The sequence below is a fragment of the Thalassophryne amazonica genome, chromosome 8 (genome assembly GCF_902500255.1).
Source record: "Thalassophryne amazonica chromosome 8, fThaAma1.1, whole genome shotgun sequence".
Taxonomy (NCBI): Eukaryota; Metazoa; Chordata; class Actinopteri; order Batrachoidiformes; family Batrachoididae; genus Thalassophryne; species Thalassophryne amazonica.
Window position 1 is genome coordinate 39,579,842 of NC_047110.1, and position 288,358 is coordinate 39,868,199.

At 41.0% G+C, this 288,358-nt stretch overlaps 1 protein-coding gene and 2 long non-coding RNA genes across 4 annotated transcripts; all 3 read right to left on the reverse strand.

Moving 5' to 3' along the window:
- Positions 1–14,830: 14,830 nt before the first annotated feature.
- wnt7bb (wingless-type MMTV integration site family, member 7Bb) lies at positions 14,831–177,467 on the reverse strand. 2 transcript variants are annotated; one of them, XM_034176031.1, is made up of 4 exons: positions 176,885–177,467; positions 160,620–160,846; positions 41,818–42,089; positions 14,831–16,429 (listed from the first exon to the last, which is right to left on the reverse strand). In XM_034176031.1, exons 1-4 carry the CDS (start codon positions 176,974–176,976, stop codon positions 15,950–15,952), a joined length of 1,071 nt encoding a protein of 356 aa, XP_034031922.1. In that variant the 5' UTR covers positions 176,977–177,467; the 3' UTR covers positions 14,831–15,949. The 2 variants fall into 2 exon arrangements, with proteins under 2 accessions (XP_034031922.1, XP_034031923.1); XM_034176032.1 differs by lacking the exon at positions 176,885–177,467 and adding an exon at positions 174,876–175,395.
- Positions 94,115–94,878, reverse strand: LOC117515462. Its single transcript, XR_004562156.1, has 3 exons — positions 94,869–94,878; positions 94,301–94,307; positions 94,115–94,187 (listed from the first exon to the last, which is right to left on the reverse strand). It is a non-coding gene; the product is annotated as an uncharacterized LOC117515462 (long non-coding RNA).
- Positions 103,039–124,739, reverse strand: LOC117515461. The gene is made up of 3 exons (XR_004562155.1): positions 124,470–124,739; positions 103,244–103,258; positions 103,039–103,050 (listed from the first exon to the last, which is right to left on the reverse strand). It is a non-coding gene; the product is annotated as an uncharacterized LOC117515461 (long non-coding RNA).
- Positions 177,468–288,358: the final 110,891 nt, after the last annotated feature.

Here is a 288,358-nt window from a genome sequence, read left to right on the forward strand (position 1 = left end):
AAACAGCATTAGTGAAGGTTACAAATGATCTTCTTATGGCCTCAGACAGTGGACTCATCTCTGTGCTTGTTCTGTTAGACCTCAGTGCTGCTTTTGATACTGTTGACCATAAAATTTTATTACAGAGATTAGAGCATGCCATAGGTATTAAAGGCACTGCGCTGCGGTGGTTTGAATCATATTTGTCTAATAGATTACAATTTGTTCATGTAAATGGGGAATCTTCTTCACAGACTAAAGTTAATTATGGAGTTCCACAAGGTTCTGTGCTAGGACCAATTTTATTCACTTTATATATGCTTCCCTTAGGCAGTATTATTAGACGGTATTGCTTAAATTTTCATTGTTACGCAGATGATACCCAGCTTTATCTATCCATGAAGCCAGAGGACACACACCAATTAGCTAAACTGCAGGATTGTCTTACAGACATAAAGACATGGATGACCTCTAATTTCCTGCTTTTAAACTCAGATAAAACTGAAGTTATTGTACTTGGCCCCACAAATCTTAGAAACATGGTGTCTAACCAGATCCTTACTCTGGATGGCATTACCCTGACCTCTAGTAATACTGTGAGAAATCTTGGAGTCATTTTTGATCAGGATATGTCATTCAAAGCGCATATTAAACAAATATGTAGGACTGCTTTTTTGCATTTACGCAATATCTCTAAAATCAGAAAGGTCTTGTCTCAGAGTGATGCTGAAAAACTAATTCATGCATTTATTTCCTCTAGGCTGGACTATTGTAATTCATTATTATCAGGTTGTCCTAAAAGTTCCCTAAAAAGCCTTCAGTTAATTCAAAATGCTGCAGCTAGAGTGCTGACGGGGACTAGAAGGAGAGAGCATATCTCACCCATATTGGCCTCTCTTCATTGGCTTCCTGTTAATTCTAGAATAGAATTTAAAATTCTTCTTCTTACTTATAAGGTTTTGAATAATCAGGTCCCATCTTATCTTAGGGACCTCGTAGTACCATATCACCCCAATAGAGCGCTTCGCTCTCAGACTGCAGGCTTACTTGTAGTTCCTAGGGTTTGTAAGAGTAGAATGGGAGGCAGAGCCTTCAGCTTTCAGGCTCCTCTCCTGTGGAACCAGCTCCCAATTCAGATCAGGGAGACAGACACCCTCTCTACTTTTAAGATTAGGCTTAAAACTTTCCTTTTTGCTAAAGCTTATAGTTAGGGCTGGATCAGGTGACCCTGAACCATCCCTTAGTTATGCTGCTATAGACGTAGACTGCTGGGGGGTTCCCATGATGCACTGTTTCTTTCTCTTTTTGCTCTGTATGCACCACTCTGCATTTAATCATTAGTGATCGATCTCTGCTCCCCTCCACAGCATGTCTTTTTCCTGGTTCTCTCCCTCAGCCCCAACCAGTCCCAGCAGAAGACTGCCCCTCCCTGAGCCTGGTTCTGCTGGAGGTTTCTTCCTGTTAAAAGGGAGTTTTTCCTTCCCACTGTAGCCAAGTGCTTGCTCACAGGGGGTCGTTTTGACCGTTGGGGTTTTACATCATTATTGTATGGCCTTGCCTTACAATATAAAGCGCCTTGGGGCAACTGTTTGTTGTGATTTGGCGCTATATAAAAAAAAAATTGATTGATTGATTGATCACCAGTGATGACAGCATTTAGGAAGTCGGGCTTGCTGTTTGTCAAGCTCCAGCATGTCCTGCAAGACTTCCAGACACAGTTGCTTCTGCTCCACTCTTAGCAGCTTTGGCACAAATTTTGCTGGCACTCTCTGCATCTCCAAATCCACCGTCAAAATGAAATGTCCTGAACTTGTGCTTATCCCCACCTCATCCACAAGTTCTGGGATGGTTACACAATGGTCATCCATCACCAAAGTCTGTAGTCTGTCAACCACTTGGACATTTTTGCTTGTGGCCCTCCGACATACTGGCGTCCTGTCCAGGGTGTACCCCGCCTCATGCCCTATGACTGTTGGAATAAGCTCCAGCCCCCGTGACCCTTAACTAGAGAAAGCAGGTATAGGAAATAGATGGATGGATTTCGGCTTGTGGATGGGGATGGCCTACTGGAATGTGCATCACTGTCCACTAATGTGTGCCTATTTTTGAAGTTTTTATACCACTCTTTTGTGTTATACTTATGGCATCATCCCCAAAAGCCTGCTGAATCTTGCAAACGGTTTCCCCTTGGCTATCACCAAGATGTTGGCATGTTATAGCAAATGAGAATCCAGCGGCTGCTCAGTACACATGTTCACTCTCAGGCTGACTCATACCAACTGATGTGCTCTGTGGGTGGGAAAAAAACACGCATGGGCAAGGTTCCCTACAGATCCTCACCAAATGACAACTGGCACACTTCATTTGTTTTCATGGGATAAAATAAAGTGAGATAATTTTTGAATGCACCTCGTATAACGTGACATTATGGCACATCATCATGACTTCACTTACAAATCAGTGTGTTTATTGATTCAAACACAACTGGGATCATCCTTCTTATGGTCTTTGCTTAGAAGGTATTGAAGAAAATGTGATTTTTTTTAAGTCATTTAATGTCACAAGACCTGTTGACATTAGCAGAAAGTACTGTGTTCGCTGAGTCTTATGCACTTCAGATCATTGTTGTAGGTCTCTTGGTTTGAAGTTAAGGAGAAAAAATGTGACTATTCAATTCCCCTGATTGACCTTGACAAAAACACAGAGTGACAGAGCGAGAAAGACAAAGCAAATGCAATTGTCTTGCAAACCCCACCAGAGGCTCAAAAAATAATAATAATAATAATAATAATTCCAATGAGATGAACAAACCAAAACAGACAGTCTCTTTGTTAAAATGTCATGTTGCATTTTTATCCTTAAAATCAACTTGAGTAATGACATTTTTGGCGGTTTGATGATTCAAGAGAAGTGGCTTTCTTCAGTCGTCACTTCTTGCTTATTGACAGTTGTCTCGGAGTTGGCGTCCCTGCGCGTCACGGACGTGGAGGAGAAGCTCCTTTCCATGCTGCGAGAGATAACTGACTCCAACTCCGTGCGTGCCACAATCAAGACAGACAACCACAGCACATTACCAACATGTGCTGTGTTCTAAATAATGTCACAGTCAGCAGACTGCTTGATTTATTTATTTTTGATTTTTTATGATTTATGCTTCCGACTGCCAGCTGCTATATTAAGAGTGGTTGTAATGTTTGAATAACAGACTTGTACACGAAGGACACACACAGTGTCCAACTTCCAGTGTGTGTTCTTTTCTCCGAAGGGGGTGTGTTTTTGAAAATAATGGCTCTGGGTTTTTATTGGAACAGTTGATATGGCCAACTGAAAATTGAGGGGGAACATTCTTGCAGCAACATTTATTGAGCAGTGATGCCGTTAACGCGTTACTCTAATCTGACCACTTTTTTTAGTAACGAGTAATCTAACGCGTTAATCTTTCCAAATCAGTAATCAGATTAAAGTTACTTCTCCATGTCACTGTGCGTTACTATTATTTTTCATTGTGGGTCGATAGCAGCATTAAACTTGGTCTGTGAGCAGGAGGTCGGGGTTCGACTGAACTGCCCACTTTCAGTGAGCTGTGAGTTTTTAATCCGCGGTTTTTTGCAGCTGCTCGACTCGTCCTCATCTCTTAAAGCACGGTGATCAGCACACCTGCACTGAGCTTTACAAAGACATTTTTATACTTTTTTCCTCCTTTATTTAGAATTCTGAGCTGAGCCGCTCCGTATCGTCTCGTTAAAAGCAGCTGATCCTCCGCGACGCGTCAACAACTAACACTATTTTCCACTCAAATGCACCTAAACTCTCTTTCTGAGGACCACATGATGTGAAAACACAATAAAACTTTCTTACCTGTAAATCTGGTCCTGTTTTCTGCATAAATAAATGTTATCCATTCTTTGTGCTCAAACGCCAAAGCAGGGGCGAATCCAGATGGAATGGGGGCATGGGGCAGGGATGTGCCCCCCTCACAACACCCCTAGATTAAAGGTGCAATTTTGAAGCCGTTTTTTACTACAACTAATATTGCTTAAAATAATAATAATTTTGACAAGTAAAATGTTTAGAGAGAATTTAAATGTTAGAAAAATGTTAGAATTTAATAGTTACCTTTATAAACAATGTAGGCTCGAAATTGCAAGTTTTACTGCTACAGTGCTGTCAACAGTTAAATATGAGGTCAAGAAAGACGTCTTTATTTTACTTTTTATAAAACAAGTATTTATTTTCATTGAAGTCAAGAAAGGGTGACTATAAAGTGAGTTTTGGCAAAACAGGTATCATTGTCATGTTGAGGTGGCAGAGGGTTGTTGTCGGCAGCTGGGAAAAGTAACTAAAAAAGTAACTAGTAATCTAACTTACTTACTTTTACAATTGAGTAATCGGTAAAGTAACTAAGTTACTTTTACAATTGAGTAATCAGTAAAGTAACTAAGTTACTTTTTCAAAGTAACTGTGGCAACACTGTTATTGAGTAATGGAATGAAGGATAGATTGCTCAAAGTTCAGGTTTTCTTGAATATTGGGGAATACAGTTGGTTTTTTTTTAAGATGTAGTCCTTTTTTATTTTTTGCCTTTTACGTCATAAACAGTTTTCTTCCGCCACTGTAATTTTATTTCTTAATTTTAAAATAAAGGCTTCCCACAAATATCACCAGTATGAACAAAATCTGCCTTGTCTGGAAACAAGTTTGGATTTTTTTTCTGCTTTCTTTTAAATCACTTTTAAAAATCATGAGATATGGGTTATGGTTTATTTGGGCTTTTTTTTAAAAATATGGTTGCTTGATAGACAAATCTAAAAGGTAACAATTTTTTTTAAATGCCTAGTCACTATTGTGCCCACTGCATTGATTGACATAGTTTGCTCGCAGCCTCACATTAATAATATCAATTATGTAATTTAATTTGCCCTCCCACAACCCCCACATCCACAAACTCCAAGTGGTTTCATTTTAAAATGTTTTAAATATGTGAACACCGAGGCTGTGATAGGCTATAATAATACTGGGCTTATTTTTTTGAAGTTGTGGTTGCTTATCTGTCTTGAGAGACCTGGCAACACTGGCAAGCATCAGTAACATGGAGCCAAAGAAACAAGGTAGACCTTCAATTGTCACTGCAAGTGCTCCCCAACTTGCACCACCCCTCCACAAAAACAAACAAGCAAACAATCAATCAATAAATAGTAAACATGGGACTCAAGATGGCGTCTATGCGAATGGTCGTGGTTCGGCCACTGCTCAAGTTCACCATTGTACCTCAATTGTTCTTTTTATGGTGGAATTATACACTTCCTCTGCAAAATCTGATAATACTTTTATTGTGTGAGAATAAAATGAGTACAAAATTGTACATAAAAGCACACATCGATATGAAAATATCTTAAAAACCATAGTAATACCAATTGTACATATTCTTAAATTCATTAATGCTATTAGCTTGGACAATATAGTTGGGAAACTTCCAGAGGGTTACCACCCTGTTACAAAAGAAATGTTTCCTTATGTTTAGTCTAGCTCTTGAAACTTTTATCATAGCAGAGTGTCCTCTCAACCCCGCGTAATCTCTAAATTGGAAGAATTGGTTACAATCAATATTTTAAAAACAATTCAAAATTTTATATGTTTCAATAAGGTCTCCTCTGACCCTTCTCTCTTCTAAGGTGATAAGATGAAGTTCTGTTAATCTGACTTTATATGGCAAGTTTTCTAAACCAGGTACAATTTTAGTACCTTTGTTGTACTCTTTCTAGAATGTCCTTGTCCTTCTGTAAGAAGGAGGACCATACCTGTACACAGTATTCAAGATGAGGCCTAACGTAGCTTTTATACAGCACCAAAAAGGATTCTTTTGTAATGTAAGTAAGTGATCTCTTAATGAGACCAAGCACCCGATTAGTCTGTGCTGCAGCATTGCTAATGTACTTTGAAAATGACAACTTATTTGTAAATACCTAAGTACTTTTCTTCAGTAACAGTTTCTATTCTATAATAATAATATAATAATCATAACCTGGACTTTCCGCACCAAAATGCATCACATTACACTTTTTACTATTAAAGCTAAGTAGCCATTTGTTTGACCACAATGCTAAATTATCTAAATCATTGCTAATACAAGTATAATCAACCAATGATAATATGGGATGAAACACTTTTGTGCCATCTGCAGACATGCTACTTTCTGCTGTAAGTATACCAGGCAAATCGTTAAAAAAAAAAAAATCAAAAACAAAACTGGTCCCAAGAGCAATCCCTGTGGGACCCCACTAGTAGCATTCAGTGATGACGACTTGTTACCATTTATACAAACACATTGTTTCCTGCCCCTAAGGAAATCCTCAATCCATACATTCAATTTTCCTACAACGCCATATTTATGTATCTTGTAGGTTATCTTGTAGGTTAGCCTGGTGTGTGGGACGGAATCAAAAGCCTTACAAAAATCTAAATAAAGGGCATCATAAGGCAACCCTTCCTCATAAAGTCTGGACTATTCATCCAGAGTAGTTAACAAATTGGTGAGACACGATCTTCCTTTCCTAAACCCGTGTTGTTCATCACAAAGGATGCTATTATACTCTAGGAAGCTCACAATATTCTGTCTAATAATCTTTTTGAGAACTTGCAAACCTGTGACGGGCCTTATTAGGATTAACATTTAATAACAACTTTTTGACATCTTCAGGTGTGAATTTAACATCAATACTTGTAATACTAGGTATGCCTAGAAAGTTGAAGGGCTCAGGAATACTGCTGTCAAATATACTATGTACAAAGTCATTGAAATAGATAAGATCTTCATCATCTTCCTTAACATACACAGACTGAAAAAACCTGTTTAGTTCCTCAGCAGTCTCAAGATCATTACTTGTTGCTAGTCCATCACTGCCTTTAACTCTTAATACTGCTGATTTACCCTTTGTTTTGCTATTGATTCATATATAGTTCTGAAGTAACACATAATGAACAGACTTGCACGGATTTTCTTAAAGATGCGCATCTGTCTAGACTGCCAGGGGAAGACCTGCTGAAATTAAACTGCCCAATTACAATCACTGAAATTAAGGAAGCAGCATCAGCTATGTGCCGTGGTAAATCTCCTGGCCTGGATGGGATTCCTCCTGAGTTTTATCTCACTTTCTGGGATTATTTAGGGCCCTTGATGTTTGAAATGGTCCAGACCTCATTGGATGCTGGCTCTTTTTCTAGAGATGTTAATACAGCTATCATATTGCTTCTTCTTAAGAAGGACAAAGACCCCCAGGATTGTTCAAGTTACAAGCCCCTATCCCTCTTGAATGCAGACATTAAAATATTTGCTAAGTTACTGGCTCGTAGGCTCCAGCCTTTAATGACCAAATTGATTCACTGTGATCAGACAGGCTTCCTTAAATCAAGGAACTCATCAGATAATATGAGGAGACTTCTCCATATAAATACACTGTGCCTCCACCTCGCCTCTCCCTGCAGCCCTGTGTTTTCTCTGGATGCAATGAAGACCTTCGATCACCTGGAGTGGCAATATCTATGGTCTTTACTTCATTCACTAAGCCTTGGCTCTGACTTTCTAAACATGTTCAAAGTGCTTTACAGCAATCCAACAGCTCTGGTACCCACAGGTAAAATATGTTCCTCCGCTTTCAACATAGCCAGACATTCCAGACAGGACTGTCCATTAAGCCCTCTCCTATTTGCGCTTTCTCTGGAGCCTCTGGCCCAAATAATTCATCTGTTCAATAACATTGCCCCAGTAATGGTGTATGACACTTAACATAGTATTTCCTTGTATGCAGATGATGTTCTTCTTCATGTGGGGTCGGCCCAATCTGTTCCTAATATTTTGACTATATTCAGTAGGTTCAGTAATATATCAGGCTATAAGATCAATTAGTATACGTCTGCTTTTCTGCCATTAAACGATGCAATGAGAAATATCACTTTACCCATGGCCATCCCTGTTGTTAAACATTTTACATATCTTGGGACTGAGGTCTCTCGTTCCCTGCACTCTGTTGTTAAAAATAATTATGAAGGTGCCTTATCAAGTATTGTAGCTGATTTAGAGAGATGGTGCTCTTTGCCAAATTCCCTTAGAGCGCGTGTCTCGTATCAAAATGAATGTGCTCCCTCATATTAAGTTCTTGAATTTTATGATCCTACTTCTGCCTTCATTTCTTTACTGGGATATATTACAGAGAGCGATCACTAAATTTATATTGAGGGCAAAATGTCCCCACTTGAGATTGTCTACAGTTCAGCGCCATAGGTCAGCAGGGGGTTTATCACTCCCCAACTTTAAAATTTACCATTGGGCTTTCACCCTGTGACTTTTGGTGGCATGGTATAATGATTCAGTGGAAGTGGCATGGCATTCATTGGGGGAATCACTGGCCATTAAAACTTAAAGAAATTCTATTTTCTAATGTTACTCGGAATAAATGTGTGGCTCAGTTTGGTCCCATCTTCTCTCATAATATTGCAGTGTGGCAATGTGCTGAAAAAGCATGTGGGATTAAATCTAGCTGGAATCCATGTTCTCCCATCTTTAACAATGAAGGTGTTCTGATTAATAAATGCTCCCTAAAACAGGCCCAATGCAGGCAATGGTATGATAATGGTGTACGCTCCCTTGGTAATGTGTTTGGTGAAAGTGGATTTTTGTCATTTAAGGATCTGTTCAGTTCAACCTACAGCACTCTACTTTTTCTATCTTCAGTTGAGATCTGCTATGAAAACCTACAGAGTACCATGGCAGACCCCACTTTAAGACCACCCACTCCTTAAACTGATGAATAGCACTCATGGATCTAAGGGTCTCATTTCTAGACTATATGTGCACATTCTGGAGGAGATGTATGTCCCGTTACACCTGGATGCTTGCTGGAGAGCCGATGTACCTAATTTGCCTCCTGATTTTGAATGGGAGGTGCTTTGGGACTCTGTGCTCTGTTTGTCCAAGAACTCTGATCATCAGCAAATTCATCTGAACTTCATTCACAGGACATATATGACCCCTCGTGAACTCAATATGAAGCTCAAAGCTGACCCGAACTGCACCTTGTGTCACACAAACTCTGTGGGTACATTTTTTCATCTGGATTGTGAGTGTCCAGGTGTGTCCATGCTGTTACACGCTGATATTCCTTTGCCACCTGTGGTTCTGTTGCTGAATGAAGTACGTAAAGCACAAGAAAAGGTCCTCCTGGCTGGTCTAACTGATGCCAAGACGATGGTTGCAGTGAGGTGGAAATCCCCAGATTCTCTGTCTCACCGTCAGTGGGTGTTATCTTTCATTAGGCATATCTAGAGTTGTCCACTGCATGTGTACACAATGCGAAGGAAGAAACCATCACTCCGTGGAATCAAGCAGTGGCTGACCTTTAAGCCGTTTTGATGTTAGGCTACCTTTGGTGAAGTGTTGGCAAAAAATCTAAGTTATTTTTCACAAGTGTGTGGCTGTGGTACTTTCATTCAGGTTGTCCTGGGCCTGGGTATATTTATTATGTTTACTTTAATGTTGTTAGGTGATGTTAGTTTGTGGTGTGTTTTTGTTTGTTATTAAGTTAAATAAATAAAAATTTGGTCACAAAAAATAAATAAATAAATAGTAAACATAAAATTGAGGCAGCAAGTAAACATAGGTAAGCAAAGATCCTGAAAAACTGGACATATTTCACATGTCTACTAGACATGCGGGACATCAAATACAAATACTTTATTGCAATTAAAATTAGCTGTAATTTTGTGATGAACCACAGAAATAAAGGCAATTTAGAATAACTACATTTCAACGTGAAGCAAATTTTGTCAATGCTGTGGAAAATCGAAGGGAAGTACAGCTTTAATTTAAAGAGACAGCATTTTCATATATGAAAATATTTTCATATATGAATATATTTCCATATTCTCGCCACAGTAAATACAAAATCATATTTTTTTCCTCTCACTAACCTATCCATGTTGTTGTGCTAGCAGCGCTCAAGGGTGATTATCATCAGCATTGCCACGCACAACATGATTTCCAGTCCAAAAGCTGTTCAAAAACTGCCAAAAGGTACAGAAAATGATACAACTATAAAATAATAGTTATTTACTATATAAATATCATATGGAATTTTTAATGAAATATAAATAAAGATTTTAACTGTTGCTGAGTGTATACATAAAAATCCTACAACAACAAACCAAATTAACACACACTTTGGGAGCCACGGCATTGATGCAGACTAGTTGATCACTCAGAGGCTTTTTATGAACTTAGTTTAGGAGGTAAAGTTACAAGGAGTTAGGAGTTACAAAATTCCACTGGGTCACAGGTTCCTGAATGGTAACCCCTGAGGCAGACAACCGATCCATCCCCACCTCCCAGATCTAGCCATTATTCTGTCACAGCCAGGTGAATTATGGACATCCCTTTGACTTATTCTATTTGCTTGCATTGAGACACCTGTGTGCTGGATCATGCCCAGAGAAATGCACCATGTGAATAAAATGTTGTAGCTGATGTTCCCTAACAATGAAATTCACCTGAGTTTCCCCTAAGTAACCGCTCATTTGACGCATATCATTTCAGCAGTACCTAAAAGACAGAGAACCAAAGACATTCAGTCCCTGTCTTTGGTCAATGGCTAATGTCTCACAACCATATAGTAAATCTCTAAGCAACAGATTTGGATCTTCATTGTCCTGGAAAGGTGTCCACACTACCAGATACCTCTGTCATCATCATGACTCCGTAAGCTCTTCCCAGGCATCTCCCAGTCTCAAAAGCCAAGGACCCAGAGACATAAACAGGACTGCCGTGATACAGGTAAGTACAAAAATCCATCTTATGCTCAAAATAACAATGACTAATGCTCAAACGCTAATTTGTAATGGATGGTATATTAGTGGTACAATGTCTGAAGAAATATGGATGCTCAGTTTATTTATGTCAACCCTTCATCAGTCAGTCCCCGGGCAGATTATTCACTGTTGATTTTACATATGGGTTCTGCCTTGCTAGTCCTTTTTTAAACAACTTTATGAGCAACATAATGATCACACAGAAAACTTACTAACAATAAAATCTAAATCTACATCATGGTCACTTTAAAGGTACCCAATCTCTTCCCACTATGAGCCTGTTATGTAATATAATGATGTAACAGAAATATGAACAGAACACACTGTCTGTGTCTGTTTAGTGCTTGCGGTGACAGCGGTCAGCCGCACTTTATCGTCAGGATCGTGGACAGCTCCATGGACAGTATGGACAGCAGCTACAGCCACCTACATATACCATACATACATGAATGATTCTCATTCCTTATCACATTCCCTCCGATTTATCTGAAAGTGAAAAGAATACGAGGTCTATTAGAAAAGTATCCGACCTTATTATTTTTTTCAAAAACCATATGGATTTGAATCACGTGTGATTACATCAGACATGCTTGAACCCTCGTGGGCATGCAAGAGTTTTTTTCACGCCTGTCGGTTACGTCATTCGCCTGTGGGCAGTCTTTGAGTGAGGAGTGGCCCACCCTTTCATCGATTTTTTCATTGTTTAGGAATGGCTCAGAGACTGCTGCTTTGTTTGATCAAATTTTTTTCAAAACTAAGGCACAACTGAGTGGACACCACTCGATAAATTCAGCTGGTTTTCGGTAAAAATTTTAACGGCTGATGAGAGATTTTGGTCTGGTAGTGTCGCCGTAAGGACGGCCCATGGTGCCTGGCGGCGATCTGCGCTTCGAGGCGGCAGCGTCTCGCCGTTTCAAGTTGAAAACTTCCACATTTCAGGCTCTGTTGACCCAGGAAGTTGTCAGAGAACAGAGAACTTTCAGAAGACGTCGGCATGAGGAGTTTATTCAGACATTCCATTGTTAATGGACATTTTGTAATGAAAGAACGTGCGGGCAGAGTCGCATGTCGGACCGGACCCGACCGCGGGGGGTCGCGACAGGAAAAACACCTCCGTTGGAAACCTTAACGGGCAAGTTGGAACATGCCCAAGCTGTTAAACAATTTCTCAGATACTCACTTGTTGAAAGCCATCAAAAGCCGCCTGAATTTTACAAATGGTTTTCAACACGGAGGTGTTTTTCCTGTCGCGGCGCACACAGATTTGCCGAGTCATCACGGAAACGACTCGGCGAATTTGCGCGCACGTCTTTCATTACAAAATGTCCTTAAACAGTGGAATGTCCGCATAAAGTCCTCATGCCGGCCTCTTCTGATTCTTCTCTGTTCTCTCACGACGTCCTGGGTGAATTAAGCCTTAAATTAGGATGTTTTCAGGTCGAAACAGGCCGACGACGGCGCCTGGAAGCGCTGCAGGACATCCCGCTCCGTGGGAAGTCCTTACACCGACAGAAACACCCCATAATCTCTCATCAGCCGTTAAACTTTTCACCGAAAACCAGCTTAATTTCTCGAATAGTGTCCACTTGGATATTCATCAGGGATCCAGAAAAAATTTTGATAAAGCAACGCGCGCCGTCTCGAGCAGCGTGTGAAACAAAGGAATTCAGCCGAGAGGGCGGAACCACATCTCACTCAAGGCCTGCCCACAGGGAAATGACGTCACCGACGCGTGGAAAAAACTCAAGCATGCGCATGAGGGTTCAAGCATGATTGGTGTAATCGCACATCATTCAAATCCATATAGTTTTTTTTTTTAAATAAAAAGGTAGGATACTTTTCTGATAGACCTCGTATATTAACACCGGTGTGATCATACCATCATGGGAATGTGCATTTGAAGATTGTTGCTATAAACCTACAGTTTAATGTGAACGGTGCTGAATTTGGACTTACACCAAACGTGAATCTACCATGACAAACCATTTTCAAAGAAACATTCATTTTTTATTTGGTAAATGTAAAAAAAAAAAACATCAATTAAGTCATATGTTTTTGCCTTATTTTTGTATTGTAGTTTCTGAACTCGCTACCTGAAAAATAAATTTGTTTAAATTTGTTCTCGAGTTATAATTCTGTGCACTTTTATTTAAGAAAAAAATCCAGACTTGACAATGTACAGGGAAAATTATTTTGTTACTGTTCCAGTGTTTGTGAACAGAAACTTTTATTATGATAATAAAGTGTTTTCTATTTTCCTATAAACTTTGCCCAAATTCTGTCCTGGGTTTTAACCAATTAATAATCCAAAGAAAAAAAAATCACAAAACACTTAAAGGTCATGAAAACTCCCTCAGATTTTGCAATTTGATGATGCATCCACCGTAATTATTAAAAAGTATCAAACTCGGTATCAGCGATACTGACCCTGTATTTACTTGATACTGAATCGATGCCAAATCTTGCAGTATCGTACACCACTATAGTAAAGTGGAAAAGTCAAAGATCAAGCTTTAAAAAAGAAGGCATTTGATTCCAAAAAGGATAAAACTAGAGGAGCACTACTTAGAGGGAATACAAATTTTTGTGTGCATTACAGACAGAGATGAAGTCACTTGCAAGAATTTTTACTCAAGGCTAAAATATGGCCATGAGGTATTGCGAAGACTTTGCGTCTGTCTGTCTGACTGTGTTCAGCATAAGTCCATTCCTATTAATGCTAGGGTCTTCAAATTCACAGTGAACATTCTTGGGACACAGACCTTGGACAAGTTCAAAGATGGCTAATCTTAACCTATTTTAACAGGTCTAAAGGTCACATTCTGTTTTCTATTGTTATGCTCATATGGCCAACAGCCTAATTCGTCATGCCAATGTGACCCGTTGTGTGCTGCTCGATGCTGCGTTATATAAAATAATTATTTTGTTGCAGATTAATCATTTGTTCTCAGAGTTTGGCTGCTGAAACCACCTCTAATCTCTCCAGAATCACAGAGGAATTTTCTACAGTTGCAGCTGTTCCTGTGTGCTTCATGACGTGGAGAATGCATTTGGAATCATCTGGCAATTATTTATAATATTTATATTGTAATGGCTTGGTAAAACAGTTGCATTTTCATTCCTTCTTATGAGTATCTGGAAAATTATGTTTATTATAGATTTAACATCTAGTCAGAATCTTTCAGATGAACCACGCTGCGATGCATACCAGAGATTTTGAACATTTAAAAATTTTCTTTGCGCACTTGCACAAAGCCATGCATGGTTTACGAGTTTACTCTCCGCATGGCAAATTGCGTGCCAGTGCGTGGATCAAATTTGTGCAAGTGTCAGGGTACCTTAAATCCATTCCTATTATGGCCATGTGAGGTCTTCAAATTCACAAGGAGCATTCGTGAGACATAGACCTTGGACAAGTTCAAAGATGGCTGACCTTGAACTATTTTAAGATGTCAAAAAGTCACATTCTGTTTCTTATTTTTGTGCTCATATGGCCAAGGGTATTTTAGTATTGCGTTATGTTTGTCATTGCATTAACCTTGGTAAGCTTTGTCATGCAAATTCATGTTAACAATCAAACAGAGGATACACTCCTATTGCTGACACAGCAGCTGTTGTTTTAGCTAGGTGTGTAATACGTAATATCTGTTTGACCAAACTATACCAAAATCACACCTATATCATTTGTAGTCGGTGGTAACATACAGCTGGTTAGTAGAAATGAATGCCTGTCACCTACTTAACGCAATATTGGTAGCGACTGCAAGCTAGCAACCTAGCATAGCTGAGTCATGATCATGGCTGTGATATTAGATACAGTGAAAAGAGCAAGTCATGACCAGAGGAAGTTTCTGTGTAGTTTTACCAAGACCACACAGATAAAACTGGATCATTATCCATAGTGTAACCACAGCAGACACAGTGAAAGAATGAATAAACTAAAGGAAGATTAGTCTTTAAACTTTGGAGGCTGTTTTAGTAATGAACTGCCAAACTGGGTCAAATGGGAGTTTATTTAGTTCTCATGAGTTGTATGTGAATAGAAAATATCAGTGCAGCACTCGACAACACATCCAGCAACATATCAATTTCATGTTTAAAGAATGATTGCTACAGTTAAATCAATTTTTCTGGAAATAACTGACATTTCAAAAGCATCCAAGTAGATGTTACTGTTTGTGGTGAAAATGACTACAAAGTATGGTACAGGAAAAAAGCAAAGTGTTTGTTGGTAAAACCTAATGTACTGTAGGGATGTTTTTGTTAACACACCAGCAGCTTTGAAATTTTTCTCTTTTAAAAGAAAAAGTGAGGTGTCTCAGATACCAAAGTTCATTTTTCTAATGGACACACATCTTCAGTCAGTTTCTAAAAAGTATTTTTCTTTACGCTTAGTACAAAAAAGACATCTCTACCCGTTAGTGCTTCGTTTTAAGATACTATAACATAAATAAACAATTTATTTTTTCAGTGTTCAGAACAGACAGTTCCAGTGTGACTGGAAAACAAACATACTCCACCATATTCCAGTTGGCAGCGGAGGGTTTAAGAAAGTTCTCCACTCAGCTTTCGGCACATTTACGGTACCATGCTTACAAAACCTTCTTCATTTCTACACACCTCCAGCATTAGCCCCAGCCAAATTATGGGGTGCAAACATTCACTTCTGCAACCCTTTTCATGAACAATGGGGAAAACATAATTTTAATCAGAGTTTCTTATTTTCACCTATTCATCCCTCACCTGCTGTCTTTCCGGTAAACTCCCAGGTTACCGGGTTTACTTTCCATGTGCTGGTCTCTTGTGAATTAAGTAATCACAACTCAGAGTGCAAAGCACACGTCCCAGAAAATGCCTAATTAAGTACCTGTGGTGCCAACTTTACTGTGGATACTACACCAGAACAATCTCTATGTGACAGTAAAGTTCTGGGGGATTTATATTTTCTGAATAGCAATTAGATTCTGCTGTGCAAAACGACGCCATGAAGAGCTAAGAGTGTAAATTCCATTCATTGAATTCGGAATTCATGTTTGGTCCCCGACACTTTAATCATGCTCTTTCTGGTCTTCCTCATTCAGCTAGTCCTCATTTCTTAGAGTTTCCTGCATCCTTATTTGCAGGTGAACACCTCCGTCCTCTCACTGCACGTGTTGCACTTGACGAAGCAGCACCACTGGAACTTACAGTTGCACTGCCACACTTTGGTGTACTGGTGCGTGTTGTAGCCACGGCCACAGCACATTAGGTCACAGCCGTCTGTGTGCGCCGACGTACGGTTGCACAGGCGTCCCTGGGTGCCCACGCTCCCTGTGGCTACATCCTCCTCACAGTAGTTGGGCGACCTGTCGATATAAACGAGGTCCGTCTCCATGGGCTTGCGGTAGCCCTGAGTCTGCTTCACTTTGAGGTGGGTGGGCTGGCGAAGTCGGCTAGCCCGGACTACCTCCACGTGCACAGCTTCGTTGTACTTCTCTTTGAGTACATAGCCAATCTCGCGGAATTTTGGAAGTGTAGTCCAACAGGTCTTAGTGGTGCAGGAGCCTGATACGCCATGACATTTGCACTCCAGCTTCATCCTTTCTTCTAGAACCTACAAAGTGAAACAGAAGATATAAAACCTGGAGAGGTGTGACAAATGCAAATTAACAGATAATAATTTCCCTTTGAAATATGGTGGATTAGTATAAATAAGTACAAAGGGGCATAAAACAGAAATGCTAAATTCATGTCTAGGTAACCCAAAATTATACCTAAACACCATACTCAATAGGTGTGAGAAAAAAATATAACACTCTCGATAATCTTCTATCTTGGTAATTATTTTTATGATATGGACTGTGAGAAATTTTCTGACATCAAATTGAGCACTGACAAATATGTACCATAAAGAATGGAAGCAAGAGAGTACAATAATTAAGAATTTGGGTGAGCATTTGTTTGTATGTGAAATGGTAATGATGGGCAGATGCTTTGCGAGAAACGTTTAAGTTGGCCTGGGTACACTGCAGAGAAGTGTCCCAGCTGGAAATGCTGCAGGCCCAGTGATGGCGACACTTAACTGACATTAATCTTTAAGAAATGCAAATAGTATGGTAGTGTATGGTAAATCTGTTAGCAGTCCACAGTTCTAAAAAACTAAAACCATTGTTTTCCTTCTTCTTCTTTTCATCGTTCTCCCTATACGATGGCCTCGATATGTCAAGAAAACCTATTTTTAAAACTATTTATTAACATTTCATCAAACATCAGTGAACAAATTTATAAAAACTAGTCATTACATAAAATACAAGAATTAAATAGTGGGAGCCTCAAGGCTGATAACCTACTATTTAATTATTTAATTCTGTTTATCAGATTATGCCAGGTATGATCTACTTTAATCCATTTTGCAATGCCAAAAAAAAAGATACCAATACCAAAATAAAAATTTTAATCAGAAACAAAGTAAATGGCGCAACTGCAAATGTGTAACCTCGTGAAATATGCCATCTAACTCTAAGAACAGGTCCTGCCCCTCTAAACAGATCACAAACACCACTTATATATAACATTGCTTGTATTTTATTTATATACCAAAGTTAGAAACTCATCCCAACACTTAAATTCAAAACAAAGAACAGTGTGGTTATAATATTGTCCCGAACAGTGGCTCACCAGCTTGAGACCCAATAAATATGTCCAATGGATAGGATACAGAAATACACAAAATCACCAGCTGTGAGCCAAACCTTGTCTCTCTATGGGTTGCCTACATGTCCCAACTTCATCTGAAATATAAATATCCTTATTAATATTCAAACATGATGGATATACGAGGTCTGTTAGAAAAGTATCCGACCTTTTTATTTATTTCAAAAACCTGATGGATTTGAATCACGTGTGCTTGCATGAGCCAAACTTGAACCTTCGTGCGCATGCGTGATTTTTTTCACGCCTGTTGGTTGCGTCATTTGCTTGTAAGCAGCCTTTGTGTGAGGATGGGTGGAGTCTCTCATCATTTTTTCTTTGCAAGGAAATGGCGGAACGACTGGAGCAGCGGGACCGAATCAGATTTTGCCACAAACTGGGCAATAGCCAGGTGGAAACCATTTGGATTATTCAGATGGCTTTCGGTGACGATCCTCTGGGCATCACACAGATTAAGGAGTGGTACAACCGGTTTAAAGACGTCCGCACAACGGTGGAGAGTGAACCGCGCTCCGATCGGCATCAACACGCTGAAACGACCGGATCATTTCCAAAGTGAATGCTGTGGTGATGTGGGACCATCGTGTGATTATCTGAGAAATTGCGGAAGAGGTGGACATCAGCACTTTTTCAGCACATTCCACTGTGAAAGAAGATTTTGCCATGAAAAGAGTGGCGGCAAAATTCATCGGCACGAAGCTGATGGCGCAGGAACAGCGCCTCCGTGATGAAGCCTCACAGGACATGTTGTGACATGCCCTGACATGTCCAGCTTGTCCACAATTTCTCGGATAGTCACACGACTGAAAAGCCACCGAAAGCCGTCTGAATCTTCCGAATGGTTGACGAGCTGGGCATGTCACAACATGCCCAGCTCGTCAACCATTCGTGACGAGCTGGCTCATGGCCCAAGCTCGTGAATGGGAAAGTGTTTGGACACACTTTCCCATTCACTTGAATGGGAAAGTGTGTCCAAACATATAAGAAATACTCTAAAACAAGAGCAATCCAAGTTATCTGACATCCGCCAAGGGTTGACGAGGACTCAAAATAACAGATATGTGATTCACATCGTGGCACGGACTTTACCTTGATCCAGATTCCACAATACAATGCAATAATTGCATACTGATCCAGAATGGTTCGACTGCTCAAGATGTTGTAATCTGATATTTAATTCATAAGATGACACAAAATAATGTTTTGTGGTCTTGGTTTTACATTGTAATGTTGTATCCGTGAAGTAGTTTTGACATAATCCTTAAAATTCTATAAAGTGAAATCCTGATCCAGAATCTGAATCTGGATCCAGATCACCTACAAAATTTAATGGAATCTTCCAAGGCCTAACACCTATGTGTGGTGAAAATTTGGTGAAAAAAACATATGTTTCGTAATCCTCAAAATCCGACAAAGTGATGTGTACAAATTGAAATCCTGATCCGGATCACCTCCAAAATTCAATGGAGTCTTCCATGGCCTAATATCTCTCTGTGATACAAATTTGGTGAGAATCCATTAAGTAGTTTTAAGGATTATTTCAAAAACCTATATAAAGTGAAATCTTGATCTGGTGTCGCTGACCGAATGGTCCCCCCTAAAAATTGGTCTGCCCTGCTTTCACTGCGCATGCTTCATTTCAGACCACAGAAGCATCATTTCTGAGTGTCAGCAGCGATGCATCTTGTTTCTGCTTAAAGCTGCACTCCAGTCATCATCTATCTCAGCAACAGATATCTGAAGCCTTTGTACAACAATCATTTCCACATAAATTCAGCATTACTTCATAATAAAAGACGGGGGAACCAATCAGTGCACCACAGCAGCGCATCTGAGTCTGACAGCCTATGTCATTTTGGAGCGTCAGTAGCGATTCTCCGATTATCACCTTGTTTCTGCTTAAAACTGACTTTAGAATGATTTAAGAGGTTTTACTCTGTCATCTGATGGTTTATAGTCACATTATTCCCTTTGATCGTTTTGGGTGAAGAGAGTCAGACGTGCAGCTGTGGTCCGAAATGATGTATGTGCACTGAAGGCAGGGCGGACTGATTTTTAGGGGGGACCATTTGGTCGGCGACACCGGATCACCTCCAAAATTTGATGGAATCTTCCATGGCCTAATATCCATCAGTAGTGAAAATTTGTCAAAATTTGTGCAGTAGTGTTGACATAATCCTGCTAACAGTCAGACAGACAAATAAATAAATAAGCGTTAATTATTTTATTATGTAACAGCAGAGTAACAAGTAGATGTAATAATTAGTAGACTAAATGTTTTTTTTTTTTTTTTACAACCCGACCTGACACACACAAAATTTTGTTTGTCTTTCAGATGCTTCTGGGTGCTCAGCATCATAACTGCAAATTGAGTACAGTTCCTCATTAGGTTTGGTACAAGTTTAATATATAAAATATTAAAATAAAAATGTTTTGTAAATTAGTATTTGAGGGTGCCATTTTGTGCTTCTCTGATTAGCCATATGCAGCACGATTAGACTAAGTGTTGACATCAGTCTATTAGTCTGTTGCTGTCAAATCAAAAAATTAAAACTGGACATAAAATCAAATGCAGAAGGAACAGAGGTAAGGTGTGGGGAGCGGTGGGGAGCCTGAATACATCATATTAACACATCTGTAATAGCCTTGACATGACTCCTTTTACTCAATTTGTAATCCCTGACTTGCTTCAATGAAGCATGTATCTTTCTTTGTTGTTTAAGATGTACGTTTTTGGCAGGACATTTTTCCAGTGCTACTTTTTTCCTGGCACTTTGCCTTCCCAACGGCACAAGTCAACATTTTCTATCAGATACTTACAAAATGTATACAAGAGAAAAACTGTTCACTCTCTGTCCACACACTCTGTGGTCAAGGTTTCCCGATTTCAGAACGCTGACTGGAAAAACATTAGCTTCCCTGAATTTATAAAAACCAGGGTCAGCTGTCAATCTTCTCCTGGACGGTGATTCAGAGTGAGGATTTCCATAAATGCTCAGCTCAAAGCCACAAGGAATGTTCAGGGAAAGAGCCTGACGAACGCATGGAAACATTTACTTAAACTGTGTCCATCAAAGCCTCAGATCTGTCACTGATTAGTTCAATATGACCTGATTCCCATCTTCAGATCACTTGTCAAACACACCATGGTCACAAGATGAAAGAAACCTGATCGTTCACGGGTATTTCTTTACATTCAGTTTTGTCGCAAAATCTATTGCAATTAAAGTTCTCTGTTTCAGTGCTTCTTATTAGTGATTAGAAAAACATTATCGCAGATGGATCCCATTGAAACATCATTTCCTCCCTCATCAGGGGATGAGACTTGTGATCATCTCCAATGCCTTGATTTCATTAATGCAGAGATGTATTTTTACAGCACATTTTTTCAGGAGAGAAATTACTGTTCATCTTCAAAATCAACTCGAGTTTGCAATAAAATGTACCGGCAGAGTGTACATGCATTGTGACACTACGTAGGAGTGTTTGACTTTCGACCAGGTTTTTTTAATGGTCTGAGTGCAAATGATTTCTAGTGGTGGACATTAATGGGCAAGCTCTGAGTCTGACCACACATAATTTTTAGACCAACACAACCACAGGAATTCAATGCTATTGTTATTTAGAAGAAGCGAGTGCTGCATGCAACGACTGCATCAGGTCGAACTTTGCAGTGATGCTTGCACTTTGCACCAGGTAAATAATAGGGGCCCAGAGCATCACAGCAACAGTGCAAGCTTTGAAAACTAAGACCTGAAAGACCACATTACTGTGTTTTTTGGAGTATAAGTATAAGTTAAGTATAAGTTGCATTGGTCCAAAAATACCTCTTTAAGAGAAAAAAAACCCCCAAAAACATATATAGCCATTAGCAGCCATTGAACGGACATTCATATGTGAGGTGAACGTACAACGTAATTTAAATGTAATTTAAATTCATTTTTAGTACATTTAGAAATTCTTGTTAAAAGAGCTGTCCTTCTACTTTGAAATAAGTCCAAATAATGTTTCTTCGAAATACAAAAGTAAAATGCCGTATTTTCCGGACTATAAGCCGCTACTTTTTTCCCACACTTTGAAACATGCGGCTTATATTGAGGTGCGGCTTTTCTGTGGTTTTTTCTTCACCCGCCAGGGGGCGCTTTAGCAGAAAGTAAAAAAAAATGAGAGGTGGGAAGTCAAAGCTGGAAATCAAAGAAGAAAGCGCTAATTTTCATTTAGCACATGCAAGCAGCAGGCACGACGAAGGTTTTTTTTCAAACCCACACTCCCTCATCATGGAAACCACACGAAGAAGTTCATATGATGCCGCATTTAAGTTGAAGGCCATCGATCTGGCAGTAAAGGAAGGAAATAGAGCTGCTGCACGTAAGCTTGGCGTGAATGAATCCATGGTTCGGCGCTGGAGACGGCAGCGGGAAGAACTCATTCAATGCCAAAAGACTAGAAAGGCTTTCAGAGGACATAAAAGCAGGTGGCCTGAACTTGAAAATGTTCTTGATGACTGGGTTAACACTCAGAGAGCAGGTGGCCGAGGTGTATCCACTGTGCAAATCCGGCTGAAAGCCAAATCAATCGCCCGGGAAATGAATATTGACGATTTTAACGGAGGACCGTCCTGGTGTTTCAGATTCATGAGAACAAAGAGCCTGTTCATCAGGGCGCGGACAACTCTCTGTCAGCAACTCCCCCCGGACTACCAGGCAAAAGTTGCAAATTTCCGACAGTTTGTTGAAGCAAAGATCGCGGAGAACGCCATAGGACCAGACAACATTATAAATATGGATGAAGTGCCATTGACATTTGATCTGCCTCTGACCAGGACTGTAAACAAGACAGGTGCATCATCCATTATGGTGAAAACCACCGGACACGAGAGGACACATTTCACCTGTGTCCTGGGCTGCACCGCATCTGGAAAGAAGCTTCCCCCGATGGTAATTTTTAAGCGCAAATCTCTGCCGAAAGACCAACTCCCGAAGGACATTATGGTTAAAGTCAACCAGAAAGGATGGATGCTAGAAAGTCTAATGAAGGACTGGTTAACAGAGTGCTATGGAAAGCGCCCAGGAGGATTTTTTCACCGGAAAAAAGCGCTGCTTGTTTTGGACAGTATGAGGGCCCACATCACAGATTCAGTGAAAGCACTCATCAAGAGAACCAACTCGATTCCTGCTGTGATTCCTGGAGGTACAACAAAGTTTTTGCAACCCCTGGACATCAGTGTGAATCGAGCGTTTAAAGCAGCACTCTGTGGTGAATGGGAGGCTTGGATGACTTGCGGCGATAAATCCTTCACAAAAACTGGCCGCATGCAAAGGGCATCATTTTCTGATGTCTGTCAGTGGATCCTAACAGTGTGGAGCAGTGTGAAGGAATCTACCATCACCAATGGGTTCCGAAAGGCTGGACTGCTGCGTGAAGACGGCACCACAGCTTCAGAGCCAGCTTCACCCTGGGATGACAGTGACACGGAGAGCAACACTGATATCGACACAGAAAAGGTATGTGACGAAGCTCTTCTGAGGCTGTTCAACTCCGACACTGAAGAAGATGACTTCAGTGGTTTCAGTGTGGAGGAGGACGATGAATAAACCAATCAGTCATTTTTCTGTTTTTTGTTGATCAGCACTTTTATGCTACAATCACAGTTTGGACAGTAATCAGTTCAGTTATGTTCAGTTAAACTACGTAATCAGTTCAGTTATGTTCAGTTAAACTACGTAATCAGTTCAGTAGATATCAGAGGCTTTTAGCCCGATGCGGCTTATATATGTACATTTACTTTTTTTTTTTACTTTGTGGGTGTGGCTTATACTGATGTGCGCTCTATAGTACGGAAAATACGGTAAGTCCATCTTCACTGCAAAATTGTGATTTTCCAATAAAGAACACCCTACGGTATTTCTTCAGAACAAAGAACTTTTTTCTTTCTTCCTAGTGGTTCTTGATATTCGACATCTCCTTCCTGAAGAAAGGCACCTTGGGGCAGATTTAGCAGATGTAGTAACTTACGGTGAGAAGCGGGGCTGAGCTCATGATGTGGCTGGGGGAGCCCCCTCACCCGCTAGTTGAAGGCATGGACTGGCAGGCTGCTTCACAGGTGGTTTCTCCCTCTGATCTATAAAAGGGGTCCCGTAGCTGAGAAGATCCATGAAGAGAGTGCATCCACAGGACAGACTGTTTTATTTGTCTCTTTCCAGAGCACAGTCAGCTGTTTGGGACTTTTCCTCATTTAATAATTAATGGTGGATTAACACACACAGACAAACTTTTTTAGCCCAGTGCTGATCTCTGTTGGGTTCTATGTGGAATATTTCCCAAAGTGACAGAGCAGTCCACCGCAAATTTATGGTAAGTTCCATTTTAAATCAGCTCACAGCAGGATTTATCAGTTTCCTGTTGACATTGTTATTCTGCTGTGGAAATGAATGTCTGTTTGTTTGCATCATGACAGCGCACAAACACAGAAATGATTATCTGTTCCTGTGCATTTTTACAATGGTATGCTTTGTTTCATTAGACAGCACTCTTTGCTTCTTGATAAAGACATTTATTCATATTTATTTGCTTGAAGTGAGCATGACTGCTAATTGTGATTTTGTATCTGGAGCCAACATGAGGAAAAACTCAAAATAGTAATGCTATGACGAGCGCTCATTTAAAGAACACTTTAAATGTAACCTGACTCGGATTTAAAAATGTACTGAAAGTAATCAAGCCCTGTTTAGAAGTTTCCACCTCTTTCATTTTTTTAAAACAAAAAGGCAGTTTAATGGTGTGTTTCTCATTTCAAGTGTAAAGAAAATTTGTGGTTGTGAGTCACGAATTTTTTTTTATTTTTTAATTTTTATAAGTAGCACAGGACTATAAGTTGCAGGGCCTCTCAAACTAGTAAAAAAAGTGACTTATACTCTGGAAAATACGGTACATGCATCACTACTGCATTGGGCCTGGAGGTGGCATTGTAAAGCTTCCACAAAAACAGAGAAGAAGACAGGAGCATGCGCAATTTTGCATAACCATAAGAGCTAATCAATGTAACAGCAGAAGGCAAGAACATTTCAAAGAGCCACACTGAGTAAATTCAGTCTTTTAATCTGATCTGTTTCGTCCTTTCAGTCAAATTCATCATCACAGCCAGTTTTTTGGAAGACGCCATTTGGAAATTTTTTAATTCTTTACAGTGGAAATTGCTTGTGAATAAATGAAGCATTTTTTAAGAAGTCCCTCTGTGTTATAATTTGGTGCTCTGGGTGCATTTGTCAGCCTGAGCTGAAGGAAGCCACCAACAAGAAGAAAAACCACATACAAGCTGAAAGCCCTTTCTGCGTTTATGCTATTCGTGTCACAGTGTTCTATTTATTCACGATCAGTGTTCACCACAGCCATCCGTTGTCTCTTCAGATTTCTGCTCCCGATGAAATTAAATTAATGATCAACCAAAACAAAAAAAAGTTAAATTACACTATGAACAACATGTCATTAATTATGAGCAGCTGAGGTTACAGAGGCAGGGTTATGACATCATCATTTCAGAAACACACAGAGATACAAGTCCAGCAATTTCATATTCATCTATGGTATTTTTTTCAAAAAGTATCGGCTTTTGACCACTGAAAACAAGACAAGCTGCGAGGGAGCCACCTGCTTTTTTTTATAGCTGAGAATGTGATTGACAAGAAAATGCATGTCACTCACTCATATTTACGGAGCCCTGGAAGTGTCATCGCAAAACGTTGTGCGCACGTTTTATTATATTGTGCGCTCGTTTTATGATATTGTGCGCTCATTTAATGATATTGTGCGCACGTTTTATTATATTGTGCGCTCATTTTATGATATTGTGCGCTCCTTTTATGATATTGTGTGCACATTTTATTATATTATGTGCTATATTGTGTGTTCGTTTTATGATATTGTGCGCATGTTTTATTATATTGTGCACTCGTTTTATGATATTGTGCGCATGTTTTAAGCATTGTTTGAGTAAAACAATGGCACAATCTACTTAAACGTGGCCACAATTTGTAAAACGTGCACTCAATATTGTCTTGACACATAAATGTTGGCTATTAGCCAAGAAACCAGGAGATAGTGTAATACATTTCCCCATTAGAAATGGATCTGGTCATGGTGTATCATCATGATTTGGGCGCACAAGGACAGAAATCCAGCTACCCAGCATGGCATCATCTAGAGTTTAAGCACATTAAAAAGGACGCTGAGGTCATATCATTTTGAACAAAAGGAAAACATGCACACATTTTATTCTAATTCGAGGGCTCAATTAAAGGAAAACGTGTGCTTGTGTTATTCATTCGAGGGCTCAATTACAAGAAAACGTGCGCACGAATTATCACGGTCATTAAAACATGCGCACGAATTATCATGGCCAGGAAAACATGCACATGTTTTACTAATTTGAGAGCACATTTTATTAATTTGTGGGCTCAATTAAAGGAAACATGCGCACAAATTATCATGGCCAGAAAAAAAATATCACTTTAAGTGACCTCTCCCGGTTTCCGTACATATTGCCAGGATCCTTGATTCAAGTAAATTCAATGTCTTCGCAATCTTTTGTTGGTGAGTCATGAAAAACAAAAGCGTATCGTTACCCTTATCAATGGCAATGTAAATGTGCATGCTTAATTTAATTATGCCACATCAAGAGTAACTACTGCGTGGTGTTCAAACAATATATCATGAAGCCCTACAGAAAAATCATCTGCAGACAGTCAATTTGACATAATACCGGCAACATTAAATAATTAATACATTTTTCCGGAATTTCTATCATTCTCCATGTAACATGGAGTTGCATCAGGAAGGGCACTGAATGAAAACATTTTGTGACAAATCAACATGCAGATCAACCTTGGATGAGGTGGGCTTCATAGATAATTGGCAAAGCTTCTGGGGAAAACCTGGTCTTGTTAGGAGAGACGGCATCCATCCCACTTTGGATGGAGCAGCTCTCATTTCTCATTTCTAGAAATCTGGCCGATTTTCTTAAATCCTCCAAACCGTGACTATCCAGGGTTGGGACCAGGAAGCAGAGTTGTAGTCTTACACACCTCTCTGCAGCTTCTCTCCCCCTGCCATCCCCTCATTACCCCATCCCCGTAGAGACGGTGCCTGCTCCCAGACCACCAATAACCAGTAAAAATGTATTTAAGCATAAAAATTCAAAAAGAAAAAAATAATATAGCACCTTCAACTGCACCACAGACTAAAACAGTTAAATGTGGTCTATTAAACATTAGGTCTCTCTCTTCTAAGTCCCTGTTAGTAAATGATATAATAATTGATCAACATATTGATTTTTCTGCCTACAGAAACCTGGTTACGGCAGGAGATATGTTAGTTTAAGTGAGTCAACACCCCCGAGTCACACTAACTGCCAGAATGCTCGTAGCACGGGCCGAGGCAGAGGATTAGCAGCAATCTTCCATTCCAGCTTATTAATTAATCAAAAACACAGACAGAGCTTTAATTCATTTGAAAGCTTGACTCTTAGTCTTGTCCATCCAAATTGGAAGTCCCAAAAACCAGTTTTATTTGTTATTATCTATCATCCATCTGGTCGTTACTGTGAGTTTCTCTGTGAATTTTCAGACCTTTTGTCTGACTTAGTGCTTAGCTCAGATAAGATAATTATAGTGGGTGATTTTAACATCCACACAGATGCTGAGAATGACAGCCTCAACACTGCATTTAATCTATTATTAGACTCAATTGGCTTTGCTCAAATGTAAATGAGTCCACCCCCACTTTAATCATATCTTAGATCTTGTTCTGACTTATGCTATGGAAATTGAGACTTAACAGTATTCCCTGAAAACTCCCTTCTGTCTGATCATTCTTAATAACATTTACATTTACTCTGATGGGACTACCAGCAGTGGGGAATAAGTTTCATTACACTAGAAGTCTTCAGAAAGCGCTGTAACTAGGTTTAAGGATATGATTCCTTCTTTATGTTCTCTAATGCCATATACCAAACAGTGCAGAGTAGCTACCTAAACTCTGTAAGTGAGATAGAGTATCTCGTCAATAGTTTTACATCCTCATTGAAGACAACTTTGGATGCTGTAGCTCCTCTGAAAAAGAGAGCTTTAAATCAGAAGTGCCTGACTCCGTGGTATAACTCACAAACTCGCAGCTTAAAGCAGATAACCCGTAAGTTGGACGAGGAAATGGCGTCTCACTAATTTAGAAGATCTTCACTTAGCCTGGAAAAAGAGTCTGTTGCTCATAAAAAAGCCCTCCGTAAAGCTAGGGACATCTTACTACTCATCACTAATTGAAGAAAATAAGAACAACCCCAGGTTTCTTTTCAGCACTGTAGCCAGGCTGACAAAGAGTCAGAGCTCTATTGAGCCGAGTATTCCTTTAACTTTAACCAGTAATGACTTCATGACTTTCTTTGCTAATAAAATTTTAACTATTAGAGAAAAAATGACTTATAACCATCCCAAAGACGTATCGTTATCTTTGGCTGCTTTCAGTGATGCCGGTATTTGGTTAGACTCTTTCTCTCAGATTGTTCTGTCTGAGTTATTTTCATTAGTTACTTCCATCCAAACCATCAACATGTCTATTAGACCCCATTCCTACCAGGCTGCTCAAGGAAGCCCTACCATTAATTAATGCTTCGATCTTAAATATGATCAATCTGTCTTTATTAGTTGGCTATGTACCACAGGCTTTTAAAGTGGCAGTAATTAAACCATTACTTAAAAAGCCATCACTTGACCCAGCTATCTTAGCTAATTATAGACCAATCTCCAACCTTCCTTTTCTCTCAAAAATTCTTGAAAGGGTAGTTGTAAAACAGCTAACTGATCATCTTCAGAGGAATGGTCTATTTGAAGAGTTTCAGTCAGGTTTTAGAATAGTACAGAATCATAGTACAGAAACAGCATTAGTGAAGGTTACAAATGATCTTCTTATGGCCTCAGACAGTGGACTCATCTCTGTGCTTGTTCTGTTAGACCTCAGTGCTGCTTTTGATACTGTTGACCATAAAATTTTATTACAGAGATTAGAGCATGCCATAGGTATTAAAGGCACTGCGCTACGGTGGTTTGAATCATATTTATCTAATAGATTACAATTTGTTCATGTAAATGGGGAATCTTCTTCACAGACTAAGGTTAATTATGGGTTCCACAAGGTTCTGTGCTAGGACCAATTTTATTCACTTTATACATGTTTCCCTTAGGCAGTATTGTTAGACGGCATTGCTTAAATTTTCATTGTTACGCAGATGATACCCAGCTTTATCTATCCATGAAGCCAGAGGACACACACCAATTAGCTAAACCTGCAGGATTGTCTTACAGACATAAAGACATGGATGACTCTAATTTCCTGCTTTTAAACTCAGATAAAACTGAAGTTATTGTACTTGGTCCCACAATCTTAGAAACATGGTGTCTAACCAGATCCTTACTCTGGATGGCATTACCCTGACCTCTAGTAATACTGTGAGAAATCTTGGAGTCATTTTGATCAGGATATGTATTCAATGCGCATATTAAACAATATGTAGGACTGCTTTTTTGCATTTGCGTAATATCTCTAAAATTAGAAAGGTCTTGTCTCAGAGTGATGCTGAAAAACTAATTCATGCATTTATTTCCTCTAGGCTGGACTATTGTAATTCATTATTATCAGGTTGTCCTAAAAGTTCCCTGAAAAGCCTTCAGTTAATTCATAATGCTGCAGCTAGAGTGCTAACAGGGACTAGAAGGAGAGAGCATATACTACTTTTAAGGCTTAAAACTTTCCTTTTTGCTAAAGCTTATAGTTAGGGCTGGATCAAGTGACCCTGAACCATCCTTTAGTTATGCTGCTATAGACTTAGACTGCTGGGGGGTTCCCCATGATGCACTGAGTGTTTCTTTCTCTTTTTGCTCTGTATGCACCACTCTGCATTTAATCATTAGTGACTGATCTCTGCTCCCCTCCACAGCATGTCTTTTTCCTGGTTCTCTCCCTCAGCCCCAACCAGTCCCAGCAGAAGACTGCCCCTCCCTGAGCCTGGTTCTGCTGGAGGTTTTTTCCTGTTAAAGGGAGTTTTTCCTTCCCACTGTTGCCAAGTGCTTGCTCACAGGGGCTCGTTTTGACCGTTTTGGTTTTTCTGTAATTATTGTATGGCCTTGCCTTACAATATAAAGCGCCTTGGGGCAACTGTTTGTTGTGATTTGGCGCTATATAAATAAAATTGATTTGATTTGATTTGAATAAAAGCAAGGGAGCAGCTGAAGGGACTTACTTTTTTACTGGAGTTCCTATGACTGAATAAGAAGTCACAGACATGAAAATTATAATGACAACTTTTTTAAACCACTTGACCCATAGAAAAATTCATAGGACTCCTGTCTGGGTAAAAGAACTCACTTTCTGCTTCATGTTTCTGAATACCCAGCTAAACGCAGATGGAGCTCTATGACCCACAGACAATATCACGCCTTCCTAAACACAGAATGGGGGCCTCTTTTGTGGCACAACTATGCATGCCATAGTGTTACCAGTGATTTTGATTGATCAGTGTCAAATAAATGAAACCAGATTCACCAAATCTGTGTGTATTTTCTCTTGCTTCAATTTACATGTGCCACAGCTGTGTTCAGCACATTGCATCTCACTGGTGTCAGTGCACGGTGCCTATACACAGGCAGCTCACCCATGGTGAAAGTTTTAAAAATATTTCACTCTCCATATATGCACCCGGTGTGTGTCTGATGGATGGCACCTGTGGTGTAAACTTCTTATTGTAGTGCTTTCCACATCAAGAAATAAGGTCAGGCCAGGCACGTAGCCAGTGTGTGTGCGTGTGGGTTTGTGTGAGGGGGCACAACCCCCCCGACCCCCCTTAAACTAAAGAGCCAGTTTTCAAGACTTTTTTTGCACAAAAAACTACCACTAATACTATGATTAAAAATAGACATATTTGTTGACCTAAATTATTTTAGTTAGTATCTCTGTTAATAATAATATGTGGAAACACACACTGACTTTTTATTTTTTATTGATTTATTTATTAGTTTTGAAGAGTCATGTTGTCAGCGTGTACATATCAGTGGAGGGGCGGGGGCATAACAAAATAATGCTTTGGGCTCAATTTGATCAGGGGCAGTCCTGCTCACTGGAACTGGGTTATAAAAAGAAACCAGCTGATGGCAAGTCAATTTATATGTATGTACTCAAATTTTAAGTTTATGTATTATATTATGTTTGGCACAACACGCGCCTTCAGGGAGGTGCTGTGAGATAAATGCCAGATCAGCTTCACGAGCTGTAGAAACAAACATTCACAACAACAACAAAAAAACCTGGGGTGCATGCACACACAGAAAAGCCAAAGATGATTGCACCCTGTAAATATCACTTCCAAAAAAGTTTACAGAAGATACAGAGTGTGGAAGAAAGCCATAATGACAAATATGGAAGATTTGGAGCAGCAATGCAACACAACTGAGTTGAAATGCCGCGCATCCGAAAGTATTCACAGCGCTTCACTTTTGCCACATTTTTTATGTGACAGCCTTATTCCAAAATGGATGAAATTATTTTTTTTCCTCAAAATACTACAAACAATACCCCATAATGACACTGTGGAAAAAAAAATGTTAGATTATTGCAAATTTATTATTAAAAAACATTAAGAAATAATAAGTTAGGATCCAACAGGGCCCTGTTTCATAAAGCAGTCTAATCTTGTATTGTCAAATAAACTCACTAAGTTGACAGTTTTTTTTTTAAAGTTAGTCATTGCACAAAGTGCTTATTCAGCTAAACTTTTGCATTACCTGACTAAACGTCCCTCAAAAAATGGTGGCTATCATGTACCAACACTTGATAGAACCCTCGAGCACACCTATGTTGCTCGTATTCCTCCAAAAGGACAGCGTCCTCTGCTTTTGGCCACGGTTGCAGCAGATGACGACTGTCATGATGTGCTTGTGACAGTTCTCACATTGGCCACCGGGCATCGCTGCTATGCTGAGCAGCGTAGTGTGCACAAAAGGCTTGACCGAAGTGTAGAAGAAGAAAATAAAGACTGCTAGGCTAAGTGCTAAGCACATCATTCTGCAGTATGTATGTGTCCGCAAATATTAATAAAGCTTGTTAACAAAATAAAGTCTGGATAGTTCATGACAGCAACCAACCCGGAAGTAAGCAAAACTGTTGCACATTGGAGTATCTCTTGGCAACAGCACACGCGAGGCCATTATGCCGTGACAACCGATGGCTAACATAAAATGGCTAATCCATGGCTTTAGCCATGGACGTGATGTGAAACTGTGATTAGATGGATAATGTTGGATGACTAACCATAGTTGACTAAGTAACTTTCATGAAAGATTAAATAGTTTTATGAAACTGGGCGCAGGACTCTTCCTAGAGCTGGCCACACATTTAAACTGAGTAATCGAGGCAGAAGAACCTTAATCAGGGAGGTGACCAAGAATGCGATGGTCACTCTGAAAACCTGTTCCAGAGCACTCTTGACCTCAGACTGGGGCGAAGGTTTATCTTTCAGAAAGACAGTGACCCTAAGCAAACAACCAAGGTATCAAAGGGATGGCTTCAAGACAACTCTGTGAATGTCCTTGAGTGGCCGAGCCAGAGTCCAGACCTGAATTCAATTCAACATGTCATGAAAGATCTGAAAATGTCTGTGCACTGATGCTCCCCATCCAACCCGATGGAGCTTGAAAGGTGTTGCAAAGAGGAATGGGCAAAATTGCGCAAAGATAGGTGCAGCAAACTTGTGGAATCATATTCAAGAAGACTTGAGGCTATAATTGTTACCAAAGGTCCACCAACAAAGTATTGGGCAAAGGGTGTGAATACTTATGTACGCGTGATTTCTTAGTTTATTTTTCATAAATTTGCAACAAAAAAATAAAATAAATAAATAAATAAATAAATATATATATATATATATATATATATATATATATATAATGTTGTCACTACAGGATGTTGTGAGTGGAACTTTGAGGGAAAAAAATTTACTAAATTTTGGAATAAGGCTCTATCATAACAAAATATAGAAAAAGTGAAGTGCTGTGAACACTTTCTGAAGCATACAGCATACACACTTGCAACACATAGCAGTCATATGTGCTTCTGAGAAATCTTTTTTTTTTAAATAAATCAATAAATAAACATTTTAGGAAGCTAATCCATGAGAATGACCAGCTGGAACAGCAGTTAAAAATCCATGTATGGTCAAAATAGTGAGAAAATAATGCTAACAACCTACTTTTTGAATTATCAACATGTTAGTGGTACAGAGTATCTGAATAAATGTAGCCATGGGATGGCATTGTAACAGCTCCTTGCGCCTGAAAGTAACAGGCACAAAAACAGGTGGTATTGTAGAGACTTGAATATGTTTACTTTTTGGGATATACTGCCTCTGTGTCTGTGGAATATGTGTAACTACAAACTAAAATGGATCTGGATTAACTAAGGACACCTGAGCAGTGAACTATACTTGCATGCAATTCAAAAACCACAGTCACATTAGCTACAAGCAAAAGTAAGGGAAAGAGGCAAAGCGACGACTTGCCATTCATTTTCAATGAGAGTGGGCATTTTTTAGCAGCAAGAGACAACTGTCACTCTGCTGACAGCTAGGCGAGGCCGAAATATACCTGAAGTCTCTTTAACCTTCAAGTCCCTACTTCACCAGACTGTGAATTCCTCAAAACTATATTGGATTCTGGATCTATTGGACTACTATTGGATTAATCATGGAATTGATCAGCTGGTCTCTGAACGCTAGTAACACCATTTTTTCTACAAGAAGGTCAGGACTGGGGGATCCTACCTGCCCAGATGGAACGTATCCTGCGGGCTATGTCCTCGACTCCTGGGGGTCTTGGCGTTTTGCATGCTTGGCGCCTTTCTCCATTGAGGACGTCGAGGATTTATTCATTTTTGGTCTCATGGTAGCAGGGCTGGTACTTTTTGGCTTATGTGCTGTCCTGATCTACCGGAAAATTGGCAAGACGGCGGCACCAAGAACCATGGGCCCTCGCTTGTCCGGTTGGCAAGGCAGTACATTCTCAGACTGCATTGACTCTTGAACTCAGACGCAAATTGGATGACACCTTGGAGCTGATGCGTGCCTTGCAGTTGAAGCTGAAGGTTTCGGAGGCCAGTGAATATTCTTAATTCATAATTGGGAATATTCTAATTTCATAATTGGGATTTGACTGTTCAAGTGGAACTGTTAAAAGTGTTTTTCACTGCTCAGCTACAACACTCCAGGCTTATCTAGCCTCAAGGACAAATTGCCCACTATTTACCTCCAGAGGAATTTATTCAGGCCTTGGTGAGATTATTCAGCTCCATTCTTATATCAACCCACAAAGACAATAAACTGACAGACTTACACATGGACTGACGCATGCTCCAGCTTTTCCCTTTCACCTCCCTTCCTGCCCCCCCTGCGGCAGGCCCCCGTTCTTCCCAAGCTGGCAGGTGGCATGACTCCAGTTGCAGCGGCTACCACACACTCACATCGCCTCAATTTGGAAAACAGACTGTTTCAAGTTTAGTGCACATAAACAATGTCAAATGTATATGTGTTGTCTTAATTCTGATGTGTGCCATTATTACGGTAAACAAGTAATAATTGTGGATTAATTGCTGTTTGTCTGTGGAATGTGAGTGTGGCAATCTCATTGTTGTAATGACAATGATAATACAGCTATCCATCCATCCATCCAAGTCAGTTTTATGCAAATAGTATACGACTGTCAGAGTGAATAAACAGCTGGTTGATTTGATACTGTTGACCATAAAATTTTATTACAGAGATTAGAGCATGCCTCAGTGCTGCTTTTGATACTGTTGAAAATAAAATTTTATTACAGATGCCATAGGTATTAAAGGCACTGCGCTGCGGTGGTTTGAATCATATTTATCTAATAGATTACAATTTGTTCATGTAAATGGGGAATCGTCTTCACAGACTAAGGTTAATTATGGAGTTCCACAAGGTTCTGTGCTAGGACCAATTTTATTCACTTTATACATGCTTCCCTTAGGCAGTATTATTAGACGGCATTGCTTAAATTTTCATTGTTACGCAGATGATACCCAGCTTTATCTATCCATGAAGCCAGAGGACACACACCAATTAGCTAAACTGCAGGATTGTCTTACAGACATAAAGACATGGATGACCTCTAATTTCCTGCTTTTAAACTCAGATAAAACTGAAGTTATTGTACTTGGCCCCACAAATCTTAGAAACATGGTGTCTAACCAGATCCTTACTCTGGATGACATTACCCTGACCTCTAGTAATACTGTGAGAAATCTTGGAGTCATTTTTGATCAGGATATGTCATTCAATGCGCAAATTAAACAAATATGTAGGACTGCTTTTTTGCATTTACGCAATATCTCTAAAATTAGAAAGGTCTTGTCTCAGAGTGATGCTGAAAAACTAATTCATGCATTTATTTCCTCTAGGCTGGACTATTGTAATTCATTATTATCAGGTTATCCTAGAAGTTCCCTGAAAAGCCTTCAGTTAATTCAAAATGCTGCAGCTAGAGTACTAACGGGGACTAGAAGGAGAGAGCATATCTCACCCATATTGGCCTCTCTTCATTGGCTTCCTGTTAATTCTAGAATAGAATTTAAAATTCTTCTTCTTACTTATAAGGTTTTGAATAATCAGGTCCCATCTTATCTTAGGAACCTCATAGTACCATATCACCCCAATAGAGCGCTTCGCTCTCAGACTGCAGGCTTACTTGTAGTTCCTAGGGTTTGTAAGAGTAGAATGGGAGGCAGAGCCTTCAGCTTTCAGGCTCCTCTCCTGTGGAACCAGCTCCCATTTCAGATCAGGGAGACAGACACCCTCTCTACTTTAAGATTAGGCTTAAACTTCCTTTTTGCTAAAGCTTATAGTTAGGGCTGGATCAGGTGACCCTGAACCATCCCTTAGTTATGCTGCTATAGACTTAGACTGCTGGGGGGTTCCCATGATGCACTGAGTGTTCTTTCTCTTTTGCTCTGTATGCACCACTCTGCATTTAATCATTAGTGATTGATCTCTGCTCCCCTCCACAGTATGTCTTTTTCCTGGTTCTCTCCCTCAGCCCCAACCAGTCCCAGCAGAAGACTGCCCCTCCCTGAGCCTGGTTCTGCTGGAGGTTTCTTCCTTCCCACTGTCGCCAAGTGCTTGCTCACAGGGTGTTGTTTTGACCGTTGGGGTTTTTCCGTAATTATTGTATGGCTTTGCCTTACAATGTAGAGTGCCTTGGGGCAACTGTTTGTTGTGATTTGGCGCTATATAAATAAAATTGATTGATTGATTGATTGATTTCTCAAACAAATTGATCCAACATGGTGGAAACGGTCTGAAACAGCTGTATTTCTGTATAAATCGATGGTTCACATATGTTTTGTAAATGTCAGCGAGAAATAAACACTCCTAAAACTAAAGCACTGCGCTCATAGAGCACAAACCTCCACTAACACTAGTTTCAAATTTAACAAATTTTACATTGGGAAAAAAAAAATCAAGGTCAAAGTCCTGTTAGAAGTGGCTTTTCAGAAGCTAAAATGGTCACGATTGTACTGTGTGGTTTTGTCTAGGTTTGGGTTGTGGAATATGTTACTGTCTTGTTCTTGATTGGGTTTGTTGTGTGGGATTTTTCTTGTCTTGTGTCTGGGTGTATGGTGTTGGGCATTTCCCTCCTGCTTGCCACACCCCATTCCAGATCCTTCCACCACACCTGTCCTGCATTTCTTTATTAGTCACACTTTTCCCTCACCTCTTTTTGGGACTGTTGTCCCTTATGCCTTCTTTCAAGTGTTTGTTCTGAGTGTTTAGTCTTGTTTTTATCTTGTCATGTTTTTGACCTGCTTGCCTTTATTGTAGACTCTGTTTTTTGCCTCATGCATCGGACACTGTTTGTAATGGCCAGCTTTATTGTGTACCAGACCCTGCCTGAACACTCATTAAACCCTGTCAAATTTACATCTGAATCCTGCAGTTTTGTCCAACCACCTCGCAACACCGGGTCTGACAAAACTATAATGCTGCGTTCACACCGGGCACAATCAGATGCTACAAATTCGCATGGGTGGCCAGGCGACGGACGTGCCTCCTTCGCCCGGTGTGTCACTCTGCTTTTGCTGTGAAAATTCGCCCCAGTGCATCATCAAATAGGAGGAGCTTCCATTCCGCTTGCCGGCTCCGGTTTTCAGTCAAGTTAACATGACGGACCTTGATCACATGGACCGAGTTGTTGTGGAAAGCTCCCAATACAGGGAGTATTTGCTGCAGGAGCTGCATCTGGATGACGGCTGCTTTCAGCTGTCTTTCCTCCTCTGGGGGACACAGTTTGAGGACCTCCTGTCCCTTTCACACGCGCACATGTAAACAATTAAAAAAAAAAACAGTCACCATTTGTTTTATTATACATCTGTGTAGTTAATAAGTAAAATAATCTTCACAGACGATTCACTCGCACGCGCACATAAAAAAAAAGAAAGAAACTCCGCTGCTTGCTGCAGCTGGCTCTACCCCCCAAAAAACTCTGTCATAATTGTATTTAGAAACCAGTCACCATTTGTTTTATTATACATCTGTGTAATTAATAAGTAAAATAATCTCCACAGACGAATCACTCGCGCACGCACGTAAAATAAAAATAAAAAGAAACTCCACTCCCGCTGCTGTGGTGCTGCTGCTTGCTCCAAAAACTCTGTCATGATTGTGAAATAAAGGACAAAAGAGACATAAGTCCTGCTCACAAGCTGCTACCAGAGACAGGACATGTTCACATCTTCAGTCAAACTCCAGACATCTCCATGTCACTACATATTCAGTCCCTGATTGGTCATCGCGGCGCGACGAGACTAAAAAGTTCAGATTTTTCAACTTGGGGAGGAGGGCAACACAACGTGACACAACGCAATATCGTGCCACAACGCGCAAAACGCTCAAATCGCTTCACTCGCATCACACTGCATGGTTTGGCGCCAAAACGCGTCCTTACATAGGGATTACATGGCAACCTGTGGCTGCAGTCGCTCGCGTCGCACCCGGTGTGAACGCGGCATAAGACAAAATACAGATCAAAAGGGTTTTTCAATGTTAAAATCAAATATCTGCGAAATACGCAATATCAGATGCATATCAAACTTAGACTATTCATTGAGAGTGCCAGTTTGCACCTCATTGCCACAAATGAGTGACTGAGATATAATGCAAAATGTACACCAAATGGACATTTCAATATTAAAATCAAATATCCAAAAAAAATCCCTAATCTGAATCGGATCCGGATCAAACTTTGTCAGGCAATAGTGGGTGCCAATCTGCACCTCACTTTCAAATATGAGAGTGACTGGGTCATGTTTGATTAAGATATAATGTAAAATATACATTAAATGGGGTTTTCAATGTTAAATTTAAATGGCCACAAAAATCTGTAATCCAGATCACGATCAAACTTTCAGTGAATAAAGGATACCATCCAACATAACACTTTCGGATATTAAAGAAATTCAATTTTTTTGACAGTGTTATGAATTTTAATGTTAAAGGATAGTAAATTTTCTGACTTTGACCTATGACATTGAAAATTTAATCAGTTCTTGCCTATCAGGATATGAATCCTAGGTAAAAACGTTGTCACAACATATGAAAAATTGTGGTAAACAGGCTGTTCACAAACAGAGACACAAAGAAACAAACAGGTGAAAACATAACCGCTGCCCAACTTTGTTGGTAGAGGTAACTAAAAATGGCATTTTTGTAACCAGGTACCTACCACCTTTTGAAGTGATTTACAAGACATCTTACGGAGATGGCGTGGGCACGCCCTGAAAACACACATCAAGCAACAAACCCAAACGCATTTCACTGTCTTTTGGAGTTAATGTTACCATAGCAAAAGAGTCTTCATTCACAACCGATGGAATTGGAGCAGCCAAAACACAGAGACACCACTCTGTACAACAATGAGCTGAGTGGTTTGTGAAAGACACAGGCAGCGGTCCAGTGCATGGGAAGGCAGTCTGACTAGCAACAGTGTCCATAAGAGTTGTAGTAAATGAGGAATCCAAACAGACAGGGGGTCAGAAAATGGTCAATAAACATAACAGGTTGGCAACTAAAGATCAAATAGAAGAAATGAATGTGAGAAAGCAGGCATGAAAGCAAAACAATCTGGCAGTGGAGTGAAAGAGGAAATGAGCATGCAAATAAAACCTAATAGCACGAGTGCCAGTGTACAGCAAGCAAAGACAAACACAGTACAGAATAATAGCACAAGGAGAGTTCAGTCTGACACAAGGCAAGTACACAAATATTAAAATAACATGCACACGAGATAGAGAGATGTTACTAGAAAAACAGTAACCACAATAGCAGAACACAAACATGTATCCTGACACAAACTTTACAATCTGTTTTAATCCAACTTCTGACATATACAATATTAGATACGACTACCATCATACGAGGTCTATTAGAAAAGTATCCGACCTTATTATTTTTTTAAAAAACCATATGGATTTGAATCATGTGTGATTACATCAGCCAAGCTTGAACCCTCGTGGGCATGCGAGAGTTTTTTCACGCCTGTCGGTGACATCATTCGCCTGCTGTGAGCACGCCTTGTGGGAGGAGTGGTCCAGCCCCCTCGTCGGAATTCCTTTGTCTGAGAAGTTGCTGAGAAACTGGCGCTGTGCTTCATCAAATTTTTTTCCAAAACTGTGAGGCACATCCGAGTGGACACCATTCGACAAATTAAGCTGGTTTTCGGTGAAAATTTTAACGGCTGATGAGAGATTTTGGATTGTTTCTATCGCTGTAAGGACTTCCCACGGAGCGGGACGTCACGCAGTGCTCCGAGGCGATGTCGTCATCCTATTTCAAGCTGAAAACCTCCAAATTTAAGCCTCTGTTGACCCAGGACATTGTGAGAGAACAGAGAACTTTCAGAAGAGGTCGGAATCAGCAGTTTATCCAGACATTCCACTGTTAAAGGAGATTTTTTTAATGAAAGACATGCGGACGGATTGGCGCATCGGCTCACAGCCGGCGCAGCGCGCCCGCCACAGGAAAAACACCTCTGGTGGAAGCCTTAAGGACAAGTTGGAACATGCCCTGCTGTTAAACAATTTCTCAGATACTCACTCAACTGAAAGCCACCAAAAGCCGCCTGGATTTTCCAAATGGTTATCAACACGGAGGTGTTTTTCCTGTGGCAGGCGTGCTGCGCCGGCTGCGAGGCGACGTGCCAATCCGTCCACACGTCTTTCATTAAAAAAATCTCCTTTAACAGTGGAATGTCCGGATAAACTGCTGATTCCGACCTCTTCTGAAAGTTCTCTGTTCTCTCACGACATCCTGGGTCAGCAGAGGCTTAAATTTGGAGGTTTTCAGCTTGAAACAGGATGACGACGTCGCCTCGGAGTGCTGCACGACATCCTGCTCCATGGGAAGTCCTTACAGCGATAGAAACAATCCAAAATCTCTCATCAGCCGTTAAAATTTTCACCGAAAACCAGCTTAATTTGTCGAATGGCATCCACTCAGATGTGCCTCACAGTTTTGGGAAAAATTTTGATGAAGCACAGCGCCAGTCTCTCAGCAACTTCTCAGACAATGAAAATCTGACGAGGGGGCTGGACCACTCCTCCCACAAGGCGTGCTCACAGGCGAATGATGTTACCGACAGGCGTGAAAAAACTCACGCATGCGAACGAAGGTTCAAGCTTGGCTGATGTAAAAACATGAATCAAATCCATATAGTTTTTTTAAAAAACAAAAAGGCAGGACACTTTTCTAATAGACCTCGTACACAGATCCTTGATGTAAATATACCTTGAAACAGTCTGGTTTGATTTTAATGATATAAATTAGATATGTTTAAGTTAATTTTAATAATAGTTATAAGTTGGGTTCCATTAATCTCCTGACTATTTTCACTGATTAGTCAGTTAATCTAAATTATTCATTTTCCTCCAAAAAGTAAACGGAAGTATAATTTGCAATACTTCAAAAATACGACAATACAAGCGCACTGAATTTAAAGAAAAACCACATTCAATCTAAGATGCTCTGGATTTATTTATTTTTACAAAATAAAGTGAACAGATTTTTAAACAGCTCATCAATTGTACTTAATGCAGATTGTAGTTGTAAAACTAGATTCAGAAATAATTCTTTGGTTAATGTAGACATTCATTTTCCATGATGAATAAGAATAGTTACCTGTTCATAGCATAGCTTACCCATTTTGAACCAGTATGACAGCTCTCATAAATTGTGAACAAAAAATGAACTTAACAGGTATATTTGCCTGTTATACTGACTACAGTTATCAAACATGTTGATTTTGTTTTACATTGCAGGCAGGTAACTTTCCCCTAACGAGACCCTCATGTTGACCTTTTGAAGTGGAAATATTGAAACAAGCTTAACCCTCTGTAGTTAAGAGCACGTCCAACTCAAGCTTCTATGAATCAGTTATGGTATGTCACCTCTAGTTTCAATCCCTGTTCTGGACAATCTTTGCCTCACAGCTAATCCTAGGGCCTGTCCCTTCAACAGGCTCATTCAGAGCACACCGGCACTCTGTTCAGGAGTCAGACAAATTCATACTGCCATGAACCTTAATATATGCTATAAACAGTCCTGTCATCCTGAAAACCCTTTTTAATGGGCATTTTTTGTGAAGGACTTTTCATTTTTCATCTAGTGACAGATATTCATATTTCTTCATAGACATTACTTTTGTGAGCCAAATACTTTGGTGAAAACATTCATAGCAGAAAAATAGCTTGACCACATAAATAAAGGTGTATTTTCAATAAAGATTTAAGGAATTGTCTAAAAATTAATTTCATTTTTTTCAGATTGTAGAGCAAAAATATTTGTACATACAGTGTTCTTGACAAATATATGGGACATATTCTGAAATCTGAGATTGATGTGAACATTTTGATATGCAACACACGGGCATTATACAGTACCTTTTTAAAATAACTGAAAGTATCATAACATCTTAGAAAATATCCCTGAGGGTTAAGTCCACCAATTTGTAATATTAAAATCAATGCACTGACTGGTTCATTACATTTAGATTGATTCATGGTTTGGTGTATCTATGACTTTAAAATCAATTTTTTTTTTTTTTTTGGTTTGTGTTTGTAATTCTTTAAAAGGTTTACATTTCTTTTGGAAAAATACAAAAAATACGAGTGCCTGAATGGTGTCTTTACCTTTCTCCCTGCCTCATTGTTATGCAAGTTCATGAGGCGGCGAGGTGTCTTTCTAATCTCACGGGCATCCACAAAGCGACGAGAGAACTCAATGCCATATTTAATGTCAGCAGAGCAGCCTCCCCACTTCCAGCCCTCTTCCTGATTGTAGTAGCCCTGTTTCTCCCGGTCACAGCCGCACTGGCTCAGGTTGCCCTGGCTGCAAGCAGCTGTAATAGCATGAGCCACCCCTGCTGCTGTGATGGCATAGGTGAATGCCGCTTCCCGGCTGCCTGGAAAGAACAACAAACATTTTTTTTTTTTTAGAAATGTTGTGAAGCTACACAAGAGATAAATCTTAGTTAAGCAATAAAAGGCATTGTCATTATGACAACAAAATACATGAAATTTTCACCTCAAATATGGCATCAATTTCCATTTACTTAGTTTATATAGCGCCACATCATAACAAAGCTGCCTCAAGGTGCGTCACACAAGTAAGGTCTAACCTTACCAATCCCAAGAGCAAGCACACAGGCGATAGTGGTTAGGAAAAACTCCCACTGATAATTTGAGGAAGAAACCTCAAGCACACCAGACTCAAAGGGGGTGGCCCTCTGCTTGGGCCATGCTAATGACATAATGACATGCTTGACAATACAAATATACAGGAAATTTTGGGAGTCCATGCTGGTGTACAGGACGGGAGCCTTGCAGAAGAAGCCTCCCAGTTCTGGATGGAGCTGCACATCAAACAGAAAAAAAAAGAAAAAAAAAAAAGAATCAGGCATCAGAAAATCAACAAATAAGGTATAATTTGTCAGCATTAAGTAACACGAAAAACAGAAGAAATACTAAGACAATTGCCGGCCACTAGCCCTAAGCTTCACTAACAGACACAGACTTTGATGCACAGACCTGCTCTATTTACTAATAAAATCAATTTAAATGGACAGGAAGCACAGTACCATACTACGCCAGTATGATAGCCATACGAAAGGGAGAAATAAATGTGTCTTAAGTCTGGACTTGAAAGTCTCTGCAGAATCTGACTTTTATTGATGCAGGGAGATCATTCCATCACCCTTTATTGGTGCTAAAGATCCATTAAAACACAACATTGACCTGTTAAACAAAAGCAGTTGTTGAAATATTTATTTAGGTTTTCAAAAACTATGGTTACATTCTTGAAGGCAAACTTTGAACTTTATACCTATCAGAAAAATTAATCACTATTTCAATGCCAGTAAACAAATTCCAAGTCTGTTTTGATTTAAACCACTAGATTTTCCTTCCCTCTCCTAAACTGTTCCCCTCCTGCACCTTTTTAGAAATCCAGTCACACTGCCAACCACAGAGTCCTTGGGCCTGGTCTGTGAATGTGCAGTTTTGGAATTCCAGCGTTGGGAGAGCTGGTGTAGGTGCTGTCCAAAGTGCTGAATTCTTCTCTGGGAGCACCTTGTGCTGCTGCCCAAACTGTAAACAGCTGTGGTTTGCAGGTCTCTGCCTTCAGTAATGAGTCACTCTCAGGGTGCACCTTCAGTGCACACACTTCCGTTAGACAACCCTATTACAAGATGTTTGACTTTGTGCTATATGCCATATGTGTATTATTGCATGGAGTCGGTGCTTTTACATCACTACGGGCAACCTTACATTTACATTTGGAGTGAAGAAAATTCACAATCTTGAGCTGCAGTACACATTCTGCACACCGACTGGATGCTGTGAAGGTTCCACTGAGTTAAGAAGACCATCCTGCTGAGTCTTAACACAAATATATAAAATAAAGGTGTTCCTTATACATCAAATCTGGCTGATAGTTGCAACTCATCTCAGACCTCTGTGGGCAAGGACAGTTTAGTCTGACTTTGTACGTAGCCTGAATGCAGCTGAATTTGAACAGTCACATTGATGAAGCAATCCAACACAATGAGATAGACTTCATTTTGGCAGAAAAAAGTAAAAAGCAAGGTATTTTTCTTCTTCAAAATGAATTTTCAATTTATTTTAATTTATATAGCGCCAAATCACAACAAAGCTGCCTTAAGGTGCTTCACACAAGTAAGGTCTAACCTTATAAACCCCTAGAGCACGCACACAGGTGACAGTGACAAAAAAAAAAGATCTTTCACTGCTTCACTTACTCAAGGCATGAGAAGTGGGGCAGGAAGAAAAAGGCAGTATTTGAGGAACGCATAAAAGAAGCGGATTTACCTACACAAAAGAAAGAAGCCACCACAACCGCAAAACTGGAATCGATCACCTCACAGATCGCAAAATATCTGACGGCTGAGGAAATAAAAAAAATAAAGGAAGAAGCCCAAAAGGAAGTGATAAAAGACTATCAGTTGCTGGATAAAGGGAAGCAACTCCAGTTTAAAAGGAGTCAGTGGAAGAGGGAGGAAGAGTGGATACTGTTGTGGGCAAAGGAATATGCCAAAATAAAATACCCCAAAAATCAGACAAAGACATCCAAAGAATGGCAAAAAATATTCCACCACCACTGCCCAAGTAAGAAAGACATCACTTGTAAGAATCTCACAACCCAAAAATCAAACTTTATCAAACAAAAACATTTCTCAGATAATGAAATAAAAACGATGCAACAGGAGGTTGAGAAAATAAGAGACGGCATCTGCCCTCTGATGCAACCCATTACCCCACCAAAAAATGATTGCCCTCAAAAAAAGTACATCCCCGAAAAAACAAACCATCCACTGCCCCCCGAAAAAACAAACCATTCACTGCATACCGAAAAACCGAACCATGTACTGCCTCCCGAAAAAACGAACAACTCACTGCCCCCCGAAAAAACGAGCAACTCACTGCTCCCCGAAAAAACAAGCAACTCACCAGCTCATCTACAAAATAATACACAGGTGCACACAGACCCAGAACAGCAGGAACTAGAAGAGGAATTGGCAAATAAGATTGAAGAAACAAGAAAAATGGACATGAAAGAGCGCCCAAAGCTGACTAAACTAAAGGAGAATAAAAAATTCAAAAATATCCTTCAAAAAGTTAACATAGGACTGACCAAACTGGTCCCAAAAGGAGCCACATTGACAGAGTTAAACTCTGTAAATTATGGAGCAGCATGGTACATACAAAGTAAATTAGCCCCACAAGGTTTGGAGAGAAACGGCACCACAAATAAGAAAAAGATACCATGCCACGATGGAAAAAGAAATTACAACAAAAAATCAGCCGCCTAAGAGCAGAGATCTCCCAAATGGCCACATTTTTGGGAAACAAGAACCACAAAAAGAATCTTCTTAAAAAAATAAATCGCATTAAAAGAAAATACAATGTTGAAGACAAACTGCTAGGTGGAAGGCTGGCTGAACATCAAGCCTTAGTAAAAGCTTTCGCAGCACAAATTAGGAACAAAGACAAGAAAATACAAGCAAAACAGATAAACAAACTATTTGAAAAAAATCACAGACTAGTGTACAGAAAGCTGGCAAACGACACAATAGAAGTACAACAGCCACCTGAGAGAGAGGAAATTGAAAAATTCTGGAGACCACTCTTTGAAGACCCAAAACAACACCAAGAGGCTGAGTGGATTGAAAAAATACAACAGAAAAACAAAGACAAACAGCAAATGCCAGCAATTGTAATCAATGAAGAAGAGATCAGAAAGAAAATAAGTGAATACAGTAACGTCAAGGCACCTGGCATCGACAAAATCCCAAATTTTTGGCTAAAATGACTGACAGCATTACACCAACATTATGCTGTGGCTTTCACAAAAAATATTGAACGGAGAAGAGGACACACCAGACTGGCTAACGACAGGGAACACAAGCCTAATTCCAAAGACCAAGGATACACAGCTTCCCAACAAGTACAGACCCATCTGCTGCCTAACAACAACGTACAAATGGCTGACAGGAATCATAACTGATGCCATTTATGAACATCTTGACACTGGTGGCTACCTGGAAAATGAACAGAAAGGATGTTCCAAAAGAAGATTAGGAGCTAAAGACCAGTTACTGACAAAGTTATCCTGGAGGACTGCAAAACAAGGCAGAGGAACCTCAGCATGGCTTGGATTGATTACAAAAAGGCATTTGACAGTGTACCACACTCCTGGATCATGAGGTGCTTAGAACTCTACAACATCAATGAGGAAATAAGATCTTTCCTGAGAGCACAAATGAACAAGTGGAACACCACCATCACCCTCAATCACACAGAGGGACAAATAACAATCCCAGACGTACGAGTTCAGAGAGGGATACTTCAGGGAGACAGCCTTTTGCCTCTCTTATTCTGCTTAATCATGGACCCACTCAGCAAGATCCTGAAGGAGCAAGACATCGGATATGACTTAAGTAAAGACAAAGGAAAGGAAAACCAAAAACTTGTGAACCATCTGTTGTTCATGGACGATTTGAAAATCTATGCCAACACAAAAAACGGACTCACTCAGCTCGTAGAAACTGTCCATAAGTTCTCAAAAGACATTGGCATGGAATTTGGACTGGATAAATGCTCAAAATGCACAATGACAAAAGGAAAAAAAGACAAAAACCGAAAACATACAATTGGATGAAGGGAGCTACATTGAAGATCAGGCTGCAGACTCCACATACAAATACTTGGGAATTGAACAAAGTAATTCAATTGAGCACAAGAAAATGAGAACAAGAACAACAAAAGAATACCTAAACCGCTTAAAAAAGATCTGCAAAACACAGCTGACACCAAAAAATAAGATCACAGCCATAAATCAGTTTGCAATACCAGTGGTGACCTATGGATTTGGCATAGTGAACTGGCCACAATGTGAGCTTAATAAATTGTACGCAAAAACCAGGAAAATGCTCACCCTCCACAAAATCACATACAGAAATCAGTGCATGGACAGAATATATCTCCCTCGCAGAGAAGGCGGTATGGGTCTCACTGAAATCAACCAGGCCTACAGAGCATCGATAATAAGTATTGGACAGTACTTAAAGAGCTCTGAAGAAGAAATCGTAAAAACGGTCACACAACACCACGAGGCCATAACTGAATGGACCTCAATCACTAAACTGGCAAAAAACTTTGGCGGAGAACTTCTACAAGAGAGAAAAAGCAACAGACTCATGCCTGCAACAAAACTTGCAAGACAAACCAGAGAACAATACAGCAAAAGAGAAGGAAAACATCGAGTGGAAAGATGGAAACAGCACAAAAGAGCCGGACGTTTCCAAGAAGAACTCGAAAAGGAATACATTGACAAAGTTGGATCAATGCAGTGGCTAAAAAATGGAAAACTTGGTTTTGATGGAGAAAGAATTCTGATTGGAGCACAAGATCAGGGACTTCTAACAAATGGCTTCAAAAAAATGGCAGGAATCTCACAGAATGATAAATGCCAATTCTGTCATACAGCTGTTGAGAGTGTAAACCATCTAACTTCAGCATGCCAGATCCTCATGGCAGATGGGCATTATACATCCAGACACAACAAGATCTGTCAATATCTCCACTGGAAGATCTGCAAGGAACTGGAAATGGAAGTCAAAGAACATGTCTGGGAGCACGAGCCAGCACCAGTCTCATCCAACGGAAAAGTAATGATCTTCTACGACAAAGAGATCCCAGCAGGAAGACACATTGAAGGAGGTGCAATCAAACCTGATATTGTCATCTGGAACAAGCAAGAGAAAACAGCCAAAATCATTGATGTGACAGTCACCAATGACTACGGCCTGAATCGAGCTGAAAGGGGAAAGATCTCGAAATACCAAGACCTGAAAAATGACCTAAGAACAACATGGTCATTGAAAGACATCGATATCATCCCAGTTGTGGTGGGAGCAACAGGTCTGATGAAGAAGAACCTGAAGAAATACCTTGAGGCAATCCCCGGTCACCCAAGTGCACATGAGGTGCAGTTGTCTGCGATTAAGGGAACGATCACCATCTTGAAGAGAGCCCTCGGATACAATGCCAGATCTGGTTAGGATAACTATAGAGCCTAGGGTGCAACTTTAGACCCCAGGTTTGGGGCCCATTGCATTCTACTAAAAAGACATCAAAGATAAATGAAAAACGAAGTGACAGTGGTAAGGAAAAACAATACAGAACACAACACACACTACAGAACACAACAACAATTGAAGAGAGTCCATGCAGGCGTCCAGTCCACCTTCGGAGGGGTTAGGGAGGGGTTTATCGAGCCATTCGGTGGATCTGTTCCTGCAGCAGAGTCCGTTCTGCATCTGTTACAGAAATCATGTAATCCAGCACATGGATCCAGCTGCATGTTGGACAGAAAGAGGAAAAAAAACAGAATCAGTCGGCCAGAAAAACTCCACTTAAATAAATGTATAGATAGATAGATTTGAGTGCCTTGATTTTTTTTTCCTTTTTTCTGCTGGACCTGTGGTCCCTACACACCTTTGATACAAATTATTATTATTATTATTATTATTATTTACTTTGTTCACTATACTGTTGACTGTCAGTTGGTGTTTCTATCAAAAGACAGTCAATAACACTTTTATTTGTTGCGAGTTAAATGTGTAAAGTCAGAGCTGGGCCACCATTTATGCCCACTACCCAAACTGAGCATACTCTGTATGCATACTGTTCAAAATATTTAGGGGATACTGTGTTTCCTTAATTATTTTTGAGCAGTGTATATTGGACAAATCTTCCATGACATCACCCATAAATTTTCCGAAATATGGGCTTGAAGCTCAAATGGGGCGGCCACAAATGGCACCATCTTGGCAGTGCCTGATTCTGCCTAGCTCTTGGCCAACCAATAATTGGATACATAGGGGGAACGCGGGCAAGACCTGTATGACCTGGGTGGGACAAATGAACCGCAAACATGCTCCATCACTGAATTACAAAACAAGCTAAATCTAAAAGGCTAACCTTGGTTCAGACACATTTTTTGTTTTGTTTTGTTTTATTGTAGATTGAGTCATGGTTTTCATCACAGGTGGCTTAAATGCAGGCATTAAAAAATATGGCTGGCATATTTCCTCAGTAATCATGGAGTAACAGTGTTGATAACTTCACTCCATGCTCTTGGTAACTGCTAATCTTTGTCAGCAATGGGTATTATCTGAAATATTTGTCATAAAATGCTCAGAAATGTCAAACACAGTCAAATCCACAACAGTGAGCAGCCACTGCTCGCCGTAGCCTCCTTTAGGGTCGCCCTGGACGTAAATTGCTGGCCCAACCTAGCTGTCAGTCAAAGTAACCACATCGTTAATTATTCATAACTTTATGACTTAAAATAACATGTTATGAGGAAAATTCAAAAGATTCAGGGTGTCATGGTACAGAAACATCATTTTGGATCACGATTCGGCAAAGCATTGGTTCAGCTCTGCTTTTTTTGACCCATTTTGTCTCATTATGTCTCACTGAAAATAATGCTTTTTAGAGTGATCCGCGACGCATTTAATGCCCTCAACATTTGCAGTGTGAAAGGCCATTTATGGAAACAAATACGCATGTGTGTATAATCATATTGTGCAGAGTCTTACCATTGATTCTGCATATAGTTCTGTGTACCAAATCATTGTGTATGTACAGTACAGTTCAATACAAATACACGTATTGTGACATGCCTACATCAGTGAGTTGATGGTGACAAAGTTTGATAAGAGACTGAACAGAAACTCTTCTGGCATTAGAAAAGAAAAATATAACGCAATGCTAAATACCCTCGGCCGTGTGAGCATTTTGTTCTTTATAATTTGTAGTTATTTAATTAACTAAGATCCTGTTGTCTTACGTACAGTTGTACATTTTTAATAAAGCCCCTCTATCAATCAATCAAAAACAATATTTACATTTTAAGAGTGGAAGTTATGCAAATCCAGGAATATCTGTAGATCACCCTCTGTGCATTTGCAGGTATTAATGAGACAAATGTAACACCATAGAAAGTTACCTTTTGAGTTCGTATGCATGCTAACATCTGCAAAATGTCTTGTAAATGACTCCAGAGGTGTTATCAGGTTACATAAACAGCGTTTTCAGTTTTAGAAGTATTTATTTTTTGCTAGCTTTTACATTATATATGACACAGAGGTTATATTTACACACAAACAAAGGAGAGTTTTGCAGCTAGCTACCAGTCTGTGATGTCACCATGCTAACATCTGTGAAATGGCTTGTAAATAAGTTCAGAGGTGTTACTGGGTTCCAAAAACAGCGTTTTCACTTTTAGAAGTGTTTGTTTCTCGCTATTTTTTCCATAATATATGAGAAACGTATATAAACACACAAAACGGAGCTATTCTGGAGAGACCAGCCACTGACGTCACAGTGCAGCTCTGCTCTGATTGGCTGTCACACTCGTCACTCAAACACAGAACTGAACAGATTGAAACAGAATGTGACTTTTTAACCTCTAAAAATAGGTCAAGGTTAGCCCTCTTTGAAACTTGCCCCTAGAATGTTTCCTGTAAATTTGAAGACTCTGGGAGTAATAGGACTGTACTTATGCTAAGCATAGACAGACAGACAGATGAAAAACCTTTGCAAAAATGCATGACAACGCGTTGCAAGTACAGAAGTCTGGCAAACATGCTCTCCCCTCTCCACATTTGATGTCAGCAAATTAACAAGAGTACTGTTATGTTGGTGTGTCAGTTTGCAGTACATTAACATTGAAATAAAAGTAAAAAGTAATAGAAAAAACATTACTAATTTTAGCGTCTGGTAGATGTGGGACTGTCAGGGTAGTCAGACAAGCAGGTGGACAAGGTGTTCCCTTGGGTAAGCCCAAAATGTGTTCGGAAAAATGACTGCTGTTATAAGAAAGAGGTGTTTGGAAAATCAATGGTGGTTCAAAAGTAGTAAGGTACACAAATTATAATTGTCTGCTGGTCTAACAACAGACTGTGCTGATGTAAGCATGGTCTCCCTTCAAATGACAGTAATCTGAATATGGTCAAGACCACAAGGAGAGCAGCAGAAAAGTACCATCTGGAGGAAAAGACAGTCCAGGTGGGTGTCCAAGTTGAACCAGAATATTCTGTCTGTATGCCTTGGTCTTGTTACAGCTGTAGCTGGATTTTCAAGATGTTTGGATTCCCCCCCCCGTGCCAAAATTTGGCATAATTTGGTAATCCCTTGTATTTCCGTGGAACTCACAATGTCACTGGGATGCACCAAGGATGTAGTTTTACACATCACACTGTAAAAGTCTGGCACATTATGTCATCAAATGCCACGGAAAATCATATTCACGGGCTCCATAGGCATCTTCACACACCAGTTTGTCACAGTTAGAGACCATGACCTTCAGGGTTGGATATGCATTAAAGAATGTATTCAGATTCAGTTTGTTATTTGAATCTATTGGTGAAATGCCCTTTTTTTAGTGTGCAGCAGTGTATTTCAGACAGCCTTATATCTCTGGAAGGCATTTTCATTTCTTTAGTGGTTCATAGACAGCTAAGAAGACCATTAGATCAATCAGAGAATAAAATAAACTCTTACTGCTGTTCTAAACAGCTTCTTCATGGGTCTGGGCAGTGTAACCATTTATACGCTGCACAGGATTTGGTTGTGGAAAAGAAAAAAATACATTGAATCCTCTGTGGTGAAGAATTCCACACAGGCTGGTTTAGAACGTGAGATTGACTAACTGTGAGACTGTAAGAAGAGCTGTACCCGTCCTAAATTTGATACCAAGTGACTCATATCATAGTATAGTTAAAATAAATATGAACGTAAAAAGGAGCTGGAGCATTTGTGAATGTGTGGTAGTACTGACTGAAGAAATGACCCTAACAGACACGCACAGCCTTGTCTAGGGCTGCACATAACTACCAACAAGAATGTTCCTGGTTCAAGGCCACATGTGCCTTATTCTCTCTGCACTTCTGGAGTTGTATCAAGAAGGGCATTTGGTGCAAAACTTGTACTAAATGAAGATGTGGATCCTGACCGGACCGGGTTGACTGTGGCAACCCCCCAAAAAACAGGAGAAGCCAAGGTAAATTAGGTTAGCAATATGGCACTTTAATATTTTCTTAATTATCCACAGCCATGTCACTCTGAGCATACGTGAGTGATCCTGTCAGAGCTCAGGGGTGATTAGTACTTGGCTGAGAGACACCAGGACCTGTTCCTTCATGTTGAGGTGAGACGCATCAGGAACAGGATATGGTGTAAAACTTTTGTCAAATCCACAAGTGGATCTCTGCTGGATCCACTGTGGTGACCCTGAGCAATCAGAGCAGCCAAAAGCAAGCAAATTTTCTTAATTAATTATATATTGGCCAAGAAAAGGTCATAAATCAGCAAAGTATCAAGAAGCAATATTTTAAAATGCTAGATTTTGTTGAACCAATCCTTAAATATTCAACTCTTAAACATGTTCAGGACGAAAATGCAAAGTCTTTCATTTGAGAAACTAGTGCAAATGCTCGTAGGAGGTTTGCATTCCTACAGAAAATTGGGAGCTAAAAAATTTAAATTAAAAAAAGAAAATCACCAGATCAATGCTGCATAATAATGCCAAATACCCAGCCCAGTCTCACGTTTTCTTTCTTTTTTTATTTTATTTTTTTGGTGTGTGTGCTCTCGTCACGAAATTATTCAAATTTTTGTGATTTTTTTTTTTAACTACCACAAACCCTAACCATAACCACCTCTGACCCCCCCGCTTCACTTTTAATTTCGTGTAGCCATCACGGAATGTATTAGAATGAATTTGTGCGCTTTGTGCGAAAATGAGGCGCTTTTCATCACAATATCACGAACCAATAGATTAATGTATATTTCGTGCTGCTGAATCACAACATGCCGTGAGACTGGGTTGCAAATACCACCACCAGACCAAATTGATTTTAAATAAAGTGTTGTGAAGTGTCATCACCAGAATGCAGCTCTTTCAAGTGGCAGAAGTTGTAATATAAATAATAAATATACCTGTAGAGTATTTACCACAGTGCTTTAATTTTCCCTCAAAATATTTTATTTTGCAAACATCTTTTCATTTTTGAGTGGTTTATCTATTAAAGAGTAAAAACTGAAGGAAATTGTAAGGCCTGCAAGAACTTTCTGTAGGAAGTATTTTAGCCATAAGGTCAAGTGAGATGGGAAGTGTTGACTTTTTAAACGCTAACTTATTTTTATATATAATAAGTTAACGGTTTTATATGACAAAATAAACAAAACATGGTAACAAATTTTGACAGAAATCTGTATATACAAACAGAGGCTTTGCAGGACAGAGACGCCACAGAAGGTGCCATCTTGAAAGTACTAATGGTACAATGTCAAAATAAAGGTTTAATGTCAAAATAAAGGGTTTGAAAATTAATCCCACAAATTTTCATAATAAAGGTTGCACATCATCGTGCCATGTGCGAGCCATATCCAAAAGCTGAGGTTGATCTGACAAACAGTCAGAGAGATATGAGAGCCACATACCCACACACAGACATTTCTTGCTTTATAGACAGATTGAAAAATTAATTACTACCAGTCAGTTATAGATTAAAGCCAGGTGCAACACAGCTTCTCTACCACAGAACAGGATGAAACAAGACACAGCCAGAGAAAACGCCACTATTTAAGCATTCTACGGTGGATGCAAACTTATGCCACATCCCTCATCCCTCCCACTACTGCACCTAAAATGCATGAAAGAATGTGAAAAGAAAGAAAAAATATGAATACATAAGTACGATCTGCACAACTTTGTGTGAGGAACTCACTTAAATGGGAAAATTCACGGAAATAGAATTAATCTTAATTCACAGAGTTGTTACTATGGAGAAAACCTTTAGGTCATTTAACAATTCAGAGGTAATTTGCAATGTGGTGGTGGCTATTTTACAGACCTGTAAATAAAATATCCACAGGCTATTTTCAAGTTTTTCCAGTCGAGAATGTGCATCTTGGGAATTCCCAGTGTAAGATGCTTTCACTCCTAAATGACTGATGTGAAAATGAATTCCTGAAGTAACTGGTTATGTTTAAGTCGGTGACTAAGTGTGTGTGAACCTCCAGTCATTGATTTATGGCTTTCCAAGATAGATTTTATGTATTTTTGTATGTAACATTACCATAACAATATCGGAGTGGCTATACGCCCAACCATTGGTTCAATAAAGTAAATATGCAAGCATACGCCCAACCAATGAGCATACTTGTAAGTTCACTTCCGGTTTCAACGCGGGTATTTTCTCGCTAGCTGCAGGAGGGTTCACAGCCCGTGGAGGGGCTGTGATCTAAAGCGGTTCTGTTTGGCTCATCACACCCAGGGAACTGTGTCAAACCAACATCATCTTACAGGCAACAAGTGGTGTTTTGCTCATAAAAACTGTTTCGTCGTCGTTGACAGGCTTCCATTCAAAATGCTTATGAAGTTTGTCTGCTTTCATCCATTGCAGTGTTTTTTTCGCAGTAACTAAAGACGGCGCCATTAAATGTGTCAAACATACACCGCTTTTCATGCCGCAATAGAGCCTTAAAAAAGTGGTGTAAAAAACGTAGTTTAGATGCACAAAACATGTCACATACACGATCACGGTTGGGCGAATAAAATAAGACATTATATTTATCTGCCCAATGGTTGGGTGAATAGCCTTTGCCTAAAATATAACTTTGAAATTAGCCGCTTTACAAGGCATGCATGGACAAAAATAGAGAATGATAAACTACTTTATCTTTGCATTTCTAGCTGTGGCAACAATTCTGTCACATTCCCTAAATTAGTGCTCCACGTAACAGCTCCACAAATCAAAACAGTTAATGCATCACCCAGTGCTGGCTAATTAGCTAAGAATGTTAGTTTGCTAATGTCAGACTGTACAATAACACTGTTTGGATAGCACCAGAGGAAGGGCCCTTTCACACAAAACACGATTGAAGCCGATTGACGCACAAAGGAGGACTCTCATGCCACTCGTGAAAAATTGGAGTTGCCTCAAACGCCTTGTCCAGCTGTTGTCATAACGATTCATACACAGTGCATGCACACTACATTCCTGTGCTGCTCGCGCCTGTAACCCATTCTAACGGCGGGCAAGATGAGGTTGCACTGTCAGCTGATTGTGTTCACAAAATTCGCACAGCATGCGTGGTTTTGTATGTGCAGGTCGGGCATATCGTGCCGCGGCATGATATGCTGCACAAAATCATCACCCATGTTGCACTGTGGCTGAATGACACAATGGAGGCAGCCTTCACACCAGCGGCCGAAAGACAGCGAGTGCCCATTCAACCCCCTCCCGGCAGGTGTTGGCCGGAGTCCAGGTGCTACCCACGAACATCCAACACCACTCACGGGCTACTTAGGAAAGGCGGGGCTATTCGCACATCTGACACAAGAGTAGAGAGCAGATGACCGCATTCGAGCCAGTTGCCACAATGTCTAAGTGCCCCACGAGTGTGCCATTACTACTAAGCAACATATATGTCATGCAAGTGTGCTTCCCCCCCCGCAACACATGTGGTGTACGGGTGTGTCGCCACCCACCATGAACCAACAGTGTCAAGTGTGACTGACGTGGCTGGGGTGTGATCGCTGTCCAGCGCAGCGTACATCTGGAAAGCTGTAATGTCTAGCTGGAAAAGCTGACAGCTGTGTACTCGCAACTCAGCTAGAGTTCCAGCTGACAGCAAGTCACGATGTGTGCACTGACTTACATACACAGAGAACAGGACAATTAAATGGATACATACATAATTACATAACAAATACATGACATAAATCATCACATAACAAAGGAACAGAGAGTGACACTTTTGTCTTTGAGCTGAGTTCATTCTGTAAGGTGGGCGTGTCCGCGCCAGCTGCTGCTGTTGGGATCTGTGGAACCATAAGTCATAGCTGGCGAGCACATATCATGTTATGAAGGACATGACCTCACAACACTCCACTGTGAGGCGCGTGCTTGAGCATGCTGTCCTCACAGTGGAAATCCATAAAACACATTGCCTTTGCAACAGGCAGGAGCGACTGTGTCAGCGCGCACATCGGCAGGCTGTACCATTTCAAAGAAACCGTCTGATCATGTGTAGACTCAGCTGGCAATCTGAATGTCACATCAGCTCTGGTCCACATGACATGGTGTCCTTCGGCATGCCACTCGCTGGACACGCAGGGCCACCAGATGTGGACATAAGAGCGCAGTGATTCATTCATGTCATTTCATGACTGTACGTCTATGACCATGGGTTATCTACAGAGGGACAGAAAGTTCATACTTGTATTGTCCGCTCGATAAGAGGGATTAAATATTAGCAATTGCGATCTTTTTTCTTTTGGTGTGTTTGTGTGTACATTTTTATTTTTCCTAACAGCAGCAGCATGATGTGGTGTCACACATTGCAGGTGCTCGCACTGTGCTAGTGCGTGTGCACGAGACCATCGCCGTGGTGTGTCCCTCCTGACAGCAGGTGGAATGTTTCGTGGTTCCCATTACATTTGTTTTTTTGCGGTTTTTCGTCTAGTTTCTGCTTCTTTCGCCCAACTTCATGTTATGTGTGAAGGGGCCAGAAAGATTGCTGCTAACCTGCTAACTAGCAAAAACAAGAAGAGTACTTCATATTTTAAAACAAGTTACACTGCAAGAAAGTCATAAATGAATGACTGGAGGTTGATGCACTCGATCACCGGCTATTCAGTGATCATTTTGCAATGAAATCATTCTAAGTTGGGTGCATGAAACAGCCACTGTGTCAAAATAAAGTACCCTGTGTTAGTCAGTAATTAAAAGCCCCCCCATTTCATTGTAACATTACTTAATTCTAATGTCAGGTGCTTTTTGGGACCTCTCAGAGATGTTTTCCCCCTAAGCCACTGTTCATTTCCTATCCTGGCACTGGGTGCTGCAGAGTCAATACCACGGCCACAGATTGGAGAACAACTCCCAACCACTTACTCCTCTGGATTAGCTGCTCCACCAACTTGTGGTAACATTCTGGTGCTCCCGCCTCTCTCTCTCTCATACACACACACACACACACACACACACACACACATGGGCGGATGTACACACAATGAAATGCAAAGGAATAATGTACATAATACCCGCCAACGCTGAGGGACTGGCCATATAATGAAAAATCCACAATATACACAGTGTACTCACAATATCCTCCACCCTCACACACAAACACACATTGCCACTGTTAAAAACACATTAGTGCACAGAAGCACAAAGAGTAATGTTTAAAACAGCATAACAGCCGTTTCCAGAGAAAGGGTGGTTCCCAGCACCAGAGATTTGTGCCCATTTCTGGGTCCATTGAGCTGTGCAGCTCATGGGGAAAATAATAATGATGATGCTTGTACTGGTTGTCAACCCCTCATGGGTCTGGCACTGCCAAGGCTCTGCTTAATAAAAATCAACTGCACACCCTATGGAACTGTGGCAAACACGCCACCCTTTTACTTTATGCAATGAACCCTAGGCAACCTTGGAAAGAAAACCTGAGCACTTAAATATGTTGCCATATGCATACAGACATTTATTTTAGCATTAAATTGCTATTTTATTGATATGTTAATTCAAATCAAGTCATGTATTCTAGGATTACACTGCTGTAAACCAACATAAATCACAGGCCACATTTCTAATAAACACAGGTTTTGTTTGAATGGTGTGAAAACCTTACTCCTCAAACAGGATGGAGCACACTGTAGCCCTCACACAGCACCCAGACTAAGAGAGTTGTCTTTTTCTCTCTCTCAACTGTCTGGATATATAGTGATGGTATATGCCAAAACTGGTAGAACTCTCTCTCTCTATATATATGATATACAATTTCATCTTCCAAGACGGATAAAATATAGTGCGTGGGTGCATGTGATGTACATGTGTGACCTGCACCTGCCCTTCTTGAACAGCTGATAAGGTTTTATTCAAAGCAAACATACCATTTCTAAGAAGAGCTGAACACCAAAACAACATAGAGACAGACAAGAACAAAACATGAGTGGTGACAGTAGTAAGAGTGAGGTAATGTAGTATGTGTAACATCAGACCCCCCACGCACAAGGGGAAGTGTGCAGGGCGCCAGCAGCACCCCACAGGGTGGCACCTCAGCACCACACCACATGGGCCACGACCCCACAGGAGAAGAGTGAGCAGCAGGGGGGGTAACAAGAGCCGAAGATCCAACACACCCAATCCCCAAGCCCAGGCAGGGACCGGTGTGCATACGAGGGCGAGACCCGGATACCAGACGAGAGGCAGACCAACATGCCCAGAGCAGGGCCGCAAGCGACAGACTACCAACAGAGACCCCACCACCACCACCACCACCACCACCACAGCCAGCAGGACTCCTCATGCCCCCCCACACACACCAAAACCCAAAGCCAGGAGTCTACTCAAGCAACAGTAGGACAGCATCCTCCAGCCGAAACCATGGCCCCCAGCTCCCCAGCAGCGGTCCAAGGCCCCCCCCCAGTGATATCACAAATGCCCCACCACTCCATCCGGCCAATGAACCCTGGGCCCCACAAGCTCCAGGGTAGGGCCATGAGACCACAAAAGGACAGGAGAAATGGTCCCCAGCCACCCAAGGTCAGCCCCACATGCCACACTGACCCCATGTGATAAACCCACCCATGGTATTATAATCAATTTTCCTTGGTGTGTGTTCGTGTGTGTGTGTCTGTGTCCCCCTAAGTGAGCAAGAATAGAGTATTGTATTAAAAACAGGTCAGGAACTCGGAGGGTTGTCGTGAAGGTGACCAGTCATTTTCTACTACGTGTACTATGTCTCTACAACCTGTTTTAAACCTACACAGTACAATCACCAGTGTTAAACTAACACTGACAGTGAATATATGGTCCCACTCTGGCCAGAGTATGGCCATATGTACACTGGCAGTGTTAATTTAACACTGTCAGTGTTAGTTTTACACTGGTGATTTTACTGTGTATGTGTTAGCAAACAAAATTCACATGTGTCTATTTACCATGACAGAGCAGAGGTAAGATTTTCCAAATGTAGAGCTCTACCAGTACGTCGCTCTCCGCTGAGCTATATCAACCAGCATTGTCGACAGGAAATTTGGACATCTGGAGTGAGCCTACTCAGCATTTCACACAGATTTTTGAGAATGTGCTATGTCAGCCACTTCAAATCAGTGTGGCCATTCGTTCTTCACACGTTACTTCCACCGACCAAAGCAAGTTCCCATTTCTAGCTGGGTGGACTGGGATGATGCAGATGAAGTGTCTTTCCAAGGACAAAAACAAGTAGTCAGACTGAGAATTTAACGCACGTCTGCATAATGGTAGCCCCACCCTGATCCCAAGACTGGTGTCCTGTCCAGGGTGTACCCCGCCTCACACCCTATGACTGCTGGGATAGGCTCCAACCTCCTGTGACTCTTAATTGGAGTAAGCAGGTATAGAAGATGGATGGATGGAACTCTGATCCCACAGAGTTACCTAAACTACCTGAGCTCTTCTGCACTGCAAGATTCATTCATTCATTTCATTTCATTTATTATACAGGAAAAGGTTAAAAGCACAATTGCACATTACCCCAGGTCTGACTCAGTAAAAACTGTTTTACAGCAGGTTCCTGTTTTACACATAAACCTACACACAAACAATCATTTCATTCAATCATGTGGACAATAAACCTAACATGTACAGCACACATTCATAAAATGATCAGACAAGTGAGAAAGGTAGATCAGTGTTTACACGAATAACTATTCAATAAATCGTCTCTGTAAGTTTTTTTAAATAGTATCTCTGACCTGATAGTTCTAGTGCCCAGAGGGATATCATTCCACAACTTAGTATAGATGTAGAAGAATGATCTTTGTCCATAAGTGTTTTTATAAGAAGGGACTTGGAGCTGTTCCGCCGATGTTGATCTGGTGCTCCTTTGAGAGTTTGTAGTTGGTACTAGAGCCAACAGAGCTGGTGGCAGGTTGAAGTTTTTTAACTGAAAATAGAATCTAATAGCCATACTGCTTATATAGTTGTTGAAAGTTAGTTGCGTAGCTACTAGCTTTTAGCCGATTTAGCATGGCGGCTTCTCCTGTCTCTCCCGCACTTTTCTGCTCTGGTTGTGAAATGTTTAGTTGTTCCTCGGCCTCCTTTAGCAGTAACGGTACTTGTAATAAGTGCAGCTTATTCGTAGCTTTGGAGGCCAGGCTGGGCGAATTGGAGACTCGGCTCCGCACCGTGGAAAATTCTACAGCTAACCAGGCCCCTGTAGTCGGTGCAGACCAAGGTGGCTTAGCCACTGTTAGTTCCCCCCTGGCGGATCCCGGGCAGTCGGGAAAGCAGGCCGACTGGGTGACTGTGAGGAGGAAGCGTAGCCCTAAACAGAAGCCCCGTGTACACCGTCAACCCGTGCACATCTCTAACCGTTTTTCCCCACTCGACGATACACTCGCCGAGGATCAAACTCTGGTTATTGGCGACTCTGTTTTGAGAAATGTGAAGTTAGCGACACCAGCAACCATTGTCAATTGTCTTCCGGGGGCCAGAGCAGGCGACATTGAAGGAAATTTGAAATTGCTGGCTAAGGCTAAGCGTAAATTTGGTAAGATTGTAATTCACGTCGGCAGTAATGACACTCGGTTACGCCAATCGGAGGTCACTAAAATTAACATTAAATCGGTGTGTAACTTTGCAAAAACAATGTCGGACTCTGTTGTTTTCTCTGGGCCCCTCCCCAATCAGACCGGGAGTGACATGTTTAGCCGCATGTTCTCCTTGAATTGCTGGCTGTCTGAGTGGTGTCCAAAAAATGAGGTGGGCTTCATTGATAATTGGCAAAGCTTCTGGGGAAAACCTGGTCTTGTTAGGAGAGACGGCATCCATCCCACTTTAGATGGAGCAGCTCTCATTTCTAGAAATCTGGCCAATTTTCTTGGATCCTCCAAACTGTGACTGTCTAGCGTTGGGACCAGGAGGCAGAGCTGTGGTCTTATACACCTCTCTGCAGCTTCTCTCCCCCTGCCATCCCCTCATTACCCCATCCCCGTAGAGACGGTGCCTGCTTCCAGACCACCAATAACCAGCAAAAATCTATTTAAGCAAAAAAATTCAAAAAGAAAAAATAATATAGCACCTTCAACTGCACCACAGACTAAAACAGTTAAATGTGGTCTATTAAACATTAGGTCTCTCTCTTCTAAGTCCCTGTTGGTAAATGATATAATAATTGATCAACGTATTGATTTATTCTGCCTAACAGAAACCTGGTTACAGCAGGATGAATATGTTAGTTTAAATGAGTCAACACCCCTGAGTCACACTAACTGTCAGAATGCTCGTAGTACGGGCCGGGGCGGAGGATTAGCAGCAATCTTCCATTCCAGCTTATTAATTAATCAAAAACCTAGACAGAGCTTTAATTCATTTGAAAGCTTGTCTCTTAGTCTTTTCCATCCAAATTGGAAGTCCCAAAAACCAGTTTTATTTGTTATTATCTATCGTCCACCTGGTCGTTACTGTGAGTTTCTCTGTGAATTTTCAGACCTTCTGTCTGACTTAGTGCTTAGCTCAGATAAGATACTTATAGTGGGCGATTTTAACATCCACACTGATGCTGAGAATGACAGCCTCAACACTGCATTTAATCTATTATTAGACTCTATGGCTTTGCTCAAAAAGTAAATGAGTCCACCCACCACTTTAATCATATCTTAGATCTTGTTTTGACTTATGGTATGGAAATAGAAGACTTAACAGTATTCCCTGAAAACTCCCTTCTGTCTGATCATTTTTTAACAACATTTACATTTACCCTGATGGACTACCCTGCAGTGGGGAATAAGTTTCATTACACTAGAAGTCTTTCAGAAAGCGCTGTAACTAGGTTTAAGGATATGATTCCTTCTTTATGTTCTCTATTGTCATATACCAACACAGAGCAGAGTAGCTACCTAAACTCTGTAAGGGAGTTAGAGTATCTCGTCAATAGTTTTACATCCTCATTGAAGACAACCTTGGATGCTGTAGCTCCTCTGAAAAAGAGAGCTTTAAATCAGAAGTGTCTGACTCCGTGGTATAACTCACAAACTCGTAGCTTAAAGCAGATAACCCGTAAGTTGGAGAGGAAATGGCGTCTCACTAATTTAGAAGATCTTCACTTAGCCTGGAAAAAGAGTTTGTTGCTCTATAAAAAAGCCCTCCGTAAAGCTAGGACATCTTTCTACTCATCACTAATTGAAGAAAATAAGAACAACCTAAGGTTTCTTTTCAGCACTGTAGCCAGGCTGACAAAGAGTCAGAGCTCTATTGAGCTGAGTATTCCATTAACTTTAACTAGTAATGACTTCATGACTTTCTTTGCTAACAAAATTTTGACTATTAGAGAAAAAATTACTCATAACCATCCCAAAGATGTATCGTTATCTTTGGCTGCTTTCAGTGATGCCGGTATTTGGTTAGACTCTTTCTCTCCGATTGTTCTGTCTGAGTTATTTTCATTAGTTACTTCATCCAAACCATCAACATGTTTATTAAACCCCATTCCTGCCAGGCTGCTCAAGGAAGTCCTACCATTATTTAATGCTTCAATCTTAAATATGATCAACTTATCTTTGTTAGTTGGCTATGTACCACAGGCTTTTAAGGTGGCAGTAATTAAACCATTACTTAAAAAGCCATCACTTGACCCAGCTATTTTAGCTAATTATAGGCCAATCTCCAACCTTCCTTTTCTCTCAAAGATTCTTGAGAGGGTAGTTATAAAACAGCTAACTGATCACCTGCAGAGGAATGGTCTATTTGAAGAGGTTCAGTCAGGTTTTAGAATTCATCATAGTACAGAAACAGCATTAGTGAAGGTTACAAATGATCTTCTTATGGCTTCGGACAGTGGACTTATCTCTGTGCTTGTTCTGTTGGACCTCAGTGCTGCTTTTGATACTGTTGACCATAAAATTTTATTACAGAGATTAGAGCATGTCATAGGTATTAAAGGCACTGCGCTGCGGTGGTTTGAATCATATTTGTCTAATAGATTACAGTTTGTTCATGTAAATGGGGAATCTTCTTCACAGACTAAAGTTAATTATGGAGTTCCACAAGGTTCTGTGCTAGGACCAATTTTATTCACTTTATACATGCTTCCCTTAGGCAGTATTATTAGACGGTATTGCTTAAATTTTCATTGTTATGCAGATGATACCCAGCTTTATCTATCCATGAAGCCAGAGGACACACACCAATTAGCTAAACTGCAGGATTGTCTTACAGACATAAAGACATGGATGACCTCTAATTTCCTGCTTTTAAACTCAGATAAAACTGAAGTTATTGTACTTGGCCCCACAAATCTTAGAAGCATGGTGTCTAACCAGATCTTTACTCTGGATGGCATTTCCCTGACCTCTAGTAATACTGTGAGAAATCTTGGAGTCATTTTTGATCAGGATATGTCATTCAAAGCGCATATTAAACAAATATGTAGGACTGCCTTTTTGCATTTACGCAATATCTCTAAAATCAGAAAGGTCTTGTCTCAGAGTGATGCTGAAAAACTAATTCATGCATTTATTTCCTCTAGGCTGGACTATTGTAATTCTTTATTATCAGGTTGTCCTAAAAGTTCCCTAAAAAGCCTTCAGTTAATTCAAAATGCTGCAGCTAGAGTACTGACGGGGACTAGCAGGAGAGAGCATATCTCACCCGTGTTGGCCTCTCTTCATTGGCTTCCTGTTAATTCTAGAATAGAATTTAAAATTCTTCTTCTTACTTATAAGGTTTTGAATAATCAGGTCCCATCTTATCTTAGGGACCTCGTAGTACCATATCACCCTAATAGAGCGCTTCGCTCTCAGACTGCAGGCTTACTTGTAGTTCCTAGGGTTTGTAAGAGTAGAATGGGAGGCAGAGCCTTCAGCTTTCAGGCTCCTCTCCTGTGGAACCAGCTCCCAATTCAGATCAGGGAGACAGATACCCTCTCTACTTTTAAGATTAGGCTTAAAACTTTCCTTTTCGCTAAGGCTTATAGTTAGGGCTGGATCGGGTGACCCTGGACTATCCCTTGGTTATGCTGCTTTAGACGTAGACTGTGGGGGGGTTCCCATGATGCACTGTTTCTTTCTCTTTTTGCTCTGTATGCATCACTCCGCATTTAATCATTAGTGATCGATATCTGCCCCCCTCCACAGCATGTCTTTTTCCTGGTTCTTTCCCTCAGCCCCAACCAGTCTCAGCAGAAGACTGCCCCTCCCTGAGCCTGGTTCTGCTGGAGGTTTCTTCCTGTTAAGAGGGAGTTTTTCCTTCCCACTGTTGCCAAGTGCTTGCTCACAGGGGGTCGTTTTGACCGTTGGGGTTTTTCATAATTATTGTATGGCCTTGCCTTACAATATAAAGCGCCTTGGGGCAACTGTTTGTTGTGATTTGGCGCTATATAAAAAAAAAAGTTGAGTTGAGTTGAGTTGAAAGTCAGAGCAAAGATGGACTATGTTTTAACGTTTTGGTCATTTTCTCAAATGTTGTTGAACTGATTCTGACAGAACTTGGTGCAACAACCAAACTTACTAGGAAGAACAACATATAACATTTTGATGGCGATTGGGTTCTGGATTTGGATTATGTGTCATTTTATTAGTTGTATTTATCAGAAGTTAGAGCATTTATTTTTAACCCTGATCATCATGAATTCATCAGTCATAGCTATCACATGACAGAAAGCTAAGATGGGAAATTGTGTGCAGGCAGTGGTGTTAATGAAGTTACTATATTGCAAGAAGGAGGACTGCATACGTGATAATGTTAATCCAAACATCCAGGATTGCTTCAGGACTCTAAGTGACCATCTACTTTTCAAATTTTGCCTTATATGCAACATCACCAAATGTTTGTGGCCTCAGGAAGGAAAGAGAAGAAACACTCGTCACAGCAGTATAAAGCCTTCAAGAGGCCGGCCCCAGAGTCCTGACAGGCCTCCAGGAGGAACCACCCTGGGATAGCCTCACAAGCTGCCAGTGGAAAACTGAGGTGACCAGAAAAGCCTCAATGAATTTGGAAACATCCAGGAAAGAAGAATATGGGAAATATTAAACCAGATGCCTAATGGAGTTTAGTGGCAAGTGTCTGCCACACTGTCCATCTGAGAGGAAAGTAAAGAAGGTCAAAATCAGGTACTGGAGGTAATAAAGTAGCAAAGGGCATAAAATACCCAGTTATATCCTGGTGTCAAAGACTAAAACTAGACATGTAGTGAGGGAAACTGAGCCGTTATGAGTTGGCCTTCACATTTGCTGACCACACCACTTTGGAAAGCAGCCCCTGCTGCAATGCCCATCGCATCCATTTGACCATCTGCTCAAAGCGGTACACAAAAAGAAATCCCTGGATGTAACGGCTCGCAGCTAAAGCAGCAATCTGCGTTTAAGAGCCGGAGCCAGGCACACCGCTAGACAAATTTCACATGACACAGCACGGCAGATTTACAACCGACGACGCTGTGCAGGCAGCGGCGGTGCAGCGTAGCCTAGCCGGTGTAGTAACACTGCTGCTGACCTCAACCGGCCTTCACCACTGACAGGCCATGGTTAGGACATGCTGCTGACAAGAAAGGAAAGGAAAAGGATATGGTAAAAGGACATGGTGCTTTGGGAAGCAATTGGCTGTGGAGGCCACTGCCCTGAACAAAAATGAACCAAGGTTGTGTGCCTTAACCATTAAGAAATGAAACGCTTAGATCTACAGTGCATCCGGAAAGTATTCACGGAGCTTCACTTTTTCCACATTTTTTTTATGTTACAGCCTTATTCCAAAATGGATGGAATTCATTTTTTTTTTTACCTCAAAATTCTACACACAAAAAATACTGGTAATGTGAATTTTGTTTGTTTGTTTTGTTTTGTTTTTTAGATTTTTGCAGATTTATTTAAAAAATAAACTAAGAAATCACATATACATACAAGTATTCACAGCCTTTGCCATGAATCTCAAAACTGAGCTCAGGTGCATCTTGTTTCCACTGATCATCCTTGAGATGTTTCTACATCTTACTTGGAGTCCACTTGGGGTAAATTCATTTGACTGGACATGATTCGGAAAGGCACATACACCTCTCTGTCCCAGAGTTGACAGTGCATGTCAGAAATTGCACAAACCAAGGAAGAAGTCAAAGGAATTGTCTGTAGACCTCTGAGACAGGATTGTCTTGAGGCACAAATATGGGGAAGGGTACAGAAACATTTCTGCTGCTTTGAAGGTCCCAATGAGCACGGTGGCCTCCATCATCCGTAAATGGAAGAAGTTCAGATCCACCAGGACTCTTCCTGGAGCTGGCCGCCCGTCGAAACTGAGCAATTGGAGTAAAAGGGCCTTAGTCAGGAAGGTGACCAAGAACCCGATGGTCACTACGTCAGAACTCCAACATTCCTCTGTGGAGAGAGAACAACCTTCCAGAAGGACAACCATCTCTGCAGCAGTCCACCAATCAGGCCTGTATGGTAGAGTGGCCAGAAGGAAGCCACTCCTTAGTAAAAGGCACATGGCATCATGTTGTCATTATGGGGTGTTGTGAGTAGAGTTTTGAGGAAAAAATTAATTTACCCCATTTTGGAAAGCCTCAGACAGCTGTCTTCAGCTATCTGAGCCTTTTCTTTTTGCACCTGATCTTGGGGGTGCCGTCTTTCTGATGTATTCAAGGAGGATACAGGAGAAGTCGGCCGAGCAAGAAGTCGGCCGAGCACGAACTCTGCCCCAGGTGTGAACTGGGCCCTTGGCTAACCCAACCCTTAACCCAACCCTAACCCATTGTCTCATACTGAAATGGCCCCAGATTTATATATTTGCTATCTGCACATGGGCAAAAAAAAAAAAAAAAAAAAAACTGGGACATTTGTTGTGTACAGTTTCCCCCCTTTCTGTTTGTGGAAAGAACTGAGAGCTGCTTTCAATCCATACAGAAAAATAACCCGCATATAAAAATAGTTTTGATCTGCACACAGAAACAGTAACCTCAGTACAGAACAAACTTCCCATTGTTTGCAGACTTAAGACCAGAATTTATTCACACTTAACCTGATTTTGGCCCATGCACACAGAAAGGGTAAACTCAGGACAGAACAAACTCCCCACTTTATGTGCATCTGCAGATAGCAAATATGGAAATCTGGTACAGGGGTAACCTCAGTCCGTGACACCAGACCATGTTCTTAATCTGGGCCAGGTTCTCCCAGGGGTTGAGTTCATTTGTTACCTTCAAGGATGCTGATTGTGGATCATGGCTCTGACACTCACTACTTCTCACCCTCCTTCTTTCCATCACCCATAGAGCCTCAGGGTGCTGGATTTTGGGTGGATCGCCTCCTGTGACCAAGTTATTGTTCCAGCTGGGAACAATAACTGATGACTGGTAGGACATCTGCATTTGATGGCATATATGTGAGAAAGAGAGAGAGATCCACATACACACATTCTCAAGAATATGTGAAGTTTTGACTCCCTGGGTACAATGTTGAGAACTGAATGTTTCTCAGAATGCAAAAGATGGAGAACCACGCCCTACTTTCTCTAGGTCAGGCTCAAAACTTCTCATCCAGTCCCCTACACATGCGCGCGCACACACACACACACACACACACACACACACACACACACACACACACACACACACACACACACACACACACACACACGTATGTATATGTGTGTGTGTGTGTGTGTGTGTGTGTGTATGCATGGAGAGAGAGAGAGAAACAGACAGTATTTCTGTTCACAGGTACTGTGACACAGGCAGACACACACTGACAAACCAGTTCATCAGTGATCATCAGGGAATCTCCTCAAATCCAGCAAGTAAGTGAGAAATTGGAGGAGGATTTTTAAAGGTTCCCATCCTGAACATGCACAACAATGACACAGTTAGGTGTTTTTATCCATGAAGGAAAATAGCATCCTCTCACAAAGGGTACTTTCAGTGAACAAAGGGAAAGGTGTCACCTGCTGGTGACCACGAGTCTTTACACTTGGGATTTTTTCTGCTACCTTACAAACAGAGCAGAACATCTTTGTGCTGACTAGAGGCCTCAAACTCAGATTATTCAGGAGTTACCATTTGCTAAATTGAGCCACTTTGTTATTTGAGCTCCTTTGTTACTTGAGGACTTCTTTCATTCACCTGCATTCCAGAAGTTTGTGAACTTGGTTCTACCTGTGAGATCACAATGTTATATGTCTTGTCCTCCTGACTACCAGGACTAGAAGGCCAAGGAGACACCCACGTTATTCACCTAGCATAAGACATCTCTATTGTTAAATCTGACTTTGGCTATTATTATTATTATTATTATTATTATTACTCCTTTTTCTTGTTTCACAACTTACCCACTAGCACCCTCATTTATATCCTTATGACTACCAGGACATTAAAGATAGATAGATAGATAGATAGATAGATAGATAGATAGATAGATAGATAGATAGATAGATAGATAGATAGATAGATAGATAGATAGATAGATAGATAGATAGATAGATAGATAGATAGATAGATAGATAGATAGATAGATAGATAGATAGATAGATAGATAGATAGATAGATAGATAGATAGATAGATAGATTTGTGTGTGTGTGTGTGTGTGTGTGTGTGTGTGTGTGTGTGTGTGTGTGTGTGTGTGTGTGTGTGTGTGTGTGTGTGTGTGTACAGGGTGAACACAAAAACACTCCTTGATTTCAAATATTTATAATATCAAAAGTTATGTGAATAATGTTACAATTTTGAAGAAGAATCTGCAAAAGAGAAAAAAATGATGAGTTTTTGCAACTGTAGATACCAAAATTGTAAAAATATTCATGTAACTTTTGATATTATAAATATTTGAAACCAAGGAGTGTTTCTGTTTTCACCCTGTATGTATATTTGTGCGTGTGTGTGTGTGTGTGTGGGTGTGTGTATATGTGTATATATATATATATATGTCCTGGTAGTCATAAGGATATAAATGAGGGTCCTAGTGGGTCTCCTTGGCCTTCGCCAGCTACTGGGGTCCTTAATAGTCAGTTAGGGCCCTGTCCCACTGGGGAGAGGATCAATTGCATATGAATTGAGTATACAAATTACGGGCGTTCGTTGTCGTCCGCAACAAAAATGGCCAAAAAATGACAAATGTCCCAGTATGAATTACGGATATATTAATAATATATCAATCAATCAATCAATCAATCAACTTTTTTCTTATATAGCGCCAAATCACAACAAACAGTTGCCCCAAGGCGCTCTATATTGTAAGGCAAGGCCATACAATAATTATGAAAAACCCCAACGGTCAAAACGACCCCCTATGAGCAAGCACTTGGCTACAGTGGGAAGGAAAAACTCCCTTTTAACAGGAAGAAACCTCCAGCAGAACCAGGCTCAGGGAGGGGCAGTCTTCTGCTGAGACTGGTTGGGGCTGAGGGAAAGAACCAGGAAAAAGACATGCTGTGAAGGGGGGCAGAGATCGATCACTAATGATTAAATGCAGAGTGATGCAAACAGAGCAAAAAGAGAAAGAAACAGTGCATCATGGGAACCCCCCCACAGTCTACGTCTAAAGCAGCATAACCAAGGGATGGTCCAGGGTCACCTGATCCAGCCCTAACTATAAGCCTTAGCGAAAAGGAAAGTTTTAAGCCTAATCTTAAAAGTAGAGAGGGTATCTGTCTCCCTGATCTGAATTGGGAGCTGGTTCCACAGGAGAGGAGCCTGAAAGCTGAAGGCTCTGCCTCTCATTCTACTCTTACAAACCCTAGGAACTACAAGTAGCCTGCAGTCTGAGAGCGAAGCGCTCTAATGGGGTAATATGGTACTACGAGGTCCCTAAGATAAGATGGGATCTGATTATTCAAAACCTTATAAGTAAGAAGAAGAATTTTAAATTCTATTCTAGAATTAACAGGAAGCCAATGAAGAGAGGCCAACACGGGTGAGATATGCTCTCTCCTGCTAGTCCCCGTCAGTACTCTAGCTGCAGCATTCTGAACCAACTGAAGGCTTTTTAGGGAACTTTTAGGACAACCTGATAATAATGAATTACAATAGTCCAGCCTAGAGGAAATAAATGCATGAATTAATTTTTCAGCATCACTCTGAGACAAGACCTTTCTGATTTTAGAGATATTGCGTAAATGCAAAAAGGCAGTCCTACATATTTGTTTAATATGCGCTTTGAATGACATATCCTGATCAAAAATGACTCCAAGATTTCTCACAGTATTACTAGAGATCAGGGAAATGCCATCCAGAGTAATGATCTGGTTAGACACCATGCTTCTAAGATTTGTGGGGCCAAGTACAATAACTTCAGTTTTATCTGAGTTTAAAAGCAGGAAATTAGAGGTCATCCATGTCTTTATGTCTGTAAGACAATCCTGCAGTTTAGCTAATTGGTGTGTATCCTCTGGCTTCATGGATAGATAAAGCTGGGTATCATCTGCGTAACAATGAAAATTTAAGCAATACCGTCTAATAATACTGCCTAAGGGAAGCATGTATAAAGTGAATAAAATTGGTCCTAGCACAGAACCTTGTGGAACTCCATAATTAACTTTAGTCTGTGAAGAAGATTCCCCATTTACATGAACAAACTGTAATCTATTAGACAAATATGATTCAAACCACCGCAGCGCAGTGCCTTTAATACCTATGACATGCTCTAATCTCTGTAATAAAATTTTATGGTCAACAGTATCAAAAGCAGCACTGAGGTCCAACAAAACAAGCACAGAGATAAGTCCACTGTCCAAAGCCATAAGAAGATCATTTGTAACCTTCACTAATGCTGTTTCTGTACTATGATGAATTCTAAAACCTGACTGAAACTCTTCAAATAGACCATTCCTCTGCAGGTGATCAGTTAGCTGTTTTACAACTACCCTCTCAAGAATCTTTGAGAGAAAAGGAAGGTTGGAGATTGGCCTATAATTAGCTAAGATAGCTGGGTCAAGTGATGGCTTTTTAAGTAATGGTTTAATTACTGCCACCTTAAAGGCCTGTGGTACATAACCAACTAACAAAGATAGATTGATCATATTTAAGATTGAAGCATTGAATAATGGTAGGACTTCCTTGAGCAGCCTGGCAGGAATGGGGTCTAATAAACATGTTGATGGTTTGGATGAAGTAACTAATGAAAATAACTCAGACAGAACAATCGGAGAGAAAGAGTCTAACCAAATACCGGCATCACTGAAAGCAGCCAAAGATAACGATACATCTTTGGGATGGTTATGAGTAATTTTTTCTCTAATAGTTAAAATTTTGTTAGCAAAGAAAGTCATGAAGTCATTACTAGTTAAAGTTAATGGAATACTCAGCTCAATAGAGCTCTGACTCTTTGTCAGCCTGGCTACAGTGCTGAAAAGAAACCTGGGGTTGTTCTTATTTTCTTCAATTAGTGATGAGTAGAAAGATGTCCTAGCTTTACGGAGGGCTTTTTTATAGAGCAACAAACTCTTTATCCAGGCTAAGTGAAGATCTTCTAAATTAGTGAGACGCCATTTCCTCTCCAACTTACGGGTTATCTGCTTTAAGCTACGACTTTGTGAGTTATACCACGGAGTCAGACACTTCTGATTTAAAGCTCTCTTTTTCAGAGGAGCTACAGCATCCAAGGTTGTCTTCAATGAGGATGTAAAACTATTGACGAGATACTCTAACTCCCTTACAGAGTTTAGGTAGCTACTCTGCTCTGTGTTGGTATATGACATTAGAGAACATAAAGAAGGAATCATATCCTTAAACCTAGTTACAGCGCTTTCTGAAAGACTTCTAGTGTAATGAAACTTATTCCCCACTGCAGGGTAGTCCATCAGGGTAAATGTAAATGTTATTAAAAAATGATCAGACAGAAGGGAGTTTTCAGGGAATACTGTTAAGTCTTCTATTTCCATACCATAAGTCAGAACAAGATCTAAGATATGATTAAAGTGGTGGGTGGACTCATTTACTTTTTGAGCAAAGCCGATAGAGTCTAATAATAGATTAAATGCAGTGTTGAGGCTGTCATTCTCAGCATCTGTGTGGATGTTAAAATCGCCCACTATAATTATCTTATCTGAGCTAAGCACTAAGTCAGACAAAAGGTCTGAAAATTCACAGAGAAACTCACAGTAACGACCAGGTGGACGATAGATAATAACAAATAAAACTGGTTTTTGAGACTTCCAATTTGGATGGACAAGACTAAGAGACAAGCTTTCAAATGAATTAAAGCTCTGTCTAGGTTTTTGATTAATTAATAAGCTGGAATGGAAGATTGCTGCTAATCCTCCGCCCCGGCCCGTGCTACGAGCATTCTGACAGTTAGTGTGACTCGGGGGTGTTGACTCATTTAAACTAACATATTCATCCTGCTGTAACCAGGTTTCTGTTAGGCAGAATAAATCAATACGTTGATCAATTATTATATCATTTACCAACAGGGACTTAGAAGAGAGAGACCTAATGTTTAATAGACCACATTTAACTGTTTTAGTCTGTGGTGCAATTGAAGGTGCTATATTATTTTTTCTTTTTGAATTTTTATGCTTAAATAGATTTTTGCTGATTATTGGTGGCCTGGGAGCAGGCACCGTCTCCACGGGGACGGGGCAACGAGGGGACGGCAGGGGGAGAAAAGCTGCAGAGAGGTGTATAAGACCACAGCTCTGCCTCCTGGTCCCAACGCTGGACAGTCACAGTTTGGAGGATCCAAGAAAATTGGCCAGATTTCTAGAAATGAGAGCTGCTCCATCCAAAGTGGGATGGATGCCGTCTCTCCTAACAAGACCAGGTTTTCCCCAGAAGCTTTGCCAATTATCAATGAAGCCCACCTCATTTTTTGGACACCACTCAGACAGCCAGCAATTCAAGGAGAACATGCGGCTAAACATGTCACTCCCGGTCCGATTGGGGAGGGGCCCAGAGAAAACAACAGAGTCCGACATTGTTTTTTCAAAGTTACACACCGATTTAATGTTAATTTTAGTGACCTCCGATTGGCGTAACCGAGTGTCATTACTGCCGACGTGAATTACAATCTTACCAAATTTACGCTTACCCTTAGCCAGCAATTTCAAATGTCCTTTGATGTCGCCTGCTCTGGCCCCCGGAAGACAATTGACAATGGTTGCTGGTGTCGCTAACTTCACATTTCTCAAAACAGTCGCCAATAACCAGAGTTTGATCCTCGGCGAGTGTATCGTCGAGTGGGGAAAAACGGTTAGAGATGTGAACGGGTTGACGGTGTACACAGGGCTTCTGTTTAGGGCTACACTTCCTCCTCACAGTCACCCAGTCGGCCTGCTTTCCCGACTGCCCGGGATCTGCCAGGGGGGAACTAACGGCGGCTAAGCTACCTTGGTCCGCACCGACTACAGGGGCCTGGCTAGCTGTAGAATTTTCCACGGTGCGGAGCCGAGTCTCCAATTTGCCCAGCCTGGCCTCCAAAGCTACGAACAATCACGGTTAGTAGTGAGGAAACTGATCCGACACATTGAGATTATCACAGCAGTATTACGGGTGTATTATGAATGCAAAACGCACGTGTTGTGCGTGCATGGCATCTGCATTGCGGTCATAAAATAAGCGCACTCGGGCCGTCGGCATCACTATTCACACCAACAATACAGCCTCTGGAGCATTTGCCGGACTTGGACAAGTTGATCACAGAGTTAATGTTCATTTTGTCATGCGAGGGTTAACTGTTGATATGTTTGGGGAGCAGGAGGGGAAAGCCGCTCGGGTGTCAGACGGTGTTTTTTTTTTTTTTTGAGAGTGTCACAGAAAACAGACTTAAGCGTGAGTTGTGGCTAAACAGCAACTCTTCCTTTTGCTGGTGTTAAATAAAAGTCCTGGAGGAGACCCAATTGCAGCAGCTACGTCTTTGTGGATCTACACAGCTGGACCGGCACTGACTGGCAGGTATGTCGCTTTCTGCCACATATAGTACTTTGGTTTTACATGACGTGTTTGTTATGCATTCACAGATTGTCCGCAAATCAGCTGCAAAGCAGATGTAATAAAAACGCTTTATTCGTGGCCAATCTGTATGCAGTCGCTACAACATATTTTAGTTTGTGATGTGGACATGATGGGCACGATATATATCTGTTTTACACACTGTCCCGGTCCACTGCCAAGCCGCAAATCCCCGTCAGTTGCGGATATCAGCGGTTAACGGCAGATATACAGCGCATAGAGTGAGTATGTATTGTGTATGAATTGAGTATATATGGAGTATGTAAGGCGGGATTTGGAACAGCTCAAAAATCCTGGCTGCGGACATGCGTGCGTCTGTGGATGATCACGGACGTGTTCGGATGACGGCCGACTCATACAGGCATGTTACATGGATATTGCGGATGTTTGGAGAATATAGGCCAATTTTGTGCACAGTCCATACGCAAATCCTCCTAAACGCCAGTGGGACAGGGCCCTTACCATGTGCTGGGTCATGCACAGAGAAATGTGATTTTAGTTCCCACCTTGTAAAGCCCTTACATGTTGCATCTGGTGGCTTTGTAGGTCAGTGTATTTTAATTCATTTCTGTCTGTCCTTGGCAAGGTGAGCCTGAACAAGAACATATGAACAAGTAATAAGTAAGTTTATTTGTATAGAACCTTTCAAGATAAAATCACAAAGTGCTGTAGAAGAATTTAAGAACACAGAAATAAAAATACAGAAACTAAAAAACAGCAATAGCATAAAACTAGTAAAAAGCAAGTCTGTACTAATAGGTCTTGAGCTTCTCCTTAAAGGTTCCAGAGTCTACAGAATGTAGGTGTAGTGGCAGAGCATTCATTCCACAGTTTGGGTGCCACAACCTCAAATGCACAGTCTCCTGTGCTAATCACTATGTTTTGTTCCAAGTATAGTGATTAGTCAACCATCAAAACTTAATAAATGTGATTAATTTATGTGAAGTCAAACCAAATGTGTAATAATTTAATGTACAACTGTACTAAAAAAAAACACACATTTTACACTACAGCCCTATTTGGAGAGGATTCAGTTCACATGGGAGGTGGGCTACTGCAACAAATACTTGAGGTTCTTAGTGATTTTAGCTCCATCCAAATGCACCATTTCACTCATTTTTACCCGAGGCCATCAAATATGGCCATTGGGTATTGCGAAGACTTTACATCCATCTGTCCCTCTGTCTGTACTCAGCATAAGTTCACTCCCATTACTGCCACAGTCTTCAAATTCACAGAGAACATTCGTGGGTAACAGACCTTGGACAAGTTCAAAGATGGCTAAAATTGACCTATTTTAAGAGGTGATGAGAGTCACATTCTGTTTTTTCTTCTTCTTTTTTTAGGGGATGAACCTGATAACACCTCTGAACAATACATTTCACGGATGTTAGTGTGGTGATGTTACAGGCTGGTCTAGCTAGCTGTAAACTCTGTTTCGTTTGTGTGTAAGTATAACCTCTTTGCTATATATGAATGAATGAAATTCATTCAGCACACATGGGATCAACAAACAACAACAAAAAACTTACAACGAAAGAGAGAAAGAAAATAATTCAACAATGCATCCATGTGCCTGAAAGGGTATAGGCAGAAACAGAGCTTGTAAACGCCTACCCCTTTAACCAAAAATAAAATTTGTACATATGTATATTAAATTATCCATATACCTGACATAATTAATACAAAACATACATTAATCCATGAGTTTGAATGTGAGCAGAAAGCTCATGTATGCGCACACGCACGCTCTCCTGCAGACACCATTAAAACATAAATATTGTTTATGATTGATTGATTGATAGATGGTCTTTATTGAACATGTACACACACACACACATACATATATATATATATATATATATATATTCAGAAAATGGATGAAAATATGGAAGTGCTTGAAAAGGTATTGCACGTCCTCTTGTGCTTACCTGGTCTATCACGTTCATGTGTACTCCTGTGTAGTTTCATAATATAAACTTCTTGCAGCCTTGTTTTGCATTTGTTAAACCATCAACTGTTAAATTAACAGAAACAGTCACTAAAGATCGGTTAAAGTTATGTTTTATTATATAGCTGCGACACTACGACCGCTCTGATTGGCTGATTACCGGTCGGATATGGGAAAATATCCAACCGTTAACATGGCAATCAGTCCGCAACGCATATTTTCATTACAAACCAGGAAGCGAAGAAAAACAAAGTCGGACATAAACATACTCCATAAATATCTAAATAGCATCTGAAAAAACAGAGATTGAAAGCTTACCATCTAACGACCGGACTATCTGTTAGCAAGTTCTTCATGGCGGTGAAGCAAACAGGTCTGACTACAAGCTGTCAGCAGCTTTCATATTCAGGCAATACTGTAAGTTTACGTGTTCATATAGATATAATAGCCATATAATAAAGGAATTATTTGCCATATGCCCCCAGACAAATGGTTCCATGCTTCTGAGGATCTAAATAACACTGTTCTCCTCATACAGTTGGACTTTGAGAAAGGTACGATTAAATGACCAAAGCTAATTACGTATCTTCTTGGCTTTGGTTGGTACCATTCCTTTTTGTAATGAGAAGCAGAAACAGCGTAGCATGCAGTTTTTTTCTTGAGTGGCGACAGCAGTGCGTAAATTGACCAGTCACTCCCATCTCTGTCATTCATATCAAGATTTCTCATCCTGTGCAAATAGGCTGCAAATATTAGAGCTATCCTGTGGTAAATTGCACTACTTCACCTCCCCGTGTGAAACTAATCCCACCCAAATAGGGCTTAAGACACACAGAAGCAGTCAGGTATTGATCCATTGCTCTTCTCTTTTTTTTTTAACTACCAACTCAGCCACAGTCAGTGATATTCCTCTAAAATTATATTTCATCTGTTGTGTTTTCCCTTTAAGTTGAAAATGTCTGATAGGCTGACTCATAGACCAAATTCACACATTGATAGCAGTGTTGCCAACTCCTCAGTAAGAAAAGTAGCTATTGGCTGTCCTAAGAGTCGCTAGAAGTTGCCAAATGGCGTCATCATCTAATTTGCATCTTATTTGCATAGTATGATGTCATAACATATGATGTAGGGGGAAAAATGTTGTGAGAAAGACCAGTGAATACATTATCAACCTTTTAATATTGTTTGGTAAATTTCATATTCATAAATGCAGAGCATTGAAAGGGAATTCACAGGGATTTCTGGCTAAACAACATATAAGCAGACTCTCCCAAATGTCACAAAACTGTCACGCTTTATAAGGAATTTTTTTCAGAGAATTACAGCTAAAGAATCCCTTTACTTGTGATACTTTAAATTTTGTTTTATTTTTCTGTTTTTCTATTTATAATTATAATACTGTGAATGTTACTGTGGCCTTAATCGCTTGTTTACTGTTTTTGTTGTACTGTATTTGTTGAAATAAAGTTTTGAAAAAAAAAACATGGGAGAGAGAAAAAAGTGAGTAAAAACACCTTAATAATATTTAGAATGACAAATAAACTTGATTATTGGTTTGTTTATTTAATTTGCCATTAAAATTTATTTAATTTGCCATTAAAATTGGAGACATTTACGTTATTAAAAGTCCAACCGTTTAGTTTTTTTCACACCGTGCACAGACTCGGAGCAGCAGCCTGACGTGCACCTGTTAAATCCTCAGACACAGCAAAAGACTGTGATTTCACACTTTGCTGCTTCAGTCCTTCGTCTCTCATCATATTTTAATAGGTTTTACAGTGTGCACACAGATAACATTTTGATAACGGATCAAATACATTTGGCAGAAAAAAAAAATTCAGAGGAAATTATGACCCGGTCATTAATGAGGTGCACGTCTCAATGCAGGATTCCCTGTAGATGTTCAATGCCTCCTGAGTGTTACTACTCCGTTACATACATATGGCTCAAATCAGATAAATGTCCCATCCAATCACAATGTATTTCCATTAAAAAGTCCGAGCAGTCTGGACGTGCAGAGGTACAAATTAAAGTTCAGCTCTGATACTCCCCAATTTGAGTAAAGTGGGACCGGAGTCATTTCTGTGATTAAAAGTCAGACCGTTTATTTTTTCAAATGGTGTTCAGACATGGAGCAGCCTGACGTGCACCTGTTAAATCAGACACAAAAGGCTGTGATCTGACACGTTTCTGCTTTTAACTCTTCGTCTCCCATCATATTAAATAACATGCACGCTGATGACTGGATCACATCTACAGCACAAAGTTGGTAAAAGAGGAACTTGTACAGCATACCTTTTGATTTGGAGGTGATGATTGTAGAACGAAAAGCTTGTTGAGGGTCAAATTAGTCCACAATAAAGAACAATCCAGAGTCGGAGAACTTTAAAACTGTCGCACATGTCACTGCATGACACGCAATTACAGAGCTGCAGCTGCATAAATCAGGCTTTAAATTAATTAAATAAATCATCATAAATTGTAAATTTATGTAAATGTGATAGCTTAACTATTTTTATATTTATTTTGATTGTACCTGTACATGGATGTGTTGCTGTATGTGGTTAAATGATTTTGGGTTCAGCGCAGTTGAACCCAAAATGGCGCCATGATGCCACTCTCCAATCAAGGCACACTAGGTCAGAGATTTGCCATTCAATGCGGGAACAGCCACGGAGGATTGGAAATAACCCCCTGCTCAGTGCTTTACAGTCAGCTGCAGCGGAGCGGGAGACCCGCTGCTGCTCGGTAACAGAGACCAAAACATGCTTTCACGTTTGAGTCGCTATACACCAGAAAAGTCTCCCATGACACCAGGAAAAGCAGCTAGATTTGTTGCTAGTCGAGTTTGAGAAAATAAGACATCAAGAAACCCTCTTGAAGAAATTCACCAGATTTAGAGTCACCAAGTTTGCAACACTGGTTGATGGTAGAATAAATGTGAGAGCAGAATCACATTCATCTGCAGCGAAAGACGAGTTGTAATGATGTGAGATGAGGCAATGGGCAATAATTTACTGAACTGAAAGACAAAAGCTTTTAAGTATTTCACACAATGTTATACAACCCCAATTCCAATGACGTTGTGACGTTGTGTAAAAATAAACAAAAACAGAATACTACTTGTATGATCTGCAATTCCTGCAATCCAAGCAATATCTTCTTCAGGGACGTCCCTGCTTATTTCAGCAAGACAATGCCAAGCCACATTCTGCACGTGTTACAACAGCATGGCTTCATAGTAAAAGAGTGCAGGTACTAGACTGGCCTGCCTGCAGTCCAGATCTGTCACCCATTGAAAATGTGTGGCGTATTATGAAGAGCAAAATAGGACAACGGAGACCCCGGACTGTTGAACAACTGAAGTCATACATCAAGCAAGAATGGGAAAGAATTCCACCTACAAAGCTTCAACAATTAGTGTCCTCAGTTCCCAAACGCTTATTGAGTGTTGGAAGGAAAGGTGATGTAACACAGTGGTAAACATACCACTGTCCCAGTTTTTTTGAAACTTGTTGCAGGAATCAATTTCAAAATGAGCAAATGTTTGCACAAAAACTAAAGTTTATCAGTTTGAACATTAAATATCTTGTCTTTGTGGTGTATTCAATTGAATATAAGTTGAAAAGGATTTGCAAGTCATTGTATTCTGTTTTAATTTACCTTTCACACAACGTCCCAACTTCATTGGAATTGTGGTTGCCATTCCCTTCAAGAAGCTCTTATTCTCAACACTAATACGTTGTCATGTTGGTTCAGTCCCCCATCCAAGATAGGCCAGATTCCAGTTCAGGCCTGGATTCTTCAATATTTTCAAAAATTTGCAAATAATGAGGAATGACAAAACGCTTCTGACTAACTGCAAAGTTTTAACACCAAAAACAAAACACTAAAAACAACCTCTAACCTAAGTGGTGCCAAACTTGGAACTGTGTCTCATGGGCCCCATGGAAGGGGAAAAAAGTTGGGTTAGAGGAAAACCCCTAGCTTTGTATACCAATCACTGAACTGACTAATACACACTCTACTACTGTTTTCCATTGCGCTTTATGTACCGTTGCTATGAACATATGCTCCCAGCAAATTATAGACAAAGTTGTGGTCCGTGAGGTTTGCAGCTCGAGGAATTAGCACAGCCGTGTTCCTGTACAATAAAATAATATTGTTTTACCAGAACTAGGCTCCACATTCTCAGCGTACACACATCATAGAGCTTGAGGAAGTGACATGCTTTGGCACAGCCACACAATGTCGGGCCTCAGTTAGATTCATATAATGAGCAGTAAGCTAAAACAATAATGAGGGTATTTAACGTTGCCGGTATTAAATGCTGAGAATTTAAGTAAGCTGCCTCCTAGGCACAGAAAATTGGGCTGGCAGAAAATGTCTCAAAAGCATCCCTTTTCTTCCCTGATCTCCCTGAGGTGGAGATAAAGCTTCTTGACTGAATACCAAGACTTGCTAAAACAGGCACAAATCCTCCTACCTACCCTTTCATCCTAATAATGAGACCGAACCAGGACCTCACCTGCTCAAATTGAGCCGTGTAGGCCAGTTTGTGCTGTACACAATAATCATCAAGTTCATATGAGGGGAGTGTTTCACATAGTCCTCAATTTTTATTGGAAATGAAGCAGATAATAGGGGATTTCAGTGCCCCACATATCACCAAAGACCTCTTCATAACATCATCCTTATGATCAGTAAATTAAATGTAGCACTTTTGACATTTCCTTTCCATTTAGCAAAATAAAATTCAGATTCAACAAAAAAATTATATAAATCTACATGTTTCTGAACATCCTAACAACCGATTTCTTCCTCAGTCCACATCACACCACAGGTGCTTTTAGGATTCTCGAAGAATTCAGGTAGCTTTCTTCTTTCCCACACAAGACGTGTGAGCAGTTTGGCTCCAGGACGTTTATAAATTCCTACTCTCAAGTGTTTGTAAGAGTAACTGATGCCTAGTCAGACCCGAGTTTCCCCTGGCTTAGGTGGACATCCAGTTGTTGGCTCTACGGATAATGGAATTTTTACAAAGGTCTGACCGTGTGGTATTTCAGAACCAAAACAAAACAAACAAACAACAAAAAAAAAATTGATCACACCTTACCTCCAGATGGAAAAGAAGGGGGTGCAACAAGATGAGAGTCAGGCCTTGTACTGCCCCAGAGCAGTTCCTAATTGTTTGCATTTGGCACCAAATTCTCTGAAGAAGGCACACCATTTGGAAAAATTCGGGAAAAGTCATTTTACTTTCTGGAACTCATCTTAGCCACATCGACCCCAAAAGCTGTCCTCAATGCCTGATACCCCAAAGTGATTTCCATGTTCTTTGTGAAAACAAGACACACACACATGCATCGAGCCATGTGCGAAGTGGCTGAGGCACCTGGGGTTCCGAACAAGCACCAGACAAATTTGAACAGGTTCAAAGTAGCAGACATTTAAGCCAGTTTTCCCCGGGTTGTGCTGATCTGCACTGAGCAGCATGTTAAGCTTCCCCCGAGTCATACATAAGCTCTGCCGAGGCATTGCTCAGGACAACACGCCAAGGTGTCAGAGCTGCTTTCTGCTCAGGATTCTTCTATGTTTTCTGTTGTTTCTGTTACTGACATGTAGCATAGCTGCTTGAGACAGAGTGCTGAGACAATTCTGATGTGTTGCTGTGCAATGCAATGCTAAAATACTCTTGGCCACATGAGCACTGTGTTCTTTATAATTTGCAGTTGTTTAATTATTAAGATATTGTCTTACGTGCAATTTGTACATCTTCAATAAAATTTCTTTATCAATCAAAAACAATACTTATGTTTAAACTTCAATTTCAATTTATTTTCATTTATATAGCACCAAATCACAACAGAGTTGCCTCAAAGCGCTTCACACAGGTAAGGTCTAACCTTACCAACCCCCAGAGCAACAGTGGTAAGGAAAAACTCCCTCTGAGGAAGAAACCTCAAGCAGACCAGACTCAAAGGGGTGACCCTCTGCTTGGGCCATGCTACAAACATAAATTACAGAACAATTCACGGACGAATATACGAGAAATGCTGTTGGCGCACACAACAGGAGGGTCGCGAACACAAATACAGCTCCCATCTCTGGATGGAGCTGCACCTTAAACAGAGAGAAAAAACAGAATCAGGCATCAGAAAGACAAAAAATACTGTATAATTTGCCAGCATTAAACAACAAGATAAACAGAAGAAATACTAAGGTGATCGCCGGCCACTAGCCCTAAACTTCACTAAAAGATCCAGAATTTAGGTAAACTTGAGGCCGCGGCCCACTCCAATTACTAATAAAATGAATTAAAAGAGTAAAAGCGTAAAACAAAACTGTGTCTGCAGGAGGCCTTGCTTTTGACAAGAGCGGAAGTTGTGCAAATCAATATTTGTACATCACCCTCTGTGCATTTGCAGGTATTAATGAGACAAATTTAACTTCTTAGGAAGTTAGCTTTGAGTTAGCAAAAGTTAGCATGCATGCTAACATCTGCAATTTCGCTCCAGAGGTGTTATTAGGTTCTAAAAATAGCAATTTCCGTTTTAGAAGTGTTTTTTTCTCACTAGCTTTCACATAATAAATGACAAAGTGGTTATATTAACAGACAAATGAAACAGAGTTTTCCAGCTAGCTAAACCAGCCTCTGACATCATCACACTAATGTTGGCAAAATGTCTTCTAAATCACTTCAGAGGTGTTATTAGGTTCTAAAAACAGTATTTTCAGTTTTAGAAGTGTTTATTTCTCAGTAGCTTACACATGACAAAGCGGTTATATTAACAAACAAACGAAACAGACCTTTGCAGCTAGCTAAACTGGCCTCTGATGTCATCACGCTAACGTTGGCGAAATGTCTTCTAAATCACTTCAGAAGTGTTATTAGGTTATATAAACAACAGTTTCAGTTTTAGAAGCGTTTATTTCTCCCTAGCTTTCACATAATAAATGACAAAGCAGTGATATTAACATACAAACGAAACAGAGTTTTGCAGCTAGCTAAACCAGCCTCTGATGTCATCACACTAATGTTGGCGAAATGTCTTCTAAATCACTTCATAGGTGTTATTAGGTTCTCAAAACAGGATGGCAACCACCCAGGCAAATCACTGATCCAACCCCACCATTTATCTACTGCAGCCAGGTGGAACATGGGCATCACCTTGGGCCTTCTCCAGCTGCTGGTGTCCTCAGAACTGAAGCACCTGCATGCTGGATCATGCACAGAGAAACACGCCATATGACCAAAATGTCACATCCGACACACAGCTGTGACATTTTGCTGCCTCAGTGCTTTCCATATAAAATCACAATGAGGACAGAAGGCAACAGATTTTTACAAGAACCACAAAATCCCAACTCCTGGGAGCCCCAAGTACTTTAGTTCCTAATCCAAAGTGATACTTTAAATATGAAGGTGGCTTAACTCTCTTTCATTCCATGTTCTCACTTAAGTGAGCCAGTAGCAGTGTGATTGTTGGCACATGTAAATGGCCAGTGGCAGCCCTGAGTGTAGAGAATACAGTGATCGACCCGGTATTGTGCAGAACAAAGCTTGCTGTGAGATTACACTTGATCCTCTTGCATCCTGTTTCCTCCTGCGTCTCGTTGTACAGGCAGACAGACGAATGCTGATCCCACCGATAACACAGCCACACAGAGAAGGGAGGGGTATAGCCAAGGTCCGAGTTCTAGAATGACCCCAGGCCACTTCAAGAAGTATTCAAAGCAGAGGGATGCCCACTCCTGTCACACCCACAATCTGAGTCACAGACAGCTGATGGATGACGCAGCACAGTGACGTGTGGTTACACAGGCTGAGGGACTTTTTTCCTGGATGCACAAAGAAGCTACAGGTAGGTGACATGAGGCAAAACACAGAATGGTTTTAAGTTTGGTGACCCATCGCCTAACTTGTGCCGACTGTCGGCCAATGGATGCAGGGCAGTGACCGTACTCAAAATCAATGAGAAATTCCCACAGTCGGGTGCGGTTAGAATTTCCATGATTGTACAAGAACAGATTTGCTTCCTGTTGAAACCACAGTAAAAATAAAAAGGTCCACTGGTGCATCGAGCATCCCTCACCGGTAATTCGTACCATGGCGATTCAGTTGATTTAGTGTTGGCTTGATCACTTTGGTCAATAAATTTGGAGATATTCACTGGAGCATGTACACTATTTCATCTTCTGGCACTGTAGTTGGAAATAAAAACCTAACCGCACTACCTCATTGGTATACTGCATCTCAAAAATTTAGAATATCATGGAAAAAGGTCACTGTTCAGAAAGTTAAGATTTTATATATTCTGGACAAACTACACGGTCATCTTCAACCGTTTACACCTATTAAGGGTCACGGGGGACTGGAGCCTATCCCAGCAGTCACAGGGCATGGCGCGGGGTACACCCTGGACAGGACGCCAGTTTGTCTAAGGGCCTGGACTCACTGCATTTAACCTAAAATGTTTCAAGCATTTTTTTTTTAAATGGCACACAGTAAGAGTACCTGGACAGCTGCCATGGTGCAGTCACAAGCTGTACAATTGCAGTCCGATAAAGGATCGGCAGAATGTAATCCAGCAGCACTCGAGGTGCAGCCAAATTTCCTGAATGTGCCTGAATACCAGGGCAATTCGGAAATTCGGCCAAGGCAGAAGCATGCCAGACCCCCCAACACAATCAGAATGTCAAGAATGCCATTTTCACACCATCCGATTGTTTAGAATGCAGTCAGACTACACATCGAGTGCCGTACGATGGCTGTTCCACAGTCGGAGTGGTCGCACGAATGGGCCTGACTGTTTCGACTGCTCTGAGAATGCTGTCTGTAGTTTTCCAATTGCACCTTCGACACTTCTCGACTGTGGGTTGATCTCATTCGAGCTATGTGTGATGTGGATCTAAGAAAACAGTGCTAAACACAAAGCCACCATGCTGCCCCCCCCCCCCCAAAAAAAAGATTTATGATACATAAATGGCAAACTTCTGAAAAGTATGTTCCTTTATGTACTCAATACTTGGTTGAGGTTCCTTTTGCACAAATTACTGCATCAGTGTGACATGGCATGGAGGCAATCAGCCTATGGCACTGCTGAGGTGTTCTGGAAGCCCAGGATGTTTTGATTGCGGCTTTCAGCATTTCTGTATTGTTCGGTCTAGGCTCTCTCATTTTCCTCTTGACAATACCTCACAGATTTTCTATAGGGTACAGGTCAGGCAAGCTGGCTAGCCAATCAAGTACAGCAATAACCAGGGTTGGGAGGGTTACTTTAAAAATATATTCCAATACAGTTACTAGTTACCTGTTGAAAAATGTAGTCAGTAATGTAATCCAAGTACCATAATATTAAAATAATGTAATTTGATTACTTTCAATTACGTCTGGATTACTCCAATATCAAATATGCTAATACAGACAAAAGAAACTAAATATAAATAGTCTTGACCACATAGTACAGTTTATTAAGCAAAAATAAAACTATTTCTTTTACATGGCATGCTCTGGTTTACTTTACATTATGAATTAAGAGCACCCACAATATTGTTTTAAACACACCCAGTGTTCACCTGCTAAATTTTCAACAAAAATGCCAAACAAATGAAGGATAATGAAAACTCAGGTGGTGTGCGGATGAATTTGTAATTAAAAGTGGCTTGCAGAACAATACGAGGTCTATTAGAAAAGTATCTGACCTTATTATTTTTTTCAAAAACCATATGGATTTGAATCACGTCATTGCATCAGACAAGTTTGAACCTTTGTGCGCATGTGTGAGTTTTTTCACACCTGTCGGTTGCGTCATTCGCCTGTGAGCAGGCTTTGAGTGAGGAGTGGTCCACCTCTCTCGTCGTTTTTTTTCATTGTTTAGGAATGGCTCAGAGACTGCCGCTTTGCTTGATCAAAATTTTTTCAGAAACTGTAAGGCACATCCGAGTGGACACCATTCGAGAAATTCAGATGGTTTTTGGTGAAAATTGTATGGGCTTCAAAGAGATTACGGAGTGTTACTGTCGCTTTAAGGACGGCCCAGAGCGGCTGGTGGTGCGCCGCGCTCCGAAGCAGCCATCGACAGGCTGAGCGACCATTTCATTTCTAAACGGATGGCTGTATGGATCCGTGAACATCGTGTGCAATTTCTCTGGTTATCACAAGAGCTGGACATCAACCATTTTCCGGCAGATTTCACTTTTAACAAGAGATTTTGTCATGGAAAGCTGAGCGGAGGCTTCGCGTGTCACGATGGATTCGCTGCTGGAACGAGACAAAACCACCGCTGTTTTGGTCTCACAGGACGGCTTTGAGATGGCGTTCAGACAGCTGTCGGTGGTTTTTCCATCGAGTGATTATCCGAGAAATTGTGGATGTGCCTGGACATGCCAGAACATGTCCTGTGAGGCTTCATCACGGCGTTGTTTTGCGCCATGAGGCACCGCCGCGACGCGCAGAATTCCTCCGCACGTCTGTCTCAATGTGCCGAAAAAGTGCTGATGTCCACGTCTTTTCACAATTCCTGTGCTAGTCAGACGACGTCCCGGATAAAACACAGTGTCCTATTTGGAAATGAATGGCACATTCCACTGTTACAGGAGTTTTTGTCATGGAAAGAGGAGCAGAGGCTTCGCGCGTCGCGGCGGTGCCGCATGGCGAAAAGCAACGTCGTGATGAAGCCTCACGGGACATGTTCTGGCATGTCCAGGCACATCCACAATTTCTCGGATAATCACTCGATGGAAAAACCACCGACAGCTGTCTGAACGCCAGCTCAAAGCCGTCCTGTGAGACCAAAACACAGGTGGTTTTGTCTCGCTCCAGTAGCGAATCCATCGTGACGCGTGAAGCCTCCGCTTGGCTTTCCATGACAAAATCTCTTGTTAAAAGTGAAATCTACCGGAAAATGGTTGATGTCCAGCTCTTGTGATAACCAGAGAAAGTGCACACGATGGTCACGGATCCAGACAGCCATCCGTTTAGAAATGAAATGGTCGTTCAGCCTGTCGATGGCGGCTTCGGAGCGCGGCGCGCCCCACAGCCGCTGAGGCCGTCCTTAAAGCGACAGTAACACTCCTTATTCTCTACCAAGCCCGTAATATTTTCACCAAAAGCCAGATAAATTTTTCTAATGGTTTCCAGCTGCCAGTCTCTAACAATTTCTGAAAAAATTCTGATGGAAAAAAAGCCCAAATCATTCCGCCATTTCCTGACAATGAAACAACGACGAGGGGGCTGGACCACTTCTCACTCAAAGCCTGCTCACAGGCGAATGACGCAACCGACAGGCATGGAAAAACTCATGCATGCGCACGAAGGTTCAAGCTTGTCTGACGCAATCACACGTGATTCAAATCCATATGGTTTTTGAAAAAAATAATAAGGTCGGATACTTTTCTAATAGAGCTCGTATACAAAACAAAAAAATCTAATACTTGTTCAGTAAAAATAAAATTATTCTACTTTAGTCTTTCACATAGCATTCGCACCATGTTTAACATATCAGTCCACTTATTGTTCAAAATAAGAACAAAAGCATAATGAAAACCATTAAGTAAATACTGTCAGTAAGGAGGCGTGATCGCCATTTTAATTCCGGGCAAGTTAGTGATTTGCGTGCATAGAAGTTCAAGAAACAGGTGGAATATGCCGGAAAGGTGCGCATGTTGGTAAAGCCAGAAACAGAGGAACAAGGGAAACAATATTTCCTTCCATAAGTAAGTGGTTTTGGTTCTTCTTGTCACTTTGTCCATGATATTTGGATGATAAACAGCTATGTTTATGTTGCTATGTATGTTTCCTGTCATACCTGTGTTGCCCGATGACACGGACCATTAACTCGTCACTTATGTCTCGTTGATATTTTCCTCACTGCTAGACCAATGTCTACAGTGAGGAAAATAAGTATTTGAACACCCTGCAATTTTGCAAGTTCTCCCACTTAGAAATCATGGAGGGGTCTGAAATTTTCATCTTGGGTGCATGTCCACTGTGAGAGACATAATCTAAAAAAAAAAAGTCCGGAAATCACAATGTATGATTTTTTAAAACAATTTATTTGTATGTTACTGCTGCAAATAAGTATTTGAACACCTACCAACCAGCAAGAATTCTGGATCACACAGACCTGTTAATTTTTCTTTAAGAAGCCCTCTTATTCTGCACTCTTTACCTGTATTAATTGCACCTGTTTGAACTTGTTACCTGTATAAAAGACACCTGTTCACAAACTCAATCAGTCACACTCCAACCTGTCCACCATAGCCAAGAACAAAAGAGCTGCCTAAGGACACCAGGGACAAAACTGTAGACCTGCACAAGGCTGTGATGGACTACAGGACAACAGGCAAGCAGCTTGGTAGAAGACAACAACTGTTATGATTATTTATTAGAAAGTGGAAGAAACACAAGATGACTGTCAATCTCCCTCGGTCTGGGATTCCATGCAAGATCTCACTTCGTAGGGTAAGGATGATTCTGAGAAAGCTCAGAACTACACAGGAGGACCTGGTCAATGACCTGAAGAGAGCTGGGACCACAGTCACAAAGATTACATTAGTAACACATGATGCTGTCATGGTTTAAAATCCTGCAGTGCAGCAAGGTCCCCCTGCTCAAGCCAGCACATGTCCAGGCCTGTTTGAAGTTCACCAGTGACCATCTGGATGATCCAGAGGAGGCATGGGAGAAGGTCATGTGGTCAGATGAGACCAGAATAGAGCTTTTTGGAATCAACTCCACTTACCATGTTTAGAGGATGAGAACAACCCAGAGAAAACCATCCCAACCATGAAGCATGGGGGTGGAAACATCATACTCTGGGAGTGCTCTTCTGCAAAGGGGACAGGACGACTGCACTGTATTGAAGGGAGGATGGATGAGGTCATGTATTGCAAGATTTTGGCAAACAACCTCCTTCCCTCAGTAAGAGCATTGTAGATGGGTCATGGCTGGGTCTTCCAGCATGACAATAACCCCAAACACACAGCCAGGACAACTAAGGAGGGGCTCCATAAGAAGCATTAAAAGGGCCTGGAGTGGCCTGGCCAGTCTCCAGACCTGAACTCAATAGAAAATCTTTGGAGGGATCTGAAACTCCAAACCTGAAAGATCTAGAGAACATCTGTATGGAGGAGTGGACCAAAATCCCTGTTGCAGTGTGTGAAAACCTGGTGAAAAACTATAGGAAACATTTGACCTCTGTAATTGCAAACAAAGGCTACTGTACCAAATATTAACATTGATTTTCACAGGTGTTCAAATACTTATTTGCAGCAGTAACATACAAATAAATTATTAAAAAAAATCATACATTGTGATTTCCGGATTTTCTTTTTTTAGATTATGTCTCTCACAGTGGACATGAACCCAAGATGAAAATTTCAGACCCCTCCATGATTTCTAACTTGCAAAATCACAGGGTGTTCAAATACTTATTTTCCTCACTGTAGTTAAAATACTAAATTAAAATTGTTCGACAAGACTGGGGATTTTTTTTTAGTTTGCACCTTAAAATAATGAGATTATAATGACCCGCGCTATGCTGCTCACAGTCACACCCACTCACAGAGATGTGTACCCACACCACTGACTTTATGAATGAAACTCGGTCAATAAAGGATAATTGTGTAAAAAATATAACATATATATATGTATAGTAATGGTTTTAGGAGCCGTGCTGCGTTGAACACAGCAGCAGCTCAGTCCAGCAGCATAGTTTAACAGCGCAGATCCGTGTAACTTTCAACACTAATATTTGGGAATGTGTGGGTGTGTCAGAGTAAGTTGAATACTTTCCTGACATAATTTAATTTTACTGGCTCGATATCCAGGTCAAAATGGCATTTTAACACATATTTTGCAAGCATTTTTCTGAGTGTGTTCAGTCGCGAATCTCCAATGAAAATGCATTAACATCCGTGTAGTTCATCAATATTTTGCCCGGTTAGGAGGCATCATGTTGCTGTCCATGAAAGCACGTTTTCGTTTCAAAGAAAAAAAAAAAAAATTATATACAGATAATATCATAAAATGCATTAAAATTGTAATCCTGCAAACTAATCCCCATTTTACTAAATATAACTGTAATCCAAATACATATTTTTTCTGTAACTGTAGTGGAATACAGTTACCTTTTTTTTTGTATCCTAATTACGTAACGCTGTTACATGTATTCCGTTACTCCCCAAGCCTGGCAATAACATGGCCAGCAAACCAGTTACTGATATGTTTTGCACTGTGGACAGGTGCCTGGTTCTGCAGGAAATGGAAATCAGCATCTCCATAAAGCTTGTCAACCAATAGAAGCATGGAGTGCTATAAAATGTCCTAGTAGTAATGTCCTACATTGACTCTGGACTTGATAAAACACAGTGGACCAACACCAGCAGATGACATGGCACCACAAATCATCACTGGCTGTGGAATTCAATAAATAGTACGTTCTTCAAAAGAAAAATGAAATATTGTAAAATTTTTAGATAATTTTTTAAATCATATTTTTGGATACTGTAGGCTGTAATCATCAAAATTAAGATAAAAAAGCTTGAAGTGTTTTAATTTGTATGAAATGAGTCTTGAATATGTCAAATGTTCACTAAATAAATAATTATCTAATGCTGCATTTACACATAATAATGGCAAGTCTCGAATGCCATGAAGTATACATTCTTGGCTGTTGATCACGAATTTGATGATTTGGGCAGAGGCATCAGGTGTCCTCGGGAACTGTAGCAACCTGTTACCACGAGTTATAATTAATGGCATGTGTTGGTGGCGAATTATCAGGAACCATTACACACGGTCAAGAATAATGTTCCGCGTTGCTAGTGCACCGTTAAGTTCTGTCACATTATGAATGAGACAAATTGTTTCCACACACATATATTCATCCACACTCATACTGTATTCATCCAACCGTCAGTTGCTGAACAATTCAGATCGCGCCAGTTTGTTCCTCAAAATCCACAGCAGAAGAACTTTGTGACTGCATGCTTAGTTGGGCTCTATGCCATGGAGTGGCACAGAGAGGAGGAGGAGACGGACAGAGCCGCGTGGAGCCACACATCTGTGGCTCCACGCGGCTCTCGTCTCACTCGTTTTCTCCAACATCAGGCGCAGCAGCAGGTGGAACACCTGCAGGAGCGTGCTAAGGAGCATTGGAATGACAGTTTTAGCCAACTTGGCGTCACTGTCCTTCTTCATCATACTGCAGCAATGAAACTGAATGCAGTGCAGCAGGGTTTAATTGTGCGCACATCGGAGAAGAACATTTTATTAAGGATCACCACTAATCAATACGGATCAACACACTCGGTTGCGACCTCCATGACATGAGACAAAATGAGGGTGGTGCGCGACATTCGTGGAAGATTTTTTGACAGCCAAAAACATGCTCCACAAAAATCACGAATATCATGCACCAACACGCAATATTAAGAAACCTATTCAGATGCGTTAAGTCACATTAAGAATGTCAGGAATGTGCCAAGAATGATGCAGATATGACATTCGTAATGTGTCTTGCCTATGTGTAAACACACCTTTCAGTAAATTATTGACTTTTTCCATGACATTCTAATTTTTTGAGATGCACCTACGTATGTAAACAGAATGTGACAGTTCTGCTTTGAAAATTTTAAATGGAAGGTTTTTAATTTTAATTTTATTCCTTTTTTGTATGATTGGTTGTTGGATATGAAAAAGAGCCAGATGATAATGACAAAAAAAAAAAAAAAAAACAGATACTGGGGGATAATGAAATACAATCATCAATACTCTGCTCATTAAAGCCAGTGGTCCTTCGAGAGTCTTGATGAAATCTGATTGTGCTTCAAACTCAAGACAGTTTTGAGGGTATTTTAGCCTAAATCTGTTCAAAATCAGATAAATTGTGTTTGAGTTATCATGGGAACAAGGACGTGTGGCTGATGCACTCATGTGTGCATGCAGAGATGGAATGCAATTGTGGCCTTAGAAGTACAACCCCAGGCAAAAGGTCAAAAGATTAATCATAAAGCTGTTAAACCCCTTTCAAATCTGCACAACGTAGAGTTGCGTAATGCAGCGTACCTACTATACCGAGTTTATGCAGCCCTACGTGGCAACATGCTGAGGAATGCAAAGGGGTCTGTGAAATGGATGCCAAAAATAATTAATTTAAAAATTTTCACAGATTTTTGGTGTACAGTACCGGACACAGTGCTCTACACAACACTTTACTACTGTATGTAAGTCTACACAATACTGCGCTACTGTACACCATGCCTCCGCAATTGTACACCAACCCTAAGCTAGTCTGGTGAAAAATCCTTTTTTGTTTTTTTTTTATCAGTACATACCTGCATTGCTAGATTTTATTCATCCCGCTGGACTCTGCTAGCAGTGAAGCTTCAAAATCACCATTCAGCCATTCCTGTGTACTAGATACACAGCACAATGCACCTCCACGCAGGCTCGGTGTGAAAGGGGCTTTACTGACAAACATATTGATAAGAACTCACCTAAGATCAGTTTCAAACTTGTAATACCTTCACAGTTGTAATTTGGTGAACTGGCTGCACACCAGGAATGATTTCCTGAATTCCACCTTAAGCCTTGTTTGGCGTGGCTTGCCTTGGCTTGTGTTTCCACTTCCAGTTGTACCTTTTCTTTGGTAGGTGCAGCATGGTAGACATCGACCTGCACATTGTTGAGTGCGAAGGCTGTCGCATGACCCTATCCACCCAGAAATGGGTTTAAGTGTATCTGCATAAGTTTTGTATCATACTGGTGTTTCATCCACACTGAAACAGGATTTTTAATGGCCAAAAAGCTTGATGTCATAGCCTCACTTCTCTAACCTGGGTTGCTCATAATGATTGCCATGTTGTTGTTAACAGTGCAATTACTGTATATCCGCCAAAGACATAATAAAATCATCAGCATTTATTTATTTGTCTGTCTGTCTGTCTGTCTGACTTTTAGAAGGATTATGTCAAAACTACTGGATGGATTTTGGCAAAGTTTTCACCACAGATAGATATTAGGGCATGGAAGACTCCATTAAATTTTGCAGGTGATCCAGATTCTGGATCAAGTTTCATTTTATATAAGCTTTGAAGGATTCCTGTTAGCAGGATTATGTCAAAACCACTGCATGGATTTTGACAAAATTTCCACCACAGATACATTTTAGGGCAAGGAGGACTCCATTAAATTTTGGAGGTGATCCGGATTCAGATCTGGATTCTGGATCAAGATTTCACTTTATATAGGCTATGAAGGATTCCGTCAAAACTACTTCAGATTCTCACCAAATTTGCACCACAGATAGATATTAGGGCATGGAAAGCGCCACTGAATTTTGGAGGTGATCCCGATCCAGATAGATGGACGTCACAAATCTCCATTTGCTGTTATTGTTGTTGTTGTTATTAGTGTGCCACTTTTGTAGTGTAGCTTTTGTTGTTGCTGCTACGGCGACTAGGGTGATGACATGTTGCTATGAGCCAATCAATGGACAGCAGTGGGTTAGCTCCTCCTATTTGTAACTGTTCCATTATGTTGCTACCCCAAATGACGTGTGCCAAAAGGTTTTATGGTACGGGTCAGTTATTTTGGTACCTGTGACACCCGTCCCTAAATCTGAATGTGGAAACACACACAAAAAAGTGTTCCAAACCTACACCGACTGCTCAGTGGAAATGAGCTGTTAGTGAATTATCTGTCTCGTGGGTTAGACTTTGTCTAATCTGGACATAGTGGCATGGTGTGTAAGTGGTTAGCACTGTTAACTCACAGAAAGAAGGTTGTCGGATCGCTTCTCACCTGGTCCTTTGTGTGAAGTTTGCATGTCCCGCATGTTCCCACTGGATTAGGGGTAGGCCTTCCAACAGACTGGCATTCTGTCTAGGGTGTGCCCCACCTCACACCCAGTCACCGCTGGGATAGGCACCAGCTCCCACATAACCCTTCATTGGAACAAGCACGTATAGAAAATGAATGACTAATCTGGACATGATTCTCATGTTGGTCCTGAATTAGCTGACTTGGGTCTTGATGCGGCTGAAGTGACTGTCGATTCTGAAGTTATTCTTGTGAACTGTTGCCGTTCTATCAGCTCAAACAAGTCAAGCCATTCTTTTCTGACTTGTGCCATCATCAGGACATTTCCCCCCAGAGACCTACCACTCACTGGATATTTTTTTTCTTTTTCATTCCATTCTGTGTAGACACAAAAAAATGGCAGGACATCAAAATCCCAGTTGTTCAGAAGTTTCTAAAATACCTGTGGGATCAACAGCCATGCCATGTTTAAAGTCACTTAAATTGTGTTTCTTCTTTCTGATCCTTAATTAGAACGTGAGTTGGTCCTCTTGACTACATGCCTAAATGCACAAAATTTTTGCCACTTGATCAGTTGTCTAGATATTTGTTTGATATTTGCAATGAAGGGCTGCTCCCGGCTGATGAGCCTGCAGCTACCCGCAATGGCAATGTCAGAGGTGCGGCAAGCAGCAATGCTCAGCAGGCAGTCTTGCCTGTGCTACCACATGTAATGTCTGGAACACCAGTGACTACTGTGAATAGGGCAGTTGGCTTCCAGGAAACACTGGAGGACTGCTGGGAAAGACCAACTGACAGCAGGAGAGTGTAGCATGGGTGGATGGGCTACTTACCCTCTCCACAAGTCTTCATGTTGGGGACACCCTAATCAACTACAAGCACAAATAAGGAAAGACAGCCTGAAGGTCCACCAAGAGGCAGGATGGAAGATTGACCAAACAGGATAGATAACACAGAACTGACCAGCATGGAAATGACTAATGAGCAAAGGATCCTGAGGAGCTGCAGCTGTGGGTGGTCGAAGGTGGCAACTTACAGGGGCCTGTGGATTCACCAAGGGAAGGACCAATGTCAAACTTGCACAGTGCAAGCAGGTCAGTCAAGGAGAAGTCAGAACTCGGTTGAGCACCAAAGCGTCATTGATTTCACAGTTGCGAATGGTCATAGGGAGAAGAAGCAACTGTACCAGCAGCAGGCCCAAAGACAACAGGCACACAGCCCAGAGCGTGAGCCTCACACACAGACACCCAGCAGAAACCCCACAAGGCAAACAAGGGAGAGAACAGCCAAACAAGCCAAAGTCAAATGGCCAAAATCCATAAAAAAATGGCCTGGGAAAACTTCGACCAGGATTTGAATGCCATCCTTGAGAATTCACTATTACCAGGCTAAAGCACGGTGGATTAGTGGTTAGCACTGTTGCCTCACAGTAAGAAGGTCATGGGATCGATTCCCACCTGTGGCCTTTCGTGTTGAGTTTGCATGTTGTCCCTGTGTTTGTGTGGGTTTCCTCCGTGTGCTCCGGTTTCCTCCCACATTTAAAGACATGCAGGTTAGGTGAATTGTAAACTTTAGAATTGCCCAGCTCTCCCTTGCAAAAGAGATCTTGATCTCAATGGGACTAGTTAGATAAAGGTTAAATTAAAAACCTCTTTGGCATCATTGTTTACGGAGAGTGCATGGACAGGTTTGGGGAGGTGATCCAGAGGAAGAACATTCCTAGGTAGGTGGAAAGACATGAGCAAGAGATCCACAAGCTTGTGAAAGAGAGAAGGCTGCTCAGGAAGTCCTGGTGAAAAGCAGAGAAGAAGGAAAACAAGGGTCTGAAAATGACTTGAGACCAGATCCGAAGGAGGCTTATGACCCTGAGAAGGACAGAGTGGATCCAGAAGCAGATAGGGAATAAAGAGAAGGAGTGAGTGAGGTTCTTCTGGGATCCTTTTATACATGCCTGGAACCTGTTGGAAGAGTGGAAGGCTGGAAACTACCGAGCAGGAGCTTGAGGAACACATCAAGAAACAGCTAACTGACTGTGAAAAGAACAACCCACTTGGATCACCAGGGCATGTGCTCCATCCTGCTGAGCCAGCCATTGAATTTGACATGACACCACCCAAATGGTCTGAAGTAAAGTTAGTGGTAGACAAGACAAGGTCTGCCTCTGCACCAGTTCCCAATGGCGTGCCCTACAAGGTTTATAAAAACTGCCCCATGGAAGCATGGAAGGCCCAAAACATGCCCTAGGTATGGAATTGAGCAATGACAACCTTTGGTCAATGTTACAGAGCTCTGTACATCAAACAACGAGGCACAGGAATGGTTTCTTTCCACAGGCCATCACACTGATGAACAATTTAATCTGCTAATAAACTCAGTAATTCATATACCTCATGTACAGTTTAACTTCAATCAGGTGTCTGTTTCACACATCTTTTTTCTTTTCTCTTTTTGCACATTTTATTTTCTTGCACATTTTATTACTGTGAATTATTCAGTATTTAGTGTATATTTATACATGCCATACAGAGAGTGTGCAGCTCAAACCAAAGTCAAATTCCTTGTATTCTGCAGAAACTTGCTGAATAAAAACTGTTTTGATTCTGAGCAGCCACCTGGACAGCTGCTGCAACAATCGGTTTGCAGAACCAAAGAATTTCTGCACAAACTGTCAGAAACCAACTGAAGGAAGCACACCTGCATGCTCATCGTCCTCAACCTGACTTCATTTTGTTGTCATAACTGACTTGAGTGGGCAAATGCTCACATTCGATGGCGTCTGGCTGTTCATCAACTCTATGCAAAGGAGATGTGTCGCACTGCATGAGGCAAATGGTGGTCACACCAGATACTGACTGATTTTATGACTCTCCAGATCACCCCAGTAAAGTAAAACTGCACATTTCAGAGTGGCTTTTTATTGTGGCCAGTCTAAGGCACACCTGTGCAATAATCATGCTGTTTAATCAGCATCTTGATATGCCACACCTGTGAGGTGGGATGGATTATCTCAGCAAAGGTAGAAGTGCTCAGTAATACTGATTTAGACAGATTTGTGAATGATATTTGAGAGAAAAAGGTCTTTTTTGTATATAGGAAATGTTTCAGATCTTTGAGTTCATCTCATTAAAAATGGGAGCAAAAACAAAACCATTTCATTTATATTTTTGTTCAGTGTGTATTTGATTGTAGCCATAATATAGTATTTTTTATGATAATGATATAGAAAATTAGATTATCTACAATTTGTATAAAGGGTGTACAATCAACAAGAAGCTAATCCCACAAAGGAATCTTAATGGCAGCACTGGAATGACTGATGATATTTTGCAAAAGTTCACCAATGTCAAAGTATTCACTTGTGTGCTCTTGAAAAACCTCAGTTTTGAAGAATTGAGTCTTTGACTGCCTTAATGAAGCCAGTCCTTCATACAATGCATGTAGCCAAAAGACTAAGCTCATACGTCAAACAGGGTAATGCTCAAAATGTTTCAAGACACAACTCAACTGTGACGCTTCACCCGCTATGAACACCATTAAAATCTGTGAAACAAAGCAAAACTGTTGAGTTGTTGCATCATATATCCATGAAAGACTTCATAATCAGCTTTTAAAACGATCTCCTTGAATAATTCCCACTGGAATTGTTTTTTTTAAAAGTGCACCTAACTTACTTGCTTTGTAATAAATGAATGTTTGTCATGATATTTATCTGGCACATTTTACTTTCATGTGTGTTTTTAAGACTGCACCAATACACAGCCTTTAAAAGGAATTTGCTGAAAATGTGCAGATGGTCGACATTAATATCTTACTGTGTCAAAATAAGAAAACAAAGCATGGATGGAACCACATGGCCATTTGAGCAGATCCTTTGTCTATTCATTATTAGCTTTAGCTGGGACTGTGACGTCCCACTTGCATTCTGTGAGGATATGATTTCACCACAAATGACCAACAAGTGATTCCGAGAAGGGGAAAGAGCTGCGCCAGTGTATTTATAATCTGCAAGTATTCTGTTGTCCTCAAACGAGGAACAAAGCATGAGGAAAAGAAATACAAGATTCATGAGGGGGGAAAAATAAGAATTTAGTGAGCTCAAAGCCAAATGTGTAAAATGTAGTAAGTGTCTCTGACGGATTTTTTTTTCACCTGATTTCACTCATTCAATAGGCAGGGGTGATGGCCAAGTGGATAATGTGTTTGGTTAAAACAGAAGGTTCCTGGTTCAAATGCTACCCCTGACACATAATGTGGAGTTGCATCAGGAAGGGCATCCAGTGTAAAACTTGTGCCAAATCAACATGCAGAGCCACCCTGGATCTGCTGTGGCGACCCCGAGTGAAAACAAGGGAGCAGCCGAAGGGACTTTCTTACTTACATTTCACTCATTCAATCATTTTCTGTACCTGCTTATTCCAAGTGTCACGGGAGAGCTGGAGCCTATCCCAGCAGTCTTTGGGCAAGAGGACGTCAGTCTATCGTGTGGCCACATCGTATAGACAGACAAAAGCATTCATACCTACGGTCAATTTGAAGATCTCAATTCATCTAACCTGCATATCTTTGGAAGTGAGAGAAAGTCACAGCACCCAGAGGGAACCCATGCAAATGTGGAGAGAACATGCAAATCCCACAAAGAAAGGACAAGGTGGGAAATGATTCCACAAACTACATGCTCTGAGGGAACAGTGCTAACCACTGAAGCACCAGCTCCGCCTTATTTCATAAGTTATTTTTTTTAAATGAGTCATTACACCTCATACTTGATGTTTTCTCTTGTACAGTCATCTGGAAAGTATTCACAGCACTTAACTGTTTGCACATTTTATGTTACAGCATTATTCCAAAATGGATTAAATTAATTTTCTCCTCAAAAGTCTAAACACAATATCCCATAATGACAATGTGAAAAAAGAACTCACATGTATTTAGGTATTCAAAGTCTTTGCCATGATGCTCAAAATTGACCTCAGGTGCATTGGGTTTCCACTGATCATCCTTGAGATGTTTCTACAGCTAAGGGTAACTTTAGTTGATTGGACATGATTTGGAAAGGCATGCACCTGTCTACATATAAGGTCCCATATTTGACAGTGCATGTTAGAGCACAAACTAAGCATCAACTCAACAAAATTTTCTGTAGACCTCCAAGACAGGATTGTTTCAAGGCACAAATGTTTGGAAGGATACAGAAATATCCTGATGCTTTGAAGGTCCCAATAAGCACAGTGGCATCCATCATCCATAAATGGAAGGTCAGGTCCACCAAGAATCTTCCTACAGCTGGCCAACTATTTAAACTGAGAGATTGGTAGAGAGGGGCCTTAGTCAGGGAGGTGACCAAGAACCCGACAGCCATTCTGTCAGAGCTTGAGCATTCCTCTGTGTAACCTTCCAGAAGGACAACCATCTCTACCAATCGGGGCTGTATGGTAGAGTGGCCAGACGGGAGCCACTGCTTAGTAAGAAACACATGGCAGCCCACCTAGAGATTGTCAAAAGGCACCTGAAGGACTCTCAGACCATGAGAAACAAAATTCTCTGGTCTAATGAGACAAAGGTTGAACTATCTGGTGTGAATGTCAGGTGTCATGTTTGGAGGAAACCAGGCGCCATCCCTACAGTGAAGCATGGTGGTGGCAGCATCACGCACTGGGGATGTTTGTCAGCAGCAGGAACAGGGAGACTAATCAGGATTGAAGGAAAGATAAGTACAGCAATGTTCACATAAGTACAGCAATGTACAGAGACATCCTGGATGAAAACCTAGAGATGTGCTGCAAAGAGGAATGGGCAAAACTGCCCAAAGATAGGTATGCCAAGCTTGTGACATCATATTCAAGAAGACTTCAAGAATACTCTGTCAAAAAAAGATCCAATTTCATTCATGTTTGACAGCATTATATAGGATCATATCCTATGTCGACTGAGAAAGTTTGATCTAGATATGATCCAGATTACAGATTTTGTGGCCATTTAAATGTAAGATTGAAACCCCATTTATTGTATATTTTACATTATATCTTAATCAAAAGTGCCTCATATTTAAATGTGAGGTTCAGTCTGGCACTGACTACTGCTGGACAAAGTTTGATCAGGCTCTAATTCGGATTGCGAATTTTGTGAATGTTTGAATGTAATATTGAAAAGCCCATATGTCTCAATTAAAAGTGCCCCAATCACTGATTTGTGACAATACGCTGTACTCAAACTTGTACCCTCAATGAACAGACTCAATTTGATCTGCATCCGCAGGTTATAATTTGTGAAATTGGAAACTAGTGTTGGCAGAGCTTTGTGCTCTATGAGCGCGGTGCTGTAGTTGGAGTTTATTTTGTTAAGTATGTTGACTCCTTGGAAAGCCCAATATAAAGTAAGTCCTTTCAGCTGCTCCCTTGTTTTTAATCAGGGTTGCCCCTAAGGATGGAGCCAATCCAATCCAGTATCTGTATTGGCATCCGATGCCAACATTATTCTAGTATCGGAAATTTCCGATGCAACCTGTGACATTTTCTGACACCGGAGAGGAGACACACCTGTGAAACCTCTCAAGTGCTGTTTGCTGCTGAGCATGAGGAGGGGAGGGGAAGGTTTCTGAACTGAAGCATCTGTTTGAGAGAGGTCTCTTCCGCAGTGTTCTACCTATGGGTGGTGGCAAATTTCCACCCGGCTCTCAGGTTCAAATTGGCTGTGCCACTGAGCACAGATTTTCTGAAAAATGAACTGAATTGTTGCTGAAAATGTTTGCTGAAAAATCAGCTGCTTCAGCGTACCCCTAGGCTGTGACACGCTATGAAACAACAGCTCAGAGCACAGCAGATCGCAGCTAAACAGTTTCTATCCATTGAATGGTAAAAAAAACTCCATCAGTGTCCTTCAGTATTAATCCAGCGTTCCTTGCGTGTGCGTAGTTGATGATACATTTAGAAATTTACAGTTTATTTTACAATTGAAAGGCTTTGTGTTTCCAAAAAGTTCCAAGTTTGTTCTTAGCAGGAAAACAGTGAGCATGAGAGAGAGGGGGAGAGAGAGAGACAGAAAGGGAGAGGACTTCATTTTTATTTTTTGCTTCAACACTTGCTTTGACAATGCAAATGCAAGTTTCAAATGAAATTGAACTGAGAGAGATAGAGGGAGAGAAGGGATTTAATTTTTACTCTAACACTTGCTTTGACAGTGTAAACATATGTTTCCCATGTCAATAAAGCCCCATTGAAATTGAAATCGATTGAGAGAGAGAGAGAGAGAGAGAGAGAGAGAGAGAGAGAGAGAGAGAGAGAGAGAGAGAGAGAGAGAGAGAGAGAGAGAGAGAAAGAAAAGTACTTAATTCTTTCACCAAAGGTGGGGTGGGGTTTGAAGCCAGATCCTTTTTCACATTTCCATAAAACCAGGGCTTCTTATTTGGAAACACCTTAATGGCTTTAGTAAGCAGTAGATCCTCTGTGCAAAGATTTATGCAGTACAGGATAGCAGATGTGTAACCCTCCAGGTCAGATCCCTCAGAGAAAAACCCAGTCTCATTTGAAAGCAGTGCTGTATTGCTGCAGTGGCCTCCTCACTCCACACCTGCACAGTCTTTATGATGGTTCTGCTTCTGCACACTACTGGTCTGTAGGCTGGTGTCAGTAGCAGAGAGATGTGGGCTGATAGGACCACATGTGGAGCTGGTGCAGCTTTGTCAGCTCCTCTGATGTTTGTGTACACCTTGTCCAAAATGTTATTGTCTCTTGTGGGAAAATTTGTGTTTATGGAGTTCTATCCTCTGCAGACAGAGGACAGCTGACTACCAGAGAGAAAGGAAGAGGAAGAAAAAAAAAGATCCTTCCTCTTCACACCATACAGACTCGCCGGTGTTCTGTCGAGATGAGGTGCATCATTGAGATGAGGTTCCTCGCGTAACTGCACATGCGTGCGCTGAAAAAATTAATTGACAAAGTTCGCTTATTTTGATGGGCAAGTAAAGTAAATGTATAAATTGTTCATCCGAACGTAGGAAAAAAAAAAAATGCGCATGCGCAATTGCACGCCGAGCGAGTTACATCATCTCCACATGTGCAGTTGCGCGAGGCACCTCATCTCGACAGGTGACGTCTTCATGTCTGGGGTACAGCGATGTGTGTATGTGCAGTAGTGCAACGCACCTCATCTCCACGTTCACCTCATCTCGACGGGACACTGGCATATCACCCAAGTCATGCACAGGCAGACAGTTTTGACTTATGGTTAAAATTTTAAACATGTTAATTCCAGACAGGTTATTGAAATTAACGTCACATTTATCATTTTGTAAAGTGAAAATATCAGCTATATGTTTTAGTTTTAAAGTAATGCACTAATTTTGAAGGTTTTAGCATTTAGACACACATGCCACAGTTCATTATGGGTTAGGGTAACTATAGAGCCTAGAGTGCAACTTTAGACCACGGGTCTGGGGGCCATTGCATTCTATTAAAAAGAAATCAAAGATAAATGAAAAAACAAATATAAATGCTGTATTCATACTGCCATGGACACTGCCATCTAGATGGCAGTGTTCATGGCAGTATGAATACCAAGTACCACACATTCATAAAGTGCTGAATCTACTTAACAAACAGAATTTTCCGTTTTCAAATTGCCATTTTTTACAAATGAAAATACATATTTATTTGTAAAACCCACCACACATTTCAATAAGTTGTGTGTTATACCGACCAACCAACCGGAAACTAATTTACCCATAATGCACTGTGGCATGTGTGCCTAAATACTAAAACCTTCAAAATTAGTACATTACTTAACATACACAACACAACTAAAACATATAGCTGATATTTTCACTTTATAAAATGACTGACATGACATTAATTTAAATAACTTCTACGGAATTAGTTTGTTTAAATTTTTAACCATAAGTCAAAACTGACTTGGTTGATATGCCGGCGAGTCTGTATGATGTGAAGAGAAATTGTCTTTATTTTCCCCTCCCTCTTCCTTTTGATCTTTTCTTTTCTTTCTCTCTGGTCACCAGGCCTCTTTTGCTGAGAGAAGACTGATCTGACACAGAAGCGCTGCCTCGTTGTTGTGTCAGTAGCTGCTAGTGTACTGAAGTCAGTACTGAAAGTTATTGGTTTAGCTTTTATCTGTAAATTCCGCTAAATTTTGTTATGGGTTTATCACTTTAGCTTTATAAAAGTTAACTTTCAGTTAGCGGATTAACTATTATCAAAGCTAACTTTTTGCTTAGCTGTGCCCATCACTGCCTGAAAGACATCACAGGACCCCTGCTGGACACCCTGCAGTTTGCCTACTGGGCAAACAGGTCATTTGAATTGCAGTCAACATGGGTCTGCATTACATCCTGCAGCACCTGGGTGTGGCAGAGACATATGTAAGGATCCTGTTCGTGGACTTCAGCTCACTGTTCAACACCATTATTCCCGACATTCTCCACAAAAAACTCTCCAACCTCTCTGTGCCAGCTCCCACCTGTCAGTGGATCTCCAACTTCCTGACAGACAGGACACAGCAGGTGAGGCTGGGGAGCATGACATCCAGCACACAGACAATCAGCACTGGTGCCCCTCAGGTGTGTGTGTTCTCACGACTGCTCTTCTCCTTCTACACAAAAGACTGCACCTCAGGGAACCCCTTTATAACTCCTGAAGTTTGCAGATGACACCGCCATCACTGGACTCACCCAAGATGGTGGTGTGGCCACATACAGACAGAAGGTGGAACAGTTGGTTCTCTGGTGTGGTCAGAACAACCTGGAGCTGAACCCGCTCAAGACTGTAGACAAGATAGACTTCAGGAGGAACCCACCATCAGCTCCCCCCACCCCCCACCCCTCCATCCTCAATAACACTCTGCCTACTGTGTACACTTTCTGGTTCCTGGGATCCACCATCTCCCAAGATGTGAAGTGGACCTCCCACATAAACTCCATCAGGAAAAAAGGCACAGCAGAGGATGTACTTCTCAGACAGCTCAGGAAGTTCAACCTGCCCCAGAAACTGCTCATCATCTTCTACAAAACCATCATCCAGCCTGTCCTGTGCATCTCCATCTCTGTTTGGTTTCCTTCTGCCTCCAAACATGACAGGCACAGACTTTAATGAACTGTCAGGTCTGCAGAAAAAAAAAAAAAATCATCAGAACCAATCTGTCCTCCATCCAGGACTTATAACATCTCCTCACACCCTGGACACACACTGTTTAACCTCCTCCCCTCTGGTTGACGTTACCGAGCTCTGGATGTCAAAACAATGAGACACAGAAACAACTTCTTTCCACAGGCCATCACACTGATGAACAATTTAACCTGCCAAAAACCTCACTAATTCATTTACCTCATGTACAACTTAACTTCAGTCTGTTGTCTGTTTCACGCATTCTTTTTTTCTCTTATTGCACATTTTGTTTTACTTGCACATTTCACATTCAAATGTGCCCCGGAACACAGTACAGATATTAAGAATGCAGGTAAAATGTGGCCAGAACACAGCAGGAATCCCCACAATGCTGGTAGAAAGCAGCAGGAATATGCAGAATGCTCTGAAGCTCTGAGACGCTTTGACTCACGCTGACACACTGTGTTTTCAGTGTGTTTGCGCAAGGTTCACGTCGAGTGCACACGACTGTATGCCACAGACTTTGCACATTACTGTATGTCCACTGTACACCCCGAACGGGATGCACCAGGGTGCCGTCCGGCTCATCTGGGGCACAATCAGGACTTGCTGGCAGGATTTGGCATGCCTGAACCATTTTGCGGTTCCCTCGAACGTGATCAGAATGCTCCAAATGCTGTTCAGATGCCATATCAAATGCTTAGAATGCAGTCAGACTGCACTTCGACCGCCGTTCGAGCTTTTTCCACCTCAGAACACACCTCGCAAATTGCGAGCATGTGCTCTACATTCGGGCTGGCTGTGCAGATGAGCCAGACTGTTTGGAATGCACTCAGATAGCTGCTGGAGGTTTTCGAATGCGCCTTGACTTTGCTTGAATGGGGGTCACATTTTCGGTCGGCATTTGGGCTCATTCAGCCTCTAGTGTGATGGAGGCATAAGCAGCACCTTAAAAATTGATTAAGCTCCTTTTTTTTTTTTTCTTTCTTTTTTTTTTGTTGCACTGTCACACTTTTTTTTGTATTTAAGCTGTTTGTTGTTTTGAAAGCTGTTGTTTTGTTTTTGTGTATAGCTGTTTGGAAAGTGCCATCAGAATTTCATTGAGGGAATGCAATGACAATAAAGGACAATAAGCTTCTATTCTATTCTTACTGTGACACTCATTCAAACACATTTCCCCCAACTGACTTTCATTCCCCCCATCCAGATCATATCTCCATCTCTTCAACCAGCTCTCTACTTTCACACTGATCACAATGTAATCTGCAGACATCATAGTCCAAGAAGACTCCTTTTTTTATCTTGTCTGTCAATCTCTGCATCACCACTGTAAACAAGAAGGGGCTCAGACCTGATCCATTATGTAATTGTACCTCCACCTTGAATGCATCTGTCATTTATACTGTGTGTCCTAATTCTGTGCCACTCCAGAGTCACTCATACAATACCACAACTCTACTTTTGCTACCCTATCATAAGCTTTCTCTAAATCCATGAACACCCAATGTAACACCTTCTGGCCTTCTCTATACTTCTCCATCAGCACTGTTAAGCCTAATTTCCACGTTTCCATCAGTTTGCAGGTGGTCTCCACACAGAAATCGGGAAGCAGATGGCATCTGAAGAAGCAAAAAGGGGCCGAGCTGAAACTGGCAGTGACCTTGCCACTGCTGACACTTATTCATGGGATGGAATATTTCACTGCCTTCTTGCTGTGTTGCCATGGTGAGCTTTAGGATAACAGATCTAGTACAGATCTGCATCAGTGTTTGGTACAAATGTAATGCCGTCAGCTTGTAGCAGGATTCCCAAGATGTTGCAGATGGTTAAGCCGGTTAAGCTGTTGGAAGCTTGTCAGTGACCAGTCGGCTTCCAGATGATTTCCATTGGCATCAAAACTTTGAACCGCCCAAAATTTTGTTCTGGATTATCCAGATACTCCAGATGATGGGTGACACACTCCAGGATGACCATGTACGAGGTCTGTTAGAAAAGTATCGGACCTTTTTCTTTTTTCAAAAACCTGATGGATTTGAATCACATGTGCTTGCATGAGCCAACCTTGAACCTTCATGCGCATGCGTGATATTTTTCACACCTGTTGGTTGCATCATTTGCTTGTAAGCAGCATTTGTGTGAGGATGGGTGGAGTCGCTCATCGTTTTTTCTTTGCAAGGAAATGGCGGAACGACTGGAGCAGCGGGACCGCATCAAATTTTGCCAGAAACTGGGCGACAGCCAGGTGGAAACCATTCGGATTATTCAGACGGCTTTCGGTGACGATGCTATGGGCATCACACAGATTAAGGAGCGGTACAACCGGTTTAAAGACGGCCACGCAATGGTGGAGAGTGCGCCGTGCTCCGGGCGGCCATCAACACGCTGAAATGACCAGATCATTTCCAAAGTGAACGCTGTGGTAATGTGGGGCTGTCGTGTAACTATCCGAGAAATTGTGGAAGAGGTGGACATCAGTACTTTTTCGGCACATTCCACTGTGACAGAAGATTTTGCCATGAAAAGAGTTGCAGCGAAATTCATCGGCACGAAGCTGATGGCGGAACAAAAGCACCACCGTGTTGAAGTCTCACAGGACATGTTGTGACATGCCCAGCTCTTGCACCATTCAGAAGATTCAGACAGCTTTCAGTGGCTTTTCAGTCATGTGACTATCCGAGAAATTGTGGACGAGCTGGGCATGTTGCAACATGTCCTGTGAGGCTTCAACACGGTGGCACTTTTGTTCCGCCATCATCTTCGTGCCGATGAATTTCGCTGCAACTCTTTTCATGGCCAAATCTTCTGTCACAGTGGAATGTGCAGAAAAAGTACTGATATCCACCTCTTCCACAATTTTTCGGATAGTCACACGACGGTCCCACATTACCACAGCGTTCACTTTGGAAATGATCTGGTCATTTCAGCATGTTGATGGCCGCCCGGAGTGCGGCGCGCTCTCCACCATTGTGCGGACGTCTTTAAACTGGTTGTACCGCTCCTTAATCTGTGTGATGCCCATAGCATTGTCACCGAAAGCCATCTGAATAATCCGAATGGTTTCCACCTGGCTGTCGCCCAGTTTCTGGCAAAATTTGATGCAGTCGCGCTGCTCCAGTCGTTCCACCATTTCCTTGCAAATAAAAAATGTCAAGCGACTCCACCCATCCTCACACAAAGGCTGCTTTCAAGCAAATGACGCAACCGACAGGTATGAAAAAAATCACGCATGCGCACGAAGGTTCAAGGTTGGCTCATGCAAGCACACATGATTCAAATCTATCAGGTTTTTGAAAAAAATAAAAAGGTCCGATACTTGTCTAACAGACCTCGTATGCTTGCAGATGGATTGTGGCGGGGTTGGTGATTGCCCTGTGACTTTGCCGTTTTGCAATTTTCCTATCAAGACGCCACCTGCAACCTAATAGGATGCATGTAGACAGGGGGATTTAGGAAAAACATTGCATCTGTAGTGCTCTTTTTCAGCATGAAACCAGGTTGCTGCTTGGACATCTTTAGCCTTTTTCTACACCAAGGTTCCGCTACTCTTTCTCATAACTTCATGCTATGGCTGATTAACTTTATTAACTTTAGTTACTGTCATTCTGCACATCTCCTTTGTTCTCAAAAATCCAAACCGGTAGTTTTCCAGATCTCCATCCAGTGTCTGCCTCACCGCCTCCTGAATTTTATCACAGTTTTCCTCCTTCAGCTTACTACATCTCATATTTCTCTTCTTCATCTCTAAAGTCCTGTTACAAACCCACAATTTAATGCTGGCTATGCTCCAGTATTCATGACAACCATTTCAATCACTTTGGATAAATATACCACCATCTGCCCTTCCACATTCCTTTCCTTGGTATGATGCCTCCCTGTGCTCATTGCTCAATCACCACTCTTTCATGCTTGGGTACATGCTCTTCCACCTCAAACCAGAAATCTTTCTCCACCTCACAACCTACTTATGGGGCATATGCACTGATGACATTCATCATCACACCTTGAATTTCCAACTTCACACTCATGAACCTGTCACTCACTCACTTAACCTCAAACACATTCTTAATACACTCTTCTGTTAAAATTAACCCTACACCATTTCTCCTCCCATCCACACCATGATAAAATAATTTTAACCCACCTCCGATGCTACTGGCCTTTCTTTCTTTCCACGCGGTCTCTTATCCAAACAGTATATGTATCTGCCTCCTCTATCAATCAACCAGCTCTCTCCCTTTAGAAGTCATGTTGCCAAAATTTAAAGTTCAGACTTTCACTTCCACACTTCTAACTATCCTCTTCTTCTTTGTTCAACAATAGCCCAATTTACACTGGCACCCTGATGAGCAACAGCACCAGTGGTGGACCGATCCTGTATGAAAATTCAATTTGTGATCTTCGTCTTTGGTTTGGTAAAATTTATGCCAAGTGCCCTTCCTGACACACCCCAGCTCATTTATCCGGGCCTGAGACCAGCACTCTAAATGTATTGGCTTATGCAGCCAATATGACTGACATTTAACAAAATATATGGTGTGTGCCCTTCCTACTTCTTCCCTCCTCATTTACCCGGGCTTGGGACCGGCACTCAGAATGTACTGGCTGTACACCCCATGTGGCTGAGTTACAATTTTCACAACATAAAACTTGTTTTTTTTTTAAAGAGTGTTAAGTACTTCATGCCAAAATCCAAACTGGTACACTAACTAAAACCTGTTTGCACTAATCACCCTTCAATTATGTATGAACAGAAAACTATTCTCACAGCAGAGTTATGTCTGTGTGCAATTCCTATGCAAATGTGCATGTCTTTGATTCCTTCCCACACCAGTGATTCTGAGTGAACCTGCTTACTTCAACAAGCTCAATCTGAGCAGATGTTGGTTTAGCTTCTGTAATCCTTACAGGTAGATTGCCCACTGCCTTCTACACTCTGGGCTTCCAGGAAAAGATAAAATGGGAACATTATACTGTGCTTAGTGCACACTATGAAGGATCCTGGGAGGACACAGACAAGAATCCGTCTTCCATTTTATTATTTCCTTTCACCCCAGACTCCCACATTAAGCGTATTTGCTATTTGTAATAATTTGGCTATTACTCACTAAAACATTTCTCAAGTTTCCTTGTTGTTGTCCTGTCCAAAGGAGGGCATTCTGGTAATAAATTTCAGAGCAAATTTCAGTTAATTTTAATTAAATGAAATTTGTAGATTTCCTTTGGGCTCACTTACGGGACCATGAATACTTGCTTATGTAATCAATACAGCTTACTTTTAATTTTGGTGAAACTGGATTCACGCAGACAATCACAATTTGCCTAAATACAGCTGTCCTTTGAAGTGGTGAAAGTAAAGAGTGTCCAAAATACAGACAACTTTTATGAAGACCAGGGGCCTCATGTATAAAGACTTGTATGGATTTCCTACTAAAACATGGCATACGTTAAAACCCAGACACTGGGATAGACACAAAAATATTCAGATGTATCAAAGTGTGCATAGATATGGTTCCATTTGTGCTTCCCATTGAACGTGGCATTGAGTGTGGAACCAACCTCCTCCCTGGCCACGCCTCATTTAAAAAACAACATGAACACCAAAAACAAATTATGCTATAGACGACTGGAAATTATGTGGAGACACACAGGGATAGTTTATATGTTACGCAGTTCAATGGATTAATCATGAAACTGTAAAAATGTTCATGAGAGCGACGGAACATGTGTGTGTGAGGCCGACATGATGTGAGCTTAAAAAGGTGAGGCGCGCCTCCGCTGTGTGTGACATTCACAACTTACACACATGTTTATTGACAAATACGTAACACAGGAAGCCTGTTAACCCTTATAGGCTCTTCAGTTTTTCTTACACAGGAAGTCCCGCTGGGTCTCATGGACCCATTGCATTTTGGGGCTTTTAATTCAACATTATCAAATCTTTTTTTGTTAAAATACTCAGCAGACGTTGACTTTATCCCAATTGCAAGTAATATAAACACCACATATTTTAAATATGTCCCTATTACCTTTGTTAAATCACATTCATGAATAGAAATGCCACTCGGTTTTGTTTTTTGTTTTTGTGTTGGTTTTTTTTTTATTAAAATGTAAGAAAATAAGGATATGCATCATGAAACAGGCATAACTGAAAATAAATAACAAATGTACAAATGAAGCAAGTATTTCCAAAACCATAGTGTATTATTTATTTGAATTTCATTAGAAATTCAACCTACTCAGGTCAGTTTACACATAACATCTGTCTGAACAACACATTAGCCCCATTTTCACACCAGACTATACCACACATGAGGGGCAGAGTTTCACTGTGTGTTTACTGCATATATACTTCTTCCTCTGCATCACCAGCAAAACCCTCTGTCTGTTGCAATATCAACTGTAAGCAGCCTGGACAAGGTCCAAAATCAAAGTGTCCTTATTAGTCTCCCTAGGGAGAAATTTGTCTTTGGCAGAGGGGTCAGAGGGTTCGCTTTGCCATGTTGATCAGTTGTGGTATGTTACCTTTCTGATAGAGCTATTCAGTGTTCACAGTTGTGAATCTTGCACAACCTTGCGGCCCGTGACTCACGCGAGAGGTCTGTTTCAGCAGAGTTCCGGTTCAGGGCACAATGCAAACATACCTCATGAAGTATGGACAACAAAACAACATTTGGGCACAGCAGAAGTTCAACACAGGTGCTACACCTCCTCTAGATAACTATCTCAATTCAAGAGTACGTTTCATCATTATAACCACTCGTGAACTCGCTGGATCAACGCCATCCACATCCTCGCTTGCCATATTGTTTACATGACTTTGAAACGATGGAACTCTGCTGGCGCTATGGTGCATTTTGAGAAGCATAGGGGGATTATGGGAAATGTTGAAGTACCAAAATTATAGTGTCAGGTCCCCAAGGTTGTTTCCCGCAAGACAGAGGGAAAATATGTGGGAATGTGGGTGCAGTTCCCGAGCAAGGTTGCAACATTGTGTGGGAACAGAAGGTGCACACTGTGGGTGCTCACACCAAGGGCCCTTTCACCTGTGGACCTATGATTTACACACTTTCACTAGCCCCGGGTCCAGCGGACTCAAAGACCCTGTATGTAGTATGAATGTGAAGGGGGGTATACGGGGAGTGCGTCATTGAAAATGTTTTATGATTCATGTTCCTCACAGAAAATGAGCCAAGGCCAGTGAATCTTAGTTTGAAAAAATAATTATTTGTATAATTTATCTTAAGCTAAAAACTGAAAACACATCCCACAGACCTGAAGACGTTATAAAGGTTTAGAAGTTCTGCAGCTCTCACCATCAACCAAAAATAAAAAGACATTAAGAATAATAATAAATACCATATTTGACTGCGCACATGCACAAACGTGCCAGCGCTGGTTTACGTTCAGATCAATTACACAAATACACTATTTACACAGCAAGCAGCTGCCATCGTGCACTGTACCAGCCACCAGCCTAATGCGCATTTGCGCATCACATATCATGTGAGCATGTATGCAATCAATAGCTCCAATCTCATGGAAATCGGCTGTCACTGCAAATGATGCTTTAATGTTGGAATGTGATGCACCTGATGACATTTGGATGATTGCGTTCCACACAGCTGGCATGGCTTGGCTCAAGATTGACTGGCACGCTCCTGACTGATCAGCTAGGTCACGCGGGAATGCCCCTGTTTCTAGGAAACGCAGCATGGTCAGCGCCTGTGTGGGCACAGACAACTGCCTGGCTCCTCACCATATTGAGCTCTGGGATAGCCGCAGTTTGATGTGCAACTCCAGTATCAGTGGCCTTGGTAATCAAAATTGGTTTATGACCCAATTATTGTCATTTGCAAATCCTTGCATTCCCTGAATACATGCTTACATCAGATTGCACCATTTGCAACATCATCCTTAGCAGCTTTCATTAGCTTCAGAGTTACTCCCAAGGCAGTTTGCCAATTCCTACAAGGGAGTGACCTCCACACTGGAGTAGCACTGAAAGTCTCAGAAGCAGTTTCACATCATGCTAAAGATACATGCAGCTAGCTTGAAAATAAACTTACAAATTTTGTTTGCAAACAAAATATCTATTCTGGTAATATGTGTTCATCATATAATGTGAAATGTACACCAAATAACAAGTCAAATCACCACAAAATCCACAATCCAGATCAGATCCAGATCAAACTTTGTCAGGTGACAGTGAGTGCCAGTCTGCACCTCACCTCCAAATATGACAGTGATTAGGGAACGTTTGATTAAGATATAATGTAAACTATACATCAAATGGGGTTTTCAATGTTAAATTTAAATGGCCACAAAATATGTAACTTGGATCAGATCCAGATCAAACGTTCTCAGTTGATAAAGGATATCACCCTACATAAGGCTGTAGTCTTACACACCTCTCTGCAGCTTCTCTCCCCCTGCCATCCCCTCATTACCCCATCCCCGTAGAGACGGTGCTTGCTCCCAGACCACCAACAACCAGTAAAAATCTATTTAAGCATAAAAATTCAAAAAGAAAAAATAATATCGCACCTTCAACTGCACCACAGACTAAAACAGTTAAATGTGGTCTATTAAACATTAGGTCTCTCTCTTCTAAGTCCCTGTTAGTAAATGATATAATAATTGATCAACATATTGATTTATTCTGCCTTACAGAAACCTGGTTACAGCAGGATGAATATGTTAGTTTAAATGAGTCAACACCCCCGAGTCACACTAACTGCCAGAATGCTTGTAGCACAGGCCGAGGCGGAGGATTAGCAGCAATCTTCCATCCCAGCTTATTAATTAATCAAAAACCCAGACAGAGCTTTAATTCATTTGAAAGCTTGACTCTTAGTCTTGTCCATCCAAATTGGAAGTCCCAAAAACCAGTTTTATTTGTTATTATCTATCGTCCACCTGGTCGTTACTGTGAGTTTCTCTGTGAATTTTCAGACCTTTTGTCTGACTTAGTGCTTAGCTCAGATAAGATAATTATAGTGGGCGATTTTAACATCCACACAGATGCTGAGAATGACAGCCTCAACACTGCATTTAATCTATTATTAGACTCAATTGGCTTTGCTGAAAATGTAAATGAGTCCACCCACCACTTTAATCATATCTTAGATCTTGTTCTGACTTATGGTATGGAAATTGAAGACTTAACAGTATTCCCTGAAAACTCCCTTCTGTCTGATCATTTCTTAATAACATTTACATTTACTCTGATGGACTACCCAGCAGTGGGGAATAAGTTTCATTACACTAGAAGTCTTTCAGAAAGCGCTGTAACTAGGTTTAAGGATATGATTCCTTCTTTATGTTCTCTAATGCCATATACCAACACAGTGCAGAGTAGCTACCTAAACTCTGTAAGTGAGATAGAGTATCTCGTCAATAGTTTTACATCCTCATTGAAGACAACTTTGGATGCTGTAGCTCCTCTGAAAAAGAGAGCTTTAAATCAGAAGTGCCTGACTCCGTGGTATAACTCACAAACTCGCAGCTTAAAGCAGATAACCCGTAAGTTGGAGAGGAAATGGCGTCTCACTAATTTAGAAGATCTTCACTTAGCCTGGAAAAAGAGTCTGTTGCTCTATAAAAAAGCCCTCTGTAAAGCTAGGACATCTTACTACTCATCACCAATTGAAGAAAATAAGAACAACCCCAGGTTTCTTTTCAGCACTGTAGCCAGGCTGACAAAGAGTCAGAGCTCTATTGAGCCGAGTATTCCTTTAACTTTAACTAGTAATGACTTCATGACTTTCTTTGCTAATAAAATTTTAACTATTAGAGAAAAAATTACTCATAACCATCCCAAAGATGTATCGTTATCTTTGGCTGCTTTCAGTGATGCCGGTATTTGGTTAGACTCTTTCTCTCAGATTGTTCTGTCTGAGTTGTTTTCATTAGTTACTTCATCCAAACCATCAACATGTCTATTAGACCCCATTCCTACCAGGCTGCTCAAGGAAGCCCTACCATTATTTAATGCTTCGATCTTAAATATGATCAATCTATCTTTATTAGTTGGCTATGTACCACAGGCTTTTAAGGTGGCAGTAATTAAACCATTACTTAAAAAGCCATCACTTGACCCAGCTATCTTAGCTAATTATAGGCCAATCTCCAACCTTCCTTTTCTCTCAAAAATTCTTGAAAGGGTAGTTGTAAAACAGCTAACTGATCATCTGCAGAGGAATGGTCTATTTGAAGAGTTTCAGTCAGGTTTTAGAATTCATCATAGTACAGAAACAGCATTAGTGAAGGTTACAAATGATCTTCTTATGGCCTCAGACAGTGGACTCATCTCTGTACTTGTTCTGTTAGACCTCAGTGCTGCTTTTGATACTGTTGACCATAAAATTATATTACAGAGATTAGAGCATGCCATAGGTATTAAAGGCACTGCGCTGCGGTGGTTTGAATCATATTTATCTAATAGATTACAATTTGTTCATGTAAATGGGGAATCTTCTTCACAGACTAAGGTTAATTATGGAGTTCCACAAGGTTCTGTGCTAGGACCAATTTTATTCATGCTTCCCTTAGGCAGGATTATTAGACGGCATTGCTTAAATTTTCATTGTTACGCAGATGATACCCAGCTTTATCTATCCATGAAGCCAGAGGACACACACCAATTAGCTAAACTGCAGGATTGTCTTACAGACATAAAGACATGGATGACCTCTAATTTCCTGCTTTTAAACTCAGATAAAACTGAAGTTATTGTACTTGGCCCCACAAATCTTAGAAACATGGTGTCTAACCAGATCCTTACTCTGGATGGCATTACCCTGACCTCTAGTAATACTGTGAGAAATCTTGGAGTCATTTTTGATCAGGATATGTCATTCAAAGCGCATATTAAACAAATATGTAGGACTGCTTTTTTGCATTTACGCAATATCTCTAAAATTAGAAAGGTCTTGTCTCAGAGTGATGTTGAAAAACTAATTCATGCATTTATTTCCTCTAGGCTGGACTATTGTAATTCATTATTATCAGGTTGTCCTAAAAGTTCCCTGAAAAGCCTTCAGTTAATTCAAAATGCTGCAGCTAGAGTACTGACAGGGACTAGAAGGAGAGAGCATATCTCACCCATATTGGCCTCTCTTCATTGGCTTCCTGTTAATTCTAGAATAGAATTTAAAATTCTTCTTCTTACTTATAAGGTTTTGAATAATCAGGTCCCATCTTATCTTAGGGACCTCATAGTACCATATCACCCCAATAGAGTGCTTCACTCTCAGACTGCAGGCTTACTTGTAGTTCCTAGGGTTTGTAAGAGTAGAATGGGAGGCAGAGCCTTCAGCTTTCAGGCTCCTCTCCTGTGGAACCAGCTCCCAATTCAGATCAGGGAGATAGACACCCTCTCTACTTTTAAGATTAGGCTTAAAACTTTCCTTTTTGCTAAAACTTATAGTTAGGGCTGGATCAGGTGACCCTGAACCATCCCTTAGTTATGCTGCTGTAGACTTAGACTGCTGGAGGGTTCCCATGATGCACTGAGTGTTTCTTTCTCTTTTTGCTCTGTATGCACCACTCTGCATTTAATCATTAGTGACTGATCTCTGCTCCCCTCCACAGCATGTCTTTTTCCTGGTTCTCTCCCTCAGCCCCAACCAGTCCCAGCAGAAGACTGCCCCTCGCTGAGCCTGGTTCTGCTGGAGGTTTCGTCCTGTTAAAAGGGAGTTTTTCCTTCCCACTGTCGCCAAGTGCTTGCTCACAGGGGGTCGTTTTGACCGTTGGGGTTTTTACGTAATTATTGTATGGCCTTGCCTTACAATATAAAGCGCCTTGGGGGAACTGTTTGTTGTGATTTGGCGCTATATAAATTGATTGACTATTGACTATAAGGCTTTCACGTGTGAAAGAAATTCGATCTTTTTTAACAGAGTTAGGAATTTTTGAAAATTCATTTGATGTTAAAAGGGATTCTTCCTTGATTTTGACATTTGACGTATGACCTTGAAAACTGAATCAGTTCTTGGCTATCAGGTTATGAATCTTAAGTAAAAAATTCATAACAACATATGAAAAATTGTGGGCTCCAGGCTGTTCAACAACAAACACACACACAAACAAACAGACAAACAAACAAATGAGTCCAACACATAACCTCCTCCAACTTTGTTGGCACGTGATAAAATCGCCAAGTTACAATTTTGGATAAAGTTAGTTTACCCAGCCAAAGTGTGACTGAGTGATCAGGAAACAACTCTGATATCTCAGGTAAAATGACTAACTCTGAAATGTTTATGCATCTTTAACTTCCATCCAGACATGGGGTCAAATACTTTTCATTGTATTTAAATACAAATACAGTGGTCCCTCGCTATATCGCAGTTCACCTTTCGCGGCCTCGAGTTGCGCAGATTTTTTAGTGCAATTTTGCACGCTTCTTCTTTTTTTTTAAACAGCGCATTGTGTTCTGCGTCCTCATCAGGCGGGCCGGTCGGCATCACCGTGATTGCTCTGCCTCCGATGCACTTACGCTGCAGCGGGCCACTCACACCGCCTCACTGTCTGCTGTGCGGAGTTGCGGCCAAAACCTGGCAACAGGTCCAGAGACTACGCTTGCTGTTTTGATGCAGAGCGCTCCAACAGCCTGCAAGGATAGAATTCTTGTGGAAAAATCCGCAGCGCTGCATGGTCTCGGTAACCGCAGCCACAGAGCTCCGTGGCCACTGGGAGAAGTTTGTGTCTTTTTAATGACTTGGCTTCTTTGCGGGTCCCGCATCCGTCCCGCAATGGTAACACTGGAGGCAGTGAGCAAACAAAGAGCACGTGCATTGTGTTCTGCATGTGTCTGTTTATAAGAATCTTCTCGCCCAGAAGAAAAAAACAGCGCCAACAACTACCCATAACTGTGTTCTTCACTCGGAAAAAGACACCTGCAGCGAGGTTTGACTCAGTGGAAAAACACGCCGTGGAGCGGCGCCACGACGCTGAGGCGCGATCAGAGGAACTGTGAAATACTGGTGAGTCAATATTAATAATTTCTTATGTGTCCAACCTTGTAGGTTGATCGTTAAATTTAAATTTGTTAGTTCTAAAAGCCATCATAATTATTTATAGGAAAATGTTCTATTTTTATTTCTGAAACAAATGTTTGGGCCTGAAAACAGGTTTTGATCTTTGGTTTCATTCTATAATACTGGACTTATTTTTCTACTAAGGTTTGAACTTTGAGTGTTTACACATGAGAAAAAAGTGAGAAAATCTTAATGCCTGTTTGAGAAAAGTGTATAAAGTGTGTAGTGAGGGGTTTTACAGCCTTAAAACGTCTATAATAATTGTAAAAAAAATAACGCTGACTACTTCGCGGATTTCGCCTATCGTGGGCTATTTTTAGAACGTAACTCCCGCAATAAATGAGGGACCACTGTACAAATACTTTACATTTTCGAATTCCAAATACAAATACTTTGTACTTTTTCAAATACAAATACAAATACTTTCTATGAACTATAAACAACAAATCAACACAAAAACTGATAAACCGGTGACAATTTATTGTGAAAATAGCATGACCAAATACTATTGATAAGTAAAAGATTGAATGTTTTTCACATATTCACTATTATAATATCACAGGCAACAATCAAACTATCACAATCTATATTCAACACGGTGTCACAGAGATTCCCAAGTTTGAAAAGTATTTGAAAAAGTATTTGGAAATACTTGTGATCGGCGATGTATTTGAAATACAAATACTTTGAATTCAAAATCAGAAAATACAAATACTCCGAAAAATGTATTTAAGTATTTTCAAATACAAATACTTTTGTATTTGGCCCCATGTCTGCTTCCATCATATATGTTTCCAAATGAAACAAGATGTGGGATTTCATATTTGGGACACATTTGATTGAGCAGTTGAAAAACAGGAAGGGCTTAGTTACCATGGGAAAACTGGAAACAACATTGCTTTGAACCATATTGTAGTGTTTTGGCGCCTCCACCTACACCTTCTTTACCTCCACTGCTGGACCTGCCACTTTCACATAAAACCCACTTGAGAGAGAGAGAGAGACCCACTGCATAAGTGGCCCCGTTTACATGCACACTAAAAACCTGATCGTTATCTGATTACTGGAGTTATCTGATTATTCAAGTGGTCATGCAAACTGAAAATGTGATATGCTTCTATTGGATAACAACATATGATTATGATGAATTAGATTAGCACACCCAGGTTTTTCCACAATAGTTCGATTTTCTTTGGTACGTTTAGACACAGCACTGTCTTTTTCTTCAAGACATGGAGCTGCGCTTTCTCCTTCCTCCATTTTCAAAGAAATCCAACAAACAGACTGAAATCATGTAAACCAGGTTTTTCCTATTATCACATTACTGCAGTGCATGTAAATGTATCACATCAGATTATTACTGTTATCTGAATATTATCGTAATCTCAACAGGGCCACTGCTTATCCCCAGAAACTGCATTGTGAACCAGATAAGAGTGTAGGAGGAACACTGAATTGGACGTCAGTCCATGACAGTCCATGTCACTCCAGCCAAGACCGACACAGTGCATCCGGAAAGTATTCACAATGTTTCACTTTTTCACATTTTGTAATGTCACAGCCTCATTCCAAAATGGATGAAATGCATATGTTTACTCAAATTTCTACACACAATACCCCGTAATGACAATGTGAATTATTTTTGAGAAATCACATGTGCATAGGTATTCGCAACCTTTGCCATGAAGTTCGACATTGAGCTCAGCTGCATCCTGTTTCTAACAGTCATCCTTGAGATGTTTCTACAGCTTAACTGGAGTCCACATGGGGTAAATTCAGTTGGTTGGACATGATTTGAAAAGGCACACAGCTGTCTACATATAAGATCCCACAGCTGACAGTGCATGTTGTTAGAAGGAAAGGTGATGTAACACAGTGGTAAACATACCACTGTCCCAGCTTTTTTGAAACATGTTGCAGGCATCCATTTTAAAATGAGTAAATATTTGTACAAAAACAATCAAGTTTATCAGTTTGAACATTAAATATCTTGTCTTTGTGGTGTATTCAATTGAATATAGGTTGAAGAGGATTTGCAAATCATTGTATTCTGTTTTTATTTACATTTTACACAACGTCCCAACTTCATTGGAATTGGGGCTGTATAAATATGTGCAAACCCTACTTAGATTTATTCAAATGCACAATTGCCGCTGGAACAAAACTACTCCTGTAGCGTTTTATACTACACCTTGGGACTTTGAACCTATGGCCAGAAGGTAGGAGCTGAAATTCATTAGCCAGAGGGTGGGAGTCATCAATTGTGATGCAGCTGGCTAACCGCTGTAATTGTTTGGTGTACAAGGACTCTAAACTCAGCTGCGCGCAACACGCACACGCGTAGGATGAGGGGAGACATGTGCACACAACGGACCAGGGGAGACACACCCACACACATATAGGAGGCACGAGATGAATACAGAACATAACATAAAACCTACAGGACACACATCATGGGCAAACAGACAGATGACAAACCAAAAATATACAAAAGAACCAAAAGCCACAGACCAATTGGCCGCTGGGGTGGAACCACCACACATGAGGCTGTAATTGCTGCCAAAAGTGCATCAAGTATTACGCAAAGGGTGTTAATATGAGGTCTGTTAGAAAAGTATCCGACCTTATTATTTTTTTAAAAAAGCATATGGATTTGAATCACGTGTGATTACATCAGCCAAGCTTGAACCCTCGTGGGCATGTGAGAGTTTTTTCACGCCTGTCGGTGACGTCATTCGCCTGTGAGCACGCCTTGTGGAAGGAGTCGTCCAGCCCCCTCGTCAGAATTCCTTTGTCTGAGAAGTTGCTGAGAGACTGGCGCTGTGCCTGATCAAAATTTTTTCAAAAACTGTGAGGCACATCCGAGTGGACACCATTCGAGAAATTCAGCTGGTTTTCTGTGAAAATTTTAACGGCTGATGAGAAATTTTGGATTGTTTCTATCGCTGTAAGGACTTCCCACGGAGCGGGTCATCGCGCAGCACTCCGAGGCGACGTCGTCATCCTGTTTCAAGCTGAAAACCTCCAAATTTAAGCCTCTGTTGACCCAGGATGTCGTGAGAGAACAGAGAACTTTCAGAAGAGGTCGGAATCAGCAGTTTATCCGGACATTCCACTGTTAAAGGAGATTTTTTTAATGAAAGACGTGCGGACGGATTGGCGTGTCGGCTCGCAGCCAGCGCGGCGTGCCCGCCACAGGCAAAACACCTCCGTTGGAAGCCTTAAGGATGAGTTGGAACATGCCCTGCTGTTAAACAATTTCTCAGATACTCACTCAACTGAAAGCCACCAAAAGCCACCTGGATTTTACAAATGGTTATCAACACGGAGGTGTTTTTCTGTGGCGGGCGCGCCATGCGACGCGCCAATCCATCCGCATGTCTTTCATTAAAAAAATCTCCTTTAACAGTGGAATGTCCGGATAAACTGCTGATTCCGACCTCTTCTGAAAGTTCTCTGTTCTCTCACGACGTCCTGGGTCAACAGAGGCTTAAATTTGGAGGTTTTCAGCTTGAAACAGGATGACGACGTCACCTCGGAGTGCTGCGCGACATCCCGCTCAGTGGGAAGTCCTTACAGCGATAGAAACAATCCAAAATCTCTCATCAGCCATTAAAATTTTCACAGAAAACCAGCTGAATTTCTCGAATGGCGTCCACTCGGATGTGCCTCACAGTTTTTGAAAAAATTTTGATCAAGCACAGCGCCAGTCTCTCAGCAACTTCTCAGACAATGAAAATCCGACGAGGGGGCTGGACCATTCCTTCCACAAGGTGTGCTCACAGGCGAATGACGTCACCGACAGGCGTGAAAAAACCACGCATGCGCACGAGGGTTCAAGCTTGGCTGATGTAATCACATGTGATTCAAATCCATATAGTTTTTTTTTAAATAAAACTGTCGGTTTCTTTTCTAATAGACCTTGTATTTCTATACATGTGATTTCTTAGTTTTTATTTTTTTTTAAAATGTGCAAGAATGTAAAAAAAAAAAACAAAAAAAAAAACTTTTTCACTGTCATTATTGGGTGTCGTGAGTAGAATTTAGATGGAGAAAAAAAAATGAATTTTTACTCCACTTTGGAATAAGGCTGTAACATAACATAATGTGGAAAAAAGGAAGTGCTGTGAATAATTTCTGGATGCACAGTATCCATCTACAGCTGGGTGGACTGTGACATTGCAGATGGAGTGTCTTGCCCAAGGACACAGACAGGTAGTCTGCAGTAGACACACTTTGAACTGAACCCTGGTCTACACATTGGCAGTCCAACTCATCAACAACAACAGGAGTAATAGAAGGTTTGTCAGCCACTACGAGTGACAAAGTAATAAACACTTTTATCATATTACATAATTTACTGATTGCTAAATTTGATTAGATTAAATAATATATATGCATATTATATAATTACTTTGATTCTCTTCGGCTGCTCCCTTGTTTGCACTCGGGGTCGCCACAGCAAATCTGAGGTGGATCTCCATGTTGAATTGGCACAAGTTTTACACCGGATGCCCTTCCTGACGCAACTCCACATTACATGGAGAAATGTGGCAAGGGTGGGGTTTGAACCAGGAACCTTCCGCACTGAAACCAAGTGCACAAACCACTTGGCCACCACCCCTGCATATTATATAATTAACTGATTGCTAAATTTGGTTGGATTAAATAATATATATGTCCCAGTGGAATGGACATGTCAATGAAGAGAACAAGGAATTTTTAAATATAAATATAATATAAAGTCATTGTTTTTTTTAACATTTATTTAATACATCCCGATAAACAGCAGCACATTTCAAGCACAGACACAAATTAACCTGGAAAAGTAGCTTTCTCTTTTCAGTGTAACTTTCAGGACAAAGAAAAAAGCAAAGTAAGATGTGGAAAGTGAGAAGAGGGGACAGAATGTGAAAAAAGCAATGCAATGTAGGTCACAGAGCAGACAAGTTTTCCATGGATTTCTCCTGAAAATAAGACATTCTGTCTCAAATCACCATAAAAAACAATGTATTACACAAGACTGTCTATTTGGATGTACTTCCAGTCAACATTAAAGATCAGGGAGAATTTTAATCTAGGATACAAAACAATGCCCAGCGGTAATCCCTCTGCAACAACAGGCTCACCTGCTCAAGTGCCACATCCATTCTTGTGCAAAGAGCCCGAGGCAGCGTGATTGAACTTTTGAAATATTTCACCGCCAGCACAACAAGAAACCTCTTTGAGACGATAAGCATGAATCAGGACGGTGACAAACTGGCTGGAAAGTCAAACAGAGAGTAACCAGAGCAGGCCATTTTATGACAAGGGGGACAGTGTTGGCCTTTGATGCCAAGTGTAGCTGTTGAAAGGTGTCCATTTTCAAGCTGTAATCACTAACATCAAGTGCACTGCTATTTGAACGCCAGTGACGAGAGCTGTAAGGTGTTCATGGTCAGGTTCTTTAAGTTGAAGGCCATCTCAATTACAGGTGATTGTCCAAAGGAATGTCTGATGGTACACAAGATGTGGATTTTCTGACTCAAAATATATCAACAAAAAGAAAAAAGAAAAAAATGAGATGCACTGAAAAAAGTGAAACACAGTGCACTTCATTCAAAGTACTTATGTACATTGGTCTAATGGAAAATTGTGGTTTCCAGTTTAAATCTGCTGGAATCACTTTACAAAATCATAAATATACATTGTGAGAAACTCAAAAAATTAGCTGTAACAAATAACATCAATTTTTTTAAGTTGATCCAAAGTAGCATTTTTTTCAGTGTGTGCAAATGTAAAATGTTTCAAACTCAAACAATAGTGAAACTAAGTGAAATAGTTCAGCAACTATAAACCAAAAGAAAATTAAGAGTGCTGATAGGATATAGGTTATTTTTCTGTGTTAAAGTCAGGGATTCAAACTTGAATTTCAATTTCAGTATGAGTTTGTTTTGGATTCCACCTTTTAAAATTCTCATTCTTTATTAGAACCAAAAGAAACATTGGTTAATATTATTCCATGTAAGGCTGGCTGACATAACAATATGTATCTTTCAGATGTTATAAAATGTTAATTGATATCAATTTCAATTTATTTCATTTATATAGGATCAAATGGCACCAAGGTTAGTAGCAGAACCTTAAAATCAGATCTTACAGGGACAGGAAGCCAGTGAAGAGATGTGGTTAAACATTCTGCTTCCTGTCAAAAGTCTGGAAGCAGCATTTTGAACCAATTGGAGATCATGTTGGACTGCAGAAGAATCAGAAAATAGAACATTGCAGTAGTCCAGTCTAGAAGAAACAAATGGATGAATCAGGGTCTCAGCATCAGCCACAGACAGGATGGGATGAATCTTCGCTATATTTCGCAGGTGGAAGAAAGCAGTCTGCGTAATATCTCTAATGTGGAGATCAAAAGACAATGTAGGATCAAAAATTACCCCAAGGTTCCTCACTTTGTCAGTGTGATGTATGACACACAAGCCTAGGCTAAGCATTAGCTGGTCAAATCGATGCCGATGTCTCACTGGACCAAGAATGATCATTTCAGTCTTATCAGAGTTTAAAAGTACAAAATTGCTGGACATCCAGCTTTTTACTGATACAAGGCAATCTTCTAATGATTTTATGTGGATGAGATGACCAGCAGTTATTGCCATGTATAACTGAGTATCAACAGCATAGCAATGAAAGGTAATCCCAAAACACCGCAGTATGTGCCCAAAGGGGGCTATATAAAGGGAGAAAAGCAGGTGCCTAAGACAGACCCCTGTGGAACCCCACATTTCATGTCACTAAGGTTAGAGGTAGTGTTATTATGCAAAACACAGTGAGAATGACTGGTCAGGTATGATGTCAAACATGCAAGGGCATTCCCAGTCATCCTAAAATGATTCTCCAGCCTACTGAATAGAATATGATGATCCACAGTAGCAAACACAGCACCAAGATCGAACAGCACCAGAACCGTAGTGGTGTCCGAATTCATTGCAAGCAGAAGATCATTCACCACTTTAATGAGAGCTGTCTCTGTGGAATGATATTTTCTAAAAGCAGACTGCAGTGGCTCAAAAAGATTATTCTCAGTAAGGTCGCCCACGAGCTGCTATGAAACCACTTTTTCCAGACTTTTAGAGGAAAATAATAGATTTGATATCGGCCTATTTTTCAATAGTTTTTCAATATACTAGGGTCAAGATTAGATTTCTTAAATAATGGTTTAATCACTGGAGCTTTGAAACATTTAGGAACAGATGAGAGATTAATCATTTCCAGCACAGTTGATCCAAGAGTGGGCCACAGGTCCTTAAACAGTTTTGTTGGTATAGGCTCAAATAAGCAGGTTGTGCTTTTTGTAGACATTACAAGATTCGTCACCACGCCTAGAGATTCTATCAAATTCTGTAGGTCTAGTTGATACCTCAGTGATGGCACCCACCTTCATAGCAGGGTGTAGTGGCTGGGTTAAGGCATGCTGGGATATGTTTAACCTAATTTCTTCTATTTTCTTCTCAAAGTAATCCAAGAAATCTTGTGCTGTAAAAGGAGAGCAACTGACAGATGGTTGTCCATATATAAGTATCGCCACTGTGTCGAACAAGAACTTTGAGTTATGCTTTTTTTGTTGATCAAATCAGAGTAATAGGCCCACTTTGTAGCCAGGTTTCACATAACCCAATCATATCTAAGTGATTATCCATAATTAGATCATTAATCAGCAATGATTTTGAGGACAGTGATCTTATCTTAAGACCCAGACAAAGGACCTCTTTGTGTTTAGTTGTGGTTCCAGAGTAGCATATATAAGATGCCTGGAAGTTTAGGTTTGAGACATTCCACGAGGGTTGCAGGTAGCAGACACGAAATATTTGATATTTCTGGAACATCCAACAGGCCATCCTCAATTTCAATGTCATCCAGTGTAGTCATGGGTATTAAGTTTGCAAAGCATATCCCTCTATGATTTTTATGGATATGCCTGTGGAAACAGGGCACAGTCTCAACTGGACAAATTTCTCTCCCTGCCACATAAACTGCACTATCACCATAGTGGATTTTCTGAACTAATTTCCCTGCTAAGCTAATGGATTCTACATCCACATTTGTCATAAGCCTTGCAGGGTCTCTAATCACCTGCTCCGTGGCTTGCTGTAAAGTCTTAATGTTACTCTCCCTGTAGAGCTCTATCGATGTTTGCAGACAAGATGGCGGCACCTTCCCCAGTAGCCTTGCTGCCTACAAAATTGTACCAGCTACCTATTTAATGATGTCAGCCTGCTAAACACCTCATCATTACCCCAGGAGGGGACCAGAGACTATTGATGCTGACACATCTTTCTGGCAAGGTCACAAGTCCTCTGTATGTCCATTTTTGTGACTTCAGAGTGCTTCATTCTGACATCATTGGCGCTGACGTGACTAACTGTGTGGCTGTATCTAGTGTCATGTTCCTTTGTCTGTCTACCCTTCTGCAGTGTCAGCACCCTAAGATGAGAGGCAATGCTCTGGCCCCAGGAATACATTTAACTTCAGCCGGCGTCTGTAACCTAACTTTGTGAGTGATAGAATACCCTATCACTAAAGCATGGCGTTTTGGCCTGGAGATAGGAGTGGAAGTCACCTGTGGGCTCAAAGAAGTAACAACAGGCATATCCAAAGGAGAAGACCGGTTCACAGTTCCCAATGGCGAGTGTGATCAGGGATCGGGGTAATATAGGTTATATTTTAGTCCATAGCCTTAGGATTAAGGCTATGGACTAGGTTAGGCTAGACTGTGCACGGCACATTGTTTAGCCTCACTGGAGCTAGCTAACTATTTCCAACAATATTTGTTTTTGCATGCTAGCCTGCTGATCAAATATTGATGAAGCTGGTGTATATAAACAATATTGTGCAAGGTACTTTAGACATATTGTTTATGTCTAAAGTACCTTGCACAATATTTACCTCCTATGGTTAGAAACAGGGAGCCCACACCATAATTAACTTGTAGTAAGTCCCTTCGGCTGCTCCCTTGTTTGCACTCGGGGTCGCCACAGCAAATTCAAGGTGGATCTGCATGTTGAATTGGCACAGACTTTACGCCGGATGCCTTTCCTGATGCAACTCCACATTACATGGAGAAATGTGGCAGGGGTGGGATTTGAACCCGTAGCCTTCTGAACTGAAAACATGCGCATTAACCACTTGGCCACCACCCCTGCTACCATATTTAACTTCTACTGCTTTTTAATTATGCTTTGCCATTCAAACATGACATTCAGAGAAAGAAGTCGGCACCAAGTAGAACCAATACAACTATGAGACAAAGTAATCAACAACACTGACAACAAATATTTTTTGGTTGACTTAGAATTATCGTTTTGATGTGACGTATTATAAAACCCACGCAATCCGATCCCAGATGAGTGGTTGAAGATGTATGTATTATAAAACCACATAGCATGAATGTTCATTTTTGACTGCAGTGCATTGCAAGAAGTGATTGGGTAGTATCACCTCCATTACCTGTCATGACTGCATTCTATAATAATGAAGAAGAACAGCATATAAACAAGTGCAAAACAGAGAGAAAGTCCAAATGTAGAATAGGTTAAAAAAAGAAAGAAAAAATACCAAAAAATTTGACACATTTGGGAGCATATCACCAAAAATATACCAATGAAACAAGTTGAATGCTCACTCTGTACAGCAGAGATGTCATTTCTCAGCATCTCTATGGTGATGCATTAGTATGTGGAAGGCGAGCACCCTGGAGTCGTTTTGTCTAGGTTGCATTGTTACGTTTTAGCAAGTTAAACTACTGTGTCACATTGATACTTTGGAAATCTTTCATTTTCAATATCCTACTACTTTAGGAAAATTCAGTAAGGGATATCTTATATATTATATTCCAATTCTAAGGTGGAACTATGCCAGTATACAAAGGTATATCTAAATATCTAAAAAGGAAGAGGAAAATGCTTATGCATTAGCCAAATGGCGATAATGTTGGTATTGTAACGTGTATTAGTTTACATTTCTGTCATATGGTTTTCCCAAAGCATACACTATTTAATTTATTTTAACTTATGTGTTAAGTGCAATTATAAATCTGTGAATTATAGGAAAGTGGCCTACCCATCTCATCTTCTTTCCTCTTTTTTTTTGCTGACACTAATAGTGTTCATTCTGATTACTAAACCTCCTCCACCTAACATTAGCTAGTTAGTCTGTGAGTTGAAAGTTGAAACACGTCAATAATTCAATTGGTAGATATTTAATCAGTAAAATTGTTTACCTGGTATTACATAGTACACCTTTTGAGATAAATTATGATAGACTACATTTTTCTGATTTGTTATTCCTATTTAATTGTACAAAGCAAAGTTGGAGGACATGACTTATCAAAAAATAATCAACAGGTCAGTCAACTACCAAAATAATTTAGTTGCAGCCCTACCAATTAGCAGGCAAAAATATTTAAATTTATAAAAAGAACAAAAAACCTTTTATTACAAATAGAGCTGCCACAAATGACTATTTTGATAGTGACTAGTCGACGATTATTTTTGCAATTAGTCGACTAGTCGGATCATCCGTAAATTGCAGCTTATCACATTTTATTGATACCATTATCGAATCCGCTTATCAATCCGATTCCTTATTGATTCCCTTATCGATACCTCCTGTGAATTTTCTGTGTGCTACAAGTAGGCTTTACAGGTTTTCTATGTCAACAACATTGTATTGAGTCTTAAAGTAAATAAATATGAAATTGGTCATTGGATCCTTGATCTCTGGACATACAGTAAATAAACTCTACATGGTGGATCCTTGATCTCTGGACATAAATGAACTCTACATGGTGGATTCTTAATCTCTGGACATCAATAAACTCTATATGGTTGATCCTTGACCTCTGGACATCAATAAACTCTACATGGTGGATCCTTGATTTCTGGACATCAATAAACTCTACATGGTGGATCCTTGATTTCTGGACATCAATAAACTCTACATGGTGGGTCCTTGATTTCTGGGCATAAATAAACTCTACATGGTGGATCCTTGACCTCTGGACATAAATAAACTCTACATGGTGGATCCTTGACCTCTGGACATAAATAAACTCTACATGGTGGATCCTTGACCTCTGGACATCAATAAACTCTACATGGTGGATCCTTGACCTCTGGACATAAATAAACTCTACATGGTGGATCGACGATTCACTTTGAAGTTATTAATTCCGAGTGGACTCTTTCTAACTTGACTCGGCGGTGTAGCGTTTGGAGCAACGGAACGGAGGACAATTCTTGTTTCTTTCTCGCAACAAAAAAGGAGTCCCAGTTAGTCACTTTAATTGCACAAAAGTGAATCATGATTGACATATTTTAATGGATTTGAGGGGGGATAAGAAGCAGAGTTGCCGCTTCTGAAGAGGAGAGAAGCAAACATCCAACGAAGCAGCAGACTGAAGCACTGATTCACTGATTCAAAGATCAAAGAAAATGACTCGTTGACTACTAAATTAGTTGTCGCCGGTTTCAAGAGTCGACATAGTCATGGCTAGTCCACTAGTCGTGGCAGCCCTAATTACAAATTAACATTTGTTTCAGACAATTAAAAAATCAAACTTTTCTGGTTTGTCTTTTTGCTCCTTGTGATATATCATTTGCTTTTGATTTTGTTCCTTGAACTGGTTCAGAGCCTTGGCTAAAGCTGAGCTGCAGGACAGAGATCGCTTGCTAGAACTATTACAAATCAACTTATTATAGTCAACTTATTATGTTTGATGTGTTACAGGAACTGCATGGGGATCTGAATGCACTTCAAGTGTGAATGAACAAACTCAAATTATGCATAATAAAATGGCATCAACAAATCATAACCATGGGCTCCAGCTTGACAGCAACATTTAAAATCGAATGATTCATACTGTATCTGGGCCAGGGACTGAGATTTGAGGATTGAGCACATTTGCCATTCTTATCCCCCCAACCTGCTGATGGATTTGCCTCTAAATCTATTATTACTTCTTAATAGACTGCAACAAGCTACTCAATAACAGCCATTTCTGTGAGCATAGGATAATTCATTCCACATTGTACAGACTGAGTGTACCAGGCCATGCCAATACTATGGCTGGGCACAAGGGGAAGATTGCTAAATCTGCTTTTGCAGAGGAAACAGAGGCACGCTTAAATTGCCAGTTTCAAATCTCAGTGCAAGTTTATGGTGTTGCAGTCCAATTTGTCAGTTGAGTGTAGCCAGCGCCGTGCAAAACAAAGAATGTGTTAGGGTTACAACTACAACAAAAAGGGAATGCATTTGGTATTCCGTCAATCCCTCTCCCCTCCAATCTCACACTCACACAGCAGATGACCCTGTTTAGAGCCAAATGCTGCTCAAATAAACACCCTTTAAAACTGAATCACCTCTGTTGCGTGAAAGACATCCGGCACTCTGAAATGTCCAGTAGCCCAACTGTTAATGTTTGCTCTCTTGGAAAGCAAATGCAACAGGATGGACAGGCTCCAGAAGAGAAAGAGACTGCCTCCAAGAGCAGGCAGCAAAGAGAGAATGCATTAGACTTGCGGTCGGCTGATCTTTAGTTCTCAAAAATAAAAAATAAAAATGCTGACATCTCCTCCTGACTGGATCATAGCGCTGGGGGAAAGGTTTAGTATTCATAATTTGAGGGATTTGAATGAAAAACGTAAAAGGGAGTGGAACGTGAGTAGCTTTTCCCCTCTGCTTGATTATGATGATGTGGGAATTTGCAGATTTGGAGAGGGGTTGGAACATTTTGTTGAAGTTGTGTATTCCATGATTTCATATGCCATGCTAAAGAATTCCATAATGCATACAGACATGGTCAGAAAACATGGTTACATTTGCAATCATGAGCAGTAAACACTGGAAAATATCTCCACCGAGCATGTGTGCGAGCTGATGGCAGTTTGACAATAAGGTGTTGAGAGAAAATACTAATTCACCCACTTTTCCACATTGTCTAGTTGGCAGTGGTTATGCAGTAGCTGTGGTGTCTGTGGTCTCACATGATGACCCAGTGGGACACTGCTGAACTGAAAAAGCACTGTCAGATTGCCGCCGGCAGCTTTCCCACCTACAGCAGTGTGAGTCACTACCGGTGGATGAAAGATCCAACGGGAATAATTACAGCCTGTGAATCAGATAAATGTGCATCATCAGTCAAACAAATTAATACACTTTTCTATACTGAGAAGAAAAAGATGAAATGTAACGAATGAGTGATCAAGCACAGTACATCCGAAGGTTTGCAGATCTGTAAATTTAAATATTAGCTACAGTTTTGTGCAAACATCTTAGGTACAGGTAAAAAAAATTGTCAAGCAAAGATTTGAAGTGGCTCTGAGGCCTGTTAGTGTCAGATTAGCATAAAATGGATGAGAATCTACAACTCCCCCTGGAGCAGACACAGGTTAAAGGTGGGCAATACCGGGAAATTTGGTATTGATCCGATACCAAGTAAATACATGCCCAGTATCGCCGATACCGATACGATACGTTTTCATAAGGTTCATAGATCCACAGGATCCAAAAGACCTAGGATAGAATTTTGCCAAACATTGTACGTGACAACAAAATACTTTATTATCACAATCAACATTTTTGTTTTAAAAAATATCACTCAACACAACTTAAACAAAATCTCCAGAGGAAGAGGGCTGACAAACCAGGGTTTGTGTTGTGTGACACAGCGCAGCGCTGCTCTTACAGACAGAGGGTAGACTTTGATGAATCTGCGTGCGGGAGAAAAAAAAGCTTGAGTATCGATCTTTTTACACGGGATCATTCAATATCAATACCAGCATTGGTATCGATATTATCGATATTAGGATCAATCCGCCCACCTCTAACACAGGTTACTTCACCAGCCAAGGCTGGGACCCATTTACATCCGGGTGGACTGGGACGTGGTACACAAAATGTGTTATCCAAAGACACAGACAGGTGGCATGACCAGGGAGAGTACCCAGGTCTACATATTGGTAAACCAACTCCTTATCCCACTGAGCTGCAAGCACCATGATGGTCTAGTGATTAAAGCTTTGGACTTGAGACCAGAGGATCCTCAGTTCAAATCCCAGCCTGACTGGAAAATCACTAAGGGCCCTTGGTTCCCCTAGTTGCTCCTAGTGTGTAGTGGGTGCCTTGTATGGCAGCACCCTGACACTGGGGTGAATGTGAGGCATTATTTGTAAAGCGCTTTGAGCATCTGATGCAGATGAAAAAGCGCTATATAAATGCAGTCCATTTACCATTTAACAGGATCCGAAAACAAAAATAGGCAGGCAGGTCAAAAACACGAGTAGTGCTCAGAGGAATAAGGCTCAACAATCTCACAATCAGGCAGAGTGAAAGGTGTGACTAAAATACAGCGAGTGATTAGGGAGTGTGTACCAAACCCTGCCTGAACTTTAATTAAACCCTGTTTTACTGACATCTGAATCCAGCATTTGTGTCCAGCCACACCGTTCCAGTAAACCTGACAATGACCTAATATGGCCTACATGTCATCATGTCGAACCAGGGGACTGCAACCCACATTTTGGAAACACTGGATTAGTTTATTGACAAAAAAACTAATTATCAACAGTTTGTCTCGACATGCCTGTCTGATTTTTAGATTTTAACAGATTTTGAGTGGGTTGCCAAGAACCATGTACATATCTTTGAATTTTTGACTGTTTGCTCACAGAGTTGAGTAAAACTGATTTATGTAGCAGCTTTCAAAAACAACTAAGAGTGCATCACACTCACAACAAAAGCATTAAAAACAATAACTAGTACACACATACTGTACTGTGTGAGTCATCTGTTTCCCATGTGGTCTACCCATTAGGATTCCTGGCTATCAGCCAGTGGGCCTGGATGGAACTCACTCACTACCAAACCACCTGCGCCCATTCTCTGTATAACATGAAGGACATGTGCCAGAACCCAAGCGAAAAGGGAGAAGCCAAAATAATTTACAAGCATGTTGCCACCTGGATGGCTACTGGATGCCTAATGGATTATAGAAAACCTTTATTTGACAATACCTTGACATTTGCATGAATTTGATCCGCGAACTGGCACACAATCTGCCGTGCCAGAGAGTAAACTCATTGTAAATTTTTGTAAACGGTGCACGCCTACATGCAAGTGCCCAAAGAAAATTTTGAAATGTTCAAAATCTCTGGCACGCATGAATTTTGTGAACTACACATGAACATTGCACAATTTATTTGAAAACAGTGTCGCTGTGAGTCAATGCTTTAGCGCAACGCATCACAGTGCAGCTCATCTGAATGATTATGACGAGATGTTAAATAATTTTACAGATACTCATAAGAAGGAATGAAAATGCACCTGCTTTACCAAGCCATTACAACATAAATATTATAAATAATTACTTTTGAAACAATTCCAAATGCGTTCTCCATGTCATGAAGTGCACAAGAAACGCTGCAGCTGTAGAAAATTCCTCTGTGATTCCGGAGCAATTAGAGGTTCATCAGCCAAGTTCTGAGAGTAAACGATTAATCCGTGACAAAATAATTATTTTATATAACGCAGCGTCCAGCGCCACAAAGCGCAGCATCCAGTGGAACAAAGCAGGTCACATTGCATGACGAATTGCGCGGCAGTGCAGCGATTAAATGTGTGCAAGTGTCAAGGTGCCTTGAGTGTCAGCTACCAACCACAGCATATAAAGAAACCAGAAAAAAAAACAGAACTAAAGAAGAGAGAATGTGTGGCTGGGGATGATGCCAAAACTTTCATTGGTACTGATAATTACTGATAGTTGGATGTTTCAGCACGTGCATTTCAAAACATTGCTCCCAATTCTGTATCAAAAGGAACATACGCACTGTGCTAAATAGGTTCCACAATATTTCACCAACTGTGTGGAAACAAATGTTTTAATCCATTCCAGTGGATTTGTGCCCTCTTGTGTAGAAAAATTACACAAAATGATTGCAGTGCTTTGAGTCACAAACACTATGAAAGCAACAATAAAAAAAGGAGTAAAAGTTGTGTGATTTTTAGAAAGGCTGCTTCCACCATGCAGTCTGTACATGTACTGGCACATGCATTACTAGTTTTCTTCCTTCTCTCTTTTCAAATCACATTGTCTCGAAGAAATGTGATTATTTTTGTCAATAGCGGAATCTCTGTCAGAATCGTTATATTTTCACAAATCAGTGATTAAGTCCAGTTAACTTGTGTGTGAGTGACGTGAACGTTCACATCATGAGCTCACACAGCAATCATCATCATCAGCATAGAAACAGAGTCCACTGAGACGTCATTCATGACGTTTTCTTATGTGCACATTCACATAGCAAGAAATCAGTGGAGTGGTACAGAGGCTCATTACATAACTCCACCTCTTCTCAGAGAAACAACGTTACAGTACATTAACAACCCTCGAGGAAGTGTAGGTTTAAGCGGCAAAACTCCATTATTTCACCATCAGTTGTGACACTGAAAACCCTTGTGTTTATAAGAGGAACTGGGCTCATACTGTATCAGCACTACAGTACTACTGCTACTGCACTACTACTGTGTCGAATGTTACTACTGCTCTGCACCTGGTGGTACTAATAATGTTTCTAGTATTGATGCTACTGCATCTGGTAGTACTGCCACAACACCTGGTACACTGTTACTGTGCAAAGTGCTACTGCAACTGCATTTGCTACAGATGCTAATGTGTCAAGTATTACTACAACTGCATCTGGCACGGGTACTACTGCTACTGCATCTTGTACTACTGCAACTGTGTCTTATGCTACTGCAACTATGTCTGGTAGTGCTGGTACCAAGTCTGGTAGTACTGCTGCTGCACCTGATACTACTGCTACTGCACCTGCTGCTACTGTTACTGTGGCTGATACTACAGCTATTGAGATTGGTACCATTGCTACTGTGTCTGGTACTACTGCTGCTGCACCTGGTGGTACTACTACTCTTTCTGGTATTGCTGCTACTACATCTGGTACTACTGCCACAACACCTGGTACACTGTTACTGTGCAAAGTGCTACTGCAACTGCATTTATAATGGCCGCTAATATGTCAAGTACTACTGCAACTGCATTTGGCACTGATACTACTGCAACTGCATTTGCTACAGCTGCTAATATGTCAAGTACTACTGCAACTGCATCTGGCACTGGTACTACTGCAACTACATCTGCCGCAACTGTGTCTGGTAGTGCTGGTACCATTTCTGGGAGTGCTGCTACTGCACCTGATACTGCTGCTACTGCACCTGCTGCTAGTGTTACTGTGGCTGATACTACAGCTACTGAGACTGGTACCATTGCTACTGCATATGGTACTACTGCCACTGCATCTGGTCCAACTGCTACTGCGACTGGTACTACTGCTACGGTGTCTGGTAGTACTGCTGCTGCATAGTACTGCTGCTACTGCATCTGGTAGTACTGCTACTGCATCTGATCATACTGCATCTAGGTCTGGTTAAGAGAAGATGGTGGGTGCCATTGAACACAAGGATGCTCTCACTGCTCAACACATCCACAACATATCTGACCAGAGGAAGTGCAGCAGACATCTGCACTAATGACCATTCAGCTTGTATTGAAACAGATCACCATTAAAAGTATTTTGACAAACAACTATGACGTATAACTGTGACAGTGTTGGACTGTGGACATCTCTAAAATTACTACTTATTTAACAAAATATAAATTAGGACCGAGAACAAGCTACACTCAGATTGAACAACACTCAGAAATGAATAACTACGATAATATTTTATGAATTTTCTCTTGTTAATTTTTTTAAGTCAGTTGTATTTCATCAAAAACAAACAAGTATTACTACCCTGAGAATCCTCAGTGCAGTCAGTTCTGAAATTACGTTAAAGAGAAATAAAATCAGCAACTGCCTCTCAAGTCCCATCACTGCTGGAGACTGACACCAGACAAGGCCTAGACACCACCAACTGTGTGCTCAACACTGACACAAAGCAATGTATTTGCGCAGACACACCAGAAACCATAATCAAATTCAAGCGCACACTTCATATGAAGCCACCCTTTGCTGTGAAGTAAATGTTATGTCATTAGAGACAAGAGAACTGCTGCCTTTGAACAGACGCAGCTTCTATTGGATCAAATGCCTTCATCCCGATTGCGTCACTGCACATGGAACTTCTCAGTTTCATGTACGTCAAACATGAGTGCTCTGTTAAGAACCAATCATGCTGTCTGTCAATGGATTTGATGAAAAGAAGAGGATGTTCATGTGTGAAAATAGTTTGAGTTTATCTTTGGTGGATTCACAGTCACAATTTTGCATCAATGCACATGTTATAAATATAAAATGTGCCTTCTACACTTCAGTGTTGGGAGGTCAGGAAATGGTAAAATGGTAAATGGACTGCATTTATAGCGCTTTTCCATCTGCATCAGACACTCATGTACAACTCACAAATTAAGGTTTACGGCCCACTACTGCCACGTCATGGCAGAGCCTGTAAGCTGATTATTTGTGGGTCATATTTTCTGGCATCACATACATAAAGGTAGATGTCAGAGAGGCAGGAGGGTAACCAGTGTTCCAGAACTCTTTGAGACCTTTGTACCTGTGTTTCAAATCACTGTTCTGGACTCTGTATCAAAAGAAAGAATTCATGTGTTCATGTTCTTTGCAGTATGCACAATGGCTGCCTCATCTGAGGGGGTCTTGCATCATCATCTGCTCTGAAATATTGACACCAGATCCCAATAAATCACACTTTTGGCCACTGATGTGAAGTCACAGTATTCTGGTAAATATGATGATAGAAAACGAGTAGAGCTGCAACAATTAATCCATTATTAATTGACTATTCAGTTAAGTGGCAACTGTTTTGACAATCAATTCATTGTTTTGAGTTGTAATAAAAAATCAAAATTGTCTGATTTCAGCTTCTTAGATGTGAATACTTTCTGGTTTATTTTTTTTAGTTTCTTCATTCCTGTTTGACAGAAAATTGATGTGGATTGTTAACATAATAAAATATTTGAAGGCTTCATGTTGGGTTCCGAAAAACAGTGATCAACATTTTTCACCTTTTTTTTTGACATTTTATGGACCTAACAACTAACTGATTAATCTACAAAAATGTTCAATCAGTTAATCAAAACTATTCATTAGTTGCAGCCTTCATCTTAAGTGTCCATATTCGAGTCATTTGCAATGTTTCATGCGTGTGCATGAACACGCCAGGTGATAAGAAATAGTGCACTAGCAAGCTTGCTATCATTGCTGCCATGTAGCTATCTTAAATACATGCTGGTTGAACTTGAGCTGTGTTCAGAACCCTATGAAGTTCAGAGATTTCAACCTCTAACTTGAGTAAAAATGCCTTGAAAGTTACATCAGGCCTGAATTTTCACTCGGAAACTTGTGAGGAAATTGAGCAACCTGAGGTACTTGAGTTAACTTTACAACCACAGTGGCCTCCTTTGTGACTGGAGAGAAAATGCTGTTACTAATGTTGAAAATGCATATTTAAATGGATTTTTAACAAGACATTACTGCTATATGTCATATATTCACATCCTATGTACAATTTAAGTTACCAGCACCACACATCAGTAAAAACATCTTTGACAATCTAATTTAGACTAAAAGATAATGTTACCCTAACTCTACTGGTTTACGGTATAAGCTAAGTAGTTGATGACTCATATTCAGTGTTGCCACAGTTACTTTGTAAAAGTAATCCAATTACTGATTACTGATTACTTGAAAAAGTAACTTAGTTACTTTACTGATTATTCAATTGGAAAAGTAACTAACTCTTGGCTTCAATGAAAATAAATACTTGTTTTATAAAAAGTAAAATAAAGACATCTTTCTTGACCTCATATTTAACTGTTGGCAGCACTGTAACAGTAAAACCTGCAATTTCTAACCTACATTGTTTATAAATGTAACTATTAAATTCATTCTAACATTTTTCTAACATTTAAATTCTCTCTAAACATTTTACTTGTTGAAATTATTATTATTTTAAGTAGTATTAGTAGTTGTAGTAAAAAAAGGCTTCAAAACTGGACCTTTAATCTAGGGGTGTTGTAGGGAGCACATCCTTGCCCCACACCCCCATTCCATGTGGATTCGCCCCTGCTTTGGCGTTTGAGCACAAAGAATGGATAACATTTATTTATGCAGAAACCATGACCAGATTTACAGGTAAGAAGGTTTTATTGCATTTTCACATCATATGGTCCTCAGAAAGAGAGTTTAGGTGCATTTGAGTGGAAAATAGTGTTAGTTGTTGACGCGTTGCGGAGGATCAGCTGTTTTTAGCAGCAGATACGGAGCGGCTCGGAGAAAAAAAAACATAAAAATGTCTTTGTAAAGCTCAGTGCAGGTGTGCTGTTGTCACCGCACTTTAAGAGGTGAGGACAAGTCGTAGCTGTTGCAGAAAACCACGGATGAAAAGGTCACAGCTCGCTTAAAGTGTGTAGTTCAGTCAAACCCCGACCTCCTGCCCATGGACCAAGTTTAATGCTGCTATCGACCCACAATGCAAAAATAATAGTAACGCACAGTAACTTGGAGAAGTAACTTTAATCTGATTACTGATTTGGAAAGATTAACGTGTTAGATTACTCGTTACTAAAAAAAAGTGGTCAGATTAGCGTTACTAAGTTACCGTTACTGGCATCACTGCTCATATTACACTGGTCAAAAAAAATAAATTCTCGCATAGATTTTGAGAACATCTGATTGAAGAGGAATAATGCGAGTTCCATCCTGGCCATGGAGCAACTGACCAGCTCTTCACTCTCACAAGTTTCCTGGAGGGTGCCTGGGGGGTATGCCTGTCTAGTCTACATGTGTTTTGTGGATTTGGAGAAGGCGTATGATTGTGTACCCCAGGAGATACTGTGGGAGGTGCTGCAGGAGTATGGAGTGAGGGGGTCCCTTCTCAAGGCCTTTCAATCTCTGTACTCACAAAGCAAGAGCTGTGTTCGTGTGCTTGGCAGTAAGTCGGACCTGTTTCCTGTGGGGGTTGGCCTCCGCCAGGGCTGCGCCTTGTCATCAATTCTGTTTGTGATATTCATGTACAGGATATCGAGGCGTAGTCGGGGGAGCAGGGTTTCCAGTTTGGTGGGCTCAAGGTCTCATCACTGCTTTTTGCAGATGATGTGGTCCTGTTGGCTTTGTCAGCCTGTGACCTCCAACACTCACTGGATCGGTTTGCAGCCGAGTGTGAAGTGGCTGGGATGAGTATCAGCACCTCTAAATCTGAGGCCATTGTTCTCAGCAGGAAACCATTGCATTGCCTACTGTGGTCATGGAATGCAGTCTTGCCCCAAGTGAAGGAATTCAGGTACCTCGTGGTCTTGTTCATGAGTGAGGGGACAATGGAGCTTGAGACTGGCTGGAGAATTGGCACAGCAGGGACGGTATTGCATTTGCTCTACCGTACTGTTGTGACGCAAAAGGCGAAGCTCTCAATCTACTGCTCAATCTTCATTCCTACTCTCACCTATGGAATGAGGGTTGGGTCATGACCAAAAGAACTAGATTGCGGGTACAAGCGGATGAAATGAGCTTCCTCAGGAGGGTGGCTGCTGTCTCCCTTAGAGATAGGGTGAGAAGCTTGGTCATTCATGGGGAGCTCGGTGTAGAGCCGCTGCTCCTTCACGTTGAAAGGAGCCAGCTGAGGTGGTTCGGGCATCTGGTAAGGATGCCCCCTGGGTGCCTACCTAGGGAGGTGTTCCAAGCACATCTACCTGGGAGGAGACCCTAGACTAGGTGGAGAGATTATATCTCCACATTGGCCTGGGAATGCCTCGTGATCCCCCAGTCAGAGGTGGTCAATGTGTTCTGGGAAAGGGAAATCTGGGGTCCCCTGCTGGAGCTGTTGCTCCCGCGACTCGATTCCAGATAAGCAGTTGAAGGTGAGTGAGTGAGTGAGTGATTTTGAGAATTGATTTAAGGTCATTTGGCTGTGCTAAATCTGAATCTGACCTCAAATTTCCTCGATCACATCACATTTTCTGCAATCTACATGTTCTGTATTGATGAATTATGCAAAAGATGCTCATTCACTCACCACTACTCATGCACAAAAGCACCTTCAAAAGCAAAGTTTTTAAACCAAGTTTGCGAAATGTGAACAAGAGCCGTGATATTGTTTGTGGTGCCGAAAAGATGTGTGAGACTGCAGCTTTTGCTTCAATGCTTGATACATGAGAAATATGTTTTCATATCTCAAAAACATGATGTGATTGGAAAAAACTAACACCATATTTGGATTCAGAGCTCCCAAATTACCCCAAATCCGTTGAAAATGTCCATGCAAGAAAAATCGTGTTGACCAGTGTTATATAAACATATTTCAAAGGCTCTCAGAGATAATCTCATGAATGCACTTTTTCCAGAAGTTGGGGTTATTCATGTCAGGTCTTTCAGAATGTCAGAGGGTTCTGAATGCAGCATTGTTTCTTATTATTAAGAAAAAGGCTGGGAGTCTAGCTTTGGATAGCCAACATGTAGCTATTTTAAAAGGACTGGCTCAGTTTGTTGCCAAGTAAATGCTGAATTCTGCTCTAGTTTTATTGTACAACCCCTGGCAAAAATTATGGAATCATCGGCCTCGGAGGATGTTCATTCAGTTGTTTAATTTTGTAGAAAAAAAGCAGATCACAGACATGACACAAAACTTAAGTCATTTCAAATGGCAACTTTCTGGCTTTAAGAAACACTATAAGAAATCAGGAAAAAAAAAATTGTGGCAGTCAGTAACGGTTACTTTTTTAGACCAAGCAGAGGGAAAAAAATATGGAATCACTCAATTCTGAGGAAGAAATTATGGAATCATGAAAAACAAAAGAACGCTCCAACACATCACTAGTATTTTGTTGCACCACCTCTGGCTTTTATAACAGCTTGCAGTCTCTGAGGCATGGACTTAATGAGTGACAAACAGTACTCTTCATCAATCTGGCTCCATCTTTCTCTGATTGCTGTTGCCAGATCAGCTTTGCAGGTTGGAGCCTTGTCATGGACCATTTTCTTCAACTTCCACCTAAGATTTTCAATTGGATTAAGATCCGGACTATTTGCAGGCCATGACATTGACCCTATGTGTCTTTTTGCAAGGAATGTTTTCACAGTTTTTGCTCTATGGCAAGATGCATTATCATCTTGAAAAATTTCATCATCCCCAAACATCCTTTCAATTTATGGAATAAGAAAAGTGTCCAAAATATCAACGTAAACTTGTGCATTTATTGATGATGTAATGACAGCCATCTCCCCAGTGCCTTTACCTGACATGCAGCCCCATATCATCAATGACTGTGGAAATTTACATGTTCTCTTCAGGCAGTCATCTTTATAAATCTCATTGGAACGGCACCAAACAAAAGTTCCAGCATCATCACCTTGCTCAATGCAGATTCAAGATTCATCACTGAATATGACTTTCATCCAGTCATCCACAGTCCATGATTGCTTTTCCTTAGCCCACTGTAACCTTGTTTTTTTTCTGTTTAGGTGTTAATGATGGCTTTCGTTTAGCTTTTCTGTATGTAAATCCAATTTCCTTTAGGCGGTTTCTTACAGTTCGGTCACAGACATTGACTCCAGTTTCCTCCCATTCATTCCTCATTTGTTTTGTTGTGCATTTTTGATTTTTGAGACATATTGCTTTAAGTTTTCTGTCTTGACGCTTTGATGTCTTCCTTGGTCTACCAGTATGTTTGCCTTTAACAACCTTCCCATGTTGTTTGTATTTGGTCCAGAGTTTAGACACAGCTGACTGTGAAGAACCAACATCTTTTGCAACATTGTGTGATGATTTACCCTCTTTAAGAGTTTGATAATCCTCTCCTTTGTTTCAATTGATATCTCTCATGTTGGAGCCATGATTCATGTCAGTCCACTTGGTGCAACAGCTCTCCAAGGTGTGATCACTCCTTTTTAGATGCAGACTAACGAGCAGATCTGATTTGATGCAGGTGTTAGTTTGGGGATGAAAATTTACAGGGTGATTCCATAATTTATTCCTCAGAATTGAGTGAGTCCATATTTTTTTCCCTCTGCTTGGTCTAAAAAAGTAACCATTACTGACTGCCACAATTTTTTTTTCTTGATTTCTTATAGTGTTTCCTAAAGACAGAAGGTTGCCATTTGAAATGACTTTAGTTTTGTGTCATGTCTGTGATCTGCTTTTTTTCTACAAAATTAAACAACTGAATGAACATCCTCTGAGGCTGGTGATTCCATAATTTTTGCCAGGGGTTGTATACATCACAGTGTACTGTACTGATACCATTGATTGATTAATTATTGTCATTCAGTCACAAGTGCTTCTCTCTCACACAAACACACACCAAGAGAGAGAGAGAGTGTTACCGAGGTTACAGTATTTGGCTGAAGAGATACACTCAGTTGCCAGTTCATTAGGTACCCCTAGTGAAACTTTATGCGGCCCTCTAGCAAAGCCCCTTTCATGAAGAAGTGATGGTGCACTCTCTGAAAAAGCAATAACACTGGCACAATCAATAACACTGACCATCACATCAGCTCATCCATCTCATCCTGTCCTCTGCATCTTCCTCATCACATCCATAAATTTGCTCTTTGGCCTCCCTCTTCACCTTCTGCTTGGTGGCTTCATCCTCAGCATCCTTCTCCTAATATATCCTGGGTCCATCCTCAACACATGTCCAAAAAATTTCAATGTCACCTATGTGATGTTGTCTCCAGATCATCCTCTTGTGCTGTCCCTCAGGGCCCCTTCACACAAAGTGCGAATTTGGCCAAATTGCGCATCAAGTGTGCATGAAGTAGGAGTCGTATGCGACCCCCTGTGAGCAAGCACTTGGCGACAGTGGGAAGGAAAAACTCCCTTTTAACAGGAAGAAACCTCCAGCAGAACCAGGCTCAGGGAGGGGCAGTCTTCTGCTGGGACTGGTTGGGGCTGAGGGGAGAGAATCAGGAAAAAGACATGCTGTGGAAGAGCACAGAGATCAATCACTAATGATTAAATGCAGAGTGGTGCATACAGAGCAAAAAGAGAAAGAAACACTCAGTGCATCATGGGAACCCCCCAGCAGTCTAAGTCTATAGCAGCATAACTAAGGGATGGTTTAGGGTCACCTGATCCAGCCCTAACTATAAGCTTTAGCAAAAAGGAAAGTTTTAAATCAAATCAAATCAAATCAATTTTATTTATATAGTGCCAAATCACAACAAACAGTTGCCCCAAGGCGCTTTATATTGTAAGGCAAGGCCATACAATAATTACGGAAAAACCCCAACGGTCAAAACGACCCCCCTGTGAGCAAGCACTTGGCGACAGTGGGAAGGAAAAACGCCCTTTTAACAGGAAGAAACCTCCAGCAGAACCAGGCTCAGGGAGGGGCAGTCTTCTGCTGGGACTGGTTGGGGCTGAGGGAGAGAACCAGGAAAAATACATGCTGTGGAGGGGAGCAGAGATCAATCACTAATGATTAAATGCAGAGTGGTGCATACAGAGCAAAAAGAGAAAAAAACACTCAGTGCATCATGGGAACCCCCCAGCAGTGTACGTCTATAGCTGCATAACTAAGGGATGGTTCAGGGTCACCTGATCCAGCCCTAACTATAAGCTTTAGCAAAAAGGAAAGTTCTAAGCCTAATCTTAAAAGTAGAGAGGGTGTCTGTCTCCCTGATCCGAATTGGGAGCTGGTTCCACAGGAGAGGAGCCTGAAAGCTGAAGGCTCTGCCTCCCATTCTACTCTTACAAACCTAGGAACTACAAGTAAGCCTGCAGTCTGAGAGCGAAGCGCTCTATTGGGGTGATATGTACTATGAGGTCCCTAAGATAAGAGGGGACCTGATTATTCAAAACCTTATACGTAAGAAGAGAATTTTTAAATTCTATTCTAGAATAACAGGAAGCCAATGAAGAGAGGCCAATATGGGTGAAATATGCTCTCTCCTTCTAGTCCCCGTCAGTACTCTAGCTGCAGCATTTTGAATTAACTGAAGGCCTTTTCAGGGAACTTTTAGGACAACCTGATAATAATGAATTTACAATAGTCCAGCCTAGAGGAAATAAATGCATGAATTAGTTTTTCAGCATCACTCTGAGACAAGACCTTTCTAATTTTAGAGATATTGCTCAAATGTAAAAAAGTAGTCCTACATATTTGCTTAATATGCGCATTGAAGGACATATCCTGATCAAAAATGACTCCAAGATTTCTCACAGTATTACTAGAGGTCAGGGTAATGCCATCCAGAGTAAGGATCTGGTTAGACACCATGTTTCTAAGATTTGTGGGGCCAAGTACAATAACTTCAGTTTTATCTCAACTTAAAAGCAGGAAATTAGAGATCATCCATGTCTTTATGTCTGTAAGACATTCCTGCAGTTTAACTAATTGGTGTGAGCCCTCTGGCTTCATGGATAGATAAAGCTGGGTATCATCTGCGTAACAATGAAAATTTAAGCAATGCTTTCTAATAATACTGCCTAAGGGAAGCATGTATAAAGTGAATAAAATTGGTCCTAGCACAGAACCTTGTGGAACTCCATAATTAACCTTAGTCTGTGAAGAAGATTCCCCATTTACATGAACAAATTGTAATCTATTAGATAAATATGATTCAAACCATCGCAGCGCAGTGCCTTTAATACCTATGGCATGCTCTAATCTCTGTAATAAAATTTTATGGTCAACAGTATCAAAAGCAGCACTGAGGTCTAACAGAATAAGCACAGAGATGAGTCCACTGTCTGAGGCCATAAGAAGATCATTTGTAACCTTATTTAAAATCGAAGCATTAATTAATGGTAGGGCTTCCTTGAGCAGCCTGGTAGGAATGGGATCTAATAGACATGTTGATGGTTTGGAGGAAGTAACTAATGAAAATAACTCAGACAGAACAATCGGAGAGAAAGAATCTAACCAAATACCGGCATCACTGAAAGCAGCCAAAGATAACGATATGTCTTTGGGATCGTTATGAGTAATTTTTTCTCTAATAGTTAAAATTTTATTAGCAAAGAAAGTCATGAAGTCATTACTAGTTAAAGTTAAAGGAATACTCGGCTCAATAGAGCTCTGACTCTTGTCAGCCTGGCTGCAGTGCTGAAAAGAAACCTGGGGTTGTTCTTATTTTTCTTCATAGATGAGTAGTAAGATGTCCTAGCTTTATGGAGGGCTTTTTTATAGAGCAACAGGCTAAGTGAAGATGTTCTAAATTAGTGAGACGCCATTTCCTCTCCAACTTACGGGTTATCTGCTTTAAGCTGCGAGTTTGTGAGTTATACCACGGAGTCAGGCACTTCTGATTTAAGGCTCTCTTTTTCAGAGGAGCTACAGCATCCAAGTGTCTTCAATGAGGATGTAAAACTATTGACGAGATACTCTATCTCACTCACAGAGTTTAGGTAGCTACTCTGCACTGTGTTGGTATATGGCATTAGAGAACATAAAGAAGGAATCATATCCTTTAAACCTAGTTACAGCGCTTTCTGAGAGACTTCTAGTGTAATGAAACTTATTCCCCACTGCTGGGTAGTCCATCAGAGTAAATGTAAATGTTATTAAGAAATGATCAGACAGAAGGGAGTTTTCAGGGAACACTGTTAAGTCTTCAATTTCCATACCATAAGTCGAACAAGATCTAGATAGGATTCAAGTAGTGGGTGGACTCATTTACATTTTGAGCAAAGCCAATGAGTCTAATAATAGATAAATGCAGTGCTGAGGCTGTCATTCTCAGTATCGTGTGGATGTTAAAATCGGCCACTATAATTATCTATCTGAGCTAAGCACTAAGTCAGACAAAAGGTCTGAAAATTCACAGAGAACCTCACAAGTAACGACCAGGTGGGACGATAGATAATAACAAATAAACTGTTTTTTGGGACTTCCAATTTGGATGGACAAGACTAAGAGTCAAGCTTTCAAAAGACTTAAAGCTCTGTCTGGGTTTTGGATTAATTAATAAGCTGGAATGGAAGATTGCTGCTCATCCTCTGCCGGGCCCGTGCTACGAGCATTCTGGCAGTTAGTGGACCTCGGGGGTGTTGACTATTTAAACTAACATATTCATCCTGCTGTAACAGGTTTCTTAAGGCAGAAATAAATCAATATGTTGATCAATTATTATATCATTTACTACCAGGACTTAGAAGAGAGAGACCTAATGTTTAATAGACCACATTTAACTGTTTTAGTCTGTGGTGCAGTTGAAGGTGCTATATTATTTTTTTCTTTTTGAATTTTTATGCTTGAATAGATTTTTACTGGTTATTGGTGGTCTGGGAGCAATCACCGTCTCTACGGGGATGGGGTAATGATGGGGATGGCCGGGGGAGGAGAGAGAGAAGCCAGGTTACACATAAACGGCTTTGTCAGCAGGCAGTATGTAGACCGAAGTTTGCGGTAGTTCCGGCTGTTTTCGCGGTGGAAAGGGGCGGAGCATTTTGCCGGCATTTTGAGCGCCGTACTAGCCACAAATATGCGGATAAAACACCGCTAAATCCACCGAATAAAGCGGAGAACATGTCCTGTGAGGCTTCATCACGGCGTTGCTTTGCGCCATGCGGCTCTGTCCCGACGCGCGGAATTCCTCCGCACGTCTGTCTCAATGTGCCGAAAAAGTGCTGATGTCCACGTCTTCTGCAATTCCTGCGGTAGTCAGATGACGTCCCGGATCAACACGGCGTCCAATTTGGAAATGAACGGCACATTCCACTGTTACAGGAGTTTTGGAAAGAGTCCGCCACGCTCTCAGCAGCTGTGGGCGGTCTTTTAAAACGGCTGCTGGAGCACTCCTTAATCTGTGTAATCCCCATAAAAAACGTCCCTGAAAGCCATCTGAATTTTACGAATGGTGTCCACCTGGAGGTCTCTCACAGTTTCTGGAAAATTTGATTGCAGCAAAGCTCCAAATCATTCAGACATTTTAATTCGCAATAAAATCCGACGAGGAGGGTGGACCACTGCTCACACAAAGCCTGCTCACAGGCGAATGACGCAACCGGACAGGCTTGAAAAACTCACGCATGCGCACGAAGGCTCAAGCTTGGCTGATGCAATCACACATTATTTAAATCCATATGGTTTTTGCAAAAAATAAAAAGGTCGGATACTTTTCTAACAGACCTCGTACATGAGTGTTTACAGCCTTTGCCATAAAGCTCAAAATTGAGCTCAGGTGCATCCTCTTTCCACTGATCATCCTTGAGATGTTTACATGGCTTAATTAGAGTCCACCTGGGGTAAATTCAGTTGATTTGACATGATTTGGAAAGTCACACACCTGTCTACATATAAGAGCCCACAGTTGACAGTTCATGTCAGAGCACAAACCAAGCATGAAGTCAAAGGAATTGTCTGTAGACCTCTGAGACAGGATTGTCTCGAGGCACAAATCAATGGAAGGGTACAGAAACATTTCTGCTGCTTTGAAGGTCCCAATGAATGAGGCCAGTGACCTCCATCACCCGGTAACATGGAAGAAATTCAGATCCACCAGGACTCTTCCTAGAGCTGGCCGCAAAAAAAAAAAAAAAAAACTTTTTTCACATTGTCATTATGGGGTATTGTGTGTAGAATTTTGAGGACAAAAATCAATTTCATCCATTTTGGAACAAGGCTGTAACATAACACAATGTGGAAAAACTGAAGAGCTGTGAATACTTTCCAGTTACACTGTAGGAAATAGACTGAACAATGAATGGAGGCTGACATGCTTCTCTCACTTTCAGACATGATTGGGCTTGTGTTGTTGTGTGCCCCAGGAAATATACATTTAAAATTGCACAATTTAAAGTAGAACATTGAAAATATACTTCAAGCAAACACATGTATTAAAAAAACATCTTGGAAAATTTAGCACAACTTTCCCTTCCAATGATGACTATTGAAGTAACAGAGTCGTACATTCAATCATTCATGCATTTTTTTTTTTTTACATCTGCTTACTTCAATCAAGTGTCACAGGGGGCTGAGCCTATCCCAGCAGTATTAGGGTGAGAAGTGGGTTACACACTAGATATGAAGCCAGTCTATTGCAGGGCTTTTCCATAGCTTTGGCAAACCAAACAAAAAACACCGGAAAACACTTGAGGAAAAATAGCGGACAGCTTGCCAATCAACCTATGATCCCTTTATCTGTAATAGGAAACCCAGCTCTTTGTAATGTGATGTGACACTTTTTATCACATAAAAATGTATAATGGTATTATTGTTGAAAGTGTATAGCGCAGCCCTACTGTCCAGCTACAGTTTCCCCGGCCACCACCTTACAGTCTCCAGTTTCTTTTAGGTTGCATCTCATACATAGAATGTAGTCCACCTGTGTGCACCTTCCTTCACCCTGATATGTCACCCTGTGCCACCCTTTCTCCTTAAAATAAGTATTCATCACAAATATTTACATCTTTTTTGGTAAATCAACCACCGCCTGCCCTTCCACATTCCTCCCCTTGATACCCATTACTTTCCCATCACCTCTGTTCCCTTAACCAATAGCCCATCAAAATCCACTTCAGTCACCACTTTTTCTTTTTATTAAAAAAACACCCCAGATCTGTCTGCAGTATGTTTATAAAACATGTGTCAATAGCTTTGACACTAAATGAAACAGTTTTAATCTGTCATGCTCTTCCCCTTTATGTGTTGGTGTGTCCCATCTCTGTGTTCGCTTTCCTGCTCTTTGATATGCTGTGACGCTCCAGTCTTTGATTTCCTGTCACTGGTTGTGTTATCTGTTTGTTATGCTTTAGCCACATGGTGAGTTCCGTTCTAATTTAGTCTCTCCCCTTTTATTGTCTTGTTGATCATTATTCAGTACTTTCATTTGTTTCCTTGTTTGATCCTTTGTTATTTTCATGTTAGATGTTAATTAAATGGACTGCATTTATATAGCGCTTTTCCATCTGCATCAGATGCTCAAAGCGCTTTACAATTATGCCTCACATTCACCCCGATGTCAGGGTGCTGCCATACAAGGCGCTCACTACACCACCGGGGATTAAGACCTTGCCTTAGTGATTTTCCAGTCAGGCGGGGATTTGAACCCAGGATCTTCTGGTCTCAAGCACCTTAACCACTAGACCATCACCTCCCCTAATTGGCCTTTGATTTTTGTTCATCTTTGTTTTAGGTATTTTATTACTTTTTCACTGTTGGTTTTGGGTGGGATTACTATCACTTAGTCTTTTGGACTCTGCTGCTGTTTTGTCACACCCACCTGTCACTCTACTCTCTTGTCTCCCATCTTCCTTGTCTCCATCTGACCATCGTTTCTTCCTGGACGTTCCTTGCACCTGTCTCACATCACACTCTGATTACCCTCTGTGTATTTAAGCCTCGTGTGTCTTGTTTTTCACTGATAGATCCTTGTCATTTGATATTTTATTAATTTCTAAACAACAGAAAAGGGGCTTACATTTGGTGTTCCACTGGTGTTTTGACATCAACAGTCCAACATGAACTTTAAATTAGAGTCCAAAATTGTTCCCAGTCAACTTAGAAAAACAGTTCGATGTAGTCTGTGATGTTGTGCACTGACTTTGTGTACTTCCCCCCAAAAAAAGACTTTGTGTAGTTCCTCAATCCAGTGAAAACTCACAGGTTCTGAGAAGAACAAACTCACTTTATCCAGCTTTTCATCCTAACAGCTCTTCATGCCTCCAGATGGCTTACAGCATATGAGATTTGTTTTTGTGTGTGTTAGAAGAATTAGCAGCATCAATTACTGTAGCTCTTTCAAATCGTTGTCCTCCAACAAAACAAAGTCTGTCATTTTTAGCTAAACACCGCCCCGGTAGTGTGAGTGTGTGGTGGTCAGGGGTGCAATAGCATGTTTCATATAGTACCAAAATTGCACGCTAAAAAAGAACTATTGGATGGTAACTGAAACACAGTGGCAAATGGTACGAATAATCCATGTCACGTGACATACGACCCATCAATCAAATGACAAGGATCCACTCAGCCTTTTGAGAACTCCAACTCCTGTGTCCATGAGTCTGGGTCCACCTATTGTTTGTGCCACGCCACCCCAGAGCCTGACATAATCACACACCACTCTTTGTCTTTTTCTTTGACTGACTTTTATTTTTATGTTACAAATGTTGGTAGTGGCGAGCTGTCCCTTTGACTCCACTGTGTGTGCATGCGAGGTCATACAGAGCACTGCTTCATGAACCACTGCCCCATGACAGTTTGGTTGACAGAATGCACACTTCAAACATTGTCTGCCAAAGATATAAGTCAGTATTCGTGTCAGGAGGTGGGTTTGGACTGGGGATGGTTCCATGTTCCAGGATGCTACTGTTATTGAAAACATGTTGATTTTTCTAGTACTGAGTGATGACAATATATTTAACCTGAGGACACTCTGTCCGATACACAAGAACATATACTGTTTCATAGAGATAAATGTTCCAGATGAACTGACAAATGTATTTCTGTTAAATATTTTTCTTCCAGGTGTTGTGACTTTTTGTGCTGCAGTGATAAATCTGCTCATCGAATGTATGAGTGCACCTACAATGACTTTAAACCCAGACAGACAACAAAATCATCACTTAATGAAGAAGACTATAGTTATTTGTGTCTGTTGTGGCAAACATCATTAAAATATTTTTGTCCGAATGTTTACTTTGGGTAAAGCCCATTGTTGATGACAGCAGAATGAAGCGCTATGAAATTTGACAGAGGTGGCCGCCTCACATTTCTCTGTGCACAAAAAAACCTTATCTACACTGGAATGACTTTCATGTAGTTGCAGTGAGGCTTTTGCAAGTGAGTTAATGAGGGCATCAGATCAGGGCTCAGTATCAGCAGATATTAAATGACTCAGACCGGGATGAGGAGCAAAACACTAGAGTGGGATATCCTTAAGGATTTTGACACATCCAGGTATTTCATGCTCTTTCCAGCCCTCTTCGGTAATGGTGGATGACTCCCAGGTCGGAACAGTGGCGATACATGCACGGTGTTCACCCTATTGAGATATCACATAATTCCATGCGTGCCAGAGAGGCGCTATAGTCAAAATAACCACATGATGACAATTGCAAATGAACATTATCCTACCAAATTGTATTTTTTATGCCTTTTGCCTAACATTTACACAAGACTGCATGAATGAGACCCTAAAAATTCATTAAAACAAATATTCCAAATAATCCAAGTCTGCTACATTTAACCTGCGTGGAACTTAATAAACGCAAGCCGAATTTTAGACATCTTATATATATATATATATATATATATATATATATATATATATATATATATATATATATATATATATATATATATATATATATATATATATATATATACAAAAAGTTTTACCTTACGATGTAATGCTGTTGTCTGTGTGCAGCGGTTAAATTGCATCATTATCTGAAAGTCTCAAGCCATTTTTCAGTGTTGCTGACATCTCACAGAGTGGCGACCTCTCTGAGATTTTGAGGGATTTTAGGGGATTTGAAGCCTCAATAGGGAGAATACGAAGTCCACTCTCTATCTTATTTAATATATAACTCCAATTCCAATGAAGTTGGGATGGTTACAATGATTTGCAAATCCTCTTCAACCTATATTCAATTGAATACACCAAAAGACAAGATATTTAATGTTCAAACTGATAAACTTTATTGTTTTTGTGCAAATATTTGCTCATTTTGAAATGAATGCCTGCAACACGTATAAAAAAAGCTGGGACAGTGGTATGTTTACCACTGTGTTACATCACCTTTCCTTCTAACAACACTCAATAAGCGTTTGGGAAGTGAGGACACTAATTGTTGAAGCTTTGTAGGTGGAATTCTTTCACATTCTTGCTTGATGTACGACTTCAGTTGTTTAATAATCCGGGGTCTCCGTTGTCATATTTTGTGCTTCATAATGTGCCACACTTTTTCAATGGGCGACAGGTCTGGACTGCAGGCAGGCCAGTCTAGTACCTGCACTCTTTTACTATGAAGCCACGCTGTTGTAACATGTGCAGAATGTGGCTTGGCATTGTCTTGCTGAAATAAGCAGGGCTGAAAAAGACATTGCTTGGATGGCAGCATGTGCTGCTCCAAAACCTGGATGTACCTTTCAGCATTGATGGTGCCATCACAAATGTGTAAGTTGCCCATGCCATGGGCATTAACCATGGTATGGTGTTCCCCATACCATCACAGATATTAGCTTTTGAACTTTGGTAACAATCTGGATGGTCTTTCAAATGAGCTCGAGCCCAGAGAAGGTGGCAGCGTTTCTGGATGTTGTTGATGTATGGCTTTTGCTTTGCATGGTAGAGTTTAACTTGGACTTGTAGATGTAGCGACAAACTGTGTTAACTGACAATAGTTTTCTGAAGTGTTCCAGCCCACGCGGTAAGATCCTTTATACAATGATGTCGGTTTTTAATGCAGTGCTGCCTGAGGGATCGAAGGTCACTAGCATTCAGTGTTGGTTTTCAGCTTTGCCGCTTACATGTAGAAAGTTCTCCAGATTCTCTGAATCTTCTGATTATATTATGGACTATAGATGTTGGAATCCCTAAAATCCTTGCAATTGAATGTTAAGAAACATTGTTCTTAAACTGTTGGACTATTTTTTCATGCACTTGTTCACAAAGTGGTGATCCTCGCCCCATCTTTGCTTGTGAAGGGCTGAGCCTTTTGGGGATGCTCCTTTTATGCCCAATCATGACACTTACAATTAGTGTCCTCAGTTCCCAAATGCTTACTGAGTGTTGTTAGAAGGAAAGGTGATGTAACACAGTGGTAAACATACCGCTGTCCCAGATTTTTTGAAATGTGTTGCAGACATCCATTTCAAAAAAGCAATAAAGTTTATCAGTTTGAACATTAAATGTCTTGTCTTTGTGGTGTATTCAGTTGAATATAGGTTGAAGAGAATTTGCAAATATTGTATTCTGTTTTTATTTACATTTTACACAACGTCCCAACTTCATTGGATTTGGGGTTGTACATCTGCATACACCACACTGACAGCACAATAGTTGCAGTAAGCACTGCCAGGTGTTCCTGTACATCATTAAGCTTTTGGTGCCATCTACTCATGAAGACATCCATCCATTTTCTAAACCTGTTCATTCCAGTTAAGGGTCATGGGGGGAGCTGAAGCCCTTCCCAGAGGTCATTGGGCCAGAGGCAGCCAGGCAGCCAGACTATCACAGGGCTGACGAACATATTCACACTCCCACTCATACCTTGAGTTAATTTAGCTAATTTAGTTAATTTCACCTTGCCTGCATGTCTTTGAAGGTGATGGGGTAGCCGGAGAAAACTCATGCGAACTTGGGGAGAACATGCAAACTCCTCACAGAAAGGACCAGGTTGAACCGAAACTGGGGCCTTCTTGCTGTGGACAGCAGTGCAAACCATTTAGCCACTGTCACCCTCCAGAAGACGTGAATAATATTCATGCAGTGTTTCGCAGTTGTGAATCTTGCGCCGTGTCGCGGTCCGTGACTCACGCGAGAAGTCGGTTTCATCAGAATTTTGGTGTCAGGAGTTCAGGACTCGCAGTGTAAGCACATCTCGTGAACTGTGGACAATAAGACAACATCGGGGCACAGCAGAAGTCCATCACAGGTGTTACATCTCCTCTAGATAACCCTCTCAACTTGGGAGAGTGTATAATCATCATAATCGCCCGTGAACTCGCTAAATTAATACCATCCACATCCTCGCTTTGCCATTGTTTACATGCGCTGTAAGACAGCGGAATTCCACAGGCACCGCGGCACATTCTGGGAAGCGCAAGCGGCTGCCAGGGGCATTATGGGAAATGCTGAAACACAGAATATTGCAAACATCTTGTGTAGCAAGCAGTGATGCCGGTAACGCGTTACTCTAATCTAATCCTTTTTTTAGTATCGAGTAATCTAATGTGTCTACGACTCGTCCTCACGTCTTAAAGCGCGGTGACAACAGCACACCTGCACTGAGCTTTACAAAGACATTTTTGTGCTTTTTTTTCTCCTTTATTTAGAATTCTGAGCTGACCCGCTCCATATCTGCTCATTAAAAACAGCTGATCCTCCGCGACGCGTCAACAACTAACATTATTTTCCACTCAAATGCACCTAAACTCTCTTTCTGAGGACCACATGATGTGAAAACGCAATAAAACTTTCTTACCTGTAAATCTGGTCATGTTTTCTGCATAAATAAATGTTATCAATTCTTTGTGCTCAAATGCCAAAGCAGGGGCGAATCCAGATGGAATGGGGGCATGGGGCAAGGATGTCCCCCCCCCCCCACAACATCCCTAGATTAAAGGTCCACTTTTGAAGCCTTTTTTTTTTACTACAACTACTAATACTACTTTTAATAATAATAATAATTTCAACAAGTAAAATGTTTTAGAGAGAATTTAAATGTTAGAAAGAATTTAATAGTTACATTTATAAACAATGTAGGTTAGAAATTGCAAGTTTACTGTTACAGTGCTGTCAACAGTTAAATATGAGGTCAAGAAAGAGGTCTTTATTTACTTTTATAAAACAAGTATTTATTTTCACTGAAGTCACGAAAGGGTGACTATAAAGTGAGTTTTGGCAAAACAAGTATCATTGTCATGTTGAGGTGGCAGAGGGTTGTTGTCGGCAGCTGGGGAAAGTAACTAAAAAAGTAACTACAACCCCTGGCAAAAATTATGGAATCACCGGCCTCAGAGGATGTTCATTCTGTTGTTTAATTTTGTAGAAAAAAAGCAGATCACAGACATGACACAAAACTAAAGTCATTTCAAATGGCAACTTTCTGGCTTTAAGAAACATTATAAGAAATCAAGAAAAAAAGATTGTGGCAGTCAGTAACGGTTACTTTTTTAGACCAAGCAGAGGAAAAAAATATGGACTCACTAAATTCTGAGGAATAAATTATGGAATCACCCTGTAAATTTCCATCCCCAAAACTAACACCTGCATCAAATCACATCTGCGCGTTGACATTAACCCTATGTCATGAAATTGACCCTATGTGTCTTTTTGCAAGGAATGTTTTCACAGTTTTTGCTCTATGGCAAGATGCATTATCTTCTTGAAAAATGATTTCATCATCCTTAAACATCAGAAAAGTGTCCAAAATATCAACGTAAACTTGTGCATTTATTGATGATGTAATGACAGCCATCTCCCCAGTGCCTTTACATGACATGCAGCCCCATATCATCAATGACTGTGGAAATTTACATGTTGTCTTCAGGCAGTCATCTTTATAAATCTCATTGGAACGGCACCAAACAAAAGTTCCAGCATCATCACCTTGCCCATGCAGATTCGAGATTCATCACTGAATATGACTTTCATCCAGTCATCCACAGTCCACGATTGCTTTTCTTTAGCCCATTGTAACCTTGTCTTTTTCTGTTTAGGTGTTAATGATGGCTTTCGTTTAGCTTTTCTGTATGTAAATCCCATTTCCTTTAGGCGGTTTCTTACAGTTCGGTCACAGACGTTGACTCCAGTTTCCTCCCATTCGTTCCTCATTTGTTTTGTTGTGCATTTTTCAATTTTTGAGACATATTGCTTAAGTTTTCTGTCTTGACGCTTTGATGTCTTCCTTGGTCTACCAGTATGTTTGCCTTTAACAACCTTCCCATGTTGTTGTATTTGGTCCAGAGTTTAGACACAGCTGACTGTGAACAACCAACATCTTTTGCAACATTGCGTGATGATTTACCCTCTTTTAAGAGTTTGATAATCCTCTCCTTTGTTCAACTGACATCTCTCGTGTTGGAGCCATGATTCATGTCAGTCCACTTGGTGCAACAGCTCTCCAAGGTGTGATCACTCCTTTTAGATGCAGACTACAAGCAGATGTGATTTGATGCAGGTGTTAGTTTTGGGGATGAAAATTTACAGGGTGATTCTATAATTATTCCTCAGAATTGAGTGAGTCTGTATTTTTTTCCCTCTGCTTCGTCTAAAAAAGTAACCGTTACTGACTGCCACAATTTTTTTTCTTGATTTCTTATAGTGTTTCTTAAAGCCAGAAAGTTGCCATTTGAAATGACTTTAGTTTTGTGTCATGTCTGTGATCTGCTTTTTTTCTACAAAATTAAACAACTGAATGAACATCCTCCGAGGCCGGTGATTCCATAATTTGTGCCAGGGGTTGTAGTAATCTAACTTAGTTACTTTTACAATTGAGTAATCAGTAAAGTAACTAAGTTACTTTTTCAAGGAGTAATCAGTAATCAGTAATTGGATTACTTTTTCAAAGTAACTGTGGCAACACTGGTAGCAAGAGCCTTAGAGGACAAAGTTTGAGCAACATAGAAATGTACCATGTATTGTACAGCAACAGTATAATGTAGAAATACAACTTTGATCAGGACAAAATGCAAAGGAAACAGTCAGATCACACATCGCCTGATCAAATTCTACACTCAACTGTACACCCTTCAAAATTTATTCAAAACCACAATGAGAGAAAAGACAGTGAGTGTAAGAAAACACCATGTGCTCCATTATAAAGACAGTGCCACATTCACAACAAACAAACCAAAAAAAAAAAAAAAAAACTGCTTTTTGAGAGAGAGAGAGCTGGACCTACTTCATTCCTTAAGAGAAGTGATTGTTAACAGAGTCTGGGATTAAATGCACAGCCCAACCACAAAGCAATGACAACAAAGTGTCTTCTAAATGAAAGGAAATATATAAAAGTCTGAAAAGCAATCCAAAGACATTTGTGTAATGCAGAGTCTCTCAAACAAAAGCACAGTAAATGTAAATGTTTGTCTGCTTTGGGTCTTTTTCTGTATGTATGTGCACATACTGACGGACCACGCCAGACATGGACACAACCAATTTAGCCAGATTAACAACAGATGTGTCCATCTGTTTTGGTTCGCTTTTGCCCGCTCTGCAATAACACCATTAGTTGTCTCCTCATTTGCTATATCATTTTTCAACCATACGTTTTTCACATCAGGGCCGCAGTGTGTTTCGGTAGCTTTTCCATAGCTTTGGCAAAGCCAACAAGAGCCAATGTGCTGCCTCACAAGATGAGAATCGACATCGACCGAAACAGAGCGTGCAGCAGAAATACAACATTGTGAATTGGACTGGAGACAAATAAGAAGGGCTGGAATTAGCTGTATATAAAGTCCTCTTGAACGGTGCCAATGCAAATGGTTATACAACAGAGTCAAAGAGACTGTGTTGTTGGTTTGAGTTTTGATCGTGTGATGTGTGCAGCTTGGGTTTGGCTTGTGGAGAGCCATATTTCATGGGGCTCAGAGGGTCGAGGGAGTGTACCGCATTTCTGATACTGGCTGTGAAGACTGAGACAATACAATGTCTTGAAATAGATTAATTTAGACAGAACTTTATTGATCCCTTGGGAAGACTCCCTCAGGGAAACTGAGGTTTCAGCAGCATTGTATAGCAACACACAAGGGTAAGAAGCACAGGAGTATCAAAAGTGAAAAAAAAGAAAAAGTTTGCAAATATAAATACAAACACACAATATAAATACCAGACATATTAATCAGTACTGGTTTACTGACTACTACTGTTCTTCTCATTCTCATTCCCGACCTCTGTCTTCCTGTTACTCCTCCTCCCCCCCCAAGTGAGGAGCTGTACAGTCTGATCCATTATGAAACTTTTTGTTTAAATAGGATAGTCATTATAATTAGTTACTTAGTCACTATAATTACTAAATGGCTATCATTGATGATAAGCTTCTAAAGCAGCTCTCTATCTTCATGCAGACACACCATGTTTCTGTTGTACAGATTCAGTCTTCAGTTATTTGTCTGCTAATGCACACACGCATCAGAGTATGTCTGTCAATACACTGATGGTTCCCTAGCACTGACCTTCAGTCTACCTTTTACCTTGCTGTGGTAGATAGATTATTTTGGAGACATAAGAACTGACCACAGGCAGGCAGTGGGTGTGGCAACAATCAACACCACTATATACTCCATCCATATGATCTTATGCATGCATTATGGAATCAGGTGAGGAAAAACCTCCATGTGTTTACTATTTTTGACAACACATGCTCCACAGGCTGGGATAAAACAGCCCATCCTCACCAACAGCACCTTAGAAAATTTTGGCAGTTTTTTCATCATTGTGATCTATTTTTCATTGTAATATCATCCAGTTCATCCATGTTTAAAACAAATAGCATGAATAGAGTTAATATTGGCTTGAGAGAAAAAAAAATCATTCAACTGACGAACACCATGACACACCTGGCTGATCTTGTGTGAAAGCTGGAAAATTACACATTTTGTCAGTCACTCCCACATCTATTTACATCATTAAAATTAAAGCATTGTGCCTTTTTTGGCAAGCCAAACAACTGTGAGAGTAAATATGTCTCCATATTAACCCACCAAGTACATGACTATAGGGCAAGTCTACAGTAACGGAAATACAGTGCTAGCAAAATGTGACTATATTTTAGCATACCATTAAGAATATTCTCTGACTGTAATTCCATTACCTTTGAATTATCCTATGACAGAAAAAAAGTCTAAGTAGGTCCTATATAGGCCCTGTGGCCCATTGGTGTCCGTGATTATACCACAGCATGAAGCAGATGAGAGTCCAACTCCATTAAAGGTTACTTTCACAGAAAGGTTTGTACCCATTTACAGCTTGGTACATTGGAATAATGCAGGTGAAGTGTCTTGTTGATGCCAAGGACACAGACAAGTAGTGTAACTAAGAATAGAACCAAGGTGTACATGCTGGTAGTATATCAAGTCAAATATGGTAGCATGTGCTGGTGCCACACCTTACTGCATCTACAACTGCCTTGGATCCTAGATGGCAAACACCCAGGCAGATAACTATGAGGGTCCAAAATGAGAATGTGAGAATAACTCTCATTTTAAGGGTCCAAAATGACACGTAGGAACATCCCCACATCTCTAAAATAACCATGCATTTGCCACAGGCAGTTGAAACATGGGTGTCACTCAGGCATCTGCACTCTGGGTCAAGCACAGAATAATGTGCCACATGGGCAATGTGTCGCAACTGATGCTCCATCACAATGCAGGTGATACTCCTCATCTTAGTCTCCCTAATTAAGGCTTGTTTGATTCAAAGCCATTCCAGCAGTACTCAGGGATCCCCCCCAAACAGACCTAGTACCAAAGTCATGCACCTGTCACCTTAGGTCACTGGTTAGCATCCAGATCTCACAACCATACAGCAAGACAGGCAGCAACAGGACCGTAAAGACTTTGACCTTCATTAGCCTGCAAAGAAATCAGCATCACCAAACACCCCTCTTCAGTGATCTCAAACACCAGAAACACTTCCGAGGCATCTCTTGATCTCAGAGATGTGTACATCACTACCTAGATAAGTAAATATCTCTTCAAGTTCAACAGTGTCACCACAAACAGATACACTTTTGATGGATGAGTCCAGAAATTCATTGAAAGCTTTGATGATAGTCTTGATCCAGGACAATCAGAGACCCAGATTCCTCACGTAGCTTCTCGTGTTGCAGAGTATCCGTCAATTCTACAAAGTCAATGTCAGTAAACCTTTCCTCACCAAGAAATGCAAACAAACAAAATTAGTTCATCTACCAAACATCTTAAACCTGTGAATTAAATGTTGCCTCGTGGGGAAATGTTTGTGTGACCAGCTTTCCACATATTTCTATATTCACTATTGGGGTGTATGGGGTGTATGGTAGAGGTAGTAGCTCTGTTGGGGGGACATGTCGTGCTCTTCGGAGTAGTTCGCTCATCTTGGTCCTCACCATGCACTCAGCTCTCCCCTGTGGCTCCTAGCAGCTGTTAGCATGCAACAGCGGCCACACCCCGGGCAACGGCTTCGACTGGCTGGCTGAATCAGGTGGAGGGTAGCTGACGGGTCTAAAACCCTCAGTGAATTCGGGCTTGTCTACCCTTGCATGTGAAGACTGGATCCGGCAGACTGCGCGGAGGAAACCAACAGATTGGTTCAACGGGCAGAAAGGCGGACCCAGCAAAGCGCTGTGGAGCGTGAACATGGCACAGTGAGACACTAAGGACACTGTTGGCCATCCACTGCATCCCGAGCCATCTCCAGCCGTCCTGACTATGTCTTGCCACTGGACACAGATGGGCTGGAATAAGAGAGTGAGGCTGACGACTGTGCGCAACTCTCCCTCACTTAAATCCAAGTTACGCGCAAGTCATGACTCCACCCTCCACCCACCAACACACACCCACCACCGTAATAAAAAAAAAAACAAGTCCAGTGGTGATGGGCGAGTGGTGAAGCAGCAGGTGCGGATACACTGGGAGCTGTAGTCACAAACCTGCACACAGGCGGCCCAGGGCATAGGGTCGCTCTCTACTGGACTGAAGTAGCAGTGGAGTTCGGCAGCCCCCTGGGCAACTGAGCAGCCCTGTTTAGGATCGCTCTGCTCATCTCCACGGAGGAAGGGGCTAGAAAAGGTGCCTCAAACATAGCCTGCTTCAAACTCACCCCGGTAAGCATACCGCGGCTTGCGGGGATGCCACTCAGCGGTCGTAACTCAGCAAAAAAGAAAGTGAAGGTATTAAATCTTGGCACATGGAATGTGCGAACCCTGCTGGAGCAGGACAAAGTCCCGGACACGGAGGTCCTTCAGCGAGCCGGCCTCCCCAGCATCTACACCGTCCTGCAGAAGACGTAAGTCAGATGGACTGGCCACGTAATCAGAATGCCAGACACTCGACTGCCAAAGCAGCTCCTGTATGGAGAATTGTGCCAGGGCAAGTGCTCTGTCGGGGGGCAGAAGAAACGCTACAAAGACTGTCTCAAAGCGTCCCTGAAAAAACTGGGCTTTGGGCTCACCTCCTGGGAAACGCTTGCCCACAACCGCCCTCAGTGGCACAGCAAGACCACCAGTGGCGCCCGCGCAGCAGAGGCCTGACAGATCACGGATGCCCAAACAAAACGAGCCGCACGCAAGGCCCGAGCTACCTCTACCTCCACCGCAGTACCCATCCATGTGTGTCCCGCATGTGGGCGCACCTGTCAAGCCCGGATTGGCCTCATCAGCCACCTCCGGACACACCGTCACTGATTACCCACCTAGTGGAGCCATGGTCATCTTCGACCCCGAAGGACGAACAACAATATTCACTATACCTCACAATGTCAACACTTTCCACTGATGAACATCCTTATTATCCATCAATAACCTTAACACTTCTTAAATTTTTCTTTCTTTAAGCTTCTCTCGATTTAATTCAGAATTACCATAGTAAGGAACTGCATGTTGATTTCTTCAAAATTTTACACTGGGTGAATAAATTAAGTTGTATGAACTTAAGTTTGTAATGTAATTCATTCAGGATTTACCAATTGTAACACTTTTTTAAAGTTGGTTCAACTATTCTCTTTTTATCAGTGTACATGGAGAACTGGTACTCAAACAGGGTACTTTATTGTTTGGAAACAAACACACCAAGTACTTTTCCACTGTGCAACCAGTGTGCTTGACAATGAATCAATAAATATTCTCATAACCCATTGAAGGCAGACATTCCTCACTAATTTTAGCATTAACTTCATTCATTTTCTGTACCCGCTTATTTATTTATTTTGTGAAGCACTTTTACATAATTGGTTTGCCCACATTAACTTGCTATACAACAAGGCATTTGTCATATTTCTTACAGCTTAGCGATCTCCCTGTGCATTTAAGAGTTCCAGCTATTTCTTTGAAGCTAAGGTATGTTTGCTGCATTTGCGTTTGTAATCATGGACCAACCAGCAAGATAAAAGAAGTCAACTGCAAATTAAAGCATTCCTTTAAATCTAAAACTAATCCTTGTTGTAACTTCAAAAAAGTTTGATGGCTGAATTTAACTTGTGCTGGCTCAAATGTTATCACTTTGCTAAACAATTCCTCATTCCAAATACGAAAGAGCTCAAACAGGTTCTGAGAAGAACAGACGCACTAATCCTATAACGTGTCCTTTCCCTTTGGAGATGGAAACCAGACTGACCTACTCGAAGCTCCTGACCGAAGACAGTCCTTTCTCCCAGGGCGGAACAGTTCCAACGTCCATAGCGAAACTGGTACTGACATTCATTGATGCCCATCTGGGCTCCTTCGCCGACAACAATGATGGCGTCCGGGCGGCTCTGACAGATAGCCCGCTGGCGGGGTGCCAGCCCAGGTATCTTGTTACAGATGATGTTGGCGCCCAGTGCCACCACTGAAGACAGGGCCCTGCCAAAGTGAGAAACACACACACAGAGTCAGTTAGAACTTCCAGAGGATGGTCAGACTGACTCACATATGTGACTCTCCAAAACAGGATTCAGTTCAACCAGTGATTGATGTGTGTTCCGTAGTGACCTGAAAGCTGCACTGCATGAAAATGTTGCTTTTAATGGATTAGAGGTCAATCAGAAACCTGATCCAACATAAAACATAAAAAAAAGTCACAGGAAAACTTGTTAAAACAGCAGAGTAAAGGAAAACAACATGCTTATTTGACTGCAGCCATCGCCATTCCACACTGGTTTGGATGGTGATAGCTGCAGAAAGAAGCTGGAGGTTTTGTGTTAACTGTTGGTTAACTTGTTGGCTAGAATAGACTCATGCAAAGTCTGCACATGCACTTTACTCAGTCTTGAGTTATGTGTCTGAAACACAATATTTCTGGGGTCAAATGACACCTATAAATTTATTGAGACTGTTCTCAAACCACATCCTGGTACAGTTTCTATAAAAAGCGCTCCCCAAGTGAGCTTTTACAAGTTTTTATTGTTTTATGAAATCAAAATGGGTGAGTTCTGATGTAAACCAATAATTTTTGTTTCATATTAAGCAAATATAGAAGTTGATTTCAGGCAGCACGGTGGATTAGTGGTTAGCACTGTTGCCTCACAACAAAAAGGTCATGGGATCGATTCCCACCTGTGGCCTTTTTGTGTGGAGTTTGCACATCCTCCACATGTTTGCGTGAGTTTAAATTGTCCGTAGATGTGCGTGCGAGTGTGAATCTGTTTATTTGTCTATATGTGGCCTTGCGACAGACTGGCGTCCTGTCCAGGATGTACGCCACCTCACGCCCTATGACTGCTGGCATAGGCTCCAGCACCCCGTGACCCTTAATTGGAGTAAGCGGTTGAAGATGAGTGAGTTGGTGAGTGAGAAGCTGATTTCAGCCTGAGAATGCAGAGCATAATTTGATCAAACTTTTTACATAAAAAAGCAGTTTCATTTTGTTATGATATCATAAAACAATAAAGATGTGTAATAAACATGGGGTAAGTATTGTTTATATACACAAACCATGTGGAAAATAATTTCTTGACAGATGTCTTCAAGTTACACTTCTTTGTACTCATTCAAAAAAAAACAAAAAAACACATTTTTCCTCATTTTTGTTAAGAAACACTGAATATGGCCACGCACAAAAGGTGAAAGCGCAAACCATATGATCTGTTTCCGCAAAAATCGGGATAGGCTGAGCACACTGGTGTGGGGAGGAGTCCCATTTTCTGATTCTTCAAGACAAAACAAACCAAGGTTATTTCAGCCCTTTGCTTTGAAATATCATAGGAATGCCCCTTTAATTAATTAGATTACGTGGCTTCTCTATATTCCACAATCACATCACGCAGTGTGATAATATGGTAACGTATGTCCGTGGCTTTGCAGCCGCTGAGCGAGCCAAAACAGATTACAACTAAACAAAATGCTGCCTTTCTCCACAGCTCTGTTTATAGCTTTCAAAACCATGTAGATACATAGTTTTCAAACAATATCAGGGACCAGCAGCCAGAAATGAGTGTGGAGGAAAACGACAGCTTTGAAGTATGACGTCGACCTCCAAAGGGCTTCACCGCAAACAGGGTACACGAACGCAGGCGAGCTGTATGCGAGCAGAACACCAAGGGAAAGCAGCATGAGTGGGCAAAGGAGAACGAGAGACTCCTATGGATTCCTATCTGTCTATAAAGCAAGACGTGTGTGTGTGTGTGTGTGTGTGTGTGTGTGTGTGTGTGTGTGTGTGTGTGTGTGTGTGTGTGTGTGTGTGTGTGTGTGTGTGTGTGTGTGTGTGTGGCTCGCATATAATAATAATCATCATCATCATCATCATAATAATAATAATAATAATAATAATAATAATAACCTTTATTTAACCAGGTAGAAATACCATTAAGATCAAGATCAAACCTCTCTTGCAAGAATGACCTGGCCAAGAAAGGCAGCAGCCCATGTCACATTGGACAGGTTAACATCAACATGAGAACGCTGGTGATAAATAAAACACAGTCAACTTGGTCATAATCAGGCATGCACTGGTACTCATGGTGCTCGTGCATGCTAAAAATAAATGATTCGCAGCAGAAAACACAAAGGAAGCGCTTCATAGGAGGAAAGCAATAACAGGATAAAGTGTTTCCCTTTGTCTGCTGTCTGATGTGCATCAGTGATTTTTAGCACACCAGTTATGTGCACCCCTGGTCATAATAACATTGCATATGGTGCATTATTATATGGTATGGGATTTTGCCAACTTCTGATTGGCCCACGCGCCACTTTCTGAGCTGTACCACATGCCGAGTTGACCGCTGGTGGAGCCGAGTAGACCACGCGTGTGAAACGAATACACCTCACGTGCAGCATAGCGCTAGCTAATCGAGCGACGCCTTCTATCGATAACGACCAATCAGATAACGCGATACAATGCCTACTTTGGCTGTCAGTTTGTTGACAAGATGGCAGAAGACAGGTTTGCATCTGTTACCGACGATGACTTAAAACGAATTTTACACGAAAAAGATGCAAAGAACACCCGCAGAAATACACAGTCAGCAGCCAACCTGTTTCGCAAGTACGTCACTGAAAAGGGACATGCGCCCAGCTTTGAAACTTAAGACAGACGGATGCTTGATGGAGTACTCGGTCGATTTTATGCAAAAGCTAGACAGGCGAATGGCAAACTTTGTAAGAAAACAAGCCTGATGACTCTTCGTCACGGACTTAACAGGCATCTCGAGTCAATCAATGGGATGTCAGTTGGTGCAGTATGACAGTAATAATAAAGAGTTGAAACTAGCAAGGCCGCTCAGACCTCCCGATCCACACACACCTCCCCCAGCTCCTCCAGGGGAACCCCAAGGCGTTCCCAAGCCAGCCGATAGACGTAGTCCTTCCAGCATGTCCTTGGTCTTCCCCGGGGCCTCCTCCCGAAGTGACGTGCCCGGAACACCTCTCCAGCGAGGCGTCCAGGGGGCATCCGGAAAAGATGCCCGAGCCACCTCAACTAGTTCCTTTCAATGTGGAGGAGCAGCAGCTCGACTCCGAGCTCCTCCCGAGTGACCGAGCTCCTCACCCTATCTCTAAGGGAGCGCCCAGCCACCCTGCGGAAGAAACTCATCTCAGCCGCTTGTACTCACGATCTTGTTCTTTCAGTCATGAGCCAAATCTCATGACCATAGAAGAGGATCGGAACGTAGATCAATCGGTACATCGAGAGCTTTGCCCCCCTACTCAGCTCTCTCTTCGCCACGATGGTCCTATACAGCAACTGCATCACTGCAGATGCTGCACCGATCCGTCTATCGATCTCAAGCTCCATCCGTCCCTCACTCGTGAACAAGACCCCAAGATACTTAAACTCCTCCACTTGAGGCAAGGACACTCCACCAACCTGAAGAGGGCAAAGCACCTTTTTCTGGTCGAGAACCATGGCCTCGGATTTGAAGGTACTGATTTTCATCCCGGACGCTTCGCACTCGGCTGCAAACTGCCCCAGTGCACGCTGAAAGTCCTGATTTGACGAAGCCAACAGAACCACATCGTCCGCAAACAGCAGAGACGAGATTCTGAAGCTTTTGGAATTTTCTTGTTTACCATATAATAAAGCAGTTATAGACTTTTGATTTTGGTGACCCGTGATTATGTGGACCTGGTCAGGATGGGGTTCACCGAGGCCAAGACCGATGTGAACCCCATCCTGACCAGGTCTGCATAATCACGGGTATGCCTCATCAAAAGTCTATAATTGTATAAAGTCTCAGGCAGTTTAAATTTAGAAACATAGGCATTGCACAAAAGAATTCCATTTGCAATCTCGTAAAACAGGCAGGAAGATGTTCAAGGAAGTCAGTCTGGGCAGTTTCACTTCAGATTGGAGAACGTTCCAATCAGAGGCAGCTGAGAAACTAAAGGCATTGTTTCCCGCTTCAGTGCGGCCACCAAGTACATGAAAACATAACATGTCATTCGAGCGCAGAGCATAACGGCTTTCAGATCTTTGAAGTAAACTGGATATATAGGTTTTGTAAACCAGAATGATCCAGTGTGTATAACGCTTGACAGACAAAGAGGGCATGCCCTCTTTAGCATACAACTCACAGTGGTGGGTGAGGTGGCTACAACCAGGGTGAATCTCAGGGCGCATATCTCTCTGACTGTTTGTCAGATCGGCCTCAGCTTTCACATATGGCTTGTGCATGGCATGCATCCTTTATTGTGAAAATGTTGGGGATTCATTTTCAAAACCTTTGTTTTGAAGTCATCATCATTATTGACACAAGACAACATTTTCATCTGCCAGCTTCACAAAGATTGTCGACAAAGATGAGTCACTCTGCTTTAAACAGATGCCTATCTCTAATGTGTTCACGGGGAGAGATGGAAAAAATAAAGAAACAAATAATACACAAACAGTCTGATAGATATGTAAGCCACAGGCACACAGTTTCTCACGTTTCTTGCTTTATTATCACAAGGCAGAACGTTCTCACACACCAGCTTCGACAAAGATCGTTAACAAAGCTCCCACTTTTCTACATACTTCCTATGGGCACTGTACTAGTTTTAACTAATCTGGACAGAAGACCTCATATTCATCGCTAATATATGACACACATGACAACTGGGATAGGCTCCAGCTCCCCACCCCCATTATCCTTAACTGGAATAAGTGGGTTTAGAGCATGGATGGGTGGATGAATAAGTTGGCACTCATTCTTCGACTCAGACAGAAGAAATACTTTTTCCTGTTTTCTCCAAAATGATAGAAAATTCAACATCATTCAACAGTCACATTACCAAATCTATTCATCTGTTTGCTATTTTTACATTTAGTCTGTGTAAAATGTCAGTGTAAAAATAATAATAATAATAATAATAATAAGTGCTGCAGTTTGCTCCAGGAAACAAACACAAAATTATTAAATGAAAATCAATATTTGGTTGGTTTTTGACATTTAAATGCATTTTTATCTAAAATTTTATCTAGTTAAAAAATCTGCTTTATGCTGTTTAGTTTAAAAAAAAAAACAGCCCTTAAATGAAAGTGATCATAAATACCATTGTACCCATCTTGCATAAGCATTTAAAAACTTCTTTAGAAATACATTTTAAAGTAGATTAATAAAAATTTAGATGAATTCATTTGAGTACAGACTATTTGAATACAGTTAACAGTTAACAATCAGTTTATATCAAATAAAGTTTTAATGAAACACATCCTTAAAATCTGCATCAAAAGCCAACCCAGTCTCACGGATTGTCGCGATTCAGCAACACAAAATATACATTATAATGTCACGAAAAGTGCAAAATTTTCGTCATGGGAGCACAAATTCATTCTAATTCATTCCATGATGGCTGCACGTAATTAAAAGTGCAGTGGGGGGTCGGGTGGTTATGGATAGGGTTGGGGGAAGGAGTAGGGTTAGTAATAGTGAGAAAACCCCCGTCACAAAAATTTGAATCATTTCATGATGGGAGGACAAAAAAATGTGAGACTGGGCTGCAAAAGCACGAGTAAAAATCCAGCATCAAATGGTTACTCAGCTGTCAAAGGACTATATTATTTTGATTGATTTCTTTATTTATTCTGTTTTTTCAGCTCTGGTGGAAGTCTTAATGACTTTGGAAGAAACATTCTGAAAATTTAAGCAAAAACCTCAAAGAATTGCGATTTGGAACATTTGGTTTAGTTGCAATACAAGGCTTTATTTTCAGCTATTCCAACGCCACCACTCCAAAAAAAAAGTATTTGTAAGCATATTTCATGCTGTCAGCAAGTTATTAAAGACAAAAAGCATATTTGTTTGTTTTCCTGTTAAAGTCACCATGAGACTTTATGATTCTTTCGTCACTTTTATCCCACATTTGTGTGGCGTCTATGTGGATCTTTGTCATGCTTGAGGACACTTTGACACTCAGCCACTTGGGGATTGAACCCACTGACCCGTCAATTGAGGTCCCTACTTTGAAATGATTAAAAAAGTGAAAAAGACGCAACAGCTTAATGGTATATTTGGTATTTTCACTACATCCTGCAGTTCTCAGGTCTGATGCTGCCTTCAAAACCTCTTTACTCCTGTTGCTGTTAAACAGGCTTGCACTCTGCTGACCTTCTGTGACCCTCGGCTACATACGAGGTTGTTCATGGCAACAGCAATGTGCACTCAGACCGAGCAAAAGGTCATTAAGACGAGTAATGTGCAACTGGGAAAACAGGGAACGTTCGGAGTGAATCAAATTGCCTTGAGTACACAAAAACAAGAACACTGGGAAGGTGAGTCACGCACGTTGGCCTCATGTCAATGCGATGCTCCCAATCTGACACAGCAGCACCGCGGCACGGAACCTCACTCTGTCATGTCATTCACATGCTGCTTCACAGAAACACAGGCCACCAAAAAAATGTTCGGAAGATGGCAATCCAGAAAGTCCACAGTGAAGCTTTTAACGCCAAACATCTCCAACGAACGCAAGCGTGCACATCAACAGTGTGAATCAGACCCAAAATGAACATTACAAGGTAATTAAAGGTCACATTTACTGTACGTGAGATCATTTCCACGCACAAATTCTCTGTAAGTTGAACTGTGTACAGCCTCTTGAGTTAGTCAGAAAGGGTCTGCATTTGTAACATTTCCCCATCTGATGATTCCTCACACTACGAAAAGTTGCAAAAAGTACATTAATCTATAGGTTCGTGACAGTGGCCCAAAATGTGGGGTGAAAGGGAGGGGGTCTGGGGAGTTCATGGTTAAAGTTTGGGGAGGGTACACACGCCATGGTTATGGTTAGAATTAGGAGAAGGGGAAAATTATAAATAGCAAAATAAAAAAAAAAACGTATCACGAAAAGCGGGCACTTTTCATTACGGGGGCACGGAAAAAATAACAAAAAAAAAAACGTGAGACCGGACTGCAATAACACACTGATATCAGTGTGCTGCTCAACTGCCCACTGGGATCAACTTTGGGATTCAGGGCATTGCTCAAGAACATCTTGGTGATATTACTGTCAGATTAGTTGAACTGAGCATCTTCTGGTCACAGGTTAGCCACTCCAACCTCTACGCCGGTGGTTCCCAAACTTTTTTTTTTTTTTTTTACTTTTTTGGCAGGGCCCCCTTTTGTAGATGAGAATATTTTCAAACCTTCTCCACCCCCACCCCCAACATTTTTTGTCCAAACATTAGAATTTTTACAAAACTGTAGCTTCTTATTGAACAAAACAAATCACTTTTACTGTTGAATTATTAAAAGTGACATGGATCATGGGCTGTAATTTTTTTTAATCACAAACTTGTCCGTGTTCTGCTGGGAGTTCTGAAACATCATCGTCATCAGTGTTGCCAGATACATCTGGTGGTTTCCAACCCAAAAACTGTTCAAAACACACACAAAACTATATAAAGAAAAATATATTAATTATTTAACATCAATATTATCAGTTATCAAGTTGTTCACCAATGAATATGGCTTTATACACCCTTCAGAAAAGCCTCAGGGTGTATGGTTTTCTGAAGGGTGTATAAAGCCATATTCATTTGGTGAACAACTTGATAACGATTTTATCATATACCTATAAATGATAAATGCACACAGAACACAATGTGTGTGCTCTCCCTTTGCTCACTGCCTCTGGGAGTACAGATGCGAGACCCGCAAAGAATCCAAGTCATGGCCACGGAGCTCTGCAGCTGCAGTTACCGAGACCATGCAGCGGGCGCTGCACATAAAAACAGCGAGCGTAGTCTCTGGACCTGGTGCTGGAGTTGGATTGCAGCTCGGCACAGCAGAGAGGGGGGCGGTGTGAGTGGCCCGCTGCGACGCTTACCGAGCCCGCAGACTCAGTAAGCGCATCGGAGGCAGTGAGAGCAATCGCTGCGATGCTAACCAGTGCCGCGACCGACCCACCTGATAAGGACGCAGAACACAATGTGCTGTTAAAAAAAAAAAAAAAAAGAAGAAGCATGCAAAATTGCACTAAAAAAATCTGCGTAACTGTGAGGCCGCGAAAGGTGAACCGCAATATAGCGAGGGACCACTGTATTAAATTACACATTGACAACATCTAGGATCGCACGTACCGTGACGTCACAACATATGTCTGGATTGGCTAATTACCAAGGAGACATTCACTTACTCGGGTGGTATGAAAAATATTACCGGTCCGTGAAAAATTGTATTGCTATTTATTCTTTAGTGTTTTATCCAATCATATTGGCGTATCATTTATAGGTATATGATAATGCATATAACAGTTGGCCTATATATAAATTTTGTTTTAACTGTCCCAGTTGCTTAATGTATCATAAAATGCAATGCAGCTGACCCACACATAAAAATCCAACAGCACCAAACTGTGTGTGTGTGTGTGTGTGTGTGTGTGTGTGTGTGTGTGTGTGTGTGTGTGTGTGTGTGTGTGTGTGTGTGTGTGTGTGTGTGTGTGTGTGTGTGCAATACAATTGATTAATTTGCCTTGCCCCCCCATTATGGGAACCACTGCTATAGGCCATAACCTCCGACGAAAATTACACCAAACCTAATAATCCTTTTACCTCGTCACCTTGGAACAGATTGTAAAAGTGGCATACACTGATTACAGTGGTCAAAATAAAAAAAAGTCTTCTTGCATGGACTTTGGTAATTTTGGGGTGCTAAATCTGAGTCTGAGCTCAGATTTCCTCTATCTCATCATGGTTTGTTGCAATCTGCATGTTCCATATTGATGGATTGTGCAAACCAGGTTCGCGAAATGCGAACAAGAGCCATAATATCATTTATGGCACAAAAGAGGTGTGTGAGACTGCAGCTTTTGCTTCAATACTTGATAGAAGAAATATGTTTTCATGTCTCAAAAATATGATGTGATTGGCAAAAACTAACACCAGATTCAGATTCAGTGTCCTAAATTACTCAAAATCTGCTGAAAAAACTCCATGCAAGAAAAACTGTGTTGACCAGTGTTCTTCATCGATACACGTCAACTCAGGAGCTTCTGTCTCCTTTCTATATTGCTCAAGGACATGTGGACAAAGAAATGAGAACTGAACCATCGGCCAGTTAAGCCACCAGTTCAGTTAACTGCAGCTTACATGGTCGAGCCACCTGTCATTCACTGAAGGGTTGATGGCTCAGATCTGGTTTGTATGTCCCTGAGCAAGAGAAGGGAGGAGCAGAAAGCTCCTGGGATGAATATGTGTGAATGTGAGGTGTCACCGTGGCATAGTTTCCAAAACCATTCCAAGATGGTACTGTATGAAAACCAAACTTTTTTTTTAAATTAGATTTTGCACAACAGCGAATTGACCGAAGACAAGATGGAAACTGACAGAAACCAGGAGAATATATCAAATTAAATATTCAACATTTTCTATGTGAAAAATCCAGGTTTTTTTTAAGTAAATTTCACTTTTTTTTTTTTTGTTACAAAAGATGCATTCAGTCTCGGTTTGAGATCTCAGCTTAACGTTGTCTAAAGAGGAATGAAAGAACATGAGGTATAAATGGGTACCAACTTTAAGCCTTGCATAGCGTGCACCCAAAACTTTCCACTTATGGAAAGACGTTCAAACATTTTATGTTATATACATACACTTTGCAAAAATCACATGAAAAATTCTTTAGCCTGAGTTCCTGATTCTTCACATCAACTAACCAACAACAGCTTTGACTTCTCCAGCTTCCTTTTGGAACTCCGAGGTCACTGTTTTAAACAGGGCTTCAAAAATTATTTGTATATTTAAGTTACGGGTTCCAGTTGAAAATTGTTTCCAAACCAGTTTGAATTAAATGAAATTCTGATACCTAACATTTCATGTAAGGTTGTGTGACATAACAATTTTGGTAATTCTAAAAATGTCTATTGATTGAAATGTTCTACACTCTATCACTGATGCCGCAGTTAACAAGCTAGGCTATGCTGGGCACATTGTTTAGCCTAATTGAAGATAGCTATGTATTTACCACGTTGCTTCTCTTTACATATTAGCTTGTCCATCAAACACTGATAAAGCTGATGTTGAAGAAAGACACCAAAGCACATTTAACTTTAATCGTCTGCTGCTGGAAAATTTCAGCCATTCAAAGATACACAGAGGTTCAGAGAAGCTTGTCTGCCTGGATGGCAACCACTCAGGCAGATAACTGGTCTATCCCTACATCTCAAACGTAACCATCTACAACCCCAAATCAGGAAAAAGTAACAATAATCATGCTTTGAGTGGTCAACTTCATGTGAGTTTTACCCGAGGTCATCAAATATGGCCATGGGGTATTGCAAAGGCTTTGTGTCCTTCCATCTGTCGTCTGTCTGTGTTCAGCATAAGTCCAGTCCTATTACTGCCACAGTCTTCAGATTCACAGGGAACTTTCCTGGGACACAGACTTTGGACAAGTTTAAAGATGTCTAACCTTGACGTACTTTAATAGGTATTTTAAGAGGCTAAAATGTCACATTCTGTTCCTATTTTTATGGGATGATCTCGCGGACATTAGCATGGTGACATCAATTCCTGGTATCGCTAGATACTAGCTTCACTTTGTTTTTGGCTAAATATAACACCTTTCTCATACATTATGTAAAAGCTAGTGAAAATGCACACTACTAAAACTGAAAACACTGTGTTTGGAACCTAATAACACCTCTCGAGTGATTTACAAGACATTTTATGGATGTCAACGTGCACGCTAACTTTGGCTAACTCAAAGCTACCTTCCGTTCTTGTCAAAAGCTCATGTACACATATACATACACACATGTCCTCCTGCAGACTCCATTAAAATGTAAATATTGTTTATGGTTGATTTATTAAACGATAGAGAGGCTTTACTGAATATGTACAAATTGTATGTAAGACAATAGGATCTTAATAATTAAACAACTGCAAATTATAAAGAAGACAATGCTGGTACAGCCGAGGGTATTTTAGCATTGCATTATATTTTAATATACATCCATTCCAGCATTTAAGGCCTGCAACACATTCTAAAAAATTGGGATGCTAAAGCATTTACCACTTTCTAATGTTGCAATTCCTTCCCACAATACCTAATAAATATTCTGGCATTAAGGATTTCAAGAAATGAACCATTTATGGTGTTATTTTGTTCCATTCTTTCTGCAAATACATCTCAATGGGGTCACTGTTGCATTTTCATGTCAAACCTCTTCATACAGTCTCTACTGGGGATGGGTCAGGACTGCAAGCCAGTCCAGTATCCATATCCTCTACACCCACAGCCATGTCTTTACAATGTGTGTAAAATGTGGTTTTGCATTGTCTTATTGAAAAATACATGTCATTCCATGAAAAAGATGTCATCATGAAGCCAGCAAATATTGCTCTAATTTCTCAATGTACTTTTCTGCATGAATGCTGCCATCACAGAAGTGTAAATTATCTTTGCTAAGGCCACTGATACAAATCATAACAGACCCTGGCTTTTGGACTTGTTGCTGATAAAAGTGTGGATGGTCCCGTTCATCTTTGGTCTGGAGCACACTGTATCCACCTCCCCCACCACCCCAAACACAAAAGGATCTAGAATTTAAATTCATCTGACCACAATACATGTTTCCACTGGGTGATGTCCAGCCCAGATATCTCTGAGCCCAGAGAAGCCAACGCCACTTCTCTGAAAGGTTTACATCTAGCTTCTTTTTTGCACAATAAATTTGGAAGTGGCATTTGTGAATGCAACTCCATATTACAGTGCTTGACAAAGATTTGCCAAAATAATCCCTTGCCCGTGTGATTATATCAGCTATTGATGAATGACAGTTCTTGATGCAGTGCCGTCTAAAATTGAAAATCTTGGGTGTTCACTTTAGGATTGTGCCCTTTCTCTTCATGCACTGAAATGCCTTCAGATTCCTTGAATTGTTTAATGATATTATTTGCTGTAGAGGGAGAAATAAGAAAATCCCTTCAAATCTTTCTTTGAGAAACATTGAAAACATTTCAGTAATTTTCTCATGCATTTTTTATTTTTATTTTTATTTATTTATTTTTTGGACAAACTAGAGATCCTCTGCCTGTCTTTGGTCCTCAAAGACTCTGCCTTTTGTGGATACTCCTGTCCCAAATTATGATTACACTCACCTGTTGGCATCACATGTTTGAAATAACATCAATACTTGGTTTCCTAAACCTCATTACTTGCCCTGTCCCAACTTTTTGTGGAGTATGTTGCAGGCCTGACATGCAGTAATGGCTATTTATTAACAAATGAAATGGGGTTGGCAGCATAAAACATGTTCATACTGGCTGCAATGAAACAGATGTCAGCCTAAATCTATCATCCCAACTTTTTTCTGAACTGGGGTTGAACCTGCTGCAGCCAGGTGAAGCTCAAGCTTGATCTTCTTCAGTTGCTGGAGTCCTTAACAATGAGGCAGCTGTGTGGTGGATCATGCACAGAGAAACACAACACATAGCTGAGGTTCCCCCACAATACAAGTGTGGGAATAATTGGATTACAGTTCCTGTAAGAAGAAAATATTACTTTTTTTATATGAAAAACCCACTCACCCATTCAACATTTTTACAAGTAAACATTTATATTCCAGAACATTAAAAAATATAAAGTTTCCAATTTTTGTTTTTGTTCCTTGAATGAGATGAAAGTCTTTTAAATCAAATCTGGATTATCATCAGATATTCATCACTAAATCATTGTCTTTTTTAAATACCAGCTATTAAACATTTGAAGCCTGTGTTAAAAGTAATGCAACAATAATCAGATTACTTTGGAAACTCTTCAATCTGTACTGGTGTCAGCGGTTAAATGCTGATTCCGTGGTCTAAATAGAAGCTCCATCGTGGCATGGAGTGCACTCACAGCCACCTACTCCATCACACGGAATACTTTGAAGTTAACTGACACAGTATTAAGCTCCCCAGTGTGCATCTTTTGCAGAGGAATGCACTCAGACACAACCCAACTGAGTCAAGTGAATGAATGATCTTATTTCCAACTAAGCGCATTAGTGCTGAATATGATTTTTCCTTACAAAAAGCTTTAGTAAAGCTGCTTCATTCATGGTAAAAATCACAACTATTTATACCAAATCGTCGGGAACTATGGTTTGGCTGGTGTGACACGAGTGGAAATAGATTATTTGTTCAATGAGTGTGAAATGTTCCACATGTGAAGGCTCAAACTTTTCAGACGACTGAAGATTTGTGCTTTTGGTGATTTACTGTGCAAGATCGAAAAGATTTCTTGAAGGGTGAGTACAAATAAAGCAAACAATGCTATGTAGTTTTAAATGTGCAAACCATCACTAGCTGTAGCAGCGTATATAGGCCACATTTAACCGAAAACCAAAAACCACATCTATTTCAGCATCAGGTTTGGGGTCTCCGGGCAGAGGAAGGAGCGAGCGAGCACGGGTGAGTAATTATTTTGGAAGCCAGTGTTCTCCTGCAGGAGTAATTCCCTTAACCCAAAGCCTCGGCGCATTACAGTGTCAGTCACAGCAGCATATTTTAAAATGTGGCCTGAAACGATAACATCGACAGCCGGCGAATTGCACAGAAATGAGGTAATGCGTAAAGATAATCTTTGACGCGCGCTGACAGGTTAACGGCGCGCTGCTGCGTAAAACTGTCCGTGTTGTGTTCTCACAGGAGAGATAAAAACAAACACCATGTAATTGTCGTGAGCACCTTTTCGTGTTGCAGTAGGCAAAAAAAAAAAAAATGTTCTGATCTCCTCAAATATTTGCATTCTGGCAGCCGCGGTGAGTGAGCGCAGTCCAGGTTTATTCCCACGGTGCGCATTCTCGGTATGACTGTTGTCAAATTATAACGGATGAGAAAAACTAATTTAATGAGTTAAACTAGGCGTCCTGAACTAATTAAATTCATTTCAGAGCCGGCTATTTAAATCAAGCATGTCATATTTCTGGCACGGAAGGCTCCAAACCTGTGCGCCTTGGCGTTACGCAGGACTCTGGTTAATTGGCTCAAACTTACAGGTAGCTGCCGCTCGTCAGGATGAGGAAGATCTGCGGGTAGTAGACTGACAGCAGCACACTGCGCGACGAGAAGATGATCATGATGACATTGAACAAATGGCCACGATGGGACTGCGTGAAGAAAACTCCCTTAATAATAATAATCCCCAGTTTGAAGTCCTTTTTTGCGCAAAAAAAGGAGAAGAGGTGGCGCGCTGTCTGTCTCCTGTCTCGTTGGTGCGCTTCGGCTCTACGCAGCTCGGAGCTCCCAGGGCCGTGTGTGCGCTGAGATTGGCTCTGTCATGGCTCAGCTGCAGAGGCTGTTACAAGAGTGCTGCGGGATCCCGAGCAGAAATGATGATGGTTTTAGGGATTCTGCATGGCAGAAAAGTGCCGCTCTGCGCTCTCATGAGAACCGTGCCTGCCATTGGGCAGGGAGACGCTGTTATCCGCCCACTTTGCAGCCGTGGGACAATAGGGTGACACTGATCCACTCCGCGCTGGACGCGCAGGAGGCTTTCATTCACCGTCATCACCCGCCCCTCCACACACCCCATCCGTCAGCGATAAATAAATAAAATAAAGACGCTCACATCATCCTCCCAGCTCCGTTCATATGCAAAAAAAAAAACACCAGAACAAACAAAAAAGAAATATAAATAAATAAATGCGCATTTATTGGCCAGGATATTTCTGAGCCAACAATTTTATGCACGCTTCATATCATTTCTGCGCACCTTATCCAGCTGATGATCGAAACATATCACTTTACCCTCTGTTAAAAATAAAATGTAAACTATTCCTGTCGGGAAATAAATGGTGTTTGTGGTAACTAAACACTGACCTTATTGCTTTCTGTGGTCAAATGCAATATTCATATAGGCGCCTACAATATTTCTGGCCTGCCTGCACGTCTGCTGAGCGTCATAATATAACATTCCAGTGTTCAGGCCCTCTTTAGTAATATTAGATCTCCTCAGATTAAAGATTGCGCAAAGATGAAGCCGTTTTAGAAGAAGGGTACGGGTGAGACAGCATTGTTGTTATAATCACTGATGATCTGTCGTGACTCTCACTCGTCACCTGCAGGCTCCAGTACACGTAAATGTAGAGGGTACCGTGAAGGAATGAGCGTGGAGATAGTGGAGCTGTTGTCATGTGATACGAGCATCTGTGTAAGCTGAAGTCAGTTCCACGCTTCACTCCACATGAGGAGCACTGACACTTTGTGTTTGGTTCATTGTAGCTGCATGAATCTCTTCCAACAGGTAAACGCTTGGACTTTTTCAGTCTGCCTGCATGGTGATAGTTTGGTTAAATCATAATTATTTAATGCAACAAAGTCCAGGCTACAGAAGAAAAGTGTTACACTGAAGAAATGCATCAGTCTGTCATTTGTTTTAGATAAATGATGATGATTTGGCCATGCTATTCATTCACATACTCTCAGACAGATGTTAAAAGTTCTGTGAGAGGCCCCGAGGCTGTCACTAGAGAAAAACAGAATCTGTCCACTTTGTTCACTCAAACATTCCACACATATAACAGCACGTATAAAATGCGTGAATGTCGGAATCCCTGCACATCATGCTTGAGAAGAACAAAGGATAGACAGAGGATTGACAGAAATCCTTCTGTGTTTGTGCGTCAAGGTGAGCTGTTGCAAAAACAGGTAAAAAGTCAAGTCTGGGCAAAGGAATGTGGAAATGCAACTCAGCCTGCCGCTATTAATGAAGGTATGCAGGGCTGAGCTGGATCTGGAGACAGCTGCTCATATTGTGCGTGGAGAACCCAACAGCCAGTTGGCATCGAATCCAAATCGATCCGATTATGCGTAATTGTAATCTGGAACTTTTACGCACGGCGCATTTATAGCTCTGACGCGTTTAAAATGGTCGTTTAAAGCTTTTTTGTTTGTTTTTTTCCTGACTGAGGTCAGAGGGCACGCAGCGCTGCGTGCAAAGCTGTAATAAAGTTGGCTTTTACGCACGAAGAATTTACCGCAATGACATAAGAATCAAAACTCACCCAAGTCTGAAGTATATGATGCCAACGCACAGGAACGCGTAGAGACTCCGCTTTCGGAGTGGTCTGTGCATGATCGCTGCCACTTTGCGCATGTAGAGGCCATGCACCGGAATATAAAGTGGTTGTTTTTTCCCCGTTCACATTGGCAGCTTTTTTAACCCTTCCACATGCACGTACGCCGCCTATTTTCCACCACATCACGCCGAAGCGCTTTGGAAATCTTCGACCGGGTCAGATCCATATGGTCCAGCAGTAGCAGCAGCAGCAGCAGCACAGGTGAGATGCTGGCGACGAGCTCACAAGGTGTCTAAGAAGTCCAAAAGGAAACACGAGGGAGGGTCGAACTTGAAAGTTGAATGCGTTTTTTGAAGGAAGTACCTCCTCCTCCTCCTCCGTTTTCCTGCGCGGCTTAATTAGCAATTCCAAGGGAGTCGAGATGTATTTACGCGCTCTCAGTGCGCTCTAACAACACGGTGGCTCTCATTTGGCTTCAGATAAAAAAATTTTTCCTGTCGACATACTGCAGCTCCAGCAGCCAGGTGCTCCAGTACAGGTAACAAAAGGGCTGCGCGCCTCCTCCTCCTCCTCCAGCATGGACTTGCAGGGAGTGGCTTCCACACTCAGCTCAGCACGTGGAGTTGTTGTGCAGAAAACTAACAGGATCACAGTGAAATTGGGCTTTTATAGGCCCAGACTGGCCCTTTGTTGTGAGTATGAGCATTGCCCCACCAGTGTGTGGCCTCCCCAGATGGGCCCATACCACAACATAAGCCCCATAAATTTAAGCAGGAGGGACATGGCTTTTCAGCCCGGCCTTATAGGCACTGCACAATAATGACTGATTAACTGGCTTTGTAATAAATGTATGTCATTGGGGTTGTGCCAGTCATTTTGACTTACAGGCAAAGAAAAAAAAAAGACACAAACAAATCACTGATATTCCCATCACTTGGGCCTGAGTCAGACTCATGTGAATTCTGAGCAGATGTTCACAGCACAGTCAAATCCTGTGGGAGCTGCTATTTGTCTAAATAAGACTCCCTCTGGTGGCAACTAGACACTGGTGAAAAAATCTGGTTAAATTGTTCGGCCTGTGCTGGTCGGGCCCTTTAAAATCAGGACTGCAACTCTGCTGAAAAGGTAAAGAGCAACCTGCTGGCAAAGGGCATATATCCTCAGTGACCTCACAAACAGACACGCTTTGACCAGTGGAGATCTTTGAAGGTGTATCAGATATTTTGTCCAGCTCATTTTAAAATAGTGACATAAAAAAATAGAGCACTCAGTGTTCATTTATTAACATTCATTAATTTCATGGGCTTATACATCTTAAACTGGAGTATTTTCAGCATTAAAAAAAGGTTTTGGCAAGTTTCACATTTTAGTAAATCAATAACTTACAAGATGTTAAAATGTAACAATTTTCAGAGATTTTTAAAAGTTATTTCAACTTTCAACGAGTTAATGCCACAAGACTTCTCAAGTTAAGTTGAAGTAACTTTAGTTAAGATGAAATAACTTACAAAAATCTATGCAAATTGTTACATCAATTTTTCTCGTTGAGAAAACAGAACTGTTCAGTTCGGGTTTATTGTGACAAATGTGAAATATGTTAAAAAAAAAACCTTGACAATTCTAAGGTAAAACTTTACATGGACATTTCAGGGTAAAATTGAAGAAAAGTTAGAATAACAAATTAAATAATTTAGCTACTTAAAGACACCAAACGTTTTTAATTCAACTTAATTAACCTTGTAGAGGACAAAACAAATCAAGTATACAAAATCACTTAACTAAATGCTGTGCTAAAGCTGAGTTAGTATGTTAGTATGATGATAAAAGCCTCATGGCAGGTACTTAGCAATGGTTGAGTTAGAATTACTAAAAAAAAAAAAAAAAAAAATTCATGCAAATTGCTACATTCATTTTTTTTAAGTTGGGGAGTGCTACAATTTTTTTTAAACTTTATATGTTACAGGTGTGTCTCTTTTGGTCACTGTTTGTGTAATGCAAAATATATATTTGTCACTTGAAGGGGTTTTATTACACACCTCTTCAGCAAACTAATACAACATAAAATGTTATTAAAATGCATATTGTACATACATTGAGGTGCATCATAAAACATTAAATCTCTCAATTTTTAAATATCCTTAATTTAAAAATTGTGTACAAGAGCAGAATTTATATATGCAAAGTCATAGAATTGTTGGCACACTGGGATGCCTGACACAAAACCCCAAACACAGGGCATTGAAAATGTATAAAATTGTTATTGCACAACATGGCCAATTTAAGATGCTTCAAATTAAGAAAGCATCAAATAATATTGTATTCACACTGAAATTAACTTTTTGTTATCACATGATGCTGCCTGGAAATGGAGCATTAATGCTAATATATATATATATATATAAGAGCATACATAAGAGCATGCTGTTTTGTTTTTGTTTTGCTTTTGTCACAAAGTTTACTAAGAAAGAATACCTGTATGATTCATTTTAAGTCATTCCAACTCATTCAACTAAAACTAGGGAACCTTCTCCTTTAATACCAAAAATAAGTTTAGTAAAGAATTTAGCTAAATCATTTAGTATATTTAATTTTCTATGCCATCTACAAAATTACTTAATTTGAATCATCTTTATTAAAAGGTTTTGGTTTCATTAAGTAGCCAAAATAAATAAATACATTTAAGTCCTGGAATAGACTTCTGACTTCTTTACTTCTTTTCTATTACAAAAAAAAATATCTATGTAAATTGTTACCTTATTTTTGTATGGTTTTGTTTGTATTAGTAACTTATTTCAGTCAAATTAGAATAAATTATATGTAACAATTCTGGTTTTATGATCAAACTGTTTATTTTAAAGCTGTGTTCAACTGCTTTTGAAACCATAAGAAATTGTGTACCAATATCGTGTAATAAGTTATCAAGTTTGTTAAATGTGTACATATTAAAAAAAAAACAAAAGTTTTTTTGTGCTGAAAAGGCTCTAGTTATTTCCTCAAGCCTCAGGAGTGTACTGGGTTATTGCATGTGAGCAGCAGTGTTTGTCTGCTTTCATTTGTTCGAAGAAGCAGGTTTTAACGTACTGGGTGTTAATCAGAATCTATAAAACAAAATTTTCACTCACTTTATTTAACTCAGTGAAATTTAAACTGAAATAAAAAGAGTTATCCCAGATTACTTTTTGGCATGATTTCTATCCAATAAATATATAGCCCCAGCTAATTTATTAAAGTGCATATCTCTAGTATATGAAATGCCAAATGAGCTGACTATTGTAAATAAATAAAGAATTGTGAAAATATTATTGCATGTTATTTTTGGTGCAATATGCACTGATAAATTAAGTTATTAACATGGGGAATTTAGCCTGATTTCACCTGCTGCTGATAAACACTCAGAAATGTCAAGCTGTGAGGAATGTGGACTTTGACATCACTTTTGGAACCATTTGCCATTTTCATTTAAACAAATGGGAAAACCTGATTTTTTTTTTTTTCAGCTCAAAATCTTTTGTTGTTGTTGTTGTTGTGGACTTTGACAGTGAATACGGTAAAAATGGTAACAGGTGTGTTTTATAAGGTGCAGCAATACCAGTCATGTTTTTTTATTAGTTGTCGAGTTTTCCCATAGATAAGATTTTTGAGGTGGAAGTGAAAATGGTTTGTACATGCCTTCCAGAAAGAGTGGAGAAATTGCAGCTGAGCTCAGCATCAGAAATGGACTTTAAAAAAAAAAACATGGATCTGTTTTTGTTTGTTTTTTTGTTGTTGTGGTGGTGTTTTGCCACTGTCATGAACATGAAATGTCTCTCTGTCCCACACTCCACCAGGAGCTGTTACATGGACACCAGACCGGAGATTAAATGTCTCTCCCATGCTTCTCTGGGAGCCGTGAGTCACGGAGAAAGAAGAATTTTATCCGTGTTTTTAAAAGTATGACATAAAGACTGAGATAAAGTGACTACTGTTGCAATCTTAATAGGAGAGCCATAACGTGGACATCAGACAAGTCTCCGGCGGTTTAATGGTGTGTTACCTTACTACGTAGATCAATGACTGTGGATGATTGGCGGATGGATGTTTACTGATCGCCATGTCTTTGTAGAATCTGGAGGTTTTTAAAGGAGATAACAACTTTGTTAACATACAGAGCCATATGGAACCGGAGCAGGAGCAATTCTACATGGCTGCTATGTGTGAACACAAGAGGAGTGGGATGCATCTCTCAGGGTATGTAGTTATTAATACTTTGTGCTTATTTCATTTTATTTATTTACTTATTTTTCTGAATGCATAAAGCAGACCGGTTTGACATACTGGCTTACACCCAGGGCTGAACGTGTAATAGATCACAGGCAAGTGACCTTCACACAACTAAGAATCTGTTCCAAACCTTACGTCATGATTATGGCTAAAATTGTCTGTGAGTCTCTCTTGTGAAGTGTCCCCATTTGTGTTGCCTTGCCTTTACCATGCAAATTTGGTTCCATATGTTTTGTACTATTGCATGCAGCGAACCCCACCCACACCTACACTAGAGGGAGCAGCGTTTAGCTAAACATGGTGGCATTTGTTTTGCTGACAGACAACGATTTGAACAAGCTAACTGACAGTGCTAATTCTTCTAACACACACAAAAACAAATCCACTATGCCATAAGTTGTCTGAAGGCATGAAGAGCTGTTAGAATGAAAAGCTGGACAAATTTCTGACAAGATTTTTCGCCGAACTGAGGAAGTACACGTCTTTTTTTTTTTTTTTGGAATAACAGAAAGTCAGTGCACAGCATCATGTACTACAATATCAGAATTATTAACTGTTTTTCCAAGTTGACTGAGAACAATTTTGGACTCCTAGTTAAAGTTTGTGTTGGACTGTTGATGTCAAAGCACCAGTGATGCACACCAAAATGTGAGCCTCTTTTCTGTTGTTTATAAATTAATAAAATATCAAATGACAAGGATCTATTTTAGCTGTTATATAAAACAAATAATAAATGTTTTTACATTCTTTCGATGGAACGAATATTTAATTTGGTGAAAGCTGGAACATACCATTATATTTCAACTCATGAAATATTTGTACCGTTGAACTCATAAACATTCACTATTTGTATATCTACAACCCCTGGCAAAAATTATGGAATCACCGGCCTCAGAGGATGTTCATTCAGTTGTTTAATTTTGTAGAAAAAAGCAGATCACAGACATGACACAAAACTAAAGTCATTTCAAATGGCAACTTTCTGGCTTTAAGAAACACTATAAGAAATCAAGAAAAAAATATTGTGGCAGTCAGTAACGGTTACTTTTTTTAGACCAAGCAGAGGAAAAAAATATGGAATCACTCAATTCTGAGGAAAAAATTATGGAATCACCCTGTAAATTTTCATCCTCAAAACTAACACCTGCATCAAATCAGATCTGCTCGTTGACATTGACCCTACGTGTCTTCTTGTAAGGAATGTTTTCGCAGTTTTTGCTCTATGGCAAGATGCATTATCATCTTGAAAAATGATTTCATCATCCCCAAACATCCTTTCAATTGTCCAAAATATCAACGTAAACTTGTGCATTTATTGATGATGTAATGACAGCCATCTCCCCAGTGCCTTTACCTGACATGCAACCCCATGTCATCAATGACTGTGGAAATTTACGTTCTCTTCAGGCAGTCATCTTTATAAATCTCATTGGAACGGCACCAAACAAAAGTTCCAGCATCATCACCTTGCCCAATGCAGATTCGAGATTCATCACTGAATATGACTTTCATCCAGTCATCCACAGTCCACGATTGCTTTTCCTTAGCCCATTGTAACCTTGTTTTTTTCTGTTTAGGTGTTAATGATGGCTTTCGTTTAGCTTTTCTGTATGTAAATCCCATTTCCTTTAGGCGGTTTCTTACAGTTCGGTCACAGACGTTGACTCCAGTTTCCTCCCATTTGTTCCTCATTTGTTTTGTTGTGCATTTTTTGATTTTTGAGACATATTGCTTTAAGTTTTCTGTCTTGACGCATTGATGTCTTCCTTGGTGTACCAGTATGTTTGCCTTTAACAACCTTCTCATGTTGTTTGTATTTGGTCCAGAGTTTAGACACAGCTGACTGTGAACAACCAACATCTTTTGCAGCATTGCATGATGATTTACTCTCTTTTAAGAGTTTGATAATCCTCTCCTTTGTTTCAATTGACATATCTCGTGTTGGAGCCATGATTCATGTCAGTCCACTTGGTGCAACAGCTCTCCAAGGTGTGTTCACTCCTTTTTAGATGCAGACTAATGAGCAGATCTGATATGATGCAGGTGTTAGTTTTGGGGATGAAAATTTACAGGGTGATTCCATAATTTTTTCCTCAGAATTGAGTGATTCCATATTTTTTTTTCCTCTGCTTGGTCTAAAAAGTAACCATTACTGACTGCCACAATCTTTTTTCTTGATTTCTTATAGTGTTTCTTAAAGCCAGAAAGTTGCCATTTGAAATGACTTTAGTTTTGTGTCATGTCTGTGATGTGCTTTTTTTCTACAAAATTAAACAACTGAATGAACATCCTCCAAGGCCGGTGATTCCATAATTTTTGCCAGGGGTTGTAGCTGATAAATCTGATATATATATATATATATATATATATATATATATATATATATATATATGGTTCATAACTGATTCAGAATTTTCCATAAATCAATTTTTAAAATAAAGTTGCCTCTGTTTTGATTCTGTTTCACTTCACTGTTATAAATGTAGAGTTGCTGTTGCACGTCCTTCTTCAATGCAACAGTTTGTGCCATGTTAGCAAGTTAGACCTGTATTGAACCTGTAGACGTGAGTTCGATACCTGGTCACTCTACTTGTCTGTGTTCTTTGACAAGACACTTCTTCTGCAGTGTCTCAGTCCACCCAGCTGTAAGTGGTTACCAGCCATGGTTGGGGAAGTAATCTGTCTCTGAATGGCATTCTGTCCAGCGGGAGCTGTAAACTCTCCTCCAATTCAAGCAGCAGAATTTGTGGATAAGCACCGGGAGCTAGGCCTCAGGGTGTAGCTAGGACTTGCTTCTTCTTCTCTTGTTTTAACAATAATAGCTGACAGTCATCCTTGTTCATGCACAGACTGATATCAGGAGCCTTCAGTCGCTGTGCTGAACTGTAAATCTGGAGCGAAATCAGTATGGAGGTGGGGATAGCCAGGGATCGAACCACCAACACAACTGTTTGCTCACTGTGACACACTTTTAACTCTCTTTAGTAATTGGTAGACAATTTAGTGCTGCTTTAATCTTCTGAGCGACTATTACGAAAAACTAAAATTAGGGAACCTTCTCCTCTGGTCTAAAGTTTATGATCCTTGTACAATTCCTTAAAAGAACACAAAACCCATCAATTCAGAACATTTCCAAGAAACAGCATGAAAAATGGTGGGCTTGTTCTAATAATGATGGCATAAACTAAAATTACAGACATGAGCTATCTGAGAACAGCAAGGCTTTTGTTGACCACGAGAAACAGACAAAACCGCAGAGACCTTTGTTTCAAGACATCCCTACATTGTGGTTTCCAGGCCTTTTTCCTTCAAAACATGCCCATCAAAATTCCAGATGGATTTTTAGAAATAATGAAAGTCAACATGCAGGCCCAGAGTGACATAAAAAAAGACATGTATTTGATGTCTACCCAGTAAAAGATGGCCTTGTTTGTCTTCAGACGTGTATAGCTCATCCTGATGCCTGGGTGGAGATGGTCCCGTTTAGTTTAATTAAAATGTTCAAAGGACCAACGCGTTTTATTAAACCAGGATCAAGACTGGGGACAGTGTGCATCAGCATTACTTGTTATCCGCCATGGTCATTGCAGACATGCTGCACACATGCAGGCTCGCAAGATGGAGCGCGCACACACACAGACTCACAAATCAAACACTGCAGACACACAGACATACGGACACTTAGCGAAGCACTTGTGTGGTAAAGTCTGTTTATTTAACTTCATAACGACAAGGCCGGGATGAGAGTATTTGGGTCAGCGAGGACAAATCAGTCAAGTCAAGCTGTAGTGTTGTATTGCACGTATTTGAAATATTTCCTGCTACACTCCTGTAAAAAAAAAATGTTAGAAACGACCACCTTGTCTCCTCTGTGCTCACTGTTTTCTCTTCAGTGACTGTCACCCAAAGCTTTTCCAAGATAGCACCATTGTGCGATGTGTTCGTTTCAATCTGCAGACTTATAGAAGGAAAATGTTGGGGAGAAAGTAAGAAAAATGGGGGAAAGGGTGGAGGGGTATCATATTTTGGCAAGCATGAGATGATATGTTGCACTGTCTTTTTGAATATTATTAAGTAGTCATGACCGACAACTAAATAAGAAAACCCGCCGGTTGCCCATGTGTTTGTATGGGAGCTGGTTCAGCTGGAAAGAGTGAGAGGGCTGAAGCGTAGAGTGTGCCAAACCATGGAGAGGCGTCTGGGGCTGGGTCCACCACATCGATGCTGGGCCCCAGGCAGGAAAGGGGAAAAGGTGATTATGCGCTCCCAAAGTCCCCCTTTACATCTTCATCAGCCATCTCCTTACAACTGTCTGTTCTTCCTGTTCTTCAACTAGAAATGTACTTGTTTTGTAATTGAGTATTTGAGTGCATAGCAACTCGTAAATATACTTATGAGATGGCAAAAATGGGTATAGAGGGGTAGTGTGGGCATGACTGATGTCCGCTCCCACACACACACACACACACACACACACACACACACACACACTCCATCATGGTGTTCCAAAGCAAGCTCAGGCTAACAGGATAACTTTGGTTCAGTAGTTTGATTATCGTGTATTTCTGGAGACCAGGTGGTGGTTTTCCAAACTAATGGCTTGGGGTGTGTATAAAAAAGCATGGCCGGGTTATATCTTCCACACCATCAGAGGCGCTAGCATTGCTAAACGATTGATAGCTGCTAATTATTGCTAACAGTGCTAACAGTGCTAAAATATTAAAGGATTATTAACCGAGCAAACATTTATTATATGGTTGTACACGCAAACTTACAGTATCGCCCAAATATGCTGCTGACGGTGTTCGGCTCGTTCGCTTTCTTCACCTCCATCCAGGGTTTTCATGTATCCCATAATCCCTTGCACGCCAGAGAGTCGCTACAGTCAAAACAACATAGAGAATCCACATGATGACAGTTGTAACTGAATATTATACTACAAAAATGTAACTTTTATGCTTTTCATCATGTTAATAAGAAACTGCATGCATGATACCCTGAAAACTTGCTAAAACAATTCTAACAAATAATCCGTGTCTGCTACGTTTAATCTGCGTGGAATTTAATAAATGGAAACCGAATTTCAGACATATTATATATATATTAGTCTGGAACAAAGAGGACAAACAGTGTTGTAAAGAACAATAATCAAGACGTTAAAGAGCAAACTTCACTTTCCCCCAGAACGAGTGTAGCTCACAGCAGCTCCCATTGAAAATAACAGAGAGACAGCCTGTGATTCTCGGATGTTTACATAAAGCAAACGCAATAACAACATCTATAAACCCAGAGAATATATTCACGAGAGGTTTAGGCACAATATAAAAATAGTTTTATGTTGCGATGTTAATGGAGTTGTCCGTGTGCAGCGCTTAAAGTGAGAACTGCATTGAGACGCTCTGATCACGCTACAATGTTACTGAGATCTCGTAGCTCGGCGAACTCTCCGAGGTTTTACGGGATTTGAAACCTGAAAAGGGTGGATGATGAACTTGCTAACAGATGGTTCTGTCGTTAACTGGTAAACTTTCAATCTGTTTTTTTTTTTTTTTTTTTTTTTTTATGCTGTTGAGATATTTATGGAGTACATTCATGTCCGACTTGCTTTTTCTAATTGCATTTTTAGCTTCCTGGTTTGTAAAGAAAATACGCGCTGTGGACTGATTGTCATGGAAACCGGTCTGATAGCGTCACAGCCATATAATAAAATAAAATATTATTTAAATTTCACTCAATAGAAATAATGGTGCATAGACTTGTTAGATGGTCCCTTAGTGACACATTAAGCCATATTATCCCTGATATTTGCAACAAAATGCTCAGAAAGGACAGTAACTGTCAAGTCAACAGCAACTAGCAGCCACTGCTAACGGGGCTGTGAAGTCTTCTTGCCGGTGCATAGCTGCCACCCAGTTACGCATCTAATTATCCAGAACTTCATGGCTTAAAACTTAAGTTGGTTCCACTCCTCCAGCCAATGCAAAGGAGTCGGTTTTGGGTTATTTGGTCACGTGACTTTTAGTCGGGATTCTAACATTTTGCTGATTGGCTGAGACACGCCACTCTCTGATTGGCTGCAGCCTTTGTTTGCAATGTAGCACTGGTACCACAGTCTCTGGAAGAGTGGAACCAAATTACATTTTCGGCGGTTATGCCACAGCCAATCACAGAGCGTGGCGTGATAGCTAATAGCGGCCGACGTATCAGATGAACCAATCACAGCCATGGTTTCAAAAACACGCTACCAGTCTCTTTGTATAAGAGACTGTGGTACCAGTGCTACTTAAAACTTAGACTGATGAGTTATGTTAAACAGAAAAAAAAATCACCCTCATACTCTTGTCATGAAAGAGGAAACCACCCTCCCCCCCTTTTTTTTTTACATGTTTATTTCTGCTGAACGCTAGTCATTTTAACATGGGATCCTATGGGGAGGGAGTCTTTGATGGAGCCAACCTCAAGCAGCCATTCAAAGAACTGCAAGATTTGGCACTTCCATGTGGGCTTCATTTTCCAACTATTGGTGGACTTGGTGGGGAGGGTGAAAGAAAAATGTCCATTTATTTTTACAATGAACTAGCGTGTTGCCCGTGGGGATCCACAGGCTCTAGATCGGGTTGTGTTTATAAAGTAGGTAGCTGACATTTTTCAAGGGTGGCAATAAATTATGCAGTTTCTATAATGTTTGGAATGTAATTACCAACACCCACTGTTCACTGTTGTTAGCTAATATCCCTAATTTCTCCAAAAATATTAGTCCTATCAACATTCTATTTGTGTGAGACTGCTGTGTAATAGGGGTATGTGCAATTTGGATATGTGTATTGGGGATATGTGCAATATGTATAAGCCATCTGTGCAAAAGGGGTATGTGCAATATTGGTGTGTGTATCAAGTTATGTGCAATATGCATGAGTTATGAAATGATGTCATGGTAGTTTTATCTGTGCAGCTCTTGGAGTCCAAGACAAATTTCCCAGAAGGGACAATAAAGTGTATCATATCGTATCGTATCGCATTCCCTTTGGTGGCGTTCATCCTTGACCCCAAATACATAAGCATACCAAACAGCAAATGTTATCTCTCCCCAGTTTGTCTGTGATCAAAGGTACACACGCATACACGTATAGACATATATAGATGATTTACCACCCCCTGCTAGAACAGCATGTGAGTCCAGAATGTAATTATTGTAATTATTAATTATAATGTAATGTATTAATTATGTGTGCCTGGAAGACGTCAAGGCTTGGTTGGCTCAAAATTTTCTTAGCTTAAATGAGAACAAAACCGAGGTGATGGTGTTTGGGCCCAGTGTTGGTTCCACAGTTCGATTAGACCTGGGCCCTCTCAGTCAACACATGAAGCCCACAGCCACCAACCTTGGTGTCATTATGGACTCTGATTTTAAACTGGACAGGCAGGTCAAGGCGGTTGTTAAATCCAGCTTTTATCAGCTTTGTCTTTTAACCAAAATTAAATCAATTTTATCCTTTTCTGACTTGGTGCGCGTCACGCATGCTTTTATTTCTTCACGCCTGGACTACTGCAATTCACTTTTTTTTGGACTTAATCAAAATACACTTCACAGATTGCAGTTAGTCCAGAACGCTGCTGCACGCCTCTTAACTGGGAGCAAAAAACATGAACATATTACACCCATTCTCGCGTATTTGCACTGGCTCCCTGTTAATTTTAGAATTGATTTTAAAATTTTATTATTTGTTTTTAAAGCCTTAAATGGACTGGCCCCACAATATATTGTAGACCTCCTCCAAATTTACTCTCCAGCGCGTGCTCTGAGGTCTGAGGGCCAGCTCCAGCTTGTGGTGCCTAGGACGAGACTTAAGACCGGGGGGACAGGGCCTTCTCTGTGGCTGGGCCCAGACTCTGGAACGCTCTGCCTCTCCATGTTCGAACAGCCCCCACAATGGAGTGTTTTAAGTCTCGTCTGAAGACCCACTTTTATTCTCTGGCTTTTAGCTCTGCATGAGTTGTATGATCCTCTGTTGTCTTTGGCCCAGTGTTTTATTTATTTATTGTTTTATTGTTTTTATGTTTATTTATTAGTATCTGAGTTGGTTTATTGTTTTGTATAGTTTGTATAATTATTTTTATGTGCAGCACTTTGGAAACTGTTTTGTTGCTTAAATGTGCTATATAAATAAAGTGGATTGGATTGGATTGGATTATCAACGTCCATTGTTCACTGTTGGTAGCTAATATCCATATTTTCTCAAAAATGTTAGTCCTGTCAATGTGTTTTGGCTGAAGATCCAGTGGATCGAAACATTGTCACATTAAAGGAAGTAACAGTGGAGTAAGTGTGCAGGTTTTTTTATTGTTTCATGTTCACTGCAGTAGCCTTGCACCTGGTGATGTGCGTATATGTACACTAATTGTGCGTTCATCCTTGACCCAAAATACATCAGCATACTAAACGGAAACTATCACCTCTCCCCGGTTTGTCCGTGATCAAAGTTATACAGATGCACACATGCACACACACGTACACAGAGGCCACTTCGCTTTTACTGTAATATATACATTACATGTATTTAAGTTACCAGTGGTGGGTAAACCCAGCTCCAGTGAAAACCTCCTACTGCATATTTTCTTAAATCCGCCATTGAAACCAGCTGATTCTAATTGGTTCAACTCTTCAGGCAGGTAGATGAGATACGTAATTGGTAAAATAACCTGTTTTAGGAGCACAGATAGAAGCAATACGTGGTAGAAATTTTGCTCATGAAAGCCAGGGTTACCCACCTCTGGTGATTACCACAAGCAACACATGCTTGTGCACCTACATACTCTGTACTGACTGCAGCCTTTCAATGTGAAATTCACATCCAGCAGGTGCCAGTGTGTAGCAGGTGGCAGCCCAAAAGTTGATATGCTGCTTTTCATGTAAACTCTGGAACAATGTTCAAAACATGGGGGTTTCAAAGGTTTAGTAGTGTTTCAGGGCAGTGACTTGAGTTTGCCACAAGTAATTTGCAGTACATGGGAAAAGATTTGGCATCATTCTCAGTCACACTTTATAGCCATTGCTGAATTGCAGTTTTCAGTACCCACGCTGATGTATATTACATCACATATTTGAAAACACAGTGGGTATGATATTTCTTCACGTGGTTGCTAGTTTAACTTCTCGGCTTATCTGAAAGTGTGCACCACATCCAGCAGGTGGCAGACACATCTACTGGGTATTATATCAGCTAAACAAAGCTGCTTTTTTTATTGATCTGATGCATCACATTTCAGCAGATTTTAATAAAGTTGTTCTTGTTATTTGCCCTTTTAATGTGGAGGCTTACAACATGATCATATTTATTGTTTTTGAGTTACTGTCAACAACACCTGGCTGGGATGGAATTTCACTCACTCACTCACTCATCCATTCATATGCAGTCATGTCTATAAGCAGCTGGACAGTGACAGGTTTTGTGATTTTGCCATCATAATGGTGGACAGAAGCTACACTCAACAAAAATATAACCGCAACACTTTTGGTTTTGCTCCCATTTTGTATGAGATGAACTCAAAGATCTAAAACTTTTTCCACATACACAATATCACCATTTCCCTCAAATATTGTTCACAAACCAGTCTAAATCTGTGATAGTGAGCACTTCTCCTTTGCTGAGATAATCCATCCCACCTCACAGGTGTGCCATATCAAGATGCTGATTAGACACCATGATTAGTGCACAGGTGTGCCTTAGACTGCCCACAATAAAAGGCCACTTTGAAAGGTGCAGTTTTGTTTTATTGGGGGGGGGGATACCAGTCAGTATCTGGTGTGACCACCATTTGCCTCATGCAGTGCAACACATCTCCTTCGCATAGAGTTGATCAGGTTGTCAATTGTGGCCTGTGTTGTTGGTCCACTCCTCTTCAATGGCTGTGCGAAGTTGCTGGATATTGGCAGGAACTGGTACACGCTGTCGTATACGCCGGTCCAGAGCATCCCAAACATGCTCAATGGGTGACATGTCCGGTGAGTATGCCGGCCATGCAAGAACTGGGACATTTTCAGCATCCAAGAATTGTGTACAGATCCTTGCAACATGGGGCTGTGCATTATCCTGCTGCAACATGAGGTAATGTTCTTGGATGTTGGCACAACAATGGGCCTCAGGATCTCGTCACGGTATCTCTGTGCATTCAAAATGCCATCAATAAAATGCACCTGTGTTCTTCGTCCATAACAGACGTCTGCCCATACCATAACCCCACCGCCACCATGGGCCACTCGATCCACAACATTGACATCAGAAAACCGCTCACCCACACAACGCCACACACGCTGTCTGCCATCTGCTCTGAACAGTGTGAACCGGGATTCATCTGTGAAGAGAACACCTCTCCAACGTGCCAAACGCCAGCGAATGTGAGCATTTGCCCACTCAAGTTGGTTACGACGACGAACTGGAGTCAGGTCGAGACCCCGATGAGGACGACGAGCATGCAGATGAGCTTCCCTGAGACGGTTTCTGACAGTTTGTGCAGAAATTCTTTGGTTATGCAAACCGATTGTTTCAGCAGCTGTCCGAGTGGCTGGTCTCAGACGATCTTGGAGGTGAACATGCTGGATGTGGAGGTCCTGGGCTGGTGTGGTTACACGTGGTCTGCGGTTGTGAGGCTGGTTGGATGTACTGCCAAATTCTCTGAAATGCCTTTGGAGACGGCTTATGGTAGAGAAATGAACATTCAATACATGAGCAACAGCTCTGGTTGACATTCCTGCTGTCAGCATGCCATTGCACGCTCCCTCAAATTTTGCGACATCTGTGGCATTGTGCTGTGTGATAAAACTGCACCTTTCAGAGTGGCCTTTTATTGTGGGCAGTCTAAGGCACACCTGTGCACTAATCATGGTGTCTAATCAGCATCTTGATATGGCACACCTGTGAGGTGGGATGGATTATCTCAGCAAAGGAGAAGTGCTCACTATCACAGATTTATACTGGTTTGTGAACAATATTTGAGGGAAATGGTGATATTGTGTATGTGGAAAAAGTTTTAGATCTTTGAGTTCATCTCATACAAAATGGGAGCAAAACCAAAAGTGTTGCGTTTATATTTTTGTTGAGTGTAAATTGCAAACATTGTGCCTCTGTCCAAATACTTATGGACCTGACATTTACGCTGTATATGTCCTATACTGTTAGCAGCACAATGAATATTCAGGCCTGAGTGCAGACAGACCAACGTTATACACTGAGTTACTGTTTCATAACAGAAAATTAATAAATTGCTTCAGATAATGGTTCATTGTTTTGAAACACTTGAAACTCAGTGAAACAATTGCATTATAAAACTGTTCTGTTTTCAAAATGCTCAAAAGTATAAATGAAATAATTGCTTCAGAAAACAATTACATTTTATAAACACTTGAAACACTAAATGAAAGTTTTGCTTCCGATTTTTTTTTTTCCAAAAATCAATTTCTATTACAAAATTAAACAATTTCTTCAGAATTTTTTTAACTACATACACTGAGTAAAATTAGTCTGCTTCTGATAATGAGTCAGTCTTTTAAAACATTTAAATACTAAATGAAAATAATTCTTCATGAATTGAGGTGTTTCAAAACACCTGAAGCTTTTCCATGGTGACATATGTATCTTAGACAGTCTGTCTGTTGAAACACTTCAAGTCAATACTTGTTAGCTGACATTGGTGGTGTCAGAGTAAAGTTCTGTCGTGAAAGTTGTTTTTTATGAATCACCTGCCGGAACTCGTGAGTAAAGGTGACAAGGAGCCTCGTATCTTTGGTCAAGTTTTAATGTTGCATTTGATGATAAAAGAAATGTCTAGTTGTTCTGCAACTAGACCATGAAAGTTGCTGGAGATGGCACTGCAGTTGCCAAAGGAGGTGTTTCATATGTGAGGGCACTCTGAATTTTATCCAGAGGAGTTACAGTGCATGGCTTGATGGAAATACCAGGTTATTTAGGTGGCTGAGATCCCTTAGAGTAGACGAGGTGTTTGTTAGTGACTCGGCCTACTTACAGAAGACTCAACACGTGTTGTTTCTTCAAACCTATACTTTGATCCACTGCAGTCATGGCCAGTGATGGCTCAGTCCTGATACATGCCTCTGCTGTATTTTCCCGTTGAGCTGGTTACTTTGAGCAGTTTCATAAGGCTGCCAGGACGTTTGATGCACACAGTGTCAAGGTTCTGGTGGGTTTCCTCCAAACCACCAAATGTTTGTGAGGTCACAAAGGCAATGAAAGAGCTGATGGAGATCTTCTGCTTTGGAATTGAGCTCTTCCAGGTGGATGGCGATGCTGTTTTCCTGACATTTCAAACAACGTTTTTTCAGTCTGGGAGATAGGTATCATCCCAATGGACTGGAAAAAAGGACGTGTCATCAAACTGTGGAAAGGGTAATTACCTAGACTGCAACAAACACCGGGTTATTATATTGACCTCTGTACCAAGACAGGTGCTTGCAAGGACTATTTTTAACTGGATTTAGTTGCACTTACTTGCTGCAGTGACTACACCAGTCTGGATTTACACCAAAGATGTCAACCATTGACTGTATCCTATCGACTCCATGTGTTCTGGCTCCTACTCTGTTCAATGCTTGCTTGGACTGGGTGTTTGCTGGGGTTGTGGAGAACAGTACCTTTGTTGCTTTTCTCAGCAAATGTTTGGTGACCTTGGCAGTGCAGAAGATGCTGTGATGTTTGCAGAATCAATGGATGCCCTGATTACAGCACTTGAGAATCTGGGTGAGTGGTATGGGTTTGCAATCATCCTGGAATAAAACTAAGACTAAGAATTTCAATGAGTGCCTGGACTTGGCCATCATAAGTGTACATAATATCCAGTAGTCCACACGATGAAATAGTTCCTGGTTGCCATCATCATGCAGAGATGGCACGCGAGGTCCTACCGGCTGAATCTTACCTCTGTGCTTGTGGGCTGACCATACATGCACGTGTCTCCTGGCCACCAGCATGAGACATTTTTTGCATTGTGATCCTGATTTGGAAAAAAAAAGACAATCTCAAATGTCATGGATAGGTGTGTCCAGCTCGCTGACCACATGTACATGCAAGTCAGCAGTTGAGCAATGGCTGTTGAACTTCCTTGGCCGCTTCTAGAAGAACCGTCTCTTTCCAGTCATCTCCACTATTTTGGTGTGCTCTCAGGGCAGGTCGTGTGTGACTCCCATGAGTAATGTCAGAGCCTCAATTTTGTCTTCAGTCACTCAAAACCACTAAACCATCGTCAACCCCTCACAAAGTTTCCGCTCAATTCTCAGAGGTTATGAGTCATGGAGACTACAATCAGGGTGCTTTGCGATGCCCACAACAGCTCTCGGAGTACTTGGCGTGGGGCTGTGTCACATCGCCAAGATCAAAGTTTTCAAAATTCAAGCGACATGTGAGGGACACATAGTGACTCATGCAAGGTGTTGGCACCCCTCCATGTCTGTCCCACAAACTCTTGGAACATTTCTCACATATGACGGTGCTATCTTACTGGGCTGTAACAGAGTGTAAATGGCATTCAAGGGGGAAATCATGTTCTTGTCACGTGACTTGCAGGGCATCACCCTCATGTCATCTGAATTTTGAACAGTTCAAAAATTGCACAATGACAATTTTTTTCTCTAAATTGTCAAGAGTCCTCACAGGAATTTCAAGTCTCTCTTGATTTAGTTTCTGTGAGTCAGAAAATGCGCAACATTTGAGACAACCTGTGAGGGCTTGAGGACACACATTTCCTTTTATATGATCAGAGAGGAAGAGCACTTCTGAAAACAGCCAAACGAGTCCAGCAGTCTCCAACCACATGGCTCAGCAGCCTGGTCAGCTCCAACCTGACATGCATGCATGGTCAGTAGGTTGGACCACACCTGTGCAGAGAATGAGGACAAGGTGCATGATCCAGAATTATTATTTTTATTTTTTGAGGACCACAATGGAAATAAGTTTAATACTGTCAGACCGGCTACGACCCTCTGTGCACACAGGGACAGCAGGCTGGACAAAACAGTGTTGGATGTTGAGGACAAGCTGCACAATCCAGATTCATTATCTATTTTGTTTGAGGACTCCAATGGAAATTGGAGTCCTCAAAGGAGCTCTTGCTTGCCTCTACTGGTGGTTGGCTCTCACTGCGGTATTGTATCACTTCCTGTTCCGGAGCACAGTGGTGTTTTGCTGTATCTGTTAACTGTTTAATCTGCGCAGTTAGATTGATCTAGTTAACTAGATAACGATTTGTTTCACAGTGTAATCTTCATGTGCCTTAAATAAAGCACTCCCTCTACTGAATCACCTCTAAATTATTTACACATTATTCACTTTGTGTGTTTTTAGGAATCCGCTAGGTTAGCGCAGCTAGTAGCTCTTAGCCGGTTTAGCATGGTGGCTTCTTCTGTCTCTCCTGCACTTTTCTGCTCTGGGTGTGAAATGTTTAGTTATTCCTCAGCCTCCTTTAGCAGTAATGGTACTTGTAATAAGTGTAGCTTATTCGTAGCTTTGGAGGCCAGGCTGGGCGAATTGGAGACTCGGCTCCGCACCGTGGAAAATTCTACAGCTAGCCAGGCCCCTGTAGTCGGTGCGGACCAAGGTAGCTTAGCCGCCGTTAGTTTCCCTCTGGCAGATCCCGAGCAGCCGGGAAAGCAGGCTGACTGGGTGACTGTGAGGAGGAAGCCTAGTCCTAAACAGAAGCCCCGTGTACACCGCCAACCCTTTCACATTTCTAACCATTTTTCCCCACTCGACGACACACCCGCAGAGGATCAAACTCTGGTTATTGGTGACTCTGTTTTGAGAAATGTGAAGTTAGCGACACCAGCAACCATAGTCAATTGTCTTCCGGTGGCCAGAGCAGGCGACATTGAAGGAAATTTGAAACTGCTGGCTAAGGCTAAGCGTAAATTTGGTAAGATTGTAATTCACGTCGGCAGTAATGACACCCGGTTACGCCAATCGGAGGTCACTAAAATTAACATTGAATCGGTGTGTAACTTTGCAAAAACAATGTCAGACTCTGTAGGTGTCTCTGGGCCCCTCCCCAATCGGACCAGCCATGTTTAGCCGCATGTTCTCCTTGAATTGCTGGCTGTCTGAGTGGTGTCCAAAAAATGAGGTGGGCTTCATAGATAATTGGCAAAGCTTCTGGGGAAAACCTGGTCTTGTTAGGAGAGATGGCATCCATCCCACTTTGGATGGAGCAGCTCTCATTTCTAGAAGTCTGGCCAATTTTCTTAAATCCTCCAAACCGTGACTATCCAGGGTTGGGACCAGGAAGCAGAGTTGTAGTCTTACACACCTCTCTGCAGCTTCTCTCCCCCTGCCATCCCCTCATTACCCCATCCCCGTAGAGACGGTGCCTGCTCCCAGACCACCAATAACCAGCAAAAATCTATTTAAGCATAAAAATTCAAAAAGAAAAAATAATATAGCACCTTCAACTGCACCACAGACTAAAACAGTTAAATGTGGTCTATTAAACATTAGGTCTCTCTCTTCTAAGTCCCTGTTAGTAAATGATATAATAATTGATCAACATATTGATTTATTCTGCCTTACAGAAACCTGGTTACAGCAGGATGAATATGTTAGTTTAAATGAGTCAACACCCCCGAGTCACACTAACTGCCAGAATGCTCGTAGCACGGGCCGAGGCGGAGGATTAGCAGCAATCTTCCATTCCAGCTTATTAATTAATCAAAAACCCAGACAGAGCTTTAATTCATTTGAAAGCTTGACTCTTAGTCTTGTCCATCCAAATTGGAAGTCCCAAAAAACAGTTTTATTTGTTATTATCTATCGTCCACCTGGTCGTTACTGTGAGTTTCTCTTTGAATTTTCAGACCTTTTGTCTGACTTAGTGCTTAGCTCCGATAAGATAATTATAGTGGGCGATTTTAACATCCACACAGATGCTGAGAATGACAGCCTCAACACTGCATTTAATCTATTATTAGACTCAATTGGCTTTGCTCAAAATGTAAATGAGTCCACCCACCACTTTAATCATATCTTAGATCTTGTTCTGACTTATGGTATGGAAATTGAAGACTTAACAGTATTCCCTGAAAACTCCCTTCTGTCTGATCATTTCTTAATAACATTTACATTTACTCTGATGGACTACCTAGCAGTGGGGAATAAGTTTCATTACACTAGAAGTCTTTCAGAAAGCGCTGTAACTAGGTTTAAGGATATGATTCCTTCTTTATGTTCTCTAATGCCATATACCAACACACTGCAGAGTAGCTACCTAAACTCTGTAAGTGAGATAGAGTATCTCGTCAATAGTTTTACATCCTCATTGAAGACAACTTTGGATGCTGTAGCTCCTCTGAAAAAGAGAGCTTTAAATCAGAAGTGCCTGACTCCGTGGTATAACTCACAAACTCGCAGCTTAAAGCAGATAACCCGTAAGTTGGAGAGGAAATGGCGTCTCACTAATTTAGAAGATCTTCACTTAGACTGGAAAAAGAGTCTGTTGCTCTATAAAAAGCCCTCCATAAAGCTAGGACATCTTACTACTCATCACTAATTGAAGAAAATAAGAACAACCCCAGGTTTCTTTTCAGCACTGTAGCCAGGCTGACAGAGTCAGAGCTCTATTGAGCCAAGTATTCCTTTAACTTTAACTAGTAATGACTTCATGACTTTCTTTGCTAATAAAATTTTAACTATTAGAGAAAAAAATTACTCATAACGATCCCAAAGACGTATCGTTATCTTTGGCTGCTTTCAGTGATGCCGGTATTTGGTTAGACTCTTTCTCTCCGATTGTTCTGTCTGAGTTATTTTCATTAGTTACGTCATCCAAACCATCAACAACCATCAACCAACAACTACCAGGCTGCTCAAGGAAGCCCTACCATTATTTAATGCTTCGATCTTAAATATGATCAATCTATCTTTATTAGTTGGCTATGTACCACAGGCTTTTAAGGTGGCAGTAATTAAACCATTACTTAAAAAGCCATCACTTGTCCCAGCTATCTTAGCTAATTATAGGCCAATCTCCAACCTTCCTTTTCTCTCAAAAATTCTTGAAAGGGTAGTTGTAAAACAGCTAACTGATCATCTGCAGAGGAATGGTCTATTTGAAGAGTTTCAGTCAGGTTTTAGAATTCATCATAGTACAGAAACAGCATTAGTGAAGGTTACAAATGATCTTCTTATGGCCTCAGACAGTGGACTCATCTCTGTGCTTGTTCTGTTAGACCTCAGTGCTGCTTTTGATACTGTTGACCATAAAATTTTATTACAGAGATTAGAGCATGCCATAGGTATTAAAGGCACTGCGCTGCGGTGGTTTGAATCATATTTATCTAATAGATTACAATTTGTTCATGTAAATGGGGAATCGTCTTCACAGACTAAGGTTAATTATGGAGTTCCACAAGGTTCTATGCTAGGACCAATTTTATTCACTTTATACATGCTTCCCTTAGGCAGTATTATTAGATGGCATTGTTTAAATTTTCATTGTTACGCAGATGATACCCAGCTTTATCTATCCATGAAGCCAGAGGACACACATCAATTAGCTAAACTGCAGGATTGTCTTACAGACATAAAGACATGGATGACCTCTAATTTCCTGCTTTTAAACTCAGATAAAACTGAAGTTATTGTACTTGGCCCCACAAATCTTAGAAACATGGTGTCTAACCAGATCCTTACTCTGGATGGCATTACCCTGACCTCTAGTAATACTGTGAGAAATATTGGAGTCATTTTTGATCAGGATATGTCATTCAATGTGCATATTAAACAAATATGTAGGACTGCTTTTTTGCATTTACGCAGTATCTCTAAAATTAGAAAGGTCTTGTCTCAGAGTGATGCTGAAAAACTAATTCATGCATTTATTTCCTCTAGGCTGGACTATTGTAATTCATTATTATCAGGTTGTCCTAAAAGTTCCCTGAAAAGCCTTCAGTTAATTCAAAATGCTGCAGCTAGAGTACTGACAGGGACTAGAAGGAGAGAGCATATCTCACCCATATTGGCCTCTCTTCATTGGCTTCCTGTTAATTCTAGAATAGAATTTAAAATTCTTCTTCTTACTTATAAGGTTTTGAATAATCAGGTCCCATTTTATCTTAGGGACCTCATAGTACCATATCACCCCAATAGAGCGCTTCGCTCTCAGACTGCAGGCTTACTTGTAGTTCCTAGGGTTTATAAGAGTAGAATGGGAGGCAGAGCCTTCAGCTTTCAGGTTCCTCTCCTGTGGAACCAGCTCCCAATTCAGATCAGGGAGACAGACACCCTCTCTACTTGTAAGATTAGGCTTAAAACTTTCCTTTTTGCTAAAGCTTATAGTTAGGGCTGGATCAGGTGACCCTGAACCATCCCTTAGTTATGCTGCTATAGACTTAGACTGCTGGGGGGTTCCCATGATGCACTGAGTGTTTCTTTCTCTTTTTGCTCTGTATGCACCACTCTGCATTTAATCATTAGTGATTGATCTCTGCTCCCCTCCACAGCATGTCTTTTTCCTGGTTCTCTCCCTCAGCCCCAACCAGTCCCAGCAGAAGACTGCCCCTCCCTGAGCCTGGTTCTGCTGGAGGTTTCTTCCTGTTAAAAGGGAGTTTTTCCTTCCCACTGTCGCCAAGTGCTTGCTCACAGGGGGTCGTTTTGACCGTTGGGGTTTTTCTGTAATTATTGTATGGCCTTGCCTTACAATATAAAGCGCCTTGGGGCAACTGTTTGTTGTGATTTGGCGCTATATAAATAAAACTGATTGATTGATTGAAATGCATTTAATGCTTTATTGCGTTATTCTCTCCATTTCGCGAAGAGGTGGCCCTTTCAGCACATCAAGGAGCTCTCCCAGAGGATCCCAGACCCCGTGTGCACTGAGTAGCACCTCCAGAGGATCCCAGAGCCCATGCACATGTCGAGGAGAGCTCACAGAGGATCCTGGAGCCTGTGCGCACAAGGAGTGCTTACAGAGGATCCTAGAGTCTGTGCACACATCGAGGAGAGCTCAGAGAGGATGCCAGAGCCCCTGTGTGCATGGAGGAGTACTTCCAGAGGATCCCGGAACCCTTGTGCACATCAAGGAGCACTTCCAGAGAATCCCAGAATCTGTGCGTACATCAATTAGTGCTTCCAGAAGATCATGGAGCCCAAAGAGAGGAGGATCGTATAAGGGGATGATTGTGCAGTGGTCATTCACAGGAGAGGACAGTGGATCCAGCGGGGACAATAATATTGATGAGATGCAGCTCCTGGATATCATTCTGCAAGTTGGTGAGTGTGCTGTCCACACTTCCTGTTTTTTTTCTCCTCTGTGGAGCCTCACTAAGCTTTTTTAAAATTATTAGTTTTTGCTGTCATTATCATAATCAGAATCACCTTTATTTTCATTGCACAGCAAATCAGCACAATGAAATTTGCTTGTGCATCCTCAAAAACAATGTTCACCCTCACACATAACTTACCCACATGCATACTTCAATAAATATTAAGAACATCAGGAGATTTGGGGGGGAGGAGGTGAGCTCAGAGACCTCTAAATTACACCATTCCAGTTGGAGCAGTTATTTACAGGGCTGTGCCTTTGGTGGCTACAGTCTGGGGTATTTCTACACTCTCTTTTCACATAATAGCAGCCCACAGCCATCCTGAGCACTTTGTTTGCAAATGTGTCATAATTTTAGCCATATGAGTAGCGCTCAACATTCATGAGAGTGGCGTCCCGCATTCACGCGCAAATCCTTGTACCTGCAAAGGTTGCACCAGTGGCACTCGACATTTGCGAGAGTGCAACTGTTTGTCTGTCTTACTGGTTCCTATTCAGGATCCTGGGTGATTCTGTGATGTGGTTGTTATAGGGATGTGCGGCATTAGCATATTCTGCAATACCTGATCTGATATTACAACATTTTTTCTGGTATATTGGTGCTCGAAGCTTCCGCATACCTATATTACAAATGGAGAATTTGGTGGCCAATGATGGGGAGCAGCTGATTATCAGCTATGCACGAAACCAACACACTACAATGCAATCAGATGTAATAGCAGTAAAATGTATGAACTGACATAGTTGCTGCTGACATTGCTGGTGTCTTCCAGCCCCCATGATGCTGTAGCAAATACATGAGGATTATTATAACATTATGCCAGTGAATCTGTGTGAAAGCATAATTTATTCACAGATACAAATAACCCTCTGCATGAAAATGTTGAACAAAACAACTTGACTTGAGGGAAAATGTTATATTACATGAAATATTGCCAAACAAGATTGGCAAATTTCTCATCACAATTATCCATATTTTTTCATTGTTGTTGATGTCACAAATGCATTTATCTAAATAATTTGGCAAATAAAATCAAGGGTGGACCAGAAACATCATGTCACTGCAAACACAACTCAGCAATACACAAGACTGGCATAGCTGTTGAAGTGTTGGAGTCATAAAGTCAAAAATGTTGATGCTCACATCTTCATTTTTATTCTTGAAAACAAAGACTGAACATTTTTTGAAAATTTTAGGACCTTGTTGGATGAAGCAAGAGCAGGACAACAATACAGAATTGTTCAAAAATGTTTAAAAGTTCCTTTTAGCCCCATTGTTGCAAACATGATTTTTGACCACAACACCACTAAATCTAAATCATGGTCAGTCCTGGAAATAGTATTGGTGAGTCTTGGTACTTTCTTGGTAAGTCCTGATGGTACAAGATGCTGCATTTAAAAAAAGAGTTGTGAACTGTTGTGGAACTTTTTCAAAACCTCTTCCTATTGTCTTGTTGTCCTGTGGTCTTTCTTTGTCTTGTTACCATCTTGAAGGAAATCCTGGACATTCTTTGATATTCATGTCAAGTCATGGAGCATTACTGTAAAGGACTGTACCATAATAGAGTCTTACTAGTGTCTCGATCAAGTACAGAATCAAGGTGGTTCTTGGTTCAGTTGTGATGAGTTGTCTTCTACGTCATAATAGGTCATGGTGTTGTCATAGAGGAGTCTTGTGAGTTGTTGCAATTCACCACAACAACTTTGACATGGTGTATTTTTAGACAGTCACTGCCAAATTTGCGTATTCAGGAAAGGGCTATTAAACAGTAAGATCGAACCTTTCCATCGAGTTTTGTGATAACTGGTTGATCATTTTATGAGTAATCCTGACGAACCAATAAACAGTTGAGAGTAAATCCAATCTGGACTTAGTTTATCTCCTCAGGGAACCGTGAAACGAGCTTCCCTGATTCTAAGAGATAACGAGGACGAAAAGTGACCTTTCTGACCTGGACATCTGACGTCTCCTCGTACATTTCACCGGTTAAGCCACAGCCTCCGTTCAGAGGTCAGAGGTTAAACCAACTCAACCAATCCTCCCTTCCTGACAAATGGGATTGACCTTTTCCGCTGTCCTGTTCAGCCACAGCTGGGGATCCGGGAAGGGGGTGTGGCCTGATTAATTCTTCACCAAGCCTCCTGAGATATCAGCTGCTTTGTAGTTCCAAACCATGGGTCTGCATGCATCACAGCCCAATTGTCAGTGGCAGACCAGGCTGCTATGCTGCACCATGGCCCCTTAATGGAAATCATTTTTTGTTGTTGTTATTGTTTTGAGGATTGGTTTTACTTGCTAGCCTGATACCACGGCACTAAGATTCGACTCACTGTGAGAGCAGTGTCTGTTCTTGTGCTGAAACACTAATTTGCACTGTTCCTATTTTAAATAGCATTCATTTCTTTGCAAGGCTGCTCGCCAAACTGTCATGGGTGCTTTCCTGATCAGGCCAGCGCACTGAAGCAGAACAGTGAGGCAGAATCAATTTACCCAAATTTGACAGTCTGGGACCCTGCGCCAAAGCTGCAGCAGCTATTCAAAAGCACACTCACTAAAATGATATAAGTGGCTTTGAGGAAAGAAGAGTCCAGTTTCAACTTGAAACTGAAGAATGACTTTGTTGCTGCTGTGCCATTTGTTTGGGAAATTAATTTCTGTATGTGTGTGCGACCAGAGTCTAGTATACATCTTTATATAGTATATAGCACGACATATGAAATAAATTTCTCTGGAAAATAATGAAAAATTTAAAATGTTTTATGTGACATCTATGAGTGATCATCTGTTGCCGTCTCTGTATTGATCCAGCCAGCTCACCTACAAAGAAAATAAAACTCAAACTTTTACCTATTTTATTTTATTTTATTTTTTAAAAAAGGGTTTTCTTTTCAAATTTTACTGACGGGGGGGAAAAGAAAACACATCATCAAAGCTCTACAATGCCTACAGTTGTTTGCATAGTGTAGCATTAAAAACAGTGGTACACAGAGCGAGAGAGAGATTCCACAAATACATGGAAAAGTTTCTGAATCCAAAATTGACATTAATAAAGACTTGGAATGTGTCTTAGGGAAAAACTGTACACATTTGTCTATCTTTTTTTAATGTTAATTTTAGAGGAACACTTCCTTCTTTGTCAAGATCCTTTCTGGCCGTGGTGACATTCCTTTAATTATGATCCTGAGGTTCTGATGGACATTTCTGACAAAATTGTATTCATTCCTGGGTGTTAATTTAGGCCTTCTTCCTGAAACATTTCAAATCTGTCTCGTACTCCAACAGATCCAAACTTTTGCTCCAGAACCATTTTATGTAAATATGGCGGGGGGGGGGGCGGTGTTGAAAAATGTTTCCTAAACAAATAAACTTAGTGTTACCAATCCATTGTAAATAAAATATGTGTGGTTGTAAGTTTAGAACTGAGTGTCATACTATTTTGTCAGTATTATAATTGTATTAGGGGCCTCTCTGGGCCCCTGTCACTCATGGGTCCCTAGAATCCTTCTCCCTTTTCTCCCCTTTTTCAGCCCCCCTGTTGTTTGGTAACATGAAAGGCATGGAGTTGGAGAAAACTGACTTTGAACGTTGTTGCTGAGGTGCATGTACTGTATAAACCTAAGCAACGGGACCAGCATCACTGTAACAGCTGAACTGCCATTCTCCCTTACAGGGTTAGTGGGCATGTCATAGAGCACGCTATAATTCAGATATGGATGTTTGTGACATATGTCACAGAATCTAAAATCAGTTGTTTCACCCTGAACATTGCTTACAGCAGTGGTATTTCCACACACATAGGCAAGGAAATGTGGGCCTGATGGTGTTAAGCATAAAACCTCCACCATATTTAAAGGTAAAAGGCGAATAATAAAAGTATTTTGCATAATATGACTATGAATAATGTGATGTGATCTCAGACGTGTGACTTTTCTGTGCTTCACTGACTGGTGAAAGCTAATATGCCCAAAACACAATAAATTACACTCCAATCAGAAAAAAAAATGTATAATCACTAATAATACATAACACACTGCTGAATTTATGATTTTGGGAAACATTTTTTTGAATGATCTCTTCATTTATTCCTGCCCAGACATCAGAAAGAATCGATTTAATGGGCAGCAGAGGGAGTTGGCTCAAAGTACGAGACTGTACAGATAATAAATTATGTCCAGGATTCACTATAATCATGACCATCATCCTAACATAACCATAAGCACATAGTTGGCACACACACCACACTGCATATACCCTCTCTAAATCACTGAGTGAGCCGTCCTAAAGAGCCAGATATATAGATTCAGTGTTCCCAGTTCATTCTCTGTGGAGGTTTGACCGGCTTGCTGCTCTGACGTGATTTGAATGCAGATGCTTGAATTGAAATCAGGCAGACAGGAGGCTGTTGTGTCATAGTTTGTGGACAGGCCTGTCAGACAGAATGAGAACAGGACGTTGGTTAAAGGGCATTTGTCTTGTGTTTTTAGGGACATGCTGCAGACAGTAAAGTACATCAAGGCTTTTCATATTCTTATGGCCAGAGTCCATTTCGCAGTAATTCCAGGGACATTGAATTGCATGCCTGGAGGGGCAGAAAAATGGCAGTTACAATAAATACGTAAATAAAATAAGCCACATTAAGTGTCTGCGGTTGGGGATCGGAGCCAAGGCTTGATTCACAATAAAATCTGACAGACGTATGGCTCTGTGCTGCAAAAGGCCACACAGAGCTCGTGTACAGTGGAGCAAAGAAAAGTCTTCTAACAAGCCTGAGGATATGAGAAAAGGTCTGAGAACACACACAACCTACATCAGTTTGGCACCGTGGATGCTGAAATGTTATTATCATGGCATGCATGTGTCCAGAAACAACAATTCATATGCGTAATTGCTGCTTTTCCTTCGGACAGGCGACTTGACGATCGATAAAAAACATTAATAATGCATAAATGGCCTTAAACACTGGGTTTGCGGTTGATTTATGACATTTAGAAAGCTCTTTGCACTCCAGCAAGATCTACTTAAATAACCGTCGTGCATCGTCGAGTCCAGCGTTTATCTGCTCGTGAACGCTCTGAGCGTGCTTTTGCTTCGATAGGCAGGAATACGTGAGCACAAGATAACGTTGCAAAACCGAATTAGGTATTAACTTTCCTTTCCTTTTGGACAAACCTTGCGGATACATCAAATGCATGCTTCGACGTTAGAGTTGACATACCTGTGAAAGCTAAACACAGAGCATTGACTTAAGGTGTGGCCCCATATTTGTATGTTACCGCAGCTGTGGACGTGCATACGCACATGGATACATGCACACATGTGCACGTTTGCGTGCACGCATATAAGCCTCATTGTGAACAGCTGGGAGTGTTTGCCGTGCGAGCTGGTTGCTGGTTGTCCTCGCTGTCTCACACAATGACCCGTGCACTGTCTGTGTTTGCACTGCACCTAGCTCAAACAGTTCACATTTCCGTCCCCTCACCATGTTCAACCGCACTGCAGAGCTGGCTTTTGTGAAGACACACACAGAGAGGAAGGCTTGGCATCAGGACGCACTCAGAACACAAGGACCAGGTCCATTGAGAAATCAAGTAAAATTTCAGAAATGTACCAGATACTTTTTCACGTGTTTTTTCATTCAGCACTTGATAATGTTTCGGCATTCCAGTTGAGGTCACAGAGATATTAATTGTGCATTGTTGTCACGAAGATAAATTCTCTACATAGCTGTTTTTGAAGAGAAGTCGGTACACAGAGTTCAAAATCGGTTCTCCTCACTATTGTTTTCGTGCACAAACAATGAAGTCCAGACTTTTCTTCCAGAAGGACCAATGTCTGCCATTATAAACAAGGCTGTGGTTGTTTAGCTGTCGGTCTGAGCCGGTCCAGTAATGCTATGCAGCAGCCAGATGCTCTTACCATTTCATCACGGCGTGGAGGCATCACGATGCCGTGACTGCCGAAAAACCACTGCTCATTTCTTAACACTGTGACCCAGAGTCTTTGACTCCTCCACCTTTAGGATGGCACTGGTTCAATAACATTATTCAGCCACTTATTACTTAATGATCTTTACTGTTCCACGAGTGGGAGCATCACAACTTCAGTGCTGTCATAAAACTGCAAATGATGTGTTGCTCATGATTGAACAAATCTAACAATGAATAAATCTAAGAATCTAAGTTTACTGTGACAGTGGGCCTCATTTTTGTAAACTTCTGTCATATTTATCATACCTTTTTTTTCTACAATGCAGTGGTGCATGCGTGCTATGCAAGATTCAGCAGATGCTCGCAATTCCAGAGAATTGTATAAATTAAGTGTGTAAACTTCCTCCATTCAAAAGAAGAGTGATTTACGGTGCATCTGGAAAGTATTCTGTTAGAGTTGATTTTACACTGTGATAGAATTGATTTAGCACTGTGATAACGTGTGCGCATGCATGTGAGCACGCACATGTGCAGAGTGCAGTGGTCCCAAAAAATAGGCAACATGTTATTAGCAAAGAAAATGGTCAAAGCATATGTCTAGGAAATAAATTTATGGCTGGATAGAAAGCTGAAAGGTTGAAGTTTTTCATACCAATGTCAATATTGCCCCTGCATTTTGTCAGTCTCTTAGACAACATGTTCCGCCATATTCCAGCCATATTCCGCATCACTTTGGGGAAAGTGTCCTGAGGAATGTTTCGGATTTCTCGGCAGATGTCTTGTTTGGCATCAACATAAACTTCAGGGTCTCTGCAAGTAAAAAAGCATAAGTGATTACGTTTGTAGCATTTCCTTTGCAGCATTTCAAGTCTTCTTGAATATGATGCCACAAGCTTGGCGCACCTGTCTTTGGGCAGTTTTGCTCATTCCTCTGTTCAGCACCTCTCAAGCTCCATCAGGTTGGGTGGCCATGTGCCTTTTACTAAGGAGTGGCTTCCATCTGACCACTCTACCATACAGGCCTGATTGGTGGATTGTTGCAGACATGATTGTTCTTCTGGAAGGTTCTCCTCTCTCCACAGAGGAATGCTGAAGCTCTGACAGAGTGACCATCGGGTTCTTGGTCACCTCCCTGACTAAGGTCCTTCGCCCCTGATCACTCAGTTTAGATGGGTGGCCAGCTTTAGGAGAGTCCTGGTGGAGCTGAACTTCTTCTATTTAAGGATGGTGGAGGACACTGTGCTCATTGGGATCTTCTAAGCAGCAGAAATGTTTCTGTGCCCTTCCCCAGATTTGTGCCTCGAGACAATCCTGTCTCTGAGGTCTATAGACAATTCCTTTGACTTCATGCTTGGTTTTTTGCTCTGACATGCACTGTCAACTGTGGGACCTTATATGTAGGCAGGTGTGTGCCTTTCCAAATCATGTCCATTTAACTGAGTTTGAATCAGGTGGACTCCAATTAAGCTGTAGAAACATCTCAAGGATGATCAGTGAAAACAGGATGCACCTGAGCTCAATTTTGAGCTTTATGGCAAAAGCTGCAAATAATTATGTACATGTGATTTCTAGTTTTTGTTGTTGTTGTTGTTGCTTTTGTTTTTAATAAATTAGTGAAAATCTCAACAAACCTTTATTCACATTGTCATTATGGGGTATTGTGTGTGTTGATTGTATTTTGAGGGAAAAAAAAAAAGAATTTCATCCATTTTGGAATAAGGCTGTAAAAAATGGTACATGGACTGCATTTATATAGCGCTTTTCCATCTGCATCAGATGCTCAAAGTGCTTTACAATTATGCCTCACATTCACCCATTCACACATACACCACCGATGTCAGGGTGCTGCCATGCAAGGCCCTCACTACATGCTGGGAGCAACGTGGGGATTAAGGACCTTGTCCAAGGGCCCTTAGTGATTTCCCGTGAGGCTGGGAATTGAACTGAGGATCCTCTGCTCTCAAGCCCAATGCTTAACCACTAGGCCATCAGGTGTCCAATCAGGATGTTGAGATCAGCAAAACAAGAGAGGAACTTTTTTAAAGAGGAAGGATACTTCCTGCTTTCAGATCAACACAGAAGAAAATTTGTAACACTTGACGCTGTAAAAAGTAGAATTAAGGGGCTTGCTAAAGTCAGCAAATGGGGAAAAATAACAATTGCTTTTAAGTTGGGATGCCCCTGTCCAAGCAAACCGATCAGAATCAGGCTTGAACAAGGGATTTGTTTGATTAATCGGTATTGGATAAATTCAACCCATTTGAGTAAATCAGTGTGCATTTACTCTCACTGTTTCATACACACAGTGCCAGTGCAGGGAACAACCAATCAGAGCTGTTGCTGCTGATCACATAGTGCAGCACATAAATTAATATGAGGCCTGTCCATAAAGTAATGTACCTTTTTATTTTTTTCAAAAACTATATGGATTTCATTCATATGTTTTTACGTCAGACATGCTTGAACCCTCGTGCGCATGCGTGAGTTTTTCCACGCCTGTCGGTGACGTCATTCGCCTGTGAGCATGCCTTGTGGTAGGAGTGGTCCCGCCCCCTCGTCGGATTTTCATTGTCTGGAAATGGCGGAATGAAAAGGACTTTTTTTCCATCAGAATTTTTTCAGAAGCTGTTAGAGACAGGCACCTGGAAACCATTCGAAAAATTTATCTGGCTTTCGGTGAAAATTTTACGCGCTTCACAGAGAATAAGGACTTTAACTACAGCTTTAAGGACCCCTTTAAGGACGGTCAGTGCACCGCGCTCCGAGCTGCGACGATGAGGCGCAAACCACTGGACCATTTCTAAATGAATCGCTCTGTGGATACAAGACCGTTGTGTGCTCTTTCTCTGGTTATCACAGGAGCTGGACATCAGCCATTTTCCGGTAGATTTCACTTTTAACAAGACATTTTGTCATGGAAAGCCGCGCGGAGGCTTCACGTGTCATGACCGATTCGCTTTGGAAACGAGACAAAGGAACACCTCCGTTTCGGAGTGTTAGAGGACAAGTTTGGACATGCCTATCTCGGCTTTCAGTGCTTACCAGTCGAGTGAGTATAAGAGAAATTGTGGAGAGCTGGACATGTCCAAACTTGTCCTCTAACACTCCGAAACGAAGGTGTTCCTTTGTCTCACTTCATCAGCGAATCCGTCGTGACGCGCGAAGCCTCCGCGCGGCTTTCCATGACAAAATCTCTTGTAAAAAGTGAAATCTGCTGGAAAATGGCTGATGTCCAGCTCTTGTGATAACCAGAGAAAGAGCACACAACGGTCTCGTATCCACAGAGCCATCTGTTTAGAAATGATCCAGTGGTTTGTGCCCCGTTGTCGCAGCTCGGAGCACGGCACACCAACCGTCCTTAAAGGGGTCCTTAAAGCTGTAGTTAAAGTCCTTATTCTCTGTGAAGCCCGTAAAATTTTCACCGAAAGCCAGATAAATTTTTCGAATGGTTTCCAGGTGCCACTCTCTAACAGCTTCTGAAAAAATTCTGATGGAAAAAAAGTCCTTTTCATTCCGCCATTTCCAGACAATGAAAATCCGACGAGGGGGCGGGACCACTCCTTCCACAAGGCGTGCTCACAGGCGAATGACGTCACCGACAGGCGTGGAAAAACTCACGCATGCGCACGAGGGTTCAAGCATGTCTGACGTAAAAACATATGAATGAAAGCCATATAGTTTTTGAAAAAAATTAAAATGACCGTTACTTTATGGACAGACCTCGTATATCACATATGTTTCATTTTGTGATACAAGCACTAAATCTGGCACAATGGTACTTCTTGGTTTGATTTTTGCAAAAAAACAAAAAACAAAAAAAAAACAAGCTGTTTAGCTACTTAAATTTTCAAGATGGCACATACATATGTATCATCATCATATATTTACACAGTCTTAGTTCATTTCAATGTTGTACCTATTAAATATTGTACTGTGGACTGGGTGGGGGGGATTTGAGATTAACTTCAGGCAATATTCATGCTTTTTAGATGGATTGTATATGTTTTTAATAAGTGTACATGTATGCTGTAGAACGTGAGATGGTGTTTGGGGTGTCAGGGTTTAGTAGCAGAGGTAGTATTTTTGTTTGAAAGTCAACCATGTCCCTTGGATGAACACCCGTCCTCACTGCTTATCTAACTCTTAAAGTCTTCCTTTCTCTGTAGAGTTTGCATGTTCTCCCCGTGTTTGGGCGGGTTCCCTCTCGGTGCTCCGGCTTCCTTCCACTTGAAAAGACATTCATTCATTTTCTGTACCCGCTTACTCCAATTAGGAGGTCATGGAGGGCTGCAGCCTATCCCAGCAGTCATAAAGCGCTAGGCAGGGTACACCCTTGGATGAAATGCCGGTCTATCACAGGACCACATATTATACAAATAATGAATGTTTATGCAGCACGGTGGATTAGTGGTTAGCACTGCTGCCTCACAGTGAGAAGGTCATGGGTTCAATTCCCGTGGCCTTTCTGTGTGGAGTTTGCATGTTCTCCCCGTGTGTGTGTGGGTTTCCTCCGGGTGCTCCGGTTTCCTCCTACATCCTAAGACATGCGGGTTAGGTGGATTAGAATCTTTAAATTGTCCGTAGGTGTGTGTGTATGGGTGTGTCTGTGTTTTTTTTGTCTGTGGCCCTGCGACAGACTGGTGTCCTGTCCTGGGTGTACCCTGCCTCGCGCTCTTTGGCTGCTGGGATAGGCTCCAGCCCCTGTGACCCTTAATTGGACTAAGCGGTAGAAGATGAATGAATGAATGTTTCCGAATTAAATATTTGTTCCATTGAAAGAATGTAAAAACATTCATTATTTCTTTTATATAACGGCTAAAACAGATCCTTGTTATTTGACATTTTATTAATTTATAAACAACAGAAAAGGGACTTACATTTTGGTGTTCCACTGCTGCTAAAGTCCAAATTGTGATGTGGAGTCCACTGATGCAGTACACTGACTTCGGACTTCCATTACAAAAAGGAAAAAAAGACTTTGTGTAGTTCCTCAGTCCAGCCAAAAATCACGTCAGCTTTTCAGCTGAACAGTTCTTCATGCATCCAGACGGCTTATAGCGGAGTGGATTTTGTTGTGTGTGTGTGGTGTGCACGCACGAGCATGTGGGGGCACGCGTGTACGAGGACATGTGCAGAGTGCAGTGGTACCAAATGTATGGAACCAAATTTTCACTCTAAATGGAATCAAACTGCACTCTAAATGAAATGCAACACAAATGGGATGAATTAATCCATGTCATGTGACATACAAAGCACCAATCACATGACAAAGATCCACTCAGCTGTTATATAAAGACAGATAAACACAACCACACCCTCATTCAGACCTACAGCCAATTCAAAGTCTCCAATTCACCAAACTGGCATTTCTTTGGAAGTGGGAAGAAGCCAGGGGAACACGAAGGGAATGCACACAAACACGGAGAGAACACAGTAAATTTTGCAGAGTAAAATTTACTCTGCCACAATAACATTTGGTCTGTCTAAATTGACTCTATTATACAGAGTCAAATCAGCTCTACTGTTTTGTCAAATCACATCTTTCAACTCCAATAAGATTCATTTGCAGCATGTTAGAGTTGATTTTACACTGTGATAGAATTGATTTAGCACTGTGATTATTTGGACCGGGACCAAATGTAGTCCTGGCAGAGTATATTTTACTCTGCAAAATTTACTATGAACATGCAAACTTCACACAGAAAGGTCCAGACGGGAAACGGTCCTATGACCTCCTTGCTGTAAGGCAACAGTGCCAACCACGTGAAACTTTAAATTCATCATAGGTGTGCATGCAAGGGTGAATGTTTTGTCTGTATGGGTCCCTGTGATAGACTGGTATCATATCCAGGGTGTACCCAGCCCAGTCTCACATTTTTTTTTGTCCTCCCCTCATGAAATGATTCAAATTTTCGTTACAGCGTTTTTTTTAAACTCACTATTACTACCCCTACTCCTACCCCCAACCATAACCTTAACCATAACGAAGCCTGCTCCTTCTCCTAACCCTAACCATAACCACCCGACTCCCCCCGCTGCACTTTTAATTACGTGAACCCGTCACAGAATGAATTAGAATACATTTGTGCTCCCATGACGAATATTTTGCACTTTTCATGACAATACGATGAACCAATAGATTAATTTATATTTCTTGCTGCTGAATCATGACATCCTGTGAGACTGCGTTCTGCCGCATACCCCATTCGCTGTTTCGCAGTTGTGAATCACACATCATCTTGCCATCCATGACTCACGCGAGAGGTCAGTTTCAGCAGCGTTCTGGTTCAGGGCACAATGTAAACAAACCTCATGAAGTATGGAGAACAAGACAACATCGGGGTACGGCAGAAGTCCATCTAGATAAACCTCTCAACTTGGGAGAATGTGTCATCATAATCGCCCATGAACTAGCTGGATCAACACCATCCACATCCTCACTAGCCATTGTTTACATGCGCCATGAGACACTGGAACTCTGCTGGCACCGAGGTGCATTCTGGGATGTGCAGGGGGCCACCAGGAGGATTATGGGAAATGTACTGATAATGTAATGACTGTGGGATAGGCTCTAGCACCCTTGTAAACCTTGATTGTAGTATAGCAGGTATAGAAAATGAATGCATGAATAAAAATTAATGAATTAGTTTAAAAATAGTAGCAGTGTGGATTGAAGGTCTATTTTCTTCATGCATTGGAGTGCTGTTAAATTGTCAAGCATTTACATTGGATGGACTTGAATGCATTTGCAAAATGCTCTATGTAAGTGCATCAAGGAAAATACAAGTATTGGACTGGGACTCAGTATCAGCAGATACTCAAATAAGTGGGCTCAGGATCAGGGTTTTTTTTTTTTTTTTTTAACTGATCAGGGCATCTCAACTTTTAATGCTATTTCACTTTACTTGGGATGACCAGATGCAGAACTTGAAATAAGGAAGTAATTTGCTTCAGCCAGAGGTGGGACAAAGTCACTGTCAAGTCATGCTCAAGTCATCAATCTGCAAGTCTCAAGTCAAGTCTCAAGTCAGCTTGCAAACAATTGATGGTCATTTTGACCTTTGGTAGCTGATAAGGCTGCTGTGTTTGGGTTAGGCAGAGAAACACAGAACTCCAATACGGCGTCTCTTAACTGTCCAGATCCAATTGTATGAATATTCACTGGTCTCCAACATCAATTCCTTTGCAGGGCAGACAGCTGCTCCGAGATGGATTGCATCTTGCGTTTATGTTGTGTGGGCCGCTGAAGAGGAGGTACTGCTGGCCCACCACCAGAGGGCGCCCTGCCTGAAGTGCGGGCTTCAGGCACGAGGGGGCGCAACCGCATCACAGGAGCAACCGGGAGTGACAGCTGTCACTCATCATCATCACCAGCTGTCACTCATCACCACCATCTCCACAAAAGCCGGGCAGCAACTCCACCTCGCTGCCGAGATATCGTTCTACCTCTCAGGTAAACTCTCAGCCGTTTTGTGCCGAATGCACATTGCTTATGTCTGAACCTTTGCAGTTGTTGCTTGTGATATACTTACAGCTAGAAGCCAAGTTGTGGATGATAGCCGAGTTTGTGGATTTTGGGAGGAGTTGATGCATTTCACTCCTCACTCCAAACTTGCTAAGTATTTCCATAAGGACTGCACGAACTGTGTTCCTGTGTTTGAGGTGGAGGTGTTTTTCCCACCAGAAGAGGGATTGTGTTTGCTGACTGTTTGCTGGGTGTGCACACACCCACCATTAAACTGTTTTTGCTTCCTGCCAGCAGTACCAGATCTGACAGCTGGAGACGGTGGCCACCTGGGGACTCAGGACTTGGCGGCTCCGGTGTGTTCCAGATCCGTGGGCAGTGGAAATCGTGTGGGGCCCGGCTCTTCTCTGGACCTTTGTATCTTTGACTTGATTCTAAATCTGCAATTGTCTGTATTCCATTGTGCACATTCACAACATTAAATTGTTATTTTTTGGCTCATCTATTGTCTGTTCATTTACGCCCCCTGTTGTGGGTCCGTGTTACTACACTTTCACAACAGTTTAAGTTCAAAAGTTAATGCAGTCTGAGATTGTACAACCTTGCCAACCTCGATAATCATGACGGACAGATGTGGGGCTGTGGTTTTGGTGGCAGCCGTCTTGCCAATTTTCCAGTAGATCAGGGCAGTGCCTAATCCTGATAACAGAAGCCCTCCTACCATAAAGACAAATAAGAATAGATCCTCGACGTCTTCCGCGGAGAGTGGTGCCAAGCACGCCACACGCCACTCCTTCCAGGCGTCGAGAACAGAACCTGCAGGATAGCTTCCTTCTGGCCACGCAGGGTCCCCCAACCCTGATTTCCTTGTTGAAAAGATAGTGTCAATAGCATTGAGAGACCAGCTGATCAAATTCATGGTTATTCCAAATGCAGTTCGAAGAATTCACAGTCTGGTGAAGCTGGGACTTTGAAGGTTGGGGCAGAGATAGAGACAAACAGGAGGAGAGGAGAAAGGAGGAGATGTGACCGCCCTCGCTGGAGTCCCAAGCACATGTCTTGACCACATTATGCACATTATGACTTGAGACTTGACTTGGGACTTGCTGATTCATGACTTGGGAGTGACTTGATGGTGACTTTGTCCCACCTCTGGCTTCAACATGTAAATGTATTAAAAATGTTTCAGCATAGTCAAGTGACTATGGACTGATGAAGGATCACAGTCTTTGCCATGGAGATGAACAAGGAATATGTGTCATAAATGGTTTTGCAATTTTAAATGTTTATATTACTTTGTGGTCCAGCAGGCAAGTATTAAAATAGACTTAGACATGTGTTTGCGCTATGTGCTGTAGGGTGGGTGCCATAATCAAGCTCAAACTCCCAGTGTCTTTGACTTCTTTGCTTCTTCAGCAAAGCAGATTCAGGAGTATTCATAGCCTTTTATTGCTTGACGTTTCAGAAAGATGCCCTCACTCTAACCAGCACAAATTTGCTAGTCTAAATTAGTCTAACAAGAAAAGTGATCTTGAGTTCAAAAGTAATTTACCAGCATTCTAAACATAGTACTAATCCAATCACTACTGTGAAGAATAGTCAGTGGAGCTTCATATAGTCACAGTGGTATGAAGCATAAAGTGTTTTCACATGCAACTTGATTTTCAAAGTGAAATACGTATATAAAAAGAAAAATAAATAACAATCCAAGTTTTCTGTTGCATATCTGAGCCATTTTGTTGACTGCCCATGTTTTCCTTTAGGGGAGTAGAATATTTGCTACAATTTGAGTTGATGTTTGGTTTGATGGCTAGATTACCAGAGTACATCCAGACAAATGTATTTATGAACAGATTCTGTTTTAAGATGGGTAAAAGGTATCAGATTGGTTTCGGTATCAGCAGATACTGAAGGTTCCAGTGTTCTATCGGACATGAAAAAGTGGTATCATGGCAATCCTAAACCTGAGACTAGGCAAACCTTGGGCATAAATTTATCAAAGTACAATGTATTTTCAGGCTTTTTGTATGAGTAAAAACTGAAATATAGTCATTTCCAAACATGTGCTAAACAGCTTGGTAGTTAGATCACAAAGTGAGGGGTGGGGCTCATGCCAACAAATAAGATCATCTGCCTGATGAGTAATGTGAGCCAGCTGCCTATAACAGGTAAATAATCTGTTAGTATAAATAAATACAGATACATTTTAATGTCTAAAGTCAATAAAATGGGATTAAGATTTTCTTATAAAAAGATCAGGTCCTACCGCTGTTTTCTCTTAATGTCGGTGATGTCAGAATCTCATTATTTCACTGATGAACTCCTACAAACCATAAAGTGTTTGGCTGCTCTCAGCATGCTCCATCTCTGCATATGTCATTCCCCTCAATCCACCCATACTGTTTATCTTCAGCATTACTTTTGGCAGATCGATTGAGGTTTCTACACCAATGGGCTGATATGTTTGTATAAAAGACTGTGGTTTTCCTATATTGGCACCGACAGGGTGTCTTTTCGTATACCATCCTAACATCAGACATTGCATATGTAATATGGAGAGGCCATCTGTAGTGTGCATCTGCTCACTGATGGTTTGGCAGCTCACACAGTGAGACCTAATATTGGCCTGATAGGGTATTAGAGTGAGCATTATGAAAAGGCACAAGAATGTCTCTTTTACAGCATACTGGATTTTTAGGGATCTTATGTTAAATGATATTCAGTCAAGATTTACTGTACTGTTGATGGAAAATAGTGATTAGGTCAAACAGTCATCCTTGAAATCCTATCATGGCCTATGCAAAGATGGCACCGTATTAGGTTTGGTGAAGTCTACGTAACTGGAAAATTAAGATGCCTATGGTAAAACACCACAATAGATAATGAAATCGGTGGCATGGATGGCAGTAGGGGGATATGTGTAGTTGTACTTCGTACATACTTTATTATACACTCTTCAAAATGACTACACATAAACAATCATAAATTCATTGCTATTTATTTGTTGATTTGCTATAACCATTTTATTAACTTTCCATAATGTGTTGAGTAACACACCTCAGTCAATATTCCCAAGCAGGTTTCTCCTAGCCACACTCTGAGTAGCTGAGTCCTCCTCACCATTTGGCAAAAGTCAGTAAAAGGTGTTCTTACAGAGAAAGAGCATCCGGAACATATATCCATTAGGCATGTGGAGATTAATCAATACGAATCGGTATCTAGATACAAACATGCACGATGTGAGTGCATCGATTCAATTGACAAGTGCATCGATTCAATTGATGCCTGCTTGCATCAATTTTTTTTCAATGCACATTGAATGCACCACGAATAGAAGCCAGAAAGCACATTTCTACCATAACAAACATGATGACATCAACAGCCTTTTTGATTAATGATTCCCTTATCGGTCCTTCAATTCAGGACACCAGAGCGACCGTTGTTTTTGATGCTGTTTTTCGGGAAAATGATCATTTCTCTACGTTGATTGCAGACTGCAGCGGGTCTGCTTGAAGCTTGAAGCAATGAAGCAGCACTTCCACCCACTCTTCGCTGGTTCTCTGCTTCACTGGTTTTCAGAAGTGGCAAGTCCGCAATTTCCTCATTGACCTCTTTCAAAGCCATTTAAAAATGTCAATCATGAGTCACCTTATTGTGGATTAAAGTCATGAACTGGGATTCTTGTCTTGTTACGGGCAAGAAATGAGAATCACCCTCCATTCCACACCAGAGTTTTACGCGATGTTTCTCTGGTGTGAGCACCAGCTGGTGCATAAACTGAAGTTGCCATCAGGTAATGGAAATAATAATAATAATAATAATAATAATAGTAGTAATAATAATAATAATATCCTCTGTTTTGCGGGACTAAGTGCGCAGCTCCAAAGAGCCGTGCAGATTTTGGTCGGAATTAATAACTTCAGAGCGAATCGCCATTTTAAATCTAATGACACCGCTTTCCAAACGTTACAATACAAACAATAAAGTACAACCGACCTAAACCGTGTTTTTTTTCGCAAAATGAGACGTCCTCTGTTTCTTATGAATTATATCCTGACGTCCAGCGCAGGTGGCTGCAAGAGCTCAGCTCAGAGTCTGTGAAGTTACATTTGTGTCATTAATATTTGAAAGGAAATGCTTTTGACAAAAACTACTGATTTTTTTTATTTCTATTTATGTCCAGAGATCAAGGATCCATCATGTACATTGAGGATCCAGTGACCATGTACAGATTTTTATTTATGTCCAGAGATGAAGGATCCAGTGACCAATTTCATATTTATTTACTTTAAGACTCGATAAAATGTTAACATAGAAACCCTGTAAAGCCTACTTTTAGTACACATAAAATTCACAAGAGGTACTGATAAGGGAATCACTAAAGAATCGAATCAGTAAGCGGAATCTATATAGATAAAATCTTATCAATACCCATCATTAATCGTATCACACCAAACTGCATCGTATTACATTGTTAGGAATTGAATTGCCATCAAATGCATATCAAATTGCATCAAATCGGGAACAGGGGTGAATCGTATCACTTCGTATCGTCTGTGTCGTCATGTATCGCAATATGTATCGTATCACTGGTAGTGTATCGAGGTGCATAGCGAATTGTCAGTGATGAGATTCACATGCCTAATATCCATGTAACTCTAGGTGGGTGAACACTTCTTGATATCACCAATTAATGCTGTGTTCGGCAAGAAAATTGGATGCTGAGTTGCAAGGGAGCATAGTTAGTAACCTCTTGGCAGAAGAAGCCAAAGCTCACGTGGACTCTTTATCATTTTCACTCCCTTGCCTCCTTTCAACCCACACTCGGCTTATTATGGCCCAATGCAACAATGCCTGCCTCGAGCTTGCCTGCCTGGTGTTACACTCAGTGTAAGTTCAGGCAGAAAACTATTCTCGATATCTTGGAATAACTTTTTCTGTGTTCGGCACAGGTTTGTGTGTTTGGTGCCATGCAGGATCCCAACCATTAAGCAGTTCCTACCCCAGACAGACACAAAGTGGACTCAGATTGTCCGTGCTCAGCTCTCAAATGTATGGTGTAACTATCCCAGAGATTTCACAATCACAAAAAATACGCCGCCATGCTTCATTTGTGGACTCTCTGACTGACACTCCCGCATGCACAACTTTTATACAATTTGATATTTTGACTGCAACATCATTTCTGTGCATATTTTCCAACTCCAAGCTATATACAGTGAGGAAAATAAGTATTTGAACACCCTGCGGTTTTCTCCCACTTAGAAATCATGGAGGGGTCTGAAATTTACATCTTAGGTGCATGTCCATTGTGAGAGACATAATCTAAAAAAAAAAAAAAAAAAAAAAAAATCCAGAAATCACAATGTATGATTTTTTTTTTTAATATAATTTATTTGTATGTTACTGCTGCAAATAAGTATTTAACCCCCTACTAACCAACAAGAATTCTGGCTCACACAGACCTGATAATTTTTCTTTAAGAAGCCCTCTTATTCTGCACTCTTAACTGTATTAATTGCACCTGTTTGAACTTGTTACCTGTATAAAAGACACCTGTTCACACACTCAATCAATCACACTCCAACCTGTCCACCATAGCCAAGACCAAGGAGCTGTCTAAGGATACCAGGGACAAAACTGTAGACCTGCACAAGGCTGGGATGGACTACAGGACAACAGGCAAGCAGTTTGGTAGAAGACAACAACTGTTATGATTAGTTATTAGAAAGTGGACGAAACACAAGATGACTGTCAATCTCCCTCGGTCTGGGATTCCATGCAAGATCTCACTTTGTGGGGTAAGGATGATTCTGAGAAAGCGCAGAACTACACAGGAGGACCTGGTCAATGACCTGAAGAGAGCTGGGACCACAGTCACAAAGATTACATTAGTAACACATGATGCTGTCATGGTTTAAAATCCTGCAGGGCAGCAAGGTCCCCCTGCTCAAGCCAGCACATGTCCAGGCCTGTTTGAAGTTCACCAGTGACCATCTGGATGATCCAGAGGAGGCATGGGAGAAGGTCATGTGGTCAGATTAGACCAGAATAGAGCTTTTTGGAATAAACGCCACTTACCATGTTTAAGGTGCATTTACACATAACCACGACGCGTTACGAATGTCATTTTTCTGTAATTCGTGACACATTCCTGACATTCTTAATGTGACTTAACACATCTGAATAGGTTTCTTAATAGTGCGTGTTGGTGCGTGATATTCTTGATATTTGTGGAGCATGTTTTTGCCTGTCAAAAAATCTTCCACGAATGTCACACACCACCCTCATTTCGTCTCACGTCGTGGATGTTGCAATTGAGCGTATTGATCCGTCTTGATGAGTAGTGATCCTTAATAGAACATGACAATGTTGTAGTGGTTCCTGTGATGGTTCTTGGAGCCCAAACTGTCACGCGTTATTACGAAGTGACACAGAAACTGTCAAGTTTTGACACGACTTGTAACGTGACGTCACATTTCGCTCCGCGCCATGACGAATCAGTTTTCTGTCACGTGCGCACAATTAAACTCGGCTCCAAATGTCGTTCCACAGTTCCTGCTGAAGCTCCTCAGGACGCTCCTGCAGGTGTTCCACCTGCTGTTGTAACCGATGAGCGGGAGAACGAGTCTGAGCGAGAGGAGACTCACGTGCAGCCAGACATCTCTGCATCTCCTCCAGTCCTGCGGAGGAAGAAGCGCGTGCACAATTAAACCCTGCTGCATCGCATTCAGTTTGATTGCTGACACCAGGTCGACTAAAAGTCTCATTTCAGTGCTCTTCAGCGTGCTCCTGCAGGTGTTCCACCTGCTGCATGTGCCTGATGTTTGGGGAAATGCGCGAGACGAGAGCCGCATGAAGCCACACGTCTGGTGCTGTCCTCCTCCTCCTCTCTGCACCACTCCATGGCACAGAGCCCAATTATGCATGCAGTCACAAAGTTCTTCTGAAAAACTGGAGCGATCTGAGTTCGGTTGGATGAATATGGGTGTGTGTGTGGAGACATTTCATCTCGTTCACAACCTGACAGAACTTAACGATGCGCTGTTACGCGCAATAGCGTGCAACAGTGTGGAACACTATTCTTGACCGTGCGTAATGGTTCCTGATAATTCTCCAGCAACACATGCCATTAATCGTAATGTGTGGTAACAGGTTGCAGCAGTTCCTGAGGACACCTGACGCCTCTGCCCCGAATCATCACATTCGTGATCAGCGGCCAAGAATGTGTACTTTGTGGCATTCGTGACTTGTCGTTGTTATGTGTAAACACACCATTAGAGGATAAGAACAACCCCAAGAAAACCAACCCAACCGTGAAGCATGGGGGTGGAAACATCATACTCTGGGGGTGCTTTATTGCAAAGGGGACAGGACGACTGCACCGTATTGAAGGGAGGATGGATGGGGTCATGTATTGCGAGATTTTGGCAAACAACCTCCTTCCCTCAGTAAGAGCATTGAAGATGGGTCATGGCTGGGTCTTTCAGCATGACAATGACCCCAAACACACAGCCAGGGCAACTAAGGAGGAGCTCCGTAAGAAGCATTTCAAGGTCCTGGAGTGGCCTGGCCAGTCTCCAGACCTGAACTCAATAGAAACTCTTTGGAAGGAGCTGAAACTCCAAACCTGAAAGATCTAGAGAAGATCTGTATGGAGGAGTGGACCAAAATCCCTGCTGCAGTGTGTGCAAACCTGGTGAAAAACTACAGGAAACGTTTGACCTCTGTAATTGCAAACAAAGGCTATTTACAAAGGCTATATACAAAGGCAAATATTAACATTGATTTTCACAGGTGTTCAAATACTTATTTGCAGCAGTAACATACGAATAAATTATTAAAAAATCATACATTGTGATTTCCGGATTTTTTTTTTATTATTTTTTTTTTTTTTAGATTATGTCTCTCACAGTGGACATGCACCTAAGATGAAAATTTCAGACCCCTCCATGATTTCTAAGTGGAAGAACTTGCAAAATCGCAGGGTGTTCAAATACTTTATTTTCCTCACTGTATGTAAATGTAATACGTATTGGATTTCTGTATTTTTAGGTGATATATACTTTTGCACTGAGGGAAGGTGTGGCCTGTAGTGATTAACACCCTATATAAAGATGTGCAGAATTATCAGACAGCTTCTTTACCTCAGGCAAAATGGCCCAATAAAGAGATTTGATAGACACTAAAAAGTCAAAAAAATTATAAAATGCCTTTCAGGCGGATGCAACAATCTTGAAATAGTTGTTAACTGAGGCATCATGTAAGAAATGTTTTTAACTTCAAAATGTACAGTAATCAGAAATTAATCTTGAAGTTAAAAAAAACACATTTGGAAGGATTTTCTTTAGAAAACTGTTGCATATAAATTAACCATTTTGGTGTTCCTCTGAGATACATTTCTACACTTTTCCGTGTGTTGGCCTGATGCCTCATTTCTATTAGCTTTAAAGTAAGGTAGTAACAAAGTACTTCACAAAAGTTGGCACTTAAAATGCAGTAAATAGTGTTTCAGAGAGTTATGAATTTAAAAAAATTTCTGGGGAGGGGGGGGCAGAGAATGCCCCCGGACCCTCCTACAATACTCGTGGCTCGTGGCATGATTATGCCATGCTATGTTCTCTACCTTTGCTGTGGAAAAAAATCCTGGTGAGAATCCTTGTTTGTATTGTTTTTAATCTATATTTGTAATTATTTGTATTTTGGCCTTAAAAAATTGTTGAGCTACTTTGCTGTGGCCAAAGAGAAATGTTGTAGAAGTGTTGTGTCGGCTCATGTGTCATACATCACACTGACAAAGTGAGGAACCTTGGTGTAATTTTTGATCCTTCGTTGTCCTTTGGCCTTCATATTAGAAATATTACTAGGACTGCTTTCTTCCACCTGCGAAATATAGCGAAGGTTCGTCCCATCCTGTCTATGGCTGATGCTGAGACCCTGATCCATGCGTTCATCTCTTCTAGATTGGACTATTGCAATGTTCTATTTTCTGGTTTACCGCAGTCTAGCATTAGGGCTCTCCAATTGGTTCAAAATGCTGCAGCCAGACTTTTGACACAAAGCAGAAAGTTTGACCACATTACACCCATTTTGGCATCTCTTCACTGGCTTCCTGACCCAGTGAGATCAGATGTTAAGGTTCTGCTACTAACCTATAAAATTATTCATGGACGGCACCTCCCTACCTAGCTGACCTAATTAAACCTTACGTACCGGCCTGGGCTTTACGTTCTCAGGGTGCAGGATTACTTTGTGTCCCTAGGGTGAATAAAAAGTCTGCAGGTCACTGAGCTTTCTCTTATCATGCCCCTGTTCTGTGGAATGGTCTCCCTGCGTCAATAAAACAATCAGATTCTGTGGAGACTTTCAAGTCCAGACTTAAGACGCACGTATTTTCCCTTTCATATGGCTAGCATACTGGTACAGTTTTGTTTTACGCTTTTTACTCTTTTAATTCATGGTATTAGTAATTGAAGCAGGCCGCGGCCTCAACTTCACCTAAATTCTGGGTCTTTTAGTGAAGCTTAGGGCTAGTGGCCGGCGATCACCTTAGTATTTCTTCTGTTTTTCTTGTTGATTAATGCTGGCAAATTATACAGTATTTTTTTGTCTTTCTGATGCCTGATTCTGTTTTTTCTCTGTTTAAGGTGCAGCTCCATCCAGAGATGGGAGTTGTGTTTGTGTTGGCGACCCTCCTGTCCTGTGCACCAACAGCAATTCTTGTATATTCGTCCATGAATTGTTCTGTGAATTATTTCTGTAATTTATGTTTGTAGCATGGCTCAAGCAGAGGGTCACCCCTTTGAGTCTGGTCTGCTTGAGGTTTCTTCCTCAGAGGGAGTTTTTCCTTACCACTGTTGCTCTGGGGGTTGGTAAGATTAGACCTTACCTGTGTGAAGCGCCTTGAGGCAACTCTGTTGTGATTTGGCGCTATATAAAGGAAAATAAATTGAAATTGAAATTAAATTGTATTATAATCAGACTGGTGTTGCAGTGCGACATCTGGTCAATCAATCATTGGACGTTTGACAACAATGAAAACTTCAGTCTGGAAATATTATAAAATTATTAAGGATTACTTCTTCTTTTATAAAAGGTTAAATTAAAGCAAAGAATAGAATTCAACAATGCAAACATGCAATTTAGGCACAGTAGAAAGTCATTCACAGTGGTATTTTGAAATCAAAGCCTCTGCTCCCATTTCAGTTGCTGTCTTACTCCAGAATCCAGCACTTTGTGTTGGCAAAGTCACATCAAGTCACTGAAACAGCTTTCCACCCAGCTGATTTTCAGCTGGTAGTACTGGAGTAATTCAAGAGACATCATCTTTTGTTTTGTTTTTGTTTTTTCCAACCAACATTTAGCTGACTGAAATCTGTTGTCCACCAGCTATAATCACAGGCAAGAGAGCAAAACATGTGTAAAATAGTGCACAACGTGTCCAAAAATGCTTTGCAACTGTATCTTAAAAATTGTGCTTTTCTGCCCCTCCCGCCTCACTCACTCTTGCTCTGCTGAACACAGACAGGAACACAGCATCATCCAATTTAATATGAAAGATTGTTTTAGTAATACGAGCAAAATGTCAGACAGAGGTGCAAAGCTCCCTCTATGGTACAGGGAGTCCCAAATAGGAAGTGCCAAATTTTGAGTCCACAGTGAAACAGGAAATGTCAAATATTGAACACTTCCTGGCATGGGTAAAGCAAGAGTGGAGGTCAGGGTTGCACTGGACTCCCCTGAAATCTGATTGGACACAGATTATTGACATGTCACAGCACCACACATCTGGTTGAAAAGAGCTGTATTTTGAAATCAGTGAGTCATTTTGACTGCTAGGTCCCTCCTGTATAGTAGTTGATGCTCTGTACCACAAACGTTCTAATCCACATTAGCAGAAGAAGAAAAATGTTTGCCTCAGAATTAAACTGAACACATTGTTTGAACTATGGACTAATAATGACACCAAAGTTATATTGGTGAGTAAACAACCATATTTTATGCCAGAAATGAGGACCAGGTTGTTAAAAGCTACATTTCTCCTTTAATTCGAGTTGCCTTATATATGCATGTGTCTCCAGTGATTTTTAAACAAGCAGGCAGCTGTGGATTAAATAACCTATTAATTTTGCTCTCTGAGTGACACCAGGATGATGCCACAGAGTGTTTCTTAACTGTACTCAAAAGTATTGGATCTCTTGGCATTTCACACATTTTAATTTGTTTATACCATTTCAAATACAAATAAATAAATAAATCTAAAATGATCTTACTTAAATTCAAACTGAAAGCAAATGTCTACAACCTGATATAAATTAATTAAAAATAGAAAATTCAGCTTCCTTGTGAAGTGGTGTAGAGGAGGATTTTCTTAAAAAGAAGACCTGAAAGTTAAGCAATAATTTGCCAGAAAGTACATCTGAGATGAAAGCCTAGATTTGATGTTTTGGTGAAAGAAACTTTTCTATTTCTTCATAATTAATGTAAATAAAGTCCAAGACATATTCAGTGACTTGGAAATGTTCATGTTTTGTTCTGACTTGTCTAAAGAAAACTGGCAATAAAACTGATTATTATTTACAGGTTTTATCAAGTTTTAGAGATTTGCTTTCAGTTTGAGTTTGAGGAAAATAATTTTAGAAATTTTTATTCTTTATATTTTTTGTTTTTCTTGTATTTGAAATGGCATAAACAAATTAAAATATGTGAAATACCAAGTGTTCCAATACTTTAGGAGGGCACAGTATCCTAACTTTATGATGAGTGCAAAATGAGTGTGGTATTATTACTGTTTTGTTTAAGAATGTTTAATTTTCACTGTTGCTGCACTTTGTGTCAAATCATAGTCATATCGTATATCATACTGATATGATAATTTTGACATATGATAATTTGGCCTTATTGTACAGCCCTACTGTCAACTAGCTGAAAACTTTGAATATTAATTTACATCTACATTAAAAAATGCTTAAAGTGGCAGGGAGTTAAGAAAGCTGTAATTAGGGGGGTCTGTGGGTGGAGCCCCCCAGAAGCTGCAAGACAAAAAAGAAAAATGCTTACATAGGTGAGAGGGGGGGGGGGGGGGGGCTATGGGGGCAGAGCTCCCACAGAAGCTGAAAGGCAAAAAAAGAAAAATGTTGAAAGCTGAAAGGTTTTAGCCGTGCTCATGCTCTCAAGACCCATTTTATTGAAAAAAAAAATCTGAAGGACCTAAAGGACATGGTTAGATGGTGAGGAGCTTCCAGGCATGTGAGAGGCAAATAAAGAAAAATGAGCTTCGCCAGAAGCTGAAAAGTTTTTGCCATGCTCATGCTCCCCTGAAGCATTTACTTAAAAAAAAAAAAAAAGTCTGAAGGACTTAAATGACATGGTGAGATGCTGAAGAGCTTTGCTCATTCATGTCCACGACATATTCATATTATCATTGCATTCAGAGACCGCAAAAGATTCTGGGTGAAGAAGATTCTCCTTACATGCTGTCCTTTCACGTCTCTTAAAGCTACAGCATGGAGGATTTAGTGTCATCTAGTGGTGAGATTGCACCTTTTAATATTAACCAACTTTGCTTTGTGCATTTGCAGTTACAGTTTGCATGAAATGTGTATTATAAAGGTGGTGTGCTATTTTATGTGAATGCTACAGTGCATCAAGAAAGTATTCACAGTGCTGCACTTTACCACATTTTTTATGCTACAGCCGTATTCCCAAATGGATTAAATTCATTAAAATTAATTTGTTCCCTCAAAGTTCTAAACACAGTGCCCCAAATTAAAAATATTTAAAAAAGCTTTTTTTCAGATTTTTGCAAATTTATTAAACATAATAATAATAATAATAATAATAATAATAATAATAATAATAATAATAATAATAATAAACAAGAAATCACATGTACATAAGTATTCACAGCCTTTGCCATGTAGCTCAAAATTGTACTCAGGTGCATCCTGTTTCCACTGATCATCCTTGAGATGTTTCTATAGTTTAACTGGAGTCCACCTGGGGTAAATTCAATTGACTGGATATGATTTGTAAAGGCACACACCTGTCTACATTTAAGGTCCCACAGTTGACACTGCATGTCAGAGCACAAACCAAGCATGAAGTCAAAGGAATTGTCTGTAGACCTCTGAGACAGGATTGTCTCAAGGTCGAAATCTGGGGAAGAGTACAGAAACATTTCTGCTGCTTTAAAGGTCCCAATGAGCACAGTGACCTCCATCATCTGTAAATCAAAGAAGTTCAGATCCACCAGGACTCTTCCTAGAGCTGGCCACCCGTCTAAACTGAGTGATTGGGTGAGAAAGACCTTAGTCAGGGAGGTGACCAAGAACCCGTTGGTCACTCTGTCAGCGCTGCAGTATTCCTCTGTAGAGAGAGGAGAACCTTCCAGAAGGACAACCATCTCCGCAGCAATCCACCAATCAGGTCGAGGCACATGGCAGGCCACCTGGAATTTGCCAAATGGCACCTGAAGGACTCTCAGACCATGAGAAATAAAATTCTCTGGTCTGATTAGAGACAGATTCAACTCTTTGGTGTGAATGCCATGTTTGAAGGAAACCAAGCACCGCTCATAGCACTGGCGTGCCCAACCAGTCAATCACGGTCGACTGGTCAATCTCCTTCTTCTTCTTCCTCTTCTTCTTCTTCCATAATGCAGGATGCAGAGGAGAAAAAAATGAAAATGAGAAAAAAGTTTTTGAAGCAACATAACAGTTTAAAGAGCTGAAATAAGTTACACTGTAGACAAAAACGAGATGTAAACAGTTCAAAAGTCAGTATTTTTATTAATTTATTTTTCATGCATTTGTTGTGTTTGTGAATGCAAATAGTGAGTCATTAGCTCAGTTAAACTGTGACTCATATGTATGAGGTCTGTGAGAACAGAATCCGACCTTTTTATTTTATGCAAAAAATATATGGATTTGATTCATATGTTTTTACATCAGCCAAGCTTGAACCTTCGTGCGCATGCGTGAGTTTTTCCACGCCTGTCGGTTGCGTCATTCGCCTGTGGGCAGGCTTTGAGTGAGCACTGGTCCACCCCTCTCATCGTTGTTTCATTGCGAGGAAATGGCGGAATGATTTGGGCTTTTTTTCCATCAGAATTTTTTCAGAAACTGTTAGAGACAGGCAGCTGGAAACCATTAGAAAAATTTATCTGGCTTTTGGTGAAAATTTTACGGGCTTCACAGAGAATAAGAAGTGTTACTACAGCTTTAAGGACGCCCCACAATGGCGCATGGTGTGCCGCGCTCCGAGCCACCATCGAGAGGCAGAAACCACCACATCATTTCTAAACGGATGGCTGTGTGGAGCCGGGACCATCGTGTGCAATTTCTCTGGTTATCACAAGAGCTGGACATCAGCCATTTTCCGGCAGATTTCACTTTTAACAAGAGATTTTGTCATGGAAAGCCGCGCGGAGGCTTCGCACGTCACGACCGATTTGCTGATGAAGCGAGACAAAGGAACACCTCCATTTCGGAGTGCCAGAGGACAAGTTGGGACAAGCCCAGCTCTCCACAATTTCTCTTATACTCACTCGACTGGTAAGCACTGAAAGCCGAGATAGGAATGTCCAAACTTGTCCTTTAACACTCCGAAACGGAGGTGTTCCTTTGTCGTTGTTTCAAGCTTCAAAACGGAGCCGTTACAGAAGCAGTTGATTACAAACCCGCTGGAGGGTCAGTGATCAACATAGAGAAATGATCATTTTCCCGATAAAACACCCTCAAAAGGAACGGCCACTCTGAAGGACTGATAAGGGAATTGTTAAGCAAAAAGGCTATTGATGTCAGTGGATCGAATCATTTCGTGCCATTTCTGGTTTGTGGCTTTGTCTACCATTGGTTTGTGGCATTTTATGGCTTTTTGTTGTCCAAGTTGGCAGCTTTTCTCCACTGGGGAGATTTTGTGTGTCAGTTCCGGTTTGTCGTATTAATTCTGTGATTTACTGGTTTTGTTATAGATGATGACCGTGTTTGGGATTTAATTTTTCATTTATTTATTTTTCGTTATTCCGTGTGCAGGTGGAGGACTGCTGCACACAGACGTTACGTGGCTCAGCAGAGGTAAATTTCTGGAATGGTTTTCTGAATTGCTGCCTGAAATTAAAGAATTTCTGACAGGTTCAAACCATGCTGAATATGCACAGCTTTTGGATTTAGCTTTTCTTACTTCTTGCCTCCTCTCAGTGCCAGAAGTCCCACTAAGGTAGGGAACAACTTTTCCAACTTTAATTAGGCATTGTGTAATTTGAGTTGTTTGTTGTTGTGTTCTTACAGGACAGTCGTAGGCCTACTTGTGCTTATTCTTTGCACCATGCACATTTACTTCATTAATGCATTATTATTGTTAAAACTTTATCTTTGTGCCAGGAACTTATTATATTGGTGCACAATAAATTGTGTCTGTGCTATGGCTTTCGACTTGGCTTGGTTGATCTCGATACAATGTCAATTTTAAAAGTAGATCTCGGTTCAAAAAAGGTTGGGCACCCCTGGCCTAGCGATTATCATCCCTACAGTGAAGCATCATGCTGTGAGGATGTTTTTCAGTGGCAGGAACTGATGACTACTCAGGATTGAGGGAAAGACAAATGCACCAATGTACAGAGACATCCTAGATGAAAACCTGTTCCAGAGTGCTCTTCATCTCACACTGCGGCGACGGTTCATCTTTCAGCAGGACAATGACCCTAAGCACAGAGCCAAGATATCAATGGAGTGGCTTCAGGACAACTGTGTGAATGTCCTTGAGTGGCCCAGCCAGAGCCCAGACCTGAATCTGATTGAACATCATTTTCAATTTTTTTTCATTTACATTGCACCAAATCAAAACAAAGTTGCCTCAAGGCACTTCACACAATTAAGGTCTAAACTTACCAACCTCAAGAGCAAGCACACAGGCAACAGTGGTCAGGAAAAACTCCCTCTGATGATTTGAGGATGAAACATCAAGCAGACCAGACTCAAAGAGGTGACCCTCTGCCTGGGCCATGTTAGTGACAAAATTGACTCAACAATTTACAAAACGAATATACAGGAAATTTTGCTGGTGCACAGGACAGGAGGGTTGGAATCAAACAGAGAGAAAAAAACAGAATCAGACATCGGAAAGACAACAAATACAGTATAATTTGTCAGCATTAAGCAACAAGAAAAGCAGAACAAATATTAAGGTGATCCCCGGCCACTAGCCCTAAGCTTCACTAAAAGATCCAGACTTTAGATAAAGTTGAGGCTGCGACCCGCTCCGTTTCCTAATAAAATTAATTTAAAAGGGTAAAAAGCAAAGTAACATACTATGCCAGTATGCTAGCCATATAAAAGGGAAAATAAGTGCTTCTTAAGTCTGGACTTGAAAGTCTCTGCATAATCTGACTGTTTTATTGATGCAGGGAGATCATTCCACAGACCAGGGGCACAATAAGAGAAAGCTCTGTGACCCACAGTCTTTTTATTCACCCTAAGGACACAAATTAGTCTTGCACCCTGAGAACGCAGAGCCCAGACCGGTACGTAGGGTTTAACATCTTTGGAGAGATCTGAAAATGGCTGTGCACTACACTGTAAAATATAATAAGTTTACTTTCTAAAAAAAAACATATGCAAACTTGCTGCCTTATAAAAAGTAATTTATGTTGACTTAAATGAATCAGATTTGATTAACTTATTGTTGTGAGTGTGCAGTACTGAAATTAATTTAAATAATTGGATTATAGTAACTTGTTCACTTTGATTTAGCAGTACTCAAATAAACTTAACTGGATTATAGTAACTTGTTTATTTTGAGGTTGCAGTACTCAAATAAATGAGATTACAGTAACTTATTTGTTGTGAGCATCCAGTCCTCAAGTGACAGCTTAATTCTCTTTAGTTTTGCTCATCAATCATATTCAGGTTAGCTTACTTTTCTTGATGTAAAAGAATTTTAAGCACCGCCAATGCTTCTGAGTAAAAATAAAGGTGATCACAAGCCCAACACAAATAGTGAGTCAGACCTTCTGTCTTTGAGCGCACTGCCCACTGCTGAAAGGAAGTTATTTGCTTTCAACATGGAACAGTACAGGTGTGTCCCAGAAGACATTAACAGCAAAGCAGTTTTGACCTATGGTTTAGATTTATAACCCAACTAATTCCAGACAGTTTATCAAATTAACGTCAACTCTGTCATTGTTACAAAGTGAAAATATCGCACATATGTGTTAATTTTAAAGTAATGCACTAATTCTGAATGTTTGAGCCTTAACACACACAGATGCCAAAAGGCATTATGGGGAAATGATCCTCTGCTCATCACTGGTTGGTTGGTTTATTTATTTGTAAAAACCAACACACAAGTTACTGTAACATGTGTGTTGGTTTTTACAAATAAATGTGTATTTGTAAATATGTCATTTTTTATTTGTAAAAAAAGACACTTGCAAAACTGAAAATTCTGTTTGTTAATGCTGCGTTTACACATAACGACGACAAGTCACGAATGCCACGAAGTACACATTCTTGGCTGCTGATCACGAATGTGATGATTCGGGGCAGAGGCGTCAGGTGTCCTCAGGAACTGCTGCAACCTGTTACCACACATTACGATTAATGGCACGTGTTGCTGGAGAATTATCAGGAACCATTACGCATGGTCAAGAATAGTGTTCCACACTGTTGCACGCTATTGCGCGTAACAGCGCATCGTTAAGTTCTGTCACGTTGTGAACGAGGTGAATTGTTTCCACATACACACCCATATTCATCCAACTGAATTCAGATCGCTCCAGTTTTTCAGAAGAACTTTGTGACTGCATGCGTAGTTGGGCTCTGTGCCATGGAGTGGCACAGAAAGGAGGGGGAGGACAGAGCCAGATGTGTGGCTTCATGCGGCTCTCAACTTGCGCATTTTCCCAAACAACAGGCACATGCAGCAGGTGGAACACCTGCAGGAGTGCGCTGAAGAGCACTGAAATTAGTCTTTTAGCGGACTTGGTGTCAGCAATCAAACTGAATGGGGTGCAGCAGGGTTTAATTGTGCACGTGCTTCTTCCTCCGCAGGACTGGAGGAGGTGCAGAGATGTCTGGCTGCACGTGAGTCTCCTCTCGCTCAGACTCGTTCTCCCGCTCATCGGTTACAACAGCAGTTGGAACACCTGCAGGAGTGTCCTGAGGAGCTTCAGCAGGAACTGTGGACCGACACTTGGAGCTGAGTTTAATTGTGTGCACGTGACAGAAAACTGATTCGTCATGGCACGCAGTGAAATGTGACGCCGCGTTACAAGTTGTGTCAAAATTTGACAGTTTCCGTGTCACTTCGCAATAACGCGTGACAGTTTGGGCTCCAAGAACCATCACAGGAACCATTACGAACGTTGTCATGTTCTATTAAGGATCACTACTCATCAAGACAGATCAATACGCTCAGTTGCGACCTCCATGACGTGAGGTGAAATGAGGGTGGTGTGTGACATTCATGGAAGATTTTTTTTGACAGGCAAAAACATGCTCCACGAATATCAAGAATATCACGCACCAACACACACTATTAAGAAACCTATTCAGATGTGTTAAGTCACATTAAGAATGTCAGGAATGTGTCACGAATGACAGAAAAATGACATTCGTAATGCATCTATGTTTTGTGTAAACGCACCTTAAGCGTGATTCAACGCAACAAATAGTGACTGTGTGCTTGACGCTATTCACACTCCCATCAAGTACATGGCAGTGTTCTATGCAGTCCAATCATTTACAACCACATAACCAGCTCGATGTTTGTCATCGCTGGGTCTGCAAGCAGATCGGTCACTGTTAAGGGCTCCTTCACACATAGTGCGAATATGTACAACTCAGGATGACTCACAGTGAAACAGAATATCCATGAATAAGTGTTGCCACTGTGTCAAACAAGAACTTCGAGTTATGCTTGTTTTTGTTGATCATATCAGAGTAATAGGACCGCTTTGTCGCCAGTAGTGTATGATGTATGGTTTTTAATCTTTTTTTTTATCTATAGTGCTCTCTCTCTCTCACTCACTGTTTCTCTGTCATTCCCCCAAGGATGTGCAGCAGAGTTGTTTGTGCTTGCTGTGAGGAAAGCACACAAACAGTGAGGAAATATGACGTCTTGCTTTCATTCAATGGCAAAATCCACTGAAATCCACCTTCCCCCAGTGCATATGTCTCTTTAAACCGGGAAAATCCTTCTGCTTTGTGCTGCCATGGAAATGTGATTCATTTGTGAGTCATTTGTCCATCGGAGCCAAAACACCAAGCGAGACTGAAGAATTTGCCAACGAACAAAATATTTAAATACGTAACTAATTTTTTCCTCTATTTTAGATAAAATGTAAAGCTTAAGTTGCATTAAATGGCTTCCACTGGTATTTGTAAAGGCGAAATGCTTTTAACAACCTGGTCCTCATTTCTGGCATAAAATATGGTTGTTTACTCACCAATATAACTTTGGTGTCATTATTAGTCCATAGTTCAAACAATGTGTTCAGTTTAATTCTGAGGCAAACATTTTTCTTCTTCTGCTAATGTGGATTAGAACGTTTGTGGTACAGAGCATCAACTACTATACAGGAGGGACCTAGCAGTCAAAATGACTCACTGATTTCAAAATACAGCTCTTTTCAACCAGATGTGTGGTGCTGTGACATGTCAATAATCTGTGTCCAATCAGATTTCAGGGGAGTCCAGTGCAACCCTGACCTCCACTCTTGCTTTACCCATGCCAGGAAGTGTTCAATATTTGACATTTCCTGTTTCACTGTGGACTCAAAATTTGGCACTTCCTATTTGGGACTCCCTGTACCATAGAGGGAGCTTTGCACCTCTGTCTGACATTTTGCTCGTATTACTAAAACAATCTTTCATATTAAATTGGATGATGCTGTGTTCCTGTCTGTGTTCAGCAGAGCAAGAGTGAGTGAGGCGGGAGGGGCAGAAAAGCACAATTTTTAAGATACAGTTGCAAAGCATTTTTGGACACGTTGTGCACTATTTTACACATGTTTTGCTCTCTTGCCTGTGATTATAGCTGGTGGACAACAGATTTCAGTCAGCTAAATGTTGGTTGGAAAAAACAAAACAAAAGATGATGTCTCTTGAATTACTCCAGTACTACCAGCTGAAAATCAGCTGGGTGGAAAGCTGTTTCAGTGACTTGATGTGACTTTGCCAACACAAAGTGCTGGATTCTGGAGTAAGACAGCAACTGAAATGGGAGCAGAGGCTTTGATTTCAAAATACCACTGTGAATGACTTTCTACTGTGCCTAAATTGCATGTTTGCATTGTTGAATTCTATTCTTTGCTTTAATTTAACCTTTTATAAAAGAAGAAGTAATCCTTAATAATTTTATAATATTTCCAGACTGAAGTTTTCATTGTTGTCAAACGTCCAATGATTGATTGACCAGATGTCGCACTGCAACACCAGTCTGATTATAATACAATTTAATTTCAATTTCAATTTATTTTCCTTTATATAGCGCCAAATCACAACAGAGTTGCCTCAAGGCGCTTCACACAGGTAAGGTCTAATCTTACCAACCCCCAGAGCAACAGTGGTAAGGAAAAACTCCCTCTGAGGAAGAAACCTCAAGCAGACCAGACTCAAAGGGGTGACCCTCTGCTTGAGCCATGCTACAAACATAAATTACAGAAATAATTCACAGAACAATTCATGGACGAATATACAAGAATTGCTGTTGGTGCACAGGACAGGAGGGTCGCCAACACAAACACAACTCCCATCTCTGGATGGAGCTGCACCTTAAACAGAGAAAAAACAGAATCAGGCATCAGAAAGACAAAAAAATACTGTATAATTTGCCAGCATTAATCAACAAGAAAAACAGAAGAAATACTAAGGTGATCGCCGGCCGCTAGCCCTAAGCTTCACTAAAAGACCCAGAATTTAGGTGAAGTTGAGGCCGCGGCCTGCTTCAATTACTAATACCATGAATTAAAAGAGTAAAAAGCGTAAAACAAAACTGTACCAGTATGCTAGCCATATGAAAGGGAAAATACGTGCGTCTTAAGTCTGGACTTGAAATGGATAATTTTGACATATGATAATTTGGCCTTATTGTACAGCCCTACTGTCAACTAGCTGAAAACTTTGAATATTAATTTACATCTACATTAAAAAATGCTTAAAGTGGCAGGGAGTTAAGAAAGCTGTAATTAGGGGGGTCTGTGGGTGGAGCCCCCCAGAAGCTGCAAGACAAAAAAGAAAAATGCTTACATAGGTGAGAGGGGGGGGGGGGGGGGGGGCTATGGGGGCAGAGCTCCCACAGAAGCTGAAAGGCAAAAAAAGAAAAATGTTGAAAGCTGAAAGGTTTTAGCCGTGCTCATGCTCTCAAGACCCATTTTATTGAAAAAAAAAATCTGAAGGACCTAAAGGACATGGTTAGATGGTGAGGAGCTTCCAGGCATGTGAGAGGCAAATAAAGAAAAATGAGCTTCGCCAGAAGCTGAAAAGTTTTTGCCATGCTCATGCTCCCCTGAAGCATTTACTTAAAAAAAAAAAAAAAAGTCTGAAGGACTTAAATGACATGGTGAGATGCTGAAGAGCTTTGCTCATTCATGTCCACGACATATTCATATTATCATTGCATTCAGAGACCGCAAAAGATTCTGGGTGAAGAAGACTCTCCTTACATGCTGTCCTTTCACGTCTCTTAAAGCTACAGCATGGAGGATTTAGTGTCATCTAGTGGTGAGATTGCACCTTTTAATATTAACCAACTTTGCTTTGTGCATTTGCAGTTACAGTTTGCATGAAATGTGTATTATAAAGGTGGTGTGCTATTTTATGTGAATGCTACAGTGCATCAAGAAAGTATTCACAGTGCTGCACTTTACCACATTTTTTATGCTACAGCCGTATTCCCAAATGGATTAAATTCATTAAAATTAATTTGTTCCCTCAAAGTTCTAAACACAGTGCCCCAAATTAAAAATATTTAAAAAAGCTTTTTTTCAGATTTTTGCAAATTTATTAAACATAATAATAATAATAATAATAATAATAATAATAATAATAATAATAATAATAATAATAATAATAATAATAATAATAATAAACAAGAAATCACATGTACATAAGTATTCACAGCCTTTGCCATGTAGCTCAAAATTGTACTCAGGTGCATCCTGTTTCCACTGATCATCCTTGAGATGTTTCTATAGTTTAACTGGAGTCCACCTGGGGTAAATTCAATTGACTGGATATGATTTGTAAAGGCACACACCTGTCTACATTTAAGGTCCCACAGTTGACACTGCATGTCAGAGCACAAACCAAGCATGAAGTCAAAGGAATTGTCTGTAGACCTCTGAGACAGGATTGTCTCAAGGTCGAAATCTGGGGAAGAGTACAGAAACATTTCTGCTGCTTTAAAGGTCCCAATGAGCACAGTGACCTCCATCATCTGTAAATCAAAGAAGTTCAGATCCACCAGGACTCTTCCTAGAGCTGGCCACCCGTCTAAACTGAGTGATTGGGTGAGAAAGACCTTAGTCAGGGAGGTGACCAAGAACCCGTTGGTCACTCTGTCAGCGCTGCAGTATTCCTCTGTAGAGAGAGGAGAACCTTCCAGAAGGACAACCATCTCCGCAGCAATCCACCAATCAGGTCGAGGCACATGGCAGGCCACCTGGAATTTGCCAAATGGCACCTGAAGGACTCTCAGACCATGAGAAATAAAATTCTCTGGTCTGATTAGAGACAGATTCAACTCTTTGGTGTGAATGCCATGTTTGAAGGAAACCAAGCACCGCTCATAGCACTGGCGTGCCCAACCAGTCAATCACGGTCGACTGGTCAATCTCCTTCTTCTTCTTCCTCTTCTTCTTCTTCCATAATGCAGGATGCAGAGGAGAAAAAAATGAAAATGAGAAAAAAGTTTTTGAAGCAACATAACAGTTTAAAGAGCTGAAATAAGTTACACTGTAGACAAAAACGAGATGTAAACAGTTCAAAAGTCAGTATTTTTATTAATTTATTTTTCATGCATTTGTTGTGTTTGTGAATGCAAATAGTGAGTCATTAGCTCAGTTAAACTGTGACTCATATGTATGAGGTCTGTGAGAACAGAATCCGACCTTTTTATTTTATGCAAAAAATATATGGATTTGATTCATATGTTTTTACATCAGCCAAGCTTGAACCTTCGTGCGCATGCGTGAGTTTTTCCACGCCTGTCGGTTGCGTCATTCGCCTGTGGGCAGGCTTTGAGTGAGCACTGGTCCACCCCTCTCATCGTTGTTTCATTGCGAGGAAATGGCGGAATGATTTGGGCTTTTTTTCCATCAGAATTTTTTCAGAAACTGTTAGAGACAGGCAGCTGGAAACCATTAGAAAAATTTATCTGGCTTTTGGTGAAAATTTTACGGGCTTCACAGAGAATAAGAAGTGCTACTACAGCTTTAAGGACGCCCCACAATGGCGCATGGTGTGCCGCGCTCCGAGCCACCATCGAGAGGCAGAAACCACCACATCATTTCTAAACGGATGGCTGTGTGGAGCCGGGACCATCGTGTGCAATTTCTCTGGTTATCACAAGAGCTGGACATCAACCATTTTCCGGCAGATTTCACTTTTAACAAGAGATTTTGTCATGGAAAGCCGCGCGGAGGCTTCGCACGTCACGACCGATTTGCTGATGAAGCGAGACAAAGGAACACCTCCATTTCGGAGTGCCAGAGGACAAGTTGGGACAAGCTCAGCTCTCCACAATTTCTCTTATACTCACTCGACTGGTAAGCACTGAAAGCCGAGATAGGAATGTCCAAACTTGTCCTTTAACACTCCGAAACGGAGGTGTTCCTTTGTCGTTGTTTCAAGCTTCAAAACGGAGCCGTTACAGAAGCAGTTGATTACAAACCCGCTGGAGGGTCAGTGATCAACAAGAAATGATCATTTTCCCGATAAAACACCCTCAAAAGGAACGGCCACTCTGAAGGACTGATAAGGGAATTGTTAAGCAAAAAGGCTATTGATGTCAGTGGATCGAATCATTTCGTGCCATTTCTGGTTTGTGGCTTTGTCTACCATTGGTTTGTGGCATTTTATGGCTTTTTGTTGTCCAAGTTGGCAGCTTTTCTCCACTGGGGAGATTTTGTGTGTCAGTTCCGGTTTGTCGTATTAATTCTGTGATTTACTGGTTTTGTTATAGATGATGACCGTGTTTGGGATTTAATTTTTCATTTATTTATTTTTCGTTATTCCGTGTGCAGGTGGAGGACTGCTGCACACAGACGTTACGTGGCTCAGCAGAGGTAAATTTCTGGAATGGTTTTCTGAATTGCTGCCTGAAATTAAAGAATTTCTGACAGGTTCAAACCATGCTGAATATGCACAGCTTTTGGATTTAGCTTTTCTTACTTCTTGCCTCCTCTCAGTGCCAGAAGTCCCACTAAGGTAGGGAACAACTTTTCCAACTTTAATTAGGCATTGTGTAATTTGAGTTGTTTGTTGTTGTGTTCTTACAGGACAGTCGTAGGCCTACTTGTGCTTATTCTTTGCACCATGCACATTTACTTCATTAATGCATTATTATTGTTAAAACTTTATCTTTGTGCCAGGAACTTATTATATTGGTGCACAATAAATTGTGTCTGTGCTATGGCTTTCGACTTGGCTTGGTTGATCTCGATACAATGTCAATTTTAAAAGTAGATCACGGTTCAAAAAAGGTTGGGCACCCCTGGCCTAGCGATTATCATCCCTACAGTGAAGCATCATGCTGTGAGGATGTTTTTCAGTGGCAGGAACTGATGACTACTCAGGATTGAGGGAAAGACAAATGCACCAATGTACAGAGACATCCTAGATGAAAACCTGTTCCAGAGTGCTCTTCATCTCACACTGCGGCGACGGTTCATCTTTCAGCAGGACAATGACCCTAAGCACAGAGCCAAGATATCAATGGAGTGGCTTCAGGACAACTGTGTGAATGTCCTTGAGTGGCCCAGCCAGAGCCCAGACCTGAATCTGATTGAACATCATTTTCAATTTTTTTTCATTTACATTGCACCAAATCAAAACAAAGTTGCCTCAAGGCACTTCACACAATTAAGGTCTAAACTTACCAACCTCAAGAGCAAGCACACAGGCAACAGTGGTCAGGAAAAACTCCCTCTGATGATTTGAGGATGAAACATCAAGCAGACCAGACTCAAAGAGGTGACCCTCTGCCTGGGCCATGTTAGTGACAAAATTGACTCAACAATTTACAAAACGAATATACAGGAAATTTTGCTGGTGCACAGGACAGGAGGGTTGGAATCAAACAGAGAGAAAAAAACAGAATCAGACATCGGAAAGACAACAAATACAGTATAATTTGTCAGCATTAAGCAACAAGAAAAGCAGAACAAATATTAAGGTGATCCCCGGCCACTAGCCCTAAGCTTCACTAAAAGATCCAGACTTTAGATAAAGTTGAGGCTGCGACCCGCTCCGTTTCCTAATAAAATTAATTTAAAAGGGTAAAAAGCAAAGTAACATACTATGCCAGTATGCTAGCCATATAAAAGGGAAAATAAGTGCTTCTTAAGTCTGGACTTGAAAGTCTCTACATAATCTGACTGTTTTATTGATGCAGGGAGATCATTCCACAGACCAGGGGCACAATAAGAGAAAGCTCTGTGACCCACAGTCTTTTTATTCACCCTAAGGACACAAATTAGTCTTGCACCCTGAGAACGCAGAGCCCAGACCGGTACGTAGGGTTTAACATCTTTGGAGAGATCTGAAAATGGCTGTGCACTACACTGTAAAATATAATAAGTTTACTTTCTAAAAAAAAACATATGCAAACTTGCTGCCTTATAAAAAGTAATTTATGTTGACTTAAATGAATCAGATTTGATTAACTTATTGTTGTGAGTGTGCAGTACTGAAATTAATTTAAATAATTGGATTATAGTAACTTGTTCACTTTGATTTAGCAGTACTCAAATAAACTTAACTGGATTATAGTAACTTGTTTATTTTGAGGTTGCAGTACTCAAATAAATGAGATTACAGTAACTTATTTGTTGTGAGCATCCAGTCCTCAAGTGACAGCTTAATTCTCTTTAGTTTTGCTCATCAATCATATTCAGGTTAGCTTACTTTTCTTGATGTAAAAGAATTTTAAGCACCGCCAATGCTTCTGAGTAAAAATAAAGGTGATCACAAGCCCAACACAAATAGTGAGTCAGACCTTCTGTCTTTGAGCGCACTGCCCACTGCTGAAAGGAAGTTATTTGCTTTCAACATGGAACAGTACAGGTGTGTCCCAGAAGACATTAACAGCAAAGCAGTTTTGACCTATGGTTTAGATTTATAACCCAACTAATTCCAGACAGTTTATCAAATTAACGTCAACTCTGTCATTGTTACAAAGTGAAAATATCGCACATATGTGTTAATTTTAAAGTAATGCACTAATTCTGAATGTTTGAGCCTTAACACACACAGATGCCAAAAGGCATTATGGGGAAATGATCCTCTGCTCATCACTGGTTGGTTGGTTTATTTATTTGTAAAAACCAACACACAAGTTACTGTAACATGTGTGTTGGTTTTTACAAATAAATGTGTATTTGTAAATATGTCATTTTTTATTTGTAAAAAAAGACACTTGCAAAACTGAAAATTCTGTTTGTTAATGCTGCGTTTACACATAACGACGACAAGTCACGAATGCCACGAAGTACACATTCTTGGCTGCTGATCACGAATGTGATGATTCGGGGCAGAGGCGTCAGGTGTCCTCAGGAACTGCTGCAACCTGTTACCACACATTACGATTAATGGCACGTGTTGCTGGAGAATTATCAGGAACCATTACGCATGGTCAAGAATAGTGTTCCACACTGTTGCACGCTATTGCGCGTAACAGCGCATCGTTAAGTTCTGTCACGTTGTGAACGAGGTGAATTGTTTCCACATACACACCCATATTCATCCAACTGAATTCAGATCGCTCCAGTTTTTCAGAAGAACTTTGTGACTGCATGCGTAGTTGGGCTCTGTGCCATGGAGTGGCACAGAAAGGAGGGGGAGGACAGAGCCAGATGTGTGGCTTCATGCGGCTCTCAACTTGCGCATTTTCCCAAACAACAGGCACATGCAGCAGGTGGAACACCTGCAGGAGTGCGCTGAAGAGCACTGAAATTAGTCTTTTAGCGGACTTGGTGTCAGCAATCAAACTGAATGGGGTGCAGCAGGGTTTAATTGTGCACGTGCTTCTTCCTCCGCAGGACTGGAGGAGGTGCAGAGATGTCTGGCTGCACGTGAGTCTCCTCTCGCTCAGACTCGTTCTCCCGCTCATCGGTTACAACAGCAGTTGGAACACCTGCAGGAGTGTCCTGAGGAGCTTCAGCAGGAACTGTGGACCGACACTTGGAGCTGAGTTTAATTGTGTGCACGTGACAGAAAACTGATTCGTCATGGCACGCAGTGAAATGTGACGCCGCGTTACAAGTTGTGTCAAAATTTGACAGTTTCCGTGTCACTTCGCAATAACGCGTGACAGTTTGGGCTCCAAGAACCATCACAGGAACCATTACGAACGTTGTCATGTTCTATTAAGGATCACTACTCATCAAGACAGATCAATACGCTCAGTTGCGACCTCCATGACGTGAGGTGAAATGAGGGTGGTGTGTGACATTCATGGAAGATTTTTTTTGACAGGCAAAAACATGCTCCACGAATATCAAGAATATCACGCACCAACACACACTATTAAGAAACCTATTCAGATGTGTTAAGTCACATTAAGAATGTCAGGAATGTGTCACGAATGACAGAAAAATGACATTCGTAATGCATCTATGTTTTGTGTAAACGCACCTTAAGCGTGATTCAACGCAACAAATAGTGACTGTGTGCTTGACGCTATTCACACTCCCATCAAGTACATGGCAGTGTTCTATGCAGTCCAATCATTTACAACCACATAACCAGCTCGATGTTTGTCATCGCTGGGTCTGCAAGCAGATCGGTCACTGTTAAGGGCTCCTTCACACATAGTGCGAATATGTACAACTCAGGATGACTCACAGTGAAACAGAATATCCATGAATAAGTGTTGCCACTGTGTCAAACAAGAACTTCGAGTTATGCTTGTTTTTGTTGATCATATCAGAGTAATAGGACCGCTTTGTCGCCAGTAGTGTATGATGTATGGTTTTTAATCTTTTTTTTTATCTATAGTGCTCTCTCTCTCTCACTCACTGTTTCTCTGTCATTCCCCCAAGGATGTGCAGCAGAGTTGTTTGTGCTTGCTGTGAGGAAAGCACACAAACAGTGAGGAAATATGACGTCTTGCTTTCATTCAATGGCAAAATCCACTGAAATCCACCTTCCCCCAGTGCATATGTCTCTTTAAACCGGGAAAATCCTTCTGCTTTGTGCTGCCATGGAAATGTGATTCATTTGTGAGTCATTTGTCCATCGGAGCCAAAACACCAAGCGAGACTGAAGAATTTGCCAACGAACAAAATATTTAAATACGTAACTAATTTTTTCCTCTATTTTAGATAAAATGTAAAGCTTAAGTTGCATTAAATGGCTTCCACTGGTATTTGTAAAGGCGAAATGCTCCAGCTAAAGCATGACCTATGGAGAGAGCCCTGAAGGAGAGGATGGACACTTTGCCCCACTCCTTGTTGAGGATGAATTGCCCATTGTTGTCAAGCTCATCAGTGTGATTCATCGTGAAAATGCTTTTTATGAACATTTATTTGCTTATCAAACACCGTGGTAGTTCCAGGAGAAATTGTACTGCTTTTCAAGCAGACTCTTTTGTTTCAAAGCAAGATTCAATGAAACAAGTTGCAGCCCCCACCTTACAAATTTAAACTGTCCTCCACTAGGTGGCAGCATGAGACCATATACTGAAGAGACAACATGGGCCTCTGACAATGGTAAATCAGTACTGGATCAATGTTTCATGATTAAGAACAGACAAAGAAAGTTCAATCAGTTCATGTTAATATTAATATATTATTAGTTACTATAAAACTTGTTTATATTTACTATGTTAACACGTTTGTAAAACGTTGCATAGCACAGGGAATAAACCAAGACAGACACAGATGAAAACATGGCAAAGGCAGCAATGCATGATTGTTCTTTGTCTAGATCAAATTAAACATACAAGACCTCATAAAATGCATTTAGAGTATAAAATCTAATGAATGATTTTATGTATCTTTTCACTATATTTGGTAACATTAAGAATTTATTTGAGTTTTCACTTATATTTTGTAATATATGTATATATTTGTCTCTCAACCTTTCTGTCTTTGCCTCATGTTTGTGTTGCTTTGAGCTGGACATCCAGCCTGAGGTGTGTTTAGGGTATCCCAGGCTCATCTGGCAGCCTCAGACCAGACCTGGCATTGGGCTGCTTGTCAGACACAGGTTCTCTTTGTTACATCAGCTACACACACACACACACACACACACACACACACACACACACACACACACACACACACACACACACACACAAACTCTGAGTCAGATAAGCAAACTGCCACCCAAAAGGGAATGTTTGGATGGGTCCTTTACAAACACAGTACACACACACACACACACACACACATATATATATATATATATATACATTGAGGAAAATAAGTATTTGATCCACTGTCGATTTTGCACATTATCCCACCTACAAAGAATGTTGAGGTCTGCAATTTCTATCATAGGTACACTTCAACTGTGAGAGACAGAATCTAAAAAAAATCCAGAAAATCACACTCTATGATTTTTAAATAATTAGTTTGCATTTTATTCCATGAAATAAGTATTTGATCACCTACCAACCAGCAAGAATTCTGTCTCTCACAGACCTGTTAGTTTTTCTTTAAGAAGCCCTCCTATTCTGCACTCTTTATCTGTATTAATTGCACCTGAACATTGAACTCGTTACCTGTATAAAAGACACCTGTGCACACACTCAATCACACTCCAACCTGTCCACCATGGACAAGACCAAAGAGCTGTTTAAGGATGTCAGGGACAAAATTGTTGACCTGCACAAGGCTGGGATGGACTACAGGATAATAGGCAGGCAGTTTGGTGAGACGACAACAACTGTTGGTGTAATTATTCAAAAATGGAAAAAACACAAGATGACTGTCAATCTTCCTCGGTCTGGAGCTCCATCCAGGATCTCACCTCATGGGGTAAAGATGATTCTGAGAAAGCCCAGAACTACACAGGGGGACCTGAAGAGAGCTGGGACCACAGTCGCAAAGATTATGTTAGTAACACATTATGCCATCATGCTTTAAAATTCTGCAGGGCAGCAAGGTCCCCCTGATCATGCCAGCACATGTCTAAGCCCATTTGAAGTTCACCATTGACCATCGAGATGATCCAAAGGAGGCTTTGGAGAAGGTCATGTGGTCAGATGACATCAAAATAGAGCTTTTGGGCATCAACTCCACTATCCGTGTTTGGAGTTTGAGAACAACCCCAAAACACCGTCCCACCTGTGAAGCACGGGGGAGGACAGGGACAGGACGACTGCACCGTATTGAAGGGAGGATGGATGAGATCATGTATCAAGAGATTTTGGCAAACAACCTCCTTCCCTCAGTAAGAACACTGAAGATGGGTCGGGGCTGGGTTTTCCAGCAGGACAATGACCCAAAATACACAGCCAGGGCAACTAAGGAGTGGCTCCATAAGAAGAATTTCAAGGTCCTGGAGTGGCCTAGCCACTCTCCATACCTGAACTCAATAGAAAATCTTTGGAGGGAGCTGAAACTCGAAACCTGAAAGATCTGGAGAAGATCTGTATGGAGGGGTGGAACAAAATCCCTGTTGCAGTGAGTGCAAACTTGGTCAAGAACTACAGGAAATGTCTGACCTCTGTAATGGCAAACAAAGGTGTCTGTTCCAAATATTAAGGTCTGTCTTTCTATTGGATTAAATGCTTATTTCATGCAATGAAATGCGAATTAATTATTTAAAAATAATGCAATGTGATTTTCTGAATGTTTTTTTTTCACATTCTGTCTCTCACAGTTGAAATGTACCTACGATAAAAATTACAGACCTCTCCATTCTTTGTAGGTGGGAAAATGTGCAAAATCAACAGTGGGTCAAATACTTATTTTCCCCACTGTATATATATATATATATATATATACAGTGGTATGCTTACCACTGTGTTACATCACCTAACAACACTCAATAAGCTTTTGGAAACTGAGAAACTAATTGTGAGTGTCATGATTGGGTAAAAAAGGAGCATCCCCAAAAGTCTCAGCCATTCACAAGCAAAGATGGGGTGAGGATCACCACTTTGTGAACAACTGTGTGAAAAAATAGTCCAACAGTTTAAAAACAATGTTTCTCAACTTTCAATTGCAAGGAATTTAGAATTTAGAAATAAAGATTCACAGAATCTGGAGACCTTTCTACACGTAAGCAGCAAGTCTGAAAACCAACATTGAATGCCCGTGACCTTCGATCCCTCAGGCGGCACTGCATTAAAAACCGACATCATTGAGTAAAGGATATTACCGCGTGGGCTCAGGAACACTTCAGAAAACCATTGTCAGTTAACACAGTTTGTCGCTACATCTACAAGTGCAAGTTAAAACTCTACCATGCAAAGCAAAAGCCATACATCAACAACATCTAGAAACACCGCCGCCTTCTCTGGGCCAGAGCTCATTTGAAATGGACAGACACAAAGTGGAAAAGTGTGTTGTGGTCTGATGAGTCCACAATTCAAATTTTTTTGGAAATCATGGACGTCGTGTTTTCCAGACAAAAGAGTTAAAATGCCATCCAGATTGTTACCAGCGCACAGTTCAAAGGCCAGCATCTATGATGGTATGGGGGGTTGTGTTAGTGCCCATGGCATGGGCAACTTACACATCTGTGATGGCACCATCAATGCTGAAAGGTACATCCAGCTTTTGGAGCAACACATGCTGCTATCCAAGCAAAGTCTTTTTCAGGGACATCCCTACTTATTTCAGCAAGACAATGCCAAGGCACATTCTGCACATGTTACAACAGCGTGGCTTCACAGTAAAAGAGTGCGGGTACTAGACTGGCCTGCCTGCAGTCCAGACTTGTTGCCCATTGAAAATATGTAGCACATTATGAAGCACAAAATATGACAACGGAGACCACGGACTGTTGAACAACTGAAGTCGTACATCAAGCAAGAATAGGAAAGAATTCCACCTACAAAGCTTCAACAATTACTGTCCTCAGTTACCAAACACTTATTGAGTGTTGTTAGAAGGAAAGGTGATGTAACACAGTGGTAAAGATACCACTGTCCCAGCTTTTTTGAAACGTGTTGCAGGCATCCATTTCAAAATGAGCAAATATTTGCACAAAAAATAAAATTTATCAGTTTGAACATTAATTATCTTGTCTTTGTGGTGTATTCAATTGAACTTAGGTTGAAGAGGATTTGCAAATCATTGTATTGTGTTTTTATTTACATTTTACACAACATCCCAACTTCATTGGATTTGGGGTTGTACAATGTGATTTTCTGAATGTTTTTTTTATATATATATTCTGTCTCTCACAGTTGAAGTGTACCTACGATAAAAATGACAGACCTCTCCATTCTTTGTAGGTGGGAAAATGTGCAAAATCAACAGTGAATCAAGTACTTATTTTCCCCACTGTGTGTGTGTGTGTGTGTGTGTGTGTGTGTGTGTGTGTGTGTGTGTGTGTGTGTGTGTGTGTGTGTGTGTGTGTGTGTGTGTGTGTGTGTGTGTGTGTGTACATATATATATAAAACCAAGTGACATCTGTGTGTGTGCATGTGTATGACTTTGATCACGTAGTAACTGGGAAGAGCTGACATTTGCGTTTGGTGTGTTTATGAATTGTGGGTAGCTGACATTTTTCAAGGTTGGTCATAAATTATGCAGTTTCTGAAATGAGTTGGAATGGTGTGTGAGTCCAGAATATTTTTAGAACCTTTGACCTCAACAGTTTTTTTGAAGAACCTAACCCTTTTATTTCCTGTTAATTTTATCATTTTTTTAATGTTAATTTACTGTCTTAATGTATTTAAAAATTGTTTAGGTTCTTGTTATCATATGCAAACCGTTATTATTGTTTCTTCTGTTTTGTAAAATTTTGTATAAACCTTGTAACTGTTGGAATGGCCTTTGCAGTGGTCACCCCTCTGAGTCTGGTCTGCTTGAGGTTTCTTCCTCAATACCATCAGAGAGAGTATTTCCTTACCACTGTCTCATGTGTGCTTGCTGTAGGGGTTGGTAAGGTTAGACCTTAACTGCATGACGCGCCTTGAGGCAGCTTTGTTGTGATTTGGCACAATATAAAAATAAATAAATTGGAAACTGAAATTATTATTATCAGCATAATTATAATTTATTTTATTATTACTTCGAAATTGTAATACAATTTTTTATGGACCAAAATGGAAATAAGTGTTTTCACTTTTTATGTCATCCATGTATTTTTAACGTATTTATAATTATTATATGCATATGTCGTGGACATGTATGAGCAAAGCTCATCAGCATCTCACCATGTCATTTTGATTTCTTCAGACTTTATTTTGAGTAAATGCTTCAGGGGAACATTAGCATGGCAAAAACCTTTCAGCTTCACCCCCCCCCCCCCCCCCCCCCCCCGCCTTTGAAAGTATTTTTCTTTATTTGCCCCCTACATGCCTGGAAAAGCTCCTCACCATCTAACCATGTCCTTTAGGTCCTTCAGACTTTTTTCAGTAAAAAGGTTCTTGGGAGAATGAGCATAACTAAAACCTTTGGGCTTCTGGGGGAGCTCTGCTCCCCCCCATACTCCCCACCTTTTTAAGCATTTTTCTTTTTTTGCCTTTCAGCTGACCCCCCTAATTACAGCCCTCTTAACCCCCTGCCACTTTAAGCATTTTTTTAATGTAGATGTAAATTTGAATTTGAATTTATTTATTTATTGTGGCACACAAACTCAACAATAACAAAAAAAAACTGATACACAAGACAGTTCCACAGTGACATGTGTGACCAAAAAGGGGGTGAGCAGAAGCAAAGCTTATAAACATACATACATATATACATATATATTCATTACCAACACCCAGAGCAAGCACACAGGCGACAGTGGTAAGGAAAAACTCCCTCTGATGTATTGAGGAAGAAACCTCAAGCAGATCAGGCCCAAGCAGAGGGTCACCCCTTTGAGTCTGGTCTGCTTGAGGTTTCTTCCTCAGAGGGAGTTTTTCCTTACCACTGTCGCTATTGGGGTTGGTAAGGTTAGACCTTACCTGTGTGAAGCACTTTGAGGCAACTCTGTTGTGATTTGGCATTATATAAATGAAAATAAATTGAAAAATTGAATTGAAATCAGACTCTAAGGGGTGACCCTCTGCTTGGGCCATGCTACAAACACATTTAACAACACAAACTCAAATCCCATTATCATAAACATATCTAATGAACACCGTGTCTTCATCTACATACATAAATACATACATATATTCATATATACACATACCTACATATATATATATATATATATATATATATATATATATATATATATATATATATATATATATATATATATATATATAAACTTATTCTCTTTCACACGCTCTATTTACCCCATGTATATTTAACTGAATTTGTATGTCTTTTTTATAATTTCCAAATAACATTAATTTAGTTTTAGACAAATTTAATGATAATTTGTTAATATCAAACCATCTCTTTAACTTTATCATTTCAGTTCCTAAATCAGATAATAATTGTTGCAGATTTTCCCCTGAGCAAAACAGGCTTGTGTCATCTGCAAAGAGAACAGTTTTAACCAGATCTGAAACTTTACATAAATCATTAATGTATAAAATAAATAATTTTGGGCCCAACACAGAACCCTGTGGTAGTCCACAAATGATGTCCAGACATGAAGAACAGTATTCCCCGAGTTTAACAAACTGCTTTCGGTTTTGTAAGTAGCTTTCAATCCAACTCATAGCAACCCCTCTGATCCCATACAGTTCCAACTTTTGAAATAATATATTGTGATCAATTGTGTCAAAAGCCTTTCTTAAGTCAATAAATAAACCTGCAACTATTACCCTTTTGTCCACATGTTTATTGATCTCTTCTATGGAATCGAGCAATGCCAGTGTCGTGGACCTTTTCGCTCTAAAGCCATATTGACTTTCATCAAGCAAGTTGTGTCGATCTATACATTTTTCCAGTCTGCTGTTGCAAAGTTTTCCCAGTATCTTTTAAAATTGTGACAATAGAGACACAGGCCTGTAGTTAGTAAAAAGATGATTGCTACCAGATTTAAATAAAGGTATCACTTTTGCCACTTTCATACTGTTAGGAACAATTCCTGTTTGAAATGATTTGTTAAAAATATATGATAATGGTTTTGCGATTTCAGTAATTATTTGCTTTACTAAGGACATATGTACCTCATTATGATCTGTTGACTTTTTACTTTTACATGTACTAACTATGTTAATAATTTCCCTTTCATCTACTGGGCTGAGAAACATTTTGTGAGGATTTCTGGCGATTAATTGCTGATTTTCCCATGTGCTGTGTGGATTTCAGCTGCCAGATCTGGCCCAACATTAGCAAAAAAATTATTGAAACTATTCACTACTTGGCTCATGTTATATTCATCTTTGTTGTCATAAGTAAAGTATGTTGGATAGTTATTTGATTTGGGTTTATTTGCTATAATACTATTCAGTTTTCTTTATACTGTTTTTATTATCGTTTAGTATTTTTCCAAAGTATGATTTTTTACAGTTCTGCATAATAGTTGTTAGTTTATTTTTATAGTCCTTATATTTAACCTCTGCCTCTCTTGATTTACTTTTAATGAATTCTCTGTGTAGCATATTTTTCTTTTTACAAGCCTTTTGAAGACCTTTTGTTATCCATGGGTTAGCTTTATAGTTATTATTTCTACTATACTGTATAATTGGACAATTTTTGTTATATATAGAGAGAAATATGTTTTCAAATTTGGAATATGCTAAATTCTCATCTTGCTTATTGTAAATGGGATTCCAATCCTGTAAAGTGCAATATTGTTTTTTCTCAGTACATTTTTTATTAAACTTCAAATCAGTTACTATAAAAAATGGTAATTAATATTCAAGCTTTCAGCGAGTTGACAGTAGGGCTGTACAATATGGCCAAATTATCGTATCTCGATTTTGTCATATAAATTGTCATGTAATTGTCACTTACATACATGCTGTCCATATTCTTGAGCAGCTTAGGTGGGTAGGGAGAGTTCTCATGGGATAAAAAAGCTTTTCAACCTACCATCCCTGGGTCTCAAGACCAGGCACCTAAGTGGCTCTACTCTCTCTCCTTTTTTTTTTTTAAGATATTTAGGTGTACCTTTGTAAACACTAGTAGAGTTCCACCTTAGATTTGGAATGTATAATAGAAGATATACCTTACTGAATTTTCATATCAATATGATATACGATACGACTATGATTTGACACAAAATGCAGCAACAATGAAAATTAAACACTCTTAAACAAAACAGTAATAATACCACACTCATTTTGCACTCATCATAAGGTTAGGATACTGTATTGGAACACTTGGTATTTCACACATTTGAAATTGTTTATGCCATTTTAAATACAAGAAATACAAAAAAATATAAATAATAAACATTTCTAAAATTATCTTCCTCAAACTCAAACTGAAAGCAAATCTCTAAAACTTGATAAAACCTGTAAATAATAATCAGTTTCATTGCCAGTTTTCTTTAGACAAGTCAGCGGATGGAAACATGAACATTTCCAAGTCACTGAATATGTCTTGGACTTTATTTACATCAATTATGAAGAAATACAAAAGTTTCTTTCACCAAAACATCAAACCTAGGCTTTCATCTGAAATGTACTTTCTGTCAAATTGTTGCTGAACTTTCAGGTCTTCTTTTTAAGAAAATCCTCCTCTACACCACTCCATCAGGAAGCTGGATTTTATATTTTTAATTAATGTATATCAAGTTGTAGACATTTGCTTTCAGTTTGAGTTAAGGAAAATAACTTTAGGAAAAAAAATGTATTTGAAATGGAATAAGCAATTTAAAATGTGTGAAATACCAAGTGTTCCAATACTTTTGAGGGCAACTGAGAAACACTGAGGAGCAGCATCTTACATCTCATACAACCCCTGGCAAAAATTATGGAATCACCGGCCTCAGAGGATTTTGTTGAAAAAAAGCAGATCACAGACATGACACAAAACTAAAGTCATTTCAAATGGCAACTTTCTGGCTTTAAGAAACACTATAAGAAATCAAGAAAAAAAGATTGTGGCAGTCAGTAACGGTTACTTTTTTAGACCAAGCAGAGGAAAAAAATATGGAATCACTCAATTCTGAGGAAAAAATTATGAAATCACCCTGTAAATTTTCATCCCCCAAATTAACACCTGCATCAAATCAGATCTGCTCATTGACATTGACCCTATGTGTCTTTTTGCAAGGAATGTTTTTGCAGTTTTTGCTCTATGGCAAGATGCATTATCATCTTGAAAAATGATTTCATCATCCCCAAACATCCTTTCAATTGTCCAAAATATCAACATAAACTTGTGCATTTATTGATGATGTAATGACAGCCATCTCCCCAGTGCCTTTACCTGACATGAAGCCCCATATCATCAATGACTGTGGAAATTTACATGTTCTCTTCAGGCAGTCATCTTTATAAATCTCATTGGAAAGGCACCAAACAAAAGTTCCAGCATCATCACCTTGCTCAATGCAGATTCGAGATTCATCACTGAATATGACTTTCATCCAGTCATCCACAGTCCACAATTGCTTTTCCTTAGCCCATTGTAACCTTGTTTTTTTCTGTTTAGGTGTTAATGATGCCTTTCGTTTAGCTTTTCTGTATGTAAATCCCATTTCCTTTAGGCGGTTTCTTACAGTTTGGTCACAGACGTTGACTCCAGTTTCCTCCCATCCGTTCCTCATTTGTTTTGTTGTACATTTTTCGATTTTTGAGACATATTGCTTTAAGTTTTCTGTCTTAACGCTTTGATGTCTTCCTTGGTGTACCAGTATGTTTGCCTTTAACAACCTTCTCATGTTGTTTGTATTTGGTCCAGAGTTTAGACACAGCTGACTGTGAACAACCAACATATTTTGCAACATTGCGTGATGATTTACTCTCTTTTAAGAGTTTGATAATCCTCTCCTTTGTTTCAATTGACATCTCTCGTGTTGGAGCCATGATTCATGTCAGTCCACTTGGTGCAACAGCTCTCCAAGGTGTGTTCACTCCTTTTTAGATGCAGACTAACGAGCAGATCTGATATGATGCAGGTGTTAGTTTTGGGGATGAAACTTTACAGGATGATTCCATAATTTTTTCCTCAGAATTGAGTGATTCCATATTTTTTTCCTCTGCTTGGTCTAAAAAAGTAACCGTTACTGACTGCCACAATCTTTTTTTCTTGATTTCTTATAGTGTTTCTTAAAGCCAGAAAATTGCCATTTGAAATGACTTTAGTTTTGTGTCATGTCTGTGATCTGCTTTTTTTCTACAAAATTAAACAACTGAATGAACATCCTCCGAGGCCGGTGATTCCATAATTTTTGCCAGGGGTTGTACACAGGGGTCAAAATTAAAAGATGCTCCAATCATATAGAAAACTACACCACATTATTATTTGCCTGATCATAAAGATTCCTAAAAGGTATAGTTTGGACAATCTGTCACTAAACGCTATGGAGTTATGAGGTAAAAGCAGCAAGAATGGTGACAATGGTCAGTTTCAGTTTGTACAGGGGTCAAAAGTTAAAGTTGATTCATTCATTTTGCTCCAGCTGTATTTTTGCTGAATTTGATGCTTGTATCACCATTTGAAGGATTGCTTCAGTTATCTGCTGCACTAATAAGCCAACAGAACATGAACCAGCTGCTGTTTGTTAGCTTAAACATGTGTATATAAGGCAACCCGAATTAAAGGAGAAATGCTGCTTTTAACAACCTGGTCCTCATTTCTGGCATAAAATATGGTTGTTTACTTACCAATATAAGTTTGGTGTGATTAGAAGTCCATAATTCAAACAACAATCAAATCTGAAGCAAACATTTTTCTTCCTCTACTAAGGTGGATTAGAACTTTGTGTGGTACACAGCACAAACTACTAGACAGGAGGAACCTAGCAGTCAGTGTAACTCACTAATTTCAAAATGCAGGTCTTTCAACCAGACGTGTGGTGACGTGACATGTCATTCATCTGTGTCTAATCAGGTTTCAGGAGAGTCCAGTGAAACCCTAGCCTCCGCTCTCGCTCCACCCATGCAAGAAAGTGTTCAACATCGGACATTTCCTGTTTCACTGTGACTGAGAATTCGGCACTTCCTGTTTGAGTGTGAGGTTGCCACTGACTTCCCATGAGATTCCACAGGATCTCAACTGTCAATCCAGTAAGTGTTTGACATTTTAACATTTCCTGTTTTACCGTGGATTTGAATTTTGGCACTTCCTCTTTAGGATGCACTGTACCATGAGTGAGCTTCGCGCCGCTTCGCTCATATTATGTACTTACATTAAACTTACTAAATAAAATCACGCAGACATGCTTTTGTCATACAGAGGATTTGCCGCCCCCTGCTGGAATGGAGTGTGAGTCCAGAATGTAATTAGCAACCTCCATTGTTCAGTTTTGTTAGTTAATATCCATCATTTCTCCAAAATTATTTGTCCTGTCAACGGTCTGTTTTGGCGGCGTTCATCCTTGACCCAAAATACATAAGCATACCAAATGGAAAATGTCAGCTGTCCCCAGTTTATCCATGATTGAAGTTATGTACATGCATGCACGCACACACACACACACACACACACACACACACACACACACACACACACACACACACACACACACACACACACACACACACACACACACAGAGCTTTTATTATTTTTTGCATTCTACCACAAGCAGGGGCTTTTATTTTTAACACCCACAAACAGACAGTGGTGGAAGACAACAAATGCACTACGCTTCTCTCTCATGGTCACGGCAACATGACATGTAACACACTCATGGTCATGGCAGCATAACACTTAACTAAACTAACTAAACCAACTATAAAAACGCAATAAATTAATGACACTAACAATGCTGTTAAACTAACATGAGCGCAATGCCCGCGGGGATCCACAGTCTCTAGTTTAGGTCATGTTTATAACATAGGTAGCTGAAATTTTTCAGGGGTGGTAATAAATTGTGCAAAGTTTCTATAATGAGTTGGAATGGTATGTGATTCCTGAATGTTTTTAGAACCTTCAACCTTAGACCTCAACAATTTTTATAAAAATAACTCATCCCTTTTATTTCCTGTTAATTACATATTTTTTTAATGTTAATTTACTGTCTTAATGTGTTTAGAAATTGTTTAGGTCCTTGTTATCATATATACACGATTATTATTATTATTATTATTATTATTATTATTATTATTATTTTTACTTCTATAATGTCATTTGATTTTTAAATGGACCACCATATAAATAAGTGTTTTACTTTTTTGTGTCATCCGTGTATTTTTTAACATATTTACAATTATATTATGTACTTACATTGGACTTCCTAAATAATATGCACGTATGCACTCACGCATTTAATCTAAAGATGATTTACAGCCCCCTGCTGGAATGGCGTGTTAGTCCACAATCTAATTAGCAACGTTAGCGAATATTTGTAGTTTCTCCAAAAATATTAGTCCTATCAATGTTCTGTTTGAGTGTTGTTCATCCTTGACCCAAAATACATAAGCATACCAAATGGCAAGTCTCAGCTCTCACCAGTTTCTGCGTGATAGATGCCGTACACATGCATGCATGCACGCACACAGAGGCCTCTTGGCTATTATAATATAGACAGTATTATTATTAGTATTATTAGTAGTAGTAGTAGTAGTAGTAGTAGTAGTAGTAGTAGTGGTAGTAATAGTAGTAGCATTATATTTTGTTATTACTTCTCTTTTGAAATTAGATTTTTAAATGGACCACAATGGAAATATGTTTTTTCACTTCCTTGTGTCATCCATGTATTTTTAATGTATTTACAATTATATTATGTACTGACATTGAACTTACTAAATAAAATCACGCACTCACGCTTTTAATATAAAAATGATTTACTGCCCTTTGATGGAAAAGCGTGTTAGTCCATAATGTAATTACTAACGTTAGCTAATGTCCATAGTTTCTCCAAAAATATTAGTCCAATCGATGTTCTGTTTTGGCACCTTTCATCCTTGATCCAAAATGCATAAGCATACCAAACACCAAATGTCAGCTGTCCCCAGTCACATGCACACAGAGATCACTGTACAATAAATGTTAAATGATAACTTTTTCTCTGTGCATTTAAAAGTCTCTTTTTTTTCTCTTAATGTATGGGGGGTTATAGATTTTTTTTTTTTTTGTCCAGTCAAATCTGATTTGGCAATCATGAGTGTTCCTACATGTGATATTACTCAGAATTTGGCTGTCTTGAAATTTGGATTGTTGGTTCTCTACAAATAGCAAGCACTCCTTGACAGAGATATCTCACCTTTTATTCCATTAAGAATATGCATTATTCTTTCAATTTGCACCAACCTTTACCTACTTCACCTATAGTACTCTGGGTTTGTGCATCAATCCACAAAGAAAATACATTGAATGTTCTAAAATGAAATCAAATATTACTTTGAAAAGCAATGTGTGAATGTTCGGTCTGCTACTAAATGACAATCAAAATAATTTTTTTTTTTAAGTGATTCATTTGGTAAGGATATTTTTTCACCCTCGCAGTCACAGCCCCTCACATACAGAGGGTATTGGAACCCCTTCAGCACTACTACTTCCATCGTCCTTGGACATGTAGTTCACTTAATTGAATATGTTACTAAGTGAAAAAGGTCTGTTGTCTAATGTTTTATTTGGTCAAGTATAACATTTTTTTTGTTTGTTTGTTTTGCTTGTTTGTTTTTTTATTTGTTTTGGGGGGTGAGATTTTCATTATTGTTGTTTTAATTGTGATGTGCTGGATATCACCTACATCATAAAGTTACAGAAACTGTTGCTATTTTGTCAATGTTATTGCCACTGATATTTCTTATGATTATCAGGGTGGCCATACGATTAACCCTTAGAGCCCTAATGACGCTGTGCATCCTGGTCAACCTTTTATCATATTTCTATTAATAGATCATATTTTCACACAGTGTTCCAAACAAATATTTGTCTCACATTCACAAAGTTGAGACTGTTCTGAACATTGTGATATGCAACACATTTTATTAAAAGAAAGTATCTTAAATGGGTAATTTCTTAAGGTATAGTACAATCAAGAAAGTACCCTTGGGGTTCTCAGGGCAGAGTCAGTATGTTGGTCTGTAAAATATCTATAGGTAACACTGTTAAAATGACTGCAGCTTCAGTTTTGAAATTTTGGGTTCTCATAGATGCAGTTGAGGACCAGTGAACCTCCTATTTTGGGCCATGCTGTCATCTTTCCATCTTTTGCATTGCTTCATCCTTCTCTGGGCTTGAAGTCACAGTCCATAGGATGGGAGGCAAGCACTCTAACCACAAGGCTAAAACCCATGGGCTCTAACATCTGTTGCTTGAGCATCTTCTAGCCATGGGGGGTGAGGTTTACTCTACTTCTTCTGCACAGCTCCACCTGCTGGCCTCTGTTACATATATATGGGGGAAAGTGTAAAAACAAAGCTTATACTAACATTGGTGTTACTTAAGGACACGACTCCCACACATTTGCATTTATAGTCAAAGCACCATTTCAACTTCCTGCTGCCGTCGACCTCCGGTTCACCCCTCACTGTCCCCAGCGTGTGTTTGTGTCTATAAAATCCCACTCTGTTGTGTCTCAGCAGTGAAGCGTCCCAGTGAGCAACGACTTCCTGAGAGACGTGACTGCTAGTTCAACTCCAGAATGCCGGGCTGCGTGCGGTTTGTCTGTCTGTCAATACGGGTGTCTGCCCTCAAGCTTCTCCTTGGTGCAGAGGAAGAAGACATTTCCGCTCAGACAGAAAAGTGACAGACAGCGTTGCCAAACCCAAAGCTCCCTGCTGGTATAAACTCAACTCCACTTGAACGGGAGACGGAGGCATTCTGGTGGGTTTTCACATTGGATAGTAAAGGGCAATTTAGGGGAGGGGAAAATTATAAAAGGTAAGACAAAACAGGCCGGCGTGTCCTGAGAGGGTGCAGAGATTTCCTTGGTTTAAAGAATCATGAATCCCAAAACAAGATTGAAAAAAAGTGGAAAAAAGCAGATGCTAAATTTGTTCTGCTGACATCTGTTGTAGATCTGTATCCACGGACAAATCTGGTAAGTCTGCCCTCAGACATTTTCATCTTTTGTTAATTTTAGTATGTAGTATGCAAGCACCATGTTGACCCAGTAGCAGTGTAAGTGGTGCATAAAGTAAACCCAAATGAATGTATTGTGATACTGAGACCTACCGTAAGTGTGGAAGGGGCCAGAATTAAAAGCAATAAAATAACTTGCAAAGAAGTTTTTTCACAAAAGATTATTATTAATATCTTGTTAATATCAGGTCAGGTCTGGGATCATGTGCTGGTACCACACTACAAAACCGCTTTGGATCCTCAGTGGAAACCACCCAGGCAGACACCCAGTCCACCTCCACCTTTTGAATGTAACAATCAATTTGCCACATCCAGGTGAAATGTGGGTGTCCCTGTGAGATTTTCCAGCCACTGGAGTCTTCAACATGTAGCCACCTGTGTGCTCAGAATAAATGCACTCCATAGTTGATATGTTGTAGCTGATGGGCCCTCACAGTGCAAATGATATTCTTCATCTGAGTCTCCCTAAGTAACCATTCATTGGAGACAAAGTAATTCCACAATATCTAAGGATCCCTGAAAAGATGTGGCACCAATGACATATAGTTTCCCCATATGTCACTGGTTATCTTTCAGGTCTCATAACCATACAGTAAGACAGGTAGCACAAGGATCCTAAAGACTTGAACATTTGTTCCTGCAAAGCTTGGCTCTGTCCAGGAACCTCATGACTCCATTAGCTTTTCCCAGCCATCTCCCTGTCTCAGAGACAGAGAACCCCGAGACATGAATGTCACTGCTGAGATAAGTGAATATTTCTACAAATTCAACACTTTCTCAACACACACGGGTACACGTTTGATGGCCAAATCCAGCAAGTCATTGAAAGCCTGGATCTTAGTCTTGATCAGGACAATTGTAAACTCAAACACTCCAATTCCTCGCTCAGCTTCTCGAGCACTGCCTTCATGATGTCCACAGATTCCACAAAGATTACAGCATCATCCGCAAAGTCAAGGTCAGAAAATTAATTAGGCTGTGGCCATCCTACGGATGGAAATTAGCATCCTGCTATAATCCGGCATATTTACATGTAACAGTGTTCATTAATATGCATTGTCCCATTTCAATAAACATATATATATAGCTAATGGATCGGATGAGACACGCTCTGTGCGCACTGACGCAATGACCCGTGCTCATGAAGAGCATTTATGCAAAACACCAGCTCGAAAAAGAGTGATTTTGCAGTCAATAACGGATGAACACAAAGTTAAAAGTTGGATCACCGTGTCAAAATACCTGTTAAGCCGCGGACGAAATGAAGCCAGTGAGAGGAAGCGCTGAGGTGACTGTCCAGGAACCCGTGGTTCATTTCTAATGACTCTGGTGAACAGCAGCCTGGCGGGCGGCACACACCCATCAGACTGTACTGGAGCAACTATTTTTGGACTGCGTTTCAAAATGTGACATCTTGAATGGATGCTGTAAAATGAAAACCCACTTTAAAGGGACCAAGTGTGGGAGGGCTGGAGGTTTGGACCAAACCCATGCCAAACGTGCACCAACATTGCGTTAACATGGCGCTACATGGATCATATGTGGCTTGACATGGATCATATGCGGCGACACGAGCCATTTGAGGCTGGACGGGGCTCAAATGACAGGTCAGTCATGGCTCACTAGAGGCTGATATGTGGCACATGTGAGGTACAGACAGGCACATAGAGGCTTCTTCATAACGGATACGTAATAGCTTAAAACATGGATCATTCTTCAAATAATCGCTGACACACCCATGCATGGCTCAAAAAGCTTTTTAACCTACCATCCCTGGTTCTCAAGACCAGGCACCTAAGTGGCTCTACTCTACTTTTTTCTACTCTCCTATTTTACTCTTCCTTTTTAGATATTTAGATACACCTTTGTATACTGGCATAGTTCCACCTTAGAATTGCAATATAATATATAAGATATTACTGAATTACTGAATTTTCATGGCTTATTATTCGGTGGGACCGAGGCGTAGCAGATACACATGTTCAAGGATGCACAAAAGAGCACACATGGAATTGCTATTCAAAGAATGAGTGCTGAACACAACAATGATAACTGCTTCGGCTAGAATCTAGCAGTAACCGCTGTGCTGCTATGCATCACACAGCCCAGTCTCACAGTTTTTTTCATGCCCCCACCACGAAAAGCACCCGAGTTTCATGAAACAGGTTTTTTTATTTTGCTATTTATAATCTTCCCCTTCTCCTAACTGTAACCATAACCATAGTGTAAGTGTCTACCCCCCAACCCTAACCATGACCCCCCCTCAGACCCGCCCAGTCAACCTACATTTCATGCCCCCATCACGAAATGAAATCGTGTCCCATCACGAAAAGCGCCACAAACTGCCTTGAGACTGGGTTGGCATCAGAATTTAAGGTGCAAGGGTTTACTTAAATTTCTTTCTTTAACTCGATTTCTATATGACATCACAAAGATATACTCAGGCAGAAAGTGAATTACACTCTTCTTCCTGAAAGAATGACTGGTTTAGTTACACTTATTTTCTGTTGACTTCCTTCATTCAGACCTTCCGGTCCTTTTACCAGTTCCTATCATGTGGCGTCTGCTGGCGTGGTTCGGTTGTTTATGTCTTATTTCAGTAAAGAGCTGCCATGTTACTCAATACACAGGTGAATGAAGACGGAGGCAAACTACTCTGCAGGCCCAATCTGAACCACTGCTTTAAAAAAATGGAAGAAGAGACAAACGAGTCGAAGAAGACGAAATGCAAATCTTTTCATTTACTTAAAGCATTTGTTCTTTGAAATTCATTAATTGGAGATATTTCATTGCAAAGACAGCAGGATAAAAATGTGTATCACTGTCTAGACCCCTGGAAGGTGTTTTTTTTTTTGCCCAATCATGCGCTTTTTTTTTAAGTCTGCTTCTCCTGTTGTGCTTCTTCTTTCTTTCAGATTTTTGATTTACTAACTAACGACAGGGAAGTTCAGGATCCCCTCTTGGAGCTGTTGCCCCCGCAACCCGATCCCAGATAAGCGGTTGAAGATGTATGTGTGTAAGTGACAACACAGAAGGGAACCATCAGAGTTTGGAGGCATTACCTCAGCCAACGCCAGAATGACAAAGATATTTTCGGTCATAGCATAAATACTGTCATAAAGTAAACTACAGACACATGAAAGGCTTCACATTTAGTTTTATTCTGCTGTGGTTTAAGATTTTACTGCATCATTCCCGCAGAGAATTCAGAGAACGTCTCTTTTGTTCAGACTCTCTTACAGCAATTACGCCAAGGCGAGAGTGAAGGTGATCATCAGCGTGTGGTGAGAAGATGATGTAATTGTGAAATATTTGCTTAACTGTTGTTAGAAAGACTTAAATGAGAGATGGTGGTTGGATTCTATAGCAATGTGAAATTGCAAAAGTGAACAGATGTAATTTATAATTTAGATGACGAGCTGTTTAACCCTTAGAGCCCTATGGATATTTTCCTTGACTTTACCATATTTTAAGATATTCACTTTTTAAGGAACTTGCCTATAGTGTAATGTCCATGTGTTGCAGATCACAATGTTCACACCAGTCTCAGATTTGTGTATATGCAACCCAGTCTCACGGCAAGTTGTGATTCAGCAGCACGAAATATACATTAATCTATTGTTCATGATATTGTGACAAAAAAACGTCTCATTTTCATCACGCCAGCACAAATTCATTCTAATTCATTCCGTGATGGCTGCACGGAATTAGAAGTGAAGCGGGGGGTCGGGTGGTTATGGTTAGGGTCAGGGGAAGGAGTAGGATTAGGTTATGGTTAAGGTTAGGGTTGGCGGTAGGAGTAGGGTTAGTAATTGTGAGTTTAAAAAAAACCCCATCACTAAAATTTTACTCATTTCACAAAAAAAAAAAAAAAAAAAAAAAAAAACATGAAACTGGGCTGGAATGTAGTGGCGGCGCCAGGAAATTTTTGTTGGGGGAGCTGAGGGGAAGCTGGGGTAAAAGTTGGAAGGGCTCCACAAAATGTCATTGAAATGAACAATATATAGTAAATTGCTTTATAAATACCAAGGTATATGTTTTAGTCACCTGTGCTCCTCTAAAATGTGGTATCAATGCACACACATCACTTAGAATGATTGCAAGTTCAGTAAACTTGCACATAGGTATACAAACTGAATTCATTGAAATGGTGCTCAAGACAATGCATGGAATCAGCCTTACACAAATCGTCTATATCAAAGATTTATTGCCAATTTAACACTGAGGTCATAACCATTCGATAAAAGTAAGTAAAAGATATAGCCTGAGAAACGTAGTTGTAAACAATACGAGGTCTATTAGAAAAGAATCCGACCTTATTATTTTTTTCAAAAACCATATGGATTTGAATCACGTGTGATTACATCAGACATGCTTGAACCCTCGTGGGCATGTGAGAGTTTTTTCACGCCTGTCGGTTACATCATTCACCTGTGGGCAGTCTTTGAGTGAGGAGTCGCCCACCCTCTCGTCGATTTTTTCATTGTTTAGGAATGGCTCAGAGACTGCTTGTTGTGTGGGCCGCTGAAGAGGAGGTACTGCTGGCCCACCACCACTAGAGGGCGCCCTGCCTGGAGTGCGGGCTCCAGGCACCGGAGGGCGCTGCCGCCTTACGGGAGCAGCCAGGATGACAGCTGTCACCCATCACTGGAGACAGCTGATCCCAATCAATAAGGAGGTATATCAGCAGGACAGCATCTCCACCTCATTTGCCGAGATATTACCTTACCAAAGAGGTAACAAACTCAGCCTACACATACGTGTGACTTTACTTGTGTTCTTGTGATTATCTGTAGGACAGCTGACTACCAGACAGCGTTTTGGATAAGTACTCACCTTCCTACATTTCTTGATTGTTGTTGACGAGAGGTGGAGGTGGACTCTCCACCCTCCGTGTTGCTGGGTGCAGCCGCATCCACACCTGACTGTTTCTGTTTCCTGCCAGCAGTACCGGATCCGACGAGCGGAGGCAGTGGCCACCTGGGAATTCGGGACTTGGCGGCTCCAGTATTCCCGGGGTTCGGTGGCAGAGGAAATCGGGTTGGTTCAGGTTCGACTTGGACAGACGTCTCCTATCGTCGAGCCTGCCCACACGACACCGTTGTAATTAGACTCAATCTCCATATTGTAATCGGTTGTATTTGTTGTGCCTTTTTCACAACAGTAAAACAGTGTTATTTGATTCCTCCATTGTCCGTTCATTTGCGCCCCCTGTTGTGGGTCCGTGTTCCTACACTTTCACAACACTGCTGCTTTGTTTGATCAAACTTTTTTCAAAACTGTAAGGCACAACTGAGTGGACACCATTCGATAAATTCAGCTGATTTTCGGTAAAAATTTTAACGGCTGATGAGAGATTTTGGTCTGGTAGTGTTGCTTTAAGGACGGCCCACAGTGCCTGGCGGTGGTCTGCGCTTCGAGGCGGCAGCGTCTCGCCATTTCAAGTTGAAAACTTCCATATTTCAGGCTCTGTTGACCCAGTAAGTCGTCAGAGAACAGAGAACTTTCAGAAGTCGTCGGCATGAGGAGTTTATTCGGACATTCCATTGTTAACGGACATTTTGTAAAAGAACATGCGGGCAGCGTCGCATGTCTGGCCGGACCCGACCGCGGGGGGTCGCGACAGGAAAAACACCTCCGTTGGAAACCTTAACGGGCAAGTTGGAACATGCCCAAGCTGATAAACAATTTCTCAGTTACTCACTTGTTGAAAGCCATCAAAAGCCGCCTGAATTTTACAAGTGGTTTTCAACACGGAGGTGTTTTTCCTGTAGCGGCGCACACAGATTCGCCGAGTCGTCACGGAAATGACTCGGCGAATTTGCACGCACATCTTTCATTACAAAATGTCCTTAAACAGTGGAATGTCCACATAAAGTCCTCATGCCGGCCTCTTCTGAATCTTCTCTGTTCTCTCACGACGTCCTGGGTGAATTAAGCCTTAAATTACGATGTTTTCAGGTCGAAACAGGCCGACGACGGCGCCTGGAAGCGCTGCGCGACGTCCCACTCCGTGGGAAGTCCTTACACTGACAGAAACACCCCATAATCTCTCATCAGCCGTTAAACTTTTCACCGAAAACCAGCTTAATTTCTCAAATAGTATCCACTCGGATATTCCTCACAGGTCCAGAAAAAATTTCGATAAAGCAACGCGCGCCATCTCCAGCAGCGTGTGAAACAAAGGAATTCAGCCGAGAGGGCGGGACCACATCTCACTCAAGGCCTGCCCACAGGGAAATGACGTCACCGACATGCGTGAAAAAACTCATGCATGCACACGAGGGTTCAAGCATGATTGGTGTAATCGCACGTCATTCAAATCCATATAGTTTTTTTTAAAATAAAAAGGTAGGATACTTTTCTCGTATACAAAAAAATGATTCTTTATGAAGTTTGTATACAATCTAGCCCAAGTTACGTGTAAGCAAACAGCCAAAGAATACGTTAGTTCAAAACTGATATATTCCTGTGAGATAAGTATATCTCATCTAAATCAATTCTAAAATTTACCAATAATAAAATTATAAAGATAAGTGAAATTTTAAGAGTGGCCGTAATAAATATTTAGGAAACCTAAATTTTTGGAGTATGGAGTTAAATGTGTCTCATTAAATACTTGCAAATGCACAGAGAGTGATTTACAAATATCCTTTGATTTGTACACGTGCTTTGTGATCCACAAACACAAATATCTGATTTGTAACTTGTGCATGGGTTTTCACAAATAAATGTTTATTTGCAAATCTGAAAACTCTGTTTGTGAAGGGTGATTCACCATTGGTGGATCACCGAACACACGCATTCATCACTTTGCTCATTTACGCAATACTGAGACATTCTCAGCGCAAAACTGCAGTTGAGAGCCACAAATATGTCAGTCGCTGTTCACATTATTGGCAGAATTATTGGGGGGGCTGAGGGGAGGATGGCTCATTATTGGGGGGGCTTAAGCTCCCCAAAGCCCCCCCTTGGTGCCGCCACTGCTGGAATGTGATACATACACTCACCAGCCAGTTTATTAGGTACACCTGTTCAGTTGGTTGTCAACACAAATAACTAATTAGCCAATCACATGGCAGCAACTCAATGCATTTAGGCATGTAGACATGATGAAGATGACTTTTCCAAGTTCAAACCAAGCATCAGAATGGGGAAGAAAGGGGATTTAAGTGACTTTGAACATGGCATGGTTGTTAGTGCCAGAGGGGCTGGTCTGAGAATTTCTAAAACTGCTGATCTACTGCGATTTCACACATAACCATCTCTAGGGTTTACAGAGAATGGTCCAGAAAAGAGAAGATTTACCAGTGAGTGGCGGATGTATGGGAGAAAGTGCCTTGTTGATGTCAGAGGTCAGAGGAGAATGAGCAGACTGGTCCAGTGGGTGACTGTGTGATGCTCTCATGTCAAGATGGACCAGTATCTCTGAGGAACATTTCCAACTCCTTGTTAAATCTATGTCACAATGAATTAAGGTAGTACTGAAAGCAAAAGGGGTCTAACCAGGAACTAGCAAGGTCTACCTAATAAAGTGGACTGTGAGTGTCTATTTGTCTGAAACACTGTATAAAGATATGATCTGTTAATAGAAATATGACCAGGATGCAGGAGAGCATCATTAGGGTTATAAATGTTAATATTAAAGTAACATCAATATTTTATAACTTAAAATTAGTCCGTAAGCTAACACACACTTTGTGATGTCCTCAGACAGGTTGATGCTTTAACTCTCCATGTCTGCTCCATGCTTCTCCGTATTCATGAGACCTCCCATCAGTTCATCCATCTGGTTGTAAAATGCAAAGTGGGTTGGAGCTACACAATTTCTGAAGCATGCAATTTTAGCTTACCTTTAGCGTTTTCCAGTGTTTTTTTTTTATCTGTTCGACTAAGTGGTTGAATCAGGTTTTCCAAAGTTATTAACATACATCATGGAACAGCTTTGTTCCATTGTTTATGGTCATCAAAAGGTTCAACATTTTTTTAATTCTTCTAAAATCGCAAACAACAGTACCGTGTCTCCCCTCTTCCACTTGCAAGCTGAAATGATAGTTTGTGCATCACCCAGCTTATGTCACTATGCAGCAATGATCCACTGGCTAGTAGGTACTACTATCTTCAATTTTTAAAAATAAAGCACCCTTGTGTTGTCTTGTATTTGATTATTATGGGATATTTTTGGTCCATGCATATGCAGCGAGAAGAGTGATAACCCCGAAAGGATCCACTGAGTAACTTTGTATTGTACAGTGTGCTCAACAGGTTACCAATGGTGATAAAGATTTAAAAGTCTGATGGAAAAAAATAAACGCACATGAACAATCATACACCAGCATTAACCCTTAAAGCTGTAAGGATATTTTCTTGATTTTAATATACCTTAAGATATTCCCCTTTTAATTAAGGAACATGTCTACACTATAATGCCCATGTGTTGCATATCAAAATGTTCATATCAATCTCAGCTTTCTGAATGTGAGACATACATGTGTCTAGAACACTGAATGAAGGTATGATCTCTTCATAGAAATATGAAAAGTTGATAAGGACACAGGAGAACATCATTAGGGCTGGTGGATTGCAATTCAATATGTTTTATCATTTTACTTGACTTTTACTTCCTTTAAGCATGACTTTATTGAGACTTTTATATATATTTTATGTCTTGTGTTATATATTTTGTGTTCTGTTGTGTGTGCACCACCAGAAGAGATGCCACAATCTTAGTGGTAGCCAATAGGGGTCGAGGTCAGATCTGGCTGCATGCACTGGTGATGCAGGTTGCAGCATTCACCATGCTACAGCATAGAGAGCAACCAGACAAGCAGACAACTGGACCTGCTCCACCACTCAGAAGCAACCATCTACGGTATCTGCCATAGCCAGGTGGAATATGGTGCTGTGGTCCACAACTCTGAGGTATCTGCGTGCTGTATCGTGCCCAAAGAAACACGTCACATGAGCAGTCCCACATTTTAAGTAATGATGGAAACCCACCTAGGGTGCTTGTAACTGGTTTTGATGTTAAACTGCATGGAAACAGTTCACCACAGGAATAGTATCTTCCATATAACTGAGGCCTCGTCCACATGGAGATGGGTTTAGGCTTATCCTATCCTATCCTGTCCTATCCAATCATATCCTATTTAGGCCTATTTTGTATCATATTGCTGTTCTGCCCACTCAGAACGGGCGGTTTCAGGGTCTGAAACCACTACGTTTTGAAAATGGGCTCCAGAGTAAATAAATCTGAAAATGGTGGATTTGCATCTTCATGTGGTCAAGCAACATGGACCTTTTCTGAAAAGATGATGCCATAGCCCCACCTCTCTAACCTCAGCTGCTCATAATGAAGGACATGTTGTTGTTTTTTTAACAGTGTAATTTATATTTACATATATTTTTTTGTCGATGGATTCTTAATGGGATTTAATTTTGTCACTAGCATAATGGTGAAGAAGCAAAGGATGGCTGTGGTGAATGCTGATCATGACTAAAATTTTTTAAAATTCTTTAATTCTTTAAATTTATTAAAATTCATAGATTTGGTCGATTACATTACAATTCAAACTTTATTTCAAGCGAAAAACCAAGCCTTACCGAGACATGTCCAGAGTCTGTTCCGATTGAGGGAATCCAGATATAGTTTAAGAGGTTGTGCAATTTTTATGAAACCATCAGTAACAACAAATGTAAAGGGTTTTTGTGTGTCTGTGGTTGGGGTGAGGAAATGGAACAAATGTTCAACAGAGGTTAGAATGAGTAGTAAGTTAGTAAGATTTAAGAAACTACTCAAAAAGAACATCATGTCTAAGTATCATAAAGAAGCAAATATAATTTGATTTATATGGAATGTTCAATTTATAAGTGGGACTCATTGTATATTTGAATGTGTGGGTATGTATATGCGTATGTAGATATATAGATATGGGTAGGTGTATATGTATATAAGTGACTGTGTATATGTATGTATGTATATATTTATGTTTGTAAAGTATATAAGTATGTATATAGGTATATATGGCACAGCCCAAGCAGAGGGTCACCCCCAAGAGCCTGGTCTGCTTGAGGTTTCTTCCTTATAGGGAGTTTTTCCTCACCACAGTTGCCTAGTGCTTGCTCTGGGGGTTGGTAAGGTTAGTCCTTACTGGCGTAAAGTGCCTTGATTCGACTTTCTTATGATCTGGTACTATATAAATATAATTATAAGTGAATAGTATATTGATGTGTATGCCTGTGTGTCGACATGTAGTAGTGAATTTGTATTTATGTAAATATGACTGATAAGAATTGTTGGACTTGTACGAGCAGGGGTGGGCGCTAATAAGCTTTGCTTCAGCCCACACTCTTTCGGACTCACTAGTTTTGTCTGTGTTTGTTTGTGGAATTGTTCATTTTTTCTATTTGAATATTTTGTGTGCCGAATTAAAACTTTGTCACTTGTCACAAATGGACCATTGTGACATGAATAAAATTATTCCAGAAAGGACTTACACCAGATTCTTGTTGGTGGTGGGACAAAACGGCGATGTATTCCAGTCAAATTCTTGGTGGCTTTTAATCAGCTGGGTTCTAGAACCTTCTGTTGAAAAATGACATTTCTTCAGCTTCCTCCTTAGTTCCTGATCAAACAGTTGGCTGTACACCAGCTTCCCCACTGGATACCTCCACATGCAACAGCTCCTCAAGCTGCCCGTCATCTCAGCACTGCCAAGACAAGTGCCCAGACACTTGTTCATAGTACGCTGTGAGACACTTCCAAAAAGCACAGGGCACACTCGGAGTCCAGGCTTTTCTCATCGACATCAAGCTGTCAATAGATGTCCCTGTCAAAGCCACATGCTTCTGTTTTCTAGTTCTGACAGCTGAAGCCGGGGTCATTGTTCATGTCATAGGAGAGTTCAAATTTACTTGAAACAATGTTTGACAAATTCAGCACTGACATTTTGGAAAGATGCTTCCTGATGCACAAAGAGCAAATGTTGTGACAATAATTCATCATTTTTGGAATATTGTGGAATCGCAAGCCAATAGGACTGTGGGAGGGTTTTAAAATCCACTCACTCTCCAGGCTGACTGGTTTTAATCTCTGATGGACCCTCCACAAACATGTAAACAGGCACGCATGTACATAGCTAAGCTCTGGCCTCAGTCAAACAGGAAAACACTGGAATATCTGGCATGTTGCACTGGGGGAAATATGTAAGATGAGCCTTTTATGGGCAGCACGGTGGATTAGTGGTTTACATTGTTGACTCATGGCGAGAAGGATGCAGATTCACTTCCAGCCTGGTCCTTTCTCTGTGGGGGCTGCATGTTCTTTCTGTATCTGCATGGGTTCCCTCCGGATGTTCCAGACCCCCCACTTGCAAAGACATGCACGTTAGGTGAACTGGAAACTTGAAATTGGCCGTAATTGTGAATGTATTTGTTTATGTGTATTGGGTCCTTTGATAGACTGGCGGCTTGTTCAAGGTGTACCCCACCTCTTGCCCAATGATTGCTGGGATAGGCTGCAGCCCTGCCTCCCCTGTGACCCTAAATTGGAATAAGCAGGTAAAAAAAAATGAATGAATGAGTGATTCATTCATTCAAACAGCTCCAACAAGGTCTGCTCTTTTCAAGCAGATGGACTTCCCAACGCTGCCTCATGTGCACAATGTACACTGAAATTTTCCTGGAATGTTGAACTGCCATAAAAATATACCCAGTGATGATCCTGCACCATTCACAATTACCCACCATACCATCAGGATCCATTTACATTTTGTCAGGCCCAGTATCGCCGATATTGATACAGATACTTTTTCATATTTAAGCTTCATAGAGCCAAAGGATCCAAAAGACCTAGGATAGAATTTCGCCAAACATTGTACATGACAACAAAATACTTTATTGTCACAATCAACATTTTTGTTTAAAAAAAAATATCACTCAACACAACTTAAAACAAAATCTTTGAGGTAGAGGGCTGACAAACCACAATAAAAGGGTGCACTGCTCCGTGTTGTGTGACACAGCGCAGCGCTGCTCTTACAGACAGAGAATAGACTTTGATGCATCTGCGTGCGCAGCAGTCAGTGCGTACGGGAGAGAAAAAAAACTTGAGTATCGATCTTTTTACACGAGGATTGTTAAATATCAATACCAGCGTTGGTATCGATATTATCGATATTAGGATCAATCCGCCCACCTCTACCGTGGGCAGGAGCACCGAAAGTGCCCCCTAAGGAATGAGGTGAGCAGCTGTGTGTTGAATTAATTGATTGTTATGGGGAAAAAAAACTAAAGAAAATATTATGAAATTAAAAAGCCTATCGTCTGTTTATTTCAGAACACTTTTAATGGTTTAAAAAGCATCAGCTATCACTGAAATATAATGTTTGATCAGCAGTATGGAACTCTCAAACCCCCTGCTTTGCAGTAGGAACAGAGAACATTTCTAGTGCGTGCAGACTGGGTGACTGCTCTCAGTCCAGTAAAAGAAATGTTTACATTTTCTGGAAATCAGAAGAGTAATTTACAACAACCATATGGCCTCATATATGTATTTTTTATCAGTCTAGAGTATCAATCTTGCAGCAAATAACTGAATGTAAATGAATTTTCTTCTATTTTCAGTGCTTCCCCGACCAAGTAACTATCAAATCATGTTTTTTCCTTTATACAAATATGGGAATGATATTCAAAAATATCATTAAAATGCACAGTTTTATGTAAAACAGTATCAAAATTTTCCACAGGTCTAGCAGCCGATTATGGGGGTCCCAGGAAGATTTCTTTCCATAGAGCCCAAAATCCCTGCTGGCGCCCCCTACTCTCGCTTCCTGTTCATGTCATTCTGGGGAAAGTGAAGTTTGCTCTTTAACGTCTTGATTATTGTTCTTTACAACACTGTTTGTCCTCTTTGTTCCAGACTAATATATATAATATGTCTGGAATTCGGTTTGCGTTTATTAAATTCCACGCAGATTAAACGTAGCAGAAACTGATTATTCGTTCTAATTGTTTTAGCAAGTTTTCAGGGTATCATGCAGCAGTCTCTTATAAACGTGACGAAAAGCATAAAAAAATTACATTTTTGTAGTATAATATTCATTTACAATTGTCATCGTGTGGATTCTCTATATTTTGTTTGACTGCAGTGACTCTGGCATGCAAGGGATTATGGGATACATCAATAGGGCGAATGGATATCCAACAAATCTGAATTCTTGTGCCTGGTAAAATTGCTGAAGTTTTTTGTTTCTAATTTGTTCTCTTAACTTTCTGTGTGAGATCACACAGATCTAATGGGGGAAAAAACCCTAGTAATTCTAATATCTGTCCTCAGCTGGCTGCCCTTCATTCTGAGTACTCTTCTGTTTAATATAATGTAAACGACATGATGATATTTTGTGGGAAGTGCACAGTTTTTGGTTAAAACAGATGGGTTAGAGAGGGGCTTTATTTTCACAGCAGCATTTCCAGACTCCAGTTACAGTCACAGCATGTTTTAAACCAAAAATCAAGAAACCAGACTATTCTTCCATTCCCCACATGCTGTGTTTCTTAGAATTTATTTTATTTTTCATAGAATTTATTTGTTTTTGGTCAGATCAGCCACCTCTGTATCTACTGTAGCCAGTATTACACTGAGGAGCGGTTTGTCCTTGAGTGGATTAGAACTTTTCTGTTGACCAGCGGTATGCAGAAGTGATAATCTTGCACCGCGAAGACACATTTCCTGTTAAAACCAGGAAAACTGTCAAACGCCACTTACTGGAAGCTAATGGAAAACGCTTATTGGCACAGTCGCAAAGCTCACAGGAAGTGGCAGAGAGAAAACGTGGACAATGCAATTCTTCTTTTTCTACCAACAGTGCAAAAGGCCAATATGTGTGTCTTTTTTTAAAAAAGAAAAAAAATAGTAATAATTTAGCCGAACGGAATGATGGCTCCCAGAAGTGCACAGTGCTGGCGCCGCATGTCGCTGAACAGATAAATCATTTATAACCGAGAGATTAAATATATTGAGGGATATATCGGTGGTTAATGGGTGGTTCTGGCACTCCTGTATGGAACTGACCACTGTGATCAGGAACCTGCTCAGATGATGATGATGATGATGATGGTGATGATGTCTTTAGGAATCACTGGCCTTCTGTGTGGTGTAATAAATCTGTGTAATATGTCCAGGCATCAGCTCAACACATTATAATCTGTACGTCTTGTATAATGGAGCTGCATGAAGACATGATGTGCATGATGTGCTTTACAGACAGCATAAAATTAGCTGCCTGCGGCCAAAATATGAAGCGATCCAAATCCTCATTTGCAAGCATCCAACTCCTGATAATAAATAAAATAACTGTCCTCCAGTGGATTGAACAAACAGCTTTGTCTTCCCAGTAGATGGAGACAAAGTATGCTGTAGAAAAGTGCTACACTGGTATCATTTTCTTATGTCCCTCAGTTGATGATCACATTGCAGTATGCACATGCACAGTTATAATTGTAATATTTATTTATTTATTGCCCTCATAGTAGAGCACTTGGGTTTAGCTCAAATAAAAACAGGTCCTTGGTAGTAAAATAGACTTGATGGATTTCTGTGCTTTATTTGGCTTTCAGAGCTCTGATTGGATTTTTTTTTTCTGCAGTGCCTGTGTTGACATCCAATAGGGGGTGCTGTTGAACAAGCATTGAAGGAGCAGTTTGAAAGCCGTTCTCAGTGGATCCTGCTCTCACAGAGTTGAGGTCTGGTTGTCCCCAAGTCTGTCCGCCATCTTAATTACTGCCATTTTTTTTTCTTTTGCTGGAGTGTGTCACGCCTCAGAATGATCACAATAACAAACTGTAGATAAAGCCAACGTGTTGTTTGGTGTGGCACCTCCTTGGCTGAAGCTACAGTTTGCACGTGTTAATAATGTCGTGTTAGACATTTGCAGGTTGCTTAAGGAAAAGAAAAAACACCGATCCTGTGTTTTTAGTGTGAAATGAATACTTTTGAAAGTGGTTAATTTAACACAAACAATGTTAAAGTGAAAAGTGTTAATTTGAAGATGAAAAAAAGTGGGCACATATAGACAACTAGTGTTAATTTAACAGTGTTAAAGGTACCACTAGATATGTGTTAATTTAAAGATGAAAAAAAATTGGGCATGTATTCTCATGTTAATCTGATACGGGTGATTTCGCTTTGTACTTCCGTTGATACAACACTAATAAAAATGTTTTTTCTGCACATCAAATCTACATGGATCATACTTGATCATTTCAGGTGCATCTGATGACTAGCAGGCATGACAATAAAATCCAAAATATAAACAAAATCATGAAGAGATTGTCCTTGGATCAGGGAAGACTTGGCCCAGATTAGCCCCATACGGTACGTGCAGAAAGTATTCACAACACTTCACTTTTTCCACATTTTGATGTGTTACAGCCTTATTCCAGAATGGATGAAATTCATTTGTTCCTTAAAATTCTACTCACAACACCCCATAATGACAACATGAAAAACGTTTTTCTGAAAATTTTGCAAATTTATTAAAAATAAACAACTATGGAATCACTTATACGTAAGTATTCACACCCTATGCTCAGTACTTTCTTGATGGACCTTTGGCAGCAATTACAGCCTCAAGTCCTCTTTAATATGATGCCACAAGCTCTGTGCGCCTATTTTGGGCAGTTTTGTCCATTCCTCTTAGCAGCACCTTTCAAGCTCCATCAGGTTGAATGGGGAGCGTCGGTGCACAGCCATTTTCAGATCTCTCCAGAGATGTTCAATCAGATTCATATCTGGACTCTGGCTGGGACACTCAAGGACATTCACAGAGTTGTCCTGAAGCCACTCCTTTGATATCTTGGCTGTGTGCTGAGGGTCATTGTCCTGCTGGAAGATGATCTGCTGCCCATGAGGTCAAGAGCGTTCCTTGCTGCACTATTTTTGCTGCACTACATATTTATACCGCATCAACTGATACTCCTTCGTGATGAACATAATGGTAACAAAATTATGTTCTCATCACATCAAATTTATCATTGTTTGGCTTTGTCTTTGTTTGCTTCCCGTGATGGAATGCTAAGCTATTATCCATTAGCATTATTAGCAAATTCAACTAATTCTGCCTTTTTGTTGTCATTTGTCATGATATTTCTTTCATTTAAATTCCAACAAATGTCTTTCAGTGTCTGTCTGTGCCATAAATCTCTGCATATATTGTGACCACCATTAGTATTAGCTCGACTTTTGTGCTATTGGCTAATGCCAAAACTGCCGGCTTCCGTATTGTGCATCCAGGTACCTCCGGGTTTCCCAACAACATGTGGCAGCTGAACAAGATACCACACTATACCTATCATCTTGAATACCTCAGATCATCGCCGTGTCTCATTGTCTTTGTTTCACTTGTTTTGATCTCACCGCCACCTTTAGTTGACAAAGCTTGGAGGGAAAGTCTTGCTCACTGTTGCCTGCCTCACTTTCTTAATCACCATCCGTTACAGTTGAGACAGATCTAGCAGCTGGCTAATGGAGGCCTGGTCCCTGCTTGCACACCACTGCACACATGAATATCATTAATAACTTCATTAGCACTTCCTGGCTATAGCCAACACTATAGTGGATTGGGTTGCCAAATGGATTCTGTGTGTGTATGGGGGGGGTGCTTGACGCTTGATTGCAGACTGCTTTTTAGATTCGGAGTAACACATCTCCTCCAATTCTGCTCTTGCCATGTGATTGAAACAGTGTCTGGCTCAGACGCACCTCGCTCCCAGTCCCACCGGGCATATCACTGTACAGTAACTATACCCCGATTAACATTCAGAAAGAGCCTGATCAAAGATAGACGTTGTGGCCACTGCTCCAAGCCAGAGTGCATAGGTTAGAGCACTGCTTTTACATGGAGCACAAAGCATTTAAACATCAAATAAATGTAAATAATCAACCTAACTGTACAATTGCTGGTGATCTGTGACTGGAATGAGTCATCAAAGCTGTCATCTCTCATAGTGTTTGGACTGATGTTGAAAATCTGGCTATACGTTGCTTAGACAGACTGAATAGTAATCACCAATGTGATTATTCCCTTGTGAGGAAGTGTCACGCATTGAAAGGGCTGCATAAAGGAAATTTGTGCTGATCAGCATGTTTTGTTTTGTTTTGTTTGTTTTTTTTATCAGCGCCCTGCAACAGTTTAGGGAACTGTCAGGCTGTTCGTCACCTAACCCTCCCAAAGGAACAGTGGGCTTTATGCCCAGCACTGAGGAATACGTCAACATTTCCTACTTTGTCAAGTTTTGGTGGTTTCCTCTGGGGGATCTGTTTGTCAGGATATCTCAAAAAGACCAGGGGCCTCATGTAGGCACAAAAACCTGGTGTACATCCGTCTCCACGCCAACGTTCAGATGTGTCAAAAGCGATATGACCGTGGAAATGTGCGGTGCATCACGCAAAAATCCTGGCTGGCGTACGTACGTTTCTACAGCTATTGTTCCACTGTGGACATGTAAAGGTGATGCTGGAAACTGTAAATAGTGTGAAAACAAGAAGTCATCAGGGTTGCTAAAGGCACCTTTACACTTGTACGAATATGAATTTGAATTTGAATTTGAAAGTCAAAACAAACCAGGCATATAGTATGCCTGTTCATAGATGTTTATATCCAAACACAATCTGAACAACAGCAGCACATAGCTACAGTTAAAAGAAGTCAAATATTTCTCTAGACAGCTCCCAAAACAAACTTTCCAGAACAAAAACAAAGGTTCCAGTATAACAGCATCTACATATAACACAACTCAACCACATTCATCTAATCCATATCTAGAAAATACCATTTCTTTGTATAAATATTTGAACCTGTTGATATCTGGACATCGCTTGAGTTTCTCTGGTAAATTATTGCATTTTTTTGGGCCACAAATAGAGACACAGACGCACCCCCTAGTCGTCCTAGTGCAAGCAAATTTAAAATAATATGAACCCCTTAAATTATACATTCCTTCTCTCTGCATTAAATTTTCTTGAATTCTAATATCTTTGATTTAATAAACAACAGGTTGGTATGGTCCCGAAACCCTGAATTGTGAATTATTCTTAATGCTCTTTTGTTGAAGGATGAATGATTGTAATGTAGTTTTATAGTTATTACCCCAAACTTCAGCACAGTAACAATACAGAGTGTGGAATGATTTACCATCTCGAATGTACTTTGCTTCATTTAATACTGCAATACTTTTAGAAACTTTCTTTTGGATGTGTTGAATATGCAATTTCCAGTTAATTCTATCGTCAATAATCACACTTACCAACTTATTCTCCTTGACACAATCTATATTTACCCCAAGTATATTTAACTGTATTTGTACATCCTGTTTATAATTTCCAAATAACAGCATTTTAGTTTTAGACCAATTTAATGACAGTTTGTTTATGTCAAAGCAACTCTTCAACTTTCTCATTTCAGTTCTCAAATCAAACAATAATTGCTCCAAATTCTCTCCAGAGCAAAACAGGTTTGTGTCATCAGCAAAGAGAACTGCTTTAAACACATTGGAAACTTTACATAAATCATTAATATATAAAATAAATAATTTTGGTCCCAGCACAGAGCCCTGGGGAACCCCGCAAATGATGTCCAGATATGCAGAACAGCAGTCCCCAATTTTAACAAACTGCTTCTGGTTTTGCAAATAACTTTTAATCCAATTCAGAGCCACTCCTCTAATCCCATAAAGTTACAACATTTGAAATATGTTAAGAATGATTGTGTCAAAAGCCTTTCTTAAGTCAATAAATAGACCTAGTTGATTCCCTTTGGTCCACATGTTTATTGATCTCTTCAATTACATTGCACAAATAAAGACACAGGCCTGTAGTTAGTAAACAGATGTTTGTCACCAGATTTAAATAAAGGTATCACCTTTGCCACTTTCATACCATTTGGAACAATTCCCATTTGAAACAGTTTATTAAATATATATGCTAATGGTTTAGCAATTTCTGTAATTATCTACTTTACTAAGGTCATTTGTACATCATTATGATCAATTGACTTTTTACTTTTACATGTGCTGACTAACATAATAATTTCACTCTCATCAACCGGGCCAAGAAACATTGTATATAGATTTCTCTCGATTAATTGCTGGTTTACACATGTAGTGTGTGGGATGTCAGCTGCTAAATCTGGCCCAACATCAGTATGATCCCGCACTGCCACACAATCTGGCGTGTCAGGGACTTGTTGTAAACCTTTGTAAACTGTGCGCAACTGCATGCAAGTGCGCAAAGAAATTTTGAAATGTTCAAAATCTCGGGCATGCATTAATTTTGTGAACTACACGTGAACATTGCACAATCTATTCAAAAACACTGTGTCACTGCGAGTCGTGTCAGCACAGCGCATCACAGCAAAGTGCATTACAGCGCATCTCATCTGCATAATTATGATGAGATGTTAAATTTATAATAAACATAATTTATAGATATTCATAAGAAGGAATGAAAATACAACCATTTTACCAAGCTATTTCTATATAAATATTACAAATAATTGCCTTTGAGACAATTCCAAATGCGTTCTCCACGTCATGATGCACATGAGAAAAGCTGCAGCTGTAGAAAATTCTTCTGTGATTCTGGGAGCGATTAGAGGTGGTTTCATCAGCCATATGTGAGAGCAAATTATTAATCCACTACGAAATAATTATTTTATTTCCAGCAGCACAAAGCGGGTCACATTTGCACGACGAATTGCGCGGCAGTGCCGGGGTTAAATGCTTGCAAGTGTCAAGTGTGCCTGCTTGGAGGTACGCTGAATTATAGCTTGGCCGATTACAGCATAAAACAGCACCAAATCCTGTCAGGTGTCAGGGCAGCTTTTGACATTTCTCTTACATCTATTGTACCTGTGATTCACTCCATTTCCTTTTGTCCAGCTTTCTAATTCCATACGTGAACCTCAGCATTCGGTTTTCTCCAACACCCAACAAATCCTGCCAGTGTCTCAGCGCCATACATTACATTATTGCTGATATTACATAGAAATTTGACATTTATGCATTGTCTTAATTTTTCAGGCACACAGCACTCCTGATAGTCTCTTCCAGTTGTGACAGACTGCATTCTGGGTGATATGTGATCCTAATTCTCTCTTGACACACCACATGATTTGAAGTTACTAGTCCTTCACTACATTGTGATCTCCAGTATACAGTTTTGTTTTTTGTGGTTATCTTCAAAATTTCTTTTCTGTACTGTTTGTTACCATCCTCTCTGCTTTCTCCCATATGGTGCTGCACAACACAATACAGTCTACAAAAAGCATGCGTTAGAGGACTGGTCCTTAATGCAGTAGTCAAAACATATTTAAGCAAATCAAACAGTAAATCCTCAAAGAAGCTGTGTGGTGTAGCAATAACTGGAATCCTCAGTGGCATTCTGACACTGGTTTGAAAAGACACTTTCTTTGAGATTATATTTCTGTGATGCACAAATTCTAAACTCATGACTGTTGCTATGAGCTCACCTTTTCTGAAAAGTGAAGATCCTTTCTGCATCTGTCAGCACATATCCTAATGCTGCTGCTAATGACATTATTTGTGCTCAATATAGGTGTATAAAAGTTAACCGGGATTAATCCAAAATCGATTTCAGAGTAATAAAATTTCTAAACCCCTAAATCGATCTAAATGTACTATGAACTGATTGATGACTCAATTTAAATGTGAGAAATCTGTTGAGTTTAGCTTGTTTCTCTGCTACGTTCACATCTTCAAACTCTCATAAATGTTCAAAGGTCAGCACAAGGCTCTGGCAGGACTGGTCAAAGGAGCATTAACTTTGCCTGTGAAGTAAAAACAAAATCAGCATGTCAGGATGACTTTTACCTTCAGTTCAGAAATTGTTCAAACTGATCTCCGCACTGGCACGCAATCTTGCGTGCCAATAAGTAAAGTCGTCACAAACTGTTTTAAACTGTGCATGAACTGTGCATGGCTGCGTGCCAGCACAGAAAAGAAAATTTTTGAAATGTTCCAAATTTCTGGTACACATTAATTTCATGCCACTTGCCTGAACTAGTCGTGAACATTGTGCAACCTATTTGAAAACACTGCGTCACTGTGTGTCATTGCACGCAGGGCATCTCAAATTAGATTATGACGAAATGCTACGTCTATAATTAAATTATGACGAGATGCTACGTCTATAATAAACATAACTTGACAGATACATTATCTAAACTCATAAGAAGGAATAAAAATGCAACTCTTTTACCAATCCCTTACAATATATATACAGGATAAGTAATTACCTTTGAGACAAGATTCCAAATGTGTTCTCCACCACACGACACACATGAGACAACCTGTAGCTGTAGATCATTTCTCTGTGATTCTGGGAGCAATGAGAGAATGCGTGGCATCAAATGGTACAAAGTGGGACGCATTGGCGCAACAAATTGCACTGCAAGGTGCCTTAACATTTTCATGACGGGATCACAAAATTATTTTGAGATGGTATCACAGAACCTGGGGTGAGCCGTGCCTAGTTCTGTATCTACATTCATGTGTTTATTGTGTTATGCCTCCACTCATGTCGTATTCAGTGTGTGTGTTTCTCCTCTGTCAGTAATTTGTGTGGTTCCTCCTGGCAGTTTGTCCATTGTCTGTGCCTGTGTTCAGTAGGTTTATCTTGTAGTTCATTGTTAAGTTCCACATTGGTTCTTGTACTTATGTTCCTGGATTTAGTTTTTAGTTATGGTTCAGTTCTTTCTGGATAGGGTAATTATTGAATGGCTCTTTTCATGTTAGTTTCATGTCAGTTTTGCCTGTGTTGCACTTACACACTTTTTGAGCTCCACATTGCTTTTCTGTTCTTGAACTTCATTATTTGATTGCCTCTTTTCATGTGTTAGTTCTTCTTGTGAGTTTTCCCTTATGTTACACTTTTTACACTTTTTGAGTTCTTTGGGGTTTTTTTTTTTCACTTTTGTGTACTTGGATTTATATTTTGGTTTTGTTACGTCCTCTGTTGTGTGTTGTGATCTTTGTTGTTGTGTTTTAGTTCCACTTGCCTTTCGATGTCTGTTTAACTTCATTTCTCCTTTTGGTTGGGTCTTGACCTTTGACCCCATCACACACCTTTCTTCCATTTTGTTCATCAGTTGAGTTCGTATTTAAGTAGCACCTGTGTCTTTGATCATTTGCTGGTTTTCTCATGTTGGTTTCGCGTTTGGTCCTTGCTGTGATTTTTTTCACGTCTGAGTATTTTGAGTTCTTTGTACCTCCTGCTCCTGTTGTGTGTTTTAGTGTTTTGTTCATCACTTGTCTCCTTCATGTAGGATATAATTGTTTGTTAGATTTTGGACTCTCGATCCCCCTGTGGCTTTCACTTTGTTTATTTACTGTTTTTTACCTGTTTGGGGTAATAAGCCACCTTGTGTTTTCACCTGAACTCTGTTTTTGGTTACTACCTGCATTTTGGGTTCAACTTTTACATTGCTAAACATAATAGAACTAAACTTGACCACATCACAAAAATGTGACGCATTTCATGATGGTTTTGTACGGAACCCGGGAGAGGTCACTTAAAGTGATTTTTTTGTTGTTGGCCATGATAATTTGTGTGCACGTTTTCCTTTAATTGAGCCCACAAATTAATAAAACGTGCTCTCAAATTAATAAAACGTGCGCACGTTTTCCTGGCTGTGAAAATTCGTGTGCACGTTTTAATGGCCATGATAATTCGTGTGCATGTTTTCCTTTAATTGAGCTCTCCAATTAATAAAACATGCGCACTTTTTCCTTTAATTGAGCTCTCAAATTAATAAAACGTGCACACATTTTCCTTTAATTTGAGCCCTCAATTATAATAAAACTTTGTTTTGTTCAAAATTATATGACCTAAATTGTCATCCTCACGACGGGGAGACGCTTCGCCCTCAGCATCCTTTTTAATATGCTTAAACTCCAGATGATGCCATGCTGGGTAGCTAGACTTCTCTATATGTCCTTGTGCGCCCAAACCATGATGATACACCCTGACCAGATCCATTTCTAATGGGGAACTGTATTATAATGTCTCCTGGTTTGTTGGCTAATAGCCAACATTGATGTGTCAAGACAATATTGAGTGCATGTTTTACAAATTGTGGCCACGTTTAAGTAGATCATGCCCTTGTTTTACTCAAACGATGCTTAAAACGTGCACAATATCATAAAATGAGCGCACAATATAGTAAAACATGCGCACATTCTCTCCACATGCAAAACATTTTGCAATGACACTTCCAAGGCTCCGTAGTTTTGCAAAAAAAAACAAAAAACCATAAGACTGGGCTGTCTTTCTGCTGTATGTGGTTCTGCCCCCAGTGGTGAACAAAAGGCAAACAAAGTCAGTGCGAACATGCAGGAGCACAGTAGCAAAAGCAGAAGAGGGGTCAATGGTCTTTAATCAGATATTTATTTGAAGATAATGAATGCTGCTTTTGGCTCATTCGAATTTATCCTGGAAAATGAATGTCAAAATTTAACAAAGAATTATAATAGATTTCATCACATCACACCAAGTAGAACTTCATCAAATTGAATCATTCCAAAATAAAAGCATATTGTTCCTGAATGTTACCGTCACTCATTTTATGTAGATACATATTTCTAAACCTTACAAGGGAGAGATGCACATCCATAACTCAAACACTGGAAGGTTTTGAGAAATAACATCTGTGGCATCACACTGGTGATACCACCTCCTGCTCTGCATCATCAAGACAAATGATTGCTGTGTGATCCAAAGGTGAAAAAGATGTCAGCTGGTCACAGAGCTTTTTCTTATCATGCACCTTGGTTGTGGAACATCCTGTTTTTATTATTATTATTATTATTATTATTAAGAACAGATACTACACTTGATCTAAGCCAAAAATCTTATATTTGTTTCAACAAATTTGTTGTGTGGGCCGCTGAAGAGGAGGTACTGCTGGCCCACCACCACTAGAGGGCGCCCTGCCTGGAGTGCGGGCTCCAGGCACCGGAGGGCGCTGCCGCCTTACAGGAGCAGCCAGGATGACAGCTGTCACCCATCACTGGAGACAGCTGATCCCAATCAATAAGGAGGTATATCAGCAGGACGGCATCTCCACCTCAGTTGCCGAGATATCGCCTTACCAAAGAGGTAACAAACTCAGCCTACACATACGTGTGACTTTAATTGTGTTCCTGTGATTATCTGTAGGACAGCTGACTACCAGACAGCGTTTGGATAAGTACTCACCTTCCTACATTTCTTGATTGTTGTTGACGAGAGGTGGAGGTGGACTCTCCACCCTCCGTGTTGCTGGGTGCAGCCGCATCCACACCTGACTGTTTCTGTTTCCTGCCAGCAGTACCGGATCCGACGAGCGGAGGCAGTGGCCACCTGGGAATTCGGGACTTGGCGGCTCCAGTATTCCCGGGGTTCGGTGGCAGAGGAAATCGGGTCGGTTCCGGTTCGACTTGGACAGACGTCTCCTATCGTCGAGCCTGCCCACACGACACCGTTGTAATTAGACTCAATCTCCATATTGTAATCGATTGTATTCGTTGTGCCTTTTTCACAACAGTAAAACAGTGTTATTTGATTCCTCCATTGTCCGTTCATTTGCGCCCCCTGTTGTGGGTCCGTGTTCCTACACTTTCACAACAGGATATCTCGGCCAACGTCATGGATCCCGAGGGGCGTCAACCGGCTGTTGAACGGCCAATGGAAGAACAGGACGCGCAGGCGTCCGCAGGAGGGGTAATCGGTGAGTTGCAGCGGATCCTCACCGCTTTCACGACTCGGTTAGATTTGATGACCGAGCAGAACGTCCTCCTGAACCGCAGGGTGGAGGCTCTCGCCGCGCAGGTGGAAGCGCGCCCTCCGGGCGCCGCTGCGGCTCTCCCTCCCGTAGACCCTGTACGTAACATAGATGTTCCACTGGTTGTTCAACGACCCCTCCCACCTTCCCCGGAAGCATACATAAGCCCCGCAGAGCCGTACGGAGGCTGTGTGGAGACGTGCGCGGATTTTCTTATGCAGTGCTCGCTCGTCTTCACACAGCGTCCCGTCATGTATGCGACTGATGCTAGTAAAGTAGCTTATGTAATAAACCTGCTTCGCGGTGAGGCACGCGCTTGGGCTACAGCGCTCTGGGAGCAGAATTCACGGCTCCTTCTGACATATGATGGGTTTGTAAGGGAGCTCAGAACCGTGTTCGATCACCCTAATAGAGGCGAAACCGCTTCAACCGTGCTACTGTCAATGAGACAGGGGCATCGGAGCGCAGCTGCCTATGCAGTCGACTTCCGCATTGCGGCTGCGAGGTCCGGCTGGAATAGCACTGCCCTCCGCGCCGCCTTTGTAAACGGACTGTCTTTGGTTCTTAAGGAGCACCTGGTGGCTAAGGACGAACCGCGGGATTTAGATGGGCTCATCGAGCTTGTCATACGGTTAGACAACCGGTTAGAAGAACGTCGGCGGGAACGAGACGAAGGGCGTGGCCGGGCACGCGCCATCCCTCTCCCTTCCGGTTCCGACCGCGCTCCGCCTTCCCCACCCTCCACGGCCCCTGCGCTCCATGGGGCCACAGCTCCCCCTACTGACGAAGCTATGGACACGAGTAGGGCAACATTTAGGGCACCGGATGCACAGAGGAGACGGGACCACGGAGCTTGTTTTGTTTGTGGTGCCATAGAGCACCATGTGAGAGACTGCCCCGAGCGGTTAAAACTCCAACGCCCGCCCTAGAGACTGGGCTAGGGGTGGGCCGAGACATTCACGTGGGACACACCCACATTGCCACACGACTCCCAGTCACGATCCTTTATGAGGACTCAACCCTGAAGGCCCCAGCACTGGTGGACACGGGCTCTGAAGGGAATCTGTTGGACAGCAGATGGGCCAGGGAGATAGGGCTCCCTCTGGTGGCGCTTACCTCGCCTGTTCAGGTTCGGGCGCTAGATGGCTCCCTACTCCCTCCGATCACACATAAGACACCTCCTGTAACTCTGGTGGTGTCAGGAAATCACCGGGAGGTGATCGAGTTTTTTGTGACCCAGGCCACCTCCCGTGTGGTTTTAGGATTTCCCTGGATGTTGAAGCACAATCCCCGGATTGATTGGCCGTCCAGGGTAGTGGTGCAGTGGAGCGAGACCTGCCATCGGGTGTGTCTAGGTTCCTCGGTTCCTCCCGGCTCCCAAGCTAAGGAGGAGGTCAGAGTCCCGCCCAATCTGGGGACGGTGCCGGTGGAGTACCACGACCTTGTTGACGTGTTCAGCAAGGATCTGGCTCTCACTCTTCCCCCCCACCGTCCGTATGATTGTGCCATTGATTTGGTTCTGGGCAGTGAGTTCCCGTCCAGTAGGCTGTACAACCTCTCACGGCCTGAGCGCGAATCAATGGAGACCTACATCCGGGACTTGTTAGCTGCCGGGTTGATCCGGAATTCCACCTCCCCGATGGGTGCAGGTTTCTTTTTTGTGGGTAAAAAAGACGGCGGACTTCGTCCATGCATTGATTATAGGGGGTTGAACGAGATCACGGTTCACAACCGATACCCGTTGCCCCTGTTGGATTCAGTGTTCACACCCCTGCATGGAGCCCAGATTTTCACCAAGCTCGATCTTAGAAATGCGTACCACCTGGTTCGGATCCGGAAGGGAGACGAGTGGAAGACGGCATTTAACACCCCCCTTAGGTCACTTTGAGTACCTGGTCATGCCGTTCGGTCTCACAAACGCTCCCGCGACTTTCCAAGCGTTGGTTAACGATGTCTTGCGGGATTTCCTGCACCGGTTCGTCTTCGTATATCTAGACGACATACTCATCTTTTCTCCGGACCCTGAGACCCATGTCCAGCATGTACGTCAGGTCCTGCAGCGGTTGTTGGAGAACCGGCTGTTTGTGAAGGGCGAGAAGTGTGAGTTCCACCGCACGTCTTTGTCCTTCTTGGGGTTCATTATCTCCTCCAACTCCGTCGCTCCTGATCCGGCCAAGGTTGCGGCGGTGAGAGACTGGCCCCAACCCACAAGCCGTAGGAAGCTGCAACAGTTCCTCGGCTTTGCTAATTTCTACAGGAGGTTCATTAAGGGCTACAGTCAGGTAGTTAGCCCCCTGACAGCCCTGACCTCACCAAAAGTCCCCTTCACCTGGTCGGATCGGTGCGATGCCGCATTCAAGGAGTTGAAACGGCGCTTCTCGTCTGCACCTGTTCTGGTGCAGCCCGATCCTAGTCGCCAGTTAGTGGTTGAAGTGGACGCCTCGGACTCAGGGATAGGAGCCGTGCTGTCCCAGAGCGGGAAGACCGATAAGGTCCTTCACCCGTGTGCCTATTTTTCCCGCAGGTTGACCCCAGCCGAACGGAACTATGACGTCGGCAATCGAGAGCTCCTTGCGGTGAAAGAGGCTCTTGAGGAGTGGAGACATCTGTTGGAGGGAACGTCCGTGCCATTCACGGTTTTCACTGACCACCGGAACCTGGAGTATATCAGGACCGCCAAGCGACTGTATCCCAGGCAAGCCCGCTGGTCACTGTTCTTCGGCCGTTTTGACTTCCAGATCACCTACCGTCCCGGGACCAAAAATCAAAGATCGGATGCTTTGTCCCAGGTACATGAAGATGAGGTCAAACGGAGTCGTCGGATCCCCGGATCCCATCATCCCGGAGTCCGCTATCGTGGCCGCCCTCACCTGGGACGTGGAGAAGACCATCCGGGAGGCCCTGACACGAGACCCGGACCCCGGAACCGGACCGAAGAACAAACTCTACGTCCCACCAGAAGCCAGGGCTGCAGTTCTGGACTTCTGTCACAGTTCTAAGCTCTCCTGTCATCCTGGGGTGCGAAGAACCGTGGCAGTCGTCCGGCAGCGCTTCTGGTGGGCGTCCCTGGAGGCCGACGTCCGGGGTTACATCCAGGCCTGTACCACCTGCGCCAGGGGCAAGGCCGACCACCGCAAGACATCGGGATTGCTACAGCCGCTGCCCGTGCCTCATCGCCCCTGGTCTCACATCAGCCTGGATTTTGTCACGGGTCTCCCGCCGTCCCAGGGAAACACCGTCATCCTCACGATAGTGGACCGATTCTCCAAGGCGGCCCACTTCGTGGCCCTCCCGAAGCTACCAACGGCCCAGGAGACAGCGGACCTCCTAGTCCACCACGTCGTCCGTCTGCATGGGATACCATCAGACATCATCTCCGATCGCGGTCCCCAGTTCTCCTTGCATGTTTGGAGGAGCTTTTGCCGGGAACTGGGGGCCACGGTCAGTCTCTCATCCGGGTATCACCCCCAGACCAACGGACAAGCAGAACGGGCCAACCAGGAGATGGAGTAGACCCTACGCTGTGTGACAGCCGCGCACCCGATGGCCTGGAGTACCCACCTGGCCTGGATCGAGTACAACCACAACAGTCAAGTGTCATCTGCCACCGGCCTCTCCCCTTTCGAGGTGTGCTTGGGGTATCAACCCCCGTTGTTTCCGGTGGTTGAGGGGGAGGTCGGTGTGCCCTCGGTGCAGGCCCACCTACGGAAATGCCGTCGGGTGTGGTGTGCCGCCCGTTCTGCTTTGTTAAGGGCCCGGACGAGGGCGAAGAACCATGCAGACCGGCGGCGGGCCCCGGCTCCCACGTATCGTCCTGGGCAGGAAGTGTGGTTGTCCACCAAGGACATTCCCCTTCAAGTGGACTCCCCAAAACTGCAAGAACGATACATCGGCCCGTACAAGATACTCAAGGTCATCAATCCCGCCGCAGTGAGGCTCCAACTTCCGGCCTCACTGCGGATTCATCCCGTATTCCACGTCTCCAGGATTAAACCCCATCACACCTCACCCCTCTGCACTCCGGGTCCGGCGCCACCTCCTGCCCGGATCATCGACGGAGAGCCGGCTTGGACCGTGCACCGGCTCCTCGACGTCTGACGGATGGGCCGGGGTTTTCAGTATCTGGTGGACTGGGAGGGATACGGCCCCGAAGAACGCTCCTGGGTGAAGAAGGGCTTCATCCTGGACCCGACCCTCCTGGCCGACTTCTACCGTCGCCACCCTGACAAACCCGGTCGTGCGCCAGGAGGCGCCCGTTGAGGGGGGGGTCCTGTTGTGTGGGCCGCTGAAGAGGAGGTACTGCTGGCCCACCACCACTAGAGGGCGCCCTGCCTGGAGTGCGGGCTCCAGGCACCGGAGGGCGCTGCCGCCTTACAGGAGCAGCCAGGATGACAGCTGTCACCCATCACTGGAGACAGCTGATCCCAATCAATAAGGAGGTATATCAGCAGGACGGCATCTCCACCTCAGTTGCCAAGATATCGCCTTACCAAAGAGGTAACAAACTCAGCCTACACATACGTGTGACTTTAATTGTGTTCCTGTGATTATCTGTAGGACAGCTGACTACCAGACAGCGTTTGGATAAGTACTCACCTTCCTACATTTCTTGATTGTTGTTGACGAGAGGTGGAGGTGGACTCTCCACCCTCCGTGTTGCTGGGTGCAGCCGCATCCACACCTGACTGTTTCTGTTTCCTGCCAGCAGTACCGGATCCGACGAGCGGAGGCAGTGGCCACCTGGGAATTCGGGACTTGGCGGCTCCAGTATTCCCGGGGTTCGGTGGCAGAGGAAATCGGGTCAGTTCCAGTTCGACTTGGACAGACGTCTCCTATCGTCGAGCCTGCCCACACGACACCGTTGTAATTAGACTCAATCTCCATATTGTAATCGATTGTATTCGTTGTGCCTTTTTCACAACAGTAAAACAGTGTATTTGATTCCTCCATTGTCCGTTCATTTGCGCCCCCTGTTGTGGGTCCGTGTTCCTACACTTTCACAACAAAATTTTTTCAACAGAGTAAACCCCAGAGCCATAAAGCAGTGTGAAGAAGCTCAACCCATGTGTAACCTGTTTGTGTTGCAAACAAATCATGTAGCTGTGAGTTCATGTGCACCCGTTTCCACTGGTTGCCATCCTTTGTTTCATGTTTAGTTATAATTCAGGTAGGAATTCACCCATTCTGATAAATTTTCTTTCCTTTTTCTCCACCAATAAATAAATAAATAAATAAAATACAGATGTGTTTTAAATGCTGAAATGAGAACAAGAGCCAAAACAATGTTACAGAGAAGCCCTTCTTGATTGATTAAGCCTGTTTCCCCTTACATCTCAGTTGAGCGAAACTTCTTTTTTTTTCCCTGTCAACATTTCTCCGTTTTCAAGTCATTTTCCACCCACCCTGTCCCTCCTGGCTCTGTCATTGGGGGACGTGACTTTCTTCTCTGTGATGCATGGGCCGGCTCACCAAAGCAATTTTGTGGTGATGCCAGTGCAAAGCGACACCAGGGCCCCCTGTGCACTGATTCAGCCAGTGTGGAGACGGCGGAGTGAGGCCAAAGAAGGTCTGACACAAGAAGAGACCAAACGCTCTCCACACCGCAAACAATCTTTCAACATGGCTCCATGACAGAAGGAAAGGAGAAACCTTTTCAATACACAAACCAAATAGACATATACCTAAAGGGGATCTAAGTAGATTTAAGCAAATGGTTCCTTGAATAGCCTTCTTGTAAATGTGTCCTGTTTTCTTCTCCACACATATGCATTCATTTACAGTCCTCTGATTCTCAAAGATCCTTGACCTTGCCTGCCCATGAACTGTTCCACCACAGAGGAAGTGATTGTTCTGTCTCTAGACGAGGACAATGCATGTTTGTCATCCCTCGGAGTAGTGGGGGCGTGTGGAAGAGATATACAGTAATTTTATTGTGCAGTGGCCAGCACTGATTGCTTCATGCTGGGAGTTCTTTAGAGGGTCACAAAAAGTATGTTGGTCTGTGATAAATCCACATCTACTGACCATTAGTTATTATAATGCATTTCCACTTGTTTTCTCAGTTTCTTATCCAGAGCATTGACAAGTGCTGAGGAATGTTACAGTTCATTCAGTCTTCAAATCAAATGTCCTCCTGCCTTTGAGTTATGGAAATTGCAATGCTGATTTCACAAGTGCAGATCAGTGAGTGACAGTGGATGTTTGAAGAGTGAGG

What these genes read in the sequence shown, in the direction of transcription:
- wnt7bb (XM_034176031.1), bottom strand. Translation starts at nt 176,976, where the DNA reads ATGCGCAAAGTGGCAGCGATCATGCACAGACCACTCCGAAAGCGGAGT. An exon ending in ATCATATACTTCAGACTTGG is followed by an intron (nt 160,847 to 176,884) that starts GTGAGTTTTGAT and finishes TCACTTTGGCAG; the next exon opens with GGCCCTGTCTTCAGTGGTGG. An exon ending in ACAATGAGGCAGGGAGAAAG is followed by an intron (nt 16,430 to 41,817) that starts GTAAAGACACCA and finishes TTCACTTTGTAG; the next exon opens with GTTCTAGAAGAAAGGATGAA.